The following is a 288,358-nucleotide window of genomic DNA, read 5'->3' on the forward strand; positions in this document are numbered from 1 at the left end:
TGGTGTAATGAAGTCATGCTTCTGGAGTGAATTATTATTATTATTATTAAGGACATTACAGTTTGTTATGCTATGCTCTTTGCTATGCTATGAATATTGGTGAATTTAATTAAGTGATGACGACCTTATGTAACTGTTTGAGACCCTAAGTTAACTTAAATTACTTTTGTTTAAGAGTAGTGTAAAGTTTGTTTAAGAATAACTTTGAAAGAAAACATTTACTGTTATTTATTTGAAACTAAATGAATGTTTTTTTTTTCTGTTTCTTGAAGGTTATCAACCTATTCTATTCTGTTTTATTATCTTCAAATCCATCATTTATTCAACTGAAAACATCAACTCAACCTATCGTTAAGAAAATAAATGGAAAATAAGAAGAATTGAGTTGTCCTTTGCATCTCTTGAAGATTGATCAAGCAGTTTTTCAAGTTTGGGCAGAGTTATGGTCACAAAAACACACAAAACTTGACAGTTGATAACCATGCGTGGCAGGAAGATGAGGATCAAAGGCCTGAAGTCAAGCTGTTGACGCAAAGGAAAGAAGAAATAACTGGAAATTCTTCAACATGGCGAAGGAGACTCCCGTGAAGACAGTCAAGCAACTGAAGCAAGAGAGGACCTTAGCTAAAACTGCCTTCACCAAGCAAGCAAACTACCTGGGCAGAGCTGCAAAGAGCATGATCAAGCATGAGCTACAAGAGGAGTTCAGCAAGCTCAGTTCCCTGGCAAGGCATGTCAGTGATGCAAATGAGGAGTACAGGGCTGGCCTACTGGCGGATAATGAAGCTGGAACTGATGAGGACGAAGAAGTCAAGCTTGGCAAGGACCAGGAGGATGAGCTTGAAAAGACAATGGAGGAGTGTGTCACGAGACTGGATGAAGTCTGGAAAGCGGTCCAATCTAACCTCTGGCAAAGGTATGGTGACGAGGAGGTAAGCTCTGCAATCCAAGAAGCAGCAGTAGCCTGTGAAAGAGCTCATGCATGCCCCATCACTGCTATTAATAGGGATGGCTATGAACTGCAGCTGGAAGGAGTGAGGAGGCTGATCCATGATGCAAGTGCAAGCCTGAAAGACTGGGAAAGATGGATCCCACCTGATCAGACAGCACACCTGGAGGGCAGGGTAAAAGACCTGAGAGCATTTGGTAACAACCTTGAAGCCAGAAGGGCAGAATTCCTCACTGCACAAAGAGTCACAGAAGAGGAAAGGAGAGAATCTCAACCTGTGGCAGTTCAACAACCAGTGATGAGATTAAAGCCAACCAGTCTACCTAAATTCGCTGGGTTCAAGAGGAACTTCTACAGATGGAGAAGAGACTGGGAAAGCCTGCAAAGACAGGGAGAGCCAACCGGCTCGGTGGAAGTGAAGAAGTTCCAACTCCTTGACAGTGTGGACGAGAGAATATGCAGAGACCTACGCCTATCAACATACAACAGTGCTGAAGACATATTTCGAGTGCTTCAAAATAGGTATGGAAATAAGCCAGCGATCACCTTGGAAATAATTGAGGACCTGGAGAGGATCCCCCCTGTAAAGTCACACCAGCCAAGGAAGGTGATTGACCTAATTCAGGCTGTGGAAAAGGCCTTGAATGACCTCATCGAGCTTGAAAGCACTGGAGCCATCAAAAATCCCTTGGTGATCAGATCCATAGAGAGCAAACTGCCAGACAATGTGAAAAGAGATTGGCTCACATTCATGGTCAATCCAAGAAACAGAGTCACACTGGACAACCACTTCGACAGCCTTCTCACATTCTTAAAGACTCAGGAGGATATTCTAGAGAGACTAGACCAACTAGGTGTAAGTGAAAAATCTGAAAAGAAGCCTACTTACCTGGAGAAGAAGTATGCTTCCACAAAGTCCACAAGGAAAGCAGAATGCGTTGTCTGTGGTGACGAAAGACACAGTGAGAAGATCTTCTTTTGCAAGAGGTTCAAAGAACTAAAGCCTAGCGAGAAGCTAATTGCTGTTGAAAAGCTGGGAGCATGTAGAAGATGCCTCATGTGTCATGCAGAGGGGGAGGAATGCGTGGACAAATACCTGTGCAGGAACAGAGACTGCAAGAGAGGAAAATCCTCAGACCATCATTTCTTTCTGTGCTTGAAGGGAGGATTCAAAGACAAAGAAGTGGGAAAACCCAGCACCAGAAGGCAAGCATTCACAGAAGAGCAGGAGAAATTAATATCTGAACTCACCCCAGTCATGGCAGAAAAATTCAGGAAGGCTTTCACCAACATGGCTGAAAAAACACACTGCACTGAAAAGAACCTACCTGGAGTGATGGACTCAAATACATGTGAGTTACCAGTTATTCTTATGCTTCTGGAAGTAACCGCCAATGCAGGACAGAAAATTGGAGCCCTCATTGACTTGGCGTCGGATACCAATTACATCACTCACAGAGCAGCCAGAAGACTGAAGCTACGGAGTGAAAAGATCACGCTTGTTGTCCATGGAGTCGGAGGCATGGCTATGAAGGTAAAGACCAACAGATATTTACTCAAAGTGAGAGTCAAGACACCTGAAGGGACAGAGAAAGCCCATGAGCTCATCTGCTACGGCTTGGATGAGATTGCAAGAGTGCACAGAATAATCAAACCACAACAGCTCAAGAAGTTTTTCCCTGACACCAACCTGGAAGACCTTCAGAGACCAAAGCATGTTGAGCTTCTCATCAGCCACCGTGAAGGAAGACTTGCTCCACAAAGAGTAAAGGTAGTAGGAGACCTTGTTCTTTGGGACGGCCCATTAGGGAAGACTGTTGGCGGAGCACATCCAGACCTGTGTGAAGTAGTGGATATGGCACTGCACAATTCTGAGACTCACTTTGCACGATCGATGAGAACCACAGCAGTGAAGTATCAAGAAATTGCTGAAGAGCAAGAGTTCAAAGCTGAAACCAAAAGCACAGTTGCTGGCAGAGAGTTCTTAAACTGGTGGAAATGGGACAGCATTGGAGCAGCCTGCGAACCCCTGTGTGGTGGATGCCGGTGCGGAAACTGTCAACCAGGAGGCAAAGACATGACTTTGAGTGAGGAAAGAGAGCTGGAAATTATCAGACAAGGCTTCACCTATGTGAAAGCGGATGTTCACAGTCAGGAGCCTCACTGGGACACAAAGTATCCCTGGATTGAAGACCCAAGTTCCCTGCTCAACAACAGGAATGCAGTGGAAGCCACCTTTCTAAGGACAGAGAGACAGCTCAAGAGAGAACCAGAGTGGCGTGCGGCATACACAACTCAAGTCCATGAGATGGTGGAGAGGAGAGCAGCCAAGAAACTCACCAAGGATACCATCGCCAACTGGAAAGGACCAGTATGGTACGTCAGCCACTTGGTGGCACCAAACCCTCACTCCATTACAACACCTGTGCGACTGGTATGGAACAGCAGTCAGAAATTTAAAGGGCTCAGCATGAATGACCTCCTTCTGAAAGGGCCTGATGTCCTTAATCCCATCCGAGCTGTGCTGTTAAGGTTCAGAAGAGGAGTCCAAGCTGCTCTTGGTGACATCAAGAAGATGTATAATTCTGTGTGGCTTGAAGACCTGGAGATGCACGTCCACAGATTTCTCTGGAGAGACAGCGAGGATGAAGAAATTGAGGAATATGCCATCACCAGAGTCAACATTGGCGATCGACCAGCAGGGTGTATCGCACAACTGGCCATGAGAGAGACAGCAAAGCTGCCCATTTTCACTCACCTGGAGGAGGAGCGTAGGATCCTTGAAGAGGATTCCTATGTAGATGACATCCTAACATCCCACAATGACCTGGAAAAACTAGACAAAACCACCAAAACAGTTGAAGAAATCCTAAAGGCAGGTGGATTCTTCCTCAAGCCGTGGGTCCGGTCAGGCCAAAGTGGGAGGGAGGAGTATGCAGCAGAACATCCAGCATCTTCAGATCGAGTCTTCATTCTTCCCAACCAGATGAGAGATGGAGACAACAAAGCCCTTGGAGTGGGCTACCTGGTTGAATCAGACAAACTGTACCTCATGACCTCGATTAACTTCTCGAAGAGGAAAAAGAAGATGAGAGTCAGCCAAAATCTCCTTGAAAAAGAGGTGAGGGAAAAAACTCCAAACCCGCTAACTAGAAGACAACTGCTTAGCCAAGTAGCTAGCTTATATGACCCAATAGGCCTCGCAACACCTGCCAAACAAAAGGGTGCCATCCTGGTCAGAAAAGCTTTTCAAGAAACTCGAGGAAAATCTCTGGCACGGGACACATGGGACAGCTCTCTGTCTGAAAGACTGAGAGAAGAAGCCGTCCACCTGTTTGAGGAATACACACGTCTCAGCCAAGTAACCTTCCACAGAAGCCTCACACCAGTCAAAAGGATTGGAGGTCCCTGGGGAATAACATTCTCTGATGGGAGTGACCAGAGCTACGGAGCTGTTACATACTTCAGGTGGGAGACTGAACAGGGCATCCTGGTCCGGCTTGTTGAGTCCAAAGCAAAGCTCACACCACTGGACCAAAAGGGAGAACCAGTAAAGGCTGAGGTCTGTGGTGCTGTCTTTGCTGCAAGACTCAGAAAATACATCGAAAAGCACAGTCGGATGCAAGTTGAACGTTGGTTCCATCTGCTGGACAGTCAAACCGTGCTAGGAGCAATCCCAAAGAGACAGCTATGGGTTCCAAACATTTTTTGCAAACAGGGTTGGAGAGATCCAGAAATCCACATCTGTTGAAGACTGGAGATGGATTTCAGGTGAGCAAAACATTGCTGACCTCATAACGAGAGGAGCAACTCCAGAAGAACTCAAAGAGAACTCTATGTGGCAAAATGGACCAGAGTTTCTGAAACGACCCGTGGGTGAATGGCCCATAAAGTCAGCCAAAGACATTGCTGCACATGCTAAAGAAGGCATAAACAAGCTCCAAAGGAAAGGTTTCACAGCAGCACTAACCCGAGCGCAGGTGAAAATGCTTCCAACCACTGCTCCAGGCAAAGCTGACCAAAGCAAGGACCTGCAAAGCAGTCCAAATGGAGAAGAACGCCAAATCCGAGTCCAGAGACCACCTGCTGGTTCTGCAGTGAAAAAAATCATTGACATCAGCAAGTTCAGCAGTTTAACCAAGCTGACCAGAGCTATTGCATGGGTGTGGAGAGCTGCCACGAAGTGGAGAAAAGTGCTGGTCAAGACCTCAGCCACAAGTAAGCCAAAGGAGGAGGGAATTCCTTCAGCCCAAAAGATCAAATCCAGAGCCAAAGAAGCTGCACTCACTGTAAGTGAGTGTAAAGATGCGCTCAGGGATATCTTCCTTGCGGCTCAAGAGGAGATAACCTTTCCAGGCACCACACTCAACAGACTTGCTGTGTACAGAGATGAAAACACCGGTCTTTTACTCTGTGGAGGAAGGTTCCAAATCTTCAATGAAGAAAAAACTGCAGTACCAATCTTACCTTGCACATCCTGGATATCTAATCTTCTAGCCCAGGAAGCTCACAATGCAAACCATGAGGAAATTGCAGGTACACTCCTCCGGATGAGAAGGAAAGCCTGGGTAGTAAGAGGCCGGAAACTGGCTCAAAAGGTTGTTAATGACTGCATAACATGCAGAAAAGCCAAGGCCAGGAGATGCCAGCAGATCATGAGTGACCTTCCATCTGAGAGAATAACACCAGCCAATCCATTCGAGTACACAACAGTGGACTTATTTGGACCTTACGAAGTGAAGGATGAAGTGAGGAAGAAGGTAAAGCTCAAAGTGTGGGGAATTGTCTTCTGCTGCATGGCATCCAGAGCTATACACACAGACCTCGTGAGTGATCAGTCAGCTGAAGGCTTCCTGTTGGCCTACCAAAGATTCACAGCGCTGAGAGGACATCCGAGGAAACTGTGGTCCGATCCTGGAAAGAACTTTGTTGGAGCCAGACCTGCCCTCAAAGAGCTCTACACGTTTCTGGACCAACTGGAAAGGTCAAACCTTGAAAATGAAGCCTCCAAACATGGCACAGAATGGAGCTGGAAAATCCATCCAGCAGACTCACCTCACAGGAATGGAGCCGCTGAAGCAGCTGTCCGCACTGTGAAACGAGCTTTGCACAATCTGGGAGGTAATGGAGTCTTTGCATGGAGTGAGTTTCAAACCTTCCTTTACATGGCTTCCAACCTTGCCAATGAAAGACCTATTGATGCCAGGACTCAGAGTCGGGAGGACTGTGTGGAATACATCAGCCCAAATTCACTTCTGCTTGGAAGAGCTGGACCCAGTGGAGATCCAGGAATCTTTGACTTTGAAGGTTACTCTTACAAAAGACTGAGAGCCATCCAAACAGAAGTTGACCGGTTTTGGAGGAAATGGAGCCAGTTAGCAGGACCAAACCTGTTTGTCAGGACCAAGTGGCACACAGCGCACAGGAATGTGGCTATTGGAGATGTTGTCTGGCTAGCTGACCAGAACACCCTGAGAGGTCAGTTCAGACTTGGCAGAGTTGTTGATGTCAACACTGACAAGAAAGGAATTGTAAGGGATGTACATGTCAGGACCTTTCCCAGCTACCCAGTCTCCACTGTCAAACTCACTCAAAAGATGAAAAAACCACCATCCAAAATACCTGCAACAATTCTTCACAGAGATGTCAGACGGATAGTTGTCCTGCTTCCAATTGAAGAGCAACAACAAAATTGAAGATAAGACGACTGAAACCAGCACATTATGCAACTGGTGTGACCTCCTTGGGTTGAATAACCAGGAGGTCAAGTGGGAGGTGTCATGTCAGATCACAATTCATCTCAAGAGCAGAGGGGAATCTGCACTCCAAACTTGTAGAGGGCAACCACACACAGGAACTCAACAGGTGCTCAACAGGAACTCTTATAGGGACCATATTTGCCTGCGCACCCACTGGAAAAGCATGGCATGAAATGTTTGGATGCTGCTAACCTCCTCACTAGCTCTTGGAAGTCAAGACCACATTTGATTGTTGTTAAACTCCTCACTTACCTGAAGAAAAGACCACAACTCCTGATCAATCCAGAAGACGCAACTGGTATGGAGTGAACAACTTTGGTTGATTGATTGGTGTAATGAAGTCATGCTTCTGGAGTGAATTATTATTATTATTATTATTAAGGACATTACAGTTTGTTATGCTATGCTCTTTGCTATGCTATGAATATTGGTGAATTTAATTAAGTGATGACGACCTTATGTAACTGTTTGAGACCCTAAGTTAACTTAAATTACTTTTGTTTAAGAGTAGTGTAAAGTTTGTTTAAGGATAACTTTGAAAGAAAACCTTTACTGTTATTTATTTGAAACTAAATGAATGTTTTTTTTCTGTTTCTTGAAGGTTATCAACCTATTCTATTCTGTTTTATTATCTTCAAATCCATCATTTATTCAACTGAAAACATCAACTCAACCTATCGTTAAGAAAATAAATGGAAAATAAGAAGAATTGAGTTGTCCTTTGCATCTCTTGAAGATTGATCAAGCAGTTTTTCAAGTTTGGGCAGAGTTGTGGTCACAAAAACACACAGAACTTGACAATATAGTATACCAGGCTGGGAGTGTGCTGATCCCTTGCCTTTGTTGCCACCTACTGGTGACTTTTGGTATTGGTTACTTCCTAGTTCGTTTTCCTGAAGTCCATTTACTTCTCCATGTGCTTCAGAGCAATCCTAACAGCCTGTAGTGTGCAGTGTTCCTTTAGGTTTCAGTCTCGGAGTAGATTTGTCTGTGAGTATTGTTTGCAAAATTTAATATGTGTTTCTACGCATGTTTACAGTGCCGTTATTTTATGTATTGTATGTAAGTAAATTGATTTGTTCTGTATTGTTCAGTTTTACAGAAACTGCAACTGTAAAAACCACATAGGAAGACGGTTCATCTGACTTTTTGTTCACCATCTGTCTAGCCTTGTACAGCTACGCAAGAGTGAGGACAGAATTGTAGGTTTTAAGCGCCAAACAGATATTGGAGGGGTAAAATGGTAAGCAACTATTTGTAATCCATCTCTGTCAGGGCACAAACTTGGCAAGCACCAAAACACCATTGGCGAAAATGTAATAATGATGAAAGCCTTTGGTTTACCCTGTAACAAGATTTGTGGGCAGGCAGACCATAATAATACACCACATGTTTCTGACTGCATAACTTTCTATTTGGACTTGTTGAATTAAACAGATTAAGAAATGTTACTCTCTCTTCACCTGAGAACAGTTTGTTTTTTCTTGCCTCTTAGCTGTTTCTGACTTCCTTGATTGGGTTTGAGAGCAAGAGGTGAGTCCTTGATGCCAGTGTCCCAGAGCGTGTCCGCTTACCCACTGTGCCAAACAAGTAAATGCTGCTAACAGCCATCAGCTCAACTTGCGAACCATAAAACACAGGGGTTCTCTCTTCCCTTCCCCCATAAACCATAGGGGGAGCAACAAAAATATGCCACATGGTAACAGATTGTCTATGGTTTGTTTGATTTTCCTTTTTTTTTTTCACCACTATTTGTGCTGCTTGTTGTCTACATTTTGCTTACATTTTGGTTTTGGCATGCTGGAAGGTCTGACGGCCCGCAGTGACAGGTTTCCGCTGCCTGTGACAGTATTGAACGCGCTAGGCTGTTCTTCAGCGCTTTTGTTTGTTTTAGGCTTAAGAAGTGTGGCGCTGTGAAATTCAGCTCTATAGTTCCCTGTCGCCACATTTTAGGAGATCAGTTGATCTGATGATCTAGCTGCAGGCTTACTATCTTCAAGAAAAAAAGACCTTGTAAGACTGCCAGTTGTGTGTAGTGTAGGAGATGACGGGAAATCAGCAGGTTTTCCTAGCTCAGCACTGAGCTGGCTGATTGCATTTTGCATGCTGGCACGTACCTAGGGATAGTATCGGAGACAGCAGGACCAAGTTCGCTCAGTGCGGACAGTCAGCTAGCTTTACACGGAAATAAGCCACTACCCCAGAAATTAAACAGTATGGCAGTTGTTTTGTATGTGGCTGTAAACCACAATGCACTTTGATACCAATAACATTTATGGTTTCATAAAAAATAATTTGCACTCGCAGTCATATTTATGACATATGACAAAGGCCAACCTCCACTTTCATGTTCCAAAGTATCATATGACAATATGTCAAAAGTTGAAAAAAACGCAGCAAAAATCCCATCATTTAGTCTTAGCCTCGAAAGCAGACTTCAGCTGTCTTTCAAATGTCTCAGGACAAACCTCTTGCAATATTCTCATGATATGAGACATGAGTGCAACAGGACACTAACAGCAGTACCTTCTGTAGGGTAACAGGTGATTGGAAAAAGGCTAAACACAACAAGCCACAGTATGAGGAACTAGGGAAACTAGGAAGCAATTAATGCAGCTTACTATCCACCTTATTCCTGGGGGCGCTGATGTAGAAACGATTATGTGTCCAGCTTTCGGTGACATGCCGGAAGTAGCAGTGAGCCATTGGTTGCTAGCGGTTTTCGTTCCGTGTTTGGTGGTCAGACCCAGGGATGGAGGATCACACCTATTCAAAAGCGCCCACCATCACGTGTGAACTGCATACACCACCACCAGAACTGCAACACTCTGTTGCTGACAGCATTTTAGAGAATAATGCAGACTCCCTTCTGTATACAGGCATTCCTCTCACAGAATTTAGAACACTCGTAGCCTGTGTTGTGGAAGTTTTTCCTCTGCTGCTGGTGAAGAATGAAATAGAGACTTCTGCCGGCCGACAAGGTTTTATTTTCTTTGCAAAGAAAAGGTCAATCAACACGCGAGCGGTCAAAGGTGAAGAAAGACCCCGAATGTGGGGAAACCTAAACATTTATACCTGAGGAACACCCCTTTTGTCCCCCTTTGTCTGCTGCAGGGGTCGGCCCCTCCAGGAAGTGTTGTCACACCCTTTTGTTTATTGCAGGATACCTCAGGTGTGTTTTACACCTGAGGTATCCTGCAGGATCTTGCATTTAGGTGCAAGGCCAAGTCCAGACATGACAATCCACAAAGACAAAAGGGCCCAGTATCTCACATTAGGAAGGGGGAGGTTGGCCATCTCTAGTGGCTGAGACAAAGAAATTAAATTTACCATTACACCTGCCTACAACCATTTGCCCCAGCAAATCATCTTTTCAAAGGGGTTTCATCCACCTTAGCACCATATGTGCTCAACATAATAAATGGTAGTTTAGCAAATGGGATTGTACCTGTGAGTTTTAAACATGCTCCAGTGACAGCACTGATTAAAAAGCCTTTTTTGGACTCATCAGTACTTTCAAAATTTAGGCCAATCTCCAAACTCCCTTTCCTCTCTAAGATTCTGGAGAAAATCGTGTACTTCCAGTTGAGGTCTTTCTTAGATGAACACAACATTATTCTTGAGATCTTCCAGTCTGGGTTTAAAACTCACCACCGTACTGAGTCAGCACTGTTGAGAGTTTTTAATGATGTTCTCTCAGCCACTGACTCTGGTCACTGTGTTGTTTTGGTTCTGTTGGACCTAACAGCTGCCTTCGACACAGTGGACCATCAGATCCTCCTGTCTCGCCTGGAGAACTGGGTGGGCATTCGTGGTCGTGCCCTAGATTGGTTTAGGTCCTACCTAACTAAGTTTTTGTGTCCATGTTGGAACGGCTGAGTCCAGTGTAGCGCCCCTTAGATCAGGAATGCCCCAAGGCTCTATTCTTGGCCCACTTCTGTTTTCCCTCTACTTGGATCCTCTTGGATCAATTCTACGGAAACATGACATTGCATTCCACTTTTATGCTGATGACAGCCAAATTTATGTGCCCCTACGTCAAACAGACAACTACTCTGCAAATTGACTGCTAGAATGCTTGGCAGAAATCAAGGCGTGGCTGGCCATAAATTTCTTACGCTTGAACAGTAACAAGACCGAGGTCATGCTGTTTGGACCTAGTGATGCCTTCAGGGTCCATAGTGATTTGGGGCCTTAAATCAGCATTTAACACACACAGCAACTAACCTTGGTGTACGAGTTGACAGCGATCTGAAATTGGATGAACAGTTTAAATCAGTGGTTAAGTCCAGTTTCTTCCAACTGAGACAACTGGCCAAAGTAAAATCATTTCTTTCTCTCCATCACTTTGAGATTTTAATCCATGCTTTTATCACAACTCGTTTAGACTACTGCAATGCACTTTATATTGGGCTTAGCCATACGTCACTGCCTTGACTACAGCTGATTCAAAACGCTGCTGCTCGACTTTTAACTGGTACCAAAAAGCACGATCACATTACCCCAATTTTAGCAGAAATTCATTGGCTCCCTGTCCATTTCCGGATTGATTTTAAAATTCTTTTATTTGTATTTAAATGTATTCATGGCCTCGCTCCTCAGTATCTGTCCGAATTGCTCCAGCCGTATGCTCCCTCACGCTCTCTTAGGTCGGCAGATCAGTCATTGTTGGTTGTCCCAAAGACAAAGGGGAAGATGAGAGGTGACCGTGCCTTTGCAGTTGCTGGCCCCAAACTGTGGAACAATTTGTACATTAGACAGGCCGACTGTCTTCCTCATTTTAAATCCTCTCTTAAAACACATTTCTCTTTGGCTTTTAACTCAGCATGAGATGTTGGTTCTTATTGTTTACATGGTTTGATTGGTTTTATGATTTAAATCTTGTTTTTAATTTTTCTTTGTGTTTTTATATTCTCATGTCTGTTTACAGCACTTTGGCCAACCTCGTTGTTTTTAAAGTTCTTTATAAATAAAGACTGATTGATTGATTGATTGATTGAGCATGAGTTCCAGTTGTGGACCAAATTCTTATGACTTTGAGGAAACTAAGACAAAACTTTGTCATGGCTTTGTCAGAGCTGAACCTTCTTTGCAACAAATTCATCCACTAATGTTGGAAGCATGTGTGTAAAGTAGAAATTCTGTAGGTGTTTCATGTGTTTGTCTGCTTTAAAGGTAAATAAGATTGTGTCCCATGATCTCTTTTAACAAAATGCATCCAACCGTATTACTGTGCAGGTACTGATACGCCTCAGAGCTTTTTAGATTATTCATTGCCTCCCCGTCCGAAGTGGCGGAGTTAAGAAAATAGCTAAATATGCCACTGTATGTTATTTTAGGCCACTTCTTCATGTCATCCTCCCACCCCTCTATATTATTAGGCAGCAGGATTGTAATGCCGTCTTGTTTGAGCTGTGACAGCTGGTGTTCCCACATGGTTTACGTCTCGTAGTAGTTGGAGAAAGTGGATTAGCGCTGACAGCTAGCATGTAAAAACGCCGGTTCCGGTTCATACCGGAAGTCTCACCCATAATTCACACAAGGGCTCATGGGAGCTAGGAATAAGGTGGATAGAATTAGAATGTTGGTGGACAAGTCTTGCTGGGTTTGTGCATAACTTCTTGCTGTTGTTACTCTAGACAATACCTAAAATCTTTATCTGCCACTAGTTCCTCGTAGGACGCTGATTGGTCAAACTCATAAGTGCATATCTTGAATCCTGATAAGATTGGTTGTTGTGCCTCACAAGGTAGACCTGCCCCTGCCTCATCAGAGAGAAGTTATCATAACTATCTGCTCTGGCTGGAGCAGTGTCTGCATAGGCTGACTTTTTGACCCTTGGTCACCAATTTTTTTTTTTTTTTATTGCATTAGTTAAGATTTCAGTCTCTGTGTTCAGGGCTAAAGCTTCTTTCTCCACTTCTGTGCAAAATCCACATCGGCCAGCGCAGGGGTCAAAACTAACCAGTGAATTACAGAATCTGTAAGTCACGTCTAGACCTCAGATGGTCCGGGTCACAAGGGAGCATTAAAGTGATTCGGTCTGGTAGCTAATCCTGCATCCTGCTAATAGAATTAAATTGCAGTGGGTGGTTACAAATCAATTCTCTTCAATGTGAATCTCCAGTGGGGTGCCCACATCACATCTACTGCCTGCCTTGCAACACGACTGACCAGGCCCATTTCTGACACTGCAGAGAGGAAACAGGATAGGGTTTGGCGTGTGTAGCTGTTGGCCCTCTCAGGTTTGTACAGGAGAGTTTTAGATGGGCAGATAGTGTGTCAGATTGGATGTCTCAAACTGTTCATGTGTCTGTGTTGTCCAGGTCCTATGTACGGTAAAGAGGCAGCTACAGTGTCAGAATCCAAAGTGTCATTTAAAAATACTCTGTGTCATTTGATTATTTATCCTGTACCTGGGCTTGTAGAGAACTTGGTGCCACATAGGCCTGTCACAATGACAAATTTTGCTGAACGATATATTGTACCACCAAATGTCAGCTATTTGAAAAGCTTTCTATAGTTCACCCTAAGATTAAATTTTCATTATTATTTACTAACCCCTTTGTCGATAGCGAAGTTTTGTTAACATCCCTGTTCTTCTGTGAGTTTGAGAGGCGTTTTTTCCACTCGTTCTTTCCGCAGTGAGCGGTATCCTAGCTTCAAACGTCCAAAAATACATCAATAATCAATAAAATGTCTCCATACTGCTCGTCTGAAGTAATCCAAGTGTCCTGAATCTGGAAAATACTAGGCCTGTCACGGTAACAAATTTTACTGGACGATATATTGTCCCACAATTTATTGCCGATAAACGATATTATTGGGCCTAGTGCCACATTCGATCGTCTGTTGCGCATATGCGTGATGCCAATCTAACAGTTGAACTAATTCCTCCTGTCACATGAGTAAATACGGACCCAGTCTTTTGCCCTTGTTTATCTCAGAATCCAGGGCTTGCTCTGTCATACGCTAATCATCATTAGCCTGCAAAAAAAATAAAATCATAAAAATGCAGGAGAGTTTGTCTTCGAACCTGAAAGTCTCCTTCAAATATCAGCTATTTGAAAAGCTTTCCTGTTAAGTTCTCCTGACTTCCTGTGGGCATTATTTAAAAATGGATTTTGGGGGTTTGTTACTATTTTTGAATCCACTTTAAATATACTCATCTGCTTCCTTTGCCTCTCTACTGCTTTTCCTGTCAGCCTCTCCCTTGTCCTTTTTCAGAACTCTGTGAACTTTGTGGATGGCAGTTTCCCCCCGGGTCCTCGCTCTGTGGGCTTCCCCGAGGGCGACAGCGTCCAGCAGCAAATCAAAAAGTGGCTGCGGCCCCATGAGATTAACTGCACTAGCTTCAAAGATCGGGGTGTCAAGTGGTCCGTCTTCCGCACACCGAGGCCCTCCGACATCCTGCAAGGACTCCTTGGAAACTGCTGGTGAGCTGTCACAACTAAACACAAGGGTACACGGGACACTAATCAGTCCAGATAACCTAGAACAACCTAGAGATAGAACATTTATTAAAAAAAAACAAAAAAAAAAACATGGGCCACTGCCCTGATTAATGCTCTGACCCAGGACATAAAAAAAAAAAAAAAACAATAGCAAAGGATCCCCATAGTAGGAGGAAATGTTTCATTTGTTATGACAGGGCTGATTGGATTTTCATTGGATTCTTTTTGCCGATTGCTGTTTCATCAGTGACTGAATGGACCGATAGGCCACGCTGAGCTGCCACTTGAACAGATGGAATACAGCTTTTATGATACACCAAACACAAGAGGTTCAGTCTTTAAACTCTTGCTGTGCTAACACACGCAGATGGGCTGAAAGGGACGCTCCTTTCATCTGTGGATATCGTGATAATATTGCAAGTGGCAAAAGTAGCTACACAGCTACTTGGTAATTTCTTTGCTTGCTATTCTTTGCTCGAAATCATTCATGTGCGAAATAAGCAGTGAGTCAGCTGCACACAAAAACAAATATTTTTAGCTCATTGTCCCAAAACATCTACTTTTTGTAGCCATTTCATTAGAACTGTATGATGTCTCTGCCTGTCTTTTCAACTCAGTTGGGTGTCCATTCAGCCCTCTACCTGCTTGTCGCAATCAGCGGATGTATATTCTTCTCCATTTGCCTAATTCACATTTTCTGTACTCTTTGTTTCAGTCACAACCTCTCACTCTTCCATCTGTCCATCCTGATCCGCCGTTTTACTTCCCCGTTCATTGCTCTTTATCTCTCTCCAGGTTCCTGAGTGCGCTGGCTGTGTTGGCAGAGCGTCCGGAGCTGGTGGAGAGGGTGATGATCACCAGGACTATTTGTCCGGAGGGGGCCTACCAGGTTCGGTTATGTAAAGATGGGATGTGGACGACGGTGCTGGTGGATGACATGTTGCCCTGCAACGAACATGGCTGCCTCCTCTTTTCCCAGGTAAGAAGAATGTGTTCAGAAGCAACTAAGTTTGGTGGACTTGTATGTGTTTACTGTGCCCCTGCGGAGCTCCAGTGCTGCTGACCACAGTGTCAGACGTGATGTCCTTCCGCCTGACGTACTGTGGTCTATCGGTGAGGTAGCTGGAAATCCAAGCAACCAGGCAGGGGTCCACTTGCATTCCGAAGAGTTTTTCCTGGAGTACAAGGGGCTGGATTGTGTTAAAGGCACTCGAAAAGTCCAGGAAGGTAATCCTGACTGTGCCTTTTCCCTTGTCCAGATGTGAGTGGGCTCTGTGCAAGAGGTAGAGGACGGCATTTATCAATTGTCAATGATATGATTATCAATGATATGAAGTTTGATTACGTTTGGGTGTGTACTTCACAAAATATTAGCTTTTGAGTTATACTGTGCCATACTGAAAAAATGAATTAGCCATTAACTTTGTAATTAATAATCCTGCTAAAGTTCTTTTGAGAACTTTTCATTATCTTTGTCCATATATGATACATGCCAAGTTTGGTGAGAATTGGATGAACGGCTGGGAGGAGTTGATTTTGCTTTGAGGTGCAATTGTTTTCAAAATAGCAGAAATAAAATGGCAGGCGGAAATGGACGTGGCCTAGACCATTAGAACCTTAGCACGATAAAGTTACCAGGCCTATGTAAGGAATCAGAGGGAGAAAGAATTTTGTTTCCAGGGCATACAATTCTCAAGATATGAGCCAAAACGTAAAATGGCTTACTATAGCGCCACCTAGCTTCAGGCATGTATATTGACACCTTGGAAAAGTGACATGCTAGGACTTCTACCAAGTTACCAGGTTTGAAGCCTTTCGCCCTTGCAGTTTCTCCTGGGCAGTGATGGGAATAACGGTGTTAAAATAAACAACGTTACTAACGGCGTTATTTTTTTCAGTAACGAGTAATCGAACTAATTACTATTTCCTCCGTTACAACACCGTTACCGTTACCGAGTTAAATGTGGTGCGTTACTTGCGCTGTCAGCCAGCCACAAGAGCTGCGAAGGTGTTTTTTTTTCCCCTCTGGGTGGGGTGGGGTGGGGTGGGGGCGGTAAGGTGATTGGCTAAGGTAGGGTAAGATTTCATGGTAAGCCAATCAGCAGCAAGGCAGTGTTCAGTTGGGCGGGTGTTGTTTACACACAAACGTGCGCATAGCAGTATCACACAAGCGATCAGAGATAACCTGTAGCAGTGGAGCGTTTGGAGCATTCAGAGGTAAAGTTGTCGTTTTCAAGGTGGAAGTATAGGCACTACTTTAACCTCGTTGAGGTAAAAGGCAAGAACGTACACGTGAAATGTACATTACGCTCAGAAAAAAATCTAATTCTTAGACGTATTTAAACATACATTTTTTTAAAAAGTAACGTTATTGTTACTTTCCGTGGTAACTAGTTACTTTTATAGTGGAGTAATTCAGTTACTAACTCAGTTACTTTTTGGGAGAAGTAGCTAATAACTATAACTAAAACTTTTTAAAAGTAACGTGCCTAACACTGCTCCTGGGCAGACACTTTAGCTACGCAGAACAATAAATCATTATTATTATTATAGTAAAAATCGCAACAAAATCAATAGGGATCCTGCAACTTCGTTTGCATGGACCACTAATAAGACACTCAGACTTTCTTGTCAGGTTATTTTGTTCAGAAACATATAAACCTTGAGTCACATCAAACAGTTGGAGAGCAGTTTAAAACAACATCTTGTTACAAATTTACCTTTCTCAGTGAGTCATACCTCATGACTCATATTTCCTCCTTCTCTTTCCAATCATTCCAGGCCCAGAGGAAACAGCTATGGGTGCCGCTTATTGAGAAAGCGCTGGCCAAACTCCATGGATCTTACTTTGCCCTGCAGGCGGGGCGTGCTATGGAGGGCCTGGTCACGCTCACCGGGGCCCCCTGTGACTCCCTCATGCTCCAGGTCAGCTCCACCAACCCCCGACAGGGACCCATCGACACGGACCTCATCTGGGCCAAGATGCTTAGCTCCAAAAAGGCTGGGTAAGAGAAGAAGGGGAGGGGAGTTACTCCACACAGAGTAGATGTATTAATAATAAATAATAAACATCTCACTTGAGTCAATATCTTCTAATTGCAACTACAAACAGAAAGGTGTTACAAAGGTGCTGAATGCCAATTTGCAGTGTGCGTCTGTCATAAAAGGTCTCATAATCATCACTTTGATATGGGAGCTTTCAAGCGACATGAGAAAGCTAGCAGAACTCCAAAGGGGCCAAATCATCTGTGGCCAAACTGCAGGTCCATCTGCCAGAATTCAAGTGGTGTTTAATATATCAAAGGACGGGAACAGCCTGGGAAATCAACACATCATTCATAGACTGTAATAAACACCCACCAAGTTCATCACCAAAGAAGAACAGAAATCACAAACTGAGGCACATCACTGGGATATATTAGCCGTGAAAACAAATAACGGGTATTATTTTAGTTGGAGCTGTGCTCTGCTGCCAAACTTGGAGATTAATTCTTGAGATTTTAATTCCGGAGCTTTCCCAGTTAAAAGGGAAAGATTTAATTAAATAAGAACATTATTTGTGACTGTTTACTAATGATGATGCTTGTTTCTTAGGTTTCTGATGGGTGCATCATGCGGGGGCGGCAACATGAAGGTTGACGATGTTGCCTATGAGTCTTTGGGTCTGATGCCTTGGCACGCGTATTCCATCTTGGACGTACGGAATGTCCAGGGTTACAGGTGGGGGAGGATTCCTCTTTTTATGCCTCCATTAGTTTTTATCATGTCTTTGAAATGACTGTTTTGTCAGCATCACACCCGCATATGCTTTAAAATTCCACAGTTCATTAACTTCAACAGAACACTGGGGCACCATTTTAGAGTAGTGTTTTAAAACGGGAACTTCGTATGGAGGACAAGAACTGCCAAAATGAATGAATCAATAAATAAATGAATGACTCCATAAATTAATATGCCATTATATGTACCAAAAGTGGTATAAAAACATAAGAGACAGTTTTTTCTAAATGTGCCATGAATTTGCTTCTGTATTATTGTATTATAACTCCTCTGTTTCATTAATTGTTTGGGTGATTTTTACATTTATTTGTTTATGTATATTTTCATATACTTATTTCCTGTTCTTTAATATTTATACAGTTATTTTTGCATGAGTCATTTATTGAATGCTTATTTATTTTCGGTTTTGGCAGTTTTGGTCCTCGGTTTTGGCTCTGAGGCCAAGAGAAGAGAGGAAAAGTGTGAACAGATTCATAACTGTACAGTTCTATATACTCAAGAAGTGAAGTAATTAAAGAAAAAATCCAGTTTATTTCAGGTGGACATGTAAGCATTTTTTTAGAAAGCTAATGATACAGTTTTAGTTCTTTAGTTTTAGGATAATTTTGGATGAGTTCAACCGTGGTTATAAGGAGAAAGTAAATTTGTTCCATCCATTTGCTTGCTTGGTGAAAAAAATAAGTTGAAAGTTAGCCTGCATCTCTAAATTAAACAAAATATATTCATATAATTCCTTTTCTTTCATAGGACGATCCTAAAAAGTCTTTTATCTTTCCTTTACTCATAAAGAATACTTGGCTATATGATTTTAACCTGGAAGCCAAACCAACTTCCCTACTCACACATTTTTTGTGTCAGAAGTTGGTCTGGAACCACGCTGTTGGGAAGTGATTATGTTTGGACAAAGCCCTTCAGTGCCTGTTAAATCATTTAGATTAGATTAGATTAGATTATACTTTATTTATCCCACAACGGGAAAATTCACCCGTTACAGCAGCAGAAAGTGTAATATACACCACGGAAATAAATAGAAAGGCAGAAACACAATAACAAGGAAAAAACAATTGTTGGGCCTGGTACTAAGGCACTCAGTATTGGGGTTTGGCTATCATGAATAATTAATAATTATCAAAAATAATTATTTATTATTAAATAATTGGATCTGAATTACTAGATCACCTCGGGGCACCACCCTTCTAGGAAGGGAAAAGATAGCCAATTAATCAAAACAGTCTCATAAATTATGCTAAATTGTCAATATAGATTTCTGATTAATAATTAACTTAATAACTATAACCAAAATTACCACGTTAACAACTAGTTAAGGTTGAAGGAATTTGGAGTTCTTGGCAGTGTAGAGGTTGGCAATATTCACTCTTGTGCAACATTAAACAGACAGGTATGTTTAAAAGACATTTATTAACAAGAATAAAATTAAACATACAAGCTAAAGTGTACTCAATACAGATGTGTGTGTGTGTGTGTGTGTGTGTGTGTGTGTGTGTGTGTGTGAGCCAAAATGGCCGCTGGTTGTGGGTGTGCCAAGATGGCCGCCGGTTGTGGGCGTTCCAAGATGGCCACCGGTTGTGGGCGTGTCAAGATGGCCGCCGGTTGTGGGCGTGCCAAGATGGCCGCTGGTTGTGGGCGTGCCAAGATGGCCGCTGGGGCCTTGAAGTCTTGAACACAAAGGAAACAAGATGGCTGCTGAGTGGGGACACTCATGTGCCGTGTGCTGGCCAAATGCCTTGGTGGAATGTGATAAGAGGTGCCAGGTTAGAGAAAGGATGGTTAGTTTAGCATGCAAGAGACCCTGAGTCTATGTGTTGCATAATCTAAACTAACATCAAATCACTATACTAAACACTCAATAAAACAAATATCACATCAAATCAAAGTTTAAGTTCTATGCTTTGCTTAGCTTAACTAGGCCCAGGTCATACTACCAGATTTGGTGGAAAAGTCAATTTCTGGTGTGTTGCTCCTTTAGCTGGCAGTTCCTGATGGAAGGCCAAACTGGGAAAAGTTGTAGTCCTTGCTGTGTTTTCCTGATGGCAGACGTTGGAGGGAAACTGGCCGCTCCTTGAAGTCCTTTGAAGTGGCTTGTTAGCAGCTCGGTGCTAACTAGCCGTGTGGCTCCTGTTGTTTGGGAGTTTAGCCTGCAAACCTTCTGTTTGTTGGCTAAAAGACCTGGTGTAGATTCCTCAGCAGGATCTCGCTTCGCTGCTGTAAGGAGAACAGGCCTGGCACCCAGCTGCAGCCGAGCGGCTGGGGGTCTCCACGTGAAGGTGTGGAGTTGTAGAGGGTAGGAGGGTAAGAGAAATAAGAGAGAACACTGGCAAAACAGCGCATTTTATATGACCTGATGACCTCAGAGGTCACATGCCACTGTCAGCCAGTGAACTGCTTGGTCAGTTTCACACCTGGAGGATTGTGGGAATCTGGTGCTTCCCTTTGTTTCCAAGACAAAGGCAACCATGTGGTTAACTTGATTATGCGTGGTGAGCTTCCATAGCTCACCACCAGGTTCAGATCCCAACACAATCAACAAAGGAATAAGACACAAATATACAAACAGTACTGTTGTAAGAAATATTGCGAAGTAAGTGGTAAAAAATAAATATAAATAACAGTGCAAGGTTTTATACAAGATAAGAAAACTAAATATTGCAGTGTAATGTGACCTGAAATGATATAAAAAATATTTCAAAGTGAGTTAAGTGATATAAGTAATATAATATTGCAGGGGTAAACAGTGACCACAGTGACTATAACCACATGATTTCAGGTAATGCAGGTGTTGTAAAGCCTGATAGTGGTCGGGATGAAGGACTTGCGGACTTGCGGAATTTGGGTAGGTTTGGTAGGTTTATGCAGTGGCAGCCGACACGAGCGTAACAGTGACACAGTCATCCATGTCTAATTGGCTGCCAACAAAATCGCTCTGATTGGTTTTAAGACATTCCAATTGTATGCTAATTTTTCTTATTTCTCTACATTGATTGAAACATGCCTCAGAATGAAATCCAGTAACCAAACTCATGATAAGAACTGAGTCTGTTTTATATTATACACTGGAAAGAAAAGGTATTCTAATTTAAAACCTCATTCATTCTTTGTGAAAGTATTTCTTGAATCACTCAGGCGTAAATGGGCTTGAGGACAGTTGAGAACAGGTGCATATCAGTTCAGGGCAGTCGTGTGAGTTCACACAATGGAGACTTCTTCTGTCTTACCCTTGAGAGGAAGCTGAGAGTTAGTAGCCAAAAATCCCAGGTGTAATTTACTTAAGAGCCGCACTCAGCCAACTGAGTGGAAGATTTTGTCACAGCACCTGATCTAAAATGAGCTCCTATTGCTAGGAGCTTGAGGAGATGAAAACGGTGAACCCCGTTTTTCAGAAAGCAGGGACTCTTCAATATGGTTTTCCATTATACCTCCTAAGACCTTCACTGTATGGGGGAGTCACTAAAATGAAATGGGTTGTTAAAATGTAGGCGATCTTCCATAAAAGGAGCAATATGAGTCTGCAGAGATGGGGATGCTCAGAGCCATAGAGAGAGAGAGTTGCGACACTCCCATAGACCTCCGTTGTAAAAAATGGCGGCGCTTTTAACCGCCTACTTCCGGGATTTGAAAAGTTCCTAACACTGTCATTTGGGCGTTGGACCTCATTCACTTACATTGCTGCGCATCGAGTTGTTCCAGAGGTAAGTTGCTGAAATATCGATCTCTTTTGAATTGTCAACTGTCTATATTGTTTCAGAGACCCTTTGCGATGCTTATACTGGTCTTCATTTGTATGCACAGCGTAATTATTTATATTTTATCTTGGTTGTTTCAACCAATTTTCTAGCATTGCCTGCTACCAGCGCGACTTCCCCTGCTGTGAAGGTAGTTCGGTAATGAATCGCTACCACCTTTATAGCAACTTTTATTTAATTGAATTTTGGGATATACTAACTTTTCATTACGTGACGTGTTGGCTGTACTTAAAGGGGAACTCCAGCGCAAAATGAACCTGGGGTTAATAACACATGTGTACCGAGTTCGACCATTCTCTGGTATTTGTTTTCACGCATTTGTTTTGTTAGTCAAATGTGACCAGTTTTCTTGCAAACCGCTAATTAGCGTATGACGCTAGCCTTCGGGGCACACCTACACATAAGTACCGTTCATGTCTGGCTTGCATATCCAGGCGGGCGCCATCTTGGGGAAACTGAACTGTCTGTTGCCGGAAGCATAGAGAAGCACTGAACGAAGAGAGTTCAGTTTCCCCAAGATGGCGCCCGCCTGGATCTGCGAGCCAGACATGAACAGTACTGTGTTCCTTTTTTAATAAACTGCCTGTATACTTGCAAAGTTCTCAATGCTTCGGTTTACATGTAGAGACCCTAGTTATGCTACCGTGTAAGTGTGGTGATATTGTGAGCCTTGTTAGTGGTATAGAAATAGCGATTTCTTTTTATGTGTAGGTGTGCCCCGAAGGCTTTGCAAGAAAACTGGTCACATTTGACTGGCATGAAAACAAATACCAGAGAACGGTCGAACTCGGTACACGTGTTATTAACCCCAGGTTCATTTTGCGCCGGAGTTCCCCTTTAATTTGTTGTACTGTTCCTGTTCCATGTTCACTTGGCTAGTGTACAATTTGCCCAGCGCTACTTGCTGATGCTTGATGAGATGCTGATAGATTGCTATCCCATGCCATGAGCTCGTGATCAGGGTATGTCAAGGCATTGTCGTGACTCGTGATTTGAGCGAGGGTTATTTAATTAGGAATGACGGGAATTTTAGGACTGGCGAGTTTGAGTGGTGAACGCTGAGGTTCCCCATCTCTTAACTTAAACTTAAACTTATCTAAGTAATATAAGTGTTTCGTTGTCACCCTGCCTCTCCAAATGCAAAACTGACATTAACAAAACTGCAATAATGTAATAACAGCTGAAAAAGTACTTGGGTGTGTGTTTTATTTTATATTTACCGTTCAATAATGCAATCGCTGCTGTCTGTCCCATAGAAGAACATGACAGTCAGAGTTTAGGAACTAATTGGGTTTACATGAATCACGTGACAGCCATAGCGGCGACATCAAAGAGTGTCGCAACTCTCTCTCTCTCTATGGCTCTGGGGATGCTACATTGAGTGAAAGCTGTTGCCGTGTTAACTGGTTCTTTTATTTGTCTCTCCGTGTCTGTTTATTATCCTCCTCCCTACCTGTCACTTGGCTCCAGGTTGCTGCGGCTGCGTAACCCATGGGGTCGCTTCTCGTGGAAGGGCAGCTGGTCAGACGAGTCGACCAAATGGTCACAGCACCTCCGTCATGAGCTGATGGCGTACAGCAGCGGTGAGGGCATCTTCTGGATGGAGTTCTCTGACTTTATAAAGTAATAATCATAATTACACACATTCTGAAACCACTTTTGACTTGTTTATAGGAAACAATGGGTTATGGATCAGAGGGACAAATGCAGTGCATAATATCTTAAAGCTTGTTTGCAAATGGGTTAAAGGGATAGTTTGGTTTCTTTGGTAAATGGTAGGTAAGCCCGGTGGTTTTGAGGCAGTGTAACAGACTAGTGGCTCACCCAGTCCATCATCATTGTGATGTTTTTGCATGATGTTTTTACACTCATTGTCTGTGCTCATTGGTGTGATTTACTCACTTTCTTGTGTTTATTCCACTGTGGTTAAAAATGTATACTTCTTTTGATGATTTATCCCCTGAAATATTTACCCACCACCAGCTGTTGATTTACCCACCACTAGGAAATCTTATCGGAGAGCAAGCCAGTGAAATAACACCAAATGTCCTTTTATAAGACGGACACACGTGACGTGATTTTACTGACCATCTGGTATCGACACCATATTGAATGTCAGTGTTGTTGTGTGTAATACGTTGCGGTTGCTGACAAGCGCCTCATACACTGGTTTCTACTTCCTGGTGTTGATATTGTTGGACCTGTGTACTAAGGCACTAAATATTGGGGTTTGGCTATCATAAATAATGAATAAATATCTAAAGTATTTATTTATTACTAAATAACTGGATCTGAATTACTAGATCACCTCGGGGCACCACCCTTCTAAGAAGGGAAAGGATAGCCAATTCATCAAATCAGTCTCATAAAATATACTAAATTGTCAATTTGGATTTCTGATTAATAATTTAATAACTATAACCAAAATTACCACATTAACAACCAGTAAAAGTTGAAGGAATTTGGAGATCTTGACAGTGTAGTGGTTGGCAAAATTCATTCTTGTGCAACATTAAACAGACTACAGGTACACTGAAAAAAATGTACTTTTATTTACTTGGGAAAACCTAGGAAAGTTTTTGCACTAAATTAAATTCAAAAAGGCGATCATCAAGTAAACTTTACTTGCAGATATAAGTTTCTTTTACTAGCAAAGCTGATGATTATTAATATGGTCATTGAATTTTACTCTCTCCTTCTTTGTAAGTTTTACAAACTGCTTCAAACTGAAATATCTCACCTAAATCTCACCTAAAATCAATGGCTTTTCAAGGTCAATTTTAAAATACTTTTTTACTCTTTTATTTATGGACTATATTTAAGTAACATTTTACATACTTTTTTCTGCGGTTCAAATTGCCTGAATTTGTTCTTAATGTTTTTATTTATTGAAACAATGACTTTAAATAAAATGAGGCAACTGTTTAATTTAACAATACCTTTATTTTTCTTAAGTGAAAAAATCATTTTTTCAATAAAACATTCTCCAACAAGTTTGCATGGCAAAACAACAAGGTATAGTTCACCATTAAATTTTCGTCATTATTTACTAACCCCTTTGTCAATAGAAGGATTGGTGAAGCTTTGTTAACATCCGTGTTCTTCTGTGAGTTTGAGAGGCGTTTTTTCCGCTCGTTCTTTCCGCAGTGAGCGGTATCCTCGCTTCAAACGTCCAGAAATACATCAATAATCAATCAAATGTCTCCATACTGCTCGTCTGAAGTAATCCAAGTGTACTGAATCTGGAAAATACTAGGCCTGTCATGATAACAAATTTTGCTGGATGATATTTTGTCCCAGAATTTATTGCCGATAAACGATATTATTGACATTATTTTGAGACCATTTTTTCACTAATGTAATGATAATATGGCATTATAATGCAAGTACACCCTTTCAAAAGCAATACACTTTTATTCTCAGGAGTATTTAACATTGTAATTGGAATGTCAAGAATTTTTAAATATCCTAAATAAATAAAACAAACGTAATGTAGCGAACTGCACTCTCTGTAAGTGCACACCATTTTGAGCTGTTTCGTTTCTATTTACTTCAACGACCAAACACCTCAGTGAGTGTTGACTGTCAGGGCGAAGGCTCCTCTGTATGGAGTGAAATTAGTCCACACATGAAACATGACATTCACAAATGTGTACAACGATTTGTGTGTGTGTCAAACAGCATGCACATGACAATATATCGAGGGCGGCAAAATTATCGAATTTGTTTTCATTTATTGTGTGATTAATTGATTTATTGATTATCGCAACAGGCCTAGAAAATACAGACAAAAATAAATCAAACCTCATCTGAACTAGATTTTCATATCAGTATAAAAGTCAACTTAAAATTATGAAGTACAAAGCATTACACATTTTGTTTTACCTGAATAGCCAGATGGTTTTGCTTGTGACACAGCTTTCTGTAGCTGTTGCTCGACTGCTGCTTGACTTCTTGAATTCTTGACTGCTGCTGCTTGATTTCACTGTGTTAACTGCGGAAAGTTGTTGCTTTGGGCTTAAGGACAAAAACACAAAGACAAAATAATACATTAAAACTACAGAATACCTCCAGAAATACTACATTAAAACTACAGAAACCAAAATAAACTGTACCACAGTCAAACCAAGGTATTTTTGATAATATGCTGTCAAAATATTTTAAAAGGTCACTCTGATCTAAACAAATTACACATCTTTCATACATCCAGCATCAACGAAGGATTAATCATACAGTCAGTCCCGTTTTACACACACACACTCTCTCACACACACACACACACGTCTCACTGCAAGTGCAAAATAAAAAGAGGTTAGCTGGTTAGCTAGCAACACATGTTGCACATTATATAAATAAATAAAACCACCGTCAACTTTAGATTAAAAGAACATGCTATACGTTTCATAAACACAAAATAAACCACTCCTTTCGTATAAAATTAAGATAATTAATAAAAACTATGGTGGAGCTCATAACTTGTGCACTTACCAAGGGGACAGCGAGGTCCGACTGCTGTACCCCTGGGGTGTATGACCCAAGTCCACAGGGACGTTGCGTTTAGTGACCATAGTAAAATTAAGCTACAGTGATATTAGCGAAGCGCATACGCGCTGTATGCGCAACACAAGGTGCATGCGCGGACTCAAAACACCCAACACTATTAATAAAACTTACTTGGTATTTCTAGGTTCATGTGCAATGACTATGAAACCTTTGAATATTATGTGAAAATACAGTGGTGTGTGAGTGTGTGTGTGTGTGTGTGGGGGGGGGGTGTACATTAAATAATAATGGAGCAGAAGCTGTTGCAGCTGGAAATCAGCATTGATCCACTGTGCAGTTAGACTGAGCATATTTGTTTTTGTTTTTATAAGAAAAAATGGGTGCAGTGCACCTTTAGTTAAATAGCGCTGTGCTTTTAAGAAAGATTGAAGCTGTGCACGGCTGTGGATGTGCTGCGCTGCATGGGCATGTCGCAATAAAAAGTGAAAAAACAAAACAAAAACATGAACGTTTGTTGCTGTTTGTTTTGTACGACGGCGTATTAGGGCCACATTAAGGAAAAAAAAAATCAGAAACTTCGAGAATAAAGTCATAATTTACGAGAATAAAGTCGTTATTTATGAGAATAAAGTCGTTATTTATGAGAATAAAGTCATATATTACGAGAATAAAGTCGTTATTTATGAGAATAAAGTCGTTATTTATGAGAATAAAGTCATATTACGAGAATAAAGTCGTTATTTATGAGAATAAAGTCATATATTATGAGAATAAAGTCATATATTATGAGAATAAAGTCGTTATTTATGAGAATAAAGTCGTTATTTATGAGAATAAAGTCATATATTATGAGAATAAAGTCATATATTATGAGAATAAAGTCATATATTATGAGAATAAAGTCGTTATTTATGAGAATAAAGTCATATATTACGAGAATAAAGTCATTTATTACGAGAATAAAGTCATATATTATGAGAATAAAGTCGTTATTTATGAGAATAAAGTCATATTACGAGAATAAAGTCGTTATTTATGAGAATAAAGTCATATATTATGAGAATAAAGTCATATATTATGAGAATAAAGTCGTTATTTATGAGAATAAAGTCGTTATTTATGAGAATAAAGTCATATATTACGAGAATAAAGTCATTATTTATGAGAATAAAGTCGTTATTTGTGAGAATAAAGTCATATATTACGAGAATAAAGTCGTTATTTATGAGAATAAAGTCGTTATTTATGAGAATAAAGTCATAATATTCTAACCTGTTGTTTTAGAGGAAGACAGTTGGTAAAATGAGGGCCGTGGAGGATTTTGTGGAGTTGTACTTTAGGATAGGTTTCACAAACAAGGAGATACTTAATCTTTTGGCACATCAGCATCACATCATTATAAGTATTAGGACTTTAAAAAGAATATGCAAGAAAATGCATCTTTTCCCGAGAAAGAACCAGACGGACTTGGAGGAAGTCGCTGCTTTTGTGGAGGGGGAAATGGATGGAACTGGTCAACTGCAGGGTTATTATCGGTGGATGCGTCAGCGGGCCATTCAGAGGGGTTTCATGGTGTCTCAAGAAACAATCCGACTGATAATTAAGATTCTGGATCCAGAGGGAGTCGAGCTCCGGCGAGCACGGCGGATAAATAACGACTTTATTCTCGTAATATATGACTTTATTCTCATAAATAACGACTTTATTCTCATAAATAACGACTTTATTCTCGTAATATATGACTTTATTCTCATAAATAACGACTTTATTCTCATAAATAACGACTTTATTCTCGTAATATATGACTTTAGTCTCATAAATTATGACTTTATTCTCATAAGTTACGACGTTATTCTCGAGGTTTGTGATTTTTTTTCTTCCTTAATGTGGCCCTAATACTCCGTCGTAGTTTTGGAAGTGCAGCAGATAAATTATTAGACTATTTTTTTTTTTTTTTTTTTTTTTTACCCGCACTGCCTTTGCGATCTACCGGTCGATCGCGATCGACGGTGGACACCGGCACCGTCACTCGGAAACTTCCTTGCTTGGTTGTTTGGATTGCAGGTGATAAATTAAACCCGACTTTGCAGATGCACGCCTCTTGAAATTTCACCATCACACGTTTTGCAAATCGCTATCAGTGGGTCTTTATATATTTATATAATCAGTGGCGGTTCTACATTGAATTAAACCCCGGGCGAGACCCCCTCCGAGCGCCGAGCGAAAAGAACATCCATGAATTGCAAATTTAACTTACACGCTAAGTGTCTGTCAGTACACGCTATGCTAATCTATCTTTCAGAGAGGAACAATTAGCTCCTTGGTTACTGCCTCGAATTCTATGCTTGGCTCACTTTTAGTTATGACTGATTAAACTATGTTTTGACACAAAATAGAGTTGTAGCAAATGGCAAATGATCATCTTTGAACTACCTACAACCTACAACGTGATGGAAATAAATAATAACTGAACTTGTAACAGTTTTGTTGCAAAGCACAATCTAAAATTAGATCTGGTGTTTGTTAAGACGAATTGTTGTATAAGCATTGCAAGCATCATAGCATAAAGGCTAACAAATGTATACCAATAATTGACATTAGCCCTTCATTCATGACATGGATACTGTAATCATACAGAGAGAACATAGCATACCTTTTCTTTAAAAAAAGAAAAGAAGAAGAGGAGAAACGAGCAAAAGATAAAGGTATGCTATGTTCTCTCTGTATGATTACAGTATGTCATGAATGAAGGGCTAATGTTAATTTGTGGTATACGTTTGTTAGCCTTTTTGCTATGATGCTTGCAATGCTTATACAACAGTAATTCGTCTTAATAACAAACACCATTCATTAATACGCAGGATTAGATGTTACAATCCCTTGTGCCAAAATCCCAGGCAAAACACATTTAGAGGCCCTGTCCAGCTGAGAAACCCTAACAAACCTACAGTCATGTGATATGACGCTTAACCTACAATCTAAATGAACTAAGTAAATGCTCCTGACTTGTATGACCCGCTCAGCAGCAGACGCTAACTCAAACCTTGTGAAATATAAGTTAACCAAATGCTACTGGCTAGCTTAACCTAAAATCTAAATAAACTAAGTAAATGCTGCTGGCTTGTAGGCCCACAGAGCAGCAGAGGATAATTCAAACATTGTGAAACATAAGCTAACCTAACACTGCTGGCTTGTATGGCCCGCTCAGCAGCTAACCATAGCTACCAAGCAACATGAAGGCATCAGGAACCTGGCCTAAACAACAGCAGTATGCAGCATGTCATTGGGGTTTTCAAGTGGGCACCTCCCTTCACCGATGTTTTCTTAACAGTGAATTCCAGCGTCCTGGAGTCACCCCCCTCCACACTGCCACTGCAAAACCTGTTTTTCTCACCATTAATATAATATTAATAACTAATATTTCAATAATTAGCCTAGTCCTTTTATGAATCACGACACAAACAAATCTACCGTGGTTTGCCCCGTTGCTGCGGACTAAACCACGAAATAAACAAATCTATTGTGGTTTGCCCCGTTGATGGGGACTGGAACACAAACCAAACAAACAGGTCTAATTTCACCATAAGATTGTGCTTTGCAACAAAACTGTTACAAGTTCAGTTATTATTTATTTCCATCACGTTGGGTCCCGTAATTAATTTAGGTAGTTTCAAAGATGAACATTTGCCATTTGCTACAACTCTATTTCGTGTCAAACATAGTTTAACCAGTCATAACTAAAAATGTGCCAAGCATAGAATTCTGGGCAGTAACCAAGGAGCTAATTGTTCCTCCCTGAAAGATAGATTAATATAGCGTCTAATGACAGACATTTAGCATGTAAATGCATGTTTATTTAAATTTGCAATTCATGGATGTTTTGTGTAAGAGTTATATTGTAGTCTACGGTCTTTTGATGTCAGTTTCAGGAGGGGGGTCTTGCCCGGGGAGTAATTCAATGTAGAACCACCACTGGAAATATGTCCACATGGCAGACATGCCCGTGCTGGCTGTGGTTGTTGCTTGCATCATCACAACATCCTGTTTCGGCCGTGTTGTTTCAGCGATAAAAGTGACCGAATATTCGGCCAACGAAAAATTTCGTCCGAAAATGGCCCAAAAGTGCATTTTCGGTTTCAGGCCGAAAATTTTCGGTGGCCTAATATTTGGTGCATCCCTATTTTAAAACATTGTTAAAATTAAAGCATGTCGAACCTTAGGTATGTTCTTATACTAATAGTAGCTGTTAGTTGAAATTTATGAAATTGTTATTTTAGCTACCATAACCTTTTCCATTATTAGCAAAATATCATCTGTAAAGAAAACCTGATGTTATTAATTTACTGATGTTTTTGAGTTAATTTGATTTTGTCATTCAGATACGTCATCTTGTAATGTTGAATGCTCCTGCACAGGCAAGAAGAACATTGCTAACGAGCCATGATCAGTGATGGAATGATTAAATTAGTATAGGCTAAGAAGATTAGTTAATAAGATATGTTTAGGCAAAGAACTGTAGGCGTTCCCTTCTCTTTTCGCAAGAAGAATTTAGAAACCCGATCCAAAAACGCCCTGAATAATTAACAGATAAAACAAGAGGGACACGCTCTTCTCCGCACTTTTACTTTTTAACTTTCAACTTTCTTTTGACTTGTATTTATAAGTCCAACACAGCTGTCCTCCTGAACAACTGAAACCTGAAAAATGTGTTTCATCCAAGACGCTCATCCTATTTATCCTCTGTTTTGTCCTGTATGATGCACCTACAGTCTGTGTCTCCCTGGACTTCTTTTAGTTTGGAAAATTACAAGAGCACAGCCTGTTGGACAAATAACAAGCCACTAAAATGAACTGATCAAGTGGACAAAAAGGGGCGTTGATTACTGATAACATTTCAGAAAGATTCCACTAAATACAAGGACAGATGAAACGCTAAGAAAGAAAAGGTTTTATTGACAGACAATTTTGTCTGTATTGATCAAAACCAACTGTAAAAGAGCAGCATTACTGCATTTCCTTCCTCTTTTCTTCTTGATTGTCAAGGAGCGAGGTTAGAAAGTGAGGAAACGGAGGATAATGTCTCTTTGGGGCTCCATCTTTGAGGAAGAGGTCTGATATGTTAGCAAGGTGAAATTTTGTTTGTAAAGCAGCATCCTCTTAGGCTGCATTAACATTTAAGAGTTGCTGGTGAGGCATAGAGACTTGGCTTGTGATAGGAAGCGATCAGCCGCTCACACTGCACATGTAGACCTTTACTGGTTAGTGCCGTATATCGACTCAAGTTTTTCCCTTGTACAGGTACTTTAACTCAGTGGACATCTGTAAGATCCACTCAGACTGGCAGGAGGTGAGACTGCAAGGCTGCTTCCCCAGCAAAGCCAGTGGGTCGGTCACAGTTACAGCCCTCACTGTGCTGAAGAGGACTGCACTGGAGTTTGCTCTCTTCCAAGAGGGAAGCAGGTAAATGAGACATAAAATCAGCGTTGTACAGCTTTTAATTTCCCTCTTGTTGTTTGTTCCATCTCCTTATGAATCTCCTCCTTATCCTCTCTGCAGGCGCTCAGACACGGCAGACAGCCACCTGCTGGACTTGTGCATCATGGTGTTCCGCGCCTCCTTCGGTAGTGGCAACAAGCTGACTCTGGACCGTCTATTGGCCCGCAGCAAGCGCGCTGTGAAGAAATTTGTTGACTGTGATGTCATGCTGGAGCCAGGGGAGTATGCTGTGGTCTGCTGCGCCTTCAACCACTGGAAGATCAACGTCAGGGGGGCAGGAGGTGCACCAATGCCTAGTAGGTGGCAATATGGAACCAGACAGTTAAACTCAAACACACCGACAGATATTCTCCTGAAGAATTATTCTGAGGCATCCTCCTGTTTTGCTTCCAGTCTTAAGCTCCACCAGCGGAGCAGCACGGCGACCCAGCCAGGACTTCCCCGGCTACATCCTTGCCATCTACAGCTCCCGACAGGTGATAATTAAGCAGGGGCAGGCGGCCGCCACCACACTGGCCGACGCCATCATCCTCCTCGTGGAAAACGAAGGCGAAAGACACGAGGTGAGGCGCTCAAGAAGAGAAGAAGGTCTAGAGCAGGGGTCGGCAATTAAGTTTGGCCTCGGGCCAAATATTTTCCAAGCCATTACATGGCGGGCCACAACCAAAACAATGGCTAATATAATGAATTAATAGGGGAGGAGGGGTGATAATGAAAATGATAGGCGATCTTGAAATGACGGAGCAGACGCACTGAGACATTCAAGCGGGCTGATGTAGGTTAAATTTGTGGACTGACCATTGGGGGCGCTATTAATTATATGCCTGTTTGTTAAAAAAAAAAAAAACATTTCCACTTGTTGCTGTTAGCTGTCCGAAAAAATGGCACTATCAAAACATCGCAAGAGAAAAGTTGACAGCGAGAACAGGATCTTTCATGATGAATGGACAGAGAACTATGCCTTCATCCTCCCCAGTTTTGTTAATGCAAAGCCCACATGCCTGATCTGTAACGAGGGTGTCTCTGCATGCAAAGAGTACAATATTAGACGGCACCACGAAACGAAGCATGCTAATTTCAAGGTTGCATTCCCTCAGAAGACAGAGGCACGAAAGCGCAAAATCGAAGCCCTGAAAGGTGCTTATGCACACAGCAACAGGATCCTGGTGCGAGGCCTCACATCCCAACAGAAGGTAACTAGTGCATCTCTGAAAGCGTCCTGGGTGCTCGCAAAGCACGCCAAGCCATTCACTGACGCAGAGGTCTTCAAGGAGATGATGGTGACAGTTTTGGAGGAACTTGATACCAACAAGTCGATGGATGATGTGATCGCGTCAGTGAAACAGATGTCGCTCTCTGCGAGGTCCGCTGCCCGCCGCATAGAAGCGCTGTCTGATGCGGTGCAGGGTGCAATTGTCGACGGTGTCAGTCACGCAAACTACTTTTCCTTAGCCATTGATGAGAGCACTGACAACACAGATGTAGCCCAGTTGTGCGTTTATGTGAGATACTTTGATGAGAAGGATTTCAAGGAAGAGCTGCTGTCTCTAATTCCATTAGAAGGGCACACCACTGGAGATGCTATATTTGCGAAACTGGAAGAGTTGTTTCAGTTGCATTCATTATCATTTGAGAGGGTTAACCTAATCGTGACAGACGGGGCTCCTGCTATGGTGGGAAAGCACAGAGGTCTGGTGAGCAGGCTGAAAGAACTCGCCCCCCAAATGCACGGGCTGCACTGCCTCATCCACCAAAGTGTCCTCTGTGCCAGACTGAATGGCGAGCTAAAGAATGTTATGGACAAAGTGATGAAAGTCATTAATTTTGTCAGAGGTACATCAAGCACCCAGCATAGGCTTTTCCGACAACTTGTGGCTGAGTCAGCAGATGCCGCCCACGATGACTTGCTGCTTCACAATGATGTGCGCTGGTTAAGCAAGGGGAAAGCACTGGATCGCTTCTGTGCGCTACTGAATGAGATCAAAGCGTTCCTTGGAATGAGCAAGAGCAAGGCAGCAGCTGACCATCTTATCCTGCTGGAAGATGAAAAGTTCATGTCCAATGTAGCGTTTTTATCTGACATATTTGGCCACCTAAACCTGCTTAACCTTCAGCTACAGGGGAGAGACAAAACCATCGTGGACATGGTTGAAAAACTGGAGTCATTCACGAGGAAGCTTGAGATACTTGAGGCAGACATATCTGCCGGCAGGCTCCTACATTTCAGCACACTGAAGAAGACAGCAGGAGAAGTGACGGAGCTGATGGTTGACTTCATCAAGAGGCTACGAGCCAACTTCACTTCTCGGTTTGATGACTACTCCATCCCAAAAGACATCATTGACTTTATACGTGACCCTGCAGTAAAACCAGCCGACAACTTCTCTTCCCTGGCGAAAGAAATTATCCCCTCTTTAGATCAGGCTGCGCTGGAAATGGAAATTATTGACTTCCAAACCACCTCAGTTGTGCGAGATGCGCTCAGAAGTGCGGAGTCCGTGAGTGCCTTTTGGATTGGCCTACTATGCTCCGAGGAATACAGCAACCTCAAGAAAGTCGCACTTTACATTCTGACAATGTTCCCTTCCACCTACGTATGTGAGTCGTCCTTCTCAGCTATGAATGCAATAAAAACGCACGAGAGGAATAGACTGACTCACCAAAATCTCGAGAACTGCCTGAGGATTAAAGTGACGTCTATTTCACCAGATATCCAGAAAATAGTGGCCAGCGGGAGATGCCACTTTTCACACTAGGTGAGTAATCTAAACCAGCTATTGTGTCTAAAATCTGAACTGTAGCCTATTTTTAATGAATGTCTCGTTGTAGGCTAGGCATAATTCAGGCCTACAGTAAATGTAGCACGTCTGCTCTGTCGTTTCAGGGGCCGAGCACTCCAGCCCATGGTCGAGTGGATTCAGATTTTTTGCTCTGATTTGCTCCGATTTGACAGTGCAATGCATTGTTATAAGTTTACATTTTTGGTGCCACCACAGTCATAGAAAGGCCTAGCCTAAATAACACGCACGCTACGTTTGAAATTCGTGTTTTACTTTTCACAGTTCTATGTACGTAAATGCCTATGTTTGATGTCTGGCTTGTTTGAAGAAAGTCGTGTTTTAATTTTCACAATAATATGAAGCCTGTCCGTTGTTTGAATGACAACTTGTGTTTTAGAGACGAGTTTGGAGTTTCAGCACCAGGCACTGTCCACTGACTTCATTTGTTTTTGCATGTTGAGCGTTCGCGCTGCACCTCGCTGATGTGCGTATTCACTCTCGTATCCAGTTAAACAAATACGCATTTAGATTGAGGAAATTTTTCTGTTCTGGAAAATGAAGTTTCCAAATAAAGAGCATTTTTGAGACTGGCAGTCCAATTTTTAAAAAGTATATTTTATATTTTTATTTTCTTTCTCTAGTTCAAACAATCTCACGGGCCAGATGTCTTTGCTTGCGGGCCACATCTGGCCCGCGGGCCGCCTATTGCCGACCTATGGTCTAGAGGATAATGTAACCCAGGATTCAGTTAAATGATCTATAAATGTATGATGCTAAATAGCTTTGACTTTCCCTGTCTTCTCATCTCCTTGTCTCACACACATACACACAGTTTCATCATCTTTCAATGTGATATTACATTCCAGACCATGAGTATTTCAACAGGAACCCATTCTTTGTTCTCTGGGCTCTGTGCTTCAACACACTCAGTGTTGAGTAAGATAATGGATACAGAATTAAAGTCTCTGCTTTAATGTGAATGGGTTTCCATCAGCACGCAAAAAGTGGCATGCTAGATGAAGCTCTCAACACATATTTCCCCAATGTGTAGACGTTCCACAGTAACAGAAACAAAACCAAGAAACATACTCAACTTTGTGGAGAAACAATTGCACTCAACGAATCCCTGAAGTCTTAGACCAGGGGTCGGCAATTAAGTTTGGCCTCGGGCCAAATATTTTCCAAGCCATTACATGGCGGGCCACAACCAAAACAATGGCTAATATAATGAATTAATAGGGGAGGAGGGGTGATAATGAAAATGATAGGCGATCTTGAAATGACGGAGCAGACGCACTGAGACATTCAAGCGGGCTGATGTAGGTTAAATTTGTGGACTGACCATTGGGGGCGCTATTAATTATATGCCTGTTTGTTAAAAAAAAAAAAAACATTTCCACTTGTTGCTGTTAGCTGTCCGAAAAAATGGCACTATCAAAACATCGCAAGAGAAAAGTTGACAGCGAGAACAGGATCTTTCATGATGAATGGACAGAGAACTATGCCTTCATCCTCCCCAGTTTTGTTAATGCAAAGCCCACATGCCTGATCTGTAACGAGGGTGTCTCTGCATGCAAAGAGTACAATATTAGACGGCACCACGAAACGAAGCATGCTAATTTCAAGGTTGCATTCCCTCAGAAGACAGAGGCACGAAAGCGCAAAATCGAAGCCCTGAAAGGTGCTTATGCACACAGCAACAGGATCCTGGTGCGAGGCCTCACATCCCAACAGAAGGTAACTAGTGCATCTCTGAAAGCGTCCTGGGTGCTCGCAAAGCACGCCAAGCCATTCACTGACGCAGAGGTCTTCAAGGAGATGATGGTGACAGTTTTGGAGGAACTTGATACCAACAAGTCGATGGATGATGTGATCGCGTCAGTGAAACAGATGTCGCTCTCTGCGAGGTCCGCTGCCCGCCGCATAGAAGCGCTGTCTGATGCGGTGCAGGGTGCAATTGTCGACGGTGTCAGTCACGCAAACTACTTTTCCTTAGCCATTGATGAGAGCACTGACAACACAGATGTAGCCCAGTTGTGCGTTTATGTGAGATACTTTGATGAGAAGGATTTCAAGGAAGAGCTGCTGTCTCTAATTCCATTAGAAGGGCACACCACTGGAGATGCTATATTTGCGAAACTGGAAGAGTTGTTTCAGTTGCATTCATTATCATTTGAGAGGGTTAACCTAATCGTGACAGACGGGGCTCCTGCTATGGTGGGAAAGCACAGAGGTCTGGTGAGCAGGCTGAAAGAACTCGCCCCCCAAATGCACGGGCTGCACTGCCTCATCCACCAAAGTGTCCTCTGTGCCAGACTGAATGGCGAGCTAAAGAATGTTATGGACAAAGTGATGAAAGTCATTAATTTTGTCAGAGGTACATCAAGCACCCAGCATAGGCTTTTCCGACAACTTGTGGCTGAGTCAGCAGATGCCGCCCACGATGACTTGCTGCTTCACAATGATGTGCGCTGGTTAAGCAAGGGGAAAGCACTGGATCGCTTCTGTGCGCTACTGAATGAGATCAAAGCGTTCCTTGGAATGAGCAAGAGCAAGGCAGCAGCTGACCATCTTATCCTGCTGGAAGATGAAAAGTTCATGTCCAATGTAGCGTTTTTATCTGACATATTTGGCCACCTAAACCTGCTTAACCTTCAGCTACAGGGGAGAGACAAAACCATCGTGGACATGGTTGAAAAACTGGAGTCATTCACGAGGAAGCTTGAGATACTTGAGGCAGACATATCTGCCGGCAGGCTCCTACATTTCAGCACACTGAAGAAGACAGCAGGAGAAGTGACGGAGCTGATGGTTGACTTCATCAAGAGGCTACGAGCCAACTTCACTTCTCGGTTTGATGACTACTCCATCCCAAAAGACATCATTGACTTTATACGTGACCCTGCAGTAAAACCAGCCGACAACTTCTCTTCCCTGGCGAAAGAAATTATCCCCTCTTTAGATCAGGCTGCGCTGGAAATGGAAATTATTGACTTCCAAACCACCTCAGTTGTGCGAGATGCGCTCAGAAGTGCGGAGTCCGTGAGTGCCTTTTGGATTGGCCTACTATGCTCCGAGGAATACAGCAACCTCAAGAAAGTCGCACTTTACATTCTGACAATGTTCCCTTCCACCTACGTATGTGAGTCGTCCTTCTCAGCTATGAATGCAATAAAAACGCACGAGAGGAATAGACTGACTCACCAAAATCTCGAGAACTGCCTGAGGATTAAAGTGACGTCTATTTCACCAGATATCCAGAAAATAGTGGCCAGCGGGAGATGCCACTTTTCACACTAGGTGAGTAATCTAAACCAGCTATTGTGTCTAAAATCTGAACTGTAGCCTATTTTTAATGAATGTCTCGTTGTAGGCTAGGCATAATTCAGGCCTACAGTAAATGTAGCACGTCTGCTCTGTCGTTTCAGGGGCCGAGCACTCCAGCCCATGGTCGAGTGGATTCAGATTTTTTGCTCTGATTTGCTCCGATTTGACAGTGCAATGCATTGTTATAAGTTTACATTTTTGGTGCCACCACAGTCATAGAAAGGCCTAGCCTAAATAACACGCACGCTACGTTTGAAATTCGTGTTTTACTTTTCACAGTTCTATGTACGTAAATGCCTATGTTTGATGTCTGGCTTGTTTGAAGAAAGTCGTGTTTTAATTTTCACAATAATATGAAGCCTGTCCGTTGTTTGAATGACAACTTGTGTTTTAGAGACGAGTTTGGAGTTTCAGCACCAGGCACTGTCCACTGACTTCATTTGTTTTTGCATGTTGAGCGTTCGCGCTGCACCTCGCTGATGTGCGTATTCACTCTCGTATCCAGTTAAACAAATACGCATTTAGATTGAGGAAATTTTTCTGTTCTGGAAAATGAAGTTTCCAAATAAAGAGCATTTTTGAGACTGGCAGTCCAATTTTTAAAAAGTATATTTTATATTTTTATTTTCTTTCTCTAGTTCAAACAATCTCACGGGCCAGATGTCTTTGCTTGCGGGCCACATCTGGCCCGCGGGCCGCCTATTGCCGACCTATGTCTTAGACCTATAGACACCTGCACACACTTCATACTTTTACTGATGATTCTCTTCCAGGCCTTTATTGCATCCACCTTCAGCTCTTGCTTGAATTAATGCGCTTTCTGTCTATTATCAAGGGTTTGACTTAGCCAGTCCAAGGGTGATCCACCTCTGCATCCTGAAAGTCTCTTTAGTTGCTTTGGCTGTATATTTATGGCTTTAGTCCTGATGGATGATAATGAGTCCTCTAATGAGTTTAACGCTCCCATGTATCTTTGCATTCATCCCGTGGCTTCCCTCAGCAGTGGGATCATCAATAAATGCTGGTGTGCCAGTTCAGCGGGCAACCATTTTGTTTGCTTTGGGCCTCCCATCATGTTGATAAGAGGGTGATTATTGTTTCAGCAGTCTGCAGAAGTTGCTCCACAACTCGGCTTGTTTGAAAACAAGTTCATCTCTATCCTGGAGGCAAACTTGACTCGATTAAGTGATTCGGACTTGTGCTCCTCGCTCTTCCAGCTACCCAACTGCTGATTTTGTCAAACCAACTACTTTGATGTATCTCTGACAGATTTATGGATTCGTAAGCCTCATCATCATCGTCTTTATTTCATTGCTTCTCTTACTGGCTCCGCCTAAGTCTGAATAAACTCTTTTGCACAGGAGCTAACATTGAAACAGCATTCATCCACTATATACTGAAGAAGTAAACTTTGAAGAGACATTGGCATTGACACGTCTGGGGCAATTCCAGCCATATGTTGTTCTCTCCTGTCTCCCTCAGCTCCCCTGCTGATCAGAGTTTCCTGCTCATACTCCCTTGTCTACCCTCCCCGTCTCCTCTCCCCTGCTGATCAGAGCCTTGATCATACTACCTGAGTGGCACTCCTTCGTCCTTTTGCCCTTTTGTTCTGACCATGTCTGGGAGCCACCCCTGCCCCCTACTAAGTTCACCCTCCTGTGTAAAGTTGCCCTCGACTGACCAATATACATCCACTATACGATCTATTCAGGAACTGTCTGCAACCACACCTGGGGACAGGGTATATCTGTGCTCTGGCCCTGCATTCTGGGTCAGTCTCCGGTCTCGGACCCACTCTGTGTCGGTAGGCTCACCATGACCTTGAACTCCAATAAACTTGCACCACTTCAGCAAACTTGTAACTTGGGCTCTATATGTTAAAAGTGATATTCATCTTTTGCACACAGTTCTTTGTAGAGAGATATAAACTGACTCAAATTAAAGCTGATACTTCGCAATCCCTCATTATGTTATATTTCAAATTGAATGTGTCAAAGCACAGAGTCGTAAGAATGAAAATATATGTTGTAAAACTTTCCAAATACTTACTGCACGGACTGCATATGTCCGTGAAACTTTGGGAAGCCTTGCAACTCTGCGAGCCACTTTCTTACCAGAGTCCTGAATCCTGTTCTGCTTTTAAATATACAGTGGCTTGCAAAAGTATTCATACCCCTTGAACTTTCCCACCTTTTGTCACATTACGACCACAAACATGAATATATTTTATTGGAATTTTATGAGAAAGACTGACAGAGAGTAGCACACAATTGTGAAGTACAAAGAAAATTATACATGATTTCAATTGTTTTTACAAATAAAAAACTGAAAAGTGCAGTGTGCAAAAGTATTCAGCCCCCTTTTCTCTGAGTGTAACCAATTGCCTTCTGAAGTCACCTGATGATTGCTGAATGATCGAATGTTGACCTAATGACTAAATAGAGTCCACCTGTGTGTAATCTAATCTCAGTACAAACACAGTTGTTCTGTGATGGCCTCAGAGGTTTGTTAAGAGAATATTGGGGAGAAAACAGCATCATGAAGTCCAAGGAACACACCAGACAGGTCAGGGATAAAGTTGTGGAGAAGTTTAAAGCAGGGTTAGGCTATAAAAAAGGTTTCCTAAGCTTTGAACATCTCACAGAGCACTGTTCAATCCATCATCCGGAAATGGAAAGACTATGGCACAACTGCAAACCTACCAAGAAACAGCTGTCCACCTAAACTTACAGGCTGAACAAGGAGAGCATTGATCAGAGATGCAGCCAAGAGGCCCATGGTGAACTGCAGAGGTCCACAGCTCAGGTGGGGGAATCTGTCCACAGGACAGCTGTTGGTCGTGCACTGCACAAATCTGGCCCTTACGGAAGAGTGGCAAGAAGAAAGCCATTGTTAAAAGAAAACCACAAGAAGTGCCGTTTGATGTTTGCCAGAAGCTATGTGGGGGACACAGCAAACATCTGGAAGAAGGTGCTCTGGTCAGATGAGCCCAAAATTGAACTTTTTGGCCTAAATGCAAAACGTTATGTGTGCCGGAAAACTAACACTGCACTTCACTCTGAACACACCATCCCCCCTGTCAAACATGGTGGCGTCAGCATCATGCTCTGGGGGTGCTTCTCTTCGGCAGGGACAGGGAAGATAGTCAGAGTTGATGGGAAGATGGATGGAGCCAAATACAGGGCAATCTTGGAAGAAAACCTGTTGGAGTCTGCAAAAGACTTGAGAGTGGGGTGAGGGTTCACCTTTCAGGAGGTCAATGACCCTAAACATAGAAGCCAGGGCAACAATGGAATGGTTTAAAACAAAACATATTCATGTGTTGGAATGGCCCAGTCAAAGTCCAGACCTAAGTCTAATCAAGAATCTGTAGCAAAATCTGAAAACAACCGTTCACAAACGCTCTCCATCTCTATGAGCTGACTGAGGTGTTTTGCAAAGAAGAATGGGCAAAATTTGCAGTCTCTAGATGTGCAAGACTGGTAGAGACATACCTCAAAAGACTTGCAGCTGTAATTGCAGCAAAAGGCGGTTCCACAAAGTATTGGCTCAGGGGGACTGAATACTTTTGCACACCACACTTTTCATTTTTTTATTTGTAAAAAATAAATAAAATCATGTATAATTTTCTTTGTACTTCACAATTGTGTTGGTCTTTCACATAAAATTCCAACAAAATATATTCATGTTTGTGGTCTTAATGTGACAAAATGTGGAAAAGTTCAAGGGGTATGAATACTTTTGCTAGCCACTGTACAAGTACGTGCGCCCTCTCTCTTGCATGCTCGCACACGCACACACACAGCTGCTGAAACGCAAGAAAACAAATTATTCTGGCTCTCTCGAACAGCGCTTCCCTAAAAGTGTTGTCACATTAGCTCGTGTTTTATAGGACGACAGTGCTTTTTAAGTGCTTAAATCATTCAGCTCTTCAGCTCTCCAGGAATCCACGCCTCACAATAGGTGGGCTGAGCACTCAGGGAGCAGACATAACAGCCACATTAACTATGTGGTGTACGCTGTTCAGTGCAGTGAGGAGTGTACGGATTTATACATTGGGGAAACCAAACAGCGGTCCACCTACACCTGAAGGACAAAGGACACTCCTTTGAAGATAACAACGTCCAAATCTTAGCCAGAGAAGACAGATGGTTTGAAAGGAAGCCATTTAAAGGAAGCCATCTATTCCCAGCTATCATCGGGCGAGAGGCAGGGGTACACCCTAGACAGGTCGCCAGTCCATCGCAGGGCCACACACAGAGACAGACAACCATTCACACTCACATGCACACCTACGGCCAATTTAGAATCACCAATTAACCTAATGAGCATGTCTTTGGATGGTGGGAGGAAGCCGGAGTACCCGGAGAGAACCCACGCAGACACAGGGAGAACATGCAAACTCCACACAGAAAGGCCAGCCGGCCCATGGATTTGAACCGGTGACCTTCTTGCTGTGAGGCATCAGTGCTAACCACCTCGCCACTGTGCCGCCCATTTACAATACAGTTTTAACTTCTGTCCCCAAGAAGTTTCAATCTCATTCACACCTTGACACTGGAGCCTCTGACGGACAAGAGTCGTTAGAGCACCATCGTTAGAGACTGTTTTGTCCCCCCTCAACAACAGGTAAGTACCCAGTCGTTAATGGAAATTAGCTGCACCAGTTTCTGGTTATTAGCATAACAAGCAAGTTTTTTCAGGAGGAGTTCCTATTTAAAGCTCAGACTTCCCACCAGTCCCCTAGAACTGAAGAAGCTACTCGGATGAGTGGTGAAACGTCTTCTCCAAAACTCTACAAGTCCAGTTGCCTTTTTTGAACCTTTGTTGGATAACTATGTGGTCAAATACATTTTTTTTGGTTATTAATAAATCATGTGAGCGGCCCTGAGTCGTGGGAAGAAAAAAGATCTTTGTATTATTCGTACATACGTATTGCTGACAGACATCTTTACACACTGGAACGTGTTCCTGGGCAATTGGACGTGAAACGACAGCAGCTAAAGCAGTTAGTGCCACTCATATTTGACCTTTGAAGGTCGCTCTGTTGCAAGCCAGACGCTTCACTCCTTTGCTCTCCGCTTTTATTGCTTTTATCTATCTTTTCCCACTGCAATCGATTCCTTCTGCTTATAAACTTATGGAAAGTGGATCCTGGACACCCATATATCACTTGGAGTTTTATTTTTGAAAGTTCCTGCAAGCTACCACTGTTATTTTAAAACTGTTTTACTTGGTGAGCGTGGCCTACAAGGACACCTATACCAGCTGCAGTGATTGGGATCGAGGAGCTAAGCTAAGCAAACCGAGCCAGGCTACTGCTCAAGATGCCTCCCTTTTCCATGGATGACTATCACAAACTGCTCCAGAAGATAGCAGTACTGGAAACAAAAATTCATCGGCTCGAAGTGAATGTGGAGATTAATGGACATTATGGGAATGAAACTACTCTACCGATATCCCCAAACAATGAAAGGGAACAGGCTAACAGAAAGCTAACTGGCACCACCACGACGCGGCAGGAGCCAGGTGTAAATGGCAGTAAAGCAACCTGTCCTCCCTGGAACTCTCTTGGTGTAAAGCCAAAACACTACAAATCGCCTCCCTCAGATATGGGAAGACGGTTATCAGGCAGAACCCAGCACCCGGAGACTCATGATGACACCGAGTGGCCTGCACTGCCATCACACAGGAATGTCTCTTCAACGCCAGTACCAAGGAGAAAGCATTCATGGACCAAGGCTACTACTAAAACGAAGAGCAAATTGTCTCAAGACGCAGGGATTCTACTAGAGAACAGATTTGCTCCACTTTCACATAACCCTGACTCCCCAAAAAAAGGCTCATCTCCCAGCACCAGAGAAAGGTATGAAGCTAAATCTTATGCTAAAAGGCTACCGAAAGAGCTAACCACTGGGCCTCAAACTCTGATAGTGGGTGACGGAGCTGTGAATGAAATAAAACAATTTTGCACCAAGAAAAACACCAAAGTACTCTGTTTTACCAACGACATGGTGTCTGATATCTCAAGGAAGATCCTAAACATTGCTGCTGAGCATCCGACACTGAAATCTCTCATCATACACACAGGAGCCCTTGATGTTGTGAAGCAACAATCGGAGGTATTAAAATAAGACTTTATTGATCTGATGAACAAAGTTCAGTGTTTAAATACTGAGGTGCTTTTCAGTGGACCCCTACCGACAGTTCGGCGAGGAGATGAGAGATTCAGCAGGCTGATGATGCTAAACAGGTGGCTCAAAGACACCTGTGCCGCTCAATCAATGAACTTTATTGACAATTTCAACATTTTTTGGGGACGCAGGCACCTCTTTAAGGCAGATGGAGTTTGCCTTAACAAGTCAGGAGTACAGCTGCTAAGCTCCAACATTTTTTATTCTCTGCGTCAGACACCAACAGCCCTTGTCAAGGACAAGAGGCAAGACAAGCCAAAACAACAGATAAGACGGCGCTCTAGCGAAGGCGCTGCGATAATGACTGACCACGGAGGACAGCGGATCCAGAAAGAACCTGCAACATCATCATCTTCCCCCCAACAAGAGGAGTTTTCCCCAACCCCAACAGCACAACAAGTGGAGCCTCCCCCAGCCCCAACAGCCCAACAAGTGGAGTCTCCCCCAGCCCCAACAAGAGACTCCCAACCTTCATCCCCCCTGACCCCACCCAGCCCCCAACTCTCTCCACTCAGTCTGGACTCCCCACTTCTGGATTTCACCGACAGGATGAAGAGCCTTGTCAATATTGGAATCCAATTAACACCACGCCAAAATCCCATATTTTCCCCCATTAACCTCCCCCATCGTCCAGTCCCTCCCACTCCACCACCTCGGAAACAACCCTCGACCAAAAGTCACCGAGCCCCCCCACCTCCTCTGAACCATATCTGTGAATCTGACTGATATGTGCCGGGTCCAGGCTGCAATACTGATATCAACTATGTTCTTCCCCAGGAACAGTCAGGGCCCTATGGAGTTCAGGCAGTCTTCTCAATCCCTGTGATGACGGGTAACAGAAAAGTAGTTAAACTGTGGAGAAATAAAAAGGGTTCAATTAAATCTACCAATCTATTGAGTATAGCCTGTCAACCCCGAAACTCACCAGTGTCTCCTGTTATCTCCACAAGGTTAGCCCTACTCAATATCAGATCACTAGCCAACAAATCTCTGTTAGTAAATGACTCCATTTTAACCTATAATCTAGACTTTTTACTTCTTAGTGAAACATGGCTGACTGAATGTAGCTGTACTACCATTCTAAATGAAGCAGCACCAGCAAATTTCAGTTTTATGAATAAGTGTCGAAGTGGTAAGAAGGGAGGTGGAGTTGCTGCCATTTTTAAATCAGTATTTCAGTGCAAGGAAACTTTATTTGGTGATTTTAGCTCTTTTGAATATCTCTGTTTTTTAGTAAAGGGGGATCCAAAAGTAATTTTTCTAATCATTTATAGACCACCAAAATACCCAGGAAAATTCTTTGATGAGTTTGCTGAACTGCTGTCAGTTATCTGCACGGACTACAACTTTTTTATCATAACGGGGGATTTTAATATTCACATAGACAATAACATGGACACAAATGCCAAAGAACTTTGTTCTCTACTGGACACTTTTGGCCTCTCCCAACATGTGAAAGGGCCCACACACACTCGAGGCCACACTCTGGATCTGGTTATCTCCAAAGGTGTTGACATTTCTTCTGTTGATATTAAGGACTTGGCTCTTTCAGATCATTTCTGTGTGTTCTTTGACTTACAGATAACTCCAAACACTCAGTTAACCTCTGTGTCTGTTAGAAAAAGGTGCATAAATGAGAATACCAGTGCTAAGTTTATGGAGGCTATAGCTATGTCACCAGCCGTGAGTGAAGAGACAGTTGATGAACTCTTGGATAATTTCAACTTGAAAATCTCAAATGTCATGGATACTGTTGCACCTATTAAAACTAAGATGATCTTGAGCAGACAGAGAACACCATGGAGGAACACTATGATGGTGAAGGCTTTGAAAACAGAATGCAGGAAAGCTGAGCGTAAATGGAGAAAAACTAAACTTCAAATTCACCATGACCTCTACAAACAAAGTATTTTTAATTTTAACCACGGGTTACTCAAGGCTAGACAGCAACACTTATCTGAAATGATTAATAAGAATATCAACAACACTCGCACTCTGTTTGCTTTGGTTGATAAGCTTACAACTCCCCCAAAAGAGATAGTTTCAGAACTTTCTTCCACAGAAAAATGCAATGAATTTGCTTGCTTTTTCAATGAAAAAATCACATCTATAAGACAAAATATCGACACAAATCGTCGAAATAATAAAATGACACCATCCTTAAAACCACCTAGGAATAAATCAGCTATGTCAGAATTTAATACAATTGACCAAAAAACCATAGAGCACACAGTTCAGCATCTTAAACCATCGACATACTGTCTTGACACAATGCCATCTGACTTTTTTAAAACTATTGTAAGCTCTGTCCAAACAGATCTGCAGCAAATAATAAATTGCTCACTTCAATCAGGCGCGTTTCCTAAAGCCCTAAAAGTAGCTGCCATCAAACCACTCTTAAAAAAGAGAACGCTGGATGCTTCCATGTTAACCAACTACAGACCTATCTCAAATCTCCCTTTTATAGCCAAGATCATTGAGAAAGTGGTTTTTAATCAACTTAGCAACTTTTTAAACTCCAGTGGACTCTTTGATAAATTTCAATCAGGCTTTCGACCTCACCACAGTACAGAAACAGCTCTCATTAGAGTGTTGAATGATATAAGGTTGAACACTGACTCAGGCAAGGTGTCAGTTCTGGTCCTGTTGGATCTCAGTGCTGCTTTCGACACTGTAGACCACAGTATACTGCTGAACAGGTTGGAAACCTGGGCAGGACTCAGCGGAACAGTACTAGATTGGTTCAGGTCCTACTTGGAGGAGCGGAGTTATTTTGTGACCATTGGAAGCTATCAATCCGATCCAGTGGCTATGACATATGGAGTTCCTCAGGGGTCAGTTCTTGGACCCCTTCTGTTCAGCCTATATATGTTGCCTTTGGGTCAAATTCTCCAGAATTCAAATGTCAACTATCATAGTTATGCAGATGACACACAGATATATCTTGCATTGTCTCCAGATGACTGCAGTCAAATAGAGTCATTGTGTCACTGTTTAGAGAAAGTCAAAAATTGGATGAACCAAAACTTCCTGCAGTTAAATCAAGAAAAAACTGAGGTCATTGTTTTTGGCAATAAAGAGAAGAGGGTTACTGTCAGTAAACGCCTTGAGTCACTGTCTCTAGAAACTAAAGACCAGGTCCGAAACCTTGGCGTGCTGATAGACTCAGATCTGACCTTTAACAGTCATATCAAATCAATCACCAAAACAGCCTTTTATCAACTTAAGAACATATCCAGAATTAAGGGCTTCATGTCGCAAACAGATCAGGAGAAGCTGATTCATGCTTTCATTTCCAATAGACTTGACTACTGTAACGGTCTTCTGACTGGACTCCCCCAAAAAAGTATCAAACAGCTGCAGCTCATCCAAAACGCTGCAGCTCGAGTTTTAACCAGAACAAAGAAATCAGAGCATATCACCCCAGTTCTTAAGTCTTTACATTGGCTCCCAGTCAGCTACAGAATAGACTTTAAAGTTCTGCTACTGGTTTACAAATCACTGAATGGTTTAGGTCCAGAATACATGAATGACATGTTAGCAATGTATAAACCCAGTCGAGCTCTGAGATCGACTGACTCAGGTCAGATAGTGGAGCACAGAGTTAAAACCAAACACGGTGAAGCAGCATTTAGCTGTTACGCTGCACACAAATGGAACAAACTACCAGCAGAGCTGAAATCAGCCCCAACTGTAAGCACTTTTAAATCTAGGTTAAAAACATTTCTTTTTTCATGTGCATATGGCTGAGCCCTTTTAAATCATTTTAAATCGTAATCTTGGATTTACACTGTAAATCCTCTTAATCGTTTTAATATATGTATATATATAATACACTTTTCTTTTTCTTTTTTTTCTTTTTCTTTGTTCTTGCTTTTAACTGTGTGTTCTAATTTGTTCTGTTTTTATGTAAAGCACATTGAGTTGCCTCTTGGTATGAAATGCGCTATATAAATAAAAATGCCTTGCCTTGCCTTGCCTTGCCTTTAATACAGTCACTGGATAGATTTTTAGTAGTTGTCCCTGCTTTGGAGTTTCACTCTGCCGAAGTAAACGTGTAACATTTTCATGGATTCCTCACCCTTTCTGTTGATAGGGCCAGAGACCTTCAAATCTTGATTATTAAAAATATCACCGGGTCAAGAGTCATAGTGGCTAAAACCTACCAGTATCTTTGCAGATACGGTAGTTGTGTCAATACACCAGTATAAAGTGAAAGCACAGGCTATGTTCACATGTGCCAACCTCGCATGTACATATTCTTCTTACACGCCTGTGCTGCTTCCCCTGTGTGCTCTCAGGGCTGCGAGGGCATGACATACTACCACCTGACCCACGACTGGGCGGGACTCATCGTGGTGGTGGAAAACCGCCACCCCAAGTACTACCTCCACGTCTGCTGCGACTGCACTGGCAGCTTCAATGTGGTGTCCACACGCGGCAGCCTCAAGACCATCGACAGCATACCGCCTTTACACAGGTACGCGCTTTATTTTGCCACGGTGGGAGCCTGAAAAAGTAACAAGCCAAGAGATTTAATGCTCTGGGAACATTTGGTACAGGTGCAGCAAACATTACGTACATGCTTATATAAACACAAGGATCGCACAGGGAATAGTCCTCTATATTTCTTAATAATCTACCTCAGGCTGGTTCCAGTGCAGTTAATAGGTGCCTTTGTTTTCTGTTGGTCCCTGTTGGACTGTTCACGCTGTTGCTTGAAGGTACACACTTGAAGCATCGAGCGTGGCGTGGCTGTTCACACCTCATTAGATTTCTCAGAATTTAGCTTCTTTGGATGTTGTTCAGTTAGTGCGTTACAGCTTACATTAATGTAAATTTAATACCTTATCACCCCAAAGTTATGGCCCACATAATGGGATACTGTAAAAAGTCACCATGCGAGAGAACTATGTCTTTTACTGCCTTTCCCTCCATCTAACGAGAACATCACTGCTTGATAAAAACATGCAGCACTGCAGCATCACACTATTGTTAGTTTGTTCACTTCCTTTTATATAGGAAAGCATTTAGCAGCCATGTAATCTTATTCAGCAGAAAAGCATATCCTATTAATTTTTGTGTGAATGATGCTGGAAAAGCTTTTATTTTTCACCATATGTCATCAGAATTTCTCATTTTCTTTTGAAACTAGAGGTATTTTTACTGTATTTTTACCATTTTATTTTCCATTGATTTCACCAAATGTTTAAGTGATCGCAGATCACGATCAATCAGGATTTTTTCCCGACCACATTTCATCCTCAAAGACGATGGTTCCCCGCTAGCCTTCCAGTTTTTAATAAAGCGTTGGACAGTTCTTAACCCAATTTTAGTAGTTTGTTCAATCTCCTTAGATGTTTTCTCTGCTAACATCTTTTTCACGACCACAGGATATGTCTTTCGTTTAGTTGTTTAAGAAATGAGAAGCTACTCATTGCATCAGTTGGGGTTAAATAACTTGTTGCCAGCTGAAAGATCTCATGCAGTAATTATCCAATAGGTAGGGTGGCCATTTCCACAACACCAAAAAGGAGGACACTTTGCGGCATTGAGTGAGGAAAGAAAAATCGCAACATACAACTCTAGTGTACTCCCCACGACGATACAATTTTGTACATGATAAAGATGGTATCATGATACGGTGATTCTGAGATACTCTGTTCATCACAAGACAATTTATCTATGATATATCATGATGTATGTGTAACAGAAGAGGAAAAAATATTCCTGAGAAGGCGAAAAGTATTTGTTCACAGTATTTGTATTTATTCAATACATCTGTCTTGCAAAGTGCAGTGCCACAAAGCAGAACATTTATGGCCTTAAATGTGCAAATTAAATTTACATAAAAATAAATAAATAAATGCAAAAAATATACATTCTAGTTCTTAATAAGCATATAGAACTTTTTTTTATGTAAACAACAAAAGACAGTAAGAAGAAAAAACACCATGTAACGGGTGAATATTGAACTGAAAAGTCCACAGTGATTCAGTCCTTTGGGGACATGTCTGCAGTGTATTTGTGTTTATCTATGTGCGTGTGTGCAGCTGAAGACCACCTGTATTTTAACTGATTTAAGAATGGTCAAAGGTGCTCTTTTGAGCGTCCGGCTTGAGGCTGCTACGGACACCGGACATTTAAATTCAGGACTGTCCGGCCTAAATCCGGACGTATGGCCACCCTACCAATAGGAGGCTCACACCTGTTTGGTTAGTTAAATCCAGGTAGCGACTTTTCTTTTTGGCCAGGCAGTGTATAAATTATACTGGTTAGAAGACCGTCAAAGTCAGCTCCCTCCATACTCCTGTACTTTATTATGCCATCTTTGACTTCACTAATGCTGTATTTGTATTGAGAACGCTTTGCATGTACTCAATCCATCAGACAGAACTTGCAAATGCCTGAAACTGGAGACTTTCTCTCAGCTCCTTCATGTTTTCCTGTCTTTCTCTATGTCTCCCCCTGCAGGCAGGTGCTGGTGGTGCTTTCTCAGCTGGAGGGGAACGCCGCCTCCTCCATTACCCACAGCCTGGTTCACCAGAGGGCAGTTGAGGCCTCTCTGGGAGACTGGACCCCCACCAAGGCCACCCACAGCCCCCAGCTCACCCCAGACATTTATGGCCTGCACCGACCCCGGGCACTAATCAGGCACTAATCAGGCACTAGCTAGGCGAAAGCCCTGTGGAGCCCTGAATCGAGAAGAAAGATGTGTAATTGTGTGTCCTCTTGGATGTACTCCTATATGTAAAGAATAAAGATGCAAATTTGCTCTCCTCCTAGTGCTCCACAAATGCAAAGATTTCCTCTGGCCCACACCTGCTCTGTCCCCGTGCCAAGTGGATGTGCCATGTCAGGATGAAATGAGGGACCAGGACACAAACCATAGCACCTAAGACAGGGGTGGCCAACCAGTCAGAGGCTAAGAGCCACAATTTTTACTGTGTTACTGCAAAGAGCCAGATTTACTGTAAATGTCACACATCAACATGATAATGACAAAAATTTACTCCCACAGAAGTAAGACCACTGTCATTTCGCTGTTTGCATTTTTTCCCTGCCATTTTGAGGGCAAACTTGGTAGGCCCACACCAGGGATGGACAACCTAAATAATGGAGGGGGCCACAATTTTTCATCGACACTACCACAGGGCCACATAAGCGCACCTAACCAGATATGATAAAACTTCCATTTTAAATATGTTTGTGTGTGTATTTAGATTATGTATATGTGTATATATATATGTACAGTATATATATATATATATATATATATATATATGTATATGTGTGTGTGTGTGTTTATTGAAGCAAACAAAAAATAACCAGTTATTATGATTTTTTTTTTATTATAAATTTGTGCATTTTTACACCAAGAAAGAGTTTAACATTGTCCCTGTATACCCACTCTACCTCACCACTACCAGCAGTGGGCACTGGTAAAAAGCCGCTGTTGTTTGCGTACTTTTGATTTGAGGTCCGCTACGATAGCAGCCCTTGCAGCTTCAGTATACTTCTCGTGTTTAATTTGTGGAACGTGTTGTAGCGGCGACTTAAATTGAAAGTTTTCATGGCAGATAGCGTCTCCAAACAGACTAAGCACATAGGTTTGCCTTTACATTATGTGAACAGATAATCTTCTTTCACCTGAAACACACGATTTTCTCGATCAAGCTTTCCCTTTCCTCCGGTCTTAGCCACGGCTCAACGTCTTCTTCTCTGGTAGAGAAGACCCGGTGGAAGCGTGTACGAGGCGGCGTCTGCATTAGAGGCGCCATCTAGTGGCTAACTGTGTCATTACAACTGATTCAGTGCCGTAGAGCAGGGGTCGGCAATTAAGTTTGGCCTCGGGCCAAATATTTTCCAAGCCATTACATGGCGGGCCACAACCAAAACAATGGCTAATATAATGAATTAATAGGGGAGGAGGGGTGATAATGAAAATGATAGGCGATCTTGAAATGACGGAGCAGACGCACTGAGACATTCAAGCGGGCTGATGTAGGTTAAATTTGTGGACTGACCATTGGGGGCGCTATTAATTATATGCCTGTTTGTTAAAAAAAAAAAAAAAAAAAAAAAAAAAAAAACATTTCCACTTGTTGCTGTTAGCTGTCCGAAAAAATGGCACTATCAAAACATCGCAAGAGAAAAGTTGACAGCGAGAACAGGATCTTTCATGATGAATGGACAGAGAACTATGCCTTCATCCTCCCCAGTTTTGTTAATGCAAAGCCCACATGCCTGATCTGTAACGAGGGTGTCTCTGCATGCAAAGAGTACAATATTAGACGGCACCACGAAACGAAGCATGCTAATTTCAAGGTTGCATTCCCTCAGAAGACAGAGGCACGAAAGCGCAAAATCGAAGCCCTGAAAGGTGCTTATGCACACAGCAACAGGATCCTGGTGCGAGGCCTCACATCCCAACAGAAGGTAACTAGTGCATCTCTGAAAGCGTCCTGGGTGCTCGCAAAGCACGCCAAGCCATTCACTGACGCAGAGGTCTTCAAGGAGATGATGGTGACAGTTTTGGAGGAACTTGATACCAACAAGTCGATGGATGATGTGATCGCGTCAGTGAAACAGATGTCGCTCTCTGCGAGGTCCGCTGCCCGCCGCATAGAAGCGCTGTCTGATGCGGTGCAGGGTGCAATTGTCGACGGTGTCAGTCACGCAAACTACTTTTCCTTAGCCATTGATGAGAGCACTGACAACACAGATGTAGCCCAGTTGTGCGTTTATGTGAGATACTTTGATGAGAAGGATTTCAAGGAAGAGCTGCTGTCTCTAATTCCATTAGAAGGGCACACCACTGGAGATGCTATATTTGCGAAACTGGAAGAGTTGTTTCAGTTGCATTCATTATCATTTGAGAGGGTTAACCTAATCGTGACAGACGGGGCTCCTGCTATGGTGGGAAAGCACAGAGGTCTGGTGAGCAGGCTGAAAGAACTCGCCCCCCAAATGCACGGGCTGCACTGCCTCATCCACCAAAGTGTCCTCTGTGCCAGACTGAATGGCGAGCTAAAGAATGTTATGGACAAAGTGATGAAAGTCATTAATTTTGTCAGAGGTACATCAAGCACCCAGCATAGGCTTTTCCGACAACTTGTGGCTGAGTCAGCAGATGCCGCCCACGATGACTTGCTGCTTCACAATGATGTGCGCTGGTTAAGCAAGGGGAAAGCACTGGATCGCTTCTGTGCGCTACTGAATGAGATCAAAGCGTTCCTTGGAATGAGCAAGAGCAAGGCAGCAGCTGACCATCTTATCCTGCTGGAAGATGAAAAGTTCATGTCCAATGTAGCGTTTTTATCTGACATATTTGGCCACCTAAACCTGCTTAACCTTCAGCTACAGGGGAGAGACAAAACCATCGTGGACATGGTTGAAAAACTGGAGTCATTCACGAGGAAGCTTGAGATACTTGAGGCAGACATATCTGCCGGCAGGCTCCTACATTTCAGCACACTGAAGAAGACAGCAGGAGAAGTGACGGAGCTGATGGTTGACTTCATCAAGAGGCTACGAGCCAACTTCACTTCTCGGTTTGATGACTACTCCATCCCAAAAGACATCATTGACTTTATACGTGACCCTGCAGTAAAACCAGCCGACAACTTCTCTTCCCTGGCGAAAGAAATTATCCCCTCTTTAGATCAGGCTGCGCTGGAAATGGAAATTATTGACTTCCAAACCACCTCAGTTGTGCGAGATGCGCTCAGAAGTGCGGAGTCCGTGAGTGCCTTTTGGATTGGCCTACTATGCTCCGAGGAATACAGCAACCTCAAGAAAGTCGCACTTTACATTCTGACAATGTTCCCTTCCACCTACGTATGTGAGTCGTCCTTCTCAGCTATGAATGCAATAAAAACGCACGAGAGGAATAGACTGACTCACCAAAATCTCGAGAACTGCCTGAGGATTAAAGTGACGTCTATTTCACCAGATATCCAGAAAATAGTGGCCAGCGGGAGATGCCACTTTTCACACTAGGTGAGTAATCTAAACCAGCTATTGTGTCTAAAATCTGAACTGTAGCCTATTTTTAATGAATGTCTCGTTGTAGGCTAGGCATAATTCAGGCCTACAGTAAATGTAGCACGTCTGCTCTGTCGTTTCAGGGGCCGAGCACTCCAGCCCATGGTCGAGTGGATTCAGATTTTTTGCTCTGATTTGCTCCGATTTGACAGTGCAATGCATTGTTATAAGTTTACATTTTTGGTGCCACCACAGTCATAGAAAGGCCTAGCCTAAATAACACGCACGCTACGTTTGAAATTCGTGTTTTACTTTTCACAGTTCTATGTACGTAAATGCCTATGTTTGATGTCTGGCTTGTTTGAAGAAAGTCGTGTTTTAATTTTCACAATAATATGAAGCCTGTCCGTTGTTTGAATGACAACTTGTGTTTTAGAGACGAGTTTGGAGTTTCAGCACCAGGCACTGTCCACTGACTTCATTTGTTTTTGCATGTTGAGCGTTCGCGCTGCACCTCGCTGATGTGCGTATTCACTCTCGTATCCAGTTAAACAAATACGCATTTAGATTGAGGAAATTTTTCTGTTCTGGAAAATGAAGTTTCCAAATAAAGAGCATTTTTGAGACTGGCAGTCCAATTTTTAAAAAGTATATTTTATATTTTTATTTTCTTTCTCTAGTTCAAACAATCTCACGGGCCAGATGTCTTTGCTTGCGGGCCACATCTGGCCCGCGGGCCGCCTATTGCCGACCTACGGCGTAGAGGATACAGATTTGTAATTTTCAAGGGACACGTCGAAACACAAAATTCGACATGAACGTAAGAGCCGCATGAAACCGGGCAAAGAGCCGCATGCGGCTCGGGAGCCGCGGGTTGGCCAGGCCTGACCTAAGAGGATCCAGTTCTAACTAATTCTGGATGCTGTTGGTAGCTGCTATCCAAGCTCTGTATGTGAAACAGATGTCAGCCCTCAGTTTCAAATGCATGGAGACGACTCTGCTTCACAAAAAAATAAAAATTAAAATCCAGGGTGGAGTGCTGAAACTACTGAGCCGTCTGCCAGCCCACAGCCTATGAGCCAATCACCCAATCAGACACTTCCCCTTCCCCTCCATCTCGTCCACAAAGCACTTCTGGGTCAATGTCACCCCTCCTCAGTACGGTACTTCATTAGCCAAACCGACTTGTTTTACTCACAGTGATACGTTTTATATTTTCAGCATGAGGCTTACCTATTTTGTACACAACCCATATCCATATTTGTGTTTTTGAGGTTGCAGAAAAAAAGCCATCATTCATACACACAACATTGTCCCCGCGCTGCGTCCACACCGCACTGCTGTCTCTGTAGCTCGCCAAACCAGTGGCAATTTTGACAGCAAATTTTGATTTCGTTTTTGTCATAGTCTTTTGACGAAAATGTCCTTTTAGTTTAAATCATAATTTAGTCGGCTAAAATATAAAGTGTTAACGGTAATCCATGTTTTTTAATTTTTGTATTTCAGAAGATAAAATAGAAACATTTTCAATCTGTTATGGAATAGTATTAATGTTTAAATGTGCAATGCTCATTGGCATAGATTTCACTCATTCTATTTGAACAAACTGCTATGACATTCTTAATAAAATGAAATATTCTGTAAAAGTAGCAGTGCATAACCAAAGCAGTACAAAAATGAGAGAGATAGCAAAACAAGAAACACAAGGATACTTGAAAAATACTTAAAATAAAAAAATATATTTTCTGTACATTTTAGTTGAAAAATCTCATATATTCAAATGGAATCTGGGATTTCTACTAAATAAAGAAGAAAATCTCCAATTATAATCAAAAGGCTGTCATAAGAAGTGCATAGTGCAACCATTGTATTTCAGCATTTGCAAAATGAAAATGATAAGTCTATACGTAAAGTTCCAGTTTATACAGAAAAACTAAATCAGTCTTCCCTGCTCTCTATCAGAGAAAAAAAACCCAATGGCACAGTAAACAAACATCCACATTAGCACTTTAAAATAAGTTCTGCATATTTTTGTATGGTATGGTATCATCAATGTGACTACTAGTCACAACAATGTGACCCTTGCTCTATTCTCTAGTGAGGTCACCTGTGACACTGAACACCCTCTCTGCAAAAGCTTGAGAAGCTTTAGCATAGCTCAGGCCTGGCCAACCCGCGGCTCCCGAGCCGCATGCGGCTCTTTGCCCGGTTTCATGCGGCTCTTACGTTCATGTCGAATTTTGTGTTTCGACGTGTCCCTTGAAAATTACAAATCTGTATCCTCTACGGCACTGAATCAGTTGTAATGACACAGTTAGCCACTAGATGGCGCCTCTAATGCAGACGCCGCCTCGTACACGCTTCCACCGGGTCTTCTCTACCAGAGAAGAAGACGTTGAGCCGTGGCTAAGAGCGGAGGAAAGGGAAAGCTTGATCGAGAAAATCGTGTGTTTCAGGTGAAAGAAGATTATCTGTTCACATAATGTAAAGGCAAACCTATGTGCTTAGTCTGTTTGGAGACGCTATCTGCCATGAAAACTTTCAATTTAAGTCGCCGCTACAACACGTTCCACAAATTAAACACGAGAAGTATACTGAAGCTGCAAGGGCTGCTATCGTAGCGGACCTCAAATCAAAAGTACGCAAACAACAGCGGCTTTTTACCAGTGCCCACTGCTGGTAGTGGTGAGGTAGAGTGGGTATACAGGGACAATGTTAAACTCTTTCTTGGTGTAAAAATGCACAAATTTATAATAAAAAAAAAAAATCATAATAACTGGTTATTTTTTGTTTGCTTCAATAAACACACACACACATATACATATATATATATATATATATATATATACTGTACATATATATATACACATATACATAATCTAAATACACACACAAACATATTTAAAATGGAAGTTTTATCATATCTGGTTAGGTGCGCTTATGTGGCCCTGTGGTAGTGTCGATGAAAAATTGTGGCCCCCTCCATTATTTAGGTTGTCCATCCCTGGTGTGGGCCTACCAAGTTTGCCCTCAAAATGGCAGGGAAAAAATGCAAACAGCGAAATGACAGTGGTCTTACTTCTGTGGGAGTAAATTTTTGTCATTATCATGTTGATGTGTGACATTTACAGTAAATCTGGCTCTTTGCAGTAACACAGTAAAAATTGTGGCTCTTAGCCTCTGACCCATTGGCCACCCCTGGCATAGCTAATAAGTCTAATGCAAAAGGCTTTAAGTCATGATAAAAAGTGTCACATTTTCCCAGCCAAAAGTCTGTTCCTGTATCACAAGTGATGGGTTGTGCAAGCTCTTCCTTGTACTTTGAGATCTGCTGCCTCGTTTTGTTTGTGGAGTTCCTCTGTTTAGGCTTTGTGTGGCATTTTGAAAGAAATCTGAAGACTGACTGTGTTGATGAGGTTGATGTTGCTTCTGGTTCCTCGGGTTCCTTTGCATGGCCCTGTCCATCATCTTCAGACTCATTCACTACTTGTGAGTGTGACTGAGTGGACTGGATCATATAATCCTCTGCCTGTTTCAGGAGTTCCTGAATATTGTCATCCGCAACATCAACAAGGGTTTCACACACAGTGGGATTGACAAAGCAGGCAGCTGCCACAAGTGGTGAGAACTTTTCATCGGTTGGATCCAAGACACAAGCAAAGCGCTCGTTAATACTTCCACTCATTTTGCTTGCAAGAGCAGCAAGATCTCGATGGCTAGTATTCTCTTCAAAGTTGGCAAGGTGTTTAAGCAGATCAAAGAGGACAGGAACCAGTCCAGAGAACCAGAGAACCAGGAACCAGAGACAACGACGTTGTGTCACTCTGAAGGGTTTGTGTGTGCTCTGCAAAAGGCAGCAGTAGTTCATGCAATGAATTAAGCTTTTGCCACTCACTAGGGAGCAAACTGTCCCATCCCATGTCATTTGCAACTTGGCAGACTGCGTCTTTCACTGTGAGGAGTCGTGCAACCATGCTGAATGTGCTTGACCAGTGTGTGAGGCAGTCATTCACAGCAATAAGGCCACACTTGTCCAGCATCATTTGTGTTGCAACAGACGATTTGCAGAAAAGCTTCACCACCAACCTTGCTTTAGTAAGGACTCTCTTAATACCTGCTTCCTTCTGTATCATGTGGACGACGAGCTGTAAGGTTTGCATCACACATGGTATCTGCTCCATATCCATGTCGACTTGATGATATCTAACAAGGGGACAAACATAAATAAACAATTATATAAACAAAGTGTGCCTGTGTATGTAACCCTCAAAATCTTTGACAAATTATTTCAAAGTTCATTTCAATTTCAAACTTTTTAACAGTCTGAATCTTGTTTAAAGTTTTTATTTTTTATGTTTATTTATTTATTTATTCTTAACTTTCCCTTGTTTATATTTGGATTGTGTATTCATGTTTATATTGTTAATTCTGCATTTGCACTATGCTGGATGGATTACCTCAGGTCATCAGTTGACGACAGCAAACTCAAATCGTGGCATCGGCAACTAGCACAGGCATTTCCTGTGGCAACCCCAGATGCCACAGTAGATGCCACTGTCCAGGGAAGATGCCATGGCAGTTGCCACTGTCCGGGGGAAATGCCACTGCTTACGCCACTGTTCGGGGGAGACAAGAGGGTGGCGCCAGTGTCAGGACCATTGGTAAGAACAGGAAGTTTAGACTTAGACTTAGACTTCTTTAATGTCCATAAAACCTACATAAAATGGAAAATTGTCTTTGACAGTGGCATAAAGACATACAAACAACACACACATCACAGACAGCACTATGCACAATAAATAGATGAATATAGTATATAGGTAAAAAACTCTGAAATCAGTCCAGTTTGCTCCATAAAGAAATGGCTGTAGCTTTTACAGTACAGAACATCAAAAGTCCTACAGAATTATACAATATTACAATATTACTGCACAGTACTGGAGCTAATATTGCATCTTGGGTAATATTTGCAAGGCGGGATTATTGTGCAATAGTTTACGGTACATTTCATGTTTACTGTACAACGAGATTCCATTTGCTGTAACCAAAGAGCTCTTTGCTGTAACTCTGCTCTCACTCTGCTGTACGTTTCGGCACCTGACGTCACTTCAGCCAGTCACTCCAGCTTGCGAGTCGAGACCACCCACAGCGACACAGTCTTCAGGTTCAGGACCAACAAATAATACGTTAAACACGTTAAACACGTTACATAAGGTAAGCCACTGTTGAAGTTTCAGATACTGTTCACTTAAAGCAAGCACGTAATTCGTCCACAGCTAAACTAAGTTCGGTGTCACTTACCTAGCACCACCAGCCTAAAGAACGCTAGATCAAGTCAATGCAGCAGCAGGTAGCTAGCTTTGATACGTGAACGTTAAAATGCTTTGACGCAGTTAACCAACGTTCATATTTGCCGCTTGCAAATGCTTTTCTTTTACATTACTATTCTTTTGCCATTTAAGGTTAAGTGGAAAAATGATCGTGCATATGTTTTTTTTTAGCCAGTGAGAGGAGATAACAGGCTACAGTTTTAGGCTAATTCGTTACGGGCATGGTCGCAGACCTGTCCGAAATCTTGTGAAAAACGATGATAACCTACGCTTTATACTTCAGTTTTATAAATATTCAGTGTATCTGATTAGGATATTCTGACGACTTAATTCAAGTTTATCCACCACCACCACTGGAGGACTGGTTGCACACAGATAAGGAAGGCACATCAAATCTTCTAAGTCAAGGGAAGGAGAAAAATAGCTGAATTTCATACATCCCTTTTATAATGAGCACAACAACTGTAATCTTATTTGTTATGCATTACTATTAGTAAAATGAATTGGAATTGCTTGTATAGAGTAGTGAGTGATGCAGTGCCTGCAATGCAAACTATTGTTCTTCACTATGTTTTTTCTTCTTATTAGTGACTCGAGGCTACGCACGAGACACTATTGTTCTTCTGCGTGTTTCTTCTATATTATTATTCATCTTCCGTACCTTTTTTCGGTCTCAAACTCGCCCCGCAATTTTGGGGCGACACCGACAAAAATTACATCAAAACGTATTTATTCGCGAAAAACTGCGAAAATCGTCCCATTGAAATGAATGGGAAACTGCGAAAAAACGAAAAAACTGACACTTTTGAGGGGCATTTTCAAAAGCTAACTCCTCCCGCAAAATTTCACCTAGAGACTTCATTTAAACTTTAAAATGTAGGTAAATTTGTCCTCTATAAAAATTCTATTCAGATTTTTGATATCTTTTATACTTTTCGATCAATCACTCGTCAATCATCGTGATCAATCATGTGAAATTTCTGAGTTTATAATGGGTGTGTATTGCGTGGAATGTTCGGCGTAGAGTGGGAGACCTCAGAGGCTAGAGTGGTAGAGGCTGTCTGAAATTCACTGAAATTTTTCTCTTTCCACGCTGCTCCTGGGCACATCTTACATCGTAGACATTAGATTTTTTCCACTTTTGTAGAGGAACTTGTCCTGATTCATACAATGTGCTCGCCTAAGACGAGACATTTTCTGAATTTGAATGGCGTGCCCCAGAGTGAGGAGTGTCCCGCTCCAACTGCCAATAAACTCCCATTCAAAATATGAAGCTGATTTTCGAGGAAAGCTGAATCCACCCTCTTCTTATACTCGCCACAGTTTCCACAATATTTACTCCAGAGACACCAAAATTACATCAGTGTGTTCGGGAACTTCTCCTGCCAATCACTGTCTGTTTTTTTTTTCTGATGTGAGCTTTGGTTTTGCCTCAGTGAGCCCAAATGCGAGGACTGTCAGAGGGCAAAAAATCAAAATTTCTTCCTTCTCCTCTCCTGTGTCTGTGAGTAGTCATGGCAACCAGCAAAGTCACCATGGCAGCCTCAGGCCAGGGCCACAGCTGCAGCCATTTTTGTAGTCCTTGGCAGTTAATTTCAGTTTATTTAAGTAAATAACAAAGAAAGAGACAGAGAGAGGGTAAAAGACAGACAGGCAGTAACAGAGAGGTAAAGCAAGACATTTTTTGAGGTGACTGTCACTCTGCTTGCTCTGTGTGTACATCTGAGCTGAATGTTTTCTATTGTGTGTGTGCGTGACTGTGCTAATCTCTACCCTTAGCCTAGTTTAGTGCGTCAGCGCCGCGCGTTAGCGTGGCAAATGGTAATGCCAACATTAGTAATGGTAATGCTAACATCTTTTTCCTTTTCTTTTTTTAATAACCCCGGCAGCAGCCCTCGAGTCACTCTCAAAATTTCCTGCGGGAATTTTCTAGTTATTAGTGATGCAGTGCCTGCAATGCAAACTATTGACCCCCTCATAGCAAAGCTATGGGGGCCAATAGTTTGCAGTGCGAAGCACTGCAAACTATTGTTCTTCACTACGTTTTTCTTCTTATTAAACTTTTTCCTACGCGATTTTAGTATATATATAATTGGAGTAATTTAATATAATATGATGTTTTTAATTAAATAAATAATGAGCTGTTGAACACTCATAAGAGTTATATTAAGTATGTTACATAACATTATTTGACATGTCTATTTGTCTGCCTATAGTTTTCCTCCAGCTGATCCAGACAGACTGCAGTGACGTCCAACGTGAGACAAAGAGCTGGACTCGCAGGACAATTTGAAGGTCTTCACTTCATCGCTGGTTCCTTGTTACAGCCTGGATGTGTTAAGTTTAATATTATTGTTTTTCTAACTGTAAGACTGTGCCGTAAACTGTTAAACTATTGCTCAGTTAGGAGTAATGAGTTTTATTGTTAAAATTATTATGATTAACGAGCAAATTGTAATAATTGATCATTAATCATAATAATTCACCTGTTCATATAGTCATAATATAATCCTGGTGGGGGTGTGACGATCCCTCCCACTCTCTTCCTTATGTGATGCTGGCTTTCAGGTGGAGCTGGGAGGGGTCTGCTGCCTGTACCTGCCCTTCAGTTTGTAGAAGGGCGTAAAGGACGACCCTTCTCAGTGTCTCTCTCTCTCAGCCAGGCCTACTGCATCCTCCTCATCCTGTTTGGTTTGTTGTACCCTGCATGACATCAAACTCACACCCATCCAGTCAGTAGGAACCAGGCCTTAAATGACTATTTGAGTTGTGCTTTTTGTTATAGCTGCTGCTCATGGTAGTAAAGACATGCTACTTAGTAAAGACATTCGCGACGTAAGTCGCGAATACTTTCATACCTGTCTTGACCTGACCATTACTTTTTGTAGTCAAACATGAAATTATTTGCAACGTAAGTCGCAAATATTTTCACCAGGATTATATTATGACTATATGAACAGGTGATCATTAAAGCATCATAGCATCTTAGTATAATTGCATTGTAGCATCTTAGCATCGTAGCAACATAGTATCTTAGCTTTGTAGCATCTTAGTATCATAGCATCTTAGTATCTTAGCATCATAGCATTGTAGTAGCATCTCGGCATAGTAGCATCATCATAGCATCGTAGCATCGTACTGTCGCAGCAATATAGCATGGTATCGCAGACTGCTGCGGCCACTGCATCACTCTCGCGATTTCCCGCAGGGGAATTGTCTAGTTAAACTTTTTCATCTTCCGCCGATTTTCGAAACTTTTCAACTCAAATACCGTTCGTCGCACACAGGTCAAAATACATCAAAACGTGCGTCTCGATCGGACTCGGTGTGCTTCTATACAGTTCTTCCAAACAAGATTGAGACGTAGTCGCGAAAAAACCGCGATAAATTTCCCATTGAAATGAATGGAGAAGCCCGAAAAAAGCGGCAACATTCCAAAATTTACAGCTTGGCTTTGTCGAGCGATTACTCGGCCATGCTTTGTAGTAGAAACTTGCTTGGAAGTTTGTATGAGGCACGGGAAGTGTAGCTTTCTCTTCCTGAAAACGGCGTTTCGATACCTTTTACGGTTTGGTCAGGGTCGCAGTTTACGTTTTGGTGAAATTTGGGGGAAAAAAATAAAAATCAGCGTTTATAATGGGGCTCTATGGGCCCACTCTGATCGACACTCTAACTTCAGAGTTTCGGTGATATTCTGAAAAAAAAAGGTTCAATCTCACGTGGTGGCCACAGTTTTTGAGGTACAGAGATAAAAAATACGTAAAAACGTAGGGATTTTTGTTGGCTTTCAGATGGTGTGGGTTTTATTTGTGTGGGACGTACGGTTTGGGCTGCAGGCTCCTCCAAGCGAGGAGTGCGCCGACCAGTTTCGAATTTTTCCCCATGTGTGTGTATGTGGAAAGCGAGAGCGATTTTTCGACGATTTTTCACGTCGCATACTTTTTTTCTAAAACGACTACGGCCACAATTTTCGCAGTAGGCGCGTGGGAACAACACTAAATTGTAGAAAACCCTCGGCTGACGCTCACGATGTGTTCGTTTTCCCGATAGGACTTGTAGTTTTTGATTTATGAGCATTTGTTCGGAGGGCAAATCCTAGTTTGCACTTTCCCTCTGACTCAGGCAGAGGTGAGAGAGAGAAGGAGACTCCAGCGTCAGTTGACCCTGGTAGCCATGACAACCAGACCCCAACCAGCTTACACACGCAGCAGGAGGGGACCAGAGGCGGGAAAACATGATCTGCCAAAACATTAAAACCCCCCAAACCATCCCTGTCTCCCTTGGTGCTTTCACACAGCTGCTGGGCCTCTTAGCTATAGCTCTTCTCATTGACTGAATGACAACTTCATGTTTGACCTTTTCCTTTATTTTAAACACAAATTATATCTGGCTGCTTTGCTGAAACTCCTGACACAACATCCCTGACCCGTTTCCTTCATCTTATTAGGTCAGTGAATAGCTAAACTGCTAACAGACGCTAACGACTAGCCGCCCAGTGATTTAGCCGACGACTAGCCTTCCAGCATAGGTCATGTATGTTAGCAAGCTAGCGGAGCTAACGGAGCTAGCTAGCCGCTACCTTAACGCCGCGGACTCAACCGCGGAGTTAGCCTCGAGCTAACCGCTAGCTAACCGGGATTTAACCGCGGACCCGCGGGAGTTAAACACGAATTAGCCGCGGCAGTTAGCCGTGAGCTAACGCGGAGGCTAGTGGGGTTAGCCGCCGGCTAATTCGCCGCGTTGCAGTGGGTGCTTATCACAGTAATAATGTTGAAGTTTTACAATTTAAAGGGAAGATATTTTTAAATTAAACTGTGTCAAACTGAAAAATATATTATTCCACCACATAAAGTAGGAAACATTTATGGCTTGCAACAACATCAATGACAGTATATATATAATTGGAGTAATTTAATATAATATGATGTTTTTAATTAAATAAATAATGAGCTGTTGAACACTCATAAGAGTTATATTAAGTATGTTACATAACATTATTTGACATGTCTATTTGTCTGCCTATAGTTTTCCTCCAGCTGATCCAGACAGACTGCAGTGACGTCCAACATGAGACAAAGAGCTGGACTCACAGGACAGTTTGAAGGTCTTCACTTCATCGCTGATTCCTTGTTACAGCCTGGATGTGTTAAGTTTAATATTATTGTTTATCTAACTGTAAGACTGTGCCGTAAACTGTTCAACTATTGCTCAGGTAGGAGTAATGAGTTTTATTGTTAAAATTATTATGATTAACGATCAATTGTTACGATTTGCTCGTTCTTTGTCTGGGGATCCTAGTGAGATCCCTCCCACTCTCTTCCTTATTTGATGCTGGCTTTCAGGTGGAGCTGGGAGGGGTCTGCTGCCTGTACCTGCCCTGCAGTTTGTAGAAGGGCGTAAAGGACGACCCTTCTCAGTGTCTCTCTCTCTCAGCCAGGCCTACTGCATCCTCCTCATCCTGTTTGGTTTGTTGTACCCTGCATGACATCAAACTCACACCCATCCAGTCAGAAGGAACCAGGCCTTAAATGACTATTTGAGTTGTGCTTTTTGTTATAGCTGCTGCTCATGGTAGTAAAGACATGCTACTTAGTAAAGACATTCGCGACGTAAGTCGCGAATACTTTCATACCTGTCTTGACGTGACCATTACTTTTTGTAGTCAAACATGAAATTATTTGCGTCGTAAGTCGCAAATAATTTCACCAGGATTATATTATGACTATATGAACAGGTGATCATTAAAGCATCATAGCATGGTAGCATCATTAAAGCATCTTAGCATCATAGCATCTTAGTATAAGGAAAACACACACTTTATGACAACTACAGATGTTTAACATGTGTCTGCTATGTTATTAGCTTGTTGCTTACATTTACTTATAACATTTGAAAGACATTTCAATTTTTTTGCATTGTCTTTGATAGGATTAAAGGGTTCCTGTGCTTCGACAGCTGAGAGTGATCATCGTTGATTCATCGCCCTCAACCATCGCAGAGCAGTATCGCCACCTCACCCACACACATACATTCACCACACCTTCATCTACACAGATTTAATTTAAGTATAACATATTACATTAATTTGTCTTAGATTAGATTATTTTACATTAGGTAGTTAGAGTTTAGGTAAAGGTTAGGGTTTAGGTTAGTTTGATAGGTTTGATAGCCTGTTAAGCTTTGAAAAGTATTTTGTCTTGTTTTTTTTTTCTGTCTATTTTTTGTCAGCAGGATGCCTGGGAAGTCCAGACGTTCCATGGCGGTGAAGCAGCGCTGGAGGAGGCTCGACCTGGAGGAGCTGAGGTCCACCCCTTCCCCCCTGGAGGTATTTACACAGTAGATAAGCTTCTGTGCCACAATGACATCTGTCTGCGTGAAAATGGCTCTAGAAATGTTACATCTATTGTTTTCTCCTTAACTGCTGAGTTCTGTATGTGTTTGGTCTTAATGTTTCATCAGACGTCCCCCCCGGCCGGAGAGGAGCCTTCCCACCGACCCTGCTCTCAAGCTCGTCCCCCCGTTCGTGCTCGTGAGTATCTCTCAATGATCAATAAATTAATTCATTCATTCAGCATTGTAGCATCTTGGCATAGTAGCATCATCGTAGCATCGTAGCATCGTACTATCACAGCAATATAGCGTGGTATCGCAGACTGCTGCGGCCACTGCATCACTCTCGCGATTTCCCGCAGGGGAATTGTCTAGTTTGAGTTTGCATTAAAGTACTGTAGATTGTGACATAGTGTTTCTTTTTCAGGCCAATCACTGGTGACATCTAGAAAATGGATGTTGTCCATTGAAGGACAGCTGTATACGACAACCACTGACAATTTTGCTACAGCATTTTCAACACTTTTCGCAACTTACTACGTGCTGAACATGCAGTACCAAGAGGATGCAGCATGCACCTTAGAGCTTGTTCAAAGGTTGGTTATTAGGGGCCAAGCAGCGAAGCTGCGAAGGCACCTATTGTGTTTCTACGTTTTCTTCCCTATTATTATTATTTTTCCGCCATGGGAGTCTGTGGCAGCCCATAGAACCGTATGGTAAAAAGTTGTGAAATTTAGCACATAGCTTAAGGGCAGTCTCAATATTACTTTGACTGAGTTACCTGTAAGCACTGAGCACGGTCTAGCGCCACCAACTGGTCAAAGTTTGAAGTACATTTGTGCATGTAACTTTTGAACCATATGTCCGATTTTTGAAAACAAGGTATCATTGGAATCCTTGGATCATGACGATTTCAACGCACCATATGACGTCATAATGCGTCATGATAGATTTTTCGCAATTTACGATTTTGGCGAAAACACGAAAAAAGTTTCAGCGGTCACAAATTTTGTCCGATTCTCAAGAAAATTGGCACAGACCATCTTCTAACCAATGCGCACAAAAGTTATTATCAGGCGTCTTCAGCTTCGAAACCGTTTGGCCGATATAGCCAATGAAAGTCGGCGGAGAAGGCGGCAAACGGGATACAAGCTCATATCTCAGGAACGGTGTGACGTATCAAAACTACATTTGGAAGTACGTTTACAGACCCCGTCCCGACGGGACATGCCAAATTTGGTGTCATTCGGCCACTAGGGGGCGATTTAATTAGCAAAATTGCGTTTTACCTGATAACTTTTGACCCGTATGCCTGATATTCAAAAACATGGTACTGTTGGACTCCTTGGATCATGCCAATGCTATCAGTACTATTGCAGCTCTATCCAAAACGTCCTGCTTGAACCCTACATTGCTGCTTGCAGCTATATTATGGGTGGCCAAGCAGCGAAGCTGCGTAGGACACCTATTGTGATTGTACGTTTTCTTCCCTATTATTATTCCGCCATGGGAGTCTATGGCAGCCCATAGAACCGTATGGTAAAAAGTTGTGAAATTTTGCACACAGCTTAAGGACAGTCTCAATATTACTTTGACTAAGTTTCATGTAAGCACTAACCACGCTCTAGCGCCACCAACGGGTCAAAGTTTGAAGTACATTTGTGCATGTAACTTTTGAACCGTATGTCCGATTTTTGAAAACAAGGTATCCTCGGCATCCTTGGACCACGCCGGGTTCAACGCACCATATGGCGTCAATTTCCGCCATAATGGATTTTCCGCCATTTTGGATTTTATCAAAAACTTTTAAAAGTTTTCTTAGGTCACAAATTTTGTCCGATCGACACCAAACTTCAATCACATCATCAACAGACCATGCTTCATTAACGCATTACTTTTTGTCTTCGGAACTACAACCGGTCGCCCGTAACAGCCAATCAAAATTGGCGGCGAAGGCGCCGTTTTCCATTTGAGCTAATATCTCGGCAACGCTTTGGTGCAATGAAACCAAATTTGGTACCACGCTTCCAGACGCTGTTCCAAGTGCACGAAAACAATCTGGTGTCTTGTGGCCACTAGGGGGCGCTATAATTAGCAAAACATTGTTTTTGCTCATATCTCTTGATGCGTTTTTATTTGAAATGAAATTGCGATATCCGCACATACCGTGGGTTGCCCCAGTGACAGTTCATGCCAACTTTTCGCGTTAGCCAATCGCAGTCGGCGGCAACGCCGCCAAACAGGAAGTTTTCTTATATCTCGGCGACGCTTTGACTTCCGAAGACCAAACTTGGTCACAGGCTTCGACACTCCCTTAGAAGTGCGCAATAAAAATTTGGTGTCATTCGGCCACTAGGGGGCGATGTCATTAGCAAAATTGCGTTTTTGCTTATAACTTTTGACCCGTATGCCTGATATTCAAAAACTTGGTACTGTTGGACTCCTTGGATCATGCCGAGATCAACGATACCTATGATGTTAATTTTGCCCCATTGGAATTTCCGCCATTTTGGATTTTATCAAAAACACTTAAAAGTTTTCACAGGTCACAAATTTTGTCCGATCGACACCAAACTTCACACACGTCATCTACGGACCATGCTTCATTAATGCATTACTTTTTGTCTTCGGAACTAAAACCGTTCTCCCGTAACAGCCAATCGAAATTTGCAGCGAAGCCCCTAACAGGAAGTGAGCTCATATCTCAGCAGCCCTTGCATGTATCAAAGCCAAACTCGGTGCATGGACTCAGGACCCAATCAGGGAAACGCACAAGAAATTTTGGCGACCTTTGACCTCTAGGGGGCGCTGCAATTAGCAACCATGCATTTTGGCCTGTAGCTGTTGATGTGTTTGGAATTAAAATGTACTAACGATGTCTGGTAATACTGTTAGACGTCCTTAGGCCGACCCACGTCAACTTGTGATGTCATCGTAATTGATTCGGCCGCCATATTGGATTTAATCAGAAACATCAAAACATTTTCACAGGTCACAAATTTCATCTGATCTTCACCAAAATTGGAACAGGCCATCTTCAGACCATGCCTTATCAATGCATTGCTTTCTGGAACAATTGGCAAAAGCATTCGCCAAAACAGGAAGTGACCTTATATCTCAACCGATCCTGGGTTTTTTGGCTTGAAACCTGCTGTGACTGCTTAATGCTTTATGTCTGATGCGACTGCATTGAGTTACATGGCAAATCTGCACTGCTGAACTTTCTGCTTGGCCACCTCAATGCTGCTTGCAGCTTTAATTATGTTATGTCTTACACCTGTGCTTTTTCTGACTTAAGTTGCTATAGCTAACTTATTAGCCTGAATATTAGCTTGCTGAGGCCTATTTTCTCACACAGTGAAGTCAGAAATGTTCACGTTCGGCTGAAGTCGTATTTCTGGCCAACTAAATGTAAGTCCACTATTTTGTCCACACCAACCTTTACGTCTCTGGGCCGGAGGAAGTTTGACTTTATTTGTAGCTATGCTGTGCTAGCTTTGCTGTTTTGCTTGTCTGTCTTAAGGTTGGTGCTGGAAAAGTTTGTAGAGCGGAAATGTTAGTGATGCTAGTTAACAGGCCATAAAAGACCCAAACTTAGTTCACTTAGCTGAAAAGCTAAAAGAGTAGGCTCTTTTCTGTTTAGCACTTAAGTACGGCTACTAATCGCTGTGAATCTTAACACTTGACAAGTTAAGGCGGCTTGTTTTTACGTTCTACAGTTAGCAGGTGAGGCTGCACCAACATGTGTTTAGCCTATCATTAGTTGTTAGCATGCTAACACTTTGATCGGAGTCTTGCAACAAGCCATTTGGACTTCGTGTATGACTAACGACCAAACGATTTGATTTTCCAGGAAGAACTTTGCCATCAATTCCCAACAGAGTGATACCTTTCCGTAAACTGTGGGTGGGGGAGGTCCGAGCTTGCTCCAGGCTATTATGATCTTTGACATCCGTCGAATCAAAGTTTGTCCTACTCCAGTTTGTTGTGTGTGGTTTGGTGGTAATTAACTCGGCACAGCTCCATGTGGGATATTTGTTAGATCTGAATTTCTTTTAGTATTGTCCGTTTAATATTGAGACTTATTTACAAGTGTGTGTTTTAGACATCAATGGTCCTCAAAGGCACAACTTTACCATACAGGCAGTCTTTACTCGAATGATTTTATATTATCTGTCTCAATATCTTCACCCACATAAGGGTCAGGATTTGTTAGCGATACTTGTTGAATGTTTGCAGGGGAAGTAGAAGAAGATAGATTACTGTAAAATGTTGTCAGGGCTATAGCAATAATGCACTTTTAACAGTTCATTTTTGGGCAAAGGAAAAAAGGAAATATCGTACAGTATGTAGAAGGGCGTAAAGGACGAGTTTCTAGTCTTACATATATTGCCTAAAAGCTGAATTTGCATTGTTGGAAATGTAACGTGTCACTAAACTGTAACCAGAAACTCACCCATTTACATGCTCCCTCAAAGGGTGTTTGTCCTGTTAGACACCCTACTCAAACAGCAGAAGTAAAGTCACATGCATGGACGGTATACTTCCTCATGCTAACTGTTCCTCCTGTTTAAGTGCAAAATCCACCCAAAGTGACAGTTTGTTGGGTTTTTTTTCTACCTGACAGTTTAATATGAAGCTTGGTTGGTTAATGTTTAAGAGATAGTAGCCACTTAGAAAGAAAGAATAAACCACAGACTTCCATAAAAAGACACAAAAAGCATAAATATATTTACACAAAATTACTCGGAGAGTAATGAATCATAATTTTCTCATGTGCCACTGGGTGAGACCTTCAGAAAGGAAAAAATAGCGTCCCAGAGGATTGTCAGGAAGGGAAGGGTCGCTGGTGTTGAATGGAAAAGGGAAAGTTAAGGGGAGGACGCTGATCTGCATCTACTGGCGGGCGGACGGAGAAAAGTGTAACGCAGAATGAGTTTCCTGGTGTGACAATATTTGAGTTGTTGTGTCTGTGCTGTTATATTTCAAATTTCTTGCTTAATTAGATTGGCTATGGTTAATATACAGCAATCAACAGATGGTTTCCATTGTAGTAAAGTCAAGGAAAAGACGAATTGCTTAAAAATTTTGAAACAGACACTCAAATATCGTCATTATGTGGACAGAGATAAAACATATGAGCAATAAAAGCTGTCTTCATTTGTTATCATTGGAGCTGACATCTATATGCTGAGTTAATTAACAATTTCCTAATGGATAATTTTAGCAAAAATGTTAACTGTGTTCAATCATTCATAAAAAAAAATAGTACAAAACAATAGAATTCAACTGGGATTCGTTGAGTTAACATCTCCCTAAATGCGTATGAGCAACAAACTGAACATTTTAACTGCGAGGCCTCATTCTGTCATTAGTTAATAGACGTTAATGATTGGCCTTGTCCGGGATCTTTGTTGGGGGAGAGAAAGATGCAGGTTTGAGCCATGATGCCATGCGTTTAATGTTTAGCTTAGCGGGCAAACAATCTGAAAGGCAACATGTCAGCGAGTAACTCTGGCCTGTTTAAATTTTGGCTAATAAGTAATGCGCAATCAGAGTGGCGTGTTCGGTCAACATACAGACAATAGCCACAGTTGAAGTACAGAGAGCTCAAGTGGACATGAGGTGGCTTGAAAGTACGTATGTGAAATTATGGTTTGGGGTTGAGATAACTAGATGTAATCCTACAAGGACTGTACTCTCAGTCCCACGTTTACCATTACCCACAAGGGATTAGCGAGGTCTACTTCCTTGTTTGTACCAACATGATCCTTTCATCAGTTACAATGGGACTTTATTGCATAACACTTTGCTTTTGTGAGTGCTCCTTTCAACCTTAAAAAGGAAGTGGATTGAAATGGATTAATGAAAAACAAGTCACCTTTGTTTTTCCCCCTTAACAGCCATAGAAATGGACTTGTAGATTTTAGAAACCTGGTGAGACCTGTTTTCAAATACGTTTAAAAGCAATATGCCTGGACTTTTCATCCATGAATAATTAATCAAGTTGAATAAGGAACTAGATCTGGGATGGGAAAAACAAAAACAAACAAGAAACCAGAAAAAAAGATTTCGATTTAGGTGTCATGTCACCATAGCACAGACCAAATTAAAGCCTCAAATGAACTTCTGTCTGCATGACATGTTTCTGGTCGGATGGTTTCCGCGGTGTCTTTGACTCAAGGATGATTTTATATGATTTAAATATTCTTACCCATGTACCACCTTTTCCCTCACAGAGCCTGAAGCAGTCACAGATCTGAATGTCAGTCATTTCACGACATATTCCGCGTCTGTGAGGTGTGACAAACCAGTGGGAAGCAGTTCTTTTTATGGAGTGCCGTGGACTGGTGGAAAAAGAAATAAGTCTATGGATTTGTCTGAGACATCTAGGAGCATTACTAACGTGACTGATGGTGTCAGAAAAAAATATCTTGATTTAGGTGTCAGTATTTGTGCCTTTTACAGTGTCTTAATTCTGGTAATAGAAACATGCTTGTGCAGCAAAATATAAATATAAAGTCATCAATGCTTAGACCAGTTCCCTTATTTTCATGAGATCATATGTGATCAAAAAAGTGATACTGGAGTTAAAACGTATGTATAATTACTCTAAAGTTAATAAGAAAAATAATAAATCATAAATTCCTCTGAGCTGGGAAATAAAATGCACTCACAAACTATTTGAACACTTAACATAAAATTCACATATCTGGGTTTCATGTGAGTTTTAAAAATCTGGTTGTGTTCCTGCTCTCTCACATCAGGTGGGATGATTTTCAGTAGCCGTGTTCCCTGATCACCATAAAGAAGAGAAACGGGAGTGCAGGGGGTTTACAGCATGTTCGGCTCGGTTTCAGAAAAACTGAGGAGACACGATCTATTCAACAGTGGTGTTGTTCACAGTTGTCCATTAGAGTAATTGAGACTTGTTTAGACATTGATAAATCCAAAAGAGCCCTCTGACACAAAAGCGATGGTGTGGTTTCTATCTGATGGGTTGACTCTGTTCGAAACTTAATGCTGACCTCTGCTGGTGCAAAATGATTTACTTTGCTTTTCTTTGTCCCCTCCTCTGCAGAACACCCAAGCACAAACTAGCTGTAAGTACTGTCCCTTCTTTTTGATTTCTGCACTACATGCCTCTTATTTTTGTTCTCACACAATACCAATTATGTGGGACTGTCAGACTGTTTGGGAGGCCTACTGATCTGTGTTTTTAAAGATGTTTTAAAGATTTATTTGCACAGTGTTTTACTCTCTTGTTTTTCTTGTCCATTTATCTTATAGCGCCCTGTACAAACAGTACATTCCCAACAACTACTACTACTGTCAGAATTGAACCTGGAAGTAACTGCAGCTTTTCCATTGGGAACAACACCTCTGCAAACAATCTGATAACTGATCTGACCCCTGGAGCCGTCTATGTAGTATCTGTTCCTTGTTTGAGCTGCAGCCAAGAAGTCACAACAAGTAAGTCTGCTTGCCTTGTTGAATCCCCTTTAATTAACATGTATGCAACAATGACTTTGTAGAGCATAGCCCTTACAGAAGATTCAGCATGTGTGATTGTTTTGAATAAATCACATGTTATAGTACTGTTCTTTCCCCCACAGAGCCTGAAAGGGTCACACTTCTTAATGTCAGTTCCACAACATCCTCTATAATGCGTAATTGATTCGGCCGCCATATTGGATTTAATCAGAAACATCAAAAAGTTTTCACAGGTCACAAATTTCATCTGATCTTCACCAAAATTGGCACAGGCCATCTTCAGACCATGCCTTATCAATGCATTGCTTTCTGGAACAATTGGCAAAAGCATTCACCCGTAACAGCCCATCGAAATCGGTGGCGAAGCCGCCAAACAGGAAGTGACCTTATATCTCAACCAATCCCAGGTTGTTTGACTTGAAACCTGCTGTGACTGCTTAATGCTATATGTCTGATGCAACTGCATTGAGTTACATGGCAAATCTGGACTGCTGAACTTTCTGCTTGGCCCCCTCAACGCTGCTTGCAGCTTTAATTGGCCCCCATTGTGTTTGTACGTTTTCTCCCCTATTATTTTTCCGCCATGGGAGTCTATGGCAGCCCATAGAACCGTCTGGTAAAAAGTTGTGAAGTTTGGCACATAGCTTAAGGGCAGTCTCAATATTACTTTACCATGTACTTACCAACTGGTCAAAGTTTGAAGTACATTTGTGCATGTAACTTTTGAACTGTATGTCTGATTATTGAAAACAAGTAATCGTTGGAATCCTTGGATCATGACGATTGCAACGCACCCTATGACGTCATAATGCGTCATGATAAATTTTTCGCAATTTACGATTTTGTCGAAAACACGAAAAAAGTTTCAGTGGTCACAAATTTTGTTTGATTCTCATGAAAATTGGCACAGACCGTCTTCTGACCAATGCGCACAAAAGTTATCATCAGGCGTCTTCAGCTTTGAAACCATTTGGCCGCTACAGCCAATCAAAATTTGCGGCGAAGGCGGCGTTTTCCATTTGAGCTCATATCTCGGCAACGCTTTGGTGCAATGAAACCAAATTTGGTACCACGCTTCCAGACGCTGTCCCAAGTGCACGAAAAAAATCTGGTGTCTTGTGGCCACTGGGGGGGCGCTATAATTAGCAAAACATTGTTTTTGCTCATATCTCTTTTGCGTTTTTATTTGAAATGAAATTGTGATATCCGCAGATACCGTGGGTTGCCCCAGTGACAGTTCATGCCAACTTTTCGTGTTAGCCAATCGCAGTTGGCGGCAAAGCCGCCAAACAGGAAGTTTTCTTATATCTCGGTGATGCTTTGACTTCCGAAGACCAAACTTGGTCACACGCTTCGACACTCCCTTAGAAGTGCACAATAACAATTTGGTGTCATTCGGCCAATAGGGGGCGATGTAATTAGCAAAATTGCGTTTTTGCTTATAACTTTTGACCCGTATGCCTGATATTCAAAAACCTGGTACTGTTGGACTCCTTGGATCATGCCGAGATCAACGATACCTATGATGTTAATTTTCGCCATGATGGATTTTCCGCCATTTTGGATTTTATCAAAAACACTTAAAAGTTTTCACAGGTCACAAATTTTGTCCGATCGACACCAAACTTCACACACATCATCTACAGACCATGTTTCATTAATGCATTACTTTTTGTCTTTGGAACTAAAACCGTTCGCCCGTAACAGCGAATCGAAATTTGCGGCAAAGCCGCCAAACAGGAGGTGAGCTCATATCTCAGCAACCCTTGCATGTATCAAAGCCAAACTTGGTGCATGGACTCATGACCCAATCAGGGGGACCATCAAGAAATGTGGCGACCTTTGACCTCTAGGGGGCGCTGCAATTAAGTAAGATGACTTTTGGCCTGTAGCTGTTGATGTGTTTGGAATTAAAATGTACTAATGGTGTCAGGTAATACTGTTAGACGTCCTTAGGCCGACCCACGCCAACTTGTGATGTCATCGTAATTGATTCAGCCGCCATATTGGATTTAATCAAAAACATCAAAAAGCTTTCACAGGTCACAAATTTCATCTGATCTTCACCAAAATTGGCACAGGCCATCTTCAGACCATGCCTTATCAATGCATTGCTTTCTGGAACAATTGGCAAAAGCATTCGCCCGTAACAGCCCATCGAAATCGGTGGCGAAGCCGCCAAACAGGAAGTGACCTTATATCTCAACCAATCCTGGGTTGTTTGACTTGAAACCTGCTGTGACTGCTTAATGCTATATGTCTGATGCAACTGCATTGAGTTACATGGTAAATCTGGACTGCTGAACTTTCTGCTTGGCCCCCTCAACGCTCCTTGCAGCTTTAATTTTCTTTATTTTCAGTATTGTAATATCAACTTTGAGTAGAATAAGTGACACAAGCATGTTTTATATCAGATAAATATTGAACATTTTCATTTTCTTTACTAACTTATTATTGCATAGTAGGCCCATTCATTACACATTTTGGATACTGCCTCAGGACCACCAAGATTAAGCCATGCACCAATGGTGCAAACAGCAGTATGATAACCGTGTTTAATAAAAGAAAGTAATCAACTGGAAATTAAAAGTTTATCTTCAATTACAGATTTATGGTGAGAATTAATCCAGAGGAGGGAAAGAAGTGCTCGGCCAGACAGGGTGTGAGTAAGAAGACTGGGAAACTAGTTCAGAAGAAAGCAGTCCCCATCAGCCCCCATGTAAACAACTTTATCCGGTCCATGCGTGCATGCGTGTACATGAGAGAGAGAGAGAGTGAGTTTTATACTACCTGTTACATTTAGATTGTAACTCTTGATTAAAAATGAAGTTATGTTTTATGGATACCAAATATTTTCAATAAATGTATTTTTATGAAAACTTTTCAGATCTGTTCATTTTAATTTTCCACTTAACTGTTAAGATTGTTTACCAATATTGTTATCTTTAGGGTTTATTTTTATTGAATTCATCAATATAAATTGTTACTGAATATGTACAGAGATTTTAGTAACAATAATCATTATTGCATTAATATTTTTAAAAAAAAATGCTTATTCATCAACTTACAGTACATTACTGTCTTAATGAGATACAGTAATACAAAGGCAAAGTGAAATACTGTAACCTGTAATTACAGTAATATACACTGTATACAGTAAGCTTCAGTAATCCATACTTACAGTAATTTTAGAAACGCAGTAAGGTACAGTACAGTGTTCCTACAGTAACCTGCGATTACAGTAAACTGCAATATATTGTATTACAGTACTGTGTGGTACATAACAATACAGTAAAGTTCTGGCAACCGTGCTGCCTGTACTTTACTGTAATTTTTACAGGACATTTCTTAAAGTGTATGTAACTAAATAATGAGTAAAATACATAAAGTGCCTAACTGCATACATCTACCTGAACATGGGCAATTCTTTGTTAAGGATGGTCACGGCTGATGGAATGAATGACCGCTTGTAGCCATTCTTCCTTGCCATTGGGACTGCAAGTCTCCGTCCTGATGGCAGCAGCTGGAAAGCACAGTGGAGGGGATGAGTGGGATCTTTTTTTTTTTTTTTTTAATATTTAAATTTTATTGCTTTTCCACACAATGACAATACAAGACAATGGCAAAGACAAATTACAAAACAAAGACAAGGGGAGGGAAGGTTAGCTAAAGTTAAATACACATTAAGTATACATTAAGGTTCTCATATAGTCCAAGGGGCCTTGCAGAGCACTAGGCCTCTCTAGTGGATTGAGAGTCAAGGCAGCCTGTTCCATAGCAAGGATGTCCATAAAGTCATTTCGCCAGAGATCTATACTGAAGCAGTTGTTTTTGCGTTCCTTCCAATTAAGAAGGATAGTCCTTTTTGCCACCAAGAAAGCAAGTGCAAAAATATTTTGTATATTTCTGGACTGTATACCGTCAATATCGACTCCAAGTAGACACACAATTGGACAGAGTGTAATCTCAGTATTGAGTACAGATGTTATATCATTGACAATATCTTGCCAGAATTGTTTAACAGCAGGACAATTCCATAGCATATGCATTATGCCTTTTTTCTTTTTTGTTTTTTGTTTTATGGCATCGGTGATGTTTGTACGTCAGGGGTCGGCAATTAAGTTTGGCCTCGGGCCAAATATTTTCCAAGCCATTACATGGCGGGCCACAACCAAAACAATGGCTAATATAATGAATTAATAGGGGAGGAGGGGTGATAATGAAAATGATAGGCGATCTTGAAATGACGGAGCAGACGCACTGAGACATTCAAGCGGGCTGATGTAGGTTAAATTTGTGGACTGACCATTGGGGGCGCTATTAATTATATGCCTGTTTGTTAAAAAAAAAAAAAACATTTCCACTTGTTGCTGTTAGCTGTCCGAAAAAATGGCACTATCAAAACATCGCAAGAGAAAAGTTGACAGCGAGAACAGGATCTTTCATGATGAATGGACAGAGAACTATGCCTTCATCCTCCCCAGTTTTGTTAATGCAAAGCCCACATGCCTGATCTGTAACGAGGGTGTCTCTGCATGCAAAGAGTACAATATTAGACGGCACCACGAAACGAAGCATGCTAATTTCAAGGTTGCATTCCCTCAGAAGACAGAGGCACGAAAGCGCAAAATCGAAGCCCTGAAAGGTGCTTATGCACACAGCAACAGGATCCTGGTGCGAGGCCTCACATCCCAACAGAAGGTAACTAGTGCATCTCTGAAAGCGTCCTGGGTGCTCGCAAAGCACGCCAAGCCATTCACTGACGCAGAGGTCTTCAAGGAGATGATGGTGACAGTTTTGGAGGAACTTGATACCAACAAGTCGATGGATGATGTGATCGCGTCAGTGAAACAGATGTCGCTCTCTGCGAGGTCCGCTGCCCGCCGCATAGAAGCGCTGTCTGATGCGGTGCAGGGTGCAATTGTCGACGGTGTCAGTCACGCAAACTACTTTTCCTTAGCCATTGATGAGAGCACTGACAACACAGATGTAGCCCAGTTGTGCGTTTATGTGAGATACTTTGATGAGAAGGATTTCAAGGAAGAGCTGCTGTCTCTAATTCCATTAGAAGGGCACACCACTGGAGATGCTATATTTGCGAAACTGGAAGAGTTGTTTCAGTTGCATTCATTATCATTTGAGAGGGTTAACCTAATCGTGACAGACGGGGCTCCTGCTATGGTGGGAAAGCACAGAGGTCTGGTGAGCAGGCTGAAAGAACTCGCCCCCCAAATGCACGGGCTGCACTGCCTCATCCACCAAAGTGTCCTCTGTGCCAGACTGAATGGCGAGCTAAAGAATGTTATGGACAAAGTGATGAAAGTCATTAATTTTGTCAGAGGTACATCAAGCACCCAGCATAGGCTTTTCCGACAACTTGTGGCTGAGTCAGCAGATGCCGCCCACGATGACTTGCTGCTTCACAATGATGTGCGCTGGTTAAGCAAGGGGAAAGCACTGGATCGCTTCTGTGCGCTACTGAATGAGATCAAAGCGTTCCTTGGAATGAGCAAGAGCAAGGCAGCAGCTGACCATCTTATCCTGCTGGAAGATGAAAAGTTCATGTCCAATGTAGCGTTTTTATCTGACATATTTGGCCACCTAAACCTGCTTAACCTTCAGCTACAGGGGAGAGACAAAACCATCGTGGACATGGTTGAAAAACTGGAGTCATTCACGAGGAAGCTTGAGATACTTGAGGCAGACATATCTGCCGGCAGGCTCCTACATTTCAGCACACTGAAGAAGACAGCAGGAGAAGTGACGGAGCTGATGGTTGACTTCATCAAGAGGCTACGAGCCAACTTCACTTCTCGGTTTGATGACTACTCCATCCCAAAAGACATCATTGACTTTATACGTGACCCTGCAGTAAAACCAGCCGACAACTTCTCTTCCCTGGCGAAAGAAATTATCCCCTCTTTAGATCAGGCTGCGCTGGAAATGGAAATTATTGACTTCCAAACCACCTCAGTTGTGCGAGATGCGCTCAGAAGTGCGGAGTCCGTGAGTGCCTTTTGGATTGGCCTACTATGCTCCGAGGAATACAGCAACCTCAAGAAAGTCGCACTTTACATTCTGACAATGTTCCCTTCCACCTACGTATGTGAGTCGTCCTTCTCAGCTATGAATGCAATAAAAACGCACGAGAGGAATAGACTGACTCACCAAAATCTCGAGAACTGCCTGAGGATTAAAGTGACGTCTATTTCACCAGATATCCAGAAAATAGTGGCCAGCGGGAGATGCCACTTTTCACACTAGGTGAGTAATCTAAACCAGCTATTGTGTCTAAAATCTGAACTGTAGCCTATTTTTAATGAATGTCTCGTTGTAGGCTAGGCATAATTCAGGCCTACAGTAAATGTAGCACGTCTGCTCTGTCGTTTCAGGGGCCGAGCACTCCAGCCCATGGTCGAGTGGATTCAGATTTTTTGCTCTGATTTGCTCCGATTTGACAGTGCAATGCATTGTTATAAGTTTACATTTTTGGTGCCACCACAGTCATAGAAAGGCCTAGCCTAAATAACACGCACGCTACGTTTGAAATTCGTGTTTTACTTTTCACAGTTCTATGTACGTAAATGCCTATGTTTGATGTCTGGCTTGTTTGAAGAAAGTCGTGTTTTAATTTTCACAATAATATGAAGCCTGTCCGTTGTTTGAATGACAACTTGTGTTTTAGAGACGAGTTTGGAGTTTCAGCACCAGGCACTGTCCACTGACTTCATTTGTTTTTGCATGTTGAGCGTTCGCGCTGCACCTCGCTGATGTGCGTATTCACTCTCGTATCCAGTTAAACAAATACGCATTTAGATTGAGGAAATTTTTCTGTTCTGGAAAATGAAGTTTCCAAATAAAGAGCATTTTTGAGACTGGCAGTCCAATTTTTAAAAAGTATATTTTATATTTTTATTTTCTTTCTCTAGTTCAAACAATCTCACGGGCCAGATGTCTTTGCTTGCGGGCCACATCTGGCCCGCGGGCCGCCTATTGCCGACCTATGCTGTAGACGGAACCTTGTCTGGTGCACTGAAAGAACTGCAAGAATCATTTGCATTAATTGATGTATGGCGCACAGTTAACCCTGACAATCGTGAATACTCCTTTTACTCATCGGCACATCTCTCTTACTCAAGGATTGATTATATTTTATTTTCACAACATTTGGTTTGCAATGTCATTGACTGTAAGATCCATCCCATTATTTTATCTGATCATGCTCCCCTGTCTGCTCTTTTTGTTCCAAATGTAACTAATAGTAAAACCAAACAATGGAGATTTAACAACTTGCTACTAAGGGAACAAGACTTTGTATCTATGATTGAGGAAAGAACGCAAGAGTTTTTCAGCATTAACCTTACATCAGTTGTTTCTATTCAGACTGTTTGGGAGGCCTATAAGGCTACGTGTAGGGGCTGGATCATAAGCTATGCTTCGGCTAAGAAAAAGGAGAAAATGGCAAAGAAACAATGTCTAACTAACAAACTCAAAGAACTAGAATCTAAACACATGATGGACTCCACTAACACCCAGTTAAAAATAGCTGTTGATGATGCTAAAACAGAACTTAAAGCTATTTTACATGAAGAAAACGCATTTGCATTATTCCAGCTGCGTCGTAAAAATTATGAATCTGGTGATAAGGCAGGTAAAATGCTTGCACTTAGATTAAAACAACAAGAAAACCGCCAAGCAATTTCAAGTATTTACAATAGTAATGGAGCTTTAGTTAATGATCAGCTTAACATTAATGCAGCTTTCACTGACTTTTATAGTACATTATATCAAACAGAATGTTGTGGGAGTGAAGAGGAAATGGAACGCTTTTTCAAAGATATTAAACTTCCAACTATCTCTGTGCACGAAAGAGATTCACTTGATATTCCAACTTCGGAAAACGAAATCCAACTAGCTATTAAATCATTGTCTACTGGAAAGTGTTGTGGAGATGATGGTTATAGTAGCGAATTCTTTAAGTGCTTCCATGGCGCTCTAACACCCATCATGAAAATGTTATTTAATGACATTATATCAAACCAATCCATGCCATTGACCATGCGGCAGGCATCGATATCCCTGATACCAAAGCCAGGCAAAGACCATCTCCAAATGGGTAATTATAGACCATTGAGCATCCTAAACACGGATTACAAAATATTCGCCAAGGTTCTCGCTATGAGAATTGAAAAGGTAATCCCTTCTCTGATCCACGTTGACCAAACTGGGTTTATAAAAGGCCGCTACGCGTCCAACAATATGAGAAGGCTGCTTCAGATCATGTACGTGGCGGAGACCTCTCGGCACCCAGCGATAGCGGTGTCGCTGGATGCCGAAAAGGCCTTCGACCGAGTAGAATGGAAATACCTGTTTTACGCTCTACCGATGGCTTTGGCCCCTTCATCATGAATTGGATCAAGGCACTATACTTTAAGCCAACTGCCACTGTCAAAACGAATGGCATCAAGTCCAACCCTTTTGAACTTCATCGCTCTACTCGCCAAGGCTGTACTGTGAGCCCTCTAATTTTCATTCTAGCACTTGAACCTCTGGCGTGCGCAATGCGAGCACAAAAGGAAATAAATGGTATTAGAGTCGGTGATTATGAATACAAAGCCAATCTTTTTGCGGATGATATTTTATTGACATTATCAAAACCATGCCAATCAATTCCACAGGTGTTAAAGATCATTGACTATTTTGGTAAATTTTCTGGTTATAGAGTGAATTATAATAAAAGTGAAGCCATCCCCCTTAACAACTCAACTTTTCAATCTCATCTAGGTACCGCCCCCTTTAGCTGGAAATTAAAAGGAATGAAATATCTGGGAATCAAGATCCAGGCCCCTATCGATAAAATGGTTGAGTTAAATGCTCCAGATTTATTAAAGACTATGAGGGAGGACACTAAGAGATGGACCGTGCTGCCTTTATCCCTCTGGGGCAGATCGGAAATAATCAAGATGAACCTTTTACCTAGGCTGACTTTTCTAATGTCTTCTATCCCACTAAAGTTCCCCTCTAGCTGGTTTAAGGAAGTTAACAAAATACTTTTTGGATTCCTTTGGAATTATAAAAAACCTAGGATTAGTCAGAAAAAACTAACCAAACCACGGTCTAGCGGTGGAATGGGGCTACCAGACATCTACCAGTATTATATTGCATTTAACTCACGATATCCTTTACAGTGGGCATATAATAGAGAGAGACAGATGGGAAGCTGGGACTGGCTGGAGGAACAGTTAATATCAAAATATAACAATGAATTGACAGCAACAAGTCTATGGTACAACCCCTCTAAAATTAGAATGAAGAACCCAGTGTTGAAGTTTTCATGTGAAATAGTGACCATCCTACAAAAGCGCCTGTCCTTTAATGGATACTCACTACCTTCATGTCCACTGTGGCATAACCCCTTGTTTGTAGCTGGTGGTGAAATTCTTAGAGACAGATTGTGGCAGCAAAAAAACTTAAGTCACGTGGGACAAATTGTAGACAATGGGAAAATGATAACCTTTAATCACTTAAAAACACAGTTTGGTTTGACCGATTTAAATTTTTTAACATACAATCGAATCTACTCTATTATGAAATCATTGTTGTCCAAGGGTATACAGTTGGGGACGAGTAGAGACTTGGAGAACAAACTAATAGCAGCCATAAAAAGAAAAGGTACTGTGTCTACTATGTATAAATTACTGTCTGTAATGAACCCATGTACAAACTTACAAACTAAATGTCAATGGGAACGTGGCATGGGTTTGCCTATCTCCGAATCACAATGGAATGCAGCACTTAGAAATAGTACAATCATTTCAAAATGTGTCAGATATAAGACGATCCAGTTTAAAATCATTCATAGGGCTTACATGACCCCTGAAACAATGAGTAAAATTGATCCCTTGGTGTCAAATATGTGCTGGCATGGTTGTGGTTCGGTGGGAACACTAATGCATATGCGATGAGTGGGATCTTGATAAACCTGTAATGCCTTGTTTAATAAAATCTGTGAATACAAGTGTGAGAGTTGATGTTGTTTGTGTCCAATGATCTTTCCGCCCTGGTTGACGATTTGTGCCAGTGTGTTCTTTTGTTTGACCGAGAGGTACCCATACCATGACACAATGTTGAACGTCAGCACACTCTCGGTCAGTGATTTGTAGACCATGGTCATTGTGCGCTGGCTGGTGTTGAGGCTCCTGAGTTTCCTCAGAAGGGCCAGGCGCTGTCCCCCTTTTTTGAATATGTAGTCCACATGGTTTTGAAATTGTAGTTGGTGATCTATAATAGTTCCCAGGTATTTGAATTGAGTGACCAGCTCCACTTCCTGACCCTTTATGCTGATTGGCTTGAAGGTAGGCCCAGAGTCTTTGTTACCTCCTCTCCTGCTGCTTCTCAGCCACATCTCCTTGGTCTTGGAGATGTTGAGATCCAGGAAGCTGCTGTCAAACCATGAAATCAGGGTGTTGATGTACTGCAGGTAGGGAGAGCTGTCTGAGTCCGGAAGACAGGCAATTAAAGCCATATCATCAGCATACTTAATGAGGGAGAGGTCACTACTGTTGCACTGTATTTCGTTTGTGTATATGGAGAAAAGCAAAGGGGATAATACACATCCTTGCGGAACACCTGTATTCAGGACAAGAGAGTCAGAGAGGCAGTTCTTAATACAGACTCGCTGGGGCCGGTCTCTCAAAAATTCCCTGATGAGGAGGATCAGGCCACCACTGACTTTCAGGTCACGAAGGCACCCTCGGAGGAGGTGTGGCTGAACGGTATTGAAGGCTGAGGAGAAGTCCATGAAAAGAATACGAGCATGAGTGTTGGGTTTGTCCAGATGACTGTAGATGCTGTTCAAGAGGGTGAGTGTGGCGTCCTCGACCCCTCTGTTGGTTTGGTAGGCAAATTGCCTGCTACCTGGTGGGTCAGTTCATTGTGTATGAGGCGCTCCATACATTTGCTAAGGATGGGTGTAAGAGCAATGGGTCTGAAGTCATTATTTATTTTGGCGTGAGGGGTTTTTGGTACAGGTATGATGGTCGCTGTCTTCCAGGCCTGGGGGTAAAAGTTGGAGTTCAGGAACAGCTGGAACACTTTGGTGATAATTGGTCCCAGTTGGGCTGCACATTCTTTTAATACCCACCCTTTGAGCCCGTCTGGACCAGGGGCCTTGTGAGGATTAACCCCTTGCAGTATGGAGATCACTCTATCCTCCTGAATAATCATTGGGTCAGAGGTCAGTCCAGAGCAGACAGCGTCACACTCACTTTGGAAATCATATTTGTCAAATCTGGAGTAGAATATGTTCAGACTGTTTGCAAGTTGGAGAGGGTCATCACAATGAGAGGTCTGTCTCTGCTCCCTACCCATCATTTTGTTCAGCCCTCTCCATGCATCTCTAGCATTACCTGTCTTCAGTTTCTCCTCAACTTTGTCCTTATAGTCCAATTTGGCTTTTTTGATTTGCCGTCTAACTTCCTTGGTCATCTCCTTTCGCACAAGAAACTGCAAAATAAAATCGTGTACACACTTTTGGAAGAAGCGGCTTTATACTTAATCAATCAACACGATTAAACAATTAATATCTTTTGCAGAATACATGTTGATTTTGCCTGTTCTGTATAGACAAATCCACCGCGAACTCTATGGGCGCTGCCATCTTGCCTGCCGCCATTACTGCGTGCCTGCGAAGTGTGACGGTGTACAGTACAGAGTACAGTACAGTACAGTACAGTTGCCGGTACCCTCTAATGACATTTCAATGAAAGCGGATCCTGCTCATGAAAGAAAATGTCTGGTGAAAGGGAACATTGGGTAGATGATGTCAGGCAGTGGCCAAAACTTACCGATAAAGGTAATTTACTGACAACATAATGTATTAATGTAAAAATGCGTCAGCCAAATGTAATGTAATGTCATTGAGACGTGTAGCTATAAGGCTAAGCTTAATTGATGACAACAATAAAACTGAGCGTCATTCTACACTAGCTGTGTTGCTAATATGTTCACAATTTACTGACAACATAATGTATTAATGTAAAAATGCATCAGCCAAATGTAATGTAATGTAATTAAGACGTGTATTAATTGATGACAACAATAAAACCGAACGTCATTCTACACTAGCTGTGTTGCTAATATGTTCACAAGTTGCAAATAACTATTAGCCACGACCAGTTGTAGCAATAAAATATCCTACATCTAGGAATAAATAGAATAATAATAGAATAAATATTCTACATGTACATCTACATCTAGTTATATAGAATAACCAGGAACTCTGTGTAATCCGTATGGCCGTAAACATGGACAGTCGATGTGCAATAAAGGTTCGTGAATTTCACAAACAGTTTTATTCCAGGCCTGTAGTTTTGTGCTGTTGTTAAAACAGCCAACCACACAACATGATCTTCCCGGCATCACTGGACAGCATACGTACTAAAAAAACTAAATAAAAATAACATTTCGTACAGCTAACATCTGCTACAGCCGCCTACAGGACCAACACGCTACTTCCGCTATTTCCTTAGCAGCAAGGCACGCAGTAATGGCGGCGCTGCTTTACTTCCGTGTTTCGCCGGATTTGTCTATACATTGCAATATACACTACCAGTCACCTGAAATGGTTTTCACTCAGGCCTTTATGGTCAAATAGCTGCTACAAAACCACGACTAAGGAAAAGCAACAAGCAGAAGAGATTTGTTTGGGTCAAGAAACACAAGGAATGGACATTAGACTAGTGGAAATCTGTGGTTTGATCTGATGAGTCCAAATTTGAGATTTTTGGTTCCAACCACCGTGTCTTTGTGCGACGCAGAAAAGGCGAACGATTGGTCTCTACATGCATGGTTCCAACCGTGCAGCATGGAGGAGGAAGTGTGATGGTGTGGGGGGGCTTTGCTGGTGACACTGTTGGGGATTTATTCAAAATTGAAGGCATAGAATGGGCTGTGTTCAGGCTGTGTAAGGGCTATTTGACCAAGAAGGAGAGTGATGGAGTGCTGCACCAGGTGACCTGGCCTCCACAGTCACCTGACCTAAATCCCAATGGAGATGGTTTGGGATGAGACGAACCGCAGAGTGAAGGCAAAAGGGCCAACAAGTGCTCAGCATCTCTGGGAACTCCTTTTAAGATTCTTGGAAAACCATCTCAGGTGACTACCTCATGAAGCTCATCAAGAGAATTCCAAGAGTGTGCAAAGCAGTAATCAAAGCAAAGGGTGGCTATTTTGAAGAATCTAAAATATGAGTTACACTGCGTTCCAAATTATTATGCAGATTGTATTTAAGGGTTAGGGTTAGGGTTAAGAGTCATAAAGATTATTTTTTTTGCTTTTCAATTAAACTCATGGATGCTACTGTATCTCAGGACTCTTTGAATCAGTGAAATCAATCTCAGACACCTGTGATAATTAGTTTGCCAGGTGAGGCCAAATAAAGGAAAAACTACTGAAAGACGTTCCACATTATTAAGCAAACCACTATTTTCAAGCAATATGGGAAAGAAAAAGGATCTCTGCTGCCGAAAAGCGTGAAATAGTTGAATGACGGTATGAAAACCTTAGATATTTCACGAAAACTTAAGCGTGATCATCGTACTGTTAAGAGATCTGCGGCTGATTCAGAGCACACACAGGTTCGTGCAGACAAAGACACAATGAGGAAGGTTTCTGCCAGACAAATACATACAGAGCAGCTGCTAAAATGCCGTTACAAAGCAGCAAACAGGTATCTGAAGCTGCTGGTGCCTCTGGAGTCATGTGAACATCAAGGTGTAGGATCCTCCAGAGTCTTACAGTTATGCATAAGCCTTCTATTCGGCCACCCTAAACTAACGCTCACTAGCAGAAACGTCAGCAGTGGGCCCAGAAATACATGAAGACTCATTTTTAAACTTGTTCACGGATGAGTGCTGTGCAACCTTGGATGGTCCAGATGGATGGAGTCGTGGATGGTTGATGGACGGCCACCATGTCCCAACAAGGCTGCAACAACAGCAAGGAGGAGGGGAAGTCATGTATAGGGCCGGAATCATGGGGAGAGAGCTGGTCGGCCCCTTTAGGGTCCCAGTAGGTGTGAAAATGACCTCTGAAAAGTATGTGGAGTTTCTGACTGACCACTTTCTTCCATGGTACAAAAAGAAGAACAGTGCTTTCCATAACAAAATTATCTTCATGCATGACAATGCACCATCTCCATGCTGCAAGGAATACCTCTGCATCATTGGCTGCTATGGGCATAAAAGGAGAGAAACTCATGGTGTGGCCCCCATCCTTCCCTGACCTCAACCCTACTGAGAACCTTTGGAGCATACTCAAGCAAAAGATCTATGAGGGTGGGAGGCAGTTCACATCCAAACAGCAGCTCTGGGAGGCTATTCTGACATCCTGCAAAGAAATCCAAGCAGAAACTCTCCAAAAACTCGCAAGTTCAGTGGATGCAAGAATTGTGAAGCTGTTATCAAATAAGGGATTACATGTTAAAATGTAACTTGACCTGTTAAGATGTTTTTGATTGAAATAGCTTTTGATTTCAGTAAATATGACCTCCTAATGCTGAAAAATTCAACAAATGAGCATTTTCACCCAGACAGTTCAGTTCTTTACAACCTATAAAATGTTTCGAAACTCTGTTGTGCGTAAGAATTTGGAACAGAGCATTTTAAGTTTTTTTATTTTTGAAAAAAGTACTGTTATCATTGGGAGGTTTGTTCAATAACATTGGAACATTGGAATTATACTCTTCTTTGACTTGAAAATTATGCTGTCATTTAAGAAAATCAGAGAAAAATATCATTTGCATGATAATTTGGAACGTGGTGTTGTGACGGCCCCAGGCCTGGGTTCAATGTATTGCTGTGCAGTGTACTGTGGGTGTATTTACTTGTTGCAGGTTGGAAGCTGTATATTGTATATGGCATGTAGCATCCAAAGCCAAATGCTTACATAATACAATATGATATTGTAATCATTATGATATAGGTAGGACATTCAATTAAAAAAGAAACATGACTTACAACGTTGTAAACAGGCTGTGGATGTTAAAATTAGAGGTGGGTAAACTATGAATTCGTGAGCCGGTGATTAAATTTAAAAATGACGCTGCAATGTGGTGAGTGCGCCCAAAACATTGGCATTTCCTTTTAGAAAAGAGAACCACTTACAACTCACGATACGTTTGTTGATTGGGTACTGCTAGCTGCAGAGTAGCCTATCAGAGCAAGACAACGCAGCTGCCCTGTTTACACAAGCAAATCAATCAGTATCAGCGACTATCGGAAGATTTGTCACTTCAGGGGGAGTTAGCTAGATTTCGGCTAGGTAGCTAGCGGGGAAGCTCCGTGGAAGGCCGCGTCGGCCTGGTTGCACACTGGTGAGTCTTGGCGCTTACATTCTCGTGTGTTAAACTTGTAATGGATGAAGTTGTTAACGCATTTGCGCGGACGCCAGCTGAATCGGTTTTGGATGAATGTACAAAAGATCAGTTGATTAAAATAGCTCGTCACTGCAACATTGATGTTGGTGATAAACGACTAAAAGAGACGGTGAAGGCAAATTTAAAGTTCAAGTTGTTGAAAATTAATGTGTTGGGTGTGGAAGAGGCTGCCCAGCAAAGAAAAATCTCATTTGGAGTTTGCTCGTGAGTTGTCAACTCGGTTTGACCGGTGGTGTACTGCAGCCGAGGTTGACTCTTACGATGGTCTGAGGGATCTCATGATTTTGGAACAGTTCAAAAATTCTGTGGGGCGCATTGCAACATACATCAGCGAGCGTAAAGTTACGACGGCAGCTGAAGCGGCCGCACTGGCTGATGACTATGTGTCAACACATCATGGTAGCGATACCTGGTATCCGAGTTCGCGCGGGGCTGGCGCACATAGGGAAAATTTCTCCACAGAAGGTGCATGGTCCAGTCCTCCAGTCAGAAATGGTTGGGCGAATCAGAGAAATGACCGGGGCGCTCGGGAAGCTGACAAACTCTGTAATTACTGTCACAACCGAAGTCACTGGAAAAGAGACTGTTATGCGTTTAGAGCTAAGAGTAACACTGGAGCGAGTGTAAGTCCCAAGCCGGCATTGTGTGTTGGACCTGGTCCTAACCCGGTGTTGAAGACTCAAGGTGGTGAGTTGAAACCGCAGGTTAGTCAAGTTCTGCTGTCTTATTTGCCTTTCATCAGTGATGGGAGTGATGGTGGGAAGTGATGAAAAAGTGCATATTAAGGGTGTATTCACACCTGCCTTGTTTAGTTCGATTAAAACGAACTCAAGTTCGTTTCCTTGCTTGGTTCGGACCTTTTTGACTGGTGTGAATACAATCACTCGAACTCTGGTGCGGACCAAACAAGCGGACCGAGACCCAGCTGAGGAGGTGGTCTCGGAGCGGTTCCTACCGAACCCTGGTGCGGTTCCTTTATGGTGTGAAAGCAGCCCGACCTCGATCCGACCCAAGTTGCAAAAATCTACCTTTTTGGATTTGATTTTTGATTTTTGGGAAATGTAGGATAGCCCAGTGACACACACAACAGAGAGAGACACGTGAAGCAAACAAACGCAGGTAGGTTAGATAGAGATGAGCCGTTGCAAAATAACGAGCATGATATGGTTAAACTCATGTTGCATCAAACGGTCTTGACGCTCGAGCACAAGCTGTAAGTTTATAAACCATATTGCTAGCATAATAACAAGTAGACCTACAGTACGCAAAGTCTCCATTGTAGCCTATTTACGTGGGACATTTGGCTTCCTTCTTTACCCCGCCTATACGTTTACCAGCCAATGGCTGAACGACCTTAGCACATGTGTTTTTGTTTATAAATTCTGGTCCGGTTGCAATTAATCACAGTGTGAAAGCGAACCGCACTAAAAAAAAAAAAAAAAAAAAAAAAAATTGGTCCGGACCAAAGCAAGTGAACTAACGGACCTTCCTGGTGTGAATACGCCCTTATTGCGTGACACAGCAGGTTTAAATTCCTTCATTGTAGCATCAGCTCTACCTTTTTCACAGGAGTCCTTTACAGGTACTTGTATATCGGTGCTCGGGATTGGGATGCGCGTACTGCAGGTGCCTCAGCATAAAATTATGTTGTCTTGTGATCTGTTTCAGGGTGAGGTGGTAGTCAGTGCGCCCAGCTCTGCCTGTAGATGGCGTGACGATGATTCTGGATAATGATATAGCGGGGAATCGAGTGTGGACAGATGTTCCACCTCCTATCATTGCTTCAACGCCACTGGTTACCAGTGAGCCTGTCAAAAATGTAACGAATTTGCCTGAGGTGTTTGGTTCGTGTGCTGTTATGTGCGGTATGAAACGTGCCCAGTTGGTTGAGGCAGAGTCCATGGACAAGGATGACAAGTCACAACAGCATGAGGTCACCTCTATTAATGTTCCTTGGTCTGTTTCTCACAGTGAATTGGTGTCGGAGCAGCGTGCTGACAGTTCTCTCAGGAGTTTGCTGGACATGGCTACCTCTTCTGGTGAGGTAAACAACCCTCACTGTTATTTTATTCAGAATGAGGTGTTGATGAGAAAGTGGGTGCCCCAGGGTGAACATGTTGTGGGTGAACCTATTTACCAAGTTGTGGCGCCTTCCAAGTTTCGTAGCCTGGTGTTGCAGATTTCCCACGATGAGTCTGGTCACCGGGGCGTCAGGAAGACGTACAATCGCATCTTGAGGTATCTCTTTTGGCCACGATTGGAGAGAGACATTTCTGATTACATCAAAACATGTCATACATGTCAACTAACCAGCAAGTCTAAGCAGAGCCTGAAGGCTGTGCCAATGTGTCCGATTCCAGCTGTAAGTCAGCCCTTTGAAAATGTGATGTCTGTTCAGGGCAGGGTGAAAAAACTTTATCATCGCCAGGTGGAAAATCGTGTTTTTGATCCTGGGATCAGGTGCTGGCTCTATTGCCTGTCACCTATCCATTTCAAGCTAAGTTTTCTGGCCTATATTCACTGGTGGAAAAGGTGTCGGATCAGAATTATGTGATGACTACTCCCAATCGCAGGTCACCAACTCAACTCTGTCATGTTAACTTGTTAAAACCTTGCTACACCCGTGCATTGCAATTAACGGAGCAGAAAGCGCAGGTGTCTTGTGCCCACCCTGTCTGTTTCAGCGTCAGTGTCCCCACAGGCTGCAACAGAGCAAGAGGGTGAAGACTTAATGGGTCCTGATGAAGCTGTACTGTGTGGTCATCTGAAGAACACTGAAGTTTTGCGAAATCTGGATGGTTTGCGGTCTCATTTGGAGGTGTCGAGGCGTGGTCAAGTAATAGACTTGATAAGACGGTATCAAGGTCCTTTTGGTGACACACCTTCCGGTACACATTTGGTGGAACATGATATAGATGTTGGGGATTGTAAACCTATTAAGCAGAGGTTGTATTGTGTCCATCCGAAGAGGCGCAAGTACCAGGTCAAGGGACGAAACAATGTAGGGCCAAATTGTGTCTCAGGCCCCTTGTTAGTGATTATATGTATTGTTTCGTTTTTTTGCTCTCCACTTTAGCCTCATCTTTCTTGGTCTCTCTCCTCTTAAATTAGCTTCAAGGATCCAGTTGCTGAGGTAGTGGGAGAACTGAAGTTTGTGTGGACATAAGTGGTGAATTATTATTATTATTATTATTATTATTATCAGTGATGGGCAGTAGCGTTGCTACTTGTAGCGACGCTACTAGCTTAACTACTTTTGTCAGTAGCTTGGCAGTTACGTCGCTATTTACAAAACCAAGTAACTTTTCAGTAGCTAAGCTCTTTTATTGATCAAGTAGCGCGGTAGCGTCCTCGAAAGCTAATGTCTCCTGGACATTTCTGACATTTCACACAACAGCATTTCCCTGCAGCCATCAAACACATAAACTAGGAAAACAGGATGTTTCTGTGTCGACAAAAACACGCCGGGTACAAGCGCATGCGTAGGCCTACAGAATGTTCACGGTGACGACATAGACAAGCGACACACACACACTGGAGAGAAAAGAGAATGGCAGAGAGCCCAAGATCCGTGGAAGAGCATGGTTGTGAACGACGACTTTGTTTGTGATGGACGTCCTTACTGTTTTGTGCCAGAGTATACGGATGAGGAGCTCGTTGAAAGGAGGATGCAGAGGCAAAGAGAGGAACAGCTGGCCAAAGAACAACAAACCGCTGCACGCGAATAGATAACAGGTAACTGTATGGCAAAGTCTTTTCCGAACAGATATGGCTTTTAGTCTCTCTGCTCCCCAACTAGCTGACCTCATCACCATCACAGTCCTCCATCACAGTTATCGCTGCCTGAGATCACACTCCACTGCTTTCTCTTGGCACGCTCTTTGTCTCTGGTGACCGACACCACTTTCCTTTTTGTACAAAGGCAAAGTTGAAAAGACTTTCTTTCTCCTGCTGCAGGTGTTGGCAACAAACTCTCCTTGCAGAGTTCCGCTTGATGAAATAGCAAAGTTAATGATGTTGTTGTCTTCTGTTCTTGAGGAACTTTCCCGTGTCTGTGAGGAGGTGTTTACATCTCTCAAGAGTGCTACATAACAGAACTAGATTTGATAAATCGATTTCCTTGCCATCTTTCTGTTCCCTACAGTGAGATGGAGCTCAAGTGCTCCCTGGAGATCCTGCTGGAGCTGGAGATGAACATCACTGACAGAGGACCCAATCCATTCACCTCCCAGAAACCAGAGCAGGTCCATGCGTGCCCTAACAAACCCCCGGTCTACTGCAACTCTCACTACGTCTGTTTCCAGGGTCTGCTGCCTCAAGAGGACTTTGAGGGTCGGGATGCAGACAGTTAACATTTCATCATCGAGCACGTCAAAGCCTTCAAGATTTGAAGGCTTTGCATGATTTCCTGCAGCCCTTAAGAGATGGACATTTCTCTGCTATGCTGTTACACCAATATGCTTGGAAAAATACACATTTACTATGTCGAAACGGCGCTAAACACCCACCTTTGAGGGATTTCTGTAATCTGCCTTATTAATTCATTGTATTAGAATTCAAAGTTCATTTTAAGGCTCAAAGGTTTCTACTCCGTTGGTGCCCAGAGGTGACATGCTCCACGCATATAAAGGGTCATTGTCATGCATGCATAGTGAGACTGAAATGACTCATCACGTGGTGGCTTCCTGTGTTTTGTTCTGCGGCTAGACCAATCTCACAATGGCCGCATGAAATCAGATCATATGCATACTAATGGAACACATAATCAGAAAATTAAACCTGAATAAATTACAGTGTGCCACACGAGATTAATTTCATTTGGTTGTTCATTTTTCTTCTTTATCGTGAGATTCTGTTTCTCGTATTGAAGAAGTCGCTGCACCTCGAATGGTGAATCTGGAATGTTGTTGTTGGCGCTGTGTGTCGGCAGTGGATATTCTAAGAAGGTCAAGACCCCTGCAACACTTGTAGTGAATGGAACAACTTTATTAGATTGACACGTTTGGTTTCTCTTTAAAGTGAAAAAAACAAAACAAAAAACATTCATATACATATGTGCCGATGGGGCACCTGCAAAATGGCCGTACAATTAACAATATACACCGATCAGGCATAACATTATGACCACCTTCCTAATATTGTGTAGGTCTCCCTTGTGCCTCCAAAACAGTTGTGACTCACAGAGAATGGACATGGGTCTTCTGAGGATGTCCTGTGGTGTCTGGCAACACAATGTTGTTAGTGGGGGGCCTTTGGGTCCTATGGTTTGAGGGGTGGGGCCTCTGTGGATCATCCCACAGATACTTGATCAGTTTGGGATCTAGTGAATTTGGAGGCCTGAGGGGTATTGCACAAAACCAAGATAAGGGATTAAGCCGGGATATGTTGGTTATCCTGGCTTAATTTAGCCTCAAGTCGGTTGCATGAAAGCAGCTCAGACTTAACCCGGCCAAGTTACTATGGTGATTTATTCTCTGAAGCTAGCCTGCTCAGACCAGGCTAACAGCCAGGCTAAGATTAATCCTGGTGATCCACCTGTATTTCCACTGTCAATCCTGTGAGGAATTAATGTGTTTTACAGCGTGTCCATGGTCTTTCTAAGTATGTTGCATCATTTTAATTATCCTGTATTAAAATATTACATATATATAGTCATTTCTCAATTCATTTAAATCTGTTGGCTGTTTGTAATTGCAATAGTCTTTTTATATTGATTTAAGTGGTAGTATTATTACTCAGGCCAAGTGTTATATTGCTATGACTGCTTGTCAAATTGCCGTCAGAGGTTTCATAAATATGTGTTTTATTGCAGTAATTGAGATTACAAAACACAGCTGATGAAGTTGCAAAGTTTTCAGTGAAATCTGCGACAAGGGCAATATGGCATTTAGGCGTGAAAGAGTCTTCCGGGACAGGTCAGACCCGTTGGCCTTTGGAGATGACTATCTCATTGAAAGATACAGATTCTCAGGCGATGGACTAAGATATTTATGTAGGCTGCTGGGTCCAAAAATACAGCACCAGACAGCGCGAAGCCATGCTCTCACTGTACCACAGATGGTCTGTGTTACATTGAGATGGTTTGCAAGTAGGAGCTTCCTTTATTCTGTTCGGGATGCAGAAGAACCTCAATTAAGGAACCATTTGCCGCACAATAAGACGTGTTTGTCTGGCGCTGAAATCATTTAGCAACATATTCATCACCTTCCCTGGCCACAGAAGACCCCTCTACATCAAGGAGGAGTTTTACAAGATTGCAGGTAACCTCAATTTCAATGTGCAACCATTAGTTTCTAATTTGATCAGTCACAGTTGGATACTCACTATTCTTTGTTACAGCTTTCCCTAACGTCATTGGTGCAGTGGATTGCACACATGTAAGGATCAAACGCCCCTCAGGAGAACATGAGGGAGATTACATTAACAGGAAATCCTTCCACAGCATCAATGTTCAGGTAAGATTGATTTGTGGTTATGCCCTACAGAAATTAATTCTGTGCATTTAATGACCTTAATACGTTACAACTTAACATTTCAGATGATCTGTGATGCTGACTGCCTTGTGAGCAATTTCGAGGCAAAGTGGCCTGGCTCAGTGCACGACTCCAGAGTCTTTCGGGCTAGTCCAATTTACGAGTGGCTTTCACAAGGTAAGCCACACATTTTTTTTTATTTGTACTGTAAGCACCTTGGACATCGTGTGTGTAACTCTGCTGTGTTTTCTAAATGATATCTTGTATTGTCAGGCGAATTCTCTGGTGTGCTGCTGGGAGACAAAGGATACGCCTGCGAGTCATTCCTCTTGACTCCCCTTGCGGACCCACAAACCCCACCACAGTAGGCCTACAACCATGCACACAATAAAACAAGGGCTCGAGTCGAGATGACATTCGGCCTTCTGAAATCTCGGTTTCAGTGCCCGCACTACCTGAGGGTTCCCCCGGACACGGCCTGTGACGTTATGGCTGCATGTGTAGTACTGCATAACATTGTAGGCCCCCCGAGTGGCTGTTGATGTTGACTGGGAAAATGCTCCCATCTTCCCAGACAACACTAATGGCAGACTCGTGAGGGAGCAATATATTGCAAGTTTTTTCACTTAATTTTTGGATTTAGCCTCTCTTTAGTTAATAAAAGATCTTAAATGTCACTTTTTGTTGTGTGCATTTTGCTTAGCATTGGTGGCTCTTTTAAATTCTACTTTACATTCATGAAAGAGGGAGGACACCACAATGTTTTCTAGTTTTTAAAAAAAACAAAAACAAATTATTGATTGATTTATTGATTTGATTGTGTTCCATGTGCACTAGTGCTACAATATGTACCTTGTATGAAGCGGACAGCTTCTGTGGCTGGGACAGAGTCGGTTACTGTCCCTCCCTGATCCCCTCCATCACTGGCCTCCCTTTATTTAAAGTCACTTACCAGCCTGCAAAATGTTCTTATATTTAATTTTAACTTGCTGCCAGCCCCTTTTATGGCCAGACAAGTTTGTTCTTTATTAAAGATAAAATAGATAAAAACGTAACATGAGAAAAATAGATTAAACACACACATTGTGGATACTTGTTTGCACTTAATCATACTCTACATTTCCTGAGTAACTTGAAAGGTAACTCCTTTAGTCCTTTTTAATTGTATATGACGGTTCCAATGGAGCGCTGTTTATTAATTGTACAGTTTTGGACTACTTCGCATTAAGCCGGTCCGCTATTGTCTGCCAGGCTTTCTCGCGTTCTTTAATTATGGCAATAGTATTGCCTTTTTTCATATTGAGTCTTTCACCTCTTCGTAAAGCTGCATCAGGAGCTGTTGTTCCGCGGCTGTGAAATATGACGCGCGACTTGTATCTATGTTCTCATCAGTGATTCTGTGAGCGATCGCGAGGTCTGTTTAAGTATCCCGTGAACGCGCACTTATCCCAGCTATCTTCATCTGGTTTAACATAGCCGCGCCTTTTAATCCTGGTTCGGCAAACGTGCAACCAATTAAACCAGGATGCGCCGAGCAGGCTAAGTCAAGCCGCGCTTGCTCAATTATCCTGGATTTCTTTATTCTAGTTTTGTGCAATACCCCTCAGGTCAACACCTTGTGCTGTTTTTCATGTTTTTTTAGTTGTTCCTAAAGCCTTTTTGTGTGTGTGCCTGTGTCAGGCTGCATCCTGCTGGGAATGGCTGCTGCCATCAAGGAGTGTCATTGCTATGGGGTGGGGGTGTCTGGTCTGGTCTAGGTGGGTGCTACATGTCTAAGTAACAGCTACATGAATGCCAGGCCCAAAAGTTTCCAGCGGAACATTGGATTGTCACAAGACGGTCAATGTTATTTACTTCTCCTGTCAGTGGTTTTAATGTTGTGGCTGATCTGTGTAATAGAGAACTCTTTTATTAGCCTGTATTAGTGTGGGTTGGACATATTGTCATGTAGTTTCAGGCCTGTCATTGTATCAGACTGGCAAAAGAGAGGAAGTTCAGCAAGAGTCAATGGTAAAAACAAAATATATAAACACAATAAAACAAACAAAAAGTAAAATGTGGAACTTCTTAAATTCTATCAATTATGTATAAATGTAAATTAAATTTACTTTAATTTAAATGTACCTACTCTGAGAGTTTTGTAATGGAATTTAGTAGCTGGAAGGATCCTTTTCATGTGTTTGCGTTCTAGGGTAGATCATACTCTCAAGAGTGAAAGTCTACTTATGCAAACCGTACTGCAACAAGGAGAGATCTAGTGGGAGTGCAGACTGAACATTTATGAAGCATGAGCATGCAACGAGCATGCAGAAGAATATAGGCACATGCTGAAGATCACTGGACAAGACGTGGAGAAGGAGGTGATTCTGACAGCGTGGGAAAGTGGAAGATGGGAATGTGAGGAGGCAGATCTTTCTTACTGAACTTTCACCTAAGCTTCATTTGATAAAGCACAGAAAATATCAATCAAGAAACATGTAAAGTTGCTTCATTATGGGATCCGGTCTAATCCCAATGATCTTCTCACATGCAGTAAAGCAAGTATTCCTATGTGGCTATCTTGGGTTATATATTACTAACCCAAATGATGAAATTAAGCCTGGGTTTATAGTTTAGCTTTTTTTATTATTATTATTTGTAAATGTTGAAAATAACTAATAATGCTTTGTCATGACACTGATGCCACTTTGTACTATTGGTGCCTTAACAGTGCGACACTGACCTCTTGTGGATAAATGTGGCAGAAGCACACAGAGTGAGGGAAGACTTGGTTAAGGGGTTAAGTAGGGTTAAGGGGTCCAGACTATGTCTTGGTGGGTCAGCACTAAAAATTAATTAACCAGTGTTTTTAAAACCATGCAGAAATATGTTATTAAGCATTAAACTCTGGTTAGAGGTAGCTCTGTTCGATTGTATCCTACAGTTATTGTTTGGCTTATGGCATTTTCTCACTGCAAAACTTGCCTTTGTGTGTTTTTATTCACCAGTTGTATACAGGGGGCTTCCTCTTGCCAAGTCAGGAATTCTCTAGACTTGTCAGACCTTTCTAGAAGGCAGAGCACAGGTGCTATATCTGGCACCGCAGCCCCCCGGTAGGCCGCTCACATATCAAACCAACCGGAGGAGCAGCGAGGGAAAGCAGCAGAGCAGCTCCTGTGTCATTCACACAACATAAAAATGACAGAAACAGAGAGGTGAGTGGAGCTAGTTTGATTCTAGACCTGATTGCTGCCTCATTTAGTTTTGGAGCACATTTCAGAATCTAAAGTTTGCCTAAAAAATGACAGGCGTGTGAAGCCATGAGGGGATAGAACCTCCATGTGCTTGTTAACAGAGGCAGCCTGACATTTGAATGGCATATTGAGATTGTAGCCAGCGCACACTGTTTTGTTGCTTTTGTTCATGGGTTCCCCGCTGTTCTCCTCACTTTCTGTCTGAGTTGTCACCATTGAGTTTCAAGCCGCATGCCTGCAACGCGTTACTCAACAGCATAGCCTAGCAAATGCCTCGGTCTAAGAATAGAAGAGCATGACCCCTGTAGACCACTATTCACTTCTGAGGACAGTTTAACTAGACAGGATATTAGGCGTGTTTATAGCTGTTACTCAGCATCATTCATTCTGTTTTAACCCCCTTTCCAGACCTGTACCGGAGACCAAAACTAAACCCATGGCCTTCCGGTCCCAGAAAGAGATGTTTGAGAAGATGGAGGAATCGTTCAAAGTCTGTGCTTGCTGCGAGAAGCGGCAAAATCAGCTTTCAAACCCGCAGAGCCTGAAGCGTTGTGCCAGGTAAATGCACTTTTTTTTTTATTTTTTTTAAATCCATCCTTTTCACTCTCTGTGCTACCAAGATAATACTTTCATCAAAGTTAGGGATTTACTTGTTCTATCATCTCTGTGCCCAGGTGTCTAAATGTTTACTACTGCTGTAAAGACTGTCAGAAGAACGACTGGTCCAAACACAAGAAGTTCTGCCCACAGCTGCGTCTGGCCGCCATCGACAGAGTTGTGGAGTGGCTTGCGATTAAAGGTATTAAGAAAGGAGTAGAGTATTTCTTTTACTACTACTACTAAATGTATATGTCATAGAAAGAGCGCCGTCTGCTTTCAAACTACTAAGCTTTGAATTTTTCCCTTCCATCATCAGGAGACCTTCCATTCCCTACAGAAAAATGGTCAAAGCCGCAGTCAGAGGTCAAAGGTTGGGACGACTGGCTTGCCATGCAGGGAGACCTGACAAAGCGCCTCGAGCCCATTTTAAACGGTGCAAACATGAAAGACTTATGGACCAGCGCCGGCAGGCCTCGGCCCAGCGACGATGACCTGAAGCAGGCCCTGTGGAGGGTCTGCAGTGAGTTCTTCTCCAGGCCGCTGACAATCGCCTGGGGGATGAGGCTGTTTGGTCTGAACCCTTACTCCAGACCTCTCACCATTCACCTGGTGGGAGCGGGCCAGAGTGAGACGCTGGCAGCCAGGCTGAGCGACTACGACGAGCTGAACAACATGTTCCCCGGCCACCAGGGCATCGTGATAGTCATGGTGGGGCCAGAGGTGGTAGACGGCCCCATCGTGAGGCCTCCTCTTAGAGAGTCTGGACCCAAGCAGAAAGTCTACATCAGCGCCTACAAGGGACTCTACCATCAGTTCTGGGAGGATGTGGTGGAGAAAGAGGAAGCGGCTAAGCCAGACCTGGTGGTTGGATTTAATCCTGGTGAGCACAAAATATATGAATCCTTCTACACACTGTTGTGCTGCTGAGAAGGAGATCGTTAATCATTCTCTCTCTCTCAAACTCTCTGTGATTCTTCTGTGTGATTATTTTTTTTTTGTCTGTATGTCTGTATTAAGGGTTTGATGCCAGTCAAGGCCTGGACCAAGGTTGGCTTCCAACACTTCTGCTCCTCAGGGATTACGAGATTCCTTCTCTGTTCACTGCTCTCGGGTGAGTGATCACACAAGCTGTGGCCTTTCTGTACTGCATATATGGAGATGATTATTATACGTTGTTGGAAAGTACATTTGCAACATTAAAGTTTTATTGCTTCCTTTCTTCATTCACTAGAGGAAATACTCTACTGTTATCTGATATGTTTTAGGTTTTATTTTTGGCTTGCATTAAATACATAGCAGCGTAATCACTTCAATTATGCAAAACCATGTAAAGCAGTTCAACTTTCGTCCTCCACAACATTAAATGCACAGTGCCGTTTTAATTAACTGTAAGTACATAAATCATAAGTCTCATTCTTATGAACACCTTGAGGGTATGTCTTCAAATCTTGTGTAAATATTCATGTGAACTTGAGGGTGAAGTGATTCGATTTTGGAGGTCAAAGGTCAATGGACAAGATCACTGGGGCCTCACAAAACACGTTTGCACCCATGCCTCTAGTATTTGCCTTCTAACGATGGAAGTGATGACATTTTAATAGCCAAAAGCTTAAAAGTCAACATCAACGTAATGCTTTATTAAATTCCAAAAGTCTGCACTGCATCTATTAAATGAGTCTGGGCAGACACTGCTGTAAAGTGCACATTGACTTGTGGAAGCTGCATAGTAGTAATTCTAGTTTGCATTACTGTGCAGTTTCGCAGAGGAATCGGAGTATGCAAATGTACCAAAGGTTTGATGAATGTATTACCTCCACCCAGCCTTTATCGTGGCGCTTTCTTTTCACTGAGACTAATTGTGTTCAAGATACACAGCCACATCTGCACACAGCTCATGTAATATCTACTCTTCCTCCGCTTGTAGCGAGACAGAGATGACGTACTCCCTGCAGATCCTGCTGGAGTTGGAGATGGACATGAAGGGAAGCGGGGCCAACCCCTTCGGGTCGCTGAAGCCTGAAGTGTTGGGCATGTGCCTCAACAAGCCTCCCGTCTACTGCAACTCCCACTACTTCTGTTTCCAGGGTCTGCTGGAGACTGTGGAGTTTGAGGAACCAGAGGAGGCCTGAAGGAGCGAAGTGCATGCACAGACGCCCTGTTGTCTTTTTCTACTGGAACTCTCTTTGGACTGTGAAGTTTAATTTTTATATATATATATAGGAGTTATTATGCTGTAAAAATCACGTACAGGTGTGGAAATACTTGTGTTTTATTTGTAACTAAAAAGCCAGTAACCTTTTACTTGGTGGATACATGTGTGCATGTAACATTTGCATTCGCTATCTCAGTTCCCCGGCATGAAACTGCCACAGTTGTGAGATTTGCATATATTGTCTCTGAGCTTATGTTATGTTTGCAGAAAGGCAATAAAACTTTGAAGTAATACTCACATGCCTGCTGACATTTGAAAGTTACACTAACAATATGTTCAAATGAATAAGACCACTCTGGTTGAACACAGCTTTGCTTCTCTTTTATAGGCATCATCTAAAATACATTCTTATATCACTTTAAATACTGAACATTTAGCAAAATAAAATAATCTTTTTAGTAACATGTAAGAGGCCTTACTTCCTTTACTTGCACAATTACATGCTGGATCGCTGGATTTATTATCCATTTTATTTGTTTATTTTAGGATAGATAGGACAAAGTTTGGGCTGTAAACTGATTTTTGCTTTGCATCCTTTATTTCATTACATACAGTACACACAGCTACCGTCTACAGGATATATCCACTTATAAGCAGGTCACAAGCACAAATAAAATCTTGCCACTTCAAATTTCTAGCGAGCTTTGAATGCTAAAACCAGGTCCACGATGTAAAGAACAAGGTTGATGATGGCTCCGATGGTGACAGTATTCACGTCCGCGTAGCCGCACCTTTCACAGGCGTATTGACTGTGCCTGTACAGTTTGTAACCAAAGACGAGCCAAAGAATGATGGCCAGCACGTACAGTACCACCGCCACAATGTCGAACACGAACTCTATCATGCTCAGCCCGAATGGTAGCATAGCCTGAAGGAGCTTGAGCAGATTGAGAATTATGATGATCACAGTGACCAGGAGGCAAACGAAAAAAATGATGATGCAGCATATCGTCCAGAAAGGCTTATATGTCCAGTCCCTGCTTATTAAGAAGTCCAAGGCAGCGCTGAGAATAATACATGCTATGAAAGCCTCTGCTTTGCGGAGGATTCCTCTCACTGTGGCAAAGTAGCCACTGGGACACTTCATTTTTTGCATCACACCGTCGACCCAGAAGATCACAGTGGCGATGAGTGAGAAGATGAAACACAGGATGCTGCCGACGCACGAGAGGCAGAGAAAGATGGCTCCGAAGATGATCGTGGCAGAGGTGATCATCACGGCACACAGCAGGGTCAGGCCGCAGGACAGGTCATCCCAGTTGGGGAGTATGGCAACCAGGAGGATGTTCCACTTCATAGCCTCCATCACGAGCAGAACCAGAGGCACGATGATGCAGAAAACCCACACAAACTCACACCAGACACCCCACGGACTCACCATCCTGCCTCTGAAGATGACCACGAGGAGAGCCAGAGTGCTGAAAATTATTTCCAAGAGGCGCAAAATGGCCTTGGGACTTTTGAACGGGCCGCACATGATGATGCTCAGTTTCCAGAAGCCAAGTAGTGGGGAAAAGCAGCTTCTGTGGGAGATGAAGCGTCTTAATCAGTGGCTGTGGACACGTCCTTCCTTGTCCAGTTCTTATTAGGGGATGGCTTACACGGCATGCAGGTATCAGCTACAGTTCCTTTTATTCAAATGACCTGTTTAATGAGTTGCCCTTCAGACTCTCTGTAAGTTTCCCATGAATAAGAAGGGGAAGGAAGCTGTTGTTGACTCTTGCCTCATTTTAATATGGAGCAGATTGTGTAACCAATCCCCAATTCTTTTTTTTCAAACTGTATTTAGGTGTGGGCGGCACAGTGGCTTGGTGGTTAGCACTGATGCCTCACAGCAAGAAGGTCCAGCTTCCTCCCACCATCCAAAGATGTGCTCTTTAGGTTAACTGGTGATTCTAAATTGGCCGAAGGTGTGCATGTGAGTGTGAATGGTTGTCTGTCTCTCTGTGACCTGTCCAGGGTGTACCCCGTCTCTTGCCCGATGACAGCTGAGGCTTCATCCCCCCGCGACCCTTCACAGGACAGTATGAGTATGAGTATATCTCTTTCATGTGCACACATACACGTCCTCCGTCTTTTTAAGCCCTTTTCATCTTTTCTTAGAGCACCACTATTCATATCCCGGCCCCTTGTGTGTCCGTGGACGACGGATTTCATAAAACGGGGGGTGTGATCATTTGTCGGTAATCATGTTTGCAGTGCAAGCAGTCGTAATGCGTTTTGATATATTTCGCATTTCGAATTCAGTCAAAACAGCACATGAGGAAGTTCAGAAATGAGCCATGAAGAATAATCACACAGCTTGAATCGCAATTCAGGTGTGTTTATTGATAACGCATTGAATTTCACATTTGGTCATAAAAAAGACATTATAATAAAGGACAAGTAATATTCAAATTTGCAACTTTAACATCACATGGAAAGTAAAAAAATGTTTGTCACTACAACTAAGCCCTGACACAGCTGACGCATTTTCTAGATGGACAGCATAAAACTGTGGGTGTAATCATGTGTTAAACTGGCCTTTTAGGTAAATATTTTTTCAACTAAAGTACACAGTGGAGATAAGGAAATGAAGACTACAAATGGATCTTGAAAGCCCCAGTTTGATTGGTGCACAGCTACATACACCGATCAGGCATAACATTATGACCACCTTCCTAATATTGTCTCCCTTGTGCCTCCAAAACAGATGTGACTCAGAGGATGGACATGGGCCTTCTGGGGGTGTCCTGTGGTATCTGGCTACAGAATGATGTAGGCAAATTGGACCCATTTTGAAGGGGGCCGACTGAGGTTTTATTTGAGGAAATGCGGTAATCAAAAGGTGTTGTGATAATGAATGGCCACTAAGGATGAAGACAAGTCAAAATTTGACTGTGCATCCTCCTTGGGCCTTCAGCAATACACCCACCAAGAGCCAATTAGATTGGAAGAACAGTTGACAAGAAAATCAAAGACTAGGCAATCAAACACATACAGAGATTTCTTGTAAGTGACATTGTTTATAAAAACTTAACATATCTAGAAAACTTTGGAGATAAATCTTAATTCCTCTACTTTATGGTTAATGCTGCATGGAGAGACATTTGGCAAAGAAAGAAAGATAGAATTCTGAAGTTTGAAAGAAAAATGAGACGTTTATGTGCGTTTAAAGTCGCAGATACCAAGCAAGGTAAAAATGAGGTCGATTGTGAAAAGAATCAGATTCACATATGTCAGAAATGCAACCATAAACTGAATGGCCCATATGCAGAAACTGGGTGGACAGTCGCTGGGACGCGGATTGTTTCTGAACATGAAAATGGGCCACATGATAGCAGCAAATATGTACAGCACAACAGATATCACCAGGAATATGAACACAAACCTGTCCAGGTTAAAGGGCAAACATTTCTTCAGCTTTTTGAGGATGTTGGTGGCTATGATTATAGGCAGGATGGGAAATGGAATGGCGTACGCTATGACGCATAAGATCAGAGCTGGCTTGTCCCTGTAACCAGTCAGCGAGACAAAAATCATGCAGCTCACAAAGGCCTCCATCACCTTCCAGAATCCAGGTAGCGCAGCCAGGTAGCTCCCCTTCTTCTTATCCAGGATTTTGTCCTTCACCACTTCCAGCAAGTAGACGAATCCACACAGGATAGCAAATATACTCACTATCCAGCCATACAGGCATTTTAGGCAGGCATAGAAGTTTGCATAGGTGATAGCGACAGAGATGGTCATGAGTGAAGAAGACATGGCCATCCCCGTGGTGAAGTCACCCCAGTCCATGCAAAACATATTGAGTATAATGTCAAGCTTAAACATCTCAATCACGGTGATGATGAGGGTCATGATGGCGCAGAAGGCCCAGGCGAACATAGCGTAGTTCCAGTAGGTATGGCTACTCCCTCCTCTGAAGGCGGCCAGGAGAAAGGTGACCAGAGACAGAATGATCTGAGCCATGTGGAGCCCCCCTCGTCCAGACATCAGAGTAGCTGGAGAGAACACCGCCTTGGACAACGTGTCCTTAATATCATCAATTATTCCCATCTCTTTAAATGAGCTGAAGAGCAGTTGTTGTGGATGTCCTCCCGGGAAGCTGCTGGCTGACGTATGTTTGATTTCTGCTGCTTTGCAACCTTCCAGCTGCACTTTCCATGAAGCTTTTTACTGCCTTTATAGTTTGCATAATGTTCATCGGACAGGCTGTATGTAGTGATAATTATCCACTGCATCAGATTAATACTTCTGAAAGCATGACTGTGCGAAGCCACTATTTTAAGAGGATGGATTGCAATTATTATTTGGTGTTTGTATTTTATTTTATATATTGAATCTTTTTTGAATGAAACATTAAATAAAGATGCATGATCCCTAAATAGCAGCAGAAGACGTATTATACCTAATACAAGGTGACGAATGCAGTTTTCTGAATGAACCCACTCTTAGGTCTAAAGAGGGAAATATCCAAAGTGGTTTTAATAGATGCCCAAAGAAAACGCCAGATATTCAGGTCCACCTGGGACTGGTGAGACTGACATGCATGTTTACTAAAAGGAGATCTTAGTTCATGCTGAGGATGTGGAAGAATCATATAATCAAATAGGAATTCATGAAAATTATAACAAAATTTGTTCATTTTTTAAAATGTAGTTTATACAAGCACTATACATGTGATGCATACACTGATATTTATACTTATAATACAACTGATGATGTTAACGTATTACATAACCCAGACATAAGGATTACCTGAAAATCAAGTTAAGGATGCAGTTAAACAAGTTTTCACGTTTCTGCACGGACATGTTTACGTGTGACACGACTTTAAGCTGGTCGTTTCAGTTTTACCTATTTTTATTTATTTATTTTTTCAGTCGAGGAACAGTATTTATTAATTTTAAAAAAGGAAAATTATTCGTTTCGTGGGGACAAAGTATATATTGTTTTATTATTTTTAACAAGTAGGTCCATTGTGTTGGCATTTGTTTGCGGGGAAGGTAAATAGAAAGCACAAGAGGAAGTTGTTGTCACTGTCAGTAGAACTGCTAGCATTTGGAAATATGATTTAACTTTTCTCCTTTTGAAGCCGTAAACCTTTAAAAAACAACTCTGGAGGAGGCGGTCGCTTTGCTGGAACTATATTTAGTCGTAATGGTTATTTCATTTTCCTGGGCTATTTATTTTATATTTGTGTCGAAGCCGTTGTTGGGGAAAAATTAGCCAGCCCGTCGCTAGCAATGGGTCGATGACACCGACTGCACCAGAAGAGTTTGAGTGAACACCACCCAGGTTGTTGCTCTGGTGAAGGATGGATTTCTCCAAGTTCCTGGACGATGATTTTGATGTGAAAGACTGGGTGAACGGCGCCTTCAAGGTGGTGCAGAAGGACGCGCCGGGGAAAGCAGACACACACGCAGCTACACTGGTCATGAAACTGCAGCTGTTCATCCAGGAAGTCAACAATGCTATCGAGGGTGAGTTTAACTTAACTACTACCACTTAATGTATTTATATATTGCTACTGTCAGAGTTCTCTCTTGATAGCTAGCTTCCGCTAGGTGACACCTAGCTAATGCAGGGTAATGTAAGAGTCCTGCAATACTCCGATCAGCCACAACATTAAAACCACTGACAGGAAAAGTTAATAACATTGACCATCTTGTGACAATGCAATGGCATTGCATTGGCATTCATGTTGATGTTACTTATACCACATGTACCACCTACCTAGACCAGACCAGGCACCCCCACCCCATAGCAATGACACTCCTTGATGGCAGCAGCCGTCCCCAGCAGGATGCAGCCTGACACAGACACACACATAAAAACAGTTTAGGAACAACTAAACAAAAAAAACATGAAGAACAGCACAAGGTGTTGACCTGGCCTCCAAATTCACTCGATCCCAAACTGATCAAGTATCAGTGGGATGATCCACAGAGGCCCCTCCCCTCAACCCATAGGACCCAAAGGCCCCCACTAACAACATTCTGTAGCCAGACACCACAGGACACCCTCAGAAGGACCATGTCCATTCTCTGATGAGACACAGGGGAGACCTACACAATATTAGGACATAATGATCATAATGTTATGCCTGATCAGTGTTAATGCTACCCATTTGACTTAAATGGAGGGCTGTTTTATTTTGTTCATATATGGAAGAATAAATGTTAGAAAAAACTTTCAGTGTAACTAAAATGCAACTCTACTTGGTGGGGAGTTTAGGTTTTTATTTCAAAGCATCCGTAGGTGGTTCCGACCTGAAACACATGACTAAGGTCTGTTAACAAGCCACTACTCACATGCATATCTCAGTTTCTCTGTATGAGAGTCTTATCAGGAAATAAATGTAAATACTAAAATAACGGATTTCACTATTAAAAATGATTAAATGAGCTTTTTGCATTTGCAGAAATACATTTGATGCAGAAACCAGAGTGGTCATGAACAGTGACCTGTAAATAGTTTTGTTATTATATAGCTATCCATATTGCATCCTAACAGTACATAGACTGAGGATTATAGACTAATGTGCCATTAGGTTTTTAATTAATTGTTCTGTCCGCTAAATGGCACAGTGTTCAAAATGTCCAGATTCTGCAAATATTCAGCGAGCTACCACGTGGGACAAAGAGGAAATGCATAAGATCATTATGTCTGATAAGCTGGAAAAAGCAAGCATGTGACAATGAATGATCTAGATATTAGCTGATTATATTCTGTCTACTGATTCATCTTCAGCTCGTGTCCAGGAAAATGGTGTCCCTGTTTAGAAAATATTGTTTTAGATTTTCCACCGTTTCAATTTAAGCAAAGATAATTAGGACTAGAGCAATATTTTGACTCCATTTACATGGAGTGACTAATGAGTAAGAAGCACAGAGAAATCTAGCTTTTGCCTGAAAAATTATGACAGTAAAAAAATTCTTTCATTTAAAATTAAAATTTCCTTGAGGCTTTGACTCAGGATTATCGAGGTAACATTTAGCTCTTGCACTCGTTTCCAAACAGTTTCCAAAAATTGTAATTTCTTGTGTTTTGTGATAGTTGAATAATTGCCGACTGTGTATCATTGTGTAGAGAGCAGTAATCAAGCCCTTCAAAATATGCCCCGAGTGCTACGAGATGTGGAGGCTCTGAAGCAGGAGGCTTCCTTCCTGAAGGAGCAGATGGTCCTCGTCAAAGAGGACATCAAGAAGTTTGAGCAAGAAACAGTACAGTCCATGCAGGTGTGTGAGCAGCTCCACAACTATACTTAAAGCATATTCATGATTTGCAAGCACTGTGTTGGTTCAATGACGTGAATCTACAAAATGACATTCCTGATGTGATGTTATTGAAACATGTTGTATCTTTGATAGTAAGAACTGTAACAGTATGACAGAATCGTGAAACATGTAGGCTGATCTGATGATATTTTTTCGCTTGAATGGTTCATTTTGTGGATAATAATTAATCAGGTCCTGGTGGAGATAGATCAGGTGAAGGGTCGCATGCAGCTGGCAGCTGAAGCCCTTCAGGAGGCAGACAAATGGAGCACACTGAGTGCAGACATCGAGGAAACCTTCAAAACACAGGTACAAATGAAAGAAGCTGCCAGAAGACTTCACTTGTTATGTTTTTGTCTAGCTTCTTTCTTAGTGGTCATGGACTTTTGCTACTCCTCTCGATCCTTATGATATGTCAGACGTAAAGGACATAAAGTACAGAATTTATTGTGTGGACATTTATTGTGTAATAATAATAACTAACAATGTTCTGTGTGTTTCCAGGACTTTGCAGTAATTTCCTCCAAGCTGACCAGCATGCAGAACAGCCTGGCCATGCTGGTGGACACACCAGACTATTCTGAAAAGTGTGTCCATCTGGAGGCTCTAAAAAACAGACTGGAGGCCATGGCCAGCCCACAGATAGTTGCAACTTTTAATTCCATGTCAATAGGTGAGAACTCTGGTGAGAGGTTGTCTTCACCATAGTTAGCTTTCAGTCTGCTCCAAGTTTACATACTTTATTCCCTCTCTGCAGACCAAGCCAAGCTGTTTGTTAAAGTCTTCACAGAGATAGACAGAATGCCTCAGCTTCTTGCGTACTACTACAAGTGTCACAAGGTGGGGGCTACGGGTCATTAATGATTGAATGAGCTATCACAAAATCCATTTACGTAAGGCATGTGAATGAATATGTGTTTTGACATCTCCAGGGCCAGTTGGTGAGCATATGGCAGGATCTCTCTCAGAGCGAGCTCAGTCTGAATCAGCAGCTGGCTGAATTCTACGACACCTTGCTCTCCAATTGGCATGCTCAGCTCCAGTGGAGTAGCCAGGTGAGACACACCAAGATAGAGACACTTCATTGGTTTTATTTCAAGATCCGACGCTAACCCGTTATTTGAAAATTTCTGCAGGTGTTCAAGAACCCTTATGAAGTGGTGACAGTGCTGCTGATCCAGACGCTGGGGGCCATGGTGCCGTCGATCCCCGTGTGCCTGAGTACGGCCATGGAGCGGGCAGCCCAAGAACAGCGTCTGGACACTCTGCTGGAACTCCATCACACTACGTCCACATTTGGACACAACCTGGAGGCTGCTATGCTGCCACATTTGGGTATGTGCATAGACAAGACATGATTGTAGATACTGACAATGTGGGAAGATATGTTCTTATGTTCTTCCTGTGCTTCCTCCCCAGGTGAGAATAACCTACTGAAGGTGAATGAGCTGGTCTGTGCGCTGTACGATCCCTATAAATCTTATCAGCTGCAGTATGGAGATCTGGAGGAAGCTCACCTCCTCATCCAGATCAGCGCTGTACCTTTGGTTAGACAACTCGGTCATATACACAGACACTCAAGATTAGATTTACTAAAACCACAAATCGATTTATATGCCAACTCTTGTTTGACACTTCTCTTGTTTTTAGGAACACGGAGAGGTAATTGATTGCGTAGAAGAGTTGAGCCACTCTGTAGGCAAGTTGTTTGGCCTGGCTAGCGCTGCTGTGGACCGCTGTGTCAGACTGACTGATGGACTTGCTGTGTGTGGCCTCCTCAAAGCCCTCAAAGCCCTCTTCACCAAGTAAACACCCCTTTCGCAGTATATTAAGCCTTTATGCATTACTTATTTTTGTGTATGTGCTTAATGTTTTCATCGCCTCCTTTAATGCTGTGATTATTCTAGGTATGTGTCAGACTTCTCCACGACGCTCCAGTCAATCAGGAAGAAATGTAAACTTGAGGATACGCCGAGTTCCTCTGTTTTCCAGGAGGACTGGACAGCCTTCCAGAACTCTGTCAGGTGAAGGATGTTTTCTTTTGATTTGCAATAATTTAATTGGATTGCAAATCATTACACAGAAAAGTCTTTACTGTTTCTGTATTGTTTTTTTTTTTTGTTTTTTTTTTTGCAGAATCATCGCCACATGTGGAGAACTACTCAGACAATGTGGGGCCTTTGAGCAGCAGCTGTCAAACAAGTGAGAGAAATGTTAAAGTGGCAGTCTTAATGGTCTTATTCTGTCACCAAATGTAGTCATAAAATGGAGTTTGTGCCTAAGGTCCATTGATGGACTTATTTGAAAGTCCAGATTTCAGAATCTGGGTGTCTGAGGGCACAGAATTACCCAAAAAAATGGCTTGTGCAGAGCCAATAAAAACCTAAACTCCCCACCAGTCTGTTAGAGCTGAAGGAGCTACTTGGATCAGTGGTGACACTTCTTCAAGAAACCCAATAATCCAGTCGCCCTTGTTTCTGCTTTGTGTTTTTGGATGTACCTAGATGACTGAAAACCTTCAGACACCTGGAGCATTTATTGCTCTAAGTGACGCTTAAGAAAACAAAACGTTATTACTGTATTTTTATCCGATTTCCCCTTGAAAGCATTGCTCTCATCTGTCAGTGAGCGCACTGCCATGAGGCACGTTTTCATTTTTTAAGCAAATGCGTGCATTCTTTGTGATCTATCTTTCTGATAGGATCCTGGGCACTGCAGGTAAGTATTTGTCAGAGTCGTACAGCCCACGCAGCCTGGCTGGCATCCAGGAGGTGAGCTCCGGTGAGAGGAAGAGCGGCACCAAGAACCCTTGGCAGGAATACAACTACCTTCAGAGGGGAAATGTGGCTGAATACAACAACCTGATGGAGGTTCTCTATTCATTAAAGGTATGGTGCAGGGCTTGGTGTCACATTCTCTGTAGATACCTTTCTCTGAAGGCAATTGTTGGTTCATCAAGAGCCCTGTGCAGCTGTTTCTGTTATTTCTTCCTCCTTGTCTTGCAGGAGAAGGGCACAGGTAACTCCAGCTTGTTAGCAGAGCCCAGAACAGCTCTGACCAGACTCAATCAGCAAGCCAACCAGCTGGCCTTCGACTCCGTCTTCCTGCAGATCAAACACCAGCTCTGCCTCGTGTCCAAGATGGAGGTGATTACGTGTCAGGTTTCTAGGTTATTTGATTTCAGACGAGGATAGATATGATTTGAGCGCACGAGTGCTGAGAGCTTTTAGATTGTGCGTTTGAGCCTGTTTCAATGTGATCTCATTCTGTTTGATTTGTGCTCCCTGTTTGTGTTAAGAGTAAAGAAGCACCTGGTTTTGGAGAGAGCTACACTGAAGACCTGCCTACTTTCAGCCTGTCGCCCCAAGAATACATTACAAATGTTAGTCAGGTTTGAATATAATGAAGACTGTCACATTCTGTTCATAATAATAATAATAGATAAAATGATTTTGTGCATCACAGACCAGGTGAAAAAAAGACTAATGTGATATGGTTAAGTGTTTTTTGTCACCAGATGACATGACTTTATTTTCGTCCACATAGATAGGACAGTACCTGATGTCTCTGCCTCTCCACTTGGAGCCTTTCGTGACGCAGGAAGATCCAGCTCTAGAGATGGCCTTACATGCTGGGAAGCTGCCTTTCCCTCCAGAGCAAGGTTATTACTAGAGATTTTCTTCGCTGTTTAATTCTTTCCACAAACTTCAAATTCAGAACGAAGAAAATACTTGAAATGTCCTCTAACATTAGCTAGCAGGCTAGGATTTTAAAACTCCTGTAGTCTTGGCTAGGGATGTCCCAGTCAAATCTTTTTGCTCCCTGATTCAATGGCGACTTTTTAATATTCAGTATTGGCCCATCCGAGTCCCAATCCAATCTTAAATAAACAAAATTCCCTCCCCTGGACATTCATAAAGGCTTCTCTTATCTTAGTTGTATTCTTTGTAGTTGCCTTAGTTGCAGAAGCTCCAACAGATGGTTAAAACTTTCTCTCTCTACTACAGAAATGTGCTGGTCATCCAACGCCATAAACTCCATAACCTCCTCTGTAATATATTTTGCGTTGACTTTGTCTCAAGGAAACTTTTCTCTTCTTATTGCAGTGTTTAGTGTTTCCTTGTTGTTTCAGTCTCTGCCTGAGTCTATTTGACGTACTGTGGTTTTTCAGCTTGGCAAATCAAGTTGGTACTATTGAATGATGAACGATCTGACTTTATTTTCTAGAGTAAAGTACTTCTACACAGCAGACATGTTTAGCTGCGTGTTTTTTCTTCTTGGGTTCTTGGCAGCTTTGATGCCTGCCAACCGCCACTACAACAGAAGAAGTCATCTTTGCTATTTTTGTTTATGGTAGACCTGAAATAAATATCCAGATAACAGATTGGGCTTGACTGAAGCCCGATACCGATTCAATTTGATCATTTTAATAATGCCTGGACTCGTCCAGATACCGATCGGGACATTCCTAGTCTTAGCCCAGCTTATCTCTCGTTCACTTCACTCCTTGTGAACGGCTCCACTTTTGAAACCCCACCTTCCTTCTCTCTTAGGTGATGACCTTCCTGAGCTTGACAACACAGCGGACTATTGGTTGGGCTCCATTGCTCGGGCGACCATGCAGACCTACTGTGATGCCATTTTGCTTATCCCTCAACTCGGCACCCGTTCCACTAAGCAGCTGGCCACCGATATTGGTACAGTAACCTGAAATGCTGGACACATTTAATCCCATACGGCACCTTCGCAAAATAGTGACATAGGATTAAATTGTAATCGGTGGTTAAGGTGAGCATCATTTATCTTAATGTGTATCAGTTCATTTGAGTTGACGACTCCTGTTTCTGCTCCACAGACTACCTGAGCAACGTGATGGATGCCCTGGGCCTGCAGCCCTCACGAGCCCTGCAACACATAGTCACACTGCTTAGAGCTAAACCAGAAGATTACAGACAGACCGCCAAACTGCTGCCTCGCAGACTGGCCGCCACCATCGCTGCGCTCAGGTGCATCGACTACTAACAACAAGGGGGAAGTCCTCCATAGGTACAGTGACTCCCAGAGCAGCACTGGAGATTACCTGTGATATTAATACTAGCTCTGTTTACACTTCCTTGAATCTCAAATTTGCTAAGAGTGATTCTCACTTAGGGCGGCAGCATTTCAAGACATTTCTCTTGATAAGTAGAGATTCAGGGGAATGTTAAGAGACTGAAATCAGGGGGGTTCTGACCTTTTTCACTGACCGTGATGTTGATCGGAGTGTGACTTTAAATGATGTCTCGCCAGTGATAATGCCTTCCGGTCAAGGCAAAAGGTGAATGTGTCTTGACTTCTCATTTTTATTCTCTGCATTTCTATGGTAAGGAGGGTCTGTGTCAGAGCATTTTTCACCTATTTCATCAATATATTTGACATACTAATATAATTAATCAATTCAGTTAAGCTAGAGTAATATTTCTGATATGGGCTGTATTGATTTCTGTTCTTTCTATTGGCGTCGTAGTGACTGGACTAATCATTTCTCCATGTAGACATTTTTCCATATGTTTTTTCATGCAGTATCACGACAATATGTACATAAAACATTGACATCAACAATGAAAAGTATCTTGTTGTGTTTTTTTTTTTTTTTTTTGGAAATAGTTCAACTTTATGTTTGACCTTTTCCCTGTATAACTTAATCCCACAGTGGTGAACTGTCTGTGTGTGATATCTAAAAAGGTTTTAAGTTAACTGATGCTGAATGTGTTCAAGTCATGAAAATTGCCTTGTCTGTCACAGTTAATTGTCGTGGGAATTCAGGATGAATAGAAGACTTTACTGTGACACACACATAAGACTCCTGACTGAGAAGAAGCACTGCTTAAAATCGTACTATTTTAGACTACAAGATGAAGTCATAATCAGAGATGCTCCAGTTTCTCCAGTTGGTATCGATATTTGCCTTGTTGACTGCTATCGGACTATCAACGTATAAAAAACGGTTGTGTTTCATCAATTTTGAGCTGGCTTGTTGAGACACAAACAGCTGTATTTGCATCTAAAGTAACTAATTATGTATATTTAGTTGCTTTTTTTTTATGTTATTGCATTTAGTTAAATGTTTCACCAAAATATTTACTGTTGGGGTGTGGATGTATTAAAGACAATCTCAGTTTCCTACTCAAGGAGTTGAGTAGCAGAATAAAAAAGTTTTGAAAAGTTGAAACACACAAAAAAAGGTTTTTCATGTGCAAGGAAATTGCAATGCCAGTATGAAATATTACAAAAAAATGAGTGACTGAATTTGTGCTAAGTTCAAAAATGGTCAAGGTCTGAAACAATGAAACAGTATTTTTTTTTAAAGCTGAGGACAAAACAGGGGATTATTAAAGAGACAAAGGAAAACTATTATCAACCAAATTAATATTTTAAACAAATGTCAGTCCTGAGTTTCACAAACGGTGCATCACTTAGAGATATTAACTGCTGAAATAATGAGTTGCTTAATCAATGCCATTTGTCTAGTATCAGCTTTCAGATGGCAAGGCTTCCTTCTGGCCGGTGATCAGTGATACACTGATCCGGCAAAACATTATAATATTGTGACTCCTCAGAGAATGGACATGGGCCTTCTGACTGAGGGTGTCCTGTGGTGTCTGGCAACAGGATGTTGTTAGTGGGGGCCTTTGGGTCCTATGGGTTGGGGGGGAGGGTCCTCTGTGGATCATCCCACAGATACTTGATCAGTTTGGGATCTAGTAAATTTGGAGGCCAGGTCAACACCTTGTGCTGTTCTTCATGTTTTTTTTAGTTGTTCCTAAAGCGTCTTTGCTTGTGTGCCTGTGTCAGGCTGCATCCTGCTGGGGATGGCTGCTGCCATCAAGGAGTGTCATTGCTATGAGCTGGGGGTGTCTGGTCTGGTCTAGGTGGGTGCTACATGTCTAAATAACATCCACATGAATGTCAAGTCCAAAAGTTTCCCAGCAGAACATTGTATTGTCACAAGATGGTCAATGTTATTTACTTCCCCCCTCAGTGGTTTTAATGTTGTGGCTGATCGACTGAAAAGCCTATGTTAGTGTAGAGCAGACTAAAACAGCAGCACACTGGCTTTAGGTAATTGTGATATGCAATTTGTTTTTCGGATATATTACAAACCAAACCATTAATCCGTTAATGAAATAATTAGTACATTAACTGAAAATAATGACGAGCCGCTGACCTGAATCAGTTTAATGTAAATAAAGCTAATACAAATAGCTGCTTTTGTTTCTAACTCGTCCATTACATAATGATCGGGAACAGTTAAATTAGTAAAGACTGGCAGCAGGCTACGTATTTAACCGATAATTGCTATTTTTATTTTCTATAAATGATGTGATATATTAGTATATCATAATTTCCTCCGGATTGGCTGTGATCGGTGTCCGTGCTGTCCAGAAACGGGGATGGAGCATCCTCCAGCATCACATGCCGCTGTACCTGCTCTCTCCTCCAACATGGACCAGTGTTTGGCCCTGACGTCAGCCGTTACCGCCCTGCCTGCAGTATCGGAGCCTACAGATGAGGATGGAGACTGGAGAAGCGGCCTCGCCGTGAATCCCATCCGGAGGAGGAATTAAAGCGCACCGAGACCCGAGACAAGTGTTGGGGGGGGGGGGAGAGAAAAAAACTTTCGGATGGGGACACCGAAACGTGTACCTTTCACATCTGGCACAAGAAGAGATGCCCAGCAGCCGCGGGACGCGAGGGAGCGGCGGGCTGTGTCGCTCCGGTCGGGGGGTTCCTCAGTTTGGAAGAGCTCCTGTGGAGGCGATTTAGGGAAGACGTCCACCGGGTAAACATCTCCAAACCCCGCCAGCTTTTGACGGAACCGCGGATCTGATCGCTAGAGGTGAAGAGATACCTTTTAAAAGGGTGGAGCTGCGGTTCCTTTAATAAATGATGAGGAATTCCGCTCTAATTGTGGAAGGTGGATTTGATGTTTATGTCTGACAAACACCGACACTCAACCTCAGCGCCTTGTTTTTGTATCCGAACAATGACACAGGTGATGTTATGTCACCGGAGCGACTGCTAGGGACGATGGTGGCCGCTGGCCGGTGCGGGACCACCTCTGGCATTCATCTAAAGCGCCCTGATCGCGGCTCTCCATGGAGGCTGTTTATGCAATCCGACGCAGTGGTTGCAAGTGGGCTGATCTGAAGCTACCCTGCTGCCCGTGAATGATATGATCCCCAGAACTGCCAGGCCTTTTATGTTTCTGTGAAATATGCCCAGGCCTTGCGTAAAACATAAAGTGAGCGAGCTGTCACCGCACAGCGATGAGACGATGCTCTGAAACGGGGGCCCTTCTCTGGAATTAAAACAAGCGGGGACATCCATCAAGACCGACCATGTCGAAAGTTGTCAGCAACAAGGAGAAGAAATCCTTCAGCAAGAAGCTGTTCAGGAGGAGCTCGGTGCGCTCCGTGGGGAGCTTTATGAACAGAGTTCTCCGGACTCTCTCGACTCTGTCTCATTTCGGCACCGAGGAACAGGCCGCCGAGGACGAGAAGGACGATGCAACTTTGCTCCCGAGCACCACAGGAGGGTCAGTGCCGTCCGACGACAGCGACTGCGGGGTCATTTTCACCTTCGGGGACAAAGTTCCGGGCGTCGCCGGACTCAAGAACCACGGCAACACCTGCTTCATGAACGCTATCTTGCAGTGCCTGAGCAACACGGAGCTCTTCGCCGAGTACCTGGCCCTGGAGCAGTTCAAAGGAGCAGAGACGACCGGCAGCAACGACAAGGCCAAGTCTAACGGGGTGCTGGTGCAGAAGAAGGGGTGCCTCCAGCAGCAGAAGTCGGGGGAAGTGACCGAGCAGCTGTCCGGTCTGGTTCGAGCGCTGTGGACCTTCGAGTACACGCCTCAGCACAGCAGAGACTTCAAGGTAGGCTGCGGGTCAGGGAGGAGGGCTCTCACATGGATGTCCCTAAAGTTTGAAAAAATAGTGACCATAAACCCAAGTTAGTTTTAGAATAGACTACAAGTAATGTGTTATTAGTGCAGATGGAAAAATAGAAATGGGCACCCTGCAGCCATAGTTATACCTCTAATGTAAAGTGAACTTGTGCAAGAAACATGTCTCTTACAAAATCCAACCTTTTTAATTCATAAATGAGTATGACGACTATAAATCCAGGCTTTCTTTCAAAAGGCTAAAAACTCAGATGCAGTGATGGATGACTTTACTTGTCAGTGAGCTTTGAAAGTTCAAATGATTCTGTCTCCGATTCTCTGCTGCAAAATATGCCACCGTAAAGTCATTTCTGCATTTGATCAAGGATGAACGGCTTACGCAACACTTGTACATACAAACAGGCTTTTATAACAGAATAAATCCCAGTGAAACAGGCAAAGTCAGGGTCCACAGATTAACAGTTTTAAAAGTTTGCTTTAGCTGCTCAACTGAGAAGTTTTATCATCTCACCTCTTTGACCTGCATCCCAGAACTGAAAAAGTTTGCCTGTCACAAACACAAACCGGGGCAGGTCTTTTTTTTTTCTTTTTTTTGTATCTGATAACCTATTTTTCAAAAAGTTCAACATACAAAATGGAGAGAAACTGAACTGAACAAGGCCATTCTTTATTCTTGACGTGTTACTATTTCGGTCCATTTTTTCCCCCCCAGCTTGGTTTCCAGCCAGAGAACAAACAGTCTGATTGGATATAGATTGTTCTCATCAGTTTGAGAGGCATTGAACTGGATAGGGAAATAAAGTGCTGGCAGAGAGTATTTATAAATCTCTGTATGTAATTTGTAAGGAACTATAGTGTTTTTATTCTAATTAATGTGATTATGGCAAGCGGAAATGTGGCCTTCTTTTCTAATATCTAAAAAAAAAAAATGAATATTTGGACAGATTGTAAGTAACCCTACTTCAAACTATCTCTTCATACTGTTGCCAAATTTTGCATTCCCCTCCCCAACATATATATCACAACCCTAAACGCAGTAAATTGAACTTTAGCAAAGCAGACTATTTTTCATGGTTAGTGCATTACAGCTCAGTGTGCACATGTGACCGCCTCGGACCACAATCTGAGCCTAAACTGAGAGCACTTAAAGATCATTAGGGAGACATCGGTAATAAGAACTCAGGGGAATTATCCGCTGTGTCTCAGAATCCATTTTCTCTCGTTTATGTTGCTCTGCGCCATCCAAACTGCCTATAAGAGCACCATCTATACAAACTCTCGTGTCCTATGGTACCAATGTGAAAAACAAGTTATGTCATAGCAGACATCAAGAAGGAATAATCATGCTTAAAGTGTCACGTGTACATTCATATTTGACCCTGTAGGTTACAGATGGTAGCAACAAATGCATTTTAATACAACAGGCCACAGAATGCTGAGAGCAGCAAAAGTGAAACAATAACTGGCCTTTTTCTATCCTCCTGTGAGCAACTGTGAGCGGATTTTGTGCTGCACACAGTCCGTGAAAAGCAGGGCGTATGCACTGAAAGTAATTGGTTGCCTCGCCGAGAGGGCGCAGCCTGTCGCTCGCAGCTCTTCATCTAACAGCTCACTGTTGATTTAATTGTGGCTAAACAGACATTTATTTAAAGGGGAACTACTGTTTTTTACAACCTGGACCTTATTTCTGGCATAAAATACAATCTTTTACTCACCCATATAACTTTTGTGTAATTCATTATATTTAGATCTGCGTATATCCATATAGTGGGAGTGACTGGGGAACCGAAACGCAGCCTCTAAATAACGCAGTATCTGCCCGAAACTCGTTCATTTCACCAATATTTTGTTATCGTACGCTAGTGCTATTCCCCGTTGAGTCTGGAGTTGGCTGTTATCATCATCCAGGGGTCTGTAGATTGACCTACAGACTCCTGGATGATGTCATCTCTGAGTGCTGTGTGCACCCGTGACGGTCGGCTTGTTTAAATGTAATTTGCTACTGCTGTGGTTCGTCCGCAACCTCAGAATCGGAAAAATATTCAGCCATGTTGCAAAAAACTAGCAGTAGAAAATTACAGGTAAACAATCCAACCGTTGCGGGTGCGCGTGGCGCTCAGAGATGACATCATCCAGGTCAGAAGACAGAAGAAGATGATACAGTTATGTGTTATTTAGAGGCTGCATTGCGGTGCCCTAGTCACTCCCACTATACAGATATATGCAGATCTAAATATCTCCTGAACAACTACAAATTACACCAAAGTTATATGGGTGAGTAAACGATCGTATTTTATGCCAGAAATAAGGTCCAGGTTGTAAAAAACAGTAGTTCCCCTTTAAATGATTTTTTTTTTCAAGATTGCCCTTTCATATTCCACATATACCTATGAAACTTTATGCGCCAATTTTAAGCACTTTGCTTACCAGGAAGAATATCAGACAAGCCTGGGAAAGCTGTTGTATAATGTCTAATAGGCGGTTTAGACAGCGCAGAGCATACGCAGACCCTAGCACCGTAGCTGATGTGCGCGCAGACCGCAAGAGCTGTGATTGTTCCGCTTGGTAGTAGCTTGTTTCTGCTTCAGTATTTCCGGCTGCTTCTCCATCTCCGCAATTTTTGAATTGATTGCTTTGGATCAATAAAGGTGGAACACATAGAGGAAAAGGTTAACTGAGGAGGCTGGGAGATACAAACGTTTGTATGACTCGCCTTCTGTGAAATTTCGGGCGAAAGTTTCAGTTGCCATGGTTGAAAATGAAGCAGGAAGTAGAAACAATATTTAAAAAAGACACAGCGCAGACTAGAGTTTGGGTGGGTTGTTACAGGGCGAGCCAGACTGACGACTGAGCGCACAAGTATAAATGGCTTGCACCAACGTTGGCTATGGCGTCCATGTCCAGCGGCACTCTAAATGAGCCTTAACCCTATGGCTCTTGAAGATGTTTGCTATGTATGACGAAATAACCCATCTGATGTGACTGAGATTACAATCCTTTATTTCTGCTATAATAAATTGGTGGCATGCCCCTTTAAATGATAATAATGCTTGACAGCATCTGGCCAGATGAATTAGCCAGCACGTTGAAGTGTTTTCCTTTCCCCTGTTTTCTGTGTTTTCTATCTTTATGCCTATTACGATGTCACCCCACCAGAAAATTAGAACCAAAAATACACACACACAGCATAGCAGTTCAAAGGACACACTATTTTTGTGTGCTGTTTCAGAGATATGTTTAGACAATGAATCATTAATATGCGCTCAGATCTACTTTCACAAGCACCGCTTCACTTCAAGAGAACCTCTGTGGTCAGGCTGGCGTTTTTTTCTTCTTTCTTTGTACCACATTCTGTACAAAACTAATAAAGTGAGGAGGCCTGCCCCATAGGAGAGGATGAGAAGGTGCACGTGCTCGCTCCCCTCACGTCTTCGTCCTTGAGTGACATGTGATAGCCAGTGAGTAGGGGTGACTTCACAGCTGCCAGCCCGGGCGGCTCTGTAGAGTACACACTGTTGTCATCTCCAGCGGCTCCAGCCTCCGTCCTTCTCCCTGCCCCAGCTGCATCTCCGCTGACCTTTAAGATTATGCTGATCATCGCCCTGGTCAAACGCGCTGAATATTTTATGATCATGTAATGTTGAAAACGGACGTGGTGCTCATTGCACTACAGGTCCATCCACTAAAACCCCGATTTGTTGGTGCTGCTGTCGTTTGGCTGCAGAATGTGGTGTCGAAGAGCGCACTTCAGTTCAGGGGTAACTCCCAGCACGACGCCCAGGAATTCCTCCTCTGGCTGCTCGACAGGGTTCATGAAGACCTCAACCAGATCATCAACCCTGACAGCAGACCTCCCAGGAAGGTAAACTTTAAAAGCTTTAAAATACAGTTAGATGTCACAACACATCATAGAGAAACTAGTATACAGCTAATATTTCTGAACATCTTTTATATTTTAATTGAATGCCACACCTTTAATGTTTCCAGCTGATCAATATTGTTGTCTGCTGCTGCCTTTAAACATTGTTAAATCTATTATTGTCTCATTTATTTCAAGCCTCCAGTAGAAGAAGAAACTGTCCCTGAAGGATCTCCACTACCAGCACCTGGCTCTTTCGTACAGGAACTGTTTCAGGCACAATACAGGTGAAGTTAGCTTTATCTCTAGTAGTTACACACTTACCATTATGTTGACGTTGCTATTTGTACATCAGTCAGCCACAACATTAATAACACTGACAGGAGAAGTGAATGACATTGACCATCTTGTGGATGTGGATGTTACTTAGACATGTAGCACCCACCTATACTAGACCAGGCACCCCCACCCCATAGCAATGACACTCCTTGATTTCAGCAGCCATCCCCAGCAGGATGCAGCCTGACACAGACACACACACAAAAACGCTTTAGGAACAACTAAAAAAACATGAAGAACAGCACAAGGTGTTGACCTTGTTGGCTGATACCCAAGAACATAGAGTTGCAATAATAACGAGAGAGAGATTAATGTGGAGCTAAGAGTCTTTGTGTGTTTTTATGGCAACTGTGTTGAAAGTTTGGACGACACATGAACACATTAAATACAACTTTGTAACTTTGGTCATGTGATAAATATACACATTGATACGTCCCACCTGAGCTAGTGTAAAAGGAAGCAAAATAAACCCTGATGTTTTTTTGTTGCTAAGACATCTATTGTCTTAGCAACCCTATTGACAACAGAGATAAAACTGCATAGAAAAAAGGATGGAGCAAATCTGCAGGAAGCTCAATACTCCACAGCACTTGTAGTGTATGGGACAACTATATCAGGCCTACCAATTCAACTCGTTGCCTTCATCAGCGTCAGCAGTGGATGGAGTGAATCTAACATAGCCCCATTCCAGTGAGTTATAAAACAAAACAACCAAAAGAAAGCAAGCTTGATGAAGTGTGTGCAGGTGGGCAAGTAGCTGCAGAACATGTTTTTGTACCACTAGTGAGCAGGTCCAAAGAAATGAATCATGTGCAGGTAGCCACTAGCAAAGTGATTGCAGAATACAAGAAGAAAACATGTAACTGCTAGTAAGTGATTACAAAAATGAGAGGCTCAGAGGCGAGCCGCTCTCGGGGCTTCCTTTTAAACCTGGTGCAGAAATTGCTGCAGCTTGATTGGAGCAAGGCTCCGGGTCCATCAGTCACGTTGTTAGGTGGGTAGGGAGACAAGCATGGGCACCAGAACTGGGCAGGAGCTTGCACATGTCAGTTTGCGCATGTGAAACAGATTCGAAAGGAGTTAACCCAGAAGGACGGCCATAACAAAGACTGATCACAAATTGGGATTTGGATTAGGATGTTTGTGCACAACAATAATTTATAAATGATCAGCTTTACCACAGTGCAGTTCATAGTTGTGGTCATTATAGCACTGGAAGTTAATTTTGTATTCCACAAATTCCATAGGAATAGTGAAACATTTTGCTAACTAGGTAAAAAAAAAAAGGTAGCTTTAAAACAGGACATCAATTTGGATTAGGATTAGGAATATTTCTTGGTCATTCTTTCATCACAGCAAAAATAGTAGCCACCACAAAATTATAATTTCCTTTTATGCCTCAGTTTTTGTACTGATTACACAATTACATAAGGAAATTTGTTAATTAGGACATTTACCAGTGCAGATCTTTTTAGTTTTAGAGAAAGCAATTCAAATTTACTTCCTAAGTCTATTTCTTTCAAATGTTATGATACCAGACCCTGAGCTGTATTCTCATACTCTCCTCCTGTCTGCGCCCAGGTCCTCCTTGACCTGCCCTCACTGCCAGAAACAGAGCAACACCTTTGATCCTTTCCTCTGCATCTCACTGCCAATCCCGGTACCTCACACACGGTAAGGTGACTCCACGTACAGTTCATGAGTAAGACGATGACTGTCCCTGCATCCCAAAATTTCACTGAGACAAGATCCGGTCTGAACCCGGCGTTAAAAAGAGTGTCAAAGACAAACACCGCGAAAGATGTGACAGGGGAAAGCTAAAATTAGTCGACGCTGTCTATTTTTGAAACATCAGTCCAGCCGTGGTTATGAAACAGCCAATTAATTTTGGTCTTTCTGTGTTTGCAGGCCCCTGTATGTGACAGTGGTGTACCAAGGAAAGTGCTCCCACTGTATGAGAGTCGGTGTGGCCGTGCCTCTCTCTGGCACCGTGTCCAGGTTGAGGCAAGCCGTGGCCCAAGAGACCAAAATCCCTAACCAACAGGTGCTGGCTCGCTTAAAACGTCCCGTTTTTAAGGCCTTTAATGTATCAAAATTAAGAGGATTTAAGATGGGATTTAATGTGATGTCTTGTGGGACTTACTCTCAGCAGCTCATTGGACGGAATGTTTTGGTTCCCTGTCTCTGCTCAGATTGTCCTCACTGAAATGTACTTTGACGGCTTTCACCGCTCCTTCTGTGATGACGACGACGACCTCGAGATCATCCAGGAGAGCGACTCCATCTTTGCCTTCGAGACGCCTGAGCTGTTCAGACCGGAGCAGATCCGCTCCAAGCGAGGCGGTACAGCATCCTGTTCATTCCCCAAAAATTAGTTTAACTCCAGGAGGAGCTGAGATCAGATTAGAAATTGATTATGATTGGGGAAAACCTTTTCAGGAAGCTGCTTTACTGACCAGCGTGTTGGTTTCATTTTTCAAGTAGCTTGCAGGGGAGTGTGCGGTTTTAACTTTCTTCTTTTTTCCTTTGATTGTATGTGTTTGTTTCAGGGAGCCCACATGCTAATCTCAACCAGAACAACTTGAAGTACGGCACCGATAATAACAGGATATCCACGCAAATACAAGAGCCTCCAACACCGCCGCAGAGCCCCAACAAGAACAGCGGGCAGGCTGAGAAGATCGTCCTGTTGGTGTGCAACAGGGCCTGCGCGGGACAGCAAGGACGCAGGTACTTCAATGGACGGCAGTGTGCAGGAATTTTAACCAGCTAAACCACGTGTGTATTAAAACTTCAATGTTTTTGTAATTCCTGCAGGTTCGGTAATCCATTTATTCTATATTTGGAGCGCACGGTGACATGGGACATTCTGCAGAAAGAGATCCTGGAGAAGATGAAGCATCTTTTGCGCCCTGGAGTTCTTGTGCAGGTACATCATCTTTTTAAAATGTACATCCGGATAATTCTTTAATCGCATTCATGTGTTAAGTTTAATAATGTCTTATCCCTGATGGGTTTTAGGTAGGGCCCTTCACTTTGCGTGTGGTAGGAGTGGTTGGAATCACTTACCTCTTGCCTCAGGAGGAGCAGCCGCTCTGCCATCCCTCTGTGGAGAGGTAATCACTACTTTTCACCACTAGGGAGCAGTGTTATCTCATTTGAATTACCATTACATAAATCCTTCAGTGATCACTTGATTGTGATGGAAGAGCTTCTCCGGCGGTATTGATGTCAGGATATCTCCTGAGATGTGTAATAGCTTGTCTGGTTTTTGCTATAGATTTTCTTCTAAGAAGGTGTTGACCTCTGGGGTGGCTGTATGGCTTTATTTAAAAAAAAAAAAAAATGAAAAGAATTAGAAGAAAAATCAGTTCCAGTTCCTACATATTTAAACAAGAAACTCTCCACTGTCCTTAATTAAAGTTTGGCATTATATAACACTGTTTTTCTCTAGCTTAGACTTAGCTAAGACTTTAAACATATGTACAGTGTGTGCCTTTAGGTTTTATAAGACTTAAAACTATCTAATATAACATATCTGCTGTACATTATACTATAGTAGTGGATGGTAGTGGCAATCTAAACTTTAAATATTCAGTGTATCCTCGGATCATTCTAAATTACATGTCAATGTCAGTTTCTTGTGTAACACTGAAAACATAATGTGTGTTCCTGTTTTCATTTTCTGCAGAGCATACAAGTCCTGTGGTCCCGGAGGACCACCTCATGTCAAAATCGTTGTGGAATGGGACAAGGAGACGAAAGACTAGTACGTGAGAGACTCAAACATACACCTAATTGAGCTCAGATGTGTTGAGGTGTTATGTCTCCTCTCAGAACCATGTGTACTCTTGCAAACCCTGTGCACATAGCAACAGTGATTGTGTTGAGTTTCTGTGCGATTCCACTGTGACTTGTGCCGTGTTACGCCCACAGTCTGTTCAAAAGGACTGAGGATGAATACATCCCAGATGCTGAAAGTGTGCGTCAAGTAAAGGAGCAGCATCTGCAGCCTCAGACCTGCTCGCTGGCTCAGTGCTTTCAACTCTACACCAAAGAGGAACAGGTAGGATGCAGCTGGTATCATGTAGGCTGCGTGATACCAGGTGAGAATATCACTAATACCGAATCCATATTTGGATTAAAAAGATAATTGTTCAGTTAAGGGTATCACAATGAGTTTTTCAGCTTGTTAAACTATATCATATTACTACAAACTACACAGAAAATACCACCAATTGAAATGTTTTATTATGAAAACCTGAGCTGAAGTTTTTTTCACATTCATTTCAGCTTGCACCTGACGATGCATGGCGATGTCCTCACTGTAAGCAACTTCAGCAGGGAAGCATCAAACTCAGTCTGTGGACGCTGCCAGACATCCTCATACTTCACCTGAAACGCTTTAGACAGGTACCAGTGCAGATGAAATAAAAAGACATCTTTTCATATTACTGTAGAAGGTTAAAATCACCATACATGTATTGCATCTTCAGGATGGGGATCGACGGATGAAGATGCAGAACATGGTGAAGTTCCCGCTGACGGGCATGGACATGGCTCCACATATGGTGAAGAGGAGCCAAAGCAGCTGGAGTCTCCCCTCCCACTGGTCGCCGTGGAGACGGCCTTATGGGATGGGCCGTGATCCGGAGGACTACCTTTATGACCTATACGCAGTGTGTAACCATCATGGGACCATGCAGGGAGGACATTACACAGGTAATGAAGTTGCATAGACAACGCGTAACATATGGTGTGTTAAGTGCTTTTCTTTTCATATAATTTTTTTTTGCCTTGTGACTTGCAGCTCACTGCAAGAACTCCATTGATGGACAGTGGTATTGCTTTGATGATAGCGATGTGAATCCCATATCTGAAGATGACGTCTGCAAGCAGACTGCTTACATCTTGTTTTATCAAAGACGTGCCACAATCCCATCATGGTCTGCCAACAGTTCTGTGGGAGGTAATTTGTAATGATAGTACGGCTCTTATATTTAAATGTTCTGCATTCAGTTTGTTATAAATGTTTAACCAATGTCTCTCGTGCTCTTTAGGATCCACCAGCTCCTCCTTGTGTGAGCACTGGATTAGCCGGCTGATGGGAAGCCGTCCACCTAGCCAAGCCTCATCTGGTTCCTCCAGACGCACCTCACTGGCCTCCCTCTCTGAGTCTGCTGAGTTTACTGGTGAACGGAGCGAGGACGATGGTGAAAAACATTCATTCAAAAAGCACGAACTTTCTTTGTCGTTTCTTTTGAAGGTGTCTTAATTAATCTAACATTGATCTTCCTGCCATGCAGGCATTTCTAATCGACCAGCAGTGAGAGGCATGCAAAGGCAAACATTCTCTTCAAGATCTTCCATTGCCAGCCCACTAGTGCTGAGTGAAAATGGCACAAAACCATCCTGGCCACACTCGGCTAAGCTCCAACTCCGCTCCAACTCACCTTCACGCTTTTCCCTGGAGTCCCACTCCTCCTCGCCGACACTGGAGAGGATAGGGGAGGTGGTTGATAACAAGCTGTCAGCCTCGTGTTTCACTGGGTCACCTAAGCCAGAGAAACTGTCAGGGGGCAAGTCGGCCCTCACCACTTTGGACAGTAATGCAGGCAGTAAGAGGCTGACAGAGCAGGTACACTCCAAGGCTGTGGCACAGACAGAGCAGAGGAGCTCAATTCAGCCAGGGGATAACAACAATGCAGTCACATCTACTGAACAGGTCAGTCCTCGACACGGAGTCGCTGCAAAGGAGCCCAAACAAAGAAATGGGACTGCAGATGGTCCCGCTGTGAAAAGAACCTCAGCCAAGACTGGCATAGAGAGTGAAAGGAGTCCCAAGAAACGTCCTGCCACCTCCTCAACGTCATCCAGCTCTCTCTCTCCTGCATCTCCAGCCATCGACAAGTCACCATCTCGAACACAGTCCAAGGGTGCAGCATCAGCATCAAACCCTAAGGACAAAAGTGATGCACCACTTAAAAATAGCAGGGGTGCTTCCTCAAGAACGGCAACTCCCTCCAAGAAAGGGTCATCCCAAACCTCAGAGATATTACATCTGGACTCAGCCCTGCAGAAGAAGAGTGGTTCTCCAGGATTACAGAGCTCACACCCTCAGAGGAAAACATCACCCAGAGCGGGAGGCGAAAAAAGCTCAGCCTCAGGAAGGACTAAAGCAGCAGACAGGAGCGCTAGCCGTGATTCCTCACGGACCAATGCAGTATCTGAGAGGAAAGTAAACCATGGAGGTCCTCCCTCCAGGTTGAGTTCTGCTAGTAAGGGAGATGGTAGGCCAGGCAGACCTGCGGAAAACAGGGCAGCAGGTCGAAGCTCAAGCAGCAGCTCGTCCATGGCTAGTCTCCGATCCTCAAGTGTAGGTGTTTCCTCTGCAAGTGCAGCTCCACCATCAAGGGGACCTCGAAGGAACAGTAAGACAGAGGACAAAGGTTTGTCCTTCTTTAAAACAGCTCTGAGGCCCAAAGAGACCCGCAAACCAAGTGATAGTGGGAAAGCAGGGGTGGGAGAGTCTAAAAGAAGTCCAGAGGATGGTGGTGGGGATGCAGCCAGGGAGGGAATCCCAAATGGTGCGGGCAAAAAGAACGTGGCTTCAGAGGCCCAGACTAATGCGACCACAGCCAAAGACAAGGAATCCTCTAAAGCTTCAGTTGCAGCAAAGCATTCACTGCTGCCCTCCACAAAGTCTAAAGTCTCTGCAGCAGAAACCAACAGCCAATCTTCTGCCACTGCAAAGGACCCTTCAAAGAAAGAGCCTGCTAAAAAGACGTTACAGTCCAGGAAGATCCCCATCACTTCTTCACAAACTAGCCAGAGATCCAAGTGACTGAGGGTCTGACAACAATCTCTCTTGTGCAGCTCTGAGGTGTTTTAACCATCAAACTAGACTAGGTGTCCGAACAACTTTGAAGCACCTGTAGCTTTTCAGTGTACACTGAATACCAGCTGCCATATTGGACACTTCCTGTCCACCTTGTTAAATAGCTATTTAGGAATGGATTTTAACAAAGCACTTTGTATGGATTGCATTGATTTTGAGGATTATTATACTGTATTGTAAATAAGCATGGACATGTATTGAAATTATTGCCTTGTTCTGTCTGTAGCATTGTTGGGAGAAAGACGTCTTAGCAGGAGGAGGAAATAAAAGTCACTTTGCACAAGAAGGAAAGAGGATATAAATGGTGGAAAGAAACTCTTGAGACACATCAAACGTGGACTGCTCAGTCACCAAGGGAAGTTTACCGGCAATTTTTAACATGCTGATCCAGTGAAGTATTTTCAACAATCTTTATGTACAGCTCTCCTTCAATACCGAGAGCCATATGTCAACAACAAACGTCAGTGCCTCAGATAATCATAGAGAAGTATTTAATCTAAATTGTATAACTGCAGGTGTTGGTAAATTTGTAACTCAATTTTAATATTTATTTAGCACTGAAAATGTAATTTCAAGTCAAACACAATTACGCCTATTTAACCTGAACTGCTGTTTACATATGCTCCTTAATGTAATAATCCTGCAACAGCCTTTAACATTTTTTGTCCAGCCAAAATCTGACTGTCATCGAGAGGCCGAGGAGAAGTGCAGGGATGAAGCATGTGTCGCTGGCGTTGAACGTCTGGAGACCCCGGTTTAAAGCGGTTCTTGCGACGTTTGTGTTTTATTTAACGGCCCCTCAGACGGCCTCCCACCCGTCACCACCTCTGCCCTCCAGCTGCTGATGCCAACTCTTAGCCGCGGCTCCTTATGGGGATCAGCCTCTTCAGACTGCCAGACATCTCCAAACATTCCTCTCAGATGAACACAGGGTTTAATGTAAAAAGCCACTACGCACACGACACATTCAGAGACAGCTCGGATGCCTTCGTTGAACACCATACACGTACATATGGTGCGTTTGAGTCAGCCCCATCCTCAGTCCTCACGCGTGACATCCCAGCTTGCGCACATCTTTAGCTCGCATTGCAGAATAGATCGACACGCTGACATGACCGAGAAAGGAAATCACCGTTCTTGAAGTATATGACAGTTGTTGCATGATAAATTGCTTATGCATGCACTTAACTATGCAAGCAGATCCTTGCTAATGCCCACACCGAGTATGTAGAAGTGCTTACTCCTGGATGTGTATTTATTTCTAAACTGTATATTTTATTTTATTTTTTTTTCCAAATGCCAGCATCAGAGAGCATGTTAAGGCATCCTTTATTAAAGCTTTGTTTGCACATTAAATCAAAGTAATATACATTTTGTATGAATGATAAGTATTGCTCATTCACCCTCTCAAAGTAAATCACTTGCAAATGAACGTTTTCTGGTTTCATTTGTCTCACTTTTTTGTTTTTCTCCACAATTCCACTTTTTTAACACAATGGTAACAATGTTTCGCTGCAGTTTACAACTTGTGGTATGTTTTTTTTATTCATCACCTGTAACAATTTACAACAAATGTAAATAAATACTAATAAATAGAGATTTATAGTGAACGCGTCAGACGTTTTAGCAGATTAAAATGACATCAGTGCAAAGGCCAGTTGCAGGTTTAACTGAAGCTTGTCTGTATGATCTCACTGTCTTCTACTTGTATGTCTTAAGATATGTACAGATAGATCTGATATTATTTAAAATGTCTTTTCACAAAACCTACAAGCATACTGATATCTTGACAAGACGTATAATCTGTAAAGTTTTTCCATTATATTGAAAGGCATCATAAATTTATTATTTAACAGGAATCCAGCTGAAGACAGATTTATCAATGACAGTTCTAATAATAAAACGTTATACTTCGGATTTATTGCCTGTCCTGCTCAGGGAGGAGCAACCTGCTTTATATGGCTTTCTGGTACATGCAGTGTTGTGAAAGCAGAGTTGAATTTCTGGTGCAACTTCACCTACTTCAAAGCTGCACGCACTGCTCCAGCGCTTGTAGTGTACGGAACATCTTTTTTATGGCTTGTGGCCTTCAATCGGGGACATCAAGAAACGCGTTGTGAGCTGCATTTTAAATAGTGCATGAAGTTAAACTATATTCACATATGAGTCAATGGGGCGCCCTGCAAAGTTGGGTTAGACATACTGTAAGGTCCCGTGGCTTCTGGCCAATGAGGAGCAAATGCATACCAGCGAAAGGGCATCTGGTTTCAGGTTTATCGTTGTACCAGACTGGCATAGCAGGGGCAATGTTCAAGCAAGGACAAGGGCAAAAATAAGAACAGTACAGTACTACTTGGTAGAAGAACATTTAAAAACTCATTAATGGGTTTTCATAGCATTGGTCTATTTAAGTTTTTCAGTACACTACAAGCATTGCTAGAGTACAATTTATTGGCAAATGCAGTGCAGAATAAACAAAAAATATAATCTTTCCTGTGTGGACTTATTTGTCTAAATACAATATGGTCATTAAATTAAATTTGGTGAGATATTTTCTTGTGTCTTCCTACTTAGCTTGTGGGACAAATTCTTGTTAGCTCCACTTGGGGGTGCTCAGTGTTTTCCCAAGAATCTCAGTAAAGCCAGAAATAATGTGTGAGTGAACCACAGCAGCGCTGAACACAAATTTGTTCCTCCAATTTGAACTTATCGAGATATATAATAGTGTCAGATCTAATGCTGTCAGCGGTGGGGACGATATGTTATTAAACCACAGCACCATCATTTATTTAGAGCTGATTCAATTGTGGGTTTTATTAGTTTGGCCCAAGGCTGGGCATATTAAGAGGTAATGTCGCCGCTTTGTCTTTCTATTCTAGTAATTTTGTATAACAGTCATCGGTTTGGTGGAATTACATTTTCACCCTCTCACTTCTCACCTCTTTTGCAGTCACAAAAAGTGATGAAATTTTAAAAATTGCCTGAGGTGCGATGGAGCTGAAACATGCTTCTGTTGCACATGCAGCAGGAAGACTCTCAGAAAAGATCATCCTAAAGAAAAATTAAAGAGGAAAATGCTCTCAAATTAATATGCGTGTTTGAATGTAATTAGAAGATTCGCAGACTGCAACCCGGCTCAAGATCATTCTGTAAAAGAGCCAGGCTCCTCTTGTGCTGAAATCAATAATCATTTGCCAATTGTACCAGCTCCAAGAGAACATCATTAGCAAGACCTCAGAGGAGAATTCAACTACTTTTACCAGGATTTAACACACAAACTGTGACGTTGCCCTTTCTGACTCGTGAACATAACGCAAACACAGGCACATGAAGAATTAGTTTACATGTTTCGCCTTGGCTACATTAATGTCGCCCTGTGTATTGTAGAAAGGCAATCTAATTGTATTGATCAATCCAATCTCGGTTTCTCCTGGGGCCAAATTCAATCCGTAATGCCGCTGCTAAGTCTCCATTTTGAGACGCTCTGTCCCTGGATAAAAGTAGACGATGAGCGGGATCTTCATGATTAGCTTGCACTTCTCACCGTGCTGAAGGTGACATGCAGAGGTAGGCCGCTCCACCATAAACACTACACTGTAATCCTGTGAAATGCTGTGAAGCTTTTATTAAAATTCACAACATGCTGTACTGCTTTACAGTCTTGCTACTGCAGTGTGCACTTTCTATATTATAAACAATTCGGTGCACCACAGGGCTGTACTGTAGCATTGCGTCTTACAGTGAGACTGTGTCCACTGCGTGGCATACGTACATGACATTTTACTGTATTTATCCACATGTGGTCCAATGGGAATCCAGGGCGTTTAAAAGCCTTAAGCGTTTTCATTTGCGTATTCCTGTTCCACACTGATAGAAAAACACAACAAGAGATGTTAGACCACAGCAGATAAGTGGAATACTTTCAAAGGCAGGTGGCAGCAGCTAAACTGAATACTCCTCAAGTCAGATGTGTTGGTATTAATAGATCAGAGAGTGCTGCTCACAGAAAGAAAAAAAAAATCCCTTTTAAGTAATTTAATATCTCTTAGCTTTTCAACTGGAATTGTGACCTGATGGCAACCATCCAGGTTCATTGAAGATTCCCCTTAAAGCCAGCAATATCAAATGAAAACTTCTGAAAGAAGAAGAAATTGCAAGTTTATTATTCTTTCTATACAAATAAAATATTAAATAAATTAATTAACTGTTTCTCTTATTTGATGCCTCAGTGGGAATAGTCCTCTGCATTTAACCCATACAGAGAACTAATCCATTCATACAAACAAACGGCACACTAAGAGCAGTGGGGAGGCACAGCAGCACCAAGGGAGCAGTTTTGGGGATTAGGCGTCGTGCTCAAGGGCACTTCAGCCATGGATGCAGAGGGATTAGAACCAGTGGCTGTTGCCGTACACTCATCTGTATGTATGGGTTTGCTGCGATTATGTGCAGATGTTTTACCACTCGAGCCTCACCTACTGTGGAGCGGCTAAAAGCTTGTGAAGAAATATGAGGAGACAGCTGCATTAGCAGAAGACGTGGTGTTCAGTGGTGGGAGAACATCCTTTACTTGAGAAAAAAGAACAAATAGAATAATTTATGCAACGCACAAGTGAAATTTCTGCATGAAAAATCCTCCTGACGTCAAATTAAATCAGTATTAGCAGCAAAATGTGGTTAAAGTCCCGGTTTGGTCCATCACATTGTTAATGCTGACGCATCAGCAGCATGTTACTGTTGTGGCGGCTGCAGTTGGAGCTGGTTTGAACTAATTCGTATACAGATTTATTTACAGCAGACAGACCTGAGGGGAAGTGACACGGCCGACTGATGTAACAGAAAAGAAGAAATGTTCTGCTGTCTTTTTTTTTAACTTTTCATGTGTTGAAATTAAAATGAAGGATTAATGAAGGATGTAAGAGCCACTGCTGTATTTTAAAAGCTGGTCATATTATCCATTCTGTAAAATCTTTAACCCAAATACATTTAGTGGAGTTGGAAATCTTATATTTTCCTCTGTAAAGTAGCGCAGTGGAAGCATAAAAAAGCACAAAATGAAAGCACAAGCGGCTCATAATTGCACCACTGGTGATATCACATGATAATATTTCATCCTGTGCCAGATTTCAGACTCCTTCCAGTCTGTAAATTTTACATTAAAAGGATCTGAAACGACAAAAATAATTTGGAATCACAGTAGCTTTTTCTCTGCAGGTTTTTGGTCCAGCTGACGGGATATGAACGCTTCCAGCTTGCATCTATTAAACAGCTCAAAAAAACATGGCACAAACAGATTCATTCACGATCCCTTTGATTTTCCCTCTTTGTTGCTCACTGTCAGAGTTAGAAAAGTACTTTCTCCTCACCCCGTATCAATTCATTATCTTATCGTGAATATTTAACACCCTACGCGTCACCAAATGTATCCTCAATGTGCGACTTCTTTTTTTTCCTACCTCTGCCCAGCGAAAAACAAATTAAATGATTCACTTGTTTCAGGGGCGAGTGTGTCAATTATTTCTCTCCTCTCGAGTCTAGTGATGGAGTACTTTAGTTCTCTTTTAATTGGAGATGAAAAATCTAGTAAGCATAGAGTGCAGCCGGGGCGAGAGCTGCTTTTTAGGCGATGCAATATACATGACGTGTCATGTGGGACTTCCACGGCTGAATTGCATAACCCCAAGCAGCGAGTGGTGCCTTAAAAAATAAAACTTTAACACCAGGGGAGACTGTGCTGTTGCTTGTGGACCAGAGGCAGCTCGGGTGAATAAGTCTGCATTGTACCTTTTCGATCTGCATCACCCGTCCTCACAGAGCCAACTTACAAGCATTTAATTTTAGTGTAATTTTCCTCCGACTTCTCTCTTTAATTAATTCTCTGACATTTAAGAAGCTAAGTGCTCGTTCATCTGCTGTTGGAAGAGGATCCGCTCATTAAAACCTTAACCTGTAAAATGTCCCAGCAGCCATGTGCATCCCACATGCCGCCGCACATTCATTTCCCCTACATAATGCACAGTAGCTGGAATCCCAAGGCTGGAATTGCCAATGCAAGAGGACTCATCAGGATGCTGGAGAGCAAGGTGTGAAGTGTCAAAGTTGGACATACAGCCAGCGCATGTCTGCCACTCTTCCTCTGACACCCATCCTACACCATTGGCTGTGCGAGGAGTGATTGACTGCGAGGTTTGATTATGCTTCTTCCAGCCAGGTGGTTGGCAGGCAGAGAGGCGCATATCACCAGATTGCTGCATCAGCCAAAGTGTGAGGCCACAGTTTCTGGCAACAGAGTGTCTGGACGAACATCACAGGAATAATAAAAAGATGCGGGGACGTCAATCATCACCCAAAATGTGTCTGTTTGGTTGTTGATCCTTTTTTCCCTCTATTTTGTTGGCAGCAGTCTCTCCATCTTGTATCTGGTATCATTAGAGGCTTTCGCCTTTTGAGCAACGCTGCGGTGGAAGACAGGCGAGGCATGCACGGGTAAAAAACTCGAAGGTTCTCGGGTTCTTGTGGGAGAGAGGGTGGAAGTCTTTGATGTTGCGGAGTTTCATGGAGGCAAATAACACACTTTGATATTTCGCAAGCCATCTAAAAAAAAAAAAATGCAGACACAAACAGGGAGCACGAATACACACACGCACACACGAACATCTGCAAATATACTCTGTCAAAGATGAGGTTTGAATTACCACCCTGGCTGGCTGGCTGGGAGATTCGCAGTTATTTTAGCTGCAGATATTTGTCTTACACACACACACTTCCTTAAAGTCCCAATTTTCCAAGCGGACCGATGAGTGAATGTCTGTCCTGTTTGATTTTCTGAGGAAGATAAATTAGCGTTCGGATGAACATAAAAGGTAATGTATTCGTAAAAGCTGTGATGAGTGCAGCTGTCTCCAGCATCTGACATCCAATCTGAGACAAGCCGCCTGGGGAGGTTGGACCATCCGCTGCTGCAAGAGTGTGTGTATGTGTTGCCATGATGGAGTACGATTTAATATTTTGTGAAGGAGAGCGCTCTATGATTGCTTCTGAAAGGGCTAAAGATTGTCTAATATTTGCCAAATGTCAAGTATAAAAGCTCAATGTTTGGATGAGCAAGCAATTTTGGTTAAATACGGCCTATTGATGAAAATATGAGACAAATGTAGACATATCAACCTCATGTGTTGCTCTAATAATGCTAGGGTAAAAGTACAATTCTCATTTTTATTAGGTTAATTGAAAAATAGCATAATTCTAGTAGGATTTCATAGAGAGCTTGCATTTTATGTCATTTCCTTGTCTGTTCTTGCTCTTTTCCAGGATAATTGGACCCTATTTTACTCATACAATGTGCGTCAAAGCGTTTGCTGGGGGCGTATGTGCACAACATATTAAGACTGACATGTAATTTAAAATAGTTTCACACAATGCAGCGGGCTTATTCTGGATCATCTTCGCTTCAGGGATCCAATAATCACACACCTGGGAATGTCATCCGTGATCAAAAACACCTCTAGCATGTTTATAAAAAAAAGGGAACAGTGCAAATCTGTAAATTTATTTTCAAATTTGCTAATGGTTGGGGTTTGGAAATATGTTCATTACATGAAAGAACATTTTCGGGGGATTAAAACCTACATGCAGAGCCACTCCCGGCTCTTCCTGATTGTTGCTCCAGCTTTGCAAGGCTTCCTGCTAAGAGATGTAAACCCCCTCATCAAAATCCTAATGTGCTGCATGTCGGCTCAGGTGCGCTCTGAAGTCCAGGGGTTGCAGATACATCAGATGTATTTTGATTTGCTGCAGGATGTGAGGTTCATCTGGAGGCAGGTTTGGGATGAGGCTTGTTATTCTCCACCGTGAGACACGAGGCACGCACTCTAATTAGAACACATCTCCTGGTGAGAGAGACGCCGAGGTCTGACTACTCCTCCAGTCTAATCAGCTTTCCACCTCGCTTTAGCTGCTCAACGGAAAACAGCCCAGCGCTCGTCTGACAAACGGATGCAACAACAAGGAGATGGCACTGAACAACTGTTTCTAATTTGGAGGACTTTGCAGGATTTCACAGATCTAAATCTTGAAAAGGCACGCGCCCAACGGTATCTCACATCTTTGCCGACTTCTTCTCACTCTCTGCTGGAGATGAGTTAAAAAGGGGCGCGCAGGTGGCTGATGATTCCAACACAGATGCAGAGATCTGAATGAAATAAAAATGTCTCGCTGCCTTCAGACTAGCCCTCGGTGATAAAAGTAGTTCGTCAAAATAAATGACACAGGAAAGGATATGACCCACATTTTAAAAAAAGAAAAATACTTACAATTTAATTCTTCCCTGGTTTCCTCCAGAAGTTTATACACACACACATGCACACACCCACACACATGCATACACACCCACACACACACCCTTATTAAGTGTCCTCCCTACAGACAGTGGTTCTAACACTGGTCTGCAAATACTTGTAGAACATGTATCATTACGTACTTGAGACTGTGCCACAGTTGTCAGCACTTCATTTTAATTTGGCTCCCAAGCCACTGGTGATTTCGGCCGCTGGGACATCCTGTCGGCTGCAGAAGTTAAACTATTCTGAAGCATTCGGACTGAGTGAGGCACACTGCCGAATATCTGCCTCTGCAGTGTCAGCTGCTGTCTTGCTCGGGTACCAGGGAACCTCACTGCATCCCATGAGAAAATGCCGAGCAAAGGACGAGGGAGGCTGCGCGGACGCCTTTTTAAATCAGTGCAGCTTAAATAGAGCATGCATGTAAAATGTATTCTCCTGTAGGTGTGCATTAACACCCGTTATGGCGTTGTTAACAATTACACATAAATATGACTGCAATATTAATGTTTCAGGGGAGGATTCCTTTGGAAATAACACTGTGCTGCTGCTTCCCTCGTACTTCCATGCTCATTAAAAATCCAAGCCAGTGAATGTTTGAAGCTACATTAAGCAACAGGGATTCTGCATGAGATGAACTACATCTCTGTGACATTTAAGCACTCTCTCTTCGACTACTGTCCTGATTATGTTTTGTGACTTGGAGAAAAGCAGGCCTTTTCTGTTCGGGTTTTCACTCCTCTGTTTGGAAACTGCTTTAAGCATTAATCAATATCAGATCACAGCATTCAAAATTCATCACAAATGCTCTAAGCCTCTCCGAAAATCTCTACGGAGTGCGAAAGCTAGAAAAGAACGTGTGACTGCTGCTCTCGTCCTTGACGTCTTGTTGGCCTTCGCAACAACTGCTGATTATCAGCAGTACACTTAGGATTAACTGATCCCCTCATTTAATAGTGAACATTTAATAATTACCAGTCAACTCCGTGGGGATGAAGTGATACGCTACACCGAATTAAAACATCTTTTGATTAAAATTGTAATTCAAAAATCCAACGCATTAAACATAATGAAATGGCTCATTTAGTCGTAATGTTTTATAACAACAAAACTAAATATTAATCAACACAATATTCACTCATCAGTTTTAACAAATGCTCATTAAGCTTAACAAGGACCTCATTAGCTTGAGTGCAAATAGGTCACATCGTAGAGCTCCGGGATGCAAAGGGTTTCAGGATTTGCATGGGCCGGTTCCTGGGGGGATTCATATTTGAAAAGAAAGCAGAGCGTGCGAGTAAGAGAGGGAGAAAGAGAAGAAGAGATTTGACCTGGGAGCAATCTCTGGAGAGCCGTTCGCTAGCAGAGTCTAATCAGACTCTGGCTGATGCTTGTTCTAGGGGATTGCTTCTCTCCAGCCCTCAGGCCTAATTAGGACCCCTGTGTACCATATAGAAAGTTGCCGCTCACAGTGACGGGTGGATAGACGCTCACCTGTGTGCGCTCAGTGAGCCACAGAAATGAGGTGCTGGCGAACATGATGACAAGAAGGGCATCAGAGGTGGCGCAGCCACACTGCCTACTCCCCCACCCGGAGGTCGCATGAGTTTAATGAATGTTAGGGCAGGCAGAGACGGCGAGTGAAAGAGAAGCTGCAAGGAGAGGGAGAGAAAAACGCAGACGTCTGGGTTGAGAGAGGGTCACACAGAGACGAGCATCTTTCATGTTTTTTTTTCTTTTAACAATGCACTGTGACCATTTGCAGAAGAAAGGGAGGAATGAGGACAGTGAGAGAACCTGAACATATAGCGGTGTAAGGATAAGACTTTACCAAGCTCAACTTTCTGGATCTCTAATGTCAAACACTAGGAATTTCTTCAAAGGATACACAGTTACATGCAAATTTCAAGAGGGCTTCAGATGAATTAGTATTCAAACAGATAAGCGTGCTCTGCCTCTGCGGTATGTAGACAACAGAGACGAGAAATGTGGTCTTAATTCAGGAGAGAAACTGTTATTAATGAGTACTGTTAAGAAAACAACTTCTCAGAGTTTAGTATTCCACCATGTTTTAAAAGATACAAAAATGCTGAGCAAGACTCAAGAATGACAGTAGAAAACATTCTTCCTGAACAGCATGAAACGCCTTTTTCCACACCGAGTACTCAGCAATAGGCCTTGGCTAACATGCTAGCCACATTATTGCATTCAAATAGTTTTACTAATCAGCTCCGGGTCCACATTTACCTTGAACTGTAGAGAAATATACCCATTATTATTGAAAAATGTTCAAATGTTTATTATAGCTGCAATCCACTGCATGCCATGGCTAGCTTCTAATACCTACATCATTTTTCTTCATGCTCTTGCTAAGCGACTCCGTTCACTGCACTGCTGGCCGAAGGTCGGCTAGACCTAGAACCATCACAGCAAAAGATGACCAACCTATATGTACCGTGTGAGTTTTTTTTTGTTCAGTGGAGGCCGCTCATTATGTCCAACATTGTTAGTGGTGTTGGCTTTGTGCTGCATTCAAATGAAGTTGTGTTTACTGTGTTTACAAGAAACCCCTCTTGTCGTAATACAAGATATAAACGAAACTTTTTGTTAAGGTCGGACTTCATAAGTTGTCATGTATTTGCTGGCATTTTCAAAAATAGTGGTAAGTTCATGTATTGTAATTTAGTTGTAAAAAAGTTGTTCCTAAATTTTTAATCATCTGTGGAAAACGCTCTTCGTGTCATTATGCCTCTGCATTTCCAGTATTACAAACTTAAACGCCAATCATTAGTAAACAACTTCCAACAACATAAAAAACTCACCGTTCCATCTGAAGGCGACTTAAAGCTGATAACCAATCAGAGCAGCTCATGCATTTCGGGAGGAAAACTAAACTGAGCTAAAACTGAGCTAAAAATGCTTGTATTCATTATTTGTATTTATTATAGTAGATCTCCAGAATAAATGTATGAACCTACAAATTAGCTTAATATGGCTGGTTAATAAAAAATATTTTTTAATTGTAATGTCCCAATTATTTCGTCAGTGTATTAAAATCTTTCAAACATTTATACATATAATTTCAATTTAGTCTCATCACTGAAAGCGTGTTTCTATTTTTTTCTTACCTTGCGACCTATTACAGACCCATTAATTGTAAATTAATAATGAATAGTCTCTTACTCCTTGTAATTCCCTTGTACAGAGTATGTCACTACAGACTAACAAACACATGCCCGTCAGTGTAATTGGTATAGTATTTGGTTAGTTTACTTAAGGTAATTTGCCTATTTTAAATACTTCCCATTTCTTTTCCTTGCATTATTATTGCACAAAACAGTGTGAATAAAGGTGGCATTTACACATTACTGGCTAGGTACAAAAAACAAAAATGATATAGGGCTTGAAGATGTTAAGCTCCTCTTCAGCTCTAGAAAACCGTCATGAATACAGATGCCATGGCTACAAATGAGCTACAAGTGTGTGTTGTTTCAAAGCATATACGTCAATGGATAGAAACAATTCTCTAAAAAAGTAGTAAACATAATGAATGTAGTAAACAGGCTTGTCTCTGTTCGGTGTTTCATTTGTTAGAGGTGCTTAGCAAGCTAGCTAGCAAGCTAGCTATTATGCCGACAAGGCTAACAGGCTAATCTACGTTTGATGAGCAATTTGGCTAAGTAGGTAGCTCACTAGGTAGCTAAACAATTTAACCAGCAAGCGTTCAACTTTAGCTAGACAGACTTCAAACTTACCTCAAAATGAGTGGAGTCTTTTGACATGGGAAGGCCTGGCTGGGTGTCAGCTCCATCCTCCCGGGGTGTGTATGGACAGGTAGGATGCACTATGTAGCCTGCTATGATGTAGATGCACTTTAGATTTTACACTTCGGTTTTCACAAGCAATTAGGGAAGTCTCTTAAATTTGCGTGTCTTAAAAGCGAATAGAAATGAATAATGCAGAAAAAGAATGTAGGTCATAAATGCTATGTATGCTGTAGCTCCATAACACTGGTGGTACACTGTACACTAAATAAATGCACTTTAACATCGAGCGTTTACATGTTACGTGTAATCTAATGAAATACTTACTATACCACATTGTGTGATATGGAGTTTGAATACCTAACCCTACTGTACGCAGATTCAAATCACAAGATGTACTCCCTGTTCAAGTGTTTTTTCCCCTTTGTTTGTGCAGCAGTGTATCAATCCGACTCAAGCTTTGACAGCCTGTGTTTAGTATTCATACCATGTAGCCAAATTCAAACTTTTCACTGCAATCTTGTGGCACACAGTACCGGAATCTATTTGATAACCCGCCACGACTAGGTGTTCCCTGCTTTGTCTTTTAAAAGTGATTGAAATTCCTCACACCTACGCCCACTCATGCACCCACCACCAATCGAGGCACACAACAAATCTTACAGAACGCAATAAACCTGAAAGGGTAGTAGTCCAAGCTGTAACTGTACAAACTGCATGTGAAAATGGTGGTATTCAAAGAACCAGTCATTTTTCTAAAGGTTCCGACAACGTGAATTTTTTGTTTTGTCGTGTGGTTTTCTAAACATCAAGTTAAACCAGGGAGTGGGATGGGATTTTTGGAAAGTGCAATATATCAAGGTCAGTGCTTTAGATAAGACAGAATGAATAATTTCATATATTGTGCTTCGTTTTTCATTTAATGAAGTTCACGGACAAGCATTGTGATTAATGTAGTGATTAAAAACTAAAGATTAAAACATGGATTTTGCAAGTGCTTCTTGTTACAGCATAACTTATTAGGTTCAAGCTGGAAAGACTGGAAAAGAATATGTTTCACCCGGTGCAAAAAAATGAACAGTAAGTAATGTCAGTTCATGGTTGCCTTATGGCTTTACGTTTTGGATTTACCACCACAGTGCTGCAGCTTAATTCTGCTCTCCCTGAAGACTTCACTGACATTTTCCAAGGTCTTGCTTTCAAACCCTGCCTTGATTAGTGAAGCAGATTTTAAGAGGAGCTAATCCCATTCCTTGGAATTTCTTCTTTTCTTTATGAAGCAGTCAGCAATCTTGTCAGCAAAAATATACAGTAATATGGGCTGAAATCATGTGATCCTGAAGCTGAAATGATGGCTATAACAAGCAACATACAGGGTGCTGATGCTGGTAAGTGCAAAAGCAATGCCGTCTTAGATTTTGCTCGGTTCATTTCAGTCAATTCAAAGAACAGTACAGGCTCTGCTGTTTCATTTTAAAATTCTCTGTAGACCGCACTCATAGTTCACTATATGCCTTACTGTGGAACAACCTCTTTTAGAGAAAACATTTGTGTAATACATATACTTTTCCTTTGCCATGTAAAAATATCTCTCTACTCCCACTTAAAATCATGTCCCACCATTTCATAAAATCTGACATTGTAAGGTCTGTAGAAGTCTCGCAGTTGCTCAATAGCATCTCTGTCTATCTGCACATGAGTTCTGCCCTTGGATTTGCCCAGGCAGCGAGGTGAGCCACTGCTCTCTGGCTTTTTAAGGCAAGGGAAGCCCTTGGTGCGGTTGAAATAGAAGTGTTTGTCAGTGACAATGCGTTTTAACCCAAGGAAGTCTTGCACCCGAGCCAGTTCCCCCGCTGGGTCTGTGATAAGACGCTCCCCGCTCACAAAATGGATCTGAGCCAGAGGGAAGTAGCGCAGCCAGTTTTCAAGGTGCAAAGCGTACAGGCCGATCCGTATGGCGTTCCAGGACATGTCCACAATGCCCAGGCTCTGGTTTCTGAAGGCCAGCTCCTGGAAGCTTGGCAGGTCGGGAGTTTTGGATAGAGTCTGGGTGTAATCTGATATTGCTCGAGTGACTGGGTCACGTACCACCACAATGAGCTTCATGTCTTGGGACATTGCAGAAATCCGGTGTGGAGTCTCTTTTGTCACAAAGTAGCTTGGGGTCTTCTCCATTGTGATTTGGCTTTCAAGAGTCCTTGGCATTAAACTTCTGAATGAAAGATGAAAAGACAAAATGAAATGTCCCGTAAGGTAAAGGTTTCTCATTTACAGTCACAATCATTCATGTGTTTTTTAGTTGTTTTTTTTTTAATAACATTTTCTTGTTGTTTGATAGTTACTTGAATTACCACAAAGACAAAATGATTCAGACACAGAGGACATTGTGTCCTTGCATTCACTCTGTCAAAAGTAAGAAGTGTATATTAGATTTCTATTCAGGGCAGGATTACACAAGTGAATTTCAAAGACACAAAACCACCCTAGCTCCAGTTTGGCCGTGAACCCAGTTTCTTGATGTAAATGATAATAGGAGCACTGAAGCAAAGTCATCGTAGTCTGTTGTCACTGGAGACTTGTCTCGCCGACAGCTTTCCTGTGCATCAGCCCTGCACGGTTCAAGAGTAATAAATCACCATGAATGCAAACAGAACACATATAGCAGAGTGACCACGCTAGGCTACTTTTGGGTCTTCAAACTAGGCCACTGTGGTCTTCGAAAGAAGTGTTCTGAGCGGGAAGACCTTCACAGAGTAAAAGTTTGAAGACTGATTGGGAACCATCAAAGTCCAAGTTCAAAAGGAACTAAATAGGGCTGCAATTAACAATTATATTGTATTCCAATCATTTTCTGATTATTTTCCCAATCATTTTTTTTTTTAGTTAATCAGTTCTGATAAGGAGAAGAATCTTCATCACAGGAGAGATGCAGTTTGATCTCGGATTAATTCATTATTAATATGTGAATAATGATATTAACCTGTACTGATTAACCTGTCCGTGTCATGAAATGATATAGCAGATTTCAAATGATATCTATTTTTGTTGGGCGATGACTTCAAGTAAATCAGATCCCAGGGCTGTATTACACCACTCCTGTGACACTATTCTTAAAGTCCTGCACACAGTGTCTTTAATTTGTAATTTGAATGATTCAGTGAAGGGCAACTACTCATAAGGGGCATACACACCCCAGGAAGAGGCCATGTGGAGGTCATGGCCATGGACAATAAATGAAACTCAGTGTTCATTTGCGCTCAACCCAGTTGTAGTGATGACTGGTGATGCAAAGTTGGAAGGTGTTCAGCAGGGAAACACCATCCACCGCTTAAGAGGCAAGTGGGAAATGTGTATAGCCTACTAGCTGTTAATATGCAGTCACTAAATTCTTCTTAACAGCATACAGGTGATTGAGACACTGAAGCATCAAAATGGACAGAGAGTGGCTATAAATATCTTTTCTGTGCTTACTTTCTTGAAAATAGTTTTGTTTTCTCCAAGTACTGCCTGGCTCACTATTGCATTTGCCACTGCTGAACTTGGCGACATCAACATCTGATAAGTGTAATTCAAAATATCTTGTGTTGAGATACTGCTCGAAAACAAAACCTACGCACCAAACACTAAATCGCGTAATCAGCATACTCCCAAAAATAATATGGACCTCACTGACGTTTACAGGAGAGTTTCCAAGAAGCAATTGTTTTATTTTGAAAGCGATCCTCATTTGACCTTTCCTCAACAGCTTTTGACAGCTGACAATCAAATCACAGTAATGGGCACCGGTTCGCATCTCTAAGACACATCTCTGAGATAAAAGGGCTTCAGCTGCCAGCCATCCTGAAGAGTGCCAATTAGTGGAGATACTTTCAGCCTATAATTATTATATAATACTACTGGTACACATCCCTCCTGCAGGCTGCTTGACAGCCAATCGTTAACATGAGATGTATTTGGAAGCGGATATATGTGTGTGTTTGTGCATAATTGGTTGACAGTGTGTGTGCATGCACAACATGCACATTTCTGTCATTTATGAAGTCAACATATTTTAAACCTGTTATTAAGAAGTTTGAATAATTATCCTTGTTATAAAGATGACCAGTCAAACAAAACACATGCTGGCAATGTGTTTTGTTAAACAGGGCCTTGGGTAGCATATTAAAATCAATAAGTGATTTTCTTTATGACTCATTTAGAAATATTACCATAAACAATCAAGACTTTACCTCAGAGCTACAGCAGGTCTGCTCACTGCAGTTTACACTGTTCGCCTCCGGAGCCTGGACTTTATGAGATATCTGATGAATTGCTCCACAGTACGTCAAAAGAAAAGAAAAAGAGAGGCCCGTTCTGCCAGTATAAACAGAGCTCAGCCCTCTGAGCTTCGTTACAATGAGAGCTCAGAATGAGTCGAGAGACTGCAGAAAACACATCCAGCATATTTAGCCACCTCAAAAGATAATACGCACAGAAAGGAATGGAGGGGTCGATTACAGCCCAGAAACAGATTTTATGCGAAAGCACTTACATAAATTAATAACAAATGTGCTTTTTTTAGAATTTCTTAAATTATTTCAGTCGTCACCTTTAGAAAATTCTAATGGTGTAATCCAGCCACTATACAGGAATTAAACCAGTATGAAAAAAAAAAAACCTAAAAATACTAAAACAACTACACGATGAACGTACATGATCCCCTTTTAAAATCCAGCTGTACTGTAATAAATTCGACTGTTATATAGTTGTCATAATTATCTTTTAGAACGCAGAAGGAGATAAAAGAGTAGTATAATATATGATTTTTAAATGTTTTGCCTTTGGGTACGCTTGAGAGAAATGACCCAGATGGATGCCTGCAGGATCCTGCAAGCACAGCTGACCATAAAGACTCTAAAGACCAGAAAGACCATAAGTGCAGCTCATCATGAAGACAACTGTGCTTTATCTGATTCTTTAAATCATTTCAGTCACTTTTTTAGGAAATATTAAAGACATTATTCAGTCATTATACAGGAAATAAAGCAGTGTGAACCCTACATAGGAAAGAAATAAGAAAAATGACTTAATATGGCCATCTTAGTGGAGGTCTCTTAAATTTCCAACCAAATACTATTCAAATTAATAACTAAATTAGCCAGACATAATTATTTTCCTTTAGAATGCATATAAATTCACTAGAGTTGCATAATGTGTAATTTGTCATGTTTTTCCTTTAGCTGAGGTGCAGAGAAACTGCCTAATTGGATACATGCAGGATCATGCAAGCACAGCTGACCATAAAGACTCTCATGGGGGTTTGCAGGTTCAGCAGCCAAAGTAAAAATGCTACACTTTGTCCAATTTAGGCAACTAACTGGTGAAACAGACTCGCAGCAGTCACTGGGACAATTCAGTCTAAGTGCGCACAATTTAGTACATTAACAATCCCAAGCTTTTATGCTGCAGAGTATGACTAGCCTGGAGCTTGACTCAATTATTATCTGTTCAAACATTACATTAACATACTAACACGAACCTGCGCAGGTGAGCTCTGATCTTACCTGTACCACTCCAGCCCTCTGTCATAGTTCCTGTCGAAGAAGTGCGTCTCGGTCCCAGCTGCGCGCACATCTGGATGAATCCTGATGAACTCCAGAACGGCTCTCGTCCCTCCCTTTTTCACGCCAACTATGATGGCGTTCGGCAACTTTTTGTTGCCAAACTTCAAATTACTCATGGGAGGACTGGGCGTGTCGTTCCTGACGACGTGAAGGGTGGAAGGAGGTCTTTGGTCGGGTTTCAGCCGAGACGCCTCACCGCTGCTCGTCCTCGCATCCAGCGGTAAGAGGCAGGAGATAGATTTCTGTAGTCGCCTTTTGGCTCCATCGGCGCGCTGGCAGCTGGGCATAGGATCACCTGACTTTTGCACGGGGAATAGTGGATTCCCCTCGGGGAATAGTGCACAGTAGCACAAATATGAAAGGAAAAGGGATAACAAAAAAATAGTTGTTCCTCTGAGACGGTGCGAGAAGGGGAGAAGTCGAGTGAAGAGGAGCACGCATGCCATCTCTCCATGGATATGAACAGTGCATGATTTTCTAATTGATCTTGCCACCCTGATTGTTTAAGTCGCTTCAGTGGATGAAATGTCCACTGACTCAGAAAAAAAATTACAAAACTTCTTTCATATAACAGTCTTCCATCACATTAACACAATCCGTCTGAGTCCCGTCTCCTCTGCCCATTCAGTAAACAGCTATCCTTTACTCTGCACAGACTTGGGAAGAGGCATCCTGCTTTAAACGTCCCGGACGTCCCCATGGTCACCGGTGGAAAAACAGGAGGGAGTGCGCTCTCCTGCAACTTGGAGCGGACTGTCGGCTCCAAACCAGCTGAGCGACGGGATAATACTCCAGCACAGTGACGTCAGAGCCCCTTTGCATTAAAAAATAAATAAATCAGCTGCTTGCGTTTTGTTTCTTTTGGCACATCATATAACTGCCGGAATAATCTAAGCCTGCAGGCTTAGGATACACTATGGTGTATCCTATGTACTGTTTATGTGTCAAATGAACGCAACGCTATATGTGATTTTATCCAACCCTGAACCCTTGTGTCTGAAATTTATTTCAAGTCTGTGATGGAAGTAAAGTGAAATAGCAGTGAAATCCAAGCGCAGACACATTTAAACAAACAGCGCATGAGAAAAAACTTGAGGGGGGTGAAGAACATCCATAAACATCCATAATTTAACACTTCATGACCCAGCACTCCCCCTCCATTCTCTCTTCCTGTTGCACAAATCACAGCAGCATCTTCATCTGTCTGTTGAGTTTCTGGATACTGCATACGCTTTAGTTTTATTTTCAGAGGCTTGTTGAAATTCCATTTGAATGCTCTGTTAAAGAAAATATACTGCTGATCCTGTGGATGAAGATGATGTGACCCGAACCAAAAGCTCCAGCTGTGCTAATGAACCTTGTGATGGGGAATTTCACTTTAAAATATCATGTGTCAACTACCAGACAGAACTAACTATTAATAATCAATTAACCATCCCATTTTTTTAAAGCAAAAATCACTAATTTAAATAATTGCTAGAGTATGTACAACCAGTGGCGATCCACAGGGTTCTATGATGGGGACCCAGGCAAACTATCCCCTCAGTCCCAACTAGTAAAATCGGTTAAAGGGTAGAAAGAAGGGGGACCCTAGGTGGGAGTTGTGGAGTATAGTTGATGCACTGTAGGGCCTTCAAGAGAGTTTATGGTTGTCATTTCAAAATATTGTGTGTGTGTTTGCATTGCAACCCTAATACTATCATCAGTTTCTTTTAGTACTGTGTTAGTAACAACAGAATCTGCACTTAGGTAAACCAGAGTCCGGTTTGTTAAATCCCGGTTTGTGTGCATTTGTGTAGTTCATCCAAGCATCCACAATGAATGCAAACTAGATGCAAGGCTGCAGCTTCTAGGGGCACATGACTTCTGAGCCTCTGAAGTAGGTGCCCCGCTGCATTTTTTCTGCAGCTTCAAACGCCAGTAATCTCGTCCCTCATCTTGTTTGGCATCCCTCTCCTCTTAGCTGAGGAAGTGCTGGGGCGCTGCTGTGTGGTCATCCCTCTTACTTTCCTGATGACTGATACAAATGCAGACAAGCCCAGGGCGGAAACAGGAGAGGATAAAAACTCCCAGGACTGCAGAGACGCATGGGGAGGAGTTGGGGTGTCACAGCGGTGCTCCTGCGGGTGTCTGCGCCCAATCTCACAGGCCTCTGATTAAAGAATGATTTATAGGGGCTGGTCGGAGAGACCTGCTCAGCAATCTGTCTAGTGAATGAGATTTTTCCTCAGGAAGAGGGCGGGTAAATCAAACCTTGGGGCGAGAGGCCTGCAAAGCTCAGCGACTGGGCTCTGTGATTAAATGTTATAATCACCACTGCCCAGTGCCCAGTTGGCTCTTCAGAACCACTATCCAAAAATAGTGTTAACTAAAATCAGTTTACCCTTTGTTTCATTTACAGAGCATATGTCTTGTTTATAAACTCATTAAAGAACAGATTCTAATCTTTTCAGATTTATAGGGCAGAGAGGACAGACATTCTTTTTAGGAGAAAATTTTTTTCTCCTGAACTTCTCTACTATTTATTCAACTTTCATCTTTAAGAAACAGGTTTTTTTTCTGGTTTTTTTTTTTTTTTTATTGCTTGCCTTTTTGGAGCTGACTGTATGTAGGCCAGTTTGCTCGCTGACCACTCCATCAGCAGCACTGCTCATTTGTCAAAGGTAAGTGAAGCCCGAAGGGGGGCGTTTTTTTTTCTCTGATCAGACACCAAGATACAGATGATCCAGGCAACTTTACATTACAGATGGATGAAGAATCACTCTTCAGTTCACACCCTCTGGGTGCGCGCACAGAACTGTTGTTGTTTAGTGACAAACATGTGGTCACAGAGCTATTTGTGTTTCAGGATGCCAATTAGCTCAGTGTTATAATGTAGCTTGAAAGAGAAAATCAACTATTTGGTCCTGACTTTCCAAATGCTGACAGAATGAATGTAACACAACATACTGTTGAAACATGAAAGTCAAGTGTCACATTAACGCATTGTGTTTAAAACGCGAAGAGAAAAGAGTGGAGAATGTAATATACTACCTTCTGTTTCTACTGATTTTATTCTCCAATATACACTATATTACCAAAAGTATTCGCTCACCCATTCAAATGATCAGAATCAGGTGTTCTAATCACTTGGCCTGGCCCCAGGTGTATAAATTCAAGCACTCAGGCATGCAGACTGTGAAACAAGACATTTGTGAAAGAATGGGCCGCTCTCAGGAGCTCAGTGAATTCCAGCGTGGAACTGTCATAGGATGCCACTTGTGCAACAAATCCAGTCGTGAAATTTCCTCGCTCCTAAATATTCCACAGTCAACTGTCAGCTCTATTATAACAAAATGGAAGCGTTTGGGAAAAACAGCAACTCAGCCACGAAGTGGTAGGCCACGTAAAGTGACGGAGAGGGGTCAGCGGATGCTGAAGCGCATAGTGCAAAGAGGTCGCCGACTTTCTGCACAGTCAATTGCTACAGAGCTACAAACTTCATGTGACCTTCAGATTAGCCCAAGTACAGTACGCAGAGAGCTTCATGGAATGGGTTTCCATGGCCGAGCAGCTGCAGCCAAGCCACACATCACCAAGTGCAATGCAAGGCGTCGGATGCAATGGTGTAAAGCACGCCGCCACTGGCCTCTAGAGCAGTGGAGACGCGTTCTCTGGAGTGATGAATCACGCTTTACCATCTGGCAATCTGATGGACGAGTCTGGGTTTGGAGGTTGCCAGGAGAACGGTACATTTCAGATTGCATTGTGCCAACTGTGAAATTTGGTGGAGGAGGAATTATGGTATGGGGTTGTTTTTCAGGAGCTGGGCTTGGCCCCTTAGTTCCAGTGAAAGGAACATTGAATGCTTCAGGATACCAAAACATTTTGGACAATTCCATGCTCCCAACCTTGTGGGAACAGTTTGGAGCGGGCCCCTTCCTCTTCCAACATGACTGTGCACCAGTGCACAAAGCAAGGTCCATAAAGACGTGGATGACAGAGTCTGGTGTGGATGAACTTGACTGGCCTGCACAGAGTCCTGACCTGAACCCGATAGAACACCTTTGGGATGAATTAGAGCGGAGACTGAGAGCCAGGCCTTCTCGACCAACATCAGTGTGTGACCTCACCAATGCGCTTTTGGAAGAATGGTCAAAAATTCCTATAAACACTCTCCTCAACCTTGTGGACAGTCTTCCCAGAAGAGTTGAAGCTGTAATAGCTGCAAAAGGTGGACCGACATCATATTGAATTCTATGATTTAGGAATGGGATGGCACTTCAGTTCATAGAATGAGTAAAGGCAGGTGAGCGAATACTTTTGGTAATATAGTGTACATGGATTGCTATGTAGGCCTCTGACCGCGACGACGGTCTCGTGAGGTTGTTGCGTGCCTTATAATGTTACTATACTGACACCTGCTGGTCAAACTTTGACAGTGCCGCCACAGAGCGTCCTGTCATACCGGATCATGAAGAGAAAGTGAAAGCTATTCAGAGCTAGTCATCGTACTTCCTGTGTTTTACACACGACACGGTAGGACAAGCACAACAAAACAGTAAGTCGTCTTCAGCTACAAAAGGCCTTAGTCTTTATAAATCTGTGATAACAGGTTGAGTGCTAACAGATTCAAAGGCGTTCAACAACTAAAGAAATATTTTTTTCTGCTTGATTTAGCATCCAGTCATTCTATTGCTTCTCATAAAGTAGCAATCCGCTGTACTTCGTAACTGTTTGGAGGTGACGCCACTCCTTCAAGTTAATCTAGTAAGTACATTCTTTTAATTGTTAACACCTTCCTTTCCCTCACACCTACTTTTTTCAGGAATCATGAGTATATGTTGCACTAAGTGGGTTTGATTCTTTATGCTATAGAATATAGTTCATGGCCTGTGTTTTGGCTTACGTTCTGTGCTGATAAAAATCTGTTTGCTAAGACCTAAATTTGACTCTTTTGTTTTACAGGAAACATGGTAAAGATTTACCCGCTTGTTGCCGGAAAGACTTTGGGGTGTCATGAGAAGCTTCTCAAAAAATTCAAGAAGAAGGGAGGAGTGAAAGTAGGGAAGTCACGCAAGGACAGTGATGTCACTATTGTCTTCTGTCCCATCGTCAGTCGTTTTGAGACTGACGTTAATGAGGCGTTATCCAGCCTCTCAGGTAAACACGCGGAAGTGAGGGAAGATATTTACATTTTCCTGAAGCTTCAGACTAATTTCTGTGTTCTCTTTCTCTCCCAAAGAAAACGAGACAGCGATTGTGGTGGCGATGCATCACACCTTTGACCCAAACTACGTTTTGCCAAACCACAGACATCTCGAAAACCCCAAAGTCGTTCTTCTGGTGGACTTTCTGTTCTTTGAGACGCAGGGACTTCTGAAGTGCCCTTGCAATTCCAACTCAAAGAAGAAGGTCTATAAACAGGTAATGTCACAAGTCAAGTAGCCATCTTTCTGTATGGTATTGTATTGTAATCAATGCTACATATTTAGTCCTCTTAATAGAGGAGAAGAATGAAAGGTATAAATGTGTACAGATGAAAAGGTTTCACAGAGAATCAAGTATTTACAAAGAATGACGTGATGCTCCTGAGCTAGTTCAGGTAGCTCAGTTTCACTGCCACACTCCCGTGACATACACCTCTCTTTGCAACATATGAAGACCGTATCGAACACCTCCTCTTAATCGTGGAGACAAGCTTAAGCTGTCGAGCTCATTTCAGAAAGCTCCACTCTCACCCCAGCAGGTGGGATGTTAGTATTGCAGCTCCCCACTCCCTGCTGAGTAGAGCTCAATGTTTTCATGCGGGGAGCGAGGCCAGAGGCAGATAGAACTTTTTCATAGTTCCTGTAACTATCGGAGAGTTCTTGAGAGTGCGTCCTGCAGGGCAATCATTATTCTCAGTTTTCAGGGTCTTTTTAGCTCGTGATTGGTGGTGGGAACTTTCCCAGCACAGGAGAAACCTTTAATGATGCAACGCTGCGTTCATGCTACGGCCAAAGAAGCAACAGCCGACGTGGAACAGGTGTACAGTGATCGATCGAGTCTTAAGTCTACGACGTTCAGGTGAACCCGTGAGGGCATTTCAAAGAAATGTGTAAACATTGGTTCAACGTGTTTTTAACTAACCTTAGATATGGGCCGGCAGTGATATCCAGACTTTATCAATCTGATCTGTGATGCTGTTTGTTATGGTATTGCTGCCTTTAAATGGGGTAGGGTTTTACACGTTCATGAGAAAAGCCCATAGGAGCAGCCACTTTTCCTTTTTTCCTTTCACAACCTTACAAGTGGAAGCGTGCAATAAGGTCAGAGTTCACAAGTTGTAATGCGTTTGCTGGCATTTTCAGAAATGGTGGAGGTGGATATTCAGTTCTTAAATTGTAGTTATTTGTAACTTTTTAATAATTGTTGATATTCAAAATGGTCTCCTCCTTTCATTATTTGCACATTTGCATTTCCTATGCTGAGTCACCTTGTTGTTACCTTGCTAAACTGTTGACCTTAGCGGCTTCTACATGCCAACAGTTGCAGAGCAGCAGTGTTCTCACAACTTACCACTGATGTTACTGCTTGAGCAAGCACTTTGTGCATGTGATTTCTTGTTGTGAAGTTGTGACAAGTTAATTTAACTCATTCATCTCAAGAAAACAAAAGGACAATTTCTCAAAATAGCAAAATAATTTATCACTAGCAAGCAATTTTTATGTTCACAGAATAAATACTGAGAATTCAAAGGTGTGTTTGGTTCGTTTGGTCACACCTGATTTCAGCCTCCAAGATCAGTGTTTTAACAGTCAGAGAGGGTCTATGACCGTACAGCTGAAGGTTCGCTAGCTTTCTACTTAAATGCGGAGCATTGACCTGAATGTTATTGTCGGCCTTAAAAAATGCTTTTTAACATACGGGTACCATAGTGAATTAGTCTATTTTGACCCAAACCATGATCTTTTCCTAAATTTTTAGATGCGACAAACCAAACTGTGACTGAAAACTGAAAAAAAAAGAAGAATATTGAGTTAACATGTCTAGTTTAACACGGGACTCAATCGTGTTATTTATTCCAAATTATATAAATCACACCCATTGCATCTTTGTATTTATACTATGTTTATTGCACTGTTTTTTTGCAGCTGGAAGAACAGAAAAAAATAAAAAAAGAACGGAAATCAGGAGCCAAAGACATTCCCCAGGCGACTTCAGACCAGTGATGACTAAATCCAAGACAACAAAGAGTACTTCCCCAAAAGACTGATGTACTGTAATTGTAATTTAATTTTATTTAGTCTTTATTAAGGCTTTGATGCATGTACATGAATTCGACTGAGCATTGTGTGTCTTTGTTGATCTGCTATGTTTTGCTGTGCTCAGGATGCACTTTGTTTCGCTTGCTTTTCAATTTCATGGAAAATTCTTTCTCAGAATCAAATTCTTTCTTTCTCAGATTTAAATTAATATTCTGTATATACTTACGGAGATCTATGATGCTCAATGTAGCCTTGTAAATGGCATAATAAAGCAATCTGTTGCTTACACGCTTACTCTGATCTTTGTGTACATGTTTTAGTAGTGAGCCGCACACACTGTGAGAGACAAGGCTTATTACAATTCACATAAGATGCTTTCAAGGAGCGAAAGTGTTCAAAATGCAGCTCTGTCTGGCTGCTTGAGGCACGCTTTGAGCTGAATGCTAATACCATAATTGAGATGTTTAGGAAGCATATTTGCTGTTACTACTACTATAGTAGTGTAGTAGTACATAGCATATCACACTCACATGTACACCTACGTCCGATTTAGAATCACCAGTGAACCTAATGTTTTGGATCAGAATCATTCGAACATTCCACCAATACATAACGCCTTTGTGCTAATTAGGAATCAAACCCGGGTCCTCTGCTATGCTCACCACTATGCCAGCTCCATCATCACAGCATCATCATCATCATTCTTGTCATTCGTTTTAAAGAACTGGTCAATAGATTTGGTTCGTCCACGAACGTCACAGCTCTAAAATTCATCCTCTGGGAACCATGAATTGTGTAGTTTTGTCAATCGGTTTCAAGGATTAAATGACGATTTAACAAACACTGGCTTTTTAAAATCTCATCAGCGTTTTACAAATCCACCTCTGCTTACCTTTAAAAATAACCCAGAACTGACGCCTGTTAGGGCTGATGCTGTCACAAGAAAGGCACTCACCACATGCTGCTTTCCTTGTAGAAACTGTACAGCCTGAGACACTGCCATGACAACAGCACACTTCATATATAACCTGCGACACAAAGAAAGCCATAACCTGTATTTCTTTTACAGCGTATTTGCCTCGCAGTCCATGCAGGAAAAAGCTGCATAAACGAATTGCATAAATCAGCCATCCTACAGTATGTAAAGCCAGTACCTCTCCTGCTGCTCAGTGTTTCTGAAAAAAATATCCTATCATCACCATCAGAGGTGGTAATCTAAAAAGCTGCTAGTTCAACCAGAGGCATATTGGATTTTCACATTCATAGCATTTTTGAGAAATTTGTCTCCTCTAACAACTTTCTTTAAACTTTTCTTTACTGCATATGTCAATGATTTATGCAGGTTTCACTACACTACAGTGCACTACAAGATGTTTATATTTGTTTGTTGCTGCTCGTGGTGGTCGTGATTATTTTTTATATAGCCATTATCTAAAATCTGTTCTTAATCTGTAGAGGGTCTCAAGGGGCTGGAGTCTATCCCAGCTGGTACACCCAGAAGACGTGAGCAGTCCATCACAGGGCAGGGCATCATTTTGCAGCTTTTCGCATCTTACAGTCATGATGTCACATTGCCAGGCTTTGATTATCATTAAACCTGAATGTGTAAACACTCGTCAGTTTAGCTCCGAGCTGTAAATCTGTGATACCAGGGTTAGTTGTCATTTTTCTTCTGTCTGTTCTTACAGTCTGTTCCGTTTCTGTAGTTGTCTGTGCACGCCGTATCATCAACCCCACTGCAGATCCTGCTCAGTGCATCTGCAAAACAAAATCCACTAACTTCAAATGTATTTCCAGCCTGTTTCTTAGAGCCGCAGCCGAATTTCCAAACGTAACAAAATCAATGATCCAGTCTTCTACCATTCATTTGCAGTGCAATCTTTTAAATGTTGTGCTAGCTTTGAGGTAAAATGGGAAGAAATTGGGAAAATGTAGCCGTGAGAATCGTTTTGAGTTCAGTTCAAAGGTGACTGTTCATTTCATATGCAGTGCAGTTTTACTACTTACTCCTGCAGCTTCAGACCACTCTCCTAAAGATTAATATGCCAAAACCAGTTGGCATTATTATTTGACTATTATTTATTTATTTATTGTGACATTAAGTCTATGAGTGAAGCTGGTAAAATTAATGTGACACAAATAAATATCTGACAGTGAACTGGAGGAGCATTTATTCATGATTGCACTTCACTCCACTGCTCACAAGATGGCAGCTGAAGATGACGTTTTTTCCCTCCATTAAACACGCTGGCTGCTTGGTAGGCCTCCACCACCAGCGGAATCTAGAGCCAGACGAACTTGATGCCGTAAATACATAATCTCGCACGTGAAAGAACAACTAGAAGAGAAAATAATAAACATACAAACATTTAGCAGTACATTTGTGACAGGTCAACAGCAAATTTGATCCTGAATACATGGAATAAGTTATATGTATGGATTTTAAGCTCATAAAAATTGATTTCAGATTTTTTAGAATGTAAAAATATTTCTAACTCACAGTTCTCTTAGCACTGGGTTTGACGTTACTATTTTACTTTGTCATTTTGACAGCTAATTCACAAAACAAAAGATCAAGGACAAACAAATAAGTTGAACTTTTGTTTCTGTCTTCCTGCTGACTGCAAGCTGAGCCACATTCTTGAGCTCACCGTGACTGAAACACCGGAGCATATCCTCTTTGCATTAGTGCGCGCACCGCGGGGCCACATCTGCATACGAACATGGACACCCGCCAGCAAACATGCACACAGACATTCAAGTCCTCACAATCGCATGCACAAACACACTGTGTACAAACCCGAAAGTGAGTTCTCACAGACAGGAAATGATGTCAGTTCTTGTCTCCAAGGAGATGGAGGCAGTTGCTAAGATACTGTGACACTAGGATTTTTCTCTCTATTTTCTCTCCCTCTCTGTCTCTCCAACACACACAGGGATGTCACCGCGAATAAGTCGAAACTCTCTCTTGTATCTCTCTTATTCTCTCGCACAGATGGCAATGAGCGCCAAGTCAACTTTTTCAGTCACACTTCTAAAAATAACCGCTGAAAATATCACTTTGTTCACAATCCCAATTGGATGCTTGGGGCCATTAAACAGATCGCTCACGCTCTTCACGGAAATCTGACAACAGAGCAATTGCTGCAAAAGTGACACGTTCTTAATCTTTGCTTTGAACTACGTGCAATCACTCAGTCAGTGAAGTGGTGAGGCCTGTAGCTCCCGAAATGATAGAAGTGATGGATGTGTATCAGCACCACTCCAAAGCTTTTACACAGTGTGAGCTGCACCTCTCCAGTGCTATCAGCATGCCACATATGTCTTGGCACTAACATGTTGCTGCCAAATCCTCATCGCCCTCCCCTTCTCCACTCCTGTGGCTCCTAACACAGCGCAAGAGTTTATGGGGTTGTATTGGAAATGCCATACACTCGTCCTCTGGATACTGGGATTAGCTCTCTCTGCCGTATTTCTACTCAAGAGCCTTCCCGTACTGATGACACAAGCAATACAGCAATGGGTGTTTGTTCATTTACTGTGCACAAATGCATGTCCTTCCCTCTCCCTCCTCTCTGTCGCCCCCGCACACACACACACACACGCTCATGCTCAAGGGTGCTTGCGCGCACACGAGCGTACCATACATGCATAAGGGGAATATCAGATTCAATGTGCAATGACACTGTGAGGACATAGAGTGGAAAGAGGGGGAAGGAAGGCGAGCAGAGGCACAGGGTGGGTTTGGCATGGGCGCCGTGGAATCATTTTAAACGGTGCGGGGGTTGGAAAGCAAAAAGATGTACAGAGAGAGGAGATGAGAGTAGCAGAAAAGCACTGAAAGGTGGCCAGGGTTGGATGAGAGACTGGATATGGGCTAAGATTTTAACATAAGTGAGAAGGAATGAGGGAAGAGGGAGAAAGAGGGAAAGGAGGAATATCCTCTGCACCACTGTGTGACTGGAAATTTAATAGAGGGAGAGAGATAGAGGCAGAAAGAGAAGGAGAGAGAGGTAGATTTTGTGGGAGAGAGAGGGGGAGAGAGAGAGAGAGGGAGAGAGCCAGAGGAGGGGGAGGGGAGAGGAAGAGAGAGGCAAAAGGCACAGAGACCTCATTGCTGTGCAGCTTTCAGCAAAAGCTAGTGGTCGTGAACAATGCTCACTACGGCATTCACGGAGAGGGAGGGGAGGAGCGAGGGAGAGGGTAAGGGAGGGAGGGAGAGAAGGAGAGAGATGGAGAGGGGGAGGAGAGAGTGTATATCTTGGGGGTCTTTCTGAAGCATCACTGGCCTTCTCTGTCCTTTGACCTTTAGTGTGAGCTGGGACACAGCAAAGATGAACCGAGATTTATTTTTACCCGCAAACTAGTCGGAGAAGGGACTTCTTTCCCTCTGCACAGTTTTTGAACTGAAAACCACTTGCATAGAAAATAATGGTGATATAGAGGAGCTAAGGCACTTACCACACCACACGTGGACACCCACCGGACAAAGATCAATATGGGGAAGTCACTTAGCAAGACTGGCATCTCTTTAACGACTTAAACTTCCTTTATTGGCTAATAACTTGCCGGCATTCTTTTCAATTTGCTAATTAAAACCTGCAGCAGGCTGCTGGAAACAGAATGGTGCAAAAAAACAAAACAAAAAAAAAAACAAAAAAACATCATATGCAAAGTTCAAGAGTAACGTGCAAAAATCACAGGGCTGCAGAGTATTTGCTCTCCATGTCCGGTTGCTGATAGCGAGCAGTAGTCATGTTGACTTCCTAGTTTATAGCTTTAAATCCACCACAGAGGTTTTAAAGGCGAAAAATAAAGAAATACTCACATGCAAAGTCTGCAGAAAACAGACCTCATTAGTTTGCTAGTTTTAATCTTAGCCTGCCGTTGCCAAAATGCATGTGCTAGCACTGAGCATTCATTATGAATATGGACATTAGTAGGCCTGCAAAACTCTTTAAGACTCAGTGGACCCGGAGTGCTTCTTGGTGCAGACGTTGTGGTTTAAATATGAGTTCATAAACTGACCAAGAATCTCAGTCTATTAGCAAAAGCATGCTGTCTCAGACCATCCTGCTCATCAGTCAGTGCTGCTGAGTCATATTAATAAATATGTGACTACTCATTACATGCGGGGAGCTTATGTTACGCCAGGGATGGAGAAACAAAACCTGAGTTAAACCCCATTTGAGATATCTTTTATTTTGGTAGTATTCTCCTGTTGAAGTGCAGTTTAATGTGTTTAAACCTATGAGGACGCAGCTACATCCTGCCTTTGGTCCTTCGTCCGCTCTCTCAATGCTCTCTTAGTACGATTCAGATTGAAACATACGGAATGTGCGTAAAGAGCCGCTTATGCTGGACGCAAACTGCTCTGCCCAGCGGGCGCCGTCGCGTTTGCTGCCTGCGTTCCTCTCCAAGGATGATAAGGCGCATCGATGCACTCGTCCCCGACCTCGTTCCTGAATGTGATAATTATAACACCATCTTCTCCTTAATCTGATCTCAGTTTGGTTTTCTCTTTTTTTCTCTCTCTTTTTCCCCCACCGCGCGCGCGTGTGTGTGGATTATGTTCATCCTTAACCTGCCATCGCCGTAACCCCCCGCGTTGCGTTGGCGCTGCGGATCTAGCCCACAAGAACAAGAGCCAGCTCACAGCCGTGGAAACAAGCGAATCAATTTAGGGTAGAGGAAAAAGGAGAGACTAGGTTGCGAGGTTGGAAAACGGAAGATCGGAGAGGGGACGAGAGGAGAGAAAACATCGACCTTACGCCGCAGCCACCGAAACATTAAGGTACGTGTTGGCTGCACAGGTAGAAGGGGCTGAAATGGCCGGCGTAATTATTGCATGTGTTACCTAATCTGCATGGATGGAAACAAGTCATAAGATGTACATATGTGTGAAAGAAAAGAATGAACTGTGAGATTTGGAAATCGAAGATGCACAGCAGTTTAAGTAAGTAATTAATATGAGCAAAAGGATCGAGTGGACGTAAGTGGAATAAATCAGTTCTACGTGGATGAAAAGAATTGGGTTCCTTGTGCGAGTCTGATTTTGCAAAAAAATAAATAATAATAAAATGTCGAGCCCGTGGATTCTTTTTGGGTGCAGTCATGTTGTCATTACCCCGAAGAGAGAATGGATGCAAGCCATTTTGTAATGCAGCATGTGCAGAATTAGGCCTATTCAGAATTTCAATTGCGTTCCCGAGAAGGTGCGCCGTAGTGAGCGCAGCTGCATAGATGAATAAGGCCATTCTGTCCAATTGTGGGAGATATTATGCTGGAGGCTATATGATGAGCAGAGATTGCAGATTAGAGGTTGTGACTGCAGGAAAAAAAAAACGGTCAGTATATAGCCTATATATATATATATATATATATATATATATATATACATATATTTTTTTTTTAACGAGATTTTTAGGCAAATGTGTAAAATGTACTTGTCGTCTCTTGGATGCATTTCGGCACCGATGTGTAATTTTCTCCCTGTATCAGTTTGTTTCTATACTGGTGAAATGCGTCCCATTCTTCCCCCGATTCCCACGTCCTGAATCAATCTAGTGTTGTCATAGTTACAGTAGACGATGTTGGCCCTGCTGCACCTGTGCCGCTTTGTGTTCATCTAGACCATCTGTAAATACATGAGGTCTAATTGGGCCTTGTGTACAGGAAAACAGCCCTCAGCCTCGATGTTTGCTGAAAACAACACCACGATTAATTTTGTTTTTTTGCCTCTTCATAAACCTTAATGACTATGTTGTTTCAGAGAGCCGGGACATTGATACAATCAGGTGCTCGGGATGATGTGATTGGTGTGGAGCAATTGGTCAGCAGCTTGCAGCTAATTTGTCTTTTCACGACTGAGCGCTCTCTCAGGCCTGATCGAATAATCGATATCTACACGGTTGCAATCTGTTCTTGACATGAAATAACGCCAAAGATCAGGAAAGAGAAATACATTTCGGGGAAAATGGTTAGGAAAAAATCCAATGTGAGTTCTGAGTAGGTCCTACAGTCAAGGAAAACACATTTTGCAGAAGGATGAGGATTGAAGGCCACTGGCAAGAAGATGTCAGAACTAGCCCTCAGATGAGTCTAGGTGTAATATTCTAAAAAGATAAAATAAAATAAAAAGAATAAAGATCATCGCGGTGCAATTTGCTGCCATTCTTGAGCTACCATGTGGTGGAGAACTTGAAAATGTGAGGTCAAGTCAACAGGCGCCCTGTTGGCAGATTCAAGGTCTCTCCCTCCACTGTGTTTTACATCGTTTGTACATACACACAACACGAAGAAAAAAAAAATGTAGCTCAGTTCCTTATATGTGCATATCTAAAGAAAAATACTGCATAAAACGCTTTACTGGTGCCAGTGGCCTCAAGCATCTGATGGGAAAAGCAGCTTTCTCTTGAAAAATAAAATAAGTTACACTAAAATGATATGTCTTATTTCTCGTCGTTGTTCCAACATCCAAATTTGTTCATGTCAAGAATGGTGTTGGGAAAATTAGGATTCTTGTAATCACATTTGCACGTTTCAAGTGAGATCCATCCAAAACAAATAAGAGATAAAGTGTGTTTAGTAAAGTAAATGTTACTTAAAGAAAAAACAAAGCCTGTCATAGAGCACTGCCATGATCGCTCCTTTGATCAGCTGAATATTAATGATGTTAGTTCCTGATCCTTATACATGCATCATCGTCCCTATCAGACCATCAGTCTGGTTCAGAATTGGGATTTCCAAAAGAGACATCGAAATATATATTTTTTGACTGAGTCGCATTATTGAAATGCATAATTAACTGCAGGATGGGTGACAAGGAGATGAGGAGAGGAAGGGCAGCAACGTAAAAACACCAGATAGCTTTACATAGAAACATTTAGGTTTATCATTTTTATTCGTTAATCCGTATTCTCTAATCGCGTGACGGACCATGTGTTGTTATATCTCTGTGGCAGTTACAGTTAAGATGGTTGTAGATATGGACATGTGTTCGTCTGTGTAAGTGTGTGTCAAAGAGAGAGGGAGAGAGTGAGAGAGTCTGCGGGATGTGCAGAGCATCTGAAAAAGTCTATTTTTAGCATACATTTCCTTATGAGCTTCCCTAATAGCTACCCTAAGAGGTCTCAGGATGTTGATCTTGTCCTCAGACCTCGTAGATATTGCAATTCACGGTTCATTTCTTCTCTGTGATACAATATGGAAGGCCAAGGTTCATCAGCTGCAAGCTTTCTCGTGTGTATGCAGATCTCCAGCGTTCAGTTTTGTACCTGTAAAAGCTGAAACTCTACAATCAACATTCTATTCATGTTATAGATGCAATAATAATGATTTCTGTGGTGGAAGCTTTAAGTCTGTTAAGATTACTGAGGTGCTGTTGATCATTTCTGCACGGCAAATGTTCATAAATCACAGCTAAACACAGTAATGTGCAATAGGGCACTGGACAGTAAAAACACAAGATGGTGAGTGAGCAGGTTGCCACAGCAACCGTGTTTCTAGGAGCGCAAGCGTTGTCGCCGCATAGGAGAGGAGATGCTCAGGACTGCCGTGGAACCTTTTCTCTTTTCTTTTCTTTTTTTTTAACAGTCTGTTTATGATAGAAAATGGAGATTGTTTCGTCAAATGTGTTGGTTTGGAGTTTTTTTAAACGGAACGACGTTAACATGGTGGTTGTGTTTGCGACATGAAAAAAGGATCACAAGACCGTGATGTCTTGTGACTGCTCGAGTCATAAGCATAATGTAATGTGCTTGACGAAACAATGAACGCTTCCTAATCAGTACGAGGGCCAAGCATTTCTAAAATTAGCGAATCTGCCAATGCTTGCAGCCATTTCTATTTCAAGGCGTGTGTAACCCTCTCTGAACCAAAACAAGGCATTCGAAAAATACAATACGTGTTTATGTGACACAAAACCATCTTTTTCCTATTTGGTCACAATCTAGTTGTCATTTTCATGTCTGGTTCATCAACTTTAGTAGTTGGGGAGCTTGTCTGATTGAGCATATTGTACACAGCATGTGCATTGCAGTAAAATGTCAGGAGTCAATAATCGTTCCTTCGTATCTTAATTGCTAAATTACTGCATGCAGGCATCATTTGTTATCTCATTTGCAATGCTGTGCTGCTGCCTTTTGATGGATTGCACGAGTCTCTGCATTAACCTTACGTCTTGATGCATACCACCAGCAGAACTACATTTAACAACCTTGCATTCTTTAAAATGTGAGATCAGTACGTCTTTTGCTAGAAGCATGCCAGCATCATATAGTGGGTGGCAAGTCACCCCAATGGGTCCCCTGCAGCACTTGTGACCCAGCTTGAGGTTTTTCGGAATTTTGTAGCCATTTCAGACCATGACCTCGATATTAAGATGAGTCCATAAAGAAAATGGCAGCTGAGTCACAAGTAACACTATAGGCTTCAATTTGAGACACCTCATTAGAAAAAAAAGCCAAACCCAGCTTATCATGCACCCAGGACATTGTGCTATTTTGAGATTGCCCTGTGAATACATGCATGTATGTGCTAATATATTAAAGCTACTGCGCTGTGCACTTACTTGACCTCCTTCCTCTCCCTTCTTTTCTCTCTCCCCTTACAGTGAGAAACAACGGCCTCCTCTGTGACAACAATTTCCTGAGCAAATCCTCCTCCAAATTTGAGTTCTCTTCTAATAATTGTCATGGGAACATAAATACAGTGTTCCCAAAAATGACACACTGAAAAATAAATCTGGGCGTTTGATTATAAGAACAAAGTAAGATAGGAACATATTAATGATAAATAGAGTCTTTAATATAACATTACAATCTTCTCTCAGTTTTTGAAGTGACGTTTTGAAGGAGAAAAACTGAATCAGAGCGTGAAACATGAACATCAAGATAAGCACTTAAATTCCCTTGTTTGGAGGTGAATTATCAACATCATAGCAATAGGGGTGGGTCATGACTCAGTTGCCATGCGTGTTGTCATGGTGACCAGCCCCTGTACCCCTTTCCCCCTCCTCTGGTTGGTCCAGCTTTTGTTGTGGTTTCACAACCATGGACCTCAGCTGACAGAGGCAGCACCCCCTTGCCCCACCCCCTGTACCTGCTCAAATCAGGCGAGCCGTGTCATCTGTACAAGGAAGAGTTTGGATCAAATCCCAGACAGTATTTCAGAGAACACAAGATACCTCAATCTACAAGAGAACACAATTCAGGTAAATATGGTTTCATCGTCAAGCAAAGCATACATTCAGACTGAAACAGTATATTGATGTTGCTCCAATGTGCCTCCTGTTTTTGTTTCCACACCAGGTGATCAAGTCTGACACATTCAAACATCTCCGGCATTTGGAAATCCTCCAGCTCTCCAAGAACCACATCCGGCAGATTGAGGTGGGAGCTTTCAATGGTCTTCCCAACCTCAACACCTTGGAGCTTTTCGACAACCGTCTCACAGTGGTACCATCACAAGCCTTTGAGTACCTGAGCAAGCTAAGGGAACTATGGCTACGAAACAACCCCATCGAGACGCTGCCGGCATTTGCCTTTCACCGTGTCCCTTCTTTGCGGCGTCTCGATCTAGGGGAGCTCAGAAAGCTGGATTTCATCTCAGAGGCTGCCTTCGAAGGTCTGGTAAACTTGCGTTTCTTGAATCTTGGCATGTGTGGCTTGAAGGACATACCTAACCTAACCCCATTAGTGCGACTAGAGGAGTTGGAGCTGTCAGGGAACCAGCTGGGGATAGTCCGACCCGGATCCTTCCAGGGTCTAGTGTCACTTCGCAAGCTGTGGCTCATGCACTCCAGAGTGTCAGTCATTGAACGCAATGCTTTTGATGACCTCAAAAACTTGGAGGAGCTCAACCTGTCCCACAATTCCCTGCATTCTCTGCCCCATGACCTTTTCACCCCTTTGCACCAGTTGGAGAGGGTACATCTCAACCACAACCCTTGGGTGTGCAACTGTGATGTTCTGTGGCTCAGCTGGTGGCTGAAAGAAACAGTTCCCAGCAACACCACGTGTTGTGCTCGTTGCCATGCGCCCCCAGGTCTAAAGGGCAAGTACATAGGGGAACTAGACCAGAGTCACTTTACCTGCTATGCCCCGGTGATTGTTGAGCCACCCACTGACCTCAATGTCACTGAAGGCATGGCTGCTGAGCTGAAATGTCGCACTGGAACCTCAATGACCTCTGTGAACTGGTTCACTCCAAATGGCACTCTGATGACCCACGGATCATACCGTGTTAGGATCTCCGTGCTTCATGACGGAACGCTGAATTTCACAAATGTCACCGTGCAAGACACTGGGCAGTATACTTGCATGGTAACCAACTCTGCTGGAAACACCACCGCGACCGCCGTGCTCAATGTGTCAGCTTCAGACCCCAGCAACAGCTACAGCTATTTCACCACTGTCACTGTGGAAACCGTCGAAACAGTAAGAGGAGAGGAGGAGAACTCGGCAAGACAGTATATTAATGAGACCTTCATAAATTTTCCTATTTCTACTGTTCAGAGAGGGTTAGATGGCAGACCTGGTATCACTATATCACCTTCTCTCTCTTCTCTTTCCTCACTTTCCCCTCGAGCCAACAGAGCTACGGACAATGCAGTGACTGTGTCCATAATGGATGTAACTAACATTCCCGGCCTGGACGATGTAATGAAAACAACTAAGATCATCATCGGTTGCTTTGTGGCCATTACTTTCATGGCAGCTGTAATGTTGGTGGTCTTCTATAAACTCCGGAAGCAACACCAGCTACATAAGCACCACGGCCCAGCCAGAGCCATAGAAATTGTCAATGTAGAAGATGAGATCGGAGCAGGGGCTGGAAGTGGGATCTCAGGGGGTTCAACCATGAATTCTGGCACTGGTGGAGAAGGAACCTTAAGGATACATCATCCAGAGATCGTCAACCTCCCTAACATTGGCCGTACAGATACTCTCAACCACTACTACAAGACACATCATTTCAACAACAACGTGATGGGCCTTAGTATTGGCCCCGACGGGATGGGACCAGGAGGGATCCTCAATAGCAAGAACCAGCAAGGCCAGGATATCCCCATCTCCTGCACCTCAGTCCCAATCTCTACATCTAATTTGCTCACTTCTTCAGGCAATGGCACCAACGTCAACCCCAGTTCTATGTCCCCACCACTGCCGATGTCTCTCCCCATGCCTACTATGGGCTTACATGGATCGATCAAGGGTTTCATGGGCCAAAACCAGAATCCCCAAATGGAGCCTCTTCTCTTCAAGGGGAGCTCAAAGGAAAACGTCCAAGAAACTCAGATCTAAAAACAAAAACGAGAGTATAGAGAGAGAGTGAGCAAGAGTCGAAGACAGAGAGGGGATTGATGTTGGGTTTATGCGCGGAATGATTAGACACAAGAGTGCATTGACATTACACCAGGAGAGAGGATAGACTGACACGGCAATACACCAACACATAGACTTATCTGTGACAGTGTACTGAGCCAAGGATTACCACAATGGCCCACTTGTGTTTGTAGTAACGACCATGGAGATCAAGGAATGGACATTGCTACAATGTAAATCTGTGCCAAAGCAAATGTTTTTTGCAGTTTCTACAAGCTGTGTTCTCATAGGAAAAAACTAGCCTTTCAGAGTAATCAGTCCCCAAATCGTTGTTGGCCAGCAGAGTTGAAAGACACGCACAGCACTTACCACACTGAGGATCAGAGATATTGCAGAATAAATCCAAGAGACATTTTTCATCCACGAAAAAACATGAGCCACGCTCTCTCTCAAGTGACTCAATAGACTCCCACAAGGTGAAAATTATGTAGGCATAAATAGATGGACAAAAAGGTACAGTGCAGTACAAACTACTGTGAAAAATCCACAAATTATATAAATATATTTTCATCTAAATATGTATCATTGCAGACTCCGATGCAGACATATTTTGGGGTGGATGTATAAGCTGGTATAGTTTGTTTCTTTGTGAATAATCAGGGGCAGCGGTAGTGGAGGTTTGTTATGATACGTTTTAAGTTTGGCTACTTCTCAGAAACATAAGGGCTCAATTGCAACACTCATTGTGAATCTTTGAATTGGCTTTGTGACATTAAGTCCATTTAGGTTGTAGAACAGTAAATGCAGATCTCTGTTTGACAAACTTTTGTCTGTTGTTTCAGTAATAATCATTACAAACTTTTGTGTTCTGAGAGTGTATTATGTATTTTGTAAAAGCCAGCTACTTGGTATTTGAATTGACAATTCTGATACTTAAATGCCAGCATCAAATAATGATAAAACGATGTTTCACAAACAAGAAAAAGGTAATTCAATGCAAAGGCCTGTATGGGTAAAATAAAGTGTTGACAGTGTGTTATTTGAATCAGATCAGTAGCCAGATATTTGCTTTTAGACTGGAATTTGATATGACCTCCTTGCTCATGGTTACCATAATCATGCCATAAAATGCTGTCATAAGGATGATTAGACATCTATCTGCAGCAGCATTCAAGAAGGGATTAAACATCCATCTTTGGATGATTGGAATGAATGGAAATGTACAGTATATTAATAATAATAATGTCTGGTTGTATGACAATTGTAAGATCCACATTTTTACAGTGTAACTTTCATATGTTAAATGCCATTTACGCTTCTTGCGTTTCAACTATGTATTTCTTTATTTTTGTTAGTTTGATATAATGTGTACAGTTGTCTAGCCATGTATCATTACGTGTGAAATAAATCAATCATATATTGGGTTGTGGCGGGTCAATATGGCAACCACATAAGTGAAGAGTGAGACGTTATGCAGTCCTCTGTGCTAAACTTGGATTGAATGTATGGTTTGTGGTTCAGCCATTAGTCATCCTGGTAATGATACAGTAGGTGCCGTGTGCTCTGCTAACATGTTCAGGCAGGCTTTTAGTCACTCTCCTATTGGTGGACTATAGACACCACTAGTTTGGGAAAATTTGTGTTTTTGTGATCATATTCTTAAGGCACTTTTGACTGAAATTAGTCAACACGCCTCTCCCATGCTAATTACATTTTATTTAAAAAAAAAACAAAAAAAAACAGGAACCTAAAATGTTTGTTGCAATTGAGCACAGACTGGACATGTGACCAGTTATTCCACCGATAGTACAGAATCATGTTTGACTGTAATGCAGCTCTGTGAATGATTTTGCTGGGCTTTTGTTTCTGCACCCTCCCTTCAGACTTAGTATTTTTAGCCGCTAATGTCTTTCAAAACCGTTTAAAAGAGGTGTTTTATGTGCGTGATGAAGAATTTTTATTTTTTATTTTTATCAGCAATGTGCCCATAATTATTGAAAAAGGACATGTAGGAATAGTAGCAATAATAATGATGATAACACGAGTGATGACATCTTTTACAGTATGTCTGGTTATACCAACAACAACAACCAAACTGATCAAAGAAGTCAGGCTGTTTAAAATGCAGCCATGTATTTTCTCAACTTGTGGCCATGAATTTAATTCCATAGTAAATGTAAATGTGCGATCCAACCAACAGATCTGGTGGGCAGGGTTCATCTGTAGCCCCGCAGAGACACAAACAGAATATAAATGAAGGCTAAAGACACAACATATGGCCGCTCCCTTGATGTGCTACATTCGGTGGGTCTGTCGTCAGATTTCAAAGAGCATACTTGATACATCCTTGTGCGCTCCGTGCGAGGGTACATATCTGCACGTTAGCCATGGAACAAATCTTCCTACCTGAACATTACTGTTGCAGTGCTGTCTTACGAGGATAACTCACTAACTGCTCACCACTGAGCAGTTAGTGAGTGAAATGTTCCTTTCATAACTCCAAATGCCGCAACATGCTCAGTTATCATCATTATTATTTTTAACATTTGGTGAAAATGCAGAAGGGCTTTGTTGCATCTTAGTATAGAGGCTACCATTGTACATATACTTGATGCTGCTGAAAAGGAAGCTCATCCTAGTTAAGAAATATGACCCCTTTTAATGACGAACACGCTTGAGACTGGAATCTGAATATGTACATATTGGCCAACTGTACCTCTCTGTATTATGCAGTTTGGCTACAGATGGAGCACTGACATATGTGTATTCTCGGCACCACCCGTCGCTTACAATGGATGCCTCAGTCCAGATGACATTTGTTGGCTTGTTGGAAGCAAAACCCCTTAATGAAATGGATTATGGTATCTCAGACACCAAATTACAAGACAAGGAAATGGACTGACCTTTTGTTCCTTTAAAGGTAAGCTGTTCTGTTTGATAAAATGACATAAAAACAACCTGGTTTGGTTTGGAAGATTTTTAAAAGGACAGTGTTAGGCACTAGAAAAGTTCGGATTTCTTTAACGCAGAAGATATTTTAAGAAATGTCATTTTGTATTTTTCTTTCTTTTTTTTTTCTTTTTTTAATTTCCAGTCGTTGGTTGTATCTTAGTGTGTGATATTATCAGTTTGGGTCTTTATGGATTGTCATTAAATGTCATTTTCTTCCCAACACATTCATCCAGGTATAGTGTGACAGAAAAGTGTACTTCTTCAGTTATAGCAAAATCAACACGCGCTGTATGTGCACCTGAGTGAGGTCTATCGTTTCACTGTTTGCTAATTGTGTGACTTCAATTTCCCATTCACTATAAGGACTCACTCTGCTATTAGAGAGAAATCACACTTTTATTATTTGTTGTGATTTCATCCTATAGAGAGCCAAAATTAACTGATACATATTTTATAATAGAAAATGGAAAAAAAAAAGTCTAAACATTATTGGTGTTGACACTCTAATTTCTTGCTTATTTTTTTCACACTTCAATAAGGAGACAGAAGACACTTTCAAATTAAGGTTATAGGTGAAAACAGTGCACCATTACATTGTCATAGTTGGTAGCTTGTAAGATAAAGGTAAATAAAAATGTAGCTATTCAGAGCTTAGAGTGTGAGTTGGCTGTCAAACACACAAAAACATTCAGTTTTTATTTTTAATTGGAAATATCTGTGATTATAAAAGATGATTAACTGACTTTAGTAAGAAAACAAAGCAAACTTCGAAAACTATTTTGTATTGCCAGTGGTGGGCTCTTGGAAAAAAAACATCTGACCGATCTATTAGTCTTTGTCGACTGAAACCTTGAAAACAAATTAGTCGACTAATTGATTAAGAGGGGTTGCCGTAGAAGTACAGTCGCATTATTCTAGCAAATTCAACACTAAGACATCCTGTAATCACTGCAGACGCCTCGATAAACCAAATGGTCCGTCCTCTTACATTAGCGTAATTGTACATTAACCTGCGCTGCCATTTTTTATTATTCGTGTAGTATGTTCTGAACTGAAATGCAAATGTGACAAACAGGTAAAATTAAAAGGAAATCAAAAGAACCAATCATTACCTTTAAGTGATCGTTTAGATGCAAGGCAACTCGGTGGATTTGGGTTGTTTTGCTGTAACTCCTATGTTTACGTTGGCAAACGTGCATCATTATCACTGCTTCTTTTCTCATTTTACGATCTTGTTTTCTGTTCTTCAGTTCATCTGCCTGCTCCTGACTGTAGATTTTATTTATTTTAAAATGTGATTAAGTATAGATGCCCACCGAGCAGTACAATCCGCATTACAAAACAACAACTTCAAGGGATTCACGTAGTAAGAATTGCATCAGCCGGCAAACATGACGGTGAATTTGAATATGTTTTGATAAAATGTTTGGGCCTTGCAGCAGAGAGATTGTGTTCGAAACGTCTTAGGAGGCACTATGTAAAGTAATTTTCTTCAATGTAATTGTCCTTGGCTTGTACTCGGGTCTCCAGAGACCTCAGTCCCCATGAGAGTTCATGGACATAATACTAAAGGCGTGTACGCTGAGATAGCAATAAAAGAGACAGCTTCAGTATGGCATGGATACATTGCTCTATAAGCTAAAGGAAAGATTTCAAGCCAGATCTCCTGCAGCAGCCTGTGCTGACACATTTTGAAACATGTTATTAATATCTGTGTTTTGCAGCTTTTTGCAGTTTCCTCGCGTGTGCCAATGGCAAGCGAACATATGGTGAAAGTGTCCTTTTCTTGCTATGTTTGAAAAGGGTAATGCTCATGTGAAGTTGGGGGGGTGCAAGATTGAGCAAAGAGTGTGTATGCAGCAGAAAAGAACACATTAATATGCACTGAAGATGAAAGACGAATGCTCAAATGCAAATACATTTTGAGCATTCTGTGATGTTGGAATGAATATAATGTGATGCAGTGGGGTAATTTTAAATTAGAAAAGGTGGAATTTAAATATACCGGTTTCGTAGCTTGCAGCAAGAAACAAGAATAATCCACTGGAGGTATATATATATCAACATAAATCCCCTCTTGTAATTTCAAACTATTCTCTGTAATAAAAAGAAAATAGGAAAGCCTGATTTCTGTTTGTAAAATGGAACAGCCTCCCTTGTGCGGCCCCATCTCCCCTTTGCAGTTGTGTTGCAGTCATTTTAGAAATCCACTGTGCCTGCACTATCCGCTCCTCTTCCCTATGCTGTCTTTTCCCTTCAAATTCAATAACCTCCCAGCTGTGTATTTCTCCAGGGATTCCCCCAGCTCCCCTGGCCCACAGACAGACTGCGGAGTCTGTGGGGAACCTGACACAACATAAACTCCACTGTGCAGCAGAGGTGTCAGAGTCTGTGGGCTGCATCTCTGCTGATCGAGGAACCATGAAAATGTGAAAGCCTTTTATTTCTTCACACTTTTTGAGCTTGCAGCGAGAAAAAAAAACATGCGCGTTTCACACGAGAGAGTTTGACACGGCCGCGTGGGTTGCAGCCATGTAGCAAAAAGCGAGATCCCGTGGCCTAGTTAATGATAACGAAAATGGCCTGCACAGAACCTCTAGCAGGATTAACAGGATGAGAACCCAAAGAATCGTGGAGAAAAATATGACAGTGACCCAGTTGAGCTTCATTTGTGTAGCTAAGATGAATAAAAGAAAACCAGAGGCCCTTTGATTTAACGTCTGCTCTTTGTTTAAAGATTCATTTCTTTGACTGTTATTATACGGAACGATGTTAGTGAATTATGCTGCTGATGTTCTCAGAGGTCTTTCTTATACTGTACTGAGCTTGCTTTTGTTTCAGTCTATATTTAGATTCCTTCTCTTTGTGTGCTGTTATTAAGAACCATACAGCAGATCCTTTCACCGGGTAATACAGTTTTCATTTTCACCCGAAGATCTCAATTAATAATCCAGGGAGAGGAGATAAACAAACATGCCATGGGGAAGTTATTTTGGTGCGTACGTATAGTGTATCGTGTGCTTTGCAAGCACTCAGGAGCCCAGACAGTTCTTCACCTCTTCTGGGGATAAAACACTCAACCTGACCAACAAGACATGTCACCCGGAAAAAACTCAGTTTGTTTCTCTCCCCTTTAAATGCTGCTCGAGTGGAGTTAGGCTGTACGTGTGTGTGTGGGATCTAGACAGATCATGGCTTATGTTATGTTTTCACATGGCGCGTGGCATTTTTCTCCCCCCTCCTTTCTTCATCTATTTAAGTTAATGACATAAGTGAATTCAAAATGATTCAAAAATGCTGCCAACTGTTGGTGAAATTAGACTAGTTCAGACTCTAATTTGCCGTTATGGGTCAGAGACAAAAATATCTCTCTTGATGCTGAATCCAAATGAAAATCTGAATTAGCCTACTGTTAAAAACAGCACACATTGTGCTGCGTTATATTGCTTTATAATCATATTATGTGTTGCCAGAATTACCCCAAAAAGAAAGGAGTTTGTCCATAAAATCGGCGTTTGTTGCACTGCAGGCCTGCGGTGGAAGATGAGATTAATTACTTTCCTATTAATATTTTGTTTCCAGCATACAATATGAACAGACACTTCCCTTGTATTTACTGGAGCAAGGTATGTAGCAAATTGTTCCCCAGTGCATACACTCCCACACGCAAACACACGTTCCTGGCGCTGTGCTGATGTTGTTATAAGATTATTGCACTTACTTGAGTATTGATTTACCATAACTGCAGGTGGGGCCAATATTTTTACTTTGCCTGGTTAATGTTGTGGCACATTTCACTTTTAATGGAGCTATGAATTAAGCAGAGACTTCTTGCTTAATTCAACTTCCTTGTTGATGGTTCAGTGTTCAGCTTTGGCACTAGTCAGTGAAGGAACAAGCTAGCAGCCAGTTAGCTCAGTTTAGCTAGCATAGCTTAGCTAGCACGGCTCTGTTAAAAAGCAAATAACATTACCATATATGTTTTTATGAAAAGCAAAAAGAGAGAAGAAAAAAAAACTATCATGGCATAAAACTAATAAAAAACTGATAGCCCACATAATTTATGTGGGCTATCAGTTTTTTACATTTTAACGATGTAATGCTAGTAGTGGTTGATTCACTACATTATACTCTGTCATCTTGAGAGAGAAGCTAACTGTGTCAAGTCTTCGTACTAAGCTGTGCTAATCAGTGGCTAGCTTGATATTTAGCTTACAAATGAGAGATCAAGCTTTAATCTCAATCTTATCGTTTTACACCAGGCAAGCACTAATGTTAAGTCTGAATGTTGGGTATTTTACCTTATGTTTAACTGGCTCTCTGTTGGACAGAGGGTGCCTTCCCCTCGTCAACTCCTGACTTCCTATGTCACTATTTCAAGGTTAGACAAATGGTAGCAATGTAGGGGTGCAAATCTGCAAAGGCTAAGTTAGCATAATTCATAATTTTGATACAATCACAGTGGTAAAGTTGACAAGTGTTGGTGCAGTGCAGGATAGAAACATACACAAAACAGAACACTGGTGAAAATACTAGTAATACTTCCAATGTCTGCCATTAGCACAGTTGCTAATGTTCAATGTCCAACGTCTTGCTTCCATGTTACCGAGACTCCATTATTAAAGGTTTTCAACATTTTTCTGAGAGCTATTGTTCACCTAACAGTAACATAGGAAGTCTGGACTTAACAAAGAGTTAAGACAACCAGTCAGAGGGCTCCTACCCTTTCTCAGGTCAACAAAGATTCAGTTATAAGCAGGTTAGATAGACTACAGTGAAAATAAACCTCTGTGCAACAATGCATTTTAGACCACTGAAAAAAAAGTTTACTTATAACCTGAGTGATTACTCTGTAATGTTGATTAACTAATGCATATGTTTAGAAAAAAACCTTGAGCACCTATAGTTTACTCCTAGGTTTTTTTCCTTAGTTGTGTCCACGGCTCCTCACAGTGTAGAACACCTGAAGAAACCAGATTGGGGGGTATAAGAGCATTAGTGGGCCACTGACCACAAGCTGAGACAAAGTTATAGCTGTGAAGGCTCTGATTTGTGAGAGTGTCCGTATTGCCAATAACAAAAGACGCAGCGACTGTCCTGTGGAATGCTATTCATACAACTTGACATTGAAAAACAGACAAGGATAATCCGCCGAAGCTGGTGTTACAGCGACTGCTCACACAGTACTTTACATGAAGTCAAACTCTACGGACGATGTCCAAAAGGATCCCAGCTCACAAAACAGAACAAATCTGCTCGACGAAACTTTGTTAAAGAACAGGGAAAGAAGACTGATGAATAATTTCATTCTTTTGGCAGATGAAGACACAATGAATTTGGTGGGGTCTGACGGAGCTTAGCATGTTTGATGTGGAATTGTCCAGGGCCCCCAGAGTCTGGTCCCTGGAACACTCTGGTGGTCTTGGTAGTGTGGTAGTGTTTATATTTGGAGATATGAATACAGGTTCAAATCCTCAAATGGTCATCTCGCCATAGTGTCCCTTTGTTCTTATGTCTGATGAACCTAATGTGTAATCAAATATAAGATGAGCACTCAGATTGTAATCAAAGGAAAATATATGACATGACAGAAAAAAATCCTGTTATTTAAAAAGTAACGTTACGGAAATTCCTTGTATGGACAATCTTTCTTTTTTTTCCACATCCTTGTCCTCTCATCTTGCTTATTTTCACTTTGTCCTAAACAAGGGCATTTTTGTCCCAAGGGGGACAACAATATTGACATCAAGAGATGAGATATTGACTGAGAGGACAGCAAGACAGCTGACATGCACCAGACTACTCCGCGTAGGCTACCGAAAAGCTTAATCAGTCATTCATGTCGGAAGTATACATGATGGAATATTCATTTCAGTCTGGGCCGATACAAATCTGGGTTTTGCACATGTCAGGCAGACAAACACACATTAGGGAAAGAGGGGGATGTGGGCGCTCCTCAGCAGGCCACAAGAGTCTCGCTGCTCGCCTCACATCTTTACATATTGGGAAATTGATGCAACATTTCTTTGTTCTAATGACTTACGATATATATGAAGAGATAATGAGATTGTGTTCAGTCCTGACTGATGAGGATGATGACATCAATATGAAATAGCTCTGCTTTTTCCCATGGCTTCTGTGTGTGTGTGTGTGTGTGTGTGTATGCCGAGCAGATACATCTTTAATGGTCTAGTGGGCCGTTTGACCTGCACTGGTTTTGCGCTGATTGAATCACATAAGCACACAGCGGTTGAGCTCCAAACTGCCTTCTACAGAGATACGCCAGGTAGGAGTATGGTCTGTTTCCTTTTACTCCTAAATGATGCTTAAGAAACGACTGAGACTGGAGGCAAGTTCTGCAGAGCCGGTCAGTTTCACAGAGGGGGAAAAAAAAAGGAGTCAAATGCCTGAGCACCGAAAATCCTCAAGTGTCATTTCATAGGAGACATCAGTGAACATAGCGACATATCGAGCAAACAGATTCCAACTGACAATTATGCAAATGTGGATGTGGCATGTGAGTCTGCGCCCAGCATGATGCGACGAGAGGGGAATTCACCAACACTCCCTTGCTCTGCTGCTGCTGCTGCTACCATTAGCATTAGCATTGTTCACACATCCCCTCATCTCAGGCCGCTTCCACACCCCTCCCCCCTCTCCCTCCCTTCCCCCACGTCTCCATCCTCCTCCTCCTCCTCCTCCTCCCTGCCTGCCTGCCTGCGTCCTCTCTTTCCTGTTCTCGCTGCGGTGTTGCTATAGCAACAGAGAAATGTGGGAATACCTCCGTCCTTCAGAGTGAGGGGGGGTAGTGATAGAGGCAGGGAGGAAGAGGGAGAGGATGGGAGGCAGACAAGAGTGTTAAGGGGTAGACATAAGAAGAGACAAGAGGAAAGAGGAGGAAAAGGAAAGGAGTGTAGAAAAGACTGTTAATTAAAAGACAGCCTGTGAGTGGTGGTGAATGGGCGCATTGGCTGTCACTTAACCCCCAACTCCAACCGTTTGTCCTCCTCTTCTGCCCCCTAAAAGCTACTCTCCCATTGATATTCAGTGTCTGCGGTGAAAAGGATGCCACTGTTATCAGGCTGGAAGGGTGGGTGGGTGCCAGTGTGGGTGGGGGTGGGTTCGACTGAGATGGCACAGTGTCGCACGGCCGTGGCGTATCTTCACGCTGAGCCTTACGCACGCCATTTGTTTGACGATCCATGTGTTCTGGATGTCTCCATTTGTAGTGAGGCTGCAGTTTCCATGACAACGCCCAGACTAAAATAGCACCCCGCTTTACCCCCCCCCCCCCCCCCCCCCCCCCCATACACTCATAACTGTTCCCTCGTTCTATCAGGCTGAGATGTCCCGTACTGCTGATTGCCATTCATCATATGGATTGAAGCACATGTGAGCCCCACCACCTCCACCGCCATCATCGGCTTCATGCGCGCACACACTCATCGCATCTCCTCCCACCTCTTATCTCCCATTTTCAGTCTCTCGGTCGCCCTGCAACAGATTCTGTCAACATGCATCAACCTCTGTGTTGCCATGACAACGGTCTTGAAAATCACTGCAATTATTTCAACAAAGACAAAAAAAAAAAAAAAAAAACACTACAGCCACTTGGGGTAGGGGTAGAGGGAGGGTAAGGGATGATGTGCGAGTTGTGTGTGTGAGTTTGTATTTTATGTTCATGTGAGTGACAAAGAGAAAGAGATAGCTCGAGATACAGATAGAGAGAGAGATGTTCTATGACCCTTCAATGAACTGGTGGATAGTAGTGTGTGTTTATTGTGTGTGTTTTGGTCCCATAGGGTAAAACTCCTTTCTTTTCCACCACTCAGACCCTTGAGTATTTGGCGCTTTGTAGAAGTGCACAGGTGAACTCACTGATCCATTTTTTACAGGTGTATGTTTTTCACACCGACCTGCACCACGACGGGTTGGTGTGATAGAGAGGCAGAGTTAAATGTATATATGTATAGACAGCTGCACAATGGTGGAAGGTAACTAATTACTTCCCCTCAAATGCATAGTTATTTTTCATTCCACCGGCTGTGACACATGCAGAAAGTAAGGGAATGTACATCTTTCAAAAGCGGATGCTAATGCTACAGTGTTGTAGTTCTACTTAAGGGTACTGACGCACCAACCGACACAACAAAAAGTTGCACTTGAACACAACATAAAGACTATGGCAAACGTTGAGCCAGCACGTACATTCTTTGAATGTGTGACAGGAAGTAACTTACCTACTGCACCTACTATATACGGAAGAGGGCAGTAGTCTGCATATGTGGAGGTGCTACTATAAGCTGGCAGGATAGGAAGTTGGGAACTATCGTACAGAGCAGTTCTCTCCTGAATCAAGCTGATAAGATGGTCAACAGTTTCCACATTCCAGATGTCCATGTTGTCGCGAATTACTTTCGTTTGTTGGTATGCTCAGACATGATGAAGATGTAAAGTGAGAAAAGGTGCCTGTGTTTACGTTCGTCACATCTCTTTCTCTTTTTGGGCAAAGTATGCTAAACTGATCAGCCAATCAAAGCGATCTCACCCACTCAGTCACCTGGAAAGGGGCCGACAGGGGTCAGACTGGCGGGGTCAGACAGTACAGGACACACCACAAAATCTAGGGTCACACTCACTCACAACTGCAATCTGGAAAATGGACAGCATGGTGTGTCACGGCCCTTAAACATTGGTGATATTCTACATCCTTGCTACTGTAAACAAATCCCATGAAAAGGTTTGACGTTCTTATATGTTCAGTAATATCATCATGACAAATGGGACGGCAGCATTTTTTTAAAACACCAGGAACACAAAGAATTGTTTTGGCTGTACACATAACTAAAATTAAGATAGAGATTATCACCAAACTGAAAGCAGAATTGGAAACACTTTATCTATAATGGAGTGGTTTTACATTGTAAGTGACAGTGAATACTAAAGCTGCCAGTTGTGTGTGTTCTTTCACTGCTGATTATTATCTCTATCACTTCATTTCACGTTTAAGACCTTTAAGTTGCTCCGACAAGCCACTTCTGTGAATACTGTAAATGACTTGGTACAACAGATCCTATCTTACCTTATCAAATATGATGTCAGCGCTGTATAGCTCTAAATCTTCACACTCGCTAATCCCTTTGTATCCCATAAAGCTGCTTTGATACTAACAGACACTTACATGTGTGCCAAGTCAGGGAAAACACTGCAGGGCCTGTAATTCTGGGGCCAAACCCACGGCGGATGACATGGCAAGTTTTAATGAGTGTTTGTGGCCCTGGGCCAGTGCCTAAGTGTGCGCCTGTGTTTATGCACGTAGGAGGATAATTTGAGAAGCCAGGTGGGTGCATCAACACTGAACCCATTTCTCCTTTGTCACGGTGTTACTCTAAAGCCAAAATATGCGACTGGTTGTCCTCATTCTGAGGGCCCAAAAGTATAGGCCTATCCCGGAGGTCCAAAGTTGACTCAAAAACGTCTCCTAGGGTTGGCTGTCTTGTCATGTGCACAGCGGGGAATTGGCAGAGACAGTGATTCGGAGTCCAGTCGACGATGAAGTAGACTGGGACCAGAAGCCCTCGGGGGGAGAGGGAGAAAGAGACGAGGTCAGGTAGGAGGGCTATAAAAGCTAACTCCACAGGAACATGCGGCTAATGTCATTCTAAGACGGAAGATTTGGGATGCACAGCGGCCCACGTCTCTCGGTGAATCATTTGACTGAAAGAGCAAAATGTGTGAACAAGGGTGCTGAGGTAAGTGCATATGTTCAGGATTTCTTGATATTGGAAGGCATTTTGTTATGTACATATGATACTGCCCTCTTGCGCTTTGATGACTACAGAGTTTAACCAAATACATATTGACCACATAGAAACTTCCTGAATGTTTTATATTTATAATTACACAAGTTTTTTGACATTTTTTTGTTTTTCTCTCACATCAGCAGAACAACCCTGTGACGTAACTGGAGATCAAAAAGTCAAAAAGATGCAGAAGTTCCAGAGGAGTTTTGTCTGTTTGTTCCTTCTCTGTTGCATCTGCTTGACTGAGTGCAGAGTGCTGAAGTTTGTTGTGGCTGTAAGTTCACCCCGTTTTGTCTCTCCTCCGCACATGACTGAAAGTGATTCAAATCAATTTGACATTTGAACGTTTTATTGCACACATTCAGCTGTTTTGGTAACACCAGTACGCCGTCACCACATACACTAGGTTTTTACAATATTACCGACAACATTTGCCTCTTGCTGCCACGAAGGTTTGTTTGCTTTATATTGTTGCTGATTACACTGCGTTTTTCCGGGCAGTTTACATTTTTAAGGATTACTTTGAGCCTAAACTCCCGACAGTGTCAGGCAAATCTCTCCCAGACAGTACAGCTTTGTTCATAAACCTCTTTACACAACACCCGATTATGCTATTGGATTATATGAGTGAAAATAACATTTGTTCGTCATAGGATAATTCACATTAATCTGTTTATCATTACTACCGACTCAGTATATATTGACATTTTTTGCATTTGCTCCTTTTTAGTTTAGTTTAGTACAGTTTGTACCAACTGTGAGAATGGTGATCAGCAATGACTCTGTTGACTTGACTTTGTGATTGTTGTTCTTTCTTGAGGTTTTACAATCAAGCTGTTTGTAAAATAAGTTCACATTACTGCGGTGTAAACACGGCTGATTCAGATGTATCCTAATCCAGTTTAACCCACCTTATGTCACTCCTCAGAAAATTAGTCCTCAGGTGACAGTAATGATAGTGATAATGGTGCAGCTTTCGTGTCCTGAAGACGTCATCAACATGACTCTTCCGAGCCGCAAATCCAGACTGAACTCAATCTCTAGTTTCTATTTATGACTTGTGTCTCGGAGTGCATTTCTCCCTTAAGTACACAGTGTAATGGAAACCACAGCAGCAGCATGGCATCTGAATTCATGCGGCATTATCTCCTCTGACTTTCAAGGTGTTCCGACACGGTGATCGATCGCCTATTGAGTCGTATCCCAGGGATCCACATGGGGAGGAAGTGTGGGCACAGGGCTTCGGACAGCTCACTGAGGTACTCGGTCTTACTGTGTGTGTGTGTATCATCATTATTTTGTCAAGCAGGATTTTGTAAAAACAACAAAATATGAAGAGCTCTTAGGTGGACAAAGTGCATAAAATCCATCCAGCCACCCATGTTGTAACTACTTTTCCTGAACAAGGTCAGGTGAGCTGAAGTATGGAGGCCCTGAAGTGCAAAACACAACAACACTGGACTCAACCGAATAAGAAAAAAAACTAAACAAAAAAAAACAAAAAAAAACGATAAACCAACAGCTCAAAAAAGAAAGAAAAGAAAAAGAAAATGTAGTTTAAACATGCAAGATCACCACAAAAAACACAACACATAACAAGAAAAATATAACATTATACTAAACATACTGAATACTAGGAACACACAATAAGTATTAAACTGTTAAAATATGAATTTTGGCTTTGTTGTGTATTAATTATTTGTGCTGCACACATTCATTTAGTTCCAAAAAATGACAACGGGAGTGTGATTTCACATTATCCACCCATTTTCTTGTATCAGAGATTTGGAAAATGGAGGTGGGTAGAGCTCACAACGTGTATTATTCTAGTACAGCTATTGCTTGTTAGTCCTTCTCTTTAATAAACAATATGAAAGATATCTGGACTTCTAGTCCAAAACCTTATTTGATTTGTAAATTATTTTCTATAATTTTAATGTCTGAAAGTTTTGCGCCTCAGGGCCACCGTATTGGAGTCTTGCACAGCATGAACTGGGGCGACATACTGAATAAGTTACCAGTCCAAAGTCTGAAACAGGTGTTGGTTTTGCACTATGCTCAACAAATGTTGAAAATACCACAGATTTTGCAGGATAAATCGCCTCAAAAGCCTAAAAAACCCCGTACAACTCCTTTTGCATTTCTCTTTGGGGACCTGGATGCAGTTTAAGATGTGGGGATGGAAGTTTTGTAGTAAAAAGTATAATTCACTCATAATGTTACATCATAAATTGAGTTTCTAATAGACCAAACTATTGTGATGGGAGAAAGACTTGTTTTAATTAAATCCCTTCCTGCTGTGACACAGTTTTTACTTTCGGGCAATTAGCTAGTTTACAGCGGGAAAAAACCCACTATTATTTTGTGTGCTCACAGGCCCAGGAGAAGTGAGGACATTTATTATTCTATGTGAATAAGTTGAACAGGACCGTGAATCTGACAGGTTTTCTGCAAAAAAGGTCAGATTTTACAAAAAGAATTAACAGTGGTGGCAATTTTCCGTTCAGTCTGGGGCATGAAACAGCAGTTTGAGCTGGCAGGTTTCTACGGATGCGTTACGGAAACTTTCTCAGCGAAGACTACAACAACAAGGAGGTAAGTGCCTTTGGGTATGCATATAGAGTCCAGTATGTGTGTGTGTGAGAGTATTTCCCCCTGTCCTTGGTTGGCAGAAGCGCTGGTGAGCCACTAACACCCTAATCCCGTTGTCAAGGCTTCCATGCTCCAGCTTGTGAAAGCAACTTAATGCACGGTCAGTCTCTATCTGTGATGGCTGGAAGCAGCACATACAACAAGTTAGTGAGCATGACTCATGTTGGTTATATCAGTGCCAATGTCTTGTAATATGCCTGAAACATGTGGGACTAATGTAGCCCCTGGGCTCCATGTACAGTACAGTTGGCAGCATGCATGTAGGTTCAGAGAGCCCTGGGGCTGCATACTGAACATAATGTCATCATGAAGATAGGATTTCCGCTCTCTTTCCTGTTTTTTTTTTTTTTTGTGCACTCACTGCCTTTCTCTCTTTTCTCTCCACTGCCTCTCACCCCGCCCTCTGTCCGTCCTTTGCGTAGAGTCCTCCCTCTCTAAATAACATGCAGTTACCACACAAAAATCAACAACTCTCCTCATTACCCCGTCGCTGGCGACACTTGTCACCCGAATCTCAGTCAACTTGTGGCCTCTACCTTTCACTGCGCTGCCACGTCTGTTTTAATTTCGCAAAAAGCGGGGGGAAAGGGAAGCATTCTTTGCATCACAGGAACATCCAACCTTATCGCAGCGTGATTTACTGTGTGGCAAAAACCCTGACACAGAGTGACAGAGAGATACAGTCGCGATGTGAAGGCTGATGTCAGAAGAGATCACGGCAAGACGGATCTTTCGTTCCTCCTTCTCTCAGTCATTTTGGATCTCTTCTGGCACCCATACCTCTTTATGTTAAGGGAAATACCTGAGTTAATTTAGGATTTAAGGCTCACACATCACACACCGCTCTGTTGGGTCTCATTTATTTTGCTATTTTTTAAGTCAAATTAAAATGTGCAGTTACAGAGATTTTGTTTAGCTAACTAATCCTGTTTTTGAAAGAAGATGGATAGACTTATCAATGAGAAGTCTAGTAGCGCCATGTATGTGCTTTTTTATTGTCAATTTCCCTCCATTGTACAACAGTTGTATGTGCGGAGCACTGACTACGACAGAACTCTGATGAGCGCCCAGGCCTGCCTCGCCGGGATGTTCCTCCCAACAAGATACCCACCTCCTATTCATGCCCCAGTTACTGTGGAGGCCTGTTCCGGTGCACACCATCCCCAGGGCCCAGGGACAAGGTGTGGCTGTCCGAGCCACATAAATATTTCCTTTTCACACAGTAACCATACACCGCTAAACCAAGCTTGCATGGTTCATTTTGAGCGTCTCTCTGCTCCTCTGTGTTGGTGTGTGTGTTCACCTCAGCTGTGAACCTGGCAAGCTACTGTGTTAAAGTGTGAAATGAACATTTAATTGTGCCCAGAAGACTTGCACTACCTGCAGCAAACGCGCATCCCCTTCCACTGATGTTTTGCTGTTGTTTTCGATTTCTCTAGCTGCTGAAGTCTCCAGGCAAAGACTGTCCGAGGTTCAGATCGCTGATGACGGAGACCTTTGAGAGTGCGCCATACCAGAGGTTCCTCAGGGCTCACCAGGTAAGATGAACCACAGGAGTAGACAGTCCTCTAAATGCACTGTGCCGCAACTCATCCTCAGCATCTGTTCAGTGACGCGAATGTTCTACTCACAGCTCGGTTTGTGTTTACTTTTCCATGACTCATGTGCCTGTTAACCAGTGAAGATTTTTTTTTTTGTATCTCTGTTGTTTCACATCGGCAGATTTTTACAATCAAAAGCGCTGCAGCCAGTTCTGTTCCTCGCCTCGGCTGCTTCCGTTCCGCTTATCCATACTTTACTTTCTGCATTAACTAACACATAGTGAAATGCACATTTCACTGAAATATATAGTTTCACAGTTGTTGGTGCCAGCGTAATCAGCACCTCCAGTGGACGTGTTAGTTATGCTGTAGACATCATGTCCTCTCGGTAGTTTTCTCAGGCACGGTGACTCCAGTGCCTACAAAAAGCTGCACAGTGCAATTTCTCTCACATTCTCCGAGACACTAATTAACGGTTGGATTGAATTAGATTACGAATTACAATAAAAAGGTTTTAATTAAACCGCGTCCCATGTGCTGCCTATTAAGGTGGTGTTTGAGATCATGCCAGGGCCTTCTGCACTGAATTTTAACACCCTCTGCTGGAGGCAGAGTACCTGCAAGGTATATGCAAGCGCTAGACTGATGTCTTGTCTGACCAAATGTGCATCCACTAAATTACCACTGTTTTAATCTATTAAATTAGGCAGGTAATGTGTGCAAGTTTGAATTATAACGACTATAATAGGTATGTGATCAGTGTGAAAACAGTCGCCACTGAGTGTAATATTACTCATGAAAATGATAATTAAAGTGTTGTATTCCCTGAAGCATGAACATTCAGAGTGAACTATTGTTCTGGTTCTTTTCTACACCATGCAGTACTTCGTTGAGGGACTCTCCAACCACACTGGCTACCCTGTCTCCAAGCTGGTTGGTAAAAAGATATGGAGGGTTTACGACACCCTTACCTGTCAGGTATATGCAGCGACATAAAAAGCCATAAGAACACTATGGAACTTGTCTACTAACCTGTATTATATTCTCCGGTTACTGACACCAGCTGCAGACACAGAGGGTGAAACAGAAATTGAGGACAAAAGTATAAAGTTCTTTTTCTAAGACATCTGCAGGAGTGTGGGGATTCATTTTTGTACCCATACAGTAAGACATGAATACGGCCAAATACTGAAATGATAATTAAAGCATTATGAAACGGGTGGATTCTAGGCCAGGTTGAATACGCTCATTCACACTTGCAAAATGAACATCTGTTATCTTCAGACTGCCGCTAAAAATAGCCGGGATAAAAGAAACGATGAAATAAAGCCGTTTAAACCTCATTTGTTGCCATTCGTGTGTTGCGTAATGTGATTATTAGCTGTGTTGCAGGGTTATAAATGTTCTTTTCTCGTGCAGAGGATCCATAACTTGACTCTCCCACGCTGGGCCACCCAGGATGTCCTGGACACCCTGAAGAGAATTGCATCCTTCGAGGTCATGTACAGCATCCTCAGTCACAAGCGAAAAGAGAAGGCCAGACTCTCGGGAGGTGGGAAGTCACATTAGAGGCAATTAATTTAAAGCACGGTTCACAGAAAGATGTTATTAGAGGAAGGAAGGAAAAAAAAAAAAAGCTCTGTGTATCTAATGTGACTGCTGGCCGGGGCTTTGTTTATGCCTCAGACAGTGTAACGCGCTGGGTCAGATTTCCCCAGAGAATATTAGCACATGTGAGCTAATGGGACAAAAATTATTACAACGCCAAGACAAGATGCTCAGTAAGGTCAAAAGGACTGAAAAATTCATTTGCACTATTTACACTGTGGTAATTTGCCAGGGGTCCTGCTGAATGCCATCCTGAGGAACTTCTCTAAGGCTGTAGAGCAAGGGAGCGCTCTCAAATTCATCATGTACTCAGCTGTAAGTTCAGTGTTCGGGCACATAATCTATTTTCACACAATGCATCTCCTCACCTCCTCATTGCTTCAATGCTTGCGTCTCATTCCAGCATGACTCCACGCTCATCACCCTCCAGGCAGCTCTGGATGTGTACAACGGCCTTCTTCCACCTTATGCCGCCTGTCAGCTCTTTGAGTTCTACCAAGAGTATGATGGGTAATGACTACCTTCCTGTTTTACTTTGTGTGCTTTTCTCTTTGTATATTCAAGTATGTAGGTCAGACATCCAAAAAAAAATAATTAAAAAAAAATAACACATTCTGAGCATTCCACTGCTTGGTTGCACAAACCCTTCAGTTACCTTTTCAATTAGATGCAAATCTGGCTGTGGTCCAGGACGGCAACGGGCAAATTAGCATGGCATGAACCAATTTACATAACGCTTACCACAACTGTGTTCTATTTCTCTGTATTCATCCTAACAATTACCCAGATCCTATTCTCTGGAGCTGTATTACCGTAATGACTCCGGGCGTGACCCCAACCCCAACCCTGTGCCAGGGTGCAATGGGTTGCACCCCTGCCCTTTGTCCATGTTCACCGAGCTGGTGAGAGAAGTGGTGGCAGAGGACTGGGAGGTCGAGTGTGGGTTTAGGACAAAATGGTCAAGCACAGGTGAAGAAATGTTATATTCTACATTACTATTTGCTTCAGTTTTTTTTTTGTTTTGTTTTTTTTAGCATTGTTGAGGTTTCACTGCAATATGTTTCTTCCTGCACTCATGTCAGAGACCAGCTGGGGATTTTTCACAACAGACTGCCCGGTTTAAAATATGAAGCGTTTTGGAAATGCTCCAAATGTTCCACTTTTACATGTGTTTATGCAGAATTGTCTCCCACAGGTGTCGTAGCGGCTCTTGCAGTGGCTGTGGGAGTCCTGGCAGTGGCGCTGTTGCTCAGTATAGGGGTGGCGATCCACAGGCGGAGAGCACACTACTCCAGGGAGGTGTAGTTCACAGGACTGTAACCCATGTGCCCAACAAAAGAAATCCTGTGTGTGTGGACACGACTCTAATGAAAGTGTACTCTGTATGTTTAATTCTTTAGATCCTGATTGTGTGCGAGAGAGCTCTTCTACTTTGAATTATCTTTGTAAAAGTTTTGGCACAAGTTATGATAAAAAAAAAAATTAGTAATAAAATGTATTCAAAATAAACCACATTTATAGCAGGTATCACTACATTTTATTTGAATCACTAGACACAGACAGTGTGTACTCGCTACACAGTGACATTCACTGTTCATTCGCAGTTTGGTTTTGTATGATTTCACATTCTTTGCTGTTCGGTTTCTCACTTCTCCGGTTGTGTGGCAACTGTGGAATAAGAGGACACAAGATGAGGTTATGTTGGGCTCAAATGTAATGGCAACCATTGAGCGTTGTAATCTATTTCGGTCAAGTGTCATGTGACCATTTTCAAATACACATTCACAAACTGTCGTCATTTGTGGCAGTCACCGTAAACAGAGTCAGCTTTTCGCTCAAAGCATCTGTCACATGATACAGTCGAGCGTCTCGTCACTCTCTGATTGGCGCGAAAATTACCGGAGCTCCTCCTCTTTCATCAGCTCCCTTCAATCCTTTCAGTCTCCTCCTTCTCTCTGTTCTTACCTCGGACATCCAGCTTGCACTCCACTTCGTCCTTGCCCAGCTCATTGACAGCCATGCAGGAGTATTTGCCTCCGTCGAAGGTGCTCGGCTTGCGAATGTTCAGGGTCAGAACTCCTTGGTTGTTCTGCATCAAGTACTTGGGATCCTCACCAATGATCATTTTGTTCTTCATCCAGATAATCTTAGGCTAAAATTCAGACATGTATAATGAATTAAATAAAGAACAAAACAGGTACAAATATACAGCTTAGATCTGATGAAGTGATTTTGTTTTTGCGTTGCTTCTTGTCATAATCAGGCTGCTGATAAATGTGACCTCTGATTAAAAAAAAGGTCTACTATAGACGGATCTGTGCACAAGTCCTTTTTATAGCAAACTTCAGACTATAATTTGCTTATCACAAGAGGCACTGTCAACCCCCTCCTGTGCAACACGCTCCACAGACTATTTTAGTATGCTCATATACCTTGGGGAAGCCTCTGACAGAGCAGCTGATGGCAGTGCTGTACCCGGCCACTACAGATCTGTCCACCAGGGGCTGGGTAAACTTGGGCATACAGGTCATGTCTTTCTCCTTGTAGGGGTTTTGTTTCTGCGCCAGATCTGTGGAAGAAAGTGGGAACACAGATTTTACCCTCGTATATCAGAGCAGAAAGATTTCAGTGAACACATTTAATGCAATAAACGCAATAAACACAAACACGTGTACTATACGTATAGCCCACACACACAGTGTCACACCTGTCTTGGTAATGACAGCCGTGTTCTTGCTGGCGCGCGGCTCCTCGCTCAGGCCGCAGAGATTTTCACTGTAGACTCGGAACATATACTCGTTGCCCATAATCAGATCCGAAGCTGTGCAGTTTGTCCGTCTGTTATGCTCGTAAACCGTGAACCATTCCTGGGGAGAGAGGCTGGCATTGGATTAAAAGGTCCACATATGCTGGTTGGAGGAAATCTCTGTGTTACTATCTAGCCAGAGACCCTAACTGGAGAGTTTGGCTGGGTACTGTTAATTCTGCTTTGACATGTTTCCACTTCTTCTCACCTTGGTCTTCATGTCAGCCTTCTGGATGGTGTATCCAGTAATTTCACAGTTTCCATCGTCCTTGGGGGGCTCCCACTCCAGTGCAGCATTGAAGCCCCAGACGTCCGTCACCCTCACATTCACAGGTGGCCCAGGCTTTTCTGTTTAGAATAAACATCTTGATGAATTTTGCGTACTCTTGTTTGTTTTTATTTTAGTCAGTTTCTTAAACTGAAGTCATCTTCAACTCCTGGCAACAGTACCGACAATCCTGATATCAATGGCGGCCCTGTCCTCCATGTTCTCAATCTGTAGGACCAGCTCATATTTTCCAGAGTGCTCTCTCTCTGCTGAGCGAATGAAGAGGATGCTGTCTATGTTTGAGTTACGGACGTTGACCATCTTGGGGTCAATGGGTTGACCATCCTTGTACCAGGTCGCGACAGGGCGTGGTTTGCCCTGTAACACAAAGACACAATTTGCTTTTTGTGTGAAATCTGTGATATTGGCTTTTACAAAATGATGGCACATAATCAAAAAGCAGAGGTTACAATTTCTTGCATTGTGTCTATTTAATGCTGGAGGCAAAATAGAAACAGTACCACCGTAAAATACACCGATCAGGCATAACATTACAAGGTGTTGACCTGGTCTCCAAATTCTTTAGATCCCAAACTGATCAAGTATCTGTGGGATGATCCACAGAGGCCCCTCCCCTCAACCCATAGGACCCAAAGGCCCCCACTAACAACATTCTGTTGCCAGACACCACAGGACACCCTCAGAAGGCCCATGTCTGTTCTCTGATGAGTCACAACTGTTTTGGAGGCACAAGGGAGACCTACACAAAATTAGGAAAGTGATCATAATGCTATGCCTGATCAGTGTATGTTCCTTTGTCTGTGATATTATTATACTTTATACTTTTAATTAAACTAATAGGGTCTTCCCAACCTGGAAGGGGATGGTCAGGTTGATCTTTTCTCCCACTTTCCTGATGTACTTTGTTCTCAGGTCACGAGGGAGGCGGATCTTTGGATATTCTGAAGCAAAGAGAGACCATCTCAATAACTAGAGCGATATGACAGGTAGTGGTAGATGTACAAAGATAACTGAAAAATGCTTTACCCGAATACGATATGTACTTTTTTGCTGTTCATGTCTAAACCTGACTGACTCACCAACGATCTCACGAATGGTGACGGGCTGTCCCAGTGTAGCAGGAGGACTGCGTCCAGCGACGTTCACTGCCACCACCCTGAAGTTGATCTTCTCTCCCACGGGAAGGCCGCGCACCACGTATCCCTGCTTCTCACATAGGTGGTCCTTGTTTGCCACCACCCACTCAGTGTCTAAAGTAAAAGTAAATTGTATGCAGTAAATCTCAGAGTGGGAGCTGAATCTTTCATCATGAGTATAATGTGTGTTTATTATCATCACCTCCTTCCTTGCAGTATTCAATAACGTAGCCATCCAGGCCCCCAGCTCCGATCTTCTCTGGGGCGAACCACTTCAGGCTGCATGTGCTGTCTGTCACGTCATTGACTGTCAGACGCGTTGGCTCGCTAGTTGGGGCTGAGGGTCACAGAAAGAGAGACTCAAGAGTAACGCTGACTGGCTGGGCTGAAGAAAGGCGACGCACAAAGGGAGGGACAGGGAGTCAAGACGGCCATTAATCATACCAATAGGCATGAAGGGTTTGGAGTTGAGACTTGGCTGAGACAGGCCGATGCTGTTGACTGCAAACACCCTCATCTCATATAGAACGCCTTCAATCATCCTTTTGGCCTCGTATGTAGTTGTTGGGTACACATCAAAGTTAAGCTTTGTCCATCTAGAAGAGCCTTTCTTCTTCCTCTCCATGAGATAACCTGGTGGAGTTATAACCCATGTTAGGCAGGCAAATAGATAAAAAGTATCTCAAGAAAAGATACATACAATTAAACATGAGATACTGTAAAGAAGGAAGTATAAAAAGGTTGAGACCATTACTTACCTTTGATTGGCGCACCGCCATCAAATTTAGGAGGTTCCCAGATGATTGTTGCACAATCCTCTCCCACTGATGTGCATTTGACATTCTCAGGGGGGTCAGGCACATCTGAATAAAAAAATTGTAAATCAGAAAAGCTTCAACATATACAACAGTTGAAAGCAGCACAGCACATTGGTTAAGAAGTAACAGCAGCTGATGCTTTACTGTAAAATCCTCCTTACCCACAATCTTCACAAACAGCATAGCCTTGTCCTCTCCAGCTGGGTTGGTAACACAGATAGTGTAGTTGCTCTCATCATCTCTCTCTGCCCCTTCAATGACCAAGGAGCTCAGGTCTTTCCTGGACTCCACCCTCACGCGCCCTTCAGTGTCTGTGATTGGCTAACATGCAGGAAACAGTAGTGATCAGGGACAATGAACTGAAGGGTAACTCTGCACAAGAAGCGTGACTTGACAGCATAAAAGCAGACATACATTTGATTCAAACAGAAGAACGAGCCAGGGTTAAATAGGTCTTGCGCTTGGAGTAGCCCTTGGGACAACACATAAGATTGCTGAAAATCAGTTTTGAAGTTCAGTGTGGTGGCTCTGGCCGTTGCCATCTTGGCCACCCAATTCAAAAGTGCTCCTCAGCAGACAGCTAGCCACCTGGGATGGCTTCCACTCAGCTTTCACTCTAAACAACCATGTCCTTAACTATTCATGACATTAATCCTGGTTTCAGAGGGGTGGGTTATAAAAAAAAAAAAAAAAGAATGTTTTGATGCTTTTCTAACATGGAGGTCTAAGGGAAGTGGTTTGCATTTGTAGGCAGCCTTAAGCGGCTATTTGTTGTGGACTGCTTGGTTGACCATCACATGGGTGGCATACTGGTGTTATATTAGGGCTAGCAAAAAAATGAGGAGAATTGTGCTTCTGAGGCATAGACATACCCCTTTTCCAACATGGACAAATTGGATGTCTGACCACAAGCATCAGAGACAATGTCTTTCCTTGCATCCCTCTACTCCTAGCTGCCTATAGGCATAAAACTTCAAATGCTTGGGCCACACGTCCATTGAGCATCAGTTTTGTCCTAGTTAGGTAGAGATTACCACCATACTGCAGCCTGATGACCTTACAGTTTCATGGATGTACCAAGTTTCTGCACTGACATCCCCTGAAATTTCATTTGGCTGTTGTGTCTTTGCCTTTATCTTTGCCTTAATTATCGTTTCTTCTTATTGTGCAATCCCAGGTATTCTAGTTAAACATGTGACAGACGTCGCAATTTACTTGATCTCCTTTGGACCAAACAACGGTGGGCGCTGGCTCTCCTGTGATCTCCACATCCAGACGGAGCTTGTTGCCCGCCACCACAATGACAGTGTTTTGGGAGACCATGTTTCCAGTGGTGTCCAGGTGGATCTTTGGAGGATCTGGTCGATGTAAAACACACAAAGAGAGAGGCTGTGTGGAAGAGGGCTCTCACAGTGTACGAACCACACACAGAGAGTTTTCTTTAAAGTGGGAAAACATTGATTTTGATTATTTGCCCAGTAAATTAAGGCTACCTACCTTGTCTTGGCACATAGTCGATCTTAATTTCTGTTTTGGGAGAAAAAAACAGAGTTGACAGTATTATGCAGGCTGCTGATGATTAATGTATGCACAATAGCTCCTTTGTAATTATTATGTCCTTCTCACCCAAGAAGTTGAGTTTGGCAGAAAGTGACAGAGCATATCCATCAGGAACGAATGTGTAGTCTCCTGCATCCTCTGGCTTCACATTATCAATAATCAGTCGGTGAAACCTGAATCAAACAACAGAGAGCATATGGTGACGCGGAGCTATTTGCCTCATGAAATAAAGGCATTGTTCACGTGAAAAAAAGCCCGCATGTTTTTGGCCTGATTTTCGTACCTTCCGATGTGAGTCATTTTGATGCGCTCGCTTGGCAAGACCTCCACTCCATCTTTGTACCACTTTCCTGTCACCTTGTCATCAGACACTTCACACTTGAACATAGCCTGGTCTGCGGCCCTGACTGTTAGATCAGCAATGTCCTGCAACACCTCCAGTTCCTTTTCTAAATAAGACATCAGAAACCACGAGAGAATAGATCAGCCAGGAGACGGTGAAGTATGTGGAGCATGTGAAGTATAGGGGGAGAGGGAGGATAAGGTTCACGATGGCAACATCTTGATACCCACTGTTATGAGTTGTTACTTGGTATATAAAGAGAGACATTAAGCCCTTGGGGCAGCAGTTAAATTCAGCTGCATCCTCTGCACTGAGCAGCATATAATACATATAGTAAATGATACAGCCCACACTAAATATAGTAAATATCCATAAAATACAGCCAATGCAGGAGACAGGTATTAAATATTTTATCTAAAATGTTTTATAAACTCCACAATCTCTCAAAACTAACTTAAGGACTAAGGGAGATCATTATGTTTTTTGGTGGTACCTTCCACTTCCAGCTCTCCTTTGGTGTGACCCCCATTTGTCCAAGCATGGTACATTCCGACGTCATCCAGTGTAGCCTCCTGGATGATAAGCATATGCTTCTTCCCATCCTTCTTGAAACGATACCTCGAGTCTTTCTCTTTGTGGAGCTCCTGATCCTCAAAGAACCTGGAAATAAATTAAAAAAATATATATCATTTTGAATGCTGTCACTGCTCAATATTTAATTTAATATAAAATAAAATAACATGCCTTCTTTAAATTGGCCAACCAAACAGTTTGAACATTTTTTTAAACATTGGTTTGGGGAATATGAATGGGCTTTGCCTTCATTAGGAGGAATAAAAGTAAGTGTTCTGGTTGGACAAGGGCAAATTGAAAGAAATGCGTTCAACTGTACCACACATATCAAGAGCACATACCAAAAAAAGAACATAAAATCACAAACAAAGACAAAGAGATCAAGAAAGGGTTGCTTTAAATCATGTTGATGGAAGCAGACATTCAAAGCTAACAACGGGGAGAGACGATTCATTTTAAATATGTTCCACATCTCCTAGGATGATAATAATCTCATTTTCATTGGACTTTAAATATATTAAGTCTCTCTGGTGCAGTAATGTATAGCACGAAAGTGCAAATCAGTTATGGAAGTTAAAAAAGAAAAAGTGATGAACCAAGAATACTTCATAATAAAGTAAGGGTTCCAATAATTAATAATTATAATAATAATTATGGCCTTCACATTTTTGAAATAACCCTGAACCATACAATACATTTAGTTTTTATGCCGAGAAGCTCATCAAGCACTCAGTTAAGCAAGCAGAAAACTCATGCTCAGCTTATATTACCAAATACTTCAATATTCACTGACCACATGACATGGGCACCCTCTTCTGAGACCTCGATCTCAAACTCCACTCTCTCTCCCACCACCACGTGATAGTCATCCATCAGCTTGGTGATGGTCACAGGGGGTTCTGCGAATGGGCATCGGGAAACATTTGGAAACGTTTAAAATTATTAATTCAGCAGAAACTCGGCACGTGTCGCCGCGATCTCAGATTTGCACTGCTTGGGCACCTTTAACGAACACCTCGGTGAAACACTTGTCTTCTCCTACCACGCACTCGTAGGCAGCATCATCAGACAGGTTCGTCTTATTGATAGTGAGCGTTCGGATGTTCCCGTCTGACTCCATGACATACCTTGAAATGTGAGAGAGGGAATGGAAAAGCAAACCGTCTGGGGGTCACATAAAAGTGTTTTATTAGATAGAAAATGCCTTTCTATATATTTTATATTTAATTCATAGTTTAACTTCTGATTAATTTGAAGGGAATTTGAATTTGAACTGTATTTTTCTGCAGTTTTTCAATGTAGAAACAGGTGTCTGTTGTCCCAGGGGTGTAGCTACATGTTCTTGGGGCATAAGATGTCATGGCAGTGTGACTTGCTTAGCCCACTGGGAGGCTCCTTATGACTGCCTAAAAATAAAACATGTTGATGGAAGCATCATTTCAACAGTGTGACGTTGTGGCGCGGATAATTTTAGCTTGATATTTTTACAGCACTGCCCATCAAGTCCGCCTCGGCATGATGATACAGCTTGTCCAATTAAGCAATGTTTTGCATGGACCTTGTGAAAAATAATAGCTGATGTGTGCGCATGGGTTTATGATTTCAAGCATGTACTTGGCTGAGGGTTTGATCTCCTGGCCGTTCTTCAACCATTTGACCTGGACAGTGGGATCGACCACCTCACACCTCAGGACAATTTTTTTGCCCTTGTCCACCGAGTAGCAAGAGTCGAGCCTCTTCAGGAAAGCTGCAGGCCCAGAAAGAAAGAGAAAAAATGACCTCATCAGTTCACAGAAATCAGGACCACGTGCCGTTCTTCTTTCCTACTTCCCTCCCCTACTCTCATTCCTTCTCCATCCCCTAGAGGTAGAATCTCACCTCTTAATCCCTCTCCTCCATACTTCAAATACCCCTCGCCTTCTCCTCCCCCCTCCCTTCTGACCTGACTTACCCTCGCTATGCTTGGGCTCAACCGCCTTCATCTTTTTCAGACGTTTCAGCATGCCCCTCAGGTCGGTAATGCCATACTCAAAGGCGATTTTCTCATACTCGCTTGGATGGGCACTTTTAAGCAATTCCCACACATCTATTGGTGGCTCCTCTTTTTGAGGCTTCTTCTTCCTGCCAGTCAAGAAAGAGGGATAACCTGCCAATCAGGACTGGAGAAGCAAAAGGGAATTTTGGATAGGAAACAATCATAGTGGTAATTCTGCAAACTCTTCTCACTTCTTAGTGGCTTTCAGGAGAGCACTGAAATCCAGATCTCCCTCATCCTCTCCAGCATCACTGCATGTATGGAAACAAACGCACATTACAGTGTAACAATGATCAGAAATGTCTTCTGGCATAGCACAGCATTAAATGTATATAGTCATGCATGAATGTGCTGCAAGACATTCACACACACACCCTGGTGAACACTGAAAATAGTCTACACAAGTATTTTCCCTTTCATGTATTTGCTCACGTCCACACGGGCCACAGACACAGGCTGAAACACAAAACCCAAAGCACTCACGCTCTCTTGAAGGCCGACAAAATGTCTGCCTGATGATCCTGCTGTGCCGCTGTAACAAGAGAAGTTGCAGAGAAAGCACATAACTGCTGGATCAGATCGAAACACCAGCCCGTATAGAATCCGCATAAGCCTCATGAGGCCGGAGGCCGTTTTTACTTACCCTCAACAGAGATCTCAAACGTGGAGCTGTCACATTTGTCTTTTGCCGTCACCTCACACCTGTAGCCCCCAGCGTCCCCAGCGACCACTTTGATGATCTTCATTTCATAGGTGTAAATCTTGGGAGAGAAAATATTATTAGCTCTTTATTAGTTAGCGATCTCTGAAGGATCATATGAAAATGAATGAATGAGTGAATCTCCTTCACACCTTAGTATTTCTGTCATAAGTCTCTTTGAACTGCATATGCTTCCCGGCCTTGCTGCCGAGGTCCAGCCACTTTCCCTTCAGCCATTTCATAGTGGGTTTTCTCGTCAAGGTGGTCGAGTCGACCCTGGCTATGAAAGTGATGTCCGAACCTGCCATTCGTAAAAAAACAAAACAACAACAATTAAATAATACAACATTATGTAATCAGGTTAGGCATTATGGATTGGTACATCGTCCTTTATGTACGGACAATAATTCACCCATCCTTTTGTGTGTCTAACCTGCAACAGCGACGACATTTTCCTGCGGCTTCTCGACAAAGAGCCCGGTGAGCTCAGTCGACCCAGGCACTGAGAGGAAGGAAGAAAAAATCGTTTCAGTTACTCATTCACTTTTCGTCGAACACAGGCGCTGACGCAAAAAAAACATACACAGAACAAAACATACACAACCACTAAATGATAAATGAACAAAGAACATTTGTCTTTAAGGCTAAAAAGCCATGAGACTGCTGCGCTGTACTTAAGCAGTTAGTTGTCAGTAGACAATTAACTATTAAATGTTCACTCAAACGAACTAGAATTTGATAATGCAATTTATTTAAAGCCATACCAGAACTGCATATAACATAATCAGTCATATCATTGCAAAGTTGGACAGGTTTACGTTGTGCAACAGGACACTATATGGACACCGACAGTATCTGACACCTGAAGCAGCAAGAGGGACTATTATCCCTCATACTCATAGCAGATGAAGTCTTCCAAGTGTTCACGCAAGCAAACATTCCGCTGATATATAATCGCAACAGCAAAGTATTTTTATCAGTAATTACAAGGTCCAGAATGTCTTAATGAACTGTGGCTGCGATAAGTATAACACCTCTAGCCAAAGCACCTGTTGACACTTATACATCAGCACTTTCTACCACAGTTCAGTAGTCAGCATTCTACGTACCGCTCTATAAACAAAGCACACTTGGAATTAGCATTAGTCCCACATTATGTCAAGTATTACTGTACAATGCAAGCAACTGCATAGATTTCCCACAGTGAGAATATCTGGTTCTTTACACATTTGAACTGAATTAAATTCAGTAAACAATAGAATTTAATTCAGTTTATATTGAGTAATCTAAACTGACTAACAGATAGGATGCACACATTGACATATCATCACATGTTCATGCAGCAGATTGTCACAGTCCTGCGCTATGGCTCCAGCTTACCATCACCCTCTCCGGCAACTAGGAATAACAAATATTCTTAATTAACATGTAGAAGTTATACTGTATTATGTCATTGTTAACTCATGAGTTAAACAAGATGAGTGGACATTTACACAATGATTATTCTGCACAACTATTACACTGACACACCACACGGTGGAACGCAACCAGCTTTCTTCATGATGGTAAGATCATGACTGGTACCAAACAAAACAGGAAGTGATGAAATGTGTTAATAGCTGTGCGTCTAATCATCAGACTAGTCATAAATTATTTGAAATTACCTTGATCATTTAGTTTGGACTGATCTAACGTTACTTCAATGATTAGCATCAAAGTTTGTTGAATTTCAAGATGGCATGGAGAATACTTCAACTCAAGGCAGCTATAGTCAAGAAGGAATTTCAGGTTGTTTTTAAACAAATTGGCAGTAACTTCTTGCTGACATTCATCAGAAATACATTGCTAAGTGCCCTAAAACAGACTGCAGTTGGCCAAGTGACGATAATCCCCCTACACACTATACCCCTGTGGGTATAGCTTTAAACAGCCCTGGTATGATAAGCACTTCCCACGCAGGAATTCCAATCCTAATAGACACGGAAAGCAAGTGCAGTGCGGTGCAATACCCACTCTGGAGTCAGGACAGTGGATCAAACAAATGCCAGACTTGAAAAATAGAAACAAAATTTGATGGTATGGAGGAAACTTGTCCTCCTACCGTGTGTGCATGTGATTCCTAATTAAAGCCATATATCAAGACTATGTTCCTGCACACCAAAATCAATTCATAAGCTACATGCAACACCAGGAGACAATGTTTGGACCCTCACCAGGTCGAAAATAATACTTTTGATTTTAGGTCTTTTGCAGAGTTTTATTTCATACATCAAAGCTCGCTCCTCAAGCATAATGTGTGAAAAAACATGACTTTGTAATGGCATTCTGGAAGCTTAAGATAAATGGCAGGGTATTTGTGATACAACCTGGCTGTCAAGACTGAGTTTTGTACCAAGTACATCTCAGATTTCCCTCTGAATTTCCTTCAGGTAGGACCTTGGATAGGACATAGCCTGGTAGTCATGTTGATACTAAATGTAGCTTGTTGGACGCATGGTTGATGATGAGGAGAAATTGTGCTCCTACTGTTTGGGGTAACGTGGCTGAGAGTAACAACCACAGAGTGCTCCATTTTCCCTCATAAAATGGTTTGCACTTGCTCAGCCTTTATTTCCTTCTTTGATTCATTCTCCGGATTTTCCTCCGGTCACACTCTACCACAACACTTATCTTTCTTCTGTTTTGTATTCCACGGCACATGCTGAGCCCTGTCTGGATCATCTGCACAGTACACCTTTTCTCCCTCTGGGCTAATGTTGCCACAGTCAGAAGAGCTTGCTCAGTCTGACATTCAGTGATGGGCACAGATGAGATGCGCACTCAGAAATGCTCAGAAAAAAAAAAAAAAAATGGACAGGAATCGATAGAAAAACTTGCAGGACAAGCATTACTAAACTTGCGAGGAATTGATGAAGGTGACATCCAGGGCAGTAACCAAACTTAACATTTGATGACCTCACCCTGGAGATCTGACACCCCCCTTCTTCGCTTGCCAGGCAAGTTTCTGCTCAGCAGGCAACCACTCCTCCATGACAGCCTTGTTGTGAAGACACAAGACAGTTATGTCACCTTTGGATCAGTCTGTGGCTACTCACCTTTCCTCTGCATACCCCCAAATCCATCATCTGCATCTCACTCAGCAGCCCAAAAAGAAACACCATCTTTCTGGTCATCTTGGCCATGCTCCCATTCTCCAGTCTACCCACCTAAACTACAGACCTCTTCTCAACATGTGATAATGTGTTCTCAGTTGCCACTACCACCTATTGTCAAGCTAACCCAGGTGTCCATGAGGGGAAAGGAAAAGCTTGTTAAAGTCTGTGTTTTCCCCCTCAGGCACAGCAGGTACTGGGCATTTCACACATATTTGAAAGGCACCACAAGGAATTAGCAGCCTTCACCCGCCTGACGCCTTGACACTTCCATAACCCACCTCCATCCAGACTCCACAGTCGGTCAAAATAGACCAGACGTTCAGCTCATACGGGAGCTGTGGCCCTGAAAGACCACAGGAGTCAGGGACAGCTTCATAACATGAACAACCGCTCTTGAATTTCACTTGTAAAGCCAATAAAATGCAGTCTCAGGACTTGGGAATCACACTCCATGGCCATAACACACAATTTCAAAGACGACTTGGCGCCGTATACAGGATTTGCGCTCTTCGGGAGGCACAGACTCTGACGATTTATTGGATGACTTCAGTGCTTGGACGCTCTGTAATGTTGCATTGAGAAGCAACCGTAAAACGTGTCGTCACATCAGATGACACTTGGTATGTGAACAGCAACAGCTGCCATTGTTGCAAGATGAGCGTTGCACATGAACCACAGCCGTGTTTCCACTCATTGTTTAAATTGCCCGAAGGGCAGAAGTTAAAGAGAGCTGGTATCATAGGTCACAGATGGGGTGGACAGGACACCAAATAAATTCTGTTCCTCTAAAAGAACATAAACAGAATAATTCGTCTGGCAGCATCTGAGGATACCAGCAGTTGGGTACACAGCAGGTGAACAAGACAAGGATAGCATCCTGCACTGAACTACCTCTTTGTTTTCTTTGTCAGAGCCAAAGATCTGGTGGGCTGTACGCGTGAGGTGTGAATTACTCCAGGGTTAGCCACTACTGAGTTGCAACAAGCTGCAAGGTCTATGGGGAATTTAAATCTAACATCTCTATAGTGATGAAGGCTTTAAATGACCAGTGTGTTAAATTTATTGACAGCCATGAGGTTCGATTGAAATGTAGAACCTATTTTGGCTGTCAGTCAGTTTCATGTGTAAACTTGAAAGATCCTCTCTATAGCCACTACTGTACAAACATGGCAGTACAACATGGCCGACAGGAAGAGAACCTGCTTCTTTGTTAGAGAAGAGCTCGTTCTAAACAAACATTAACTCAACCATTTGTAGTTCCAGACCATAAAAAAAGAATTATGAACACTAGATTGATAGTAAATCCTTTGAATACTACACAGTCTGAATCCTAATCTTTTTTTTCACAAACAGATGACAGTGAGGTTATACAAAATCTTAAGATTTTGAGCCCAAAAAAGCTCATAATGAAATATGACATTTGGTAAACATCCACTTTTGTATATAAAAATGCTATAAATAGTGTAATTTTTTTTTTAATCAGTCCAAACCAAAGTAGTCAAAGCAATTTCAAATAATAACATGTACCCAGCTCCATTTAACACTTCATATATTATGTGACATCTTGACTAGCACATAATACCAAATTTACACCCAAGATAATGTTAGCACTCAAACTGAACAGTGTGGAGACGCAAAAAGTAAACCACCAACAGGCACGCCAATATCAGTGTCGCTCAGTTCTTACCATCCCCATCAGCGTCTGATTCTGCTGCAGACAAGGAAGCAAACGGAACTGAAAAAAGCAGCTAGGAAGCAAATGCTTGTCGTTGCACAGAAAGGTATACAGTTGCGGAAGAGACCGACGAACCCGGCTACAACAGAAGCACCATGCAGTGCCACATTTTGTCAGGACATTCATGCAGTACCACATTACATTCATGCAGTACCACATTTTGTCAGGACATTCAATCCACCGTACACAAGTCACATGTTAAATAAAACTCATAATGCTCAACAAGGTGTCTATACTCAGGAATTAATGGATGACGTGGAGGCCATTCATCCCTGACAGTGGATGGATTTTGGGCATTATCCTGATTATACCATGGTCACTATCCAAGTAATAAAATATAAATATAAAAGACGATTAATTTGGTAGGCCACGTGTGCAGCCTGGAATAGCAAGTTAAATAACAAAATGGATGTGAGATGGTCATTCAAAGTATGTGATATGTGACTATCAATAGATTCAGGCCGCAGTTATCTATTACAACAACTGTGTTTAACAGTAGGCGATGTGCTATCCAGAAGATGAGGCACTGAAGGATTAAACGTTATATTATTAACGCGCTGCAATAAATCGCAAACGGAGGCTTTTAATGACCAATGCGTCATTGCTATGCTGTTGTGCAGGCGTTGCTATGGTTACCCACCTCAGATACAGCCTGAGCCAGGGCATTCGTTTAGAACGGTGAACAAACAGTTCCACCACTTAATGGGCTTACAATACCAGCAAATAATGGACACCCTGCAGCCAATCAGAATGGAGTATTGACCCAAACCATGGTATAACAATAAATATCTCACTTACAGCAGAAACACACAGGAAACAGAACATAAAATCCTTAGAAGTGCTTGGAAAAACAAAACTCTATGTTGCAGATTCAGTACTGTAAAACCAAATGACAGTTACGGTCACACATAACATATACTATAAAGTACAGTATATGTATATATCAGTCGGGGGGGGCACCAAAAGACATTCAATGTAAAATTAATAATCCTGTTATCTATGTCATACTAGTAACACAGCCGTTACTGACTGCAATGCCTCTTGTACATATCAAGTAACACATTTATTCACCACAAAAGATTATGTAGGTCACCTGAGACAGACCTGAAAAGTTTATAAAACATCCAAGAGCCATGCAGGCATTGTCATTTTCACACCGTGTGGCACATGTATGTAGACGTATGTGAATACATTACATGGATTACAGGGGCAATTCATTCACAGGATTCTGCCTTACCTCCATCTGCGGGGGGTGCATCTAAGGAATATAAATAGAAATTAGCTTCGGATTCCGCTTTAGACTGGAATTATTCTCTGGATTTAGTTGCGATAGAAAGTGCAAACATTATTCCCTGATACTAAGCGGTGCCTTCCATATTCGTCTGGCTATGGTTTGTCAAGTGAAAGTTGTGGCTAAGAGATATAAAGCACAAAGATGCAGAGACCCAGAAAATATTTATATTTAGGAGTGTTGCAAGGAAAAGAATAATAATAATAAAAAAAATACTTAAACGGCAAACACTTAAAGATATTTTCTTTCACTTCACATGCCTGCAGTGAAATGTTACCCAAAGGTCACTGTGGCAAACACTGATATGAGGAAATGGATCCAGCTGCAGGCAGTCAGAGTATGCAGTAAAGATACACAGCAACGGCTTTTCTTGTAACCTTCATACATATTTCTTTACAGATATATTGTATACATGCAAAAAAAATAAAATAAAATCAACATCAACAAGGAAACAAGAGCATTAATCCCGTTCAAACTTGTCATCAGCACACACACAAAAACAAAAGGACATGAGGGATTCAGTTTGATGCAATAATACATAGCGCATACTTGTTCAGAAAACGTGAGATCAAGATTTCTGACATCAGAGTGGTTCATTGTGATGATGAAGTTGTTTAACACACACTCTAGGCGAGGTCTTAGCTAGCGCAAGTGGCGCATGCTTCAGGCCAGCTAAGAAATGCAAACACGCTGAATGAGAGTGGCATAATGATTGCATTATTCCCTTCAGCAGCTCCGTGTTGTCTCATGATTGACTTACGGGCCTAACGTCTTGACTCAGTAATTGCTCAACTTATCATCTATAGCAAAAACCACTTGTTCTGTATTATTCAGATAATTACCCTGACTGATTAGTTCAAATGCATTTTTTTTAACACTCAGTTCAACTCAAACCCACTCCATGTGCGATATTAAGGACGTATAAATGCTTTGAATCACTCGCAAAAAAAAACAAAAAAACAAAAGAAAAACATTGTCCCTCACCCTCTTCAGCTGCCTCCGCTGGGGCTTAAATTAGGAGATCTTTGTTAGGCATTGCAAATGAAAAGTAATCCCATGGTAGCCCCATTGGAAAACAAATATAAGAGACACTCCAACAGCTGAGCGAATGCCTTTCATTAGTGTGGAACACCTGAAAAGTCAGACCAGTATCACATGGCCACTCTCTAGCTTGGCTTGTGGACACCAAAGCATTTTTCTCAGAGCACCATCTGTGTAGCTATATAATTTGTGGACAGTTGAGTAAACAGCTTCAGTGATCTTGTAATGTATGGTAAAACAGATTCTCTGTGAAATGCCTAGAAGGTAAAATTAAATAACCCGTCAGCGGCTTTATGGCTGCCGATACAGCAGCATATTGGCATACATGAATAAAATACAGATGCTCTACTGACAGAAGGTTTATGAATAAGGAATACAGAGCATGCTGATTGCACGCCATTAGAAGTTGGGGCATATGTTCGCCTGGCACAGGCACTTGACATGACGTTCTAGTGAAAATGTGAGAGCTGTAATCACGTCGCTGAGCGATAATGTAAGGCACACACAAAGGGTCAGTAGGCAAATGCTGTGGGGCGGCTGACTTACCCTCTCCGGCTGGTTTGTCTGTGAAACACAAACAAGAAAATTATCAGAAACATGCAACACATACTCTGCTCAGATATTCAGTACATACAAGGGGCGACTTCTAAATTTAGAAGGATGAAAAAAAAAAAAAAAGACTGGTCTGGCAGATCTGCTGGGGCGTGATCAGTTCCCAACAGCGTGATTCCAGACCAACGTTCACGCACAAAACTTTTGTGAGCAGGGGAAATTAGGGCTGGTTTCTAGGCTTCTGCAGTATAAATATAAGTCTAAATATTTTCCATGCTCACATGCATATATGAATTTATCTGCTTGTTGCTCTCTTCTCCTCTTCCTCCCCTTAAACTTCTGTCACGAATCCCTATTTTTCTGTCTCATTTATCCTTTTTATCTATTTCTGTTAGACACAGAATATCCTCAGTAAATGGACGACATGCCGACGTGTCCTTTATTCGGAAATGTCAACTAACCTTATAAAACACTAAATCAATATCTACAAGTTATTATCATTATGGCTAAATTCTCTCTTCTTTGGTACTTTTGAATATAATTCCATGAGAAGTATGTTTTGGGGCATCCCTAGCTGGATTGACATGTCCGGTCTGATTAACATGACTTGGGCACACAGCCAAATCCACCTCTCACTCATCTCCAGCTCCTCCCTGTCGTCCAACTGTGGTCACTTTGAGCTTGATGTACCGTATATAAAGAACCTTTTAGGGGTACGATAGCCTATAAAGAGTGGGCTGCTGAAAGAAAATTGTTAAAAACAAAAGGTGCTAGGTTTTCTAAAATTGACTCCTTTCGGCCAAGAACTTATCGATTACCCCTCATTAGCAACAAAACATATGCATAGACATACATTTCTGTTTATATGTTGATGAATATTTCTCCTCTATTCTTTATCTTTAAGGATTTCAACAGACGATTATTCTTTCTTTTAAATCACACCTAGTTTACGGTATTTAAATGTTATATTGCGTGTCTTATTTGTGTGTTTGCCTTCGACTGATGCCGTTCAGGAATCTGATTTCACAGTGAGGCGAGTGATCTTCAACCATAAATCTAAAATACAGCCTGCCAGGAAAGAGGATACATTTTATATACAGGCCACTTCTGAAATTTCCGCTAAGCTGCACAACCTCTGGCACACACTCTGGCACACATTTTTTTAATTTTAATTTTTTTGATATCTTGATCTAGAAGACTAAGTTCTGGGGCTAAATTTGAGCTTCAGAGGCGTGTGGGAGTGTGGAAGTATTGTTGAAGTTTAAATCTGGTAATTGGAAATTCTCAACTGAAATAGAGGCATATAATATACCCAGCTACCCAAGTATCTGTTTAGGGGTCAGTGGCAGTAGCTGGTAAAGGCCAGGGATGGTGTCTTATGACCCCCCTGAAGTCATGCCACATGCTCTTGAGCTGCAGACAGTTTCTTTGAATAGTCAACTTGACCTTGTGCACTTTACTGTTCACTTGGGGATTGTCTAAAATAGGTGTCGTGAAATGACACCGGATTTACTTTATGTCACACACAAAAAAAAAGACATTTGGTTTTGTCCAGCAGTGAAGATATGGAAAATATGTGAGAAAAGCCTAAAAGTTTATTTTTTCAACATAACGTTATCCAGCAGACACACATACAGAAATGCTGCTCAGCACAGAAAGTCTTCGGTATGAATACTTCCTACTCGCTGTAAGAGGGTTTAACACCTGCATTGAGTGTAAATCTCCACCAGCATCTGCTAAGTCAATCCACTCGGGGCAAGAATCTTGATCATCTTCAACAAGTTTGTGATAAAGCAGGGTAATGAACTTCTGAACAGCTGCTCCTCACACTTTAAATGAGACCGTCTGTGGTTTCATACATAGAGCCGTATAATTTGTGTGAAGTTATGCTTGTTGGGCGCAAAGATATAAATAAAAAGAAACTTCCTTTCATTTATGTTTGTCAAACAGTGGATGCAGGATCCCTGTAGTACTATATATTCTATATATTTGTCCTCCTTTTTTTTTATCTGCTCAACTGCTTTAGCTTCACTCGTAAAGAAAACATTCTGTAACATGTCATTTTTCTGCCTTCAAGAGTGTTTTTGCTTTCAGTTAAAGTACTGCAGGTCTTCACCTCACTGTTTGTTTACTCCTTCAAAAGTACTGACAGTCTGATTTACTGTGTGTGTAAAGGCCCAGACATTATGGCAGGTATTAGGTAGCCTGACCTTAACAACCCTTCGAGGGTCTCTAAGTGTCAGTAGGCAATATGCAACTGAATATTTATGAAGTTATCTGAACACATAAAGCATGACTGCATGGTCATTGGATCTGCTATAAGCAAACATATGTGACTGTATTTTGTCTGTACTTGTAATGTTTAGACACTGACTGTATATAAAAGCAGGACGCGGCCACCATGAACGTGGTTTAAAACATGAAGCTAATGTGAAATTAAAACAATAATACTAAACACTAAATCACTAAGCTAAAATGCTTTCTCAAGTAATTATGGTGTCATTAGCTACTTAGCCGTGTGTTTTTGAGTTTAATACTAGTATGAAGTAGATATTAGGCCTTAAAGAGATATGTCTTTGGGTTCTCAGTCAGAACCCCCCCCTCCTCTTGTTTAATTGTCATCACTTTGAACTCCATAAAAACACGACGACAGCACTAAATGTCAAATTTAAAGCTTCGAAAACAGTAGTCTACAACCAATGGGAACAATCTGCATTTTCATCCCATAACTGATTTTACATAGTTGAAAGGCCTGAGTTAGGACTGGAACCAACCAACCATGATTTTTTTAAAAAGTAAATTAAAGACCTGCCACTCAACACGGAAGAGACAGGAGATTTTTTTATTTATTTTTGGCATCACAAATTAATTTATTGTCGTTCACTCACTGAGAAATAATTAATCATTTCATCATTTTATGTGGAGGTTTTTGTATCCCAAAGAAGATAAACAGCTCTCAGGGACTGGAGGAACTTCACAGAGCAGTTTTGCTTCAACTCGCCCTTATAGTGTTTCATCAGGACACAGCGATGAAAGCAATTACGACCATGAATCCTATCGCTTCCAACCACCGACTAGAAAGCTGTCATATGCTTGATTGACTGTATGGGAGCAGTGCCACATTCAGCAGGGAGCATCGGGCCTGGTGACCAAGAAGGAACTTTCTGGGTGAAAGTGACGTATTGCGTAATGATTTATCTCCACTGTGCCTGCAAAAGTGTTACAGCACAACCTGATACATTAGGGTGTGGAAAACTCTATGAACTTAAAAGGGAAAAAAACAAAGTGGAAAAAGGTCAAGGCTTAGCAGAGAGTAATTTTAGCTGCTAGTTGAGGTCGTATTCCATGAAGCTACTAAGTTAAGCAGTGCAGAAAACCCTCTGACTCCTATTTTTAAAAAAACAGAGAATAATTCATATTTTTGCAAAAAAGTGGTGTTACACTATACGTAAAAAGGCTGCCACTACTTTCTCATGGGATTGTTATCGGACATATATACTGTAGTTGCAGAGCTGTGTTTAGTAAATATTAAGTATTGCTAAAAAAACAAAAAAAAAAACACCAAGTAGAGAAACAAACTAAACCATGACTGGCTATCTAAAGCTTCATACTAAAAGCCTTGAAGCTGAGTTTGGCTTGCAAAGACAGAGCGGTGGGTGGTGCAGACATAGAGAAGGCAAAGCGGAATTGTATCCATATCACTCCAATAAACACTGAGGCTGAATATGGTGAATAAATGTTGTGCTGGGTTAGGTTTCTGAGATAAAAATAAAAAAGGGCCTGGCTGAGATCTGTAAAAAGATTTCAGGGGAAGACAGATGCAAAGGAAAAGAATCAAATATTGCAAAGAAGGACTAGGAACAATGTGCTAACAACTCCAGTAAAGCCTTTTACATTGACTATCACAACATGGTCAGTGTGGAAATTGGATGAAGCGGTTTGAAAGGCTCAACACTCCTCTGTGCGATCGCACGGCTATAAAGCTCAGCTGTCCCGACTGACTCGTCTGCTGTGTCACTCTCTAATCTTAGGTTTGTATCATCAGCTCAGTGATTTAAAGTGGCAATCTTGAATACATTTCAGTCCTGGTTGATTTGGCGACACTTGTGGTCACTGATGTAATAGCAGTTGTGTTTTAATAATAGAGGGCAGTAAAACAAACTACAGTCACTTTGATAAAGAAGGCAGACTATAACTGGCCTTTTTTTCTGTCATTCTGTGATTAAACATGTTCTGATTTTACACCACACATGCAAAGTAGCCAATGAGTATGCTAAGAGCTGGGCACAATTAAAGGAGGCTATGTCACTGTTAAGACGGAGGTGTGCAGCCTGTCGAATGCGGCTCTTCATCTAGCAGCTCACTGTGGCTGCTTGTTGTTTTATCACACCCTGAAATATTTCAAACTGATCTGATATTAAAGACTGCCAAAAATGACTGTTGTCTTGTTTTTACTTTTGAGAAATAGTAAGTGCTAGACACTCACTGATAAACATCTTTAAATCCATCAAATATCGTCGGATGATGATTTAACAGTCGGTGGAAAACTGTCAAGATTGATACTTTCAGGTGACATATTAGGAGAGAAGTGATATTTTTAATTTTAATTGTTTGATTTTAGTAGAGCAATAACACTGGTTTGGTTAAAAAATTGAAAAAAAAAAAGCGACTATGAAGTATCTTCTCAGCTAATGTGTTACTAGTGAGTTACAGTAACATGAGCTCATCTTCCTGACAGCACACATGTACAGATGCAGTGGTGTTACTAAAGCTAATTTACTACAATTGTTTCTGGCTGCTTTGGAATTTAGTCAATGAGAAGGCACACTGCACTGATGTCATTAGCTTACTGACCCCATTGATGTAATAACTATATGATTATTAATGGCGACAAACAGGCAAAATACATTAGCAACAGTTTTTCCTTCATATTTGACTCTGTCTATCCCACCTATCGTTTCTAACAGTAATTATTAAAGTTTCCCCCAAACTGGACAAGATTGTGAGAAACTGCCAGCAAAATAAACATGTATATTAGTTAAGGTTCTCCATGAGGTCATTTGATATTTTACCATCTCTATAGCTGTCTGCTCCTGCTGAGAGAGAGTCACATGGAGTATAACCTGAACCCTGTGAAGCTCATCACTCCTCTCACATAATGTTTTAAAATTAATGATATCATATGCTTGTATCTTATGTCATTAGATCCTATTTACCATTTCTATTGATTATATCATATTTTCTCAAAAATATATTTATTTAAAAAAACATTCTTTGGTATTTACTGTTGTTGTATCTATTTCAAGTTAATATTCTGTACCTCGAACTAAACCAGGCTAAACTCAAGCATCAACACTGGCACTGAAATCCAGACTAATTACGAGGAATTATGGTGTTACAAAAAGCATCTGCATACCTTCAGGGACTGGCTCAGGCATGGTTATTCCTGTGTCTCCTCTTCGCTGCTGGAAGACTGAGGGCTTGTGGGGCTTATTCCTTTTATTTCTCCCCTCTCTCTGTTATTCAAAGCTTTCCTGGCACTCAAGTCACCCACACCCTCCTGTGAGCAAGGAGTTCGGGAGAGACTGATGACACCCCTGAGCAGTTCAAGAGGAGAAGCGTGAGTGAGAGTGTGTTAAGGTGGAGAGGCAAGAGAATGAGGTGGTGGTGAAAAGGCTCTTACACTTTTATGAGATTAATGGGCTGACTAAACCTGTTGAGCTTTAATGTTGGTGGGAGAAATGAGGAACACAACAAGATGACCAACAACTGATCCAGTTTTTGACACTTTATCTTGTGCCTTATGGCGACCGACTAATCTTGCAATTACCGCCCCTAACGACCAAAGGATCAACAAGAGTTTGCGAACAATTTTGCAGTTTCTTTTAATACTTAGTGGGCTTTAGATGTGTTCCGCTGGCTGCAGAAGTGAATACCAGAAAATGTAGACACAGACAACTGCCATAACATGCTGTCTGTAACTGATGCTTGGCAAAGCTGAATTGCTCTGTAAAAACTTGCTTCCTTGTGAAGAGTTTAAAAATACAGAAAATACCGTCAAATTAAGTGATTTTGTTTTGCTGTCTTGTAGAGGAGAAGACAGATATTGTTCGCAAATCTGAATGATAAATATGAGGAATACGAGAGTCGAGTCATCAACCACTTAGCTTAGCTTAGCCAGAAATGTACCAAGTTGTTGACATCACATAGGAAGGAACATAACTAACCCAAACCAATCTTCTCCCTTGAACTGATTTGTGTGACATCCTTGTCTGTGGCCTCATGTTCTTCACACTTAAACTTACACACGGCAAAGTCGTAAAAGTCTTCATGCTAAACTAAGATGACAATTTGCTGATGTAGCTTTGCATTTATCGTACGATACAAGAGTGGTATCAACAGATCCCTTGACATATCCTCAAGAAATTTTTACAGTGTGATTTATTTTCATATCAGGTAAAAGTACCACACACTCTTATTAAACTACATATGTTTTGTAAAGGTTTTTTTTTTTTAATTATTATTATGTTTTTACAACATATATTTTATTACTGCTAGTAATGATTGGTGATTCTGTGGTCTGTAACAGGCAGCTAATAACCAGCCTTGGTGGCAGACCCACTGGAGATGCACTTCGGCCAGCAACCGTGTACTTTTACAATGTTACCATTTGTGGCAGTGCCTGTCTCCTGTTTCCTGGCATCAAAAGGTGAAGATTCAAGTTCAAGGCATGTCTTCATCACTTGTTGTCATCTACCCCTTTATTTATAACAAATGTGCATGCGTCAGCTGGAGCCACACAGCAGACAAGTTCCCTTCTGGGGTTAAAGTGTGAATCTGCAAAAGGAGCAGGGATGTCAGTCTACAGGGACTCCCAGAGGGGTGTATCTATATCTGGAGTGGTCTGGAGAGCCCCGTTTTTATGCTAAGCTAGGATAATGACATGCTAGTTGCTAGCTTAATAGTTGATGTGATGAGGGTGAATGAGGGTTCACCTCACTTTCAGCACTTTACAACACCAGAAAGAAAATGTCAAAAGATTGCTTTATAATCTCCTTTAGGATTAAACACATTTATTTGCACAGTACAGTCACAGAGACATGAAGTGGTGAACAGTAAAGTGCACACATGAGAAGAAGAGTGAGTCATTTAAAATAACCTTGTTGCAAGAAATAAATCCACGCGGCAGTTTAGAGCATTGAGAGCTTGTGCCTGTTCAGTATGATGGGTGTGTGTGCAAAGAAATAGGGGCAGGTGGGGAAGGGCAGCATGCGCTTTAAGTTTCTCATGCAACTCTTTCAGTAGTTTAGGCCCTCAAAAAATAATTTTAAATAGTGATGAGATGAAGATTCATTGGCATCATAAAAAAATAACTCTTTCCCAGTCAGCATCCTGTGTAACTAATGTGATTAGCCAGTGATTAGTCCGGAATATGTGAAGCTACACTTTAATGGAGTGTCTGTGAGAAGAAATTCAAATTCAATTTAACTGAAAATTTGCTTTGCATGGAAAGGATTCGAGCTGATGTGGTATTTTCAAAAGAATTGCTGAAATGAGCATTTCAGCCCTCCAGCATTCAACAGCTGTGAATCTGACAAAACCCAGGAGAAGGCGGTCAGGGTAAAGTATGCATACTGCATCTGGAGTCTGGAGACGTTCACTAGTCCTGTAATTCTTTCTCACCGTGCATTTTCATTTCATTCCTCTCAAGGTTGATGTAAACAATCTAAATTGTATTACAGAGATGTTGGGGCTCAGATTTCATATTTTTATCTACAGTTTCTTTCCTGGATTGTATAAATTTCTACATTCCTGCCATCCAGTCATTCATATTTATGACTGCCAAAACAAATTTGTAGTCAGACATTTCATCAAGTTTGCAGATGATTCGGGCATTTTGTAGTTATCTTCCATGAGGAGGCTTCACTGTGTTGTTGGTGACTTAATAAATCTGAGTAGTTTACAGGCTGCGCCCCTCACAGCGATCTGATAAGAGAATTGAATTGGAGGACAACTATAAATAACTGAGGACTTTTACAGATAGCAAACTTCACAACCCGTCACACAGATCATTTGTGATTTGCTTTTCATTTTCCCCAACAGAAAATGAAATCTTTTAAGGACGGCTAACATCATGACCTTGTTTTACTAGATCTTATTGCCTTAGCTGACTGTGAGTGTTGCAGTTGTTGAAGGGAGCTTTGTGAGTAACCCAAGTGTGGTTACTGTGCTCTGAGCAACACACAACTCCAATCTGTGACAGACACAGAGACTGAAGCTGAAAGACGAATGTCTTTTTTCACTTTCGGGGGAACTGATAGTCTCTGGGAGTTCCTTCATCAGGAATACATTTCATAGCAAGGTATCAGAATGTTATTCCTTCAGCAATAAGATGGCTTAATTTCAACATGAAAATCAGCAGCAGTGTTTCCCTTGACTGCAACAGCTTGAGAAGCTACACTAAAGACTGAACAATTACTGCACTGTCTGGTGGGCAATATGGATATATTGGGTTGATTTGTGTATTATGGTGCTTTGAATGTAGTTTTATTGTTTGCATTATGCTGTCTTCATTTGGTGGTTTGACTTGTTAATGGCCTATGATAACCATATTTCCTGCATGTCACAACATTTTGTCTTGGATGAATAAGCTATAAAGATGATTAAGAGATGTTTAAATTATAGGTATACCTGTAATGCACACCCTGTGAGATTCCACCACATCTTTATTTATGTAACTCAATCCTAATTGGGCTTTTGACCACTTTAATTCTTTTTTAAGTGGTACGCAAATCAGTCATCAGGAACTTGAAACTGTAGTGATGTAAAATGGTCCTATTCGGTTTTGTATTTTCTAGTCTTCATACTATAGTTATCCTAAATTAATGTATGACACGATGGCTCCATCTTGTGGCAGCTTTTGGAAATGCCATCAAATTTACTAGAAGTTTAACAAATCTTCTCAACTTATGTAAATAAGTAAATAAGTAAAATATAATTGCTGTGAATATAATAAATGGCAGTATACACTAACTTGCCTGTTCATTAGGTACACTAGTGAAAACAAATGTAGTCTAATACAAGAGTCCTGCACTAAATCTTCCATCATACTGCTTAGTTTATGTATGAGTAAGAGAGGTGGTGATTTAACTGTATGATCATTTTAGAAGATGCAGTTTGTGGTGCTGCTTAACTGTTTGAATTGAACACTTAAGTGTTTCTGGTATTTTGTTGAGCATGCTGACTAAAAAAGGGTTGCAAAAATAATAGAAACATGTTGTAACAAAGTGGGTGAGTGCACGTCATTTATACACATTTCTACCAAATTTGCCATATTACATACCACTACCATAGTTCCATCATTGATTGTCAGCTTGGAGACAAATACTACTCTGATGTTACATTTCATATTCAACAAGTTTCATATTCAACAAGTTTCCTGATTGTGTATTTTGTGTATTATAAATGCAGAAGAACTATTAACTGCTAAACTGTGTATTATGCTAGAAAGTATATTTGACATCAAATGTAAGTTCATAATTTATAATATATTCTACACAAGTGAAAAGAACTAAGCTGTTTCAGGAAGGTCACTGTGTATTTTCTGTGGTTCAGTCTCGACTGATTCCTGCTGATAAGGGGGACTACATAAGCAGAGACATTATTTGTTTTTTGTTGTGTGGTGTGGGAGTGTTCCTGTGTCAAGATGTTTAACTATGAATTGAGTTTTCACGCAGTTAAGCCAAGGTAGTTGGCTGCTCATTTGTTTTTTTTGTCCGTATTTTTGGTTACCCATTTAACAGTACATCACTTTTGCAGTAGCTGAATTTACAATGTACAATTCATGCCAACCCACACGTGTTGGTACGACACAATACAATTAAATGACACTAAAAAAGGCTGCCTCCAAAATGAAAACATCTTGGTTATTTTAAACAAATGATGAATGAAGCCAAGATTTAGTGCGGGACTTTCATATTAGAATGCATTCATTTTCACTAGCATAAGTAATGAATGGCAAGTATAAATTCATTTTTGCGGCTTTAGTCATATGTTTTCTGTTTAAAATTAGGAAAGATGACTATCATTTCCAGTCGGTTCTGCAAAAAAAACTCTGTCTTTAGAAGGAATTCGCTTTAAGGCTCCAGCAGACTTCAGAAGATTAAAACAACAACTAATAATTATTTTATTGAGCTACTGTTTGTGACAACACAGATTATAATTAAGTGAGAAGTAGGACACTTAGTGGCGGTTTATTTGAACAGCAGCCGGAACAACAACACAACAACAGGGCTTTTGACCAGCATGTGAGGCAAACCACCAAGTTTAAACTTCAGTGGGTTCACACACCACACAAAGACACCAGCACGTAAAATAAAGACGGATAATCTTTTAAGCTGAACGTCCACCTCTCACTGACATAATTCTGTTTGTTCTTCTCCCATACTGCTAGCTAAATACTCTCACGAAAACATTAGCTAGCATAATTTGCTACCTGGCACCATTAGCTATGCTGGAAATTTAGCTGGTAAGCTAACTCTTGCTTGTTTTGATGCTGCTAACTTTCGGTTGTTTATTGTAGATATGAGGTAGAGAAACCTAATTACACTTATGTTACATGCCCAGACAGGCCAACATTACAGTCAATTGCCTCATAACATTATGACCACCTTCCTAATATTGTGTAGGTCTCCCTTGTGCCTCCAAAACAGTTGTGACTCATCAGAGAATGGACATGGGCCTTCTGAGGGTGTCCTGTGGTGTCTGGCAACAGAATGTTTTTAGTGGGGGCCTTTGGGTCCTATGGGTTGAGGAGAAGGACCTCTGTGGATCATCCCACAGATACTACTTTGCAATCTAGTGAATTTGGAGGCCAGGTCAGCACCTTGTGCTGTTTTTCATGTTTTGTGAGTTTTTCCTAAAGCGCTTGTGTGTGTGTGTCTGTGTCAGGCTGCATCCAGCTGGGGATGGCTGCTGCCATGAAGGAGAGTTGTTGCTATGGAATGGGGGTGCCTGGTCTGGTCTAGGTGGGTGGTACATGTCTAAGTAACATCCACATGAATGCCAGGTCCAAAAGTTTCCCAGCAGAACATTGTATTGTCAAGGTGGTCAATGTTATTTACTTCTGCTGTCAGTGGTTTTGATGTTGTGGCTGACTGGTGTATACAGTCATACCGTGGGTGACTACAGCGGCTGACCAATGAGGTCAGCACAACTGTGAGTGACTCATTACTAGCAGATCCAGGGTCAGTATTTTTTATATAATTTATTACTGACATGCTTTTCCTAGAATGAATAATTAGGCTTAGCTTGTTTTCCAGGCTTGCTGTTTCTAATGGTAATCAGTAGGGGGAGACAAAGATAGGCTTTTTTACTCAGGATAAGCACGGCCCATAACTCACTCTGGGGAAAGCAAACAAATAATAAATAACATCACCACCACTGTCACCAACAATGATTCGTATTTACAGTCTATTGGTGAGAGATGTGTTATGGTCTGTAGAATAGAAAAACATGTGCTACTTGCATCTGAAAAATCCAGTTTACTATTTATTTACTGTTTACTATTTCTTCAAGGCCTTTTTTATCAAAGGCCTCACAGCAAGAAATCATGCTTGAGCAACATGATGAAATTCGAAATCATTTATGAGGCTAGTTAATACTGTGTTCTGTAGTGTTCTTTTTGTTGTGTACGTGAGTCTATAATTTTAAACAAGACTTCATCAGAAAGACCTTCAGGTTGCCATTGATGTCTTACATTAATATTGACCGGAGACATTTTACCTGCTCACTCAGCCTGAAAACTATATCATACACATAATGTGCAAAATGTAATGAAAGGGAAACTGCATTTTGCTCCTTATCCACTTTGTCCGCTACAGAGTTTTGCCATACATTTTAGATTGATGATCTCTTTACTCAACATAAAAACAACATAAAAAGAATGAATCTGAACTCTCATCTGTGAGTTTAACACTGAGTCTAGTCCTACGTCTTCTCTCTTGTCCATTAGCCCTGTACTCCTTCCAGTTCTCTCTCTCACTGGCCCTATTTGAGTACTTGCATGCAGTCTTGTTTATGGCCCCCCAGGATCTCCTTGCATGTCATCAGTCTAATCCTCTGGCTTCCCTGCTCAGTGTTAACAGGGCAAGGTGAAGAATGAAAGATCCACAGCAGCTGAAGGTATGGTACAGATTGAATGCTTCTCATGACATTGATGGATTACTCTTCCCGTTCTGTGAGCTTGTATTTATAAATTATGACTTAACGCCCGAGTGTAACACAAAGCAATGGAGCTTTGCACAAGAACAGTGTCTTGTTTGTCCTCTCGTAAAAACTACCCTGGCTGTTGATCGATAGGAGGCTCATCCAGTTTGTTTTACAAGCTAGAATCGCCATACTGGAGCTTCTGGAGAGGCAGTCTTGTTGTTTTAAAACTGTGCCTGATGGGTTTTGGTGTACTTGGGCTGTTGCAGTTGTCAACCCTCTCAGCAGAATTGAAAGCCTAATGATGTATCCTGAGTTTTGGGTTGATTTGTATTCAATGTCAAGTAAGAAGCACATTGATGTCCCATGTTTTTTGTGTTCTCTAAGCATTTTAAGTTAAAATCCAGCCCCTGCTGTTTTATACATAACCAAAGGTAACACAACACATTTATAAATTAAAATTTCTGTTGATGATGATGTTTATTGTCAAGGAGTAAAACCTTTTTCAAATGACACCACACAAACGTATATATGCATATAATAACAAGATAAACTGTGTACAGTGCTTCAGTATATGGAACACTTTCAAAAAACTTGTTATTCACACAGAATAGCAGCTTAATAAATATACATTTTTATATACAAAGATTTCGAAGTACATGACCTGCGAATCTGTGAATTGTCCCAGTATGTTGCAAACATGTATTCCAGAGGATGTATAATTTGAAATGTATGAAATACAATCATGAAATATTGGACTTTACTCCTCTTTTTTAACCAACACACACGATGACTTTTGTCCTACCCAGAAACCAGCCAACATCCTCCCCTGGAAGGACCTCTTAATACGGTGCAGCAGTCGTATCTCCTTCCTGCTGTCGTCCCCCTCACCCTCTTCTTCAACTGCGTAAAAGCTGATTACACCAGCTGGATGATCAAGGTACACTCCTATGGTGGTGCACTGTGGAATATCCCAGATTTCTGTATTATTGCCATTGAACCACACTTGGTAGTGCGATCCGCCCCACCCAAGACCCCAGGAGTGTTCGTTTTCTCCCAGCCCGCTCTGCCCGTCACTTCCCCTCCTCGCGGCACCTTCATAGGCAACTCCGACAACCACCCATCCTGAATATTTCACTTCCCAGTAAGCTCTGAAACCCAGGATGCCTTCTTTGCAAAGAACCTTAAAAAAAATAGAATATAATTAGTTGAGCTTACAAACACAAGGCGAATATGTGGCTACATTTCAAGGCCCACCTGAGGGACATGCTCATATCTCTCTGGTCTATCCAGCACAGGACAAGTGACGTTGTCAGTCATCCGTGACACTTTGGACCCACTTTCCGTGACCCATAGCATCTTATTGGCTGTCTTGTCATCAAGGGAAAGGTTGATCCAGTCTGCGGGTTGCGTAGAATTTACAGACATGACAAACAGAAAGAAAAACTTGCACTGCGTCAAGTAGAGGGGAAAGTCTGGCAGAATTATGCAAGCATTTGAAAGGTTGGTCTTACGTTTTAGGAGGTCAGCCCTGCATGTGGGCTCAGGGATGTTGGGCTCATAGGCTGGGATGTTTTCTGAGTGATCAGAACAGCCTCATTATGAAAGAGCAAGCTGAACAGCAGAGGTAAGAGTGTGAAAGTAAAAAAAAACTTACCCGTAGGAGAAGCCGCATGTTTGGATTTTGTTCCTGTGAATTCAAGGAGGAAACATGACTGACACTCCGGGTCTCAAGTGAACACCTCTTTAGCTTTTCTTCACCATGAGTATTATCTACAGTGGACTTCACTCACCATGTCTACCGGCTCCATGCATGATTCTCGTATTGGGATCGCTGGTTGGCATCTTTATCGGTTATTACTCTGCAGAGGTTTCTTGAATGTCAGCGTCTGTCAGTGGCGTACTGCTACAGTGATGCCAATGGCCTCATTATATACTCCCAGGAAAGCGGGTATTAAAGGTTTTGGGGGCCTCCTGGGACTCCCTGAGAGAGATTTTGGTAAGGTATGTAGAGACAGTGTGCTTGCTAATGGGCGTGCCACAGACCCTGCCAAACCAGACTATGAATGTCATTGCCAACGCCTGACCCCCTGACCCATATATCTGAGTAGATCAGTTCTGAATTTGTCTTGACAGTTACCATGTCATATCTATGTAATCAAACGCATCTTTGAAACTGATGCCTTTTTGGGGATGTAGGGACGATGCAAAAGTGGATAAGAAGACGCTTAAGCTTAAATTCTAGTACCGCGTCACGTTGATGGCGTGTCTACCCTGACAAAAGAATTGATACCTGTGTGCTGGTATGTCCATATTGTTCTGTAATTACGCTACTGAAACACTGGACTGGCTAGGTGTGTTGAGTTTCCCTCCGTACTTCATACAATGGCGAGTGGAGCTCATGTTGGAGCTGAAGCTAATAAATGTAGTTACTTCTACAGTTACTTTCACCGAAATCCCTGCAGCACAGAAGATAGAGAAGATGTCTGGGTAGATCAAGGACATGCATTTCGGACCAATCCTAGCTGTTACGGTCTGCATCGCCGTGACGCGTAGTTACATTTCTGGGGAGGTGCGCGTCAGGTTACGCCGTAGGGTCCGCACCTAAGCCGTAGCTACGCCGTCAGCGTGCTCTGGTATTATAAATTAAGCTTCAGAATGTGATGGAGGCAAGAGAAACTGGGGTTTTGTTAGGAGTGGAGTTCAGCATTATCGTGTGCTTTTAAAGAGACATTAAGTTAATTATATAGTCCTTTTAAAAACAGTTTTTATTTATGTATTTTTGTTATATTTTGGAACCTTAATGTCTGCTTTCCCATCATGCAAAGTTAATAAAATTATGATTCCATGTTAAAACATATTTAGATTCTATAAATTCACTTGTCAGTCAGCACTCTTTCACCAGCCTGATTTCTCAAGTTCATTACACTCCTGAAAGATGAGAGTTGAAGGAACTAATCTGCAAACCCATTATCAGCTCTCCTCTTTTTATTTTCAATGATATTCAGAGGGCACCCAGTTCTGTCACCGTGGCGCCTTTCGTGTGCGTTTAGTATGTCGGCTGCGCCACAATCATTGCCTCAGTCAGTCATCTGCTTGGGCAGGCAGGGACACTAGAAGGACAGGGCAGCCTTGACATGAGGTTAGCCAGAATGCTGGAAGCAGACACGCAGCCCTGCAGTGGAGCGCTGATCCTGAGAAAGGGTTAATGACCGGCAACGTGCTTTTTCTTTGAAGCGAGTTTGCGTCTTAAGCTTTGTTAATGGTAAACGGCTGATGTGCTAATGCACCGCGAGAATGTATTTAACTCTGAGGTGACAAACCAAGAAACCTCCAGTCAAGTGACAGTGACAGTGAAGTTGAAGTTAAACTGTGCTTTACACATATTTGGAATTTGCTTGTTGTTTTTTCTTAAATTAGTTGTATTAGCTATTATTATTAGATGGTATTAGATATAATCTATCTATTTGATTGTCAAAGATTATCAGTAAAACGCAATTTAACCCAATGAAAGAACTTAAAATAGTTTAATATATATTTTATTGTAAAATTAACTGCAAAAATAACGTAATACATCTTTTAGTTAATGCAAAGTAACAAAGATGACTTCTTGATATAAAGTGTCAATATTTTCTTTATTTAAATTAAACCAGAAAAACTTTTTGTCGTTAACTTAATCTTAGGATATTTATACTGTCATAACCGTAAATTATGAAAACTAGACAGTGTAGGATTTATAAATGTTCAAGCAAGAATAGTAGTAATGCTACATTATGTCACACTGACAGTTAATATTGCGCATGTGTTTACTTTTTACATTTTCAAGTAGTGCACAACGTTACGTAAGTTTCCTCTTCCATGAACTTGTACTTGCACCTGTTGGGCCTCTCACTGCTTGACGTCCAACTCCAGAAAGTCTCCGGTGATTCATTTCTTTCCAGTCGCATACTTGGAATTTGTGTGTGAGCACGTGTGTGTTTTTCAGCCCATGTATGTTGGCACTCACAAATCTTTTCATCCACCATCAGTGTATCAGTGCCGTCACCGTGCGCCGCGGAGAGACGGGTGGTAGTGATGTAGAGAGCGGGGCGGGGTTTGCTCTGTAACGAATGGGGGGGGTGCCCTGCGGACCCTGAAGCATCCATCTACCCTTTTTAAGGAAAAAAAGGTACATGCACGGCTCAGATTTCAAAACCTCCTTCCTCCCACTCTTTTCTATTGGCAACTTTAATCCCTCACACGTGTCCACAACACTGGCTATGATTCCTTCCCCTCTGTGTGGCATTAAAGGTATATAAGAGAGCCGTAAAGCTGTCACCCAGTCCATCCAACAGAGACTCATCATCTTCATAGAGACCATTGACATCAGGCCGAGACAGGCTCATTGCAACAGCTTAAAGTGTTAGTCCAGCCTCAAGCCGGTATCAAGATGCCTACCACCAACAGGATCATTTCAGAAACCCGGAAGTCAGACAAAGGTGAACTTTATTTTCTACACTTTTTAATCTAATTTTCTGTCAAACCTTTAAATAATAATGCAGCATATACTGGGTGGGTGGGTGGGGGGTGTCTAATACAGCAGCAATGCTTTAAATGTGCTGATTTAATAACCTCCCTGTGTCTGCAGCACTGATGCCTTTTATTATCCGCCAAAGCAAATCCTAAGTGAATGGGTCACAAGAGTGTATCTGTGCTAAAAATGCAATAACTCACTGGGTGATTTCATGCTTGTCATTATGAAGGAGTGCATAATAGTTTTATAGCCTGGGAGCAGTGTCAGCGTAATCTGCATTACAAAAGATTTAACACGCCGCACTTGATGTGTTTAACATATATGCGCTGTATAGTCTTGAAAATGGATGACGTTCAGCGGGACTGCGAGATGCATCAGCCTCTTCTTAAGAAGGAAAGTCAAAAGGGTGAACTCGTAGGAACAAATGAAATAACGAGTCAGCCGCTTATGATCAAACACGTTCTGTCAGATCACAACTTGACTAACAGGCCCCCCGTGAAGTTTGTCACAGTGCGTTGAACCTTAAAAAAAAAAAAATGTTTTGTATGGTGTCAGGTTGTAATGAGAGCAGACAAAGTAGTTATTTTCATCAACCCGTTCTATATCCAGACAGGAGCCTTAACATTCTCGCATGGTGTCTTTCAACCTTCTGGCCGAGAGAGAGAGAAATATCCACTCATTTAGACGTGACACGCATTCTGAGTGATTTAAAAATAGCCTTTAAGTTTGAAAAATGTGGATAATGATGACAAGCAGATTTACACGCGCTGACTGAATGCAGCCTCTCCTTGAACTCTGTGCTCAACACTGGACAAAACTTGTATATTACTCAATATTACACTTGTGTTCCTTTTTTTTAAAAATGTTTTAAACGTCACACATTTTCTGGTCATCATTTAAATGCATGAATGAATCTAGTGGTTTATGTTAGAGGCGGCGTTGCTTGTAGATATAAATAAATTACACTACTTGTATTTGTCATTGTTGACATCTTAATGCTGCGAGGATTAAGTGTCTCCTCTTCTTTATCCTTGTCCTTAACAAAAAAACTGTAGACCGCGTGCTTACACTTGATACCAAAGTATCACTTACTAAACTGGCATTAGTGCTAAGCCACTTATGTCACTAGAATTAATCAGTTAGTACTTCAAGGAAAGTTATGAAGCAATACCGCTGCAAAGTCTGAAATCTAAATGCTGCATCTGCTTTAGCAATTTTGGGGAAAATCAAGTTGGATGTGTTGCAGTTCATCACCCTCATGTAAATACTTCTGCTCTGAGACAAAATTTCAAATGCAGTCTGCAGCCTTTTGGATGCCTTTCCCTGAACCGCTTATTATTTACCCATGTAAGCCAGCGCTGGATCTACATGCCCTACTTATCTGATTTGTGTGAACAGATCGTGTCGCGCTTCTCATCTGATAATCTGTGCCAAGCTTCACGCTGAGCTCTAGTGTGACTGAAACCTACAACTAGTGAGTTGTCATGGTATTTCCAACTGCCTGGCATGAATCAACCTCTGGCTCCAGCGAAGCATGCAGTTACTGATGTGATGATTTGACCGGGGCAGATGGTTTTCTAAGTATACACCCGTTTTGCAGAGGCTTACGCCGTCACCTGTTGAGGAGCACCTAGCGTTGCATGTAGTATTTATACCATCAAGAATGTTAATATTGCGCTAATATAATGTGTTTGCAGGAAAGAAGGGCAAAGCTGGAAACTCACCCGCAGGTAAGACATTAACCTTGTCACAGGCTTTTTGGTTTTTAAATGTATTTCTACTGTGAAGACTAGACTGCCTTAAACCTGTATGTCCTGATATTTGATTTCTTAGAGAAGATCCCAGCCTATGAGCCAAATATCCCTGAACCCAAATGCAGAGCTGATCTCATCAAACGTAAGAACATCTCTATTTATTTTTTTATCCTTTAACCATTTGGTCCAAAACATAATCTACTGTTTATGCTTCTGTTTGTTCAGACTGGATTCCTTTATCCTTGGATGACAAGACGGCCAATAAGATGCTGTGGATCACAGAGGGCGGTGCTAAAGTGGCCCGTATGACAGATAATGTCACTTGTCCCGTCTTGGACAGACCAGAGAGATACGAGTGCACTCCACAGGTACAAGTATGAAGATGTTGTTTTGATCTGAGATGACAGCATTAGCATGTTCAAGATGCTGTAAAATTAGATGGAAGTGCCATGCCGTAGCAGGTGGAGTCTGATGTGATTGTTAAGACAACAGAATGATTTACCAGAGGTCCCTGGAGGTTATTTAAATCCCATACTAACTGGTGTGACATTGCAAACCAGAGAACGCGAGGCTGTAAATTCTTCTCAGTGGCAGCTACAGTAAATCACAAGTTCTGTTAGTTTACCTCTAAATTCCGCTTCTCACCCACGTCCCGTAAGGTTCTCTGCAAAGAAGGCATCCTGGGCTTCAGAGGCTACTGGGAGGTGGAGTTTACAGGATGGGTTGTGGTCGGAGTCGCGTACGAAGGAGCAGGGAGGAGGAACACTGATGGATCCTGCGGCTTGGGGGAGAACGAGGAGTCCTGGGGCCTCGGATGGAACGGCTCCAGCTACCATGCCTGGTTCAACAGCAAAAGCACAGAGATTGTGGAGATTTCTCAGTGCTCTGTAATTGGCGTGTATCTTGACCAGCCTGCTGGTATTCTTAATTTCTATGCGGTGGAGGAGTTGAAGGAAGGGGAGGAGGGCACAGGTGCAAAGGAAGTCGCACTTTTGCAGCAGTATAGGGACTCCTTTAAGGAGAAAATGCTGCCAGGTTTCTGGGTGGGGATGCAGTCTCACTGTGTGATTGTAAAGAAGGAGGAATAAACGACTCAGTCAATATGATACAGTTTAAAATTCAGTCGAACTCTGGCTGAATAATGAATGAAAGTTCATCCTATGGTAATAAAGCTACTAACATGGCAGCTTCAAACACAGAATGACTGAACATAACAACGTGGTCATTTGACATTTGTCCTCCATGTTATTCTAGCTTGTATTAAAACGCACATGTAATACAGATGGCTTTCTTACAGTATCTGAGGCAGACACGGTCAATAGTTTGTATATTTCAAAAAGGGAGCAAAGTGCAATCAGGTAGGGATTCAGTAAGGATTCACCTTTGACCGTCCATCTTTTTTATTTTTATTTTTTAAACCGCCGGACCACTCACGGTTTATACTGATGTTTTTGTATGTATATTTTTATTCCTCCGTTGTAATCCTGTGTTTTGTTTGCAATGAGTGTATGTCGAGTGTATGTTAAATATGCACAAGTTTCAATAAATAATAAGACACATTTACTCCTTGTTTGTTGATCTGAATATTAGTGAAATGAAACCAAGTAGATATAGTTTCTGACTTGTGTCCATTAAGGTGGAATCATAGCACTACAAACTACCCACAACTGACGAAACTGCAAAAAACACTACAAAAAATCTCATCATTATACATGTGCTTCTCCTCTGTTTTTCAAGACGTTACAAAGTTCACATTGTCTTTGCCTTTTTGTCTGCGTTTAATGCGGTTCTTCTTCCTCCTGCGCCAACTGCGCTGACAGCACTGACAAGATCTGTCCCTGAATGTTACGTTCAGTCATGTTTGAAACCATCTTCTTGCTCTTTTAAACAGACTCCTAAAGTTTCAGTGGGTCTCAAATATCTGTGTTAGTCCCACTTATATCCATATGTCAAAGTCAAACTCCTGATCCCCTGCTGAGCACCCATTCCACTGATCCTAGCACCTCCTTCGGACACTAAGACCCCAAAGCCACCCTCACCTTCCCCGCGGGTATAAAAGTCAAGTCAAAGGCGAAGACTACGCACTTTTAATCAGGTGAATTGAAGAATTTTGAAGGATCTGGAAGTGGATTGTTAACACGCAGCCTCAAGATGCCTTCTTCTACAATGGTGCGCTCAGAGAACAGTAAACCAGGTACGCCCATTTATAACAATTAGAACCGGCATAAATTCAAAGTCTCAACAACAGAAAGCATGCAACTGCTGCATATTGAAAGGGGTGGCATTCCTAAGTATAGAACCACATTGTCTTACAAGTTAAGTTTTATGTGATCAAAGACACCATAAGAGATATTGGATATAATCTAAAGAAGTAGAATCTGACTGAAGGTATGCAGAAAATTTCAGCACAAGCTTTTCAGAATGAGATCAGGACCTTAAACCTTTCAGTGCAGACACATTCATCAAACTCTTTATAAATGCAGGTTTTTGACACGGTTACTGAAAATGTACGCATTGATACGATTCGTCTTTGGCCGTTACATGTGTTTTGTGTGTGTGAAACAGTAAGCAACTCCTTCAGTATGACATTTTGCCTTTTCTGTATTTTTAGGAAAGAAAATGAAATCCAACAAGAATGAAAAGACTATTGCAGGTAATGGATTCCACTATGTACGATGTCATAGCCTATTTATGCTACTCCCATAAGGATTTGTTTTTAAGCTTATTTTCTTTTTATGCAGAGAACGTTTCCATATATTTGCCGGGTTTGCCAGAGCCAACATGTCGAGCAGAGCTTGTGAAGTGTAAGTGCAGACTCTTTCTCTCAAATAGCCTATTTAGTTTTTATTGTTCAGCAAATTTTCAAAGTATTTCAAGTCATTTTATAAATGCAATAAAATAATTGCTTTTATTTATTTATTTTTTTCCTGTAGACTGGATGAATTTCTCTTTGGATGACAGGACTGCCAATAAGATGCTGTGGATTTCTGATGGCGGCTCTAAGGTGTGTCGTAGAACGGAGGAAGTTTGTCCTGTCCTGGATAGACCTGAGAGATATGAGTACTCTCCACAGGTAGAAAGTAACACAGATACAGTTACGGGCTAACTGGTGTAAATAATAATAATAAAAACAATCATATTCTTTTCTTTCTCTCTCTTCAAAGGTGTTGTGCAAGGAGAGCATTTGGAACATGAGGGCTTACTGGGAGGTGGAGTACTCAGGCTGGGTGGTAATTGGAGCCACCTATGAAGGGGCAGGAAGGAGGGCGCATTCAGGGCCGAGCGGTCTTGGAGAAAACGAGCAGTCCTTTGGTCTTTGTTGGTCAGGAACGAGTTACCAGTTCTGGTTCAATGGCGAAAACATTGACATACACAACGTCCCGCAATGCCCCACAATTGGAGTTTACATTGACCAGCCTGCAGGGATTATAAACTTTTACACGGTCGTTGGTGAGGGCGCACAGAGGGAGGTTAAGTTGTTGCATAAATTTAGAATGACTATTGAGAAGAAGATTCTTCCAGGTTTTTGGATAGGAGTTCAGTCTTCATGCACCTTACTGAAGAGACCAGAATGAATGATAATATGAATCAGATCTGTGCCCATGATGCTACAGTGAGCTACTGCCATTTAATTATTTCATGTGGATAACGCCTTATTCACATATTCCTGTAATTGTTACTAATTAACTCCTAAAAGCTTCCAGTATATAAAACATACAGCTTATTATTTTCATATGAGGATTACTTATTATTCATTGGATTTTGTGTTGAGATTATTTTTCTTTATTTTATTTCTGTTCTGGCCTCATACTCTTTTATTGTATACTATATGCATGAAATTGATTGTGATAATAATCTGATATGTATTACTGTGAAAAGAAAAATGTTAAAACCGTTTATGGTAAAGTTATCACTACATTCACTGCTTCTCCAATAACTGATTGTAAAGTGCTCTGTTTTCTGCTTCTTTTTTTTTTTTCTAATTAAAGAGTGGGGATTACTTCCCTCTGGGTTAAGGGGGGGCTCACTTTGATATGTGAGATCCTCCAGCCCAAAGATTACTTTCCTTATTTGACAGGTGGGCCTCAACTTCTTCCACTTTCACACCTAAAGCATGAGCTTTACAGGGACTAAAAGCGGGGCACGCTGACAAACGCTAAACGCTCAACACCAGTGCGGGTCAAGTGCATCACTAAAACTCATTAAGGGAGCGCCAAAAAGAGCCACAGTAAACAACTATGCACAAGTCAAGCCAGTATTTCACACATTTTAACGGCTGTCATGTATGACTGATCCGCCTTGTGAAGAGGACACATATAGACATATTAATCCTGTGATTCACTCGAGCCCATGCTTCTTTATAAATGGATAAAAATGAAGTGATCTGTATTCAAATCTGTGATTTTTTAAAAGAAATAAATATATATAACATTTATGTTTGTCACTTACATTATTTACTGACAAAAAAGGCAACTATTAAAATTAATCCTGTTGTTAATCATGCTCACAAACTGCAGATCTGGCTGTTAAACTGTTACATAACTGCTTAAGTAGTAATGACAGAAGTTCAGCTACAACTACAACAATGTCTACAGCGTGCAACTTTACGTTAGCACTGAAAAGGGTACTATGTGTCTTTTTTCAGAGGTAAATGTGTCAAAAATGGTACTTGGACAGTAAAAACGCTATGTCATGGTTGACACTTTTTTAAAATCAAAGTAAAAATTAACAAAGGATGTGTAAAAATTAGAGTCCGAACTAAAACCAAGAACAAAAAAATAAATGAAATGTAAACATCTAATACCCCCAAACCCACGTGATTTTGATGTGCTACTGCAAAAAAGGGAGGCGTGTGCATTTCGGATCAAGTGGACTCCGGTCAGGGCGTAGAAGATATAACAAAGAGACTACTTATATAAATTTGAATATTTTAATTTGAACAAACTCCAGACACAACCTTTTCCTTCATTGTCAAGGACTACTGTGTATTGTCCGAAGAGAAATCAAAATTACTTGAATCCGTTTGACTCTATTTGACTCTTACATGCTCCTGTACTTACATAACTGTATGTATATTTAACCTGCATCCTGCTACAAGGTTAAATGTGGCAATTTATAGTCAGTGAGCGCTGCAGCGTTTGTGCATGACAGGTACAAACATCAATCGTGTATCCAAGAAAACAAAACTGGAGACGCATGATCCAAGACTAATCACTCCGAGAAAGCTGCGGCCTTACATGTTTGTATGTGCATGTGTGAGTTTATGCCAGGCATGCGAGTCAGTGGTAACTCTAAGCCTGTGTCATGAGCAAAGTGACATAAGCTATATAAGTGACACAGATAGAATGACATATAGATTCATGGCGCAGAGGGGGGTGGGGGGTCAGACTTTTCATGCCGCTGCGCGTTTTGCAAACAATACGCACTGAATGCAAGTGAATTCAAACTTTAAACTTCTAGAACACACCTAAACAATGTACTTCTCGATCATGCCTATGTTGCAATGAGGATTTATTCACAGCGTTATATACATCGGTTTTTCTCTCCGAGTCCTCACGACAGGATCCTCTCCTCAAATACAATTTATGATCTTCATGTGAACGCTTTTACGCAGCAGCTTGACGGTAGCTGCTTCTAAATTACATCTCCTCAGTGTGCTCCCGTGATATTACTCCCAGCTGGTCCAACACCACCCTATCGATGATATGCAGCGCTCATTTATTCTGACAGTATTCATCCCAGCAGACGTGCTGTCATGTAGCTACGGTCAATCTAGCGTGGCCTGATGGGAGCATCAGTTACATGTTGCTCTCTCTCTTTTCTTGCTGTATTTATAAGAGATTTAATGCACTGTCAGATCACATAGGTGAATAATATCATTGTGACATAGTAGCCATTGCAACTGTAACATAATACACGCATTGTTTTTTCATGCTTCTAGTTACTGGACAGTATGCTTCACAGGACACCTGACATGAAACCACATATCGTAAGGTAAAATTCAAATTATTTGTCATATTTCGTCTTGAACTGTCCTAGAACTGTTTCATTTATGTATAAACCTTACTGATAATGAAGAGAAATGCGTAACAGCATATTAAAAAGTATGTTTAGTTGTCGTTTTATTAACAAACAGGCTAAACTATGTCTGAGCTGAAGTGAATTTAAGAGGTAGTTGAAGGTTATGTATTTACAGTATTTCTGGCACGGAGTCAATGTTTGCCTTTGACATAGCAAGTTTAATGATACACAACATGTATCCCTGTATATTTAAGTCTACATTTACAGTGTGGATATGAGTGTGTGGGTATTTCCAGTCGTAGTTTCCCTTCTAAAGATTGTAGCAAAGCTGTGATTGACGGACTAGCGTTGTTGTAGAATATACCCAGAAGTACACCGATCAGGCATAGCATTATGACAGGAGAAGTAAATAACATTGACCATCTGGTGACAGTTCAATGTTCTGCTGGGAAACTTTTGGGCCTGGCATTCATTGGGATGTTACTTAGGCATGTTCCACCCACCTAGACCAGACCAGACACCCCCACCTCATAGCCATCCCCAGCAGGACCCCACTAACAATATTCTGTTGCCACACACCTCAGGACACCCTCAGAAGGTCCATGTCTATAACTGTTTTGTAGGCACAAATTAGACCTTCACAATATTAGGAAGGTGGTCATAATGTTATGTCTGATCGGTTTATGTAACCTTGACTAACTGAAACGTCCTTAATTCAGTAAAATATATATCGAAGGAACACTAACAGCGCTAACTTGTGTATTTTACTTTAAATACTTAACGCACATTTTCCACACCCAATCTGGACACCATCTACACCAACAAGCTAGTGAGGAGGGTAAATAGCATAAACAGAGACAACACACACACACCCAGGCCATGCCTTGTCTGAACTGATGCAATCCGCCAAATGGTTCAGGACAATAAGAGCCTGAACTGACAGACAGTCACTGAAAACCAGTATTTACCCCAGGGCTGTGGACTCCATCGCTCCCCCTCCTCCACTGAAGCACTGAAACATATACAGCACACGCAAACATAAACAAGGAATGCACTAAAAGCACTGTACCCTTCAGTCATGCTACCACCTTCACAATTTTTTATCATGCTACTTTAACTTTTTTTACATTATTCTGTCAGTGCTATTTTATTCACTGGGTGTATTAATTGTACTTTGAGGGCTTATTAATTCTACTTTTATATTACATTACTAGTACTACTTAGTTTTGTCTCGTGAAGACATGAGATTAATAAATAATTTACCCATTCTTCATTACTAAAGGCATCAACATCTGTCAGAATGGTTTGACTAGTTCATAGTAACATCAAAATGCTTTTCTGTTGAACACGAGCATGCCAATAACAACTGTACATTTACAAATTGAGTAAACAGCCCCCCCTGCTGGATTCTCGGTGTCAGTACACTACACAAGAGAGGACGGTCAACACACAGTATAGAGTGAGTGTATGCCGAAATGGATTTACCAACTCTTTATGTGACATGATCCCCATTTTATTTTTATGTATGTATTGTTGAAATGTGGAATATAAAAGATATTAAGACTTAATTTATTGATCAGTCAAATTGATCGATCACATCAAAGTTATATAAATTGTGATTAGGAAAGAAATGTTCAGTTGAGTTCAGTGGATAGAAAGAAGAAGTTAAACATATTGTAAGTAAATGTACACAACGTTTAGAAGTGAATATTAACCAGTTTCAAAATAAATTCTCCTTTATTTCAGTTACCTTCTGCTGACATGTGTCTGTGTTTGAAAATAACTACATTTCTCAGCAACCTTCTCAGAGACATCTGCGTGTGATTTATGTAGGTGGTTAATATATAACATGAATGTGGTATTATTTATTGATTTAACACTTTTGGGTGCACAGTACATTACAGGTTTATGTGGACGCCCATCCGTCCACGTTGAAAAAGAACTACGACTCCCATGAGCCCTGGAACAACTGCTCCTGCCTCTTGTATGTGAGTGTGATGCATGCTGTTTAGTGTGTAAAAGGAGATGATAGGCGGTCATGCAGCTGTCAGTAAACAAGTAAACAATTCTGTATTACGCAAGGCATCATACATGTTTGGTTTGGTTTCGTAACTGGTTGACCACCACTTGTCAACAGAAGCAGAAAAAGTAGTATGAAGATTACTATTAGTCAGTCTCTCTCAGGCCCCTACTTAGCAATTTCTTCTGCTTCAATGTGGCACTTAATGAATATTTACAATTTACAACTGTAGTATTTACAATTACTTACACAACTCTGAGTGTGTACAAAAAATATACTACAACTGGAATCTGGGACATGTTGAGTGTCATTTATGCAGTCGGATAATATAATATGAAGAAGATGACTTATCAAGTTAGGGGGGCCATATATTACAGGTTAATGTGGCTATGCACACTGTCAAAAACTCCATTTCCCATGAGCCTTAAAGACACTGCCTCTCATATGTGAACGCCTCACAGGTTGTAACAAGAGACAACAAGTAGCCATGCAGCTGTCAGTCACCAGGGCTGATTGTGTAGTGAGCTAAAAGGGAGGGGTCATAAATATCTGCTGGCAGACTGATATGTCCCCTGTGAGAACTGGACATCCTGGGCATTTGAGGTCATGACCTTCCTGGGCAAAAACCAAATGGCCCAGACATGTGAGACACTAATTATAAGACGGCATGAATACTATTTGGGTGTTGAGCAGCGCTTTGAGTGTTTTGCGGAGTGCCTTTTGTGTCGAGGTTGCAGGATTTTTGAACAACGGCATTTCTTATTTTTGTCACGCCTAAATACAGCACGCCACCAGTTAACCACGTTAAGCTGCTCTCCTGTGAGAGCAATATCAGACTTGACTTTCCCCCTGTCTTCCCAGCTCTTATCATACCACTTAAAATGCCTCTGATATCTTCCTCTTGTACTATAATAATGCCAGCTCTCCTGAGGCATGTGTAGCAGCCTGCTGTCGAGTGTCGGCTCTCACTTTTCCTCCGAGTGCTTTTCTTCCTGGCTACGTTTTGATATTAGTCATAACTTTAAATGCGCCGCACGCTTGTTTTCTTGCAGCTGGATTAGTCGAGCGCCATCTTTCATGCAAGCGGAGTGCATCTGGAGGCCCTTCGCTTTCTATCTCGAGCGTGTTTGAAGAACTCCACGAGACGCTGACTCAGCACGGCAGAAAATCTAAATAAGACCCCACCATCTGGGAAAAAGCTTCTACCTAATTGTGCAAACCTTTCAAGTCTAGACAGGCTAATTATAAGACAATAGGATGCCGCCTGATATTTTAATGCAGCATCATCTGAATGTCTGGTCCTCACAATATGGTTTTCAAGGATTTTTAAATGAATTCTCTGAATCTTTAACTTTTTTTTCACACCATTTTCCTTTTAATTTGCCTCTCAAGTGAGTTATGTTAAATTAAAGCGCTTATACAGCTTAATTTGCAAAACCTGAAAGCCGTGACTCTCAGTTGTCTCGCCTAGCCCTTCATTCTCTGAATGGTTGGCCCTTTATCAAGTGTGATACTTTAAGAGTGGCATCCAAATCTCTAATTGTCACAAAGCTACACTGAGAATTTAACTAATGCAGAGCAGAAGAATGAGAAAACAGCTGTTTTACTGTAAATTCTTAGGTCACAAAACCCACATGCAGCAGAAGACAGAGAGGCTGTCAAGGGCAGAGTGAGAGGGAGGGACACTGAAGAAGAAGAAGGAGAAAAAGGAGAAGAGGGGGAAGGAAGAAAGAAGGGGCTCACAGAGAGTGCACTGTTAGAGGACAGAAAAGCAGACTGAGTGTTAACAGCCAGCGTAGGTAGAGAGCCGGACAGACCGCCGCTACAAGTCAGAACGGAGTGAAACAGTCAGCAGCCGAGTTGGAGATTCACACGTACGAGTTGAGAAGTGGTGTACGGCAGAAGAGTGTTTGGGCAACAGGCGCCGGTGGCAGCCAGGAAGAAGGCAGCCAAGCCTGAGGAGATGCTGTGAGGGAGCGTGCCAAGTGATGGAGCTTAAAGCAGCCAGCAGGCGAGCGCAATTAGTCAGGTACGGCAATATGGCATCTTTATTATGATTTATTTCTCATGTGATTATGGATATTTCACTAGTTATTGTTTCAAAAAGTACTTGTCACGCACACACACAAATATGTATATATATAATTTTTCTTTTATAATTGTTTTAGTCAGCAGAAATCCTGTTGCTCAAGGTTAACAATGTTGTGAAGCAGCGTGGCTGATGTGATGTATTATCTGTAGCTGAAGCATTAAAGGCCCACTGGGGGACTTTTTTCAGCTATGCCAAGCTCTGATTTCCCAGCTGTAGTTACCAAATGAGTCTTATATCTTATGAAAGCTGCTGCTGCATTAATGCTTGTATCAGCGTTAAATGTGCTGCACACAACAATCCCGTGTCCTCATCTTAACCAGCCAAACGAGTGGTGGAGACGACGGCTTACGTCACCGCTTCACTTTGCAAGGCCAAACGAATTTTGATGATTTAGTTGACATCAAAAAGGACAAGAATGTGTGAGACATGCAAATGTTTTTTTTTCGTACAGAGAGAGAAAGGATTATTTTCCGGGCCCGTGTATTCAACATGCTCTGTGTCCAACTTCACATGATGCCTCAGAGTGGTCGGGCATCACAAAGCGCACTCTGTGTTGTGCACAGACCCACCGTTTGTCCTCCCCTACATCCCTCTTTAGCATTTTAAGTCTTCTCCTCTCCAAGCAAGTGACCCCCACTGATTAAGGAGGAGATTTTCCAAATATTTCACAACACCCACGTAACCCCCAGCGGCTATGGAGTTGTTAGTCTCTGCTCTCATCCCTTACAAAGACTTGATTGTTTTCTCTCATTTACTCCGTGTGTCAGTGGTTGGGGATTGTGGTGATGCTGACATAGACTGTGGACAACAAACCATGTCAAAACCTCTGGGTCAGCCACGAGTGCTTGTGGTGGTGCAGCTCATGATACTTATTTCCGAAATCTTCAAGTTCATCTGTATTTCTGTTTTTTTCAAGGTCAATAATAAGCCTATGTTTAGATTGTCTGTAAAATAACACGTGTTCCTTGAATTAGCTCATGAATAGCTTTAAAGCTACGGTACAGAATTTTTGCCCCCCCCCCCCCCCCCCCCCCCCTTCAGGCAGTGAGGGTAATTGCACAAATGCTCTTGACACATGCGTAGGATGTATGCCTACAGTCCTACAGTTGCTTCTCTTCTTTCAGTCCCCTCCAACGAGGAAAAGCAACAGTCTGCCATATTTGTTGTTGCTAGCAACTTTGTTCGTTTCCTTTCCTTTTATGTACTAAAATCCTTCCTCTGAATGCCGAGGTTCTTTGGTTTTTGATTTGGAGTGTTAGAATCTTCTTGGACGTTTCTTAGGTTTCTTAGGACATTTTTTTTTTTCTTCCTGACCTCCAGCGACAGTTAAGTCACGGAACCCAAGTTACATTTGTAACTATCATTTAGCCGTTTCTACTACAGTTGCTTCCCTCTGCAGCTCTGGAAAGCCAATCATGGCCAATCAGTGTTGCCACAAAAACATACTTAATACTTTGTTGTATTGCGAAATGAATAAATAAATTAGCTTAATCACTAATTTGGTAATTTGGTAATGCCTCCAATGAAATAATGAACGTTTTTACCATAGCTTCAAATTCTTAAAAAGATACATCTAATCATCTTAGGCACATACTCCAATTCTTTAATCTTGTAAATCCTGACCAAAATGACATAAATTCCCGTATTCATATATTACTGTTCAGTAATAACAGTTTACAAACAAAGATGGATAGAAGGTGCAGATGTAAGAAATCAATGACTGCAGACCCAAATATTCTGATGATTCCTTAAGTATGACAGAACAACACAAGCCTCTGACAGTCCCACCCCTGATCTTTACGCATTTGTCTTCCACATACCACTTCACTTTCCCTGCACCATGCTCTTTTATTTTGGTTTTCCGTCCCCCACACAGTCCACGCTGCAGCACGGGACATATTTCAAATCTCGTCTCTCACACCAGCCCGTCCCTGCTGCCAGATTGGTTTTCACACAATCCCGGGCCCCTCCCTGCTACCACGGCGACGCAGCTGTCACCTGTCAGTTTCATGGCGGGGATGCGCACCGGCCTGTTATGGCTCAGAATAGAATTGTGGGAGAGTTTAGCTGGAAGTGCGAGAGAACAACACAGAGTCTCCGAGGGAATGAGCAGTTGACCAGGAAAAAAATCTCAACTATATAGGAATGTGGCATGTGTGCGTTCGGAGGTTACAGGGTGCTGTTCGTGGGAGTGACTGACTGCTTCTACAGAGAGATTCTGGTTCACGTGGTATCGGTAAGGCCTCATGTCTTAGCCGTTTAAGTGTGTGTCCTGGCTACTTCACAGAGAGGTGTTGTACAGTACTGGATGTGATTCATATTTTTTGGGATTTCTGTAGTATTCAGGATTTAAACTATGATTAATACAGATTTCTTTTTAGATATTTTAGACATATGACCTGAAATATAGATTTTTGTTTAACTTTTTTGTGCACTTCTAACTGTTTTTGTGACATTATCTTCTATCTTTTTTTTTTTCTATTAACTTTAATGAGTGGATTTCTTTACATGCAGAATGGATGACCAAGACAGAGTAAGCCAAGCGTCCAGCGTGGCCACAATTTCCTACTTTCCTGTCACAAAGGTTTGTTTCCGTGGGTGCATGACTGACCTACTCTGACACTGTTTATACATAAATATGTCTACACTGATGTACGATTCCTTCTTCTGTTAACAGGAAGGTGATGGAAAGTTGCAAACATTTGGCAAAAGATGCCAGGCTGCCAAGAGAGACCCCAACTGCTCAGTGGTCATCAGAGGGTGGCTCAACAAAAAAGTAACGTTGTTTAATAGCCCAATCAAGAAATTACACCTTCATCCTTGCATGCGGAGGAGTGTGTGATTGAGTTAAGCATGGAGCAGACTGTTATAATGAATTGTCCCTCTGCAGGATAGCTCTGGATTGAAGCTTTGGAAGAGAAGATGGTTTGTCCTCTCCAACTACTGTCTGTTTTACTATAAAGGTAGGAAACACAGTTGAAAGCTGAGCACTTTGTCCAGATAAAATTCTGAGCTCTGAATGTACAACAACGGGTCTTTTCTTTTGTTGGCTTCTTTCTCATTGTCCCTCAGACAGTAGAGAAGAATCTGTGCTGGGCAGCATCCCACTCCCGAGCTACAAAATCCTTTTCTGTACACCTCGGGAATGCAAGAACAGAAAGTTCACCTTCAAGGTACACCATAACGTTATTCAAGATTATTAAAATAGAAGCCGTTATCTGGTTGTGTATAGGTATAGAGTTTAAGATAAATGAGTCAAATTGTGAAAGCTTTCTACAGAAATATATATGCACATAACTATTTATGAATAATGTCTAGGTGGTGCACCAAGGAATGCGCTCTTACTACTTCAGTGCAGACACTCAGGAGGACATGTTGGGTTGGGTTCGAGCCCTCAGTCAGTCTGCAGCAATGGAGCCTGAGAGCTCAATGAACAGGTACTGTAAAGGAACTGAACTCATTGTGTATAGGAGCTTTGAGAGACTGAATATTAACCCGTCTTCACAACTTTCTCTTTTGCATCTCTGACCCTCTAAGGCGTTGCTCAAGTTATCAGGATTTTACACAGATAGGTGGCAGCAGCGAATCTGTGGACTTTCCCAAATCGCCGTCTGATGAAGAGGGTCTCTCCAGAAAACACAGGCACGTCAGCAGGACTCTGAGCGAACCGAGTCAGCTAAGCGGTGGGAGGATGGGGATGTCACAGTCGGAGCACAGGGAGAGGCGGAGTGGACGTCAGAGAAACAGCAGGTTGTCAAGTCATCTGCGTGCGTGACTGGCACATCCCAGTGGTTTGCTTGAAGGCAGCAAAAATATCAGGGAAAGGTCCTAAATTTGCATTCTGCGCTGCTTTCCCCTGGTGTCTCCGCAGCCCTTCAAACAGAACACCCAGCCCCCTCGGTCGACACTCACCGCCGCACACTGAAATTATGGGAACAGGGTCTTTGACCTCGAGAGGTCAGCTGGGATCACGACCTCACACGCCAGTGGGAAGGGTTGACATTCGACCACACGATGACCTGGTCGTGATTCCGCAGACTCTGTACTACGCACCTGCCTCACCCAAGCTGGAGTTCAAATCCACTCCTACTACTCCAGTCACAGAACGGTGGCAAAGTCTGAGCAAGGTCAGGACTTGTCTTATTGTACAAAGTATTTTCCAATAGCCTAGATTCACCATGTAGCATAATACTGAACATTATACTCTACAATAAGTCTCTTATTTAATCTAAAAGTGTAGGTGCTACAAAATAAGATTAATTGATTTTATTTATAGTAAAAAGTAGGTAGTTCCTTTAATTATTTCAGTTCTTTAATTGTATTTAAACATAGTGTAAAAGATACCAAGGTACAAGTATTTCCTCTCTCTTTTTTGTCTCTAGTGTGTCTCATAACTACTTCATTTTCTTATGAATGGGACTTTGAATGTATTATACAAATTAGCTCTATTAGTTTTTGCTTCAGAAACACACATGAAGCTATTTTTTTTGTCTCATAGATTGCTTTTTATAGTCTACTGTTGTGGAAATTGTGTATAATATATTCTCTGGCTCTATAGCACATTCAGATATTGCCATATCATCTGTAACTTGTTTAATCTTTTTAGCAAATAGCTTAAATAGAGAGCGGGGGAGGAAAGAAAGTGGGCAAAGGGGATGTGTAAAGTTGCGTAATGTTTTTTTTGGGACTCATATTATGGATTAAAAAGCATGCCTCTCCAACTTGCAATTTTGTGTCAACAAGTCATTCTCTCTTTATCTTGTTCTTTGTTTACAGCCTGTACCTACATATGGTTCTGTCCATCATACACCAAGTGGGCGAAGAGCTTTGGGAAAGGTGAGAATGTACTGACGTTAAACAGATTCACAAAACATCTTAGTTAGCGCTGAGCACAGCTACTGAGTATGAACATACAATGGTTATTGAGTTAAACATCACTAATAACATGGGTTTCTTGTGTACATGCTGTTTCTTCCTTCAGAGCTACTCTACGGGGGCACAAGCAGATTTACTGCCCCCTTTGCCCCCCTCATCGAGGGCAGCACATGCTCCCCATCCACCACACCACCACCACCACCACCATCACCATCACCCCAGCCATTTATCTGTTTGTGTGCTACCGCCAGCTATGGTACAGCCCTGCCCGCTGAGCTGCGCTGTGTGCTCATTTGTGTGGTACAGCTTGGTGAATTGTGTTGCAGTGTTCTAGATTTAAATTCATTTAACTGCGCAGGCTTTTAACAAAGGGACTTTAACAGTATTGAAATCTGTGATGTCCTGTATTGTTATGTGTATGTCACTGTTTTATATTGACACTAATTATTATTGTGCACATTTTTGTTACTAATAAATTACATGTTGTTGTGTTTAATTTTACTTTTACAGCTGCAGTTGTGACATTCATATTGTGTGTTTTGTCTGTGACGAGTACATGATTATGCTACTGTGCATGTAATGACTAGTACAGTTTTAACATGCAAGCACTAACGTTAAAGCAATAACCTGCTCTTAATACCATAAATATATATTCACTTTGGTGGGAATATTATTTCATTAAAGAAATATCCTAGAAACACGTATTCACATCTTTAAGCTTACGCTAAATGCTCCTGAAATGGAAGAAACAGTGCCAAAAAAGTGCTATTAAACAAAACAATGATACTTTTTCAGGGCCCAAAACCTGACCCAAGGGAAATGCCACCAATCCGGCCTCTTGAAAGTGAAGCAGATGTGAGTATTCATAATTTAGCTACAGTGCGTGGATCTTAGTCACAAGAATAAGGTGTAGCATTAAGATTAATTCCGCATCTCTTCTTGAGTAGTCATGAGTTTGAGTTTCCCTCTTCAGGCCGTGCTGACGAGGCTGTGTGGGTGTGATAAGCTGCTGCAGTCTCTGTCTGTAGAACTGGCCCAGCTGCAAATGGATAAGGTCAGTAATTAAAAAAAAAAGAAAAAAAGAAGTCTGCAAATTTAAGGCTATTTAGAATGCCCAACCAATACATTCAGTTTTTAAATGCTAATGTGCTGCACGTATAGATGAGCTGATGGTTTGTACAGTGATTTGTTGGGTACCACTGGATTGTAAAACTTACAATAAAGCAAACAAAACGTTATCTCAAAAATGTATCTCCAGCTTTTGCACAAATTTTAAACATAACTGAAGAGGTATCCTCAGATTTTTAAATGGAAGTTTTTTGGGAAATACATTTATAAAATAACATTCATTAATACACAGGATTAGATGTTACAATCCCTTGTGCCAAGATCCCAGGCAAAACACATTTAGAGGCCCTGTCCAACTGAGAAACCCTAACAAACCTACGGTCATGTGATATGATGATTAACCTACAATCTACATGAACTAAATAAGTGCTGCTGGCTTGTAGGCCCACAGAGCAGCAGAGGACACTTCAAACCTTGTGAAATATAAGCTAACTAAATGCTAGGCTGTACACTGTGGCTTTCAAATATAACAGTAACAGTAAAAAATGTAAAATCTAAACTTATGTTCTTGCTGCAGGACAGTGTCCAGTGTGCATTAGAGGTGTCCAGGCTGCAGCTGGATGAGTGGAAGAGCCAAGGGCCCCGGGCCCATGAAGAAGCACTGACCCAGAAGGCTTTGCTCCAAGAAGAGTTGGTCACAATCCGGGCCAGAATGTGTGACGTATCACTGGTGAGTGACAAGACCGAACAGTTTGTTGTGATCACAGCGAGAGATAATTCTTGTGTTGGTTAAGTTTAACATTCACAAATCCTCTGATCTTTACATTCAGGAAATGGAGCAGGTATGGAGTCAGTATGAGAGAATGGAGAGTGAACTGTCTGTTATCCGTTCACACCTACAGCACATCTGCAACTTTGGCATGCCGCAGGTATTTGGAACTCATGAGCCAGATGCATATTAACCTTGATTCACATGTGTACCGCATCCACTACAAGTTTATCTCTGGGTATGCCCATCCATACATGTGCATGCGTAGTGCTGAACCATGACCTTGAAGCCACCAGTGCCTTTCCACCCATCGTCATGTTGTTGCTGGAAGGTATCTCATGAGTCACTTTCTATCTTATCAGGAGCAGTCTCAGGCTCAGAGAGAGCTGTGGATGATGGAGGACATCCTCGCTGGACTGAAGGTCAACAGGGATCACTTCCGCTTCCTGCTGGGACTACAGAGACACCACAGTAAGGATCAGCTGCTCCTGCTCCTCTTTTCTCTCAATCACAAACAGTAGAGTTATACTTGTATTCGTTTTATTGTTTCTTGACTGACACAAAACAAAATCACAGACTATAATTTCAGTAAATACTCAAACATGTAAAGGGTTGCATTTATGTAGCTCTTTTATCCCAGTTGCTTTTCAATTTTCCCTTTCATTCCAACCATCGCCACACACACACACACACACACATACCCATGCCGTGAGGTTCCATGCAAGATGCTGGCCCAACCATCAGGAGCTAGTTGTGACTCAGTGTGTTGCCGTACATCGACATGTGGACAGGAGGAGCAGGGGATTACACCACCAACCCTGCGATCAGTCCTGGACATATGTACAACATGATATGAATTGTTTAAATGACCACATCTTGTGAATCAAGCCACGTAGTGACTTAACTAATTCTGTTTTCAGCACATTAAACCAAGTATTTCCCTTGATAGTTTCACAATGCAGCATTTTACATAAAAATGCACTGTATCATTTCTTCATTTTTTTTTTATCTTTACTTTACAAGGAGTGAACAGATGTGACATTATGTGCATTTTGTTTTAGAAAAATCCGAACACTTACTCCTTTGTGCCACTTGGGGACACCACTGTGTAAAGTTTCCTTGTCCATCTTGATTATGCTCATGAAACCTGACAGTGAATGAACAACACTTTGACCTTTTTCTGTCCCCCCCCCGCAGTGTTCCAGTCCTCAGCTCCACATCCCGGATCTCCTGGCTCTCCCACAGAGAGAGGCTTGCCAATGGTAAAACTCCTGTCCATTGTTCAATTGTCAAGGGAACGGTCGTCCACTCAAGGCGACAGTTAAAATCAATTTGCTGTCATCTGCTGACTTGACCTTTGAGCCCACACGTGTTTTCTTAAAATAGTATTCATGATATTAGGAAAACTGTGTCGAGAGTACAACAGGATCCCCAGAGGGCAGCGTTTATTTCAGAATGGCACTGATGCAGTGGGCTCGCCCGTCAAAAGTTTACAGTTTCGTCCTTTGTGACTGTGATCCCTGCAGGACATGGAGCAAGAGCCACCAGTCCGCCCTCCATTACCCCAGGAGCTACAGGAAAGTCACCCGACCAGGGACCAGGGCCATGACTGGACAGAGTCACCATATGAGGTGAGACATAGTGGCACAGTCAGTGATGGACACAATCAGATTTGACAATGGCTTTAATGTTTTTCTGTGCCTATGTTTCAGGGCGTCTACAGCCACGCTGTTGATCCTGTACGCAGAAGAGGAAATAGCCAGCCTGACCTCCTTAATGTGAAAGCACACAGAGACGCATCCGGTTGGCACACATATGCTCAATACAAATAGAATAAATGAAAGGAGTGCTAGAAATACACTGTGCTGTACATCAATATTATGTGTCATGTAGATTATTAATAGCTTTGATGGGCATTGTATGCAAAATGTTGTTAGTCACCCTATGGCTTTGTTCTGCCTTCCACCCTCATATTAGTCCCTCTTCCTGTCACTCTCCTTCCACTAATCCACTCTCATTCCCTCTATCTTCTTCGTTTCTCTATTTTTATTCCATCTTTAGAATTCCAGTCTGGTTCAAAGTGGATCCCACCAGACACAACCAACCAATCAACCAAGGTTTGATTCTTTCGCAATTTCCCATATGCTGGTATGCAGTGTGGTCCAAAACCGTCCAAATATAGAAGCAGTCAAAGCTGATTTTTCCTCATTGCAATCACAGCCAAATTCCAATTCTTTGATTCTCTCATCTGCCTTGCAATTAGGGCATGTTGCTGTGCCTGTTTTAGGCGAGAGGGGGAGGTAGAGGCTCGTGTCTCGATACAGGCTCGGTCTTCTCGCTTCAGCCACCCAACCCCCCTTTCTCACGTGCAGTCACACACGCATATATATATATATATATATATATATATATATATATACATAGTCATAGCAGGCAAGCAGCCATACAGGTTCTGCAAAAACAGAATCATCTCATCAATCCTGACTTTTGATTTTGGCTTGATGTGTTTGTGTGGTGCAGTGTTCATAAATGACACACAATCTAAAGAGCTTATGTCTTTTCTAGAAGATGAAGATGAGTGAAGAGGAGCAGATTGAGAGGATAAAGAGGAATCAGGAGAGGTTGACCAATAAAAAGAAACCTCCCATACCTGCTCCAAGTGCCCATACCCAGGGTCAAAGTTCAGAGACACGAGAGGAGGTTAGCCGGATCATTAATTAGTATAACTGACTGAATCACTACATTATGTTGTTTACAGATACACATTTACTAATCCGTCTTCCTCAGACTCCTTTTCCCTTAAGGGTGACACGAGTTGTTACGGCTGTGCTGCCCTCCTCACTCGTGGCCAGACGGGTTTCCGTTGAGGATCCCCCGGCTGAACTTGACACTCCACTTCCCGAACAGATCTCACCTGAGATGCCGCAGAGACCGGACGAGCAAAGCAAAAAGCTGTTGAACAAACCACCCAGGCGGCTATTGTTGGAGAGCGCAGGTCCAAACCTGTCCTTGGTAGACATGCACCAGGACCAGCCCGTCAGAAAAACAAGCAGACAGCAAGGGTTGTCCAGGAAGTCCATTGTGAGCAAGGCTGAGGGTTCGGAGCCCTCAAGCAGTCAAGTGCAAGACCAAGCAAATTTAGGAAACGGAAGTGAAAGCGCAGACATCAGGGTAAGAAATAATTAAATAAAATTTATGCTAAGTAGAATGGTGATTCCTTCGCATTATTTCCTATAATTATTCCTGTATTAAAAGATGATGAATTGCATTGATATCCTATTAGGTGAGGCCATAGTCATGTGCGCATTTTGTTGCAAAACTACTTGAACAGGCAGATGAACGGTCTTCTGCCCTCCTGGCCCGGGACATGGACCCTGACCTCTGTCTGACCCCTGAACAGCGAGAGGCTAAGCTACGGCGGGTGGAACGAATACGGGAGAGAGTCATACGGAGGTGGGATTAATTTTTTTTTTTTTTAGTTTGGTTTGTGTGTGCATTGTGTAAATGAGAGTCTCTAAAAAGTGGTTGTTGTCTATCTATCAGCGCAGCCAGAGAGAGCGCTACTACACACAATCACCTCCCACTGAGGGGACAGGGGAAGGACGCTCACCGGGTGCCCCCTGACACAGCTAGAAAACAAAGGATGAAAGCAGGTACTTACAAATAAGTCAAGCATTGTGTTTCAGCTGCCACTACGTTAGATACACAACTTAAAACTAATGCCATCTAACATGACACTCCTGCACTAAACCTTAGCTTCATGGCTGTTATATTGTTCAGTTTACGTTGAGACAGCATCAGAAAGGTGATAATTCAACGGCATGATCACTTTGGAGTATGTACACCTATCAGCCACAACATTAAAACCGTTGAAGTACAGTAGAAGTAAATAACATTGACCATCTAGTGACAATACAATGCTGGGAAATGTTTAGACCCGGCATTCATGTGGATGTTACTTAGACATGTAGCACCCACCTAGACCAGACCAGACACCCCCACCCCATAGCAATGACACTCCTTGATGGCAGCAGCCATCCCCAGCAGGATGCAGCCTGACACAGGCACACACACAAAAACGCTTTAGGGACAACTCATAAAACATGAAGAACAGCACAAGGTGTTGACCTGGCCTCCAAATTCCCTAGATCCCAAACTGATCAAGTATCTGTGGGATGATCCACAGAGGCCCCTCCCCTCAACCCACAGGACTCAAAGGCCCCCACTAACAACATTCTGTTACCAGACACCACAGGACACCCTCAGAAGGCCCGTGTCCATTCTCTGATGCAACTGTTTTGGAGGCACAAGGGAGACCAACACAATATTAGAAAGGTGGTCATAATGTTATGCCTGATCAGTGTAGTCAAAAGAACAGAAGCATGTGTCAGTACAACAACAAAAATACAACAAGACAATTCAATAGTACTACATACTGCAGCCTCCAAAATGAAAACATAATTGAATCATCAGCTTTCTTTGTTGTTTTCTACCAACCTTCATGGAGCTAAGATTTAGTTCAGGGCTGTTATATTAGAATGCATTTGTTTTCTCTAGTGTAGCTAATGAAGTTGTTGTTGAGTGTAAATGCAACAGTAAGGTTGCAGTTTAACCCATTCCTTGGTAAATACCACTTCACTAAGTGATAAAATCCTGCCTGGTTTCCTGTTTTCAGGCCATGAGTCTTACGATGGCTATGGAAGCCGTGGAGATGACCTCAGAAGTTCCGTAGAACCTCTGCTTTCTAGTGCACCATCTCAGGATGAAGAGGAAGAACATCGACATGTTAACACATCTAAAAGTCAGGCCCAGTCTGTGAACAGAACACAGCAGAGTGGGAGACCAGGGGTTACTAAAACTAAAATCAAACGTCCAGATTCACCGTATCACATCTCATCCATCACCGTCTACCAGAAAGATGGAGGCAAAGGATTTATAGGTTGCAAGAGTGACGAGCATAAAAAGCTTGAAGAACACTCAGCTGATGATAAAGAAAGCAAGTCCTCTGATGTGAGAGCCAAGTGGTTCCTTTCTACCAACCAGTGGCAAGAGTTCATACCTTTGCAGATTCCTGGTTTAGAAGAGGGAGCTGACATTGACAACCAAACGGACTGCACTGATGACAACACTGATTCCAATGAAATATCCTCAACAATGAGTGAAAGCTTGGAGAAAATGAAGGAGAACCATTCTCTCTTCTATAAGATTGCATGCGACATCAGTATTTCAGACTCAGACATAACAAAGAACGACGGGAATTCAAATGCTGCAACACCATCCAGACCAGAAGAGGATGTACTGTTGATCACTGAATCTGTGCCAGGTGAAGTGAGTAGTACTGTTGGGACATCATCTGACCAAGAGAGCAAAGACTCTACTCAACATTTGCCATCAGATAATACAGCTGATATCAAACCCCAAGATTCAACAGTGGAAATCCAAGACAAAGAAAAAGAGGCGAGTGTTCATGAACAGACCGCTCCAAGAGAATGCAAGGACAACTCGAGGCCAGAAAGTGAGCAGGAAGTTATGGAAAGTATTGATGGAGCTCAGGTTGAGGGCGTTGATCAGTGTGCAAAGACAACGGAGGAACACGGTGGGCCGAAAGAGTCTGGAGACAGGAAGGAGGACCAAGAGAGATCTGGAGAGAGATCTGGAGATTTGAAGAAATGCACTAGCTTAAGTGATGAGAACAGTGAAGAAGAACGTGGTGACAAGCTTGCCGTCACTCTAACCAGCTCTGCGTGCAATGGCAGAGGTATGAGCCGGAGTGCCTCTTTTGGAAAGGCAAGAGTAACAGTGATAAGGACAAGTTTGTAGAAACAAGAACAGATACTGTAAGGAGCTTAAGTGAATGAACTCGAGAAGGACAAGAACAGTTCAGTGATTCATTTTGATAGAAAATGGCGGACTTTAGCTGACTGAAGGAATTTGGACCTAACGTTGAGTTGTAATTGTATGATGGGAACATACACATACACATAATCTTCTGTAAACTTGAACATTTCCTTTATTCATAATATGTAGTTAGACACTGATGCAGATAGAATGGAAAGTCTTAATATTTCATCAAAAAAACCTATGTATTTAAGTATAGTTGCTATCAAATACATGCCCAGTACTTCAGGTAAACACGTTTATTCCTCTCCGAATATGCACCTATCCAACTTTAGATGACTGCTGCGTTTGGTAATCCACTGTAACCGAATGTGTTTTGTATCTCAGATATCCTGATTAATAAACATGTTGTGTCCTACACCAAGTCACGGACTCCTGCGTTACATGTGCACCATTCATGTTGAATCCACCCCCCTTCAGTGAAGGTCCCACGGGTGCTCGGGCGCTGCTCTCCGAGGAGACCTGATGCAGAATTGCATGGAGCCGCTGAAAATGCCTTTGTCACTTTAAATCCTTGCGGTGTCTCAGTCGATGACATCATTGTCTGAGAACACATTACATCACCCCTTCCCAGGCTCCCTCTCTTAAAGACAGCACCACCTTATGTTTACTGAGCAACACACACACACAGCCAGACCTACTGATCTGTTTACAAATGTGCTTTCAATATCAACATGCATATTAACAACTGAGATTACATTTATGTATGGGCTGCTGAATCTATTGTGTGCTGGATTGAGGATTGAGACCATAGATATGGTTCACAAATGGATCAAAATTTAATTTTAAATGTATTCTTGCCATGATTTAATATCACTGACATGCAATCCCAACCTCATAAGAAGCATTAAAGCATTCTTGAATACATTTTAAGAGTTATTGCTATATATTGCAGCAGGATAGGGAAAGTGTGATGCTCAGTGTGTGAGTAGTTGTGTGTTTTATGGAGGGTTTTTCCATAAAACCACTGCATATAATGCAGAACTGACAGATTAACCCGTTATGGCTTAAATTATTAGAATATATGTTGCATGAGGTTTTCTAAATTGTGTCCTACAGTGCACAAGTCTGGCTTTTCTCTTTGCAAAACAGTTTATTAATGTCAAAATAATTGGCATGCTGTTCGTGGAGCACACTGTATTTCTATTAAAGTGGCGGATTTCAAAAAAATAAGGGCAGGGCGCGCCGATTGTCAAGGAAATGGTGAGTTATTGTGCTCTTGTCTCAGATATACACACACGCTGGATAATTAATCAGGTGTTTGATTGGCCTGTGAGTGCGCGCGAGTGCGCGGCGCGCGCGTAAATCACAGAGATGCGGAGAATGCTGAGAGAATGTTTCTTTAAGACCCATTACCTTCCAATCCGACGGAGGGGGAGTCTGTGCTAAGGTGGCGTATCGTCTCTCTCGCCCCCCCTTCCTCGCCGTTTACATGTGGGAAAAGAGGGGCCGAAATAAAATTTGAAAAAAAAAAAAAAAAGGAACACGCACAGGGAGCGCTACTCCGGTTTTGGATGAGGGGGGCTCGCACACCGAGGCAGGATCCGCAGAGATGGAGCTGAGGAATATTTAACGTCAAACATGGACACTACAGGCTCCCCCCGATGACTGTGGTAAGGATGCAACTTCACACCGCCCCATCGCAACCCAGTTTCCATTCAGAAGCGGGTTGATATTCGTCGAAAGATGCAGGAGAGAAAATGTGCATGCGCTAATTTGACGATAAATGCATGTGTGCGCACAGGCGTGGAATAGGATGTCTAACGTTATGTAGCGAAAGATTGGGGGGGTTGTATGTGTATGGGTGTGTGTGTATATATGTGTGTGTGTGTGTGTGTGTGGAGGGGGGAGGGGGTCAATTTGAATAGAAGCATATAGGCTTATATTAGGTAGACTAATAATGCTTGCTGACTGTCAGTGTCAGGCATTGACAGGTGTGTTGGCAGCACACAGCACGATTTATTTAGGGCGCGCTCGCTCGCTCCCGTTTGCATACAGTTAGGTGAAGTGATAGCTACTTGAGGGAGAGAGAAAGAGAGAGAGAGACCTCATAAGATCATAAGATGCCACTGTATATTGGCCTACTATGTGTTGCTTGTAATTGTAATTAATCATGGCTGAAACTAAGCTCTTTGCCGTTGGGGGCTTTGTAGTCAAACCACCCAGTTCGTCTCTCTGCTGTCACTGGGCTCGCTTAGAATTCTATAATGTCTGGAAGAGGCTGGCCCTTTTGCTGCAAATGTGAGTATTTCTGTGCCATCCTCCACGGTTTTATTCGACCAGCATCTCCGAGACGCGTTTATTTCCCTCCTGAGGTTTAATGGTCTTTTTAACACACGCAAGGGAAACATTTGAGATCCCTCCAATACACAGCTGCCAAGCTTTTTACTATAAGAATGTTGATCTGCGCGTGCGCGCCCGTGCGCCCCTCGCCGAACGGTCTTTCCTGCACAGTCCACATACATTCAGACATGGAGGTGTGGGCTACAGCCACAGATCAGTGGACCTGGCGCCCGGAAAGCCTCGTCATTTCCCTGTTGTGCAGCGTGGATGCGAGTGCAAATAAAGGCGCTTTCGTCCCGATCCCGGCGCTTTCATTCCTTCCACACAGATGCCGACAATCACTTATCGATTCCAATGATGCGTTTTCTTGCCCAGGGGGTACCGTTTCATGGTATGAGGAGGGCGCGTTCATTATTAGTCGCGACGTGCACTCGCTTTTATTGAAACGCCGAGGATGCATCCGACATGCACGCATTCTTTCGCTGTGAAGGTGATTAACTGAATGTTAAAAGAGAGCCCTATTCTTCAATTTCTCATTGTCGGAGGCTGTGGGAGCCTTCAAACCCCCCTCTCCCCGCCCCAGTGTCTGGTGGATGAGAGCTGTTTTTACTGCTCTTTCTCTTCCTCCCTCCCTCTTCTCTCTCTCTCTCTCTCTCTCTCTCTCTCTCTCTCTCTCTCTCTCTATTTCTCCCACAAACACACACACACAGCACACAACACACGGCTATGATATGTTCCTTTACCCATTCGTGGGCATTTAGTAACATGATCCACCGCCTCATTAGGGGCCTTGTCCTAATTGGTCATATAGCAACCAGATACTGTAAAACCAGACTGTCCAATCCAGGCTACATAAAGAAGCATTCAGTGTGACTGTGTGATGATGATGAGGATGATGATGATGATTATTATTATGATGTGGGCAATCATGATGTGAAATCATGTGCAGACGCTACACACTCTTGATCGATTCCAGTAAGGTGACACTGTGACATGAGCTCACCCATTACGCCAAAGAATTTAATGAACGCGCTTGATAATGTAGCTGCACTGTAGCTCTGCATTATAGGAAAATGTTATCACCAGCTCATTGTTTTCAGGCCCTCTCTCCGCCAGTCCCCACGCTCGCGTTTCTACGGCCGCAGGAGTAGCAGCCATTCAAAGAGAAGGGCTCTGCAATGCCCGTGAAGCCGTAATGTTATGGCATGATGAGTACTCGACGGTGTTCTCTCCTGTTTCCCAGTAATCCATCTCTCTCGTCTAGAAACACACAGGTTCTGAAGCCCAGCGACCTCACAGCTGACGCTTCAGTCAAAACTGCAGGCTGCACAGTTATGTGTACTGAATCAGGACTCCGGCGACGGCTTTGTTTTTCCAGTGCAGACTCATCATATGACACCGAATTCACAGAAGTACTACTGTGAGCTGTGCAGTGTCTGGTACAGTTAAAATAGTCTGCAGTAATTACGTTGCTCCTTTTCTTGTTACCCCTTCTGTGCTAATGAAGAGCTGCTGCTGAGGACAATGATTCCATGATTACTCCAAGTCGAGAGGTTGGAAGGTTGTGGGCCAAATTAATTTTCATTTTGGGCAGTTCAGATCACAAAGTAATAGTCAGAAGCTGTTGATTGTGTTACTATCTTTTGAGCCGCATGGGAAAAGTCTTAACCAAATGGTAGGGGTAGTTTGATTAACATATTTTCAAGTGTTATCAAAGAGGCAAATAATGCACAAGATTCAGACCTGAGCCATCCAGTCAGTTGGTGCCACGATCACCAAATGCGTCCCTCCATAAATGTATTCTATTGGTATAAAAAGTAGATTTTGATTAACGTCTTTAGTCTTTCTCATTGTTGAAAAGAGCAGAATTACATCAAATGTTAACACTGTTAACAATCTTTACAATTTAAAACCCCATAAGGAAGTAGCTTCATTCAAAACAGCTGACAGTCATTAGTTTTTTCATCATCTGGGCTCTTAGCATTAAATGTATAACAATATTTGCTTGCTACATAGCCTGTTTTGTTTAAGTCATTTCTTGAATCTGACCTGTTGCAACAGACCCATAAAAACTTGATTAATCACGGTAGCTGCTATGATCACAACCAGCTGCTTTAGTGACTAGTGGACCCTTATTTGTGATCTTATTCAGTCAGGTGTCTTCCATGAGAGCATTTCACACCTAAAGATTTTCTGTCACTCTTAATCACTTTATCTCCAAATGTTGTGCCTCTGTGAAGGCTGTGTGCACTATTGTATATGGAGTCATCAGTGTGGCAGGGAAGTCCAAAGCGCTTTATGAGTCCTATTTCATTTTGAAACAGAATTTTAAAGAAACAGAGAGAATGCCAGCTCAGTCTTGCGTCAGTAATTATCCATCAGTGGAGCGGGAAAGGCAGTAAGTTGTTTTTTAGTGGGACACACAGAGGTTGCCAAGTACTCTAGCCAGCTCACCAGCATGAGGAGCTAATTCGGAGCTGTATCAGGCCTCCAATTACCAGCTAGGAGCTACACTGACTTTGGTCCTGGATGCTACTATAACAATAATAAGCAGTGAAAGTGCTGTACAATAACCTGGGTGTACATTAGCAGTCTCGTACCCATCCCATAGTCCTTTAATAGGTGCTGTTCATTGCTACCTGTATGAAGAATTAAACCTTCAAGTGTAAATCCATGCATCTGCACTGCTTCTTAGAGTTAATGAAGTGCTTTAAACGCATTCAAGAAAGTCTGCACAATCCGAAATCTCCGCATATTTAAGCCTTCTTCTCTCAATATACTTAAATTACTATGCAAAGCTTTTTCCGTGATATTTTATATATTGGTCATTGTACCCTGAGCGTAAGACAAAGGTGGAAACCCATCTCTCTCTGGCACCTGCGCTAAGGATTATTGTGTTAGGGTGTGCCATAATGAAAGGTGAATCTCTTTCATGACACTGCTAATGGAGACACTGGTAAGCATAACAAAATGAGAAACATCATAATTAGCATAAATAGCATAGCGAAACTTTAAATTTCACAGGCAATAGACATACTAAACCTGCCTGAGTATTAAAACTGGAGCCTCAGGATTAGATCCTGCTGTCATTCTTAAACCCCCTTGATACAGAGATTAGTGTTAAAAAATGGCTCAGCCCATTAATACGAGAGCTATGAAACTTTTCTGAAGCTGCTGAAAATGTATTTCCATCCGTATAATTGATCGAAATGTTAAAGTAAATAATGTTGAGAATCACTGTGTATTTAAAGCATCAAAAAGGGAGAACTGTAGATAATATTGAACCATAATGTAAAATTAAATGGACTACTTGGAGTGAACCATGAAATGACTCTTCAGTGAGTTTAATGATCTCAGCTGTTCCTCAGTAACATAGTAACATGTGCAGATAGAGATGGCACACCCACAGTTGATTCAGTCTCTTTGGCTGTTTATCAAACTTAACACAATGCTAACCATTATGATGATAGCTCACTAGCCATGTTACAATTACAGCAATCTGTGACCGTTTTCATTTCTTTTCCATTTCTTCTTCTTTATCTTTCCTTGACATAATTTCCTCAAAGTTCCTCTGAAGTCTTGCTATCGACATTAGTTACCACATTTGCACACCAACAATTTTTTCACTCATCTGCAGGAGTGGACGAAAGGCAAAAAAACGTAGTTCAGTGTTTCTGACAATATGACCACAAGCAGAGGCTCGTTTTTGCTGGTGTCGAGGCCTGTGTGATACAGAAAATGGATGATTTTGGTGGAACAAAAGAATACTTTACTTTGCTGCCCAGTCTCAATGACGTAAAAAGCCCTGCATGGTTCACTAAATGAGTCCAAACCACTTAAAAGTATAAAGGCCAGCGCAAACCCTTGAGCACTCGAGACAAGACAGTGAAGAATATTGGAGGAAGGAGAGGGGCGTGAGGCGATATAATAATGCTGATTGCCTGGATCCATAACATTTTGGCCCACTGTTTGCAGGGTGAAGCAAAAACTGGAAAATATTACCTACAAGTAACCTACCTCAGAAACGCACGAAAGAAAGAAAGAAAGAAAGACTGTTTACAGTCTTTAGTCTAAGCTTAGCTAATTTGCTATTAGCCTTAACTCATCTAACTCTTAGTATGTTTGGCCTAAGGCTTTAATGAGCCTTTAACGCAGTTTCCAGCAGGATTCTGTGTCATTTGGACTATAATTGAGTCGAACAATAAAAGTTGTCAGGCAGCCAGCAGCAGAGGTGTACTTGTTTACCTTTCTTTACAATCTTTATTCTAAGCTTAGCTAATTACCTGTTAGCTTTAGGTAATCTCCCGTAATCCTTTGTATTTCCCAAAAAGTATGAACACAAAAGTAAGAACAGAAAACACAATTTCAATCAGAATTTTGTGTTATTTGGGTTAAAATGGTTGTTGTTGAACAATAAAAGTTAACTGTGAAATAGCAGCTAAGGTTTAGCCGTAGCAAACATGTCTCTTTCCTTTGTTTACACTCTTAATTCTAAGCTTAGCTCATTGACTGTTTCCAATGAAAGTTGTCTGGCAACCAGAGTTTTAGTGGTAGCAAAAATTTGGTGTTTCCCCGTTGAATATCTTTCTTCTAAGCTCAGCTCATTAGATAGTAGCTGGAGCTCGTCTATATCTCAAAAGTGTTGAGCTAATGCTTTACCAAACAAATTTTCAGGGAGGTTCTCGGTCGGACGATAACAGAGTTGAATAGCAACAGTTTCATTCCTGTCTCAAGACATTTCTCCTATTGCGTGACTCAGTGTGTGTACTACTCAGAAACACCTTTCATTTGATTTGCTGTAACTTGAGAATGTAAAGGTTTGCAGTGCGCGCATAAGCAACAGAAATATTCATGGCATTACCGTATTATATATTAGGTCAACATCTTGTCAAAAATGCTAATTGCAAATCAGTTTGCATTACTGTCACTTTTCTATAGATTAGTCTGTGTTGTTGTCTCAAACTACCAGCTCATGCTTGCATTGTCCTTTCTCTCACAGTGGGATTTATTGAGGGAGATCTAATGCAATGCTCTGCTCTCTTCTGTTTTTCAGTTCTTACCGGCGGTGCTGTGAGGAGTATTGCCTTGTGGACACAATTTAGGAGCAGCGGCCCTCCTTTATCCCTTTCTTCCCTATAACCCCCTTCCCTTCCTCGCCCTCCGCCAATCCTAGCCACCCACAGAACGGCTTCCCTCTAGATACTTTCTCCTATTGCATAACAAGGAGACACATAAGCATTCTGATCATTTACCATGCAGCTCGGGACACGTAAGCAAAGACATACAAAAGTGAATACAAAAACGCAATAAACACAGGAAGATGTAGATGTAGACCAAAGCAATGATATTTTTGGAAAACTGAAGATGCAAAGGTTTATATTTTGTACATCACGTTTTAGTACAAGCTCATAAATAATCCAAGGCCCGACAATAGGCATTTTGCACGTACAATCCCCTATTTAGTAAAATTGACACACACGCCACGGTCTCATGATGATGTGCGAGGTGATGCCCACCATATCTGAGGATGGGCGAAGCGGGACAGGCGGAGGCCCCTCCTCACCTGCCGGGGCCGGAGTCGGAGGCCCCGGAGGTGCGATGGGTGGAGGAGGGTTCAGCGGCAGGGAGGCCAGAAGCGGAGGAGACGAAGGAGGCAGCACGGGGAACTTGGAGTCCCTAATGGTTAACATGCTGACGGAGAGGGAGAGGCTGCTGGAGAACCTGAGGGAGACTCAGGACAGCCTGGGCACGGCTCAGCTCCGCCTCCGTGAGCTGGGCCATGAAAAGGAGTCACTTCAGAGGCAGCTGTCGATTGCCCTGCCACAGGTAAAGCTGTGTGTATTACAATGTGTGAATGTGTATGTGGACTAATCGTTTGGATGGTAAAGTGTGTATTTTAGCAGTGCTTATCCTCTGTGCTGCAAGAGACTAGTTACGTATGAGTGTGTTTTTATGAGTGTGTCATTGTGAAGTGAGCTCATAAGACAGTAAGCCTTTGCAGTGACAGTTCATGGAGAGAGACACAGCGAGAAAGCGGAACTCAGATATTTCCTCTGCATCTTCAAATGTTGTTTCTACTAATGCACAAGGTTTATGATCCTATCAAGTTTAACTTGCATTTGCAGTTTTCCCCTCATAGTGTAATAATGTTTGTTGACCATGTTGTTAGAGGATGATTAATGAGGCTGGAAGATAACACTGGCTTCAGCTGAACTTAAATGCATACTTCATTCTGTGGTTATTCTCTGAGTTTATTGGCTAAACTGCTGATAGATAATAAGTGGAATTTGAAGATTTTATCCTGCGCTTACAATTTGCTTCCTCTTTGCCCTTTGGGACCAATCTCAAGCTCTGTCTGTGAATATTGTGTCTACAGTATTTATAGTTTGCTATCATATTTAACATTTTTTTTTCAGCACAGCATGTGAGACCACTTTACGCTTTCTCCAGCCTCTAATGAGTAAGGCGTGTCAGCAGGAATGAATCAGAACGAATTCAGTCAGATTGCTTTTGCACGTGTTTACACCTGATGATAAATAGCAGCTCTGAATCACGTGTTATACAATCATATAAGTGATAATGAATCAGATGCAATACAGTTAATATTTTTCTTTATCATTAATGCCCCAAAAAAGATACAAATGACAGACAATAATAAAACATCGTCGTAACTACAACAAAAATATACCATAAGCCTTAAATTAACACCTCCACAGCAGCACCGTATGGTGAATTAACTGGTCGACAGCTATTTTGATCATTTATGCATCTTTTACATACTGTATTTCAGTCAATTTTTTGTGGTTGAGGAAACTGTAATGGGAATTTATGGCTTTTCCTGACATTTGTTATACTTGGTTATAGTTCTAAACACCTCTAATAAAGTATTACACTGTAAACTCAGATATATTTTTTAAATATTGTATTCGAACATAAGAGTTATTTGTGTACAAATCTTGAAGTACATTACACAGAGAAAAAAAAACTGTACCCCTATAATGTCAAACCCAGTTTCCAAACATTAAACTATAGAGCAACCTTTAAATGTATAGAGATCATAGACTATATAGGTAGAGCGAGATAAAATAGAAAAGAAACGACAAGGCCTACTGAGAAGCTGACCCCTATCCAAACAAGAAACAATCCCATAAGGCCAAGAGCCAATGAACCCACTGTGTTACCATCTGTAGAGATCTCTCTCTGGCTCTCTCTACCCCCCAACCTCTTAGCAAACACTGGCCCATTTCATGTGTCTACTTTCAACTGTTTTTGAGTTATAAAGCATGTAATCCTGACCGTAAACATCTGCATATTACTCTCGTAAACTGCAATTTCCTTTAAGCTGAGAGTCTTGGGTGTGTTTTATGGAGACATAAAGAAATCATTGACCGTGGATTCGGAGAGCTTTTCTCGCTGGGTGTTATTTTTATTTTTATTATTTTTTAAAGCAAATCCTGTAAGGTATGCTCCCCTGTTTGCAGTCTTGTTTCAGCGCCGTGCAGGAGTTGCAAATGTATCCCCAGCAGTGTTGTCGTAAATGGCATATCGATGCTGTGTTTTTGGGGTCTCTTTTGTGCAATCCGGTGCCGAGCCATTGTGTAACAGTGTGATGTAATCCATCCATGAATGCGAGCTCACAGAGGAGGATGAGCAAGAGAGAGCAGTGCTGGAAACTGTGTCAGTGATTTACATGATTATTATGTAGCTTTACATCATGTACGTCCTTCTACATTCCTGGTCTCAGGTGTTTCACAAAGTGTGGGTCTGGAAGTCTTTGCTTATGTATATTTATAACCTAATGTGTGCATTTATTGTTGTGTGTATGCCTCCAGCAGCCAACTGTATTCTATTTTCAAAGTCACTATATTTTTTCCTGCCTTGCCTAAATGTATTATTTGTTTATTTAAACACTCGTCGCAGCCCGGCTGGCCGTGCATGCATGTAAACAGTTTGTTTTCTTGCCCCTGAACGCATCTTGTGTATTCCACAGGAGTTTGCTGTGTTGACTAAAGAGCTGAACGTTTGCCGGGAGCAGCTTCTAGAGAGGGAGGAGGAGATTGCTGAGCTCAAGGCGGAGAGAAACAACACACGTGTAAGATGTTTAGCGGCCATTTTGCTTATTAGCACTGTAACAGCCTCTGTGTTATCTTCCTCACCCATTGTGGTTGTGTGGGTGTGACAATGTTTCATTTGCTTTCTGTTTTTTTGTTTTTGCCTTCCTTTTTTTTCTTCGTCCACACACACGCTTTTCTCTTTGTGACTCCCTTTTTATTTTGGTCGGTATCTGCTGTCCTTATCTCTCCCCCTCCCTCCTTGTCACTTTTTGCTACCCGGGATGCTTCTCACAACCCAATTTCGTCTGCTTGTCACTCTTTAAACCCTTCACTCCTCTGCCTCTTCTCTGAACCATCTCTCTTTCTATTTTCAATGCTGCCTTCTATTCCGCGCTCTCCGTTTCTGTCTTATCCTCTTTTCCCTACTCGTCTGCTGAATCCCTGTCTTTCAAACTGCCTCTCTGTGCTCATCCCTTTGCATTTTCCTTGTCACCTCCCCGTCCCCTTCCCCCTCCAAACCACTCAATCCTACAGTTGTTGCTAGAACACCTGGAGTGTCTAGTGTCTCGCCATGAGCGCAGTTTGAGGATGACAGTGGTGAAGAGACAAGCCCAGTCCCCTGCAGGGGTCTCCAGTGAGGTGGAAGTCCTCAAGGCTCTCAAATCCCTGTTTGAGCACCACAAGGCCCTGGACGAGAAGGTGGGTTTGAAAAAAAGCATCTATTAATTATATTTTTCATCAGCAACGGATCAGATGACTTCTTAGCTTACCATAATTGTCCCTTTCAGCTAATTTCTGAAGGGCTTTTCATCATATCTCTCGAGTATTAATAAAGAAAATACTACCGACAGGCCGAGGTTTTAGCAGGCGCATCGATGGTGGAGAACAAAAATGGAGCTAAAAGAATTTTGGACTTACGCAGTCATTTACCACCAGACACAAGACAACAAGTTAATGCTAATGCTAGCTTATGCTATCAGTTAGTTGTGAATGCTTGCTAAGATGTTAAGCCCAAATTATGCTTCCGCGTTGACACAGCGCGAGGGGGCGTACGGACCTATTACGGACCTATTACGTCCTTGCGGACCCCCGTGCGTCCTACGCAAGAGCCAGTCGTGCACCTCCCAAAAATCCTCGACGCGCGTCGAGGCGACGCAACAGCAACGCAGCGGCATTGGCTGTGATTGGTCCGCTAACTACATCCGCTGGAGACCGCTTTTCCGGTTTCCACTCATAAACATCATTGTCTCCTTTGTCGTGCCCTAATTTGCAATAGAAGTATTTCTTCCTCTGCTTGAATAATTTGGAGCTCCAACGCCAGTCTCTCTGTCTCGGTGTCCATCGTACACTGTGACTACGACAAAAGCCGGAAGGTAAATAACTATACGAGGCGAGATACGTCACAAGAGTCTCGGTCGGTCGGTCACAAAAAATCATAGCGCCCTCTACCGGTGTGGCATGCATTTCGACACGTAAACCCCACGCAGAACCATCACGGTCTCACGACTGCGTCCAAGCAACTGCGTGGCCATTGCGTGACCATTGCATGATCACTACGCGGAAGCATAATCAAGCCTTTAGCCTTGTTCGCTTAACTGGTGATTTTTGAATACTGCCTTGTTTCTGCTGCATCCAAGAGGCCAGAAAATCAATTATTGCAGATTAAAAGGTTCAACTGATGCATTTTCTTTTGACTTGAATGAAATAAACTGAGGACAGACCTTTTAGCATATGATTTGGAATCACGCAAACTCTCACAAAGTAGTGCTGCTTATGATTTAGTGAAAAGTTGAGTTAAATCAGAATACTGTAGTTTGAGCTCACAAGTTGCAGCTATTACTTTGCATATTTCGTATGCAGCATTTTTCCACAGGCATATACTGCGTATATCATGCACGGTGAAAAAAAATATACAGTGCAGCGGGTGATATGATTTGTCATTTCTGCTCAGAGAATATTGCCAATATGATCGCTCATGTAAGATGTTTCTCTTTTAACAAGTAAGATGAATGGTTCTTTTTTTGTCTTAGCAGAGAACTGTCTTACCCTGAAGTTGCCATTAGCGCACGATTCAGTTTGATAAATAGAACAATAAATCCCATCAAACTCAGCGACTGTCTCATGAGGATGATCACACCCAGTGCCGGCGTGGGTTCATTTGAAATACAATGTGATTCACATAAAAAGCTGATGCACCTTTTTGCAGTGAATTTCTGTCGTGCTTTTGCCTCTTATTAACTTTTAAACCGGCTGATAACGGTTTTGTGTTCTTTTTTAAAAGCTTCAAGTCAAGTAGATTGATTTACTGGCGTAGAATAAAAAATGTATCCCGAGACTTCATTTTAATGCCACAGTAGCCCTTGACTTCCATTAATCCTTCACACCGCAGGTGAGAGAGAGGCTCCGCGTGGCCCTTGAGAGGGTGTCCATGTTAGAGGATCAACTTGCTACATCTTCTCAAGAGGTAAAGTCTGACTTGAAAGAAATCCTTTGTCTCAATAGATTTCAGTTGGCTCGGCGTGTGATAAAAACATTAACTCGGTTTTGTCTCTTTGTCCGTTTTGTCTCCCACTATTCAGGTAATCTCTTTAAGAGACCAAATTAAAAGACGTCAACAAGGGGTGGACGGCGGGAAAGATGTAAGGGAGGGTTTTATGCATGTTGGTTCCAGTTGTTTTTGTGTGTGTGTTAGCGTCCAGACAGTCAGTAGAACAGTAGATAGTGGGTACCATGGTGTGTCAGTGTCAATTCAGCTCATCTACAGCTCATTAATGCGCACCTACAACTGCTTCTAACTGATTGTTTTTGTTCATCACTCTTGTTTTCCACTACATTGTGACCATTCCAGCGACTACCTAACGGTCCCTCTTCTGGCCTGGAGGATGGGGAGCTGGACAGACAGAGGGAAGGAGAGATAGAGCGGCAGAGAGCTGAACTCTCCCAGCTGAGGGAGAGGCTGGCCCTCATGTGCCGGCAGGTGAGTAATTGTGATCCTGTATGTCTGTGATAGTGAGCGCTAAATGGAGATTTGGAGCTTTGGCGAGAAGTCAGTTAATAGGGTTTAGACTGCAAACAACGCTGAAAGGTTTTAGCTAATGTAACATTCAATATCCACGATGAAACAACAATGAAAGTTCAAGCTACAAACCTCACCTATTTCTGAATTAGCACTGCCTACCTCGAACTAGTGTGAAGAACACAGACAAAATGATCTATGTTTCCAATTGCCTTTCTGTTTCCCTTTTGTTTTATTTAACTAACTCACGTCAATTATAATAAGTAAGTGCAGAGATGCTCCACAGGCATTACCAATAACACAGTATACCCGATGAAGGAGGAAATCTAGTGTATGTACTATTGTACTTCAGCCTGTCACCCTCTTCCCTCTTGTGGCCGGTTGCACTATTGCACCTGGTTTAAAAAGCCATAATTATATCGTATAGCAGGCAATGAGACGCCATTTGAATTCAATCATAGGCATGCTGTATGTAGCGCTGTGCAACACAGTCTTATGTAATAGGTGGAAATCGATGTAGATGACTAATCTGAAAAGATATGTTGCTCTTTAACCCTCTGACTGTTTGATGCAAATGTAAGTGAGCCGAGGAGTAAACTAAAACGTAGAAAAAGGCGCATGCAGTCGGCATGTTACACTAGTAACAGTGGTGGAGGTGTTTTTCAAGACTCTTTCATTGACCAGACGGACATTTGTAATCAATCCCTGTCGTGTCTGCTTACAATCAGTGCCGTGGCAGTTAACACTGACTCACGTAGGTTCAGCCTGTGTCATCTCTTGTCCCTTTGCGGTGTCACGTCAGGTTGGGGAAATAGAGGAACAGCTTGCGGCCGCCAGGAGGGAGGTGACGAAGTCGGAGGAGGCCAATCAGAAGCTCCAAAGGGAAGTGAAAGAGGTCTGTTGGGCCAGCCTGTCTCTTCCTGGCCAAGACCCTGAGCTCTCTCAGTACCAAAGTGCATATTTGAAACCATGAGTGAATATTTTGGGGATTAATGAGAGAGAGTAGATAACGTATATGATGTTTTTTTTCCTGTTTTCTATTAATGTACGTGTGCATACTTAAAATGAACACAGAGGAAGAATAAATAGTAAATACAATCCAGTCATAAAGATGTGACCGGAGAGACTTCTACACGTATCATATACACATAAACTCTCTTACCCACAACTGTGTAATATAAAACGGTTGTGTTTTCGTTGAGTGTGTATCATCTTGCTTTGTCTTCAGGCTCTTTGCCAAAGAGAGGACATGGAGGAAAGAATCACAACACTAGAACGGAGGTAATCTTTAGTTCCCTTGTGGGGACTCTTTTGTTTGAATATGAATTTCATGCATCAGCTGTATTGCTCATAGCAGAAGGACAATATGCTTCACCTGTTGGCTGGCAATGTGTCGCAAAGGTGTTCTGACACCTCTTCGCGGCGTCTTTTACATAACGACATTTGCATTACACTCTTATTAAGACTTCAGCTGCGTCAGAATAGAATAAAAAGTTCCCAGTTTGCCTGAGTGTAGCTGATTGTGGATTTAAAATGTCTTCTTTCCGCTTGTTAAAAATTTTATCCCTTGTGGAAGAATTTGGGATTTATAATTTATAAAAGACAATCAAATAAATGATAAATGTTTGCGACTGTGACTCGGAAGATAGAGCAGGTGATCCCCGGAACATGCCAAATGTTGAAGTGTCCTTGAGCAAGACAGTGAACCCCAGTTGCTCCCAGTGCTTGGCACTTTTGTGTGGATTTGTGAGTACTTGTGTGAGCGAATAGAAAGATGTGTGACTGTAAAGGCACTTTGAGTACCAATAGGTAAAAAATCGCCATACAAATATAAGACCATTCACCAGACTCACATACTGTAAATGATCAAGGACTGCTGCATTAATCTTACATTCAACGGTGGCTTTCTGTTGCGTGCAGGTACCTCAGTGCCCAGAGGGAGGCGACTTCTCTCCACGATATTAAAGACAAGCTGGAAAATGAGCTGGCCAGCAAGGAGTCCCTGCACAGACAGGTAAAGTTTGTCTCAAATAATCTGGCATCCAGCTGTCATTATAGTAAAGCTGTCAACTCCTTCTGTGTCTGATGGAGTTGCGGTAGTACTTGCAAATATTTAAATAGGTCTGGAGTGCCTTTTTCAGTCTCATAAGGATATGTTTTCTTCTGTGTGTGCAGAGTGAAGAGAAGAACAGACAACTACAGGAACGTCTGGATGAGGCCAAACAGAAGCTCCAGCAGACCTTACAGAGGGCTGAGACATTGCCTGAGATTGAGGCCCAGCTTGCACAAAGAGTGGCAGCTCTCAACAAGGTCATTTAAATCACAGCCAGTCACTGGTTTTACTTAAATCTATTTCCACATATTTTATACTTCTTGAGGAAATACCCTTTCACTCTCTCCTATCAGGCAGAGGAGCGCCATGGAAACTTTGAGGAGCGGCTGCGGCAAATGGAAGCTCAACTTGAGGAGAAGAATCAAGAGCTACAGAGGGTAACATTAATTGTTTCTCTGCTTGCCCACGTCGGTTTTAAGCAAAATGAAACCTTCTGTGAGTTTTGTTTTTCTTCTACTTTGATCACCTCTCTTGCGGTTTCACTCCAGGCAAGGCAGAGGGAGAAGATGAATGACGAACACAACAAACGGCTGTCGGACACCGTGGACAAGCTTCTTTCTGAGTCCAATGAGAGACTTCAGCTCCACCTCAAAGAGAGGATGGCGGCACTAGAGGAGAAGGTAAGGAGGAAAGTGGTCAGTGGTAAAGGGCCGGTCAGTGTTATTGTTACCAATTAAGTAAAAATTCCTTAAATGATCTATTTATCCTCCTGCACTGCTAGAATGCTCTCTCTGAGGAACTGTCCAACATGAAGAAAATCCAAGATGATCTTCTTGCTAATAAGGTAGTCACCTGTTCAGTTTTATATATATATATATATATATATATATATATATATATATATATATATATATATAGATATAGATATAGATATATACACATATACATACACACACACACACACACACACATATATATATATATAGCTAGATAGATTCGCAGATGTGGTGAACAGTCAGAGGTCATTTGTTTTGGAAGAAATTCAGATTATAGTCTTTTCTTTATTTTAGGAGCAGCTCCTTGCTGAGCTGGAGCGAATCCAACTGGAGCTGGATCAGCTGAGAGGAAGGCCTGGCTCTTCATATTCCAGGTTCGCAACAACACATACTTATGTGACTGTATTTATGCAATACATTTTTTGAATGCCCAAATATAAACGAAGACTCCCAAGGGATATTATAATTGATATTTATTTGCTCAGACGGTTTAATGGTTCCTAAAGACTACTTCCAGAAATAATTATTCATACTGCTCCTGGAGGGCGTTTGTCTGCCTGACAAATAAGCAAATAATATGTTTTAGTCCTATTAATGCACCCTTTTAAATGTCGTTTTTTACTTACACGCCTGTGTCATAATACCATGATTTTACACACTCACCCAGGAAATGGGAACAATGTCATTTTCAAGCACTGTGACATAACAAATGAATTCTGGATTTCATCATAGGGCGGGCAGCGTGAGCTCACTTCCCTCCACCCTTTTTCGAAGATCTCTTCCAGGGAGCGCCTCAGAGCTGCGGTACCCCCAGGGTGGTGGCTCACTACCAGCTGGCTACAGCAGCTCCTCTGGTGGGGTTGTGGTCAGGCGGGCGCACCGCGGCCGGTGGGGGCCTTCTAGAGACGACGGTGGCAAGGTGTTGATCTCGAGCTGAGATGGTGTTCATGATAATGATGGTGATTTGTTGTCAAGATGACGTCATGTCTTGTGTCCTTTCTGACGTTTTTTAACCCTTTCCAGTATGGAGAATGGGACAGCGGCACTATGTTGGGTCCTGGGTTTGAAGGCGGCGTGGAGGGAGGCTGCTCTGATGACGAGGACGACAGGGAGACTCTGTTTGGATCGGAGCTGCTCTCTCCCAGTGGGCAGACGGATGTGCAGACATTGGCCATCATGCTACAGGAGCAACTGGAGGCCATCAACAAAGAGATTAAGTACGTTTACTGTGCATCACAGTTTAGATGTGAATAATGTGACACCCTAAGGCCATTTGTGCAGCCAGTATTTCAACCTATATTCAAAATAATATTTTTTTTCCCCCCATTTATTCCACTCTTCTCTCAGGCTGATTCAAGAAGAAAAGGAGAGCACAGAGCTGAGGGCAGAAGAGATCGAGAGTCGGGTCAGCAGCGTGGCCCTCGATTCCTCATCTCTTCCACCTTCCTCACTGGGAGGACGGGATAGTGTTGGGAGAGGTTACATGACTCCCTCCATCACCTCCTCCACATTGGCGTCTCCCTCACCGCCCAGTTCTGGACATTCCACCCCTCGCCTACCACATTCACCTGCCAGGGAGAGTGATAGACAGGTACTGTATTGGAGTTGATTTATAGCAACAAAGTGAAAAAGTCAAACTGAGGCGCACTATCTGTTGATTTTTGTCTTCTATTCTACAGAATAGCAAAGAGGGTGAAGAATGCCGGGCACTTGCCCTGATTGACTCCACCCCTCCACCTGTTCCTCGAGCTTTACGATTGGACCGAATGACACATACTCACCCGGGGGCAGGCCTTGATGACCACCGCGAATATCGCAGGTACTCTCAAGCATGATTGATATGACCAAAGTGCACACAAGTGTTGATTCGCGTGCTGATCCCGTTTTTCCTCTCTCCATTTGTCCAGTCTCTCCGCTGACGGTTCCACCACGGCGAGCCAAGATTCCCTCCACAAAGCCAGCAAAAAGAAAAGCATTAAGTCCTCCATAGGTCGCCTCTTTGGCAAAAAGGAAAAGGGAAGGATCGGTGCACCTGGACGTGAATCTGCGTCACTGGGTCTGTGAACAGATTGGAAGCTAGCCATTCAAAATGCCATCTCTGTTGTCCAAGTGACAGACTTATCAGTTTACACTAACAGACGCATCAACAGACAGACAGGTATTATAATTTTTAACCTATGATCTTTACAGCCTCCACTCCCTCTGACGACCTGGGTTCAGCTGACCCATTAGGGCTGGCTAAACTTGGGACTGGAACAGTGGAAAAAGACCGCCGCAGCAAAAAGAAGTGAGATCAGCCATCTTTCTTCACACTTCTCATGTTATACAGAGAGCTTAGAGCCCCCTGCAGATAATAGTCTATTAGTAAATTACACAGGCAGGTGCCACTGTTAGAGCGTGACACTGACCAAGCCTGAGTTAATTTAAAAAATACATGCTCTTGTGTTGCTGCAAATGCCTTGGTATTTAACGTCTCGTGTTCAGTGTGATTTTCTATTTATAAAAGGAGACAGTGGTAAGGTGAGATATGAAGAAATTAATCTCTGTCAAACGTCGGTTTTCCACTCTCCTTGCCAGACATGACTTGCTAGAGGAAGCCTGTCGTCAGGGTCTGCCTTTCGCCTCATGGGATGGCCCGACCGTTGTTACATGGCTTGAGGTACGTGTCGTGTGAATCCTTCCTGTACAAATGTAAAATAGATTCAGTCCAGTTTATGTTTAGTCCAATACAAAGAGTTTACTGAATTCCAATCACTGTTGGTGACGTGAAAAGTAGACAATAGCTTACAAGGATCTCAACAAAGATAAATATAAAGCGCTAAAGCTAGTGTTCTGTCACCTGATCATCTGTTTATGTCCACTACAAGTGTTACCTTACAGTGTACACCACTTCTTCTTTCTGTTTACCCAGCTGTGGGTGGGGATGCCAGCGTGGTATGTGGCAGCGTGTCGTGCCAACGTGAAGAGCGGCGCCATCATGGCCAACCTGTCAGACACAGAGATCCAGAGGGAGATTGGCATCAGTAACCCTCTACACAGGCTCAAACTTCGCCTGGCCATCCAGGAAATGGTCTCCCTCACTAGCCCGTCTGCACCTGCAAGCACTCGCTCTGTAAGGCTCAGTAAAGAGCATGTACAAACCACACATGAACACAGCTGTTGCAAATCCATACACTCCCGTAAGGGAAGGAGACTGATGTCTGTTTGCTGTTTTTGCAGTCGACCAGTAATATTTGGATGACACATGCTGAGATGGAGTCTCTCACTGCTGCCACCAAACCAGTAAGACTGATTGTTATATTCCATCTGAAAGAAAATCCATTATTCCGTTGTTTTGTTTCCATGTTCATAGACAATGCGCTTGACTCAGACAATGCTGATACATTGTACATTATGAGCAAAGCTGTCGTATTGATAAGCTTTTTTCTTCTTCTTTGTCTCTGATTAGGCATGTTTGGCTACACCTTTCCCTTGCTGTTCCCTGAAAATCTGTTTTGATGTAGTGTTTTTCCAACTAATTCTCACTCAACTAACAAAGCTTTTCCTCCTTTTGCCTTTCCTCTCGTCCCCTCCGTTCTGTCCTGACACTGATACACACCATAACACGCACACAAACACACGAACACACTCTCTCTGGTGATCTTTCCCCGTACCTATCTCCGTATATTCTTCTCTGGCTGAAACACAAGGAGCAGAAGGAGTTCAGCTGGGATCAGGTGAGTTTCCGGAAGTGATAACATGGATTGATATTTACTTAAGTAAATCCTAACCGACACATTTTCGAGTATTAGACAGTAGGAACTGTAAGCCACGGAGAGCAAGAGATTGCAAACTTTAGTGGAGCTAAATTGACTGGAATTGTTCATAGTAATGGCTAGTCATGTCTAAAATAAGTCATTAGTCACACGTCATAAACCCCTGGTTAGAAAGCCACCATATTATCTTAAACATTCATGAAACTGAACCACTATAGACAGTTGTGTTTGCCATTTAAGCCAGTGTTTCCTGTTGCCAGCGAGGCTTGACTTGGCTCAGCAGAACGATGTTTTTCGTGACTGTTGACAGGCCAACAGTGTATATACACTACTGCTGTGTATATAGAGCACTGAGGAAGGAGAGGCAGCTGGGGGAAAAACCTGTAGGCAGAGGGAGTTTGTTTTCTTGAGCCTTTTAAGTTATGCTTTGAGGATTCAGGGCATTTTATGCTCCACTTACACACAGCTCTTTACACGTACTATGCACCACACTGTATGGCATCAAAATACATAAAAACATGACATCTCTCTGTTCAAGGAGTTATGTAATGAATTAGGGAAACATTTTACAGTTTAGTTGTAGGAATCTAGTGTTATTCTTTGTTTAAAATCCAAGTCAGGTGTTACTTGTTGTGTGCCGTGCACCTAGTTTGGGCCCATTAGTACTATTCATCTGTATCACCCCTACCTTCTTCCAGATCCTGGCCTATGGAGACATGAACCATGAGTGGGTTGGAAACGAATGGCTGCCCAGCCTGGGCCTGCCCCAGTATCGCTCCTACTTCATGGAGTCACTGGTGGATGCCCGCATGCTGGACCACCTCACCAAGAAAGAACTGAGAGGCCAGCTGAAGATGGTGGACAGCTTCCACAGGTCTGAAACTGAAATCCGTGGGTTATTTGTGGTCTTTATCCGCATTATCGGATCAGGTTACTTACACCCTCTCCGTGGCATTTCTCAGGTCCCTGTCACTTTTCATGAAACATTAGACCAATGTGTCCTTCTCGCTTACAGGGTGAGCCTCCACTATGGTATCATGTGCCTGAAGCGCTTGAATTATGACAGGAAGGAGCTGGAGAGGAGGAGGGATGACAGTCAACATCAAAACCAAGGTGAGGCCTGTGGAGAAATCTATTCACATCTGATTTCAGAGCATTCACTTACTCACGCCTCTGGTTATACAGTAGATTGTACTAATAATATGTACTACTAATAATTGTGGTTTTCCCCAGATGTGATGGTGTGGTCCAATGAGCGAGTGATGTGTTGGGTGCAGTCCATTGGTCTGAAAGAGTTTGCTGACAACCTATTAGAAAGTGGGGTCCATGGGGCCCTCCTGGCACTAGATGACACTTTTGACTACACTGACCTGGCCCTCCTTCTACAGATACCAAATCAGAACACACAGGTACCCCACCGTACACAATGACATAACAGCAGCCTATACTGCTTATAGATACTAAAATTACAATACAGTCCAGTTCAACAGCAATACAAGCTGTTGTCTAATGCCAACATTATCCTAATCTTCGACTCTTCGAACATGTTTTGTGTTTCCATTTGCAGGCAAGGCAGCTTCTAGAGAAGGAATACAATGCTCTCATCTCCATGGGAACAGAGAGGAGGCCAGACGAGGTACAACATAGCAGACTGTCGCTAGAAAATCAATCCAGATTATCTGTCCTGCTAGTAGATCAGAGCGTGTTTTGATTGGAACAACCCAGACGAAGACTTATTTTATTTTACAATAGTGCCTTTAATCCATTTTGCCCTTTGCTAAATATCTGTCATGGTAGACTACTTTCACTTCAGAGATAAAATAGCGCAGTAAAACATCTGTCTTTCTTATAGGCAGGCCTTATGACATCAGTACATGTGCTGGTGTTAGTAAATCATTGGCTTGCCAAACAGATTCAGCTGTGTTTACACTGCTGTTAATTGCTTAGTTACGGCATTTAGAACTAAAAACTGTGTGACTGTGGAATACTGTCACAACAAATCCTGCTTTGTCAAATACTATCTTGTTAAACCTACCCTAAAGCATGATGTTTGAGATATCCTCCACTTTGATTGTGGTTGTTTTTTTGTTTTTTTTAATCACTAGCATTATTTCACTTCCTCCACAGGATGGCACAAAAACATTTACACGGTCGCCATCATGGAGGAAGATGTTCAGAGAGAAGGACCTCCGCGGTGTGACCTCTGATTCCTCAGAAACATTACCTGCCAACTTCCGTGCCTCCGCCATCTCGACCCCCTCTGTCACCCTGAGAAAAGTCCAGAGTGAAGGTGAGGAGTTGCAGCTTAATGCAGCTAAATGAAGGTGACAACAGCATCGCTGGGATTGGCATTACAAATTCAAATTTTGTAACACTGAAACACAGCACACATTCCTACTGTTTGTTTCTTTAGCCTGTACACTCAAACTGAAGAGAATATCAGCAAAAAAATTGGTCGTAAAGATGTACAAATCCTTTGACAAGGTCAGAGTTGTTGGTTGACTGAATGTAAAAAGATATACAGGTGAATCTAAAGAAAATGAAACCAAAAACCATAGAGCTGGACACATTTTCCACACACCAACCAATCGGTCAACTAGTCTTCTGGGGCTGCAAAATGAAGCCAACATGCCAAAAACTGCAGTTCTTTGAATGGCCACTTGAGATTGGCTCCCCGTAGACCCCTATTCTAAAATGTTCAATTTTACAGCAGAAATTAACATGTTTACAACCTGGTACAAAACTATTTTTTGTTTGTATATTTAATTTTACCATTCCTGGCAACATGGCCCAGTTTTTAATTAGCCAGGAGTTAGCATAGTCAAGTATTGCTGAGCTGCATTAAGTTTCAGAAATGCTGCTCAGGAAATCTATTGGTTACATTATGGATGGTTTGAATACAGTCAATAAACCAACACACCTCATCATGCAGTGGTTTCTACCAAATGGCAGCAGTGATTCTTGTTTTCCTCTTCAACATTCACTGAGTCAGCGGTCTGTTGGATACAAGAACTATCCGCTACAGAGCTTTTTGAAATGTCAGGTTTTCTTTCTTTTCTTCTTTCTGAGTCACACTGGTGATATTCACGTGGCACATTTCAAGTGGTGCTTTCAGGAAAACAGTCTTGCATTACAGGCTATTTCAACAGGTCAGTCAGATGAAAAACAAACACACACCAGCAGCCAAGTCCACAACATACTGGGATACTGGGATAACAGCCAGCTCTTGGCGGTTGATATTTGCCTAATCTCTGCATAAGAAATTATGCAGAATCTGATTTTAGGACCAGCGGTTTTCTGTTTTCTGTTCATAGTCTGAATTCAGGGGGTCAGCAAAAGAGAACACTCTGTCATACTTAGTCTGCAAGCTAGCTAACACGTTGCATTTGTCAGGCAGATACCTAAAACAAAGCTGTACTAAATTTACTGCCTACTGTCAACTCCAACTTCATTCTTGACTCTCAGTCTCAAGTTTCTAGTAAACAATAACAGACAGTCTTGGCCTGGTTAGTCGTGACTGACTAAACTCGAAACTTTGTAACATTCGCCACTGTTAACTGGGTAAACCATCCAGAATACCACATTGATATTTGCCATACAAACATTAGTAAGTGTTCATTTTCTCCTTTAACATTTAGCAGATATCTTCAATGAAAGCTTCAACTTCTTGCTTGCACCGATTTAAGTCTGTTTCTTTTCCACACCGAGTTATGACTGAGGTTCTCAGTCATCCAAGTCATGGTGTATCTAACAAACAAAGCTAAAACGAAGGTTTGGTTGTCTGGCAGATGATTCTACCACTCATCCAAGTAGCTTCTTCTGTTCTCAACCATAGACTGTATATAAATATGGACAATGCATCCCCCCTTCCTTTCATTGGCCAAACTGACTCTATTTTCCCGAGGATACAGGCAGCTCTACCTCCATCAGGTACAAGGAAATGTTGGATTATACACTGAATTTATTTATTTATTCCAACTCTCATGGTCCTACGGGACGGCTTCGTGACTGGTTGGGATGGTAACTTCATCATGTCACATCCTGTTTCTTTAGCGTCAGATAACTAAAACGAAACTTCTCAGAAAAATGGACACTTGAACATACATCAGCATTATATTAACTACCAAATATGACTGAAACCATCCTTGAAAAAAAATTATTGTTGTTTTAATTTGGCCCAAGTCCCATCCACTAACATGGAGGAGGTGGAGCTTATGACCTATACTGCATACAGTCACCAGGGGGAGCTCTACTTGCTTTGGCTGAGATCTATCTTTATACTGTCTATGTTCTCAACTGGTGGGGAGTTTTGCTTTTGTTAGGAAAATCTGTGAGTGCTGCCCACTTTAAACCCACATGACTAGGATCTGTTAATGACCAGACACTCACCTGTAACTGTAGGAATTTGTTTGTCTTACTAATATTCACACCTTGCGTCTGGTGTTTAGACTAAGATAGGACTGAAGATGCTACCTGAATAAGTGAAACATCTTAAAGAAACCAGGAAAATTGCCTTTTTTAAGGATGCAATGAGTTATATTCACTAATTGCCTATTTCTCCTCCTCAGTAAACTCCGGTCCAAGAGGGGAGTCGGGGTCCGTGAGAACGTATTCCTGCTAAAAGATAAGCACACCAGGTGAGAAAAGCATGCTCACTGACGAATGTATCGACACCTAAATTTAGCTTGTGTGAACACCGAATCTGTCATCTCATCTCAGCAGCAGCTATTATGGTTCTTTAACTGCTTTTTCTTCCACTTTATTGTAGAACTCCATCCCAGCCCAAGGTGGGGGGAACAAAAAAAAATTTTTGAAGATAAAAAAAAAAAAAAAACAAGGAACAAAAATAAAAATGGACACTAGAAGATGACCAACGACATTCGAGGCGCGTCTCGAAAAAAAAAAAAAAATCAAAGACACTGAGTGAATGACTATTGAAAAGATGAAAAAAAATAATGAGTGAATGACTGTTTGCCCATCAGTTTCTCTCTCTTTCTCTCTCTCTCTACATCTTGATCCATAGTTGTGGCATGATGCTGTTTGACTCTGTAGAAAGTGGCCTGTAGAAAGTGACCATTGCCTATCGTGAATTCATCTTCTGTTTTTGAGTGTGAGAGATGGCAATATTGACACAATGAATTTATAGTTTTTAACCTGGGGGGAAAAAAATAAATAAATAAACGCATTCCTGCTCAGTTCAAGCGACACACGCATCCTTTTTAGTTGATCTGATTTAGACTGATAATAGAACATACTCTGCCTAGTAACATCACAGTACAGTACAGTCTGGGGGAGAGGGAGGCTTCAAGGAGAGAATATGCAGGGGAATTTAAACGTATGTTCTTAAGCCATAACAGAGACGAGATGCACAAATGCGAACGGGAAAGACAATGAGAAACTTAGCGAAGTGCTTTATGACAAAATTCTGTTCAAACTGGGGTAAACGAGTGTAGTTAGAGAGCATTTGTGTTAATATGCATGCCAAAATCTACCATTTTAGAGTGAACGTCATGATATCAATCATCTAATGATGTGAAAGCTTGGGGACTTTGTAAAATGTGTGTATTTTATTTTTATCATTTTTTTATGATAACTGCTATTGTATGTATGTATGTACAGTATGTATGTATGTGTGTGTATTAAACTGTATGTTCATTTCATACTTAGTTTCAAGACTGACTGTAATTTCATTTTAGGTTTACAAAGGAAATATGTTTTAAATTATGGACATTTAAGATATGCTACTTGTATGTGTACATTTTGAAAAACAAATTGTGTTATGATTTAAGTTCATATTACTGGAGAGTAGTGATGATAATTGAATATAATACGATAACAATAATGATAATGATTGTAAAAGCTGTAATTAAAAAACATACCTGTAACATGCTACTGAACGAGTCGTTTTGCTGTTTCCCTTCACACTGACTGGTCGCAGAAGATCACAGGAAGCTCTCCGCTGAATTTAAGACTATGATCCAAATGCAGACGCTTAGTTTAACCTTGAACTGTCAGCTTTGCTTCAAAACATTACAGTGCAGGGATACGATTTAACGAAGACTAGGATGTAGCAAGGAGCTTAGAGACACGGAATATCCTTATTTTTGCTTTTAATATGAGTGCATGGTATATATATGCTCCATATGTATTGAATTTATTTCACTCCAAGGTGAATTACATCCATAGGTGATACATTATGTAACAGACATAAAAAAATATTCCACTTTCCCTGTTCACTAAACCCCCTTAGTGTCAATATATTGCAGCCAAGAAATTGGCACATTTGGACTCTTCTAATCACAACATACGCTCCATGCTTTTGCTCAGTCAAGGTGAATTGAACACTGGAGATGGACCAATGCAAGGAGAGGAATCCCCAGTGCATTTTGGCCTAGGATTCATTTAAACTGATGCTTTACATCTTGAAGCAAGTATCTGTTCAGTAGCTTCCGTCCACTTCCAAGGTGCTGCTGGAAGTTCAAACAGGAAAACAGAAGATATGAATAAATGCCTTTCTGTGTTCTATGATGGCCAGTTGGTTTGTATTTGTGCTAATTCACTTTCAACACAGGGAAACAGATAAACAGATAAATAGATGAAGTGAAACATGTAGGTGGCAGCATCATGTTGTGGTGCTTGTTAGCCGCAGTAAATTTGAGGGAAAGAAATCTGTACAAAGCCTGTAGAGACGTATCCAAGAAGACTGATAAATGGTTTATTAGTTGATGGCTGCCAACATAGTTTCTACTAAGTATTGAGGCCCTGAACTAAAGTAAATAGTAGAAGAACGTAGTAATTAGTAAATTAATAAACCGTTTGATTCTAAATAAATTTGAAAAATGTGTTTTCACATAGATAGATAGATAGATAGATAGATAGATAGATAGATAGAGAGAGAGATAGATAGATAGAGTAACTGATCCCTTCATCAGACGATAATAAAAACAGGTGATGCAATCAGAAGAGAAAGATTCCTGGTATACGCAAGTTTACAATCTGACGTAGAGCCTTGGTCCGGTGACCGCACAGCTGCGGTCCCATAAACACTTCCTCTGCTTGTAATCAGTTTCACCCACTCACACACGTTGAGATAAGATAAACACTGAGAAACCCAAAACAGTGTTCGTGACTCCCATCACTTCCACCCGTAATTGTTTGCTTTAATTTACTCGGCAGATGACGCAGAGAGAAGCGTTTGTGTTTTCTTCTGGCAGTTGTGAAATGTGTATATTTTTAAAGTGGTAGCCTGGATGAGAAAGCACACTGTGTTACAGTAAATGGCTTTGTCCACGTGTGACGAAGAATAATTACTCCTGGCTGTCATTTTGTCAAGTCACAATGAGTGTTGTGCTAAAATATTTCAAATAAAACTACAGTAGGTAATGGACAGTGCATTAGTAGGATTTAATAATGTATTTCCAAGTGCTTGATGAATTCCTCAATAGTGCATTCAGAAGTCATTAAACAAGGTTACAATAATGACCTCAATGGATAACATCAAAGTAATATATACATGCTTTGATGATGTACTATTGCCTCAGGGGAATTTTAACCCACCTGACCTCGTAGGCGTCCGAGAACCCATCTTGAAGAGCCACTCTTAACAGTAAACGACAGCGAGAAGCCCATACATAGTGAGACAACAGAGGCATTCAATCACAGTTTAACCATGTAGAAATGTCTGACTCACACTCTTACTCTCAGGACCTCCTTCCCCTAACTCCTTTATAAGAGCACAAAACTTGCTCCTGATTAGAACTCTCTTGTACAGAGCTGTATATTTTCTATCTATTATTTATTTTATTTTTTAGAAGCTATTTATTTGTATTTATTCCTTATTTGCCTTCTTTCGAGGCTCCCTTAATCTGTTTTCCAAATGTTTTTGTTTCCAAGTGCACCTTTTTCTTACTTGTCCTCCTTCCTCCTGATCATTACACTTCCTTTCTCTCTATCGTTTTATCTCACTGACTCCAACCCCCTTTTATCCTTTGATAGTCAAGTCAGAGAAGGGCATCTCTACACAGGTATTTAAAAAAAATTATTTTAATAATTTAAGTTCAATGTATATGTGGAAAAATGTACATTCTTCTTAAGCTTTTTTTTATTTATTTATTTAAACTTTTCTTCCTTGCCTCTTGTTGAAGATAACCACAGGCGTGGGATGTATCTACAAATTAGTCTGGATGGGAGAGTGACAGGCAGTGATGCTCAGAGTCCTTACAGTAAGTATTAGGAGGATAACTCTGCAACAGATCACATATTTGGGACTGGGTCAGCATAGTTCAGCCCAATACACTGGATAAGCTGAAGCCGTTTTATTTAACCTGCTTATGTTTCTTTGTTTACAGGCTTGCTGCAGCTGAAATCAGTCAGATCAGGACATACAGTCATCAAGGGGCAGACCTCATCCCTGTTCCTCTGCATGGACAGTGCAGGCCATCTGAGGGGACAGGTGAGTTATAAAAAAGAACTTAAACTTCCTCTTTAATACTTGTGATGTCCTAAGTAGTAATTCTTACTTACTGGTCTGTCTTTCAGAGTCACTACACGGAGGCTGACTGCAGCTTCAGGGAACTGTTGCTGGCTGATGGATACACCCGTTTCCTTTCCCCACACTATGGATTTCCTGTGTCTCTGGCATCAAAACGTTCCCCAGATCGACACACAGTCCCTTTCACTCGATTTCTACCGCTTAGGAATACTCTAACAGCTGAGACTTTGTCTGAAGAGCTATCAGGGAATAAGAGATTTTTCAACATGGACTCCGACGACCTTCTTGGAATGGGTCTCAACTCTATGCGCAGTCCTCAGTTTTCAGTGGACAAGTAAAGACACTGATCTCAAACCGCATATCTATTTAGGCTGAACCTGTTGACTTGATTTTGTCAGGAGAAGAGTAGCTTGGGTTATTTTCTTTTATTGTTGTTGTCCTCACATTATAAGTTATTTATTTATTGTGCTCGCTGTGTAAGTTATTTAAAGATGGAATAATGTTCATCAGGGCTTGGGAGATTTTTTGGTTAATAGTTTCCTGTTGGAGCCGGAGAGAGATATGTTGTTTCTGACAAGCGAGGCTTTTGGAGTTTCTCTAAACCAGCAGTTCCTGGAAAGTCCAATAAGCTTTGTACAGCTCAAGTGTGTATTTATCTTACTGCAGAAAAATTCTCAATGAAAATAAACATGGTATAAATATCCCATTTGTTTGTCTGAGTCAATGCTGTGCAGAGCTACTTGTCCCCTATGTTATGGAACAAGTTGGCATACCAGGAAGGATGCATTTACCAAATAAGAAGAACATACCTTGGCTAATGATCACAGAGTTCCTGCACATGACTGAAAAAATGTGCTGATTACTGTGATAGACCCAGCACCCTCTAGTGGACGTATGACAAACGACACAAAGTAGATCTCGGCCACATTTCCTGTGGATGGATGTTAGTGTCAAATAAAAGTTGCTTTGCCTTTGGGCTGGGCTCAGGCCGGAGGTACAGGTGTATGAAAAGCTAGACTGAAGAAGTCATTTTCCCCCACTGCCATCAGACTCATAAACAGCTGACAGGAGTCTAGAATCATGGACTAGACTTCACTTTTCAGTTTCGGTTTCCATTTCAGTTCAATGTTTATATTCACATTTGCACACTGATAGTTGTACTAGCTATTTTATATTTTTTATTATATGTATCTTTTTATGTTCTATTTCTAAGATTTTTTATTTATTTATTTTTCTAAATTGTAAGGCATTTGGGTGGACAGCAAAAGAAGAATTTCATTGTACAGGGAAACATGTTTCTACACCGTGCACATGACATTCAACCTTTTGAATTTTGAATCTTGGTTTATTCAGAGTTATTACAGCTATGTGCCATGTCATGTAGCAACCTAAAGATATATGGTTTGCATATATTAAACCCTAAAGAAACCTTTGAACCTTTGTGTCGACTTGAGATAAATACAGTTGTTACACTTATAATTTCCTTATTTTGGTTGAAAATGAAAACTTAAATCATACTTTTTAGTGCAGAAAATTACTAAGATGTAGTGAACCATTGATCTCATATGTATCCTAGCCCACGTAAAATCAAAGGTATGTGTAGCTACAGCAGCTACAATACATCTCACCAGTCTGTCTCCACCTGTTGTGTATGAAAAAATTCTTTGAATAAGTAAGGCATTTTTACACATATAAGAGAACAAGCAGTTAGTTTGTATTGTCGTAAAGTTCAAAATCTCTTCCCACTGCCTGTTTCTAAACTATCACTAAAACTAAAACACACTTCTGAAGCAGTTTGCACAAGTAACATATACAGAACAATGTTACATTTTAATCATGCCTTCCGTGGGTGATCACTGTCATGGAAAGTCTCATGTGCTCCAGTGAAACTGAGAGCAACGTTATTGGAAAGAATTGCTTGCACCAGATTAGTAGCTCAAAGTTCTAAAAGTGTTGATCGCGGCCTTGCAACAGTGAAAAGCGGACTCGGTCTGGCACAGGGTGGCTTAGAGATGCATTAACCTAAGTATGTATGTGAGCATCATGTTTCTTTGATTTATTCGTATCCAAAAATAAAGCTGCTGTACGGGGTAAATATTTGTTTTATGGCACCGATATAAATCTTTACCACATGCAAAAAAGATAACACCATTGTTTTTTTTAAGAAAATTAATAAAATGGAATCTTTATTAAAAACACAGAGAGCATAATTAAGCCGATAGATAAATCCTCTTTGACACCAATGCTTTCATTAGCCATCCTACAGGTCCTACTGGTGACATGATAAAGGTCACGTCAGACGTTTCAGGTAACATAAGCCAAAGCTTCACATCTGTGAACGTTGTACATTGCTTACAGAAGAATGCTGAGAATGTGAGGTTAGTCTACACGAGATCTCAGGCTGTCTGCCCTGGCGGCTCTGCTGGTTGAGTTCTGATGAGACGTGACATCTATACTGGCTTCCACTTCTAACTTTAAGGCACAAAGTGACATTGCTAAGACATCATAGTTTCAATGTGCAGACATTCACAAAATCATTTCTATCTCAAACACGAGCTGACAGCTTTAATAAATAATAGCTCATATACTTATTTCACGACCCTGAGAACGTAATACTTCTGTTTTGATGAAAGTGTATTATACAAAAGTTGCTTTTCAGTGACACTTGACTGGCTATTACTGCAATAAATACCTACAAATAAACAAATTACGGTAGTCAGGAGGTATGTTAGATTGGTTGTATCACACAAATTGCTAATGCTGGTTTGCTAGTTTATCTCTTCAGGACCTCGAAACCTGTACTTGAATCCCTGTGTCTTAATCATTTTCAAGTCATTTCCCACCTTGGTGGTGCAAAACCCACCGACCCTCCTTAAACTTGAGTAACAAGCGGCTCCCTCAGATACATATTTCCTCCTCTGTACTCTATGTTTTGTCCTGAACACAGTCCACCGAGTAAAGTCCCATTTAGAGGGCTGCAAATGCCTTCAACGGCATAGTAGTCACCCTCTAAATCCTGATCCCGTTCCTCTGTTTCCTCCCCTTCTTCCTCCTCGTCCTCCCACAGAGTTGTCTGGACATGAGTGTACTCGGAGTGACTCTCACATTCATTCTCCCGGTGGTAGAAGTAGCTGAAGTTGGACACTATGACGGGCACAGGCAGCGAGATGGTAAGAACACCAGCGATGGCGCACATGGAGCCCACCATCTTGCCCCACACTGTCGCTGGGTACATGTCACCATAGCCCACTGTGGTCATGGTGACAACCGCCCACCAGAAGCCATGTGGTATACTGACGAAGACCGTTCTGTTGTGGTCAGCTTCAGCAAAGTAGACGGCACTGGAGAAGAGGATGACACCAATAAACAGGAAGAAGATAAGCAGGCCCAGCTCACGCATGCTGGCCCTCAGCGTCTGGCCAAGGATCTGGAGGCCCTTGGAATGCCGAGACAGCTTGAAGATCCTGAAGACCCTCACCAGCCTGATGACTCTGATGATGGCCAAGGATGTGGCCGGCGAGGAGTCGTTGTCCTTGGCCAGCTCCGTTCCCAGAGTTACAAAGTAAGGCAGGATGGCGCTGAAATCAATGATGTTCATGACGTCTTTGAAGAAGCGCATCTTGCTGGGGCAGCACGAGAGGCGCATGATGAGCTCAAAAGAGAACCAACATATGCACATGGTCTCCACTATGAAGAAGGGGTCATGGAAAACGCTTGGAGGAGGAGGCCTGTTCTCAGATGCATTCTTTGTCGGCGAGTGGTACTCCTGAAATGAACAGACAGAAAAAAGTAGATAACATACTTGTAAAGAATAGCAGCTTCTTTAGTGGAACACACACATTAAAACAGCAAGCATGGCTCTGTCAAAGGTAACAAAATCCACTTACCAGCACCCCAAAAGCTCTCAAATGAACAGAGTTTCATCTTAATGTTAAGCCATGAAACGACTAACTCCTACAGCAGTAACCATCTAGGTTAAAGCCAATATGCCAGTCCTTCAGGAAGTTCATCTTTGTGAATGAAGACCCAAGGACGCAGACAAAAGCTAAAGTCTCAAAATATCCTTTGTTTCAAAGACAAATGCGGCAAATAGCCCTCCATAGAAAGGGAGATTGATGAAATTCAGAAATGCTTTGGATAGAGCGTTCTGTCTTGTCAGTTATGCTACGCTAGGTTAACTGAGGCTCCAGCTGTATATTTACTCTACAGACAGTGCTGTCTGACTTTTTATCTCAGCAAGAAAGTGAATAACTACTTTACAATCTATGTAAATGTGATTAGTCTGTAGACAAATTCAGGGAAGTACAAGTTGAGAATACACAAGCTGTTACTTCATGAGAACTGAATGTGCCTGAGACCACACGCATTACATAGATTCCCTGGGTGTAAAGTAGACCGAGTTGTGGATCTCCACAAGTGGATCGAGAACAGATTGAGCACGGTAGGTTTCGGGTTAACAGTAATCAGTTTCTATTCATCTCACAGTGGCTAGCATGCAGCTGCCTAGCTTAGCATGGTAACATCAGCCAAGTTACCACAGTGTTAGCTGGTTAGGACTAACTGATATTAGTTGGTCACGCAGAATAAATGTTGTCTAATAAATTTAGTAGGGCAGCCTAATGACCATAAAGTAAACACGTAAACAGCTTTCCAGCAGCTATGTGTTTAGTAGGACTGGCCATGGGAAAAAAATGCTGATATCTGATGCTAATAATGATATAAGATAAATCTTTCTTGATTTCATTTGTCAGTAACGAGGGGGCACTGTCTGATGCAGTGCCAGACTTGACTTGCCACCACATTAATTGTGGCGCCACTAGACGGTGGAACACTCAGATCAGGCGACCAATTTGTCTACACTAATATGTTGCTGTACGCAATGCAGCCGATGCACAGTTTTTATTTTCTGCCATGTCATCGGTTCTCGCTTTTGGCAGCATCATAAAAGACATCTGTGGTTTTCAATTTTGCGATACCAATCTCTTTTTCAGTCCACCTGTCGTTCCATCTTCCATGTCAGTAAGATTTGAGTGTTGGGCAGCGGCTATTTAAAACATCTCACACCTAACATCCAGTTAAAAGCATTAAAACGGATGGCACGGATGTAAAGCGATCAGCTCGGAGTGCTGTACTGGGCTGTGTGCAATATATAAAGTTTCAGGGTAGTTTAAATAAACCTAGGGTATTCCTTATGACTTTCAGTAGCAGGTCAGTGACAGTGTTTATTACTAAAGGTGGACATCCATGTGCTGATTTGCTCCAAGGGCTCTCCTAAGACTAAATATAACCCTGTGAGATCTTCGAAGAGAAACATGAGTGTCTCTGTGCACTGCTGCTCATCCATCTCCACCTTCTATTCCCATCTCCCTGGCCAGGGAGGCTGACATTGCCAGAGCAGTTCAGCGGGTCTACCGCTGTCATGGACAGGAGTAAGTTACAGTAGTTTCCTGGCAGCTCCCTGGTGCAAAGGCAGCTTGGCCCAGCTCTGCAATCCTGGAGGAATGTGTTAACATGACCCGATGTATGCTACTCATCCTGCGAGACCTTTTAGTGTCCGGTTCTAAGCCACCGGAAGGCTTTGGCTCACCTTTACCTAAGTGTGTGGTCACTTCTGACCTTTCATCAACACACCTAACTGTCTCCCCACTCTGTCTTTCTTTTCTATTATTTGTATTCCAAGTCCCACCCATTAATCCCTCTACCCTTTAACACTTCCTGAATCCGAGTGTATCAGATTTAACAGCCGACTAAAATAATCACCCCAGGGCTTGCGGGCGTGCAGCCTCTCTCTCTCTGGTCTGCTTCCAGACATATTGGCCAATAGTTTGTCAGTGTTTTTCCTCCTCACACACTGTAGTACTCTCCAAGTGTGTGTTTACCTAAACACCTGCTTTCCCTGAAATCATGTTTCCTTTGACTCCAACAGTTACACACATTCAAGAGCTCACTGAGCTGCTGGTTTGATTTAAGGTTTGTTAATGGTTTTAGTGTTTATGATGTCTTTGTTTAAGAAAGTGATACTAAAATAACTATTCAACTGTTAACTTAAAAAGGGAAAGAAAATGTTTAAGAAGAAAACAGTTTTCTTATTTCTAACCTGTTACTGTTGACCCTTGACCTACCAATCAACCTTTTGACCTATCATAGATCCGCAGTTTCTTCTGTCACTGAATTTCCTTCTTCAGTTAACTAAATAGAAGAACTCCTCCAGCTTTGACACCTCCATATCTGCGATACAAATAGTGTATAAGATTAAATTTCCAACCTCTTTGTCATGCCTGAGGTCGGGCAGCGTTTCCAGGCAGAAGATGAGGATGGACAACACAATAACCATCACGCTGATGATGGCTATGATGCGCGCACCCGATGAGGATTCGGGGTGCTCGAACAGCATCCACACTTTTCTCTGGACCTCGCTGGATGGCAGAGGCCTCTCTTCCTCTTTTGGAAAACCCTCGTCCTCCTTGAAGCGATTCATGACTTCCTCTCCGAGCTCATAGAAAATCAGCTCATCCATGAAGATGTCCAGGGGTATGTTTGCGGGCCTCCGGAGCCTCCCGCCCGACTGGTAAAAGTACAGAATGGCATCAAAGCAGGCCCGATTGCGGTCCAGGAAGAGCTCATTTCGAAGGGGGTCAAAGTATCGCGACCTCCGCCGTGGGTCTCCGAGCAAGGAGTTAGGGAACTGGGCTAAGGTGCGAAGCTGAGTTTCATAACGCATCCCTGAGACATTAATGGCCAGTCTTTCACTCAGGGCCCATCCACTCCTCCACAGAGAGCCCGAACGCCGCCTGTCTTTCTTCTTCTCCTTCTCGTTCCCTTTAATCTCCTTCTCTCCTTTCTCCTCACTGTTGAGCTGGTTCTTCAGATGTTTATCTTTCTCTCCGTCGCTCTCTTTGCCTTTGACTCCACCTTCATTGGTCTGTGTTTCCTCACTTTCCATCCCTGTTTGTATCCCCAGCCAGGGAACGCTGCAAACCAGCTCTCCAGAGATTTTGTGGAACACCTGGACTTAAAAGCAAACCCTGTCTGAAACCAGAGTGATAATTCCATCAGTGGATTTGGTTTTCAGTTCATTAGCATTACAGATGGCAAATATCTGAAGGGGTGATATGGTAGCAGTTTAGCAAACATGTTCCATGACAGATTTCCTCCCATTTAAATGTTTTCGTTTACTCAAATGGCTTCTTTTAAAAGTTGCATTTTATTTGTGATCTGATTGTAAAACAACATGCAATGCACCCAGTTTTCTTGAGATTAAAGAAATTACTCACTAAGTTTAAGACAGCTCCTGACAGAGAATAATGGCGGGGTGAAAAATCACATTGTTCGCCTCCCGTGGCTCATCAGGTTGTCTGTTTTTCTCTCTGACGTCATGTCTGTCTGTCATGTACACAAAGTCCTTTCTAGGCTGTCTACCTTCGGTCGGTCACACAGAGGGTCCACGGCGTCCAGCTTAGCTCTCTGACCTGGTTCCAGTTGTTTGCTCAGGGAACATCCACGGTCTCGCCGTGTCCCTCGCCTGCCTCGCGTTGTCTGTCTTGAAATTTTTTGGGAATGCTGTCCTGTTGAAATTTGATCTCCGCTACACCCATGCAACCCCTCCCTGTCCTTTCCCTCCATTTTAGCTATGGGGCATAACAACCTTCAACCTCCCGATCAAATGTCACCTCTGGCTGGTACTGCATGGTGCAACCCTCACTAACAAGCATGGTGCAATGACTGACAGAGGTCCCTCGCTGAACTTCGTTAACTGAATTTGACCAAAGAGGAATAACAGTGAAGTATCTATGTTTTCAAGATTTCAAGCAGTAAATATTTAAGATTTCTATACGCCATTTAAATTTGATTTGCATTACTATGGTTTCTGCTGGAATGCTTTGAGGTACTTTTACATTTTTAGGTTTTCCAAATTATATGATTAAGGTCAAAGTGATTACAAATCCATGATGGCATAAAGACTCATATACATGTGCAACATATAATTTCCCTTTTGTGTGTCTGCACCAGGTTAAAATATAAAGCATGTGGTTGCAAACTTGCCACCTCACGAGAAAAACATGGCATTTAGACCTTACTGTTGTTTTGTAATCAACCGACTATTCAAGTATCTACCATCCAGCTTCAGTTATTCATTGGGCCTCACTTAAAATGAGGCCACATACACAAATTGCACTGCTTTATATAAATTTAGCAGCTCGTAACATCTTGTCACCACAAAAACACATGTGAAAATTTGTAAAGTACAGTTCTATAATCTCCCAGCATTCATTTAAGCATATTCACATCCAAATGAGAGGAAAGGTGCTGGAATTACAACCATATTTGTACACGGTCCCCTATGTGCAAAGGCTCTGAAGTGACTGGACGGTTGACTCAAAAGCTTTCATAAACAGATGTGATCATTTCCCCCTCAACAAGGCAGGTAAAAGGTCTGGAGTTCCTTCTAAGTGTGTCAGTGTCCAAACATATGCTGTAATAAAAATGACTACATGTGAACTTTCCTTTTCTGTTCTATTAGGGAAATGGGCTCACTTCTGCAGCACTGCCAAGTTTTATTTATCTTTGTCACATTTTCAACCTTCTTGCCAGGATGATGATACTCTGAGTTCAAAGAACTCAGAGTATCCCCATCACCTCCACCTGCGGATCATCATAATCTCTCAGTCTGCGGCTGATCCCTACACAATCGCTGCGTGTCACGCCGCGGGCTTCATAAGGACAGAAAGCCACGCCATGTAAACCTCTGACGCCTGAATTTTAGATCTAATAGTTCATTTGGATAGCTGCAAAAAGTCTGTGGTGCAGGGGAAAAGATGTACGCTACAAATTGACACTATAAAAAGAATATCCCTCATTTTGTGGATGTGGATTTTTTCGTGGATTGTACCCTACAGTGATAGGAAATTTACTGAAACCACTATCTTCTGCAGCTCAGTCTGTTGCCCACGACTTTGACTAAAAGCAGGTGCAAAAAGACCAACATTTGTCCACAAAGAATGGAAATAAGATGCTTCTCCTTAACGTTTTTAAATACTAAACAGGATTACGTGGCTATGTCACACTGCATTGTACTTTCTTCTAACATTAATGTCAGTCTACTAAAGCAGACACTATTGTGTGTTGCCACCAGAGGGAGGTGATGCTTTGGCGCAAAGGAGGGAAACCTGAAAGAGGCCTGAGCCGACATTTCCTCAGAGCTGCCTTCAGTCACAGAAAAAAAAATTCCCTGCTCCCCGGGCTGGTGCATTACATTCCCATCACATCTCATGTCATCATCTGATATAACTTAGACGACTCGCTAAGGATGTGGTAAAACCTAGCAATAAGCTCAAGAATATACAGCCTGTGTGAAAAAAAATCATTTAAAAAAATATATGAATGTATATGAAAATTACTTTTTTGAGGGTTGCGCACCACAAACTTTGATAAAGGAATAGTATGTCAGGTGCACTACATCTTGTTACTCCCATGAGATGGCTACATGTACCACCACAATATCTGCAGCACAGCTTGAGTTAGACAGTGGGTAACCATAAGTAGAAAACAGATGACTCATCAGAGCACACTGATACTCCTTAGCATGTGGTCTGTGTAATACCTTCTGTGCCTTCATCATGGATGTAAGCATTTTCAGAAGATTGTGTGGTTGGTTTTGTTCCACTGAGCTTCAACTAGCTCACTCAAATCAATATGTGTGTTCAGTCGAGTTGCTGATTTTGCGACTTCTTCCCTCACCGCAGGTTGCGGTCTGTCCAAGACATGTCATTAAAGATTGTCAAATGTTTTAAAGTGAAACTGCTGACTGGGATTTGTGTTAATAACTCACCTACAATATGTAGTAAAAATTTGCACCTATCAGCAAATCTCTGCGAGTTTGCCTCCAAGAACAGAAATATTTGGTGTCACTTAAGTAATATTACATATTCTGACGGCTCGTTGGTGTCCGGTGTCTCGGATATTAGAAGTTACAGTTACAGTTATTTGATATGGAGCAAGGAAAACAGTAGCTGCTTACTTTACCTTCATCGTTCTCAAATATCAGTTAGTGTTGACCTCATATTTATAGATAAACATCATGTTATTTATTTAAGGAACTCAAAATGGCTTAAGGCAGTGACCTCTGCTAAAACAGAAACTTCTTGGAAATGCGGGCAATGAAATAAACCATTTCCTTGAAGTTTCAGTTGCAAATTTAATGTGTCATCTTTTAGTTTGTTGGAAGACTTTGGATTTCCATGGTGCCGTTGCTTCAAGTCAGATTAGATCAGTCACTGTATTGTGGTGTCCTGTTCCTGACAGGCTGATGAAGAGCCTTAACCATGACAGTGTCAGTGCAGAACGTCGTAGTATATTCTGTCAGCGTTTGCACGGGAGCCCACGTTTCATCAGATACTCCAAAACAAACCGACACACACTTAACTGACGTTAATTTTCATTTATTTTAAGTTGATTTCAATGATTTTTAAGCAATTTTAATGTCTCTGAAAAAAGCATCTCATGACTGTTAATCAGTTAATCATTCAAGCTGCTATGGAGATTGGTTCACATTAGATCGCATTGACATTCATACATTTTAAGTCTCATTAGTAGAAATATGTTCAATTATTACACTTTATTGATATGTTTCTATTTTTTTCTTCAAAATATAAAAAGATAGATCATGAACATTCCATTGAAATATACTTTATACAGTTCTTGATGAGTTGTTCTTTGTGTTCCCGACATTTCAAAAATAAAATCCGGCATAAGTGACAACCAGATACTCAAGTGACCACCTCTTCCCCCCATTCACTCTCCTACTAAGACCGCAGTACAATGGACTAGCACTTAAGTCTGTTTTATACAATTTGATAGCACGTAAAATGACCTTTATCTTTGGAATGCTTACGTGGATGCATGATGCTAGCATGTAGTATAAGATGTCTATTGGTTAGTACTAATTAAAATAAGATATTACATCTATTAGAAACAACATTTCCTCTAAAACAACTCTGGACTTATCAATTTGTAAAATAATTTATTTTTTATTCTTTTAATTTTTTTTTCTAGATTAGTGTGATTGCTAAGCCACTCTATGGAAAGCCATAAAGCCACTACATATGCGTTTGCAATCATCTGAACTGATGACAGAACACCTGCGTCTCAGGGAGCATACAGTAAGTGTCGATCAGTGGCATTCGTGGTGCAGATTGCATACAGTGTCCTCAAAAAAAAAAAGAAAGAAAGAAAGAAACATATTAAACAAAAAGAGGCATGTAAAGAAAATAAACAGGATGCTATCAAGGATGTGTCATCCAAGGACCACATGAAACACCTGCAGAGGAGTTAGCGGTGGCACCTACTTACCATGTAAAGCATTTATGTTCTTTTGGTTGAGTGTGTGTTTTTTTTTTTTTCTTTTAACATGAAATCTAGAACATTTTATAACAGATCGAAAACCTCAGAAAATAAAACAGACTTAGCACTCTCGACATTGTAACTCATTCTCTTCAACGTGTCTATAAATCAAATGGCAGTATTATGCATTCGGAAAAGGAAAGACATCTTTTTCAGCCTGGCATTTGGCAGAGCAGTGAGAGAATGAAGGAATGGTAATAGTGAAAAACAAAAAAACAAGGGACACTACTTGGCCACAGAAACACAGACAACAGCTGAGTGGAGCGCGACGTTTTTGCAAGTGTGCGCACCATTGCCAGACCTCTGGAATATCCATAAACATCGTTGTAACCACCAAAGCCACAGTAGCTTAAGTACCTTCCAAAATGGCAACTGAAAACGTGAGTTTTAAAAAGACAACGGGACCAAAAGCAAAATCCCATGGACCATTTTTGCAAGTAGACAAAAAAGTTCTTGACCCTGTAAAACCAGCGTAGACTTTCTCAGAATTCTTGAATAGTCTGTGTAGTCTACATCACAACCACTGAGTCTCATATTCTGGTGAGCCTCCAACAGCACTGTACTAGGAATGGAGAGAGGACCATTCAGCTGCCTGAGCTGAGCCCCGGACCAGCAGGGCCTGAAACTCACTCGGAACTCTGAGCCAAGGATGATGTGCATGAAGAGCACTCAGCACTGAGATACTTTTGACTTCTTATTATTAGATTATCATCAGTCTCCCCTTGGTGGACACTTGGTATTCCTCATCCTCTCTTACTCGCTTTCTGACATCATTTTGGAAGCTCTGGGTCTCTTTGATTGGTGATCACATGACCGTGTTTGTGTGCTGAGATGAGCTGCCGACTAGCCAGCTGGATGACGGTAACTCCATGGTAAATAACAGATGCAAAGACCTGACCACCTAAAAGAAAACCAAAAACGAAGACGAGCTACCTCTACACACTCATGCTGACACTGCGAGTGCGAGTAGTTTTCAGTTGCCTCTCGGAGGAAGACGTTTCTGCTCTACAACACGGCACAGTGTTTAAAGTTATCAGGACTGGATTCATGACGAACAATGAAAGGAGGCTAAGGGGATATGTCAAGACTCTGTTCCCCCCTCGAGAGATTATCAAGTCATAATGCATGCTGTTTTTTACACATCGCTGTGAGGTGTTCACATTATCGTTGTCTATATACTAGAATTTATTATGTTAGAAAGAAAATATCAAAAAACACCTAGATCCACGCACGCCATCAACACACCTGAGTCCTTAATACCACACACAAACTTTGGAATGGCAGTTGGTTCCATGCAAACCTGAAATCTCTCTCGACTGTTTGCCAATATAGTATCGCTCATATTGGATTAACCCAAGCTCGCACTCCCATTTTTCTAACTAAGAGTGTGGAACAGAACTGCCGATCCGAGCAAAATCCTGCCATGGGCCATCCAAGGCTTGGAAGATACTCGAAGGACTCGAGGTTCTCCGTTTGACCTGCTACAATCATGTGACAACTCATGTATTATTGCCAAAGAAAAAAAGCAAACTATGACTACTAATCAAGCTGTCAGAGTTGTAGTATGGAGAGCCATTGAACTGCTGCTGCTGCTGCTACGGAAGTTGTGCAAATGATTCAAGGAGGAAAACATGGACTTTGTGATTGACGACAAACGTCCTTTGCACAGATGCTATAGGCAAAGTCTTGAACGATCACTGCAGATTGAAGAGTTAGAAAATATACTGCTCAATACATTATAAAATAAAACTATGGCAGAGGTCATAAACACTGGAATGAAGAATGTAGGGCAGTAGTAGCAGAGAGATTTCATCAAACAAAACATAGTTCAGGGTGTACTTTTCAAACATACATATTCACATTTTTTTTCTTTTCAAAACAAAATATAGCTCTTCTCTTTCATTATAATCTTTTTTTTAAAACATTAATTGCATATAACTTTTTTTTTAATTCATTTTATATATACTTTTTTTTTGTATCTCTAGCACCCTTGTCTTCAACTAAGGGCTTGCAGAAAAGACAGTCATGCAAAGTAGTCATGCTGGTAAACAAAGTTACAAAAATGCATTATCTTTTTTTTTTTTTCCATTTGTTTATCTCAGCGTCCATCCTTTGTCGTCCTCATGTCTTTATAGGCAAGAGTCTGTCATTGCTCATTGTCTTTCCAAAAAAAAAAAAGAAGCATTTTCCCAGTGCTCATGGGGAAAACAACTTTTGCACAGACCCCATGGCAGAATATTCGTTCTCCATCTTTTCCCAAGACTTTGACTCTTTTCCATGATGCCAAATATTCTATTCACATTTGCATCTGATTTTTCTTTTTTTTTTTTTTTTTTCCATTCTGGATCTTTTCTGCTCGTAAACCTCCTCCAGAGTCATGGAGAGTTGTAGATTTGTTTATCAAAATATAGATTTGTTCTCTTTGTACACTTCCTCCCTTGCTGTACTCTTGGTCCGTTTCTTCTCACTTACCCCCTTTGTGCTAAAGGCGCCCCTAAAGGGCCAACTTTTCCTTGACATCGACTTGCCAGTGAAGCAGTAGTTGGCAGCAAGAGCGACAAGAGAGAGATGGGGCTGTATGCATCTGGGTAGTCTTGCGCCTAATTGGCAGTGTCGGCATTTGTGTTCGGGGGGATATTTATCTCATTGGACCCTTTTAAAATTCCCAGCTAATGGACAGTTGTGCGGGACCTAAAAACAGCCCTTGTGGTGGGAGCGTCACTTTTGCTGTAATTTAGGCCCTCTGTCGATGAGGTTCTAGGACTTGTTTTGCCTCTTCGAGTCAGTCTTTTTGCTCCTCATGACCGAGCATTGTGTCAGTCAGGCATGTGGGAAAACTACATTGTAATATTTAAATGTGCATATAGGTATAGGATGTCAGTGGCAGTTAAAATACTGGGTTTTTGTTTGTTTTTGTTTTTTTTCAGAGGAATAACTTTGTACCAAACAGAGACAATGGGCAGTATGAGGGTGAGCACAAGCCTCACCTTGAATGGAATACTTCTCCTAATCTACAATACATTACACAAGGTCATTCAGCAAGTGCATGCTACAGGACCTTTGGTATCCCACGTGGAATTTCGGGCGAGCAACATGAGAGATAAACATAAGTCTTATCGCACCATTTCGTTACGGTGACTGCTTCTGGAGAGTTAAATTGTACAGCCATCCGTGTTTGAGCCGATGCTACATGTGCTTCATTTGTTCAACTCCATAGCTAGTGCTTTGTTTCAGTACTTGTGAGGAGGGCAGTGTTTCAGTTTGATAGAAGTGAATGGAAGACATAAGTTCAGTGGCAAACATACTATACAAGTGCTAAACTTGAATGAGTGGCTAGTATTTGAGCACTTCTTTTTTTGGAATGTATCTCAGTGAGTAAGACCTATCCTTTATCTCTCATGTACTCTCTATTTTTTTCTTCAGTGGAACCCAAGGGGGGAATGACATCTAGAAAAAAACCCTTGAATGCATAAATTCTCCTCTCTTTGAACTGTTGATGGATTAAGTCAAGTGATTTCCCAGCCAACAAATGCTACAATATGTTAGCAGAGATGCTACATTGTTCGTTCAGTCCGGTTGAAGACGAGTGTCTTTCAAAAACTTGTGAAGTTGCTCAGTTGTTCAGCACTATAGAATGTACTGAGTTGGTCATCATACAAGATGGCGATTATAATGTTGTCAAAGAGATGTCATCTGGAATGTGTTATCAGGAGTCCGTTTCTCTCCCAAAGTGTAAAAAAAAGGAAAAAAATAAAGGGGGAAAAAAAAGGTCAGTCAGACAGTTGTCAAAAGTGTGGTCGGAGTTCTGAGAGGCTGCTTTGGTAAAAATGTGAGGAGCAGACCATGTGATTTTTGAAATCATGATTAACCTCTGGTCTCTCTTGTCACCCCAAAGATCTCCTTTAAACTGTCCATCCGTGTCACACGTGTTGCTCACGTGGCTCCCGCCGCAAATTTGTGTTTACCGGTTACTGACTCCTCATTAGAGGTGAATGCTAGAAACTTAACACTGTGAAGACAAGAACAGAAAGTCATTAATGTTACGTTCCTTGAATAAACACAATTTGTCAAACTATTATCATTAATTTGTATCTACATCTACAGAAGTGCTCAACAGATATAAAACATTTTTATATATCTTTTGGATTTGCCAACTGCAACAACACAGTTTTATAACGTTACTAACAGCATTTAGAATAGGGAAATAATCAGGGATTACTATTACCTGTAAACTGCAGGTTAACTGTGTCAAAATGAAGTGCACAAATTTAAACTGGTACATCTACAAGAAAACAGTCTATCTCATGTAAATATGCACAGACAGAAAGAAACTGTGACATTAAAACATGTGGCTGACAGGATAAGAAAAAACAAACTGAATGAAACAAGCTGCCAACCAACTGACCAGCACCATAATCTCCACTGTCCTAACCCTCAAGAAATATAGCTGACATTTTCACAGCAGCGATTCACGTACAGAACATCTCAAAGTGAAAAAGATCAGTAGACAGGGAGACGCTTACCGGTTTTGTGTGTGTGCGTGTTTGTGTGTGTAAACATTTTCATTTGAATGATGTATAGTTCATGGAACACATTTCGAAACATGGACACATACCAACATACTCAGTGCTACTCACGGAAGTTGTCACATTCATAAAAGGCATTGTCGTACTGTTGTGAATGAAGTAATGGAATTACTCACAGACACTGTTTCAGGAGGATTCACACAAAACTTAAGAAGCTACACATCGTGCAATCACAGGTGCCAATTTGAGAGATTGTTTGTGAACAACAGTTCATTGTGCATTTTTAGTTTTTTTCCCCCCCATGTTTACGGCTAACAGTTCTTGAGTCACATCATTAATTTTTCAGTCTACTCAGCAAACATTAACCTTGAACACAAGCATTATCATTTATTGCAGCCCATGAGCTCTTCATTTCTCTCGCCTCTTCTGTCAATATCCACTGTATAGGTGTAGCTTTCTCCAGAAGAAAGACAAACTGTTAGCAAGATACAGTTCATAACTTCAGCACCAGATGTACAGTACATTGTCTG

General features: G+C 42.0%; 18 protein-coding genes across 18 annotated transcripts; 13 read left to right on the forward strand and 5 right to left on the reverse strand.

Moving 5' to 3' along the window:
• Positions 1-9,390: 9,390 nt before the first annotated feature.
• On the forward strand, positions 9,391-50,664 carry LOC311504301 (calpain-15-like; the record flags this gene model as incomplete). The annotated part of the gene is made up of 13 exons (XM_084567320.1): positions 9,391-9,405; positions 10,267-10,363; positions 10,457-10,509; positions 13,936-14,144; positions 14,958-15,141; positions 16,944-17,167; positions 17,757-17,882; positions 23,174-23,326; positions 31,505-31,666; positions 31,763-31,983; positions 32,096-32,265; positions 48,305-48,483; positions 50,478-50,664. 13 exons carry the CDS (start codon positions 9,391-9,393, stop codon positions 50,662-50,664), a joined length of 1,980 nt encoding a protein of 659 aa, XP_084423446.1.
• Positions 50,665-52,130: 1,466 nt separating this feature from the next.
• On the forward strand, positions 52,131-72,992 carry LOC311504302 (general transcription factor II-I repeat domain-containing protein 2B-like; the record flags this gene model as incomplete). The annotated part of the gene is made up of 4 exons (XM_084567321.1): positions 52,131-53,747; positions 57,529-57,611; positions 57,693-57,821; positions 72,941-72,992. 4 exons carry the CDS (start codon positions 52,131-52,133, stop codon positions 72,990-72,992), a joined length of 1,881 nt encoding a protein of 626 aa, XP_084423447.1.
• A 4,541-nt stretch (positions 72,993-77,533) lies between these two features.
• LOC311504303 (SCAN domain-containing protein 3-like) lies at positions 77,534-79,408 on the forward strand (the record flags this gene model as incomplete). The annotated part of the gene is made up of 1 exon (XM_084567322.1): positions 77,534-79,408. One exon carries the CDS (start codon positions 77,534-77,536, stop codon positions 79,406-79,408), a length of 1,875 nt encoding a protein of 624 aa, XP_084423448.1.
• A 19,290-nt stretch (positions 79,409-98,698) lies between these two features.
• On the forward strand, positions 98,699-101,097 carry LOC311504675 (putative protein MSS51 homolog, mitochondrial). The gene is made up of 5 exons (XM_084567905.1): positions 98,699-98,844; positions 98,961-99,085; positions 99,203-99,766; positions 99,904-99,997; positions 100,811-101,097. Exons 1-5 carry the CDS (start codon positions 98,723-98,725, stop codon positions 101,013-101,015), a joined length of 1,110 nt encoding a protein of 369 aa, XP_084424031.1. The 5' UTR covers positions 98,699-98,722; the 3' UTR covers positions 101,016-101,097.
• A 550-nt stretch (positions 101,098-101,647) lies between these two features.
• Positions 101,648-102,576, reverse strand: LOC311504130 (myeloid-associated differentiation marker-like protein 2). The gene has a single exon (XM_084567124.1). The coding sequence runs from the start codon at positions 102,573-102,575 to the stop codon at positions 101,733-101,735; it is 843 nt and encodes a 280-aa protein (XP_084423250.1). The 5' UTR covers position 102,576; the 3' UTR covers positions 101,648-101,732.
• Positions 102,577-104,239: 1,663 nt separating this feature from the next.
• On the reverse strand, positions 104,240-105,500 carry LOC311504225 (myeloid-associated differentiation marker-like protein 2; the record flags this gene model as incomplete). The annotated part of the gene is made up of 1 exon (XM_084567238.1): positions 104,240-105,500. The coding sequence occupies exon 1, from the start codon at positions 105,134-105,136 to the stop codon at positions 104,240-104,242; it is 897 nt and encodes a 298-aa protein (XP_084423364.1). The 5' UTR covers positions 105,137-105,500.
• A 568-nt stretch (positions 105,501-106,068) lies between these two features.
• On the forward strand, positions 106,069-113,960 carry cog7 (component of oligomeric golgi complex 7). Its single transcript, XM_084566999.1, has 17 exons — positions 106,069-106,563; positions 108,173-108,321; positions 108,553-108,669; positions 108,865-109,033; positions 109,118-109,200; positions 109,293-109,415; positions 109,497-109,695; positions 109,780-109,907; positions 110,011-110,165; positions 110,268-110,384; positions 110,497-110,562; positions 111,062-111,248; positions 111,366-111,506; positions 111,659-111,742; positions 111,907-112,021; positions 112,914-113,057; positions 113,216-113,960. Exons 1-17 carry the CDS (start codon positions 106,398-106,400, stop codon positions 113,380-113,382), a joined length of 2,310 nt encoding a protein of 769 aa, XP_084423125.1. The 5' UTR covers positions 106,069-106,397; the 3' UTR covers positions 113,383-113,960.
• A 2,781-nt stretch (positions 113,961-116,741) lies between these two features.
• LOC311503989 (ubiquitin carboxyl-terminal hydrolase 31-like) lies at positions 116,742-128,716 on the forward strand (the record flags this gene model as incomplete). The annotated part of the gene is made up of 16 exons (XM_084566930.1): positions 116,742-117,281; positions 121,035-121,172; positions 121,368-121,456; positions 123,090-123,182; positions 123,417-123,552; positions 123,701-123,851; positions 124,058-124,238; positions 124,326-124,437; positions 124,530-124,624; positions 125,200-125,277; positions 125,445-125,574; positions 125,802-125,921; positions 126,005-126,230; positions 126,319-126,477; positions 126,569-126,721; positions 126,815-128,716. 16 exons carry the CDS (start codon positions 116,742-116,744, stop codon positions 128,350-128,352), a joined length of 3,939 nt encoding a protein of 1,312 aa, XP_084423056.1. The 3' UTR covers positions 128,353-128,716.
• Positions 128,717-141,826: 13,110 nt separating this feature from the next.
• LOC311504048 (heparan sulfate glucosamine 3-O-sulfotransferase 2-like) lies at positions 141,827-146,901 on the reverse strand. Its single transcript, XM_084567000.1, has 2 exons — positions 146,053-146,901; positions 141,827-142,721 (listed from the first exon to the last, which is right to left on the reverse strand). The coding sequence occupies exons 1-2, from the start codon at positions 146,556-146,558 to the stop codon at positions 142,103-142,105; spliced, it is 1,125 nt and encodes a 374-aa protein (XP_084423126.1). The 5' UTR covers positions 146,559-146,901; the 3' UTR covers positions 141,827-142,102.
• A 3,533-nt stretch (positions 146,902-150,434) lies between these two features.
• On the forward strand, positions 150,435-154,404 carry LOC311504927 (uncharacterized protein). Its single transcript, XM_084568269.1, has 5 exons — positions 150,435-150,652; positions 150,772-150,861; positions 151,060-151,254; positions 151,337-151,518; positions 153,228-154,404. The coding sequence occupies exons 3-5, from the start codon at positions 151,065-151,067 to the stop codon at positions 153,303-153,305; spliced, it is 450 nt and encodes a 149-aa protein (XP_084424395.1). The 5' UTR covers positions 150,435-150,652; positions 150,772-150,861; positions 151,060-151,064; the 3' UTR covers positions 153,306-154,404.
• An 8,907-nt stretch (positions 154,405-163,311) lies between these two features.
• On the forward strand, positions 163,312-166,885 carry LOC311504891 (leucine-rich repeat-containing protein 4B-like; the record flags this gene model as incomplete). Its single annotated transcript, XM_084568230.1, has 2 exons — positions 163,312-163,554; positions 163,652-166,885. 2 exons carry the CDS (start codon positions 163,312-163,314, stop codon positions 165,644-165,646), a joined length of 2,238 nt encoding a protein of 745 aa, XP_084424356.1. The 3' UTR covers positions 165,647-166,885.
• Positions 166,886-180,937: 14,052 nt separating this feature from the next.
• On the forward strand, positions 180,938-185,627 carry LOC311503972 (testicular acid phosphatase homolog; the record flags this gene model as incomplete). The annotated part of the gene is given in 11 exon segments (XM_084566906.1): positions 180,938-180,953; positions 180,956-181,017; positions 182,098-182,193; positions 182,195-182,254; positions 182,514-182,612; positions 183,498-183,593; positions 184,035-184,167; positions 184,456-184,538; positions 184,627-184,733; positions 185,011-185,192; positions 185,419-185,627. Coding segments are annotated over 11 exon segments (1,044 nt in total). The 3' UTR covers positions 185,529-185,627.
• A 104-nt stretch (positions 185,628-185,731) lies between these two features.
• Positions 185,732-216,309, reverse strand: LOC311504305 (myosin-binding protein C, fast-type-like; the record flags this gene model as incomplete). Its single annotated transcript, XM_084567324.1, has 32 exons — positions 185,732-185,891; positions 186,189-186,375; positions 186,656-186,792; positions 186,931-187,090; positions 187,238-187,377; positions 187,480-187,675; positions 188,171-188,259; positions 188,398-188,568; positions 188,657-188,791; positions 188,899-189,087; positions 189,213-189,317; positions 189,434-189,593; positions 190,488-190,630; positions 190,770-190,799; positions 190,899-191,005; positions 191,116-191,281; positions 191,669-191,835; positions 192,542-192,647; positions 192,751-192,875; positions 193,363-193,495; positions 193,700-193,869; positions 193,975-194,034; positions 194,267-194,315; positions 194,427-194,544; positions 194,636-194,784; positions 194,917-194,985; positions 195,593-195,596; positions 202,252-202,269; positions 215,270-215,647; positions 215,722-215,864; positions 215,979-216,041; positions 216,258-216,309. 32 exons carry the CDS (start codon positions 216,307-216,309, stop codon positions 185,869-185,871), a joined length of 3,942 nt encoding a protein of 1,313 aa, XP_084423450.1. The 3' UTR covers positions 185,732-185,868.
• An 18,543-nt stretch (positions 216,310-234,852) lies between these two features.
• Positions 234,853-238,901, forward strand: LOC311504306 (pleckstrin homology domain-containing family A member 7-like; the record flags this gene model as incomplete). Its single annotated transcript, XM_084567325.1, has 8 exons — positions 234,853-234,991; positions 235,641-235,995; positions 236,535-236,594; positions 236,713-236,793; positions 237,385-237,537; positions 237,638-237,736; positions 237,939-238,047; positions 238,774-238,901. The coding sequence occupies exons 2-8, from the start codon at positions 235,780-235,782 to the stop codon at positions 238,899-238,901; spliced, it is 846 nt and encodes a 281-aa protein (XP_084423451.1). The 5' UTR covers positions 234,853-234,991; positions 235,641-235,779.
• A 201-nt stretch (positions 238,902-239,102) lies between these two features.
• Positions 239,103-243,919, forward strand: LOC311504013 (uncharacterized protein). Its single transcript, XM_084566955.1, has 8 exons — positions 239,103-239,207; positions 239,289-239,379; positions 239,638-239,693; positions 240,142-240,276; positions 240,364-240,747; positions 240,908-241,029; positions 241,120-241,229; positions 242,252-243,919. Exons 1-8 carry the CDS (start codon positions 239,106-239,108, stop codon positions 243,394-243,396), a joined length of 2,145 nt encoding a protein of 714 aa, XP_084423081.1. The 5' UTR covers positions 239,103-239,105; the 3' UTR covers positions 243,397-243,919.
• Positions 243,920-251,247: 7,328 nt separating this feature from the next.
• On the forward strand, positions 251,248-268,316 carry LOC311504353 (liprin-alpha-3-like; the record flags this gene model as incomplete). The annotated part of the gene is made up of 30 exons (XM_084567379.1): positions 251,248-251,583; positions 253,748-253,849; positions 254,346-254,510; positions 256,201-256,275; positions 256,391-256,450; positions 256,660-256,788; positions 257,630-257,722; positions 258,056-258,108; positions 258,748-258,841; positions 259,003-259,137; positions 259,234-259,317; positions 259,429-259,560; positions 259,662-259,724; positions 259,951-260,030; positions 260,431-260,575; positions 260,680-260,873; positions 261,004-261,247; positions 261,336-261,475; positions 261,564-261,712; positions 261,847-261,943; positions 262,234-262,315; positions 262,568-262,768; positions 262,876-262,938; positions 263,346-263,372; positions 264,110-264,285; positions 264,427-264,524; positions 264,645-264,820; positions 264,979-265,047; positions 265,539-265,701; positions 267,980-268,316. 30 exons carry the CDS (start codon positions 251,248-251,250, stop codon positions 268,030-268,032), a joined length of 3,678 nt encoding a protein of 1,225 aa, XP_084423505.1. The 3' UTR covers positions 268,033-268,316.
• Positions 268,317-271,287: 2,971 nt separating this feature from the next.
• fgf21 (fibroblast growth factor 21) lies at positions 271,288-272,240 on the forward strand (the record flags this gene model as incomplete). Its single annotated transcript, XM_084567025.1, has 4 exons — positions 271,288-271,435; positions 271,556-271,633; positions 271,760-271,863; positions 271,950-272,240. The coding sequence occupies 4 exons, from the start codon at positions 271,288-271,290 to the stop codon at positions 272,238-272,240; spliced, it is 621 nt and encodes a 206-aa protein (XP_084423151.1).
• Positions 272,241-274,633: 2,393 nt separating this feature from the next.
• Positions 274,634-278,845, reverse strand: LOC311504196 (potassium voltage-gated channel subfamily A member 7-like; the record flags this gene model as incomplete). Its single annotated transcript, XM_084567205.1, has 2 exons — positions 274,634-275,668; positions 278,168-278,845. 2 exons carry the CDS (start codon positions 278,843-278,845, stop codon positions 274,775-274,777), a joined length of 1,572 nt encoding a protein of 523 aa, XP_084423331.1. The 3' UTR covers positions 274,634-274,774.
• Positions 278,846-288,358: the final 9,513 nt, after the last annotated feature.

The sequence above is a fragment of the Chelon labrosus genome (genome assembly GCF_963514085.1).
Source record: "Chelon labrosus genome assembly, chromosome: 19".
NCBI classification, from domain to species: domain Eukaryota; kingdom Metazoa; phylum Chordata; class Actinopteri; order Mugiliformes; family Mugilidae; genus Chelon; species Chelon labrosus.

What these genes read in the sequence shown, in the direction of transcription:
- cog7 (XM_084566999.1), top strand. Translation starts at nt 106,398, where the DNA reads ATGGATTTCTCCAAGTTCCTGGACGATGATTTTGATGTGAAAGACTGG. An exon ending in TGCTATGCTGCCACATTTGG is followed by an intron (nt 109,696 to 109,779) that starts GTATGTGCATAG and finishes CTTCCTCCCCAG; the next exon opens with GTGAGAATAACCTACTGAAG. An exon ending in GAGCAGCAGCTGTCAAACAA is followed by an intron (nt 110,563 to 111,061) that starts GTGAGAGAAATG and finishes TCTTTCTGATAG; the next exon opens with GATCCTGGGCACTGCAGGTA.
- LOC311504927 (XM_084568269.1), top strand. Translation starts at nt 151,065, where the DNA reads ATGGTAAAGATTTACCCGCTTGTTGCCGGAAAGACTTTGGGGTGTCAT. An exon ending in GGCGTTATCCAGCCTCTCAG is followed by an intron (nt 151,255 to 151,336) that starts GTAAACACGCGG and finishes TCTCTCCCAAAG; the next exon opens with AAAACGAGACAGCGATTGTG. An exon ending in AGAAGAAGGTCTATAAACAG is followed by an intron (nt 151,519 to 153,227) that starts GTAATGTCACAA and finishes GTTTTTTTGCAG; the next exon opens with CTGGAAGAACAGAAAAAAAT.
- LOC311504048 (XM_084567000.1), bottom strand. Translation starts at nt 146,558, where the DNA reads ATGGCATGCGTGCTCCTCTTCACTCGACTTCTCCCCTTCTCGCACCGT. An exon ending in AGAGGGCTGGAGTGGTACAG is followed by an intron (nt 142,722 to 146,052) that starts GTAAGATCAGAG and finishes TCTTTCATTCAG; the next exon opens with AAGTTTAATGCCAAGGACTC.
- LOC311504675 (XM_084567905.1), top strand. Translation starts at nt 98,723, where the DNA reads ATGGCCTTCCGGTCCCAGAAAGAGATGTTTGAGAAGATGGAGGAATCG. An exon ending in AGCCTGAAGCGTTGTGCCAG is followed by an intron (nt 98,845 to 98,960) that starts GTAAATGCACTT and finishes CTCTGTGCCCAG; the next exon opens with GTGTCTAAATGTTTACTACT. An exon ending in GGTGGTTGGATTTAATCCTG is followed by an intron (nt 99,767 to 99,903) that starts GTGAGCACAAAA and finishes GTCTGTATTAAG; the next exon opens with GGTTTGATGCCAGTCAAGGC.
- LOC311504130 (XM_084567124.1), bottom strand. Translation starts at nt 102,575, where the DNA reads ATGTGCGGCCCGTTCAAAAGTCCCAAGGCCATTTTGCGCCTCTTGGAA.
- LOC311504013 (XM_084566955.1), top strand. Translation starts at nt 239,106, where the DNA reads ATGGAGCAAGAGCCACCAGTCCGCCCTCCATTACCCCAGGAGCTACAG. An exon ending in GGACAGAGTCACCATATGAG is followed by an intron (nt 239,208 to 239,288) that starts GTGAGACATAGT and finishes CCTATGTTTCAG; the next exon opens with GGCGTCTACAGCCACGCTGT. An exon ending in CGGGAGAGAGTCATACGGAG is followed by an intron (nt 241,030 to 241,119) that starts GTGGGATTAATT and finishes TCTATCTATCAG; the next exon opens with CGCAGCCAGAGAGAGCGCTA.